Source organism: Acartia tonsa, chromosome 6 (genome assembly GCF_053477335.1).
Source record: "Acartia tonsa isolate MP-2025a chromosome 6, ASM5347733v1, whole genome shotgun sequence".
In the NCBI taxonomy this organism is placed as follows: Eukaryota; Metazoa; Arthropoda; class Copepoda; order Calanoida; family Acartiidae; genus Acartia; species Acartia tonsa.
In genome coordinates, this window is record NC_137265.1 from 14,527,972 (window position 1) to 14,816,329 (window position 288,358).

Consider the following 288,358-nt stretch of genomic DNA (forward strand, 5'->3'; position numbering starts at 1 on the left):
TAAAAACATTTAAAGTGCCACTAGAGGCGCCTAGAGGGCGTAGCCGCTAGAGAGTATTAATCAGATACAGTTATCTGTACTACAAATACATATTTGTATATCTTAAAATCTGTACTACCACACATTCATACTATTCAAGAATCGATATATTATTACTTGGATGTTGCACCAGTTTTTCATGTACCTTAATAAAGTGATGCTCGCAGCTTGCTAAAATAACCCACATCTACTCCTCTCCTTGCCCCATCCCCTCCCATTCTGCTGAATGAACGAACTGACCAATAAATAATAGTTTTATATGTTTTACATCTTGAGAGACTCGATATGTTATTACTTGGATGTTGCGCCAGATTTTCATGGACTCTAAAAAAGTGTTACTTACAGCTGGCTAAAATTCCGATACTCCCATGAACCCCTATCCCCTCCCCTTCTTCTGGAAAAAATGAATAGACGACAAATTATCCCCTGTCAATATATCCACTTTTTCTATATCCATTCTTGTTGATGTTTTTATATAATTTATTTCGAGTTAAACATGAAACAAACTATGAATTTATGTATTTTTAAATGTTTATAATAGATAAATTACGAATTACGGAATATAAATCATGTACATTTGAAGTATGAGATATTATTTTTTTGTTTTAATAGAAACTCAAGAAAGTCATTAAGAAAATCAGAATTTAGACCCATATTATTTAAAATTGATAAAGCAGATTTTACAACAAACAATGATTGAGAGAAACAGTTTAAAATGGTCCATCTTGATAAACATTCATCTTTACTAATTTTTAATGAGCGATCTTTGACAATTAGAATTAGCAATGATAGTTGAAAAAATATTTCATTTTTAGCAAATATAGGGTACCAAACATTAAAAAGATAAAAATTTTCTTTGAGATAAATGAATTCAGGGGTGTCATTATTAAAATAATAGTCTAAATATAAAGCAAGTGCACGTATAAAGAATTTTGGGTAAAGGCAAAAAAATAATGAATGTTCTATACTACTTTCTACATTACATAAATTACATTTGGTAGAGTCACTATGACCAAAAAGACCTAGTTTTCGTTTTGATACAAGAGTGCGGCATATTTGTTCAAAAAAGAAACTTTTAAAATATAGGGGTAGAGGAAGAGAGAATAATTTATTGAAACTCAATTCAAAAGACTCAGTGTCAGGGAAAAATAGACCATCTCTCAAACGAGTTTTTATTGCAGGATGTTGTTTTTTGAATTTATTTCTTAACATGATTTTGAAGTGTAGAGAAAATATTTGTGGATTAAAATTGTTTAGGTTAATGAGGGGTTTTCCTAAATTCATAAACTCTTTTTTGGTGACTACTGGAAAGTGGGATGCAATAGATTTCAAAACATTTAATTTATTAACTAGAGTAGTACATGCAGGGTTATTGGTTATTTTAGTATGTAGAGTAGGAAGTATGATAATTCTATCTCCAATTATTCTGTGGTCAAAAATATTTGCAACTGTAATGATATTATTCTGTTTAAGAAGGGAAATTTCATTTGATGATAATTTGTGTTTAAGCATAGAAGTAGAGGTTAATGAAATTTTTAAACAAGTGTTTTTATTAGTTTCCAAATCTTTTAAAAATGATATAATTTGATTAAAATATCTATCATTACAGTTAGGGTATATCGATTTAATGGAGTTCTTATTTTGAAGAAAAGTAGAGTAACCAAAGTTACTTAAAAGGTTATTTAAATCTACATGTTTGTGACGAAAAATAATTCCTAGAATTGAATTTGGATAAATAAAAGCATGATGTAGAGTGTTAAGTAAACTGGGAATAAAAATAGATAAACTTTGATTTTCTGGTTTTAAAAATTTTAATCCTCCATTGACAAAATCAAGTTCAATTCTTTTTTCTGAGACTTTGAAACGATGCGATATACCATCCATAGATTTATTAGACCACAAGAATTTAGAAATGATATTCCATAGTTTTTTTTATTTGTTCAATATTTGGGCAGTAAACACGAAAAATATGGAAACACATTGAATTAAGTAAAGACATGCAAAGATTACGTCGTTTGAAGATATTGTAACTATTTCTAAGGGGAAGAATCTTTGCTTTTTTGTTCAAATTATTCAATAATTCATCATAAGTGATTTGGGCAGCATTTTTCATATCAAATGATAAATGGATACCCAAATGTTTAAGGCTAGATTGAATAGTTCCTAGTTTGCTAAGATTTGGGGGGATTTTACCATGGACGAGAATTTTTGTTTTAGGGAAGTTTATTTTTAAACCAGTACTATTTTCTAATTCATTTAGCATGCAATACAGTTTTTCAATATCCCTCGAGAATCGAATACAATAAAACCTCCAAGTATCGTCAGCAAATGCTAAAGATTTTAAATTTTTTTTACTTATTTTCAAAGAGATATGATGAAAAACTATAGAATCAAGTACAGAAGGAAATATATGATGTAAAATATTAAATAGAGTAGCGGCGCTTGGGCCTCCTTGTGGTGTTCCAAGGATAATGTTAATAAATTCAGAATAGCAATTTTCTACTTTAGCTCTAAAACGGTCTTTAGAAGTAAGGTTTATCCATGTCTGAGCAAAATTTTCATTAGGAAATATATGTTTAATTATTTTATGTAACACTTCGGGTATAATACGATCAAATGCACGCTGAATGTCAAAGCTGATAAGTTGGCTGTCTAAATTATGGGATTGAATGTAATTCATTGTTGCAATAGTAGAAACACTTGCAGAGTGCATATGACGTTTAGGGGTAAAGCCAAATTGATCATTTGAAATTATTTTGCTCAAATATACTTTTAGTAGTCATTGTCGACGTAAATTTAATCAAAAACATTGCATAATGATTAATGACCAATTAAACAATGACCCCCAAGAAATAGCTAATCATTTGAGTAAATTGCATGCAAAAACAGTTTCACCCAATTCTATACTTAACTATGATTTAGAAAGTTTATTACAGAAATTTCATCTGTCAATTGATCAAATTTATCCCCAGATCTATAATCTAACTTCCCCTATTTGTACTGTCAATGAATATAGGGATGTTATCAAATCTATGAGTAATAATAGTTCTCCTGGGTTGTCCTCTGAACCAAAAATTCTATATCCATTCTTGAGTGTTAATTTTGGACATATTACTCTACACGGTGTTTTCTCGATGTACCTAATTTCAAAATGATAATTATTTTGTGTCTTTAATAGAAGAGCAAAAATATAATACATGTAGCTTAAAATAAATAGAAGATAAATTGTACAGGAGAACCAAATCGGTTCAGCTTACGGTTAGCGAGATTCTTCGTGACTGATAGACAGACATTCTGTTACTATCATATAAGGATTAAAATAGGCATGTGTTTACATTAAAATCACTTTTTTTCTAGGAGGCGATTTTTCTTCTAAGGGTGGTGGTACCCTCGCCCAAAAATGTTTTTAACCTTTCCAGGGCATATAAGAAGCTAAGTTGTAAAGGAGAACCATATCGGTTCAGTGGTTAGCGAGATCCTTTGTGACAAAAACACATAAACATAGATACATCCTGTTATCTTTTTTTTAAATCTTCCCTTTTTGTCCCACCTTTTTGCTAAATCTTGTGTTGTGTGTAAATGAATGAACACCGTGTGTGTTAATGTGTAACCAAATAGTAAAATGGGTGTTCAGTTGTCAATCAGATTTTCACGAGTTGCGACGTTTTTATTTGTCATATGTCAATTTATAGTGTGGACATTCATAGTATAGTACTAAATTATAGAGATATGTTTTGTTTGTCTGTTTGTAGTGAAGGATCTCGCTAACCGCTGAACCGATCGGGTTCTCCTTTACAGGGTAGCTTCTCATAGGTCCCGGGAAGGTTTATAACTATTTTCTTGTGGGGTGGGACACCCCCAACCCCCCCAAAAACAAAAAATCCCCCCCCATTTTTTTTATTGCAGAAGATTTCCTTGGTCCTTTTTTTTTGCAGGAGATTTCACCTTAATTTTATTTTGATCACCTCTTGGGGCAAAGCCCCTAGAGGCTAGGGGCGAAGCCGCTAGTATAATTATAAAGTAACAAGCTTTTTTGTCTGTAGCGAATGATCTTGCTAACAGTACTTGGATCTTACATGTTCTCTTATAAACTTAAACACGCAGCGGGCTAAAATAACGTTTCCCCTTCCACCCCCGTTACCCCATCCCTACCCCTTCTACTGGATGAAGGAACTGAACAATAAATGACAGGGGGAAATAGGAACCTATTTTTTATAATATCCAGGTATATTCTACATCCAATACTTTCACAGTGAAATTTCTGCTTTTTGTACATTTTGTTTATTTATTTGTATGAGTATCTACAGTTTGGACTTTAAAAGATAAGACAATGAACAATAAATTGAAATACGTCTCTATCAATATAATCCAAATTACCCCTTTTGTAGTTTAAAATATTCGTTCAAAAGTTTGGACACTTATGGTTTGGAACAAGCCAATAATTTTTTTGAAGTACTAAAATATTTTGAAGCCATCGAATAAGAAAACGTGATTATAAAACTTTGGGTACTAGTGTAATTTACAGTCTAATGTCCCCTCCCTCCCTGATCTAAATTGTACAGTTATCATACTACCTAACCCTAAATGTATAAAAATAACAATATATGTTATTTTAGCCATCGAGAATTTTGATGACAAGCAAATTTTTAGCTTAATATACGTAGAAAGTTTAGAAAGCTATTTTGGGGTAAATCCATTTTTTGATGCAATGTACCTATCCTCAAAAACACACTTTGGACACTTTTTTAACCCAAGTTGAGAAACTATTTCCAACATTGTACTATTCTTCCGATAATCTTTACTTAACCTAACCCTACCTACAATCAATAAGTATAAACAGTATTTGAAAGGTTTGTTTGTGGTCCAAATGCGATAGGAGGGAAACCCCCTTTTATGAAATTTCATATCCTTTTATAATATCACTGCATTATTTAAAATTATAGTGTAGCTTCCCTACTTAAGAATGGAATGAATTATTTCTTTGTTTTTGAAAATCCTTATAATAAAGTAACAGGATGTGTGTTTGTCTGTGTGTCTGTTTGTCTGTCTGTGTGTCTGTACCGAGGGATCTGGCTAACTGCTGAACCAAAGGGGTTCTCCTTAACAGGGTATCTTCCCATAGGTCCTGGGAAGGTTTATAACTATTTTGGGAGAGGGTACCATCACCCTCCCAAGAGAAATTTAAAAAAAAACGGAAATATTTTAAATATTTGAGAGACTTGAACGAAACATAAAGAGGTATCGTAGAATTAGAAAGCAATAAAGAAACAAAACAACATTTAAAGTGCCACTATAGGCCTCTAGGGGCATAGCCGCTAGTAGAAGATAGAGTGTAAATAAAACTCTGTGTGCCAGTGTAATTTACCAGAGAGAAAAGGGGACAATGGGCTTATTATGTCCCCAAATTTTTACAATAACGTCTTCTTATTTGTTGTCGAACAACCATAGGGGTTTCAATGAATTTTGATTGATTGGTTTATAAAGTGTCCAAACGTTCCAACCACTAATTGTAATCTATAGGAGGGGTAATTTTGTGTATTAACATTGGGGATGTACATCAATTTATCGGCCATTGCCTTATCCCTTTAGATCCCTGGTAATTTACAGTCTAATGTCCCCTCCCTCCCTCCCTGACTGAATCTAGTTGAATGAAGTGCATGAATAAAGTGTGCATTCACTTCCGCTTTATATTATTACACCAGCATAAATTTTCTCTTTTCCTTTGCTCATAAGTAAACTTTCCTAGGGATCGAAAGGATAAGAAAATTGCTGATGAATGCAAGAAATTACCCTTCTGTAAATAATAATTTGAGGTTAAAACGTTTGGACACTTAACTTAATGTACCAACCAATCAAAATTCAAAGTTAAGCCAGCTAATAAGACAATGTAATCAGAAAACTTTGGGGACCAGCATAATAAACAGCTCAATGTCCCCTCCCTCCTTGCATCGTATTTATATGCTAGTGTGTCTTTTTAGAAAGTATTGATAATATGCGTTAGTGAATGCACACCTATAAATGTGTGTGTGTGTGTGTGTGTAAGAGTGGTATCTTAAGTGAGTCGTAACTTTGAAGGATAAACATATCATTTATACACGGATAGGAATTATTAAACCTTGATATGGTGGGGGTTGCATCTGACCCCCCCCCCTGTTTTTTTTTGGGGGGGGGGGGTGGTTGTACCCTACCCAAAAGCAGGTATAAAACTTTCCAGGACCTATAAGAAGCTGAACTTTGAAGGAGAACCGTATCGGTTCAGCGGTTAATGAGATCCTTCGGTACAGACAGACAAACAGAGATTCTGTTACTTTTATTACTACTAGCGGCTACGCCCCTAGAGACCTCTAGGGGCACTTGAGGAGGGGGGAGTCGAATTTGATAACCCAATTTCTTATTTTAGATTTTAAAAGAAAAAGTAAAAAAAATATTTCGGGGGGTGTACATTTTTTGGGGTGGGGGGGGGGTATTTTTCATTTTTGGGGGGTTTGGGGTGTCCCACCCCCCAAGAAAATAGTTATAAACCTTCCCAGGACCTATGAGAAGCTGCCCTGTTAAGGATACACACAGATACACAAACAGACAAACATCTTGTTACTTTAGTATAAGGGTTAGAGGCACTTCTGGTGGAGTTTGGAAGTTTACTCCCCCCACCCCCCTACAATACATTTTTTATTTAGTTTAAATTTTTACCTTACCGGCCGTGCACCCAATTTAGCTGACCTAAGTGTGTCTTCTTTGGGGAAACCGTCCAAATTTTTTCTACACAAATAACAATAAAGGTACTATATAGTATGTCTATTCAAATAACATTCTACTATTTAGTTAAGAAAGTTAATATTTTTGTGATTTGTCATTTTGGAAGAAGATATTCTTGTTTAAGTTTGATATAAAAAACACCTTTAACCCCCCAAAAAGGATTTAATTATGGAAATAATATAAAATGGGTGTTTAAGTTAAAATGCAACACACCAAAAATGAAAATAATTCCTAAAATTATTAGAACGACTATAATGGATAAAGAATATATGTGGATACTATGACAGGGGAAAAATTGCCGTCAATTTAGGTTGCTAACATTGGTCAGTTCGTTCATCCAGCAGGAGAGGAGAGGAGGGGATGGGATAAAAGACTTGGATGGGGGGGAGAGATTATTTTAGCCAGCTAGCTACAAGTTTCACTTTATTAAAGGGCATGCTAATCTGGTGTAAGATCCAAGTACTTATAAATCCATTACAACTAAATACTAAGTAGAAAGATGTTTGTGTGTATGTTTTGAAGACATTAATATCTCAGAAGCGGCCAAATGTAAATGAATCTTGCTGGTTTTAGGCTATTTTTGCGTAAAGCGTATAATACACGAATAGATTTGAATTTTTAAAGTTTCATCAAAATATTTTCAGAAATATTAGTAAAATGATTAAAGATACAGGATTAATAACATTCTTAATTATTTGGTAAGTTCATTTTAAATAAGGATATCATGTCAACATCCATAAAAGCGAAGCTCAACAAATTGGAAGGTTAGCCAATCGAACAATGGATGTCCAAGCCTTTTTTTGCGGGGGGGGGGGGGGTTAAAATTGGTCCATGGATTTCAAACATGATATGATAATTCTTTTAAAAGTTAGTTACGATTTAGATTTAGCGTAGCAGCTCTATAATATATTATACATCTTTAAAGTCAGTTGGTTGGATTGATGATTACTAGGACAACAAGATGCACGGTTATAATCGAGGCATCTCTATGATCAGGTTCTAAAAATGTAAGTATGTCATTAAACAGTATTCTGTACTTAAGCAATTATGAACAAATATAATATACTTCTATAGTTTTTGTTCTGCTCATTAAGTTCTAACACTCTTCAATTGTTAATGTTCGTTTGACCTACCATCGGATTTTAAAGCTTCGCTTTTATGGATGTTTTCATCCTTATTTATTCGCATTGTTTTTGTTGCAATTCATTTCATTGCAGATTTTTGCAAGTGAATTCCAATCAAATATGTTCGTCTAAAACAATAAAGTTCGAAAATAGTTATTTATCGAATCATATTATAGACACTAGACAGCTTTCCGCGGATATTAAAATGAAAATTTACAAGATTAAAACAAGTTTTGTTAGCCCCGTGGGAAATAGTCTAGAAGGCTATACATGGTTTTTTAGTACGGCTGAGACAGGGGCGTCCAAGCTTTTTATTTTGGGGATGGTAAAATTTTTTTAAGGGGGGGGTAATTCGGTTTTGGGGGGGGTAAAATGGCGCGCGAAGCGCGCCGCAAATTTTTTTGGGGGGTAAATACCCCCTCCTAAATGGGGGGGGTAAAATGAAAAAAATTTTGGGGGGGGTAATCGCCCCATTACCCCCCCCCCCCCTTGGACGCCTATGGGCTGAGAACCGGTTCTAATCCAGCGGATATTAATCGGTATCGTTGAACCATTTTATTGCTCGACTTTTGTCTAATTATTTATGTTTATTTCCCGAGATAACAGATCTATAGTATAGATGTATATACAGACAACTACCTCCCATCCTTTTCAATGACCTTTTTCGTCTGCTTCTAAATTACTTTCTGCTTCTTGGCTGTGTTAATTTAAGCGACACCATTGGTTGATTTTCAATGACCCAATAGAATGGTTGCACAAGGTGGTTGCGATGGGAATATACAGTTATTTAACCCTTTTTCCCTCTAGTGTTTTACTCTAATCCCGAGATAATATCTTTGATTGTGTAGGAGTGGGGTGGGGGATTTTTTTCCCACCCGATAAACCACCTGCCCGGGACCAATACTAAGCTTTCCTGAATAAACGACCGACATTATGCTTTTTGATATCCTAATGTACAGATAAAAAAGCCCCCACTACTTAAGTTAATATGTTTTTTTGTGGGTTTTTAAAAATGTAAATGTACTTATAATCAGGGAGGGAAGGGACATTGGACTGTATATTATTATAATACACTAAATTATATAGTTACGCTCTATTATTCGCTTGGCTATAATTTTGGGTACTTTTATTAAAGCTTGATTTTAATTTTAAGGGGTAATTTGTTCATCATCATTAGGGATATATGTACATGGATTTATCGCCCATTGTCTTATCCCTGAAAATCCCTGAACTACAATAAAATTTTATCATTATTGTCTCACTTTAATTTAGATGGTAAATTGACAATTAAATGGTTTGATAGACATGTTTCAAGTTGCACAGCTTCTTTATCTCCTGCTACAGGCCTCTTGGGGCACTTGAGGAGGGGGGAGTTGAATTCGATAATTCTTATTTAAGATTCTAAAAAAATGTTGTAAAGCAGAATTATGATTTTAGATATGCCTTATTGATTTATAAACTTTGCTGACCATTCCACTGTCGCGGATACAATCGAATTAAAAGTTAGTTTAAACAATTTATGAAGGAGAACCGAAAGTTATAAACCTCTCCAGGCTTCAATGTAAATCACGCGGTTAGAAAGATCCTTTATAGTACAACCATTAAGAAAGACATCCTGTTACTCTTAGGATAAAAGCTTGAGATATCAAATGTTGAATTATATATCTTAATTTATAACTAGCGGCTATGCCCCTAGAGACCTCCAGGGGCACGTAAAATGTAATTTTTTCAATCTATACAGGATCAGCTGTTTACAAAAAAAATATATATTTTAGTTTAGGTTGTCATTTCCTCTGTCAATCATTGGTTTATCCAGTGAGGATTGAGAGGAGATGAAAAGATTGTTATTATAGTCCGCCACAAGGTACACTTTATTGGAAAACATGATAATCAATTGTTATATTGTGGTTAAGTGGGTGTAAAACAGAATAGCCAACTAAATAAAATTGGTTTATACAACAAATATTACCATCCAGGGAGTAAGGGAGGGGACAATGGGCAATTAATTCAATTTAAGAGGGTTCGCTGAAAAGCAATGAAAACCAGATTTATCAAGAAAATTTTACCAAAATTGTAAAGGGATCATGGTAACCTAATTTAGAACAAAATTAGTTCTAAGAAAAAAATCATTTACTTGAAAATTAAATTATCAACACATCACAAAGTAGCAAACATTCTGTAATTAATCACTAGAAAAATCTTGTTTAGAACTACCTCAACCCTTCTCATATATTTATAACGGACACATAAATTCAAGCGGTTCTTAGATTGTTTAATACATAAATATCACAGTAGAGTTATATACATGAAATGACATTTTCTTGGGAAAAAATATTTGTTAAAACCAGCCATTAATAACAAATTTTTCTGTCTGCATATTCAAAACTAGCTCAGCTAGTTAGCGGGGCATTGATGCGCAAGTACCCAAAGTCAGTCAGAATCTGCTGTATTCGTGCACATTCCCTTTAAGCCAGTACCCAAAGTCTGAGACTCCTAAAAATTGAATATTCGATCCATTGTCCCCTCCCTTACTCCCTGATTACCATCCCATCTAATATTCTGCTGGGTATCACCCGAAAGTACCGAAGAATCGAGCTAATCGCTGTACCAATTTGGTTCTTCTGTACAATGTATAGCTCTTCATAGATTCTGGGAAGGTTTATAACTATTTAGAGGAGGGTACCACCACCCTCCTAAAAGAAATCGCCACTAGAAAAAAAATTAGGGACTCGTCGGGACTAACAAAACTGGTTTTTATCTTATATATTTTTTTTAATTTAATACCCGCGGAAAGCTTTTTATAAAACGATGCCATAAATAACTATTAGAATGAATCTAACTAAATCTAATGGGGATTTTGTTGCAATAAACAGGAAATATTCAGAAACTGATCAGAATTGCCTTCTTGTTGTCCAACTATTATAAAACAAATGAATAACTATAATTTTGTTGTATTTTAGTGTTGTCAGCGCGCAGGGCTACGATGTGACAGATTTTGTTGACGTTCTGGCAACATTTCTCATAGACCTCACCACTCAATTCACAAATAAAAGGAATGTAAATTAAAAATCTTTACATGTTTACACAATTTGCTAACCAAGAAGTTTATCAAATAATCGGGAATAGCCATAAGTCAATAATGCACAAAAATCTCTGCCAATTCTCAATAATACACAACAGCAAACCTCACCCGTATGATATAATTAATATGTAACCTGCTAGAATAAAGCAGAAGGTTTTCTAGAAATTAGGGGTGATGTAAGTCGCCCAAACATTTTAGTAAAAAAATATTTTTGTGGGTGGGGTATTTTTTTTCGGGCCAGGGGTACCCTTCCCCAAAATAGCTTAAACCTTCCTCTAGAAGCTTTACTGTATATCGGAACCATATCGGATCAGCGGTTAGCGAGATCTAGGCTTCACACATAGACATCCTGTTACTTCCTATAAGGAATATTCCAACTTTCTATTTATTGTTGCATTTGAAAAGCAGAAGTCGAACCCTAACAGCCACTATAGACGCGGAGGCAAGCTGGCAGAGCTCTCTGGACAAGAATGTGGAACTACAGGGGCTCTATAACAATGTTGTTAAGGTGATAGGACATAGGATAGACACAGGGAGGGAGGGGACATTAGAATGTATATTACACTAGTCCCCCAAACTTGTTATTAACATTTTTTTATTTGTTGGCTTACAACTTTGGGGACTTTTATTGGATTAGATTGGTTCGTACAAGACATATAGTGTCCAAACGTGCCCGCCACTAATTGTAATACACATTTTACTAATGGATCATCATAATATCAATGTGTACAATGATCTCCTTTAACAATCATCATCATCATATTTGATGGGGCTCGGCCGCCGCGCGTCAGACACCTGAAAGCTTCAGTTTTGATATCAGCTGGAAATCTAAACCTGACCTAATTATGGCAATCCTTTTTTTCCAAAAAAAAATTACAAACCATCTAAACAGGTTTAAATTTGAGGCTTAGTCGCGGCTGATGCGCAGATGCCGAGCCCTTATATTTTTATATTAGATTTATTGTTTTTTAAAAGCGAAGCTTTTCTACAATTAGGGTCGGTCCGTCCGAACGTCCGTCCGTCCGTCCGTCCGTCACATAGAGTTAGCTCTTTTCGTTAATTTAAACAGGTTAGAATTGTCCTATCGATTCCAAACTTTGCATGATGATTCCTGTAGTAGTTAGGTACAACTTAGAAAGCGTAGCAAATCAATACCAGAACAACAAATTTTTGTATGTTAAAATTATCCGATTCTTCTGATTTTTTGAAAACTGATTCCTATTACAACAAGGTACAATGTTATAAGCAAAGCATCTCTATAAACAAGTTCAAAAAATGTAAGTATGTCCTTAAACAGTATCATCTATCTATGCAGTTTTGCAACAAATTTACTTACAATTTTGTTTGTACTGATGCATTAATATTCTGCTAATTTAGTTCTGACAATCTGCAAGTGTTAATGTTAGTTTGTCCTTCCATTTCAGAGCTTCGCTTTTATGGATGTTGCCATCCTTGTTTAAGTTAGAAGTGCAACTAACAAATATATAAATATTTTTTCGAAAATTTTTCATGTGCACAAGAACGTCTAAGCATTCAGAAACTTATTTTAAGGGGGGGGGGGGGTCGCGGGGGTTAATCTCTCTTGGGCATCCATTTATGCCAGAAATCAGAAACACTGATGAAAATGCCTTTTGACCTAAAATGAAAGAAAAATTTGCATTTAATTGCAGTGTTAATAGAACTTTTAGCATAGAAACAGATCCTGTAGCTAGCTGGCAAGCTTCTCTTCATAGAAATGTCGAGCTACAAAGATTATATGACAGTGTACTTAGAGTAAGTAATACATAAAAAAAGGGTCATAGTTTCTTTCGTGGCAACGCCTCTTAAGGGGCGTTTCGTCGTATTTTCACAGTAGCTTTTCAACTACTTCTAGCCCCTGGGAAGGGGGGGGGAGCTCAAACCCTGCCGGGCAAATTGCATAAAATAACCTACCAAAAGCTACATAATACGTTGGAAAATATCGACCAGAAAATTAATTTTGCCCTAGCTTTGCAGGACTCTCATAAACCCTTTTTATTTAAACCAACCTAAACTAAACAACAATAATACTTTTATAGTACATTTATTCAAAAACAAAGGATCTAGAAAAGGATGATGTTATTTCGTCTTTTTATAAAGATAACAATACTCATATTTCATAATCATCATAAAGGGATTAAAGAAAGAAAAAAACAATTTCTCACATTTTTTTAAAACCCTACAATTTTGTTTCAAATTTGGGTTTTGGTTAATCTAATTCATGCTCAAACAATGATATATTGAATACTCGCCCAGAATGTGAATGATTGTTTTTTTTTTGTTTACACCCTTTAACTGTTTAACTAAAATTGGCTAAAATTTAAACTTCAACTTTTTGATTTAAGGACATTATTCAAAACATGATTTTGAGACCTTTGGGGTGGTTTTTCTTTGGATTGGTAAGTTCTTTCATATTTTTAGATACATATGTATGTAAACCTAGTAAAAGTGCCTGACTCTGATTATGACGTAAAAAAATAGCCAATGAGAGGCCAGTATACACTGTAATTGACCAATGCAGTAATTTGGTTAATTTTTTTTTGACGTCATAATCTGAGTGAGACACTTCATTAGGTTCATGTTTTTTTACAACATAGGTTTAAAGAGTTTTAGATACTCCCCCCCTACCCCATCTAATATAGCCTGATACCTGTCCAGGACTAATATTATTTTCTTGCTAACTTGTTAAATAATCCTTTCAGCTGTTTATAACATCTTACTGGACATACATCCAACTAAATAGACGTACAGACAAAAGTTTATACACAGAAGCTTCTATAAAAAAGTACAATAATAAATTTTTAGTAGCGAAGCTACTCTATATTCGAAAAATCAGTCTGTTAATCTGAAAAGTTTTGTGGAAAGCATCAAACTCTCGGCTATTGTTTAAGATAGATGCCTTCATTTTTTCTATATGCATTGCATAATACTCTATGAGTCATTTCATTGTTACACGAAAAATTTATTTAATATTTGTGTGCTACGCTACTTACGGGTGTTGTCATCCTTGTTTTATTCTAGTTGATATATGCTGGAGACCTGGGCCTGTTTTTTCAACCATAAATTCATCAAAAATACAACGTTTTTTTTCATCACAAGAAATTGAAGGCAACTTTTTTTACTGCAGTGCAGTGAAGTTTTATAATATTAATAATTAATGTTTTAACAATTTTGTAATTCCATCAAATGCTCTTTAAATCTAGTCCGTATTTCCATCCATGCATGTATGCTTCGCTACTTATGGAAGTTATTATCCTTGTTTATATTTGTATAATTATTGAGGAATTTAATATCTAAAAAAACAATGTTGCCTGTAACTTTTTAACCAGTCAAACAATCATTATTAGGACTAAATAATTAATCTTTCTTTTGACATGGAGAAAAAATAGAAATTAATCAAAAAGTTTTTCTAATGATAAGAGCAAATTTAGCAATTTTAGCCATTAAAAAATTCTTGGAGAAGGGGGGGGAGGCACTTGATTGTAAATTTCCCTTCTGTCATTAGCTGGCGAAAAAAACATGAGTTTCTTTCATTATTATTAATTTGTTAGTTCAAATTTGCACTGTGGAAACTTTTCAACCAATAATTTTAATGAGGATGTCAGCAACTTATAGTTCATTGTCTTATCCCTAATTGACCCTGAAAAACTTAAACAACGCCCCGTTGTTCCTAAAAGTAAAATTGCAAATGTTTTGTAATATTTGCTTTCATGTGCAGAGAAAAAGGGACAGTTTATCTTAAAAAAGTATCAATATTAAAATAGTTATTTCTCGTATTCATTCGAATCCGGTGGATAAGATCCGGTTCTCATCCATACGAAAAAACTATGTCTAGCACCGTATTATATCCAGCTTTCTACGAATATAAAAATGTACAATCATAAGATTTAAACCAGTTTTTTTAGCCGGTGCCTCCGGCACCTCGGGGCTAAAAAAACTAGTTTTAATCTTATAATTGTACATTCTATATCCGCGGAAAGCCGTTTATAATACGATGCGAGAAATAACTATTCTTTCATTATTATTAATTTGTTAGTTCAAATATGCACTGTGGAAACTTTTCAACCAATAATTTTAATGAGGATGTCATCAACTTATAGTCCATTGTCTTATCCCTAACTTTCCCTGAAAAACTTAAACAACGCCCCGTTGTTCCTAAAAAGTAAAATTGCAAATGTTTTGTAATATTTGCATTCATGTGCAGAGAAAAAGGGACAGTTTATCATTAAAAAGTTTAAAAATTAAAATAGTTTTTTCTCGTATTCATTCGAATCCAGTGGATAAGAACCGGTTCTCATCCATACGAAAAAAGTATTATATCCAGCTTTCTACGAATATAAAAATGTGCAATCATAAGATTAAAACTAGTTTTTTTTTTATCCCGTGCCTTCGGCACCTCGGGGCTAAAAAACCTGTTTTAATCTTATAATCGTACATTCTGTATCCGCAAAAAGCTGTTTATAATACGATGCGAGAAATAACTATTATCGCATCGTATATATAGCTTTCCGGCGATATTAAAATGAAAATTGTAAGATTAAAACTAGTTCCGTTAGCCCCAAGGGGTTAAAAACCCGGTCTAACAAAACTGGTATTGATTTTATGATTGTTATTTTAGTATTCGTGGAAAATTGTCTGTTAGTCGATGCTATACAATAATGCATCATGGTCTTTTAGTATGGCTGAGATCAGGTTCGAATCCAGCGGATATTAATCAGTTTCGAAGCCATACTGGAAATTATATGCCTCCAGATTTTCGGTCAGTCTAACTAAACTTCTTGCTTTAAAGACTTCACAAATCTCTAATATATTTTGAACATAAGCAAGAGTATATATTTCAATCTCAATAATGATTGTTTTGACTTGTGGAAAAGCTGGAGGCATTTTCAAAGCTGCCAAGCAAGCAAAACTTGCAGCTTGATATCAGCTGCTATGTTAACTGCTTTTTATTAATTTTTTAACGATCCCTTTTTCTCTGTTTGTTAGCTTTGAATTTCTTAACTTTTATGATGTGTAAATGTTTAACTTCTAGTCATAACTACCAGTACTCGGCAGCCGCGCGTCAGCTGCCTGTAAGCCTCAGGGAAATTAACCTTTTACAATATGGCAACCCCTCTTTACTAAAGTTTCAAAGCATCGCAATCCATACAGGTTTAAATTTGAGCCTTAGTCTTGGCTGATGTGCTGCTGCCGAGCTCTGAAAACAACCATGTGTTTTTAATTCAGCATAACTCCTCAACTACAAAAAAAGTCTTTATTGACAAAAACTCTATTGGTTTAACAACCATCTGGATTAATTCCTGTGAACGCCACTGATGTAAGGGTCTTCACACTTTAACATAAATAATTTAGTATAGCTCTGAAACCGATTAATATCCGCAGGATTAGAACTGGTATCCAGACATACTGAAAAATCATGTATACCATCGTAATACAGACAATTTTTCACGAATGTAAAAATACCTAATATTGATACCAGTTTTGATCTTATATTTTTTATTACAATATCCACGGAAAGCTGTCTATAATACGATGTGATAAAAAACTATTGAATATCAATATTTTGTCAGCCTTAATATTGCTTAATTTTTTTTTATTGTTATGTTTATTTATTTATTTAATTTTTGTTATTATTTATTTATTATTCTATTCTATCCATTTCAGAAAATTATTGATGTAATCAGTGACTAAAAATCTACCAATTTTTATTATTATAAATCTGTAGATTTTTTTAGGACAAAAATGAAAATCATTTTAATCTCCACCTTAGTAATTGGAGTTGTTAGGTAATATTTTATTTTCTGTTAGCGGTTACGCCCGCACCATATAGGGGCTCTTTATTTAAAGGGGCAGAGAGGGGCTAGAAAAATAGCTTAAAACCAGACCAAGTCTTAAATTTGAAAACCAGAAAGCCTAAGTTTTAGGATATTTATTTTAATATTCGTAAAATTTATCTGTAATACGATGCTATAGATTATTTTTTCAGTATGGCTGAGAACCGGTTCTAATCCAGCGGATATCAATCGGTTTCGAAGCCATAATGTAAAATATTTTTTTTGTTTTGTGGAGGGAAGCAGCTCTGTATCTTATGCTCCATGGATTAGTTATATGATTTTTATTTTAATATTCGTGGAAAAATATCTGTAATACGATGGTTTTTCAGTATGGCTTAGAACCGGTTATCAATCGGTTAAGAAGCCATAATGTAAATTTTTTCAGTTGTTTGGTGTCGGGCAGCAGCTCTGTATCTTATGATCCATGGATTCCAATCATTCAAAAGGCTATTGGACACAGCTTCCATCATTATAATGAGGTACGTTTTTTTATAACAACAAGGATTACAACATTCATAAAAGCGAAGCTTTAAAATCAGAAGGATGGACAAAGTAACCATAACCCTTGTAGAGCGACAAAACTGAATATTAATCTATAATATTGTTTTATTTTTCTATGAATCAGTATTCCATAAATTAGACTAATCGGATAATCATATCGATCACATAAAAATTTGTTGTTAAAAAGGTTAAAAAATAAACATGTTTAAATGGACGTACAAAGATTCTAGTATTGTAGTATTGATTCTAGAGTTGCTACGCTTTCTAATTAGAACCTACTTACTACAGGAATTACCATGCAAAGTTTGAAATCGAATGGACAATTCTAACATGCCTAAATTAATGAAAAAGCAATACGTTCCAGACGTACGGACAGACCGACTATATAATTCTCTGGCAAAATTGTATATCAGCATTGCAAGTATGTAGTCATAATTTCATTATTTAAAAATACATAAACTAAAAAAATTAGATTGACTGTAAAATTGCTATGGAGACCTTTTATATATTCTTTCAAAAGCACAGCTACTTATCGGTTAGCTCTTTTCCTTGATTTAGGCATTTTAGACTTGTCCTATTGATTTCAAACTTTGCATGATTAATCCTGTAACAGCTATGTAGGATTTAGAAAGTGTAGCAACCCTAGAATCGTTACACAAAAATTCCGAACGTCCATTTTAAACAAGCTGATATTTTCCTTCTTTGAAAACAATAATTTGTATGATATAACTAACGTATTTATTTGATTTTTGGAACAATGCATCTAGTAAGTCCTAGAATTGTTAGTATGTCTTTTTAAGTAGAATCTGTCATTTACGCAATTTTGCAACAAGTTTATGCCTTCTAATTAACATTCTGCTTAAAAAGACTTGACACTCTACAAGTGTTCATGTTCTGTTGTTCTACCGTTTGATTTCAGAGCTTCGCTTTTATTGGTGTTGTCATCCTTGTTTTACTAAAAATTTTAGACATATTTTAAGAACAAAATGATGGTTTCCTAAAATAAGTATTATATTATCTTGGTTATAGATAAGGTGATACATAATTGTTTTCAGGTTATACATTAATATTCCATATTTACATGCAATTCTACAGGATTCCAATCAGGGCTACATGGAAAGGTCCAGGGGCGTGAAAAATTGGGGATGTAGGGGGGTTTATAACTATACGTATACACCCACCTGGAAAAATTAAGGGGGAAAGGAACTCTTGACCACTTTTGTACTACTTTTGATTCCTGTGACGTCATGAAAATGAGGTATTCTCCATCTCATTTTTTAGGGGTTTTCTTTCCCACTTCTCCCCTCATCTCCCTCATTTTTATGACGTCACAGGAATAAAAAGTGGTGCAGATTGGGCTTCGTCGGAACTCTTTATATTGCCTATAAAAAATGGGATGAATCTAAAAAACTTTTGCCCGAATGACGTCATATACTATTCTAATATGACGTCATTATGGGTATTTCGGCTTAAAGATTTTGGATCTACTGCAGTTCACGGTAAAATATTGCTGGTAACGAATATTGCCAAAATTTCAAGAATTTTAAAGGCTGCTAGCTGCCAAACAGCTGAACGTACAGATCATACCCGCAAACCATTTGAGGCGGTATAAGAAGGCCTACAAATAATCTGGAATAGCCAAGATCCAATGATGCACAGGGAAAGTTTCACTGAAGAAAAAACGCGTAAAATAGGACTTTTTCGCGCATTTCTCTGCACTGCGAGATAATTATTCATTATTGATTTATGGCTATTCCAGATTATTTGTAGGCCTTCTTATACCGCTTAAAACAGTGTGCGGGCATGATCTGTACGTTCAGCCGTTTGGCAGCTAGCAGCCTTTAAAATTCATAAATTTTTGGCAATATTCGTTACCAGCAATATTTTACCGTGAACTGCAGTAGATCCAAGATTTTAAATTTATAGCCACTATAAGGATCTTATTATTGTCCATATGGTCGAATTATACCAGTTTTTAACATAATAGAATAATAGGTATTTCTGTCATCGTATAATAAACGGCTTTCCGCGGATATAGAATGTACATTTATAAGATTAAAACCAGTTTTTTAGCCCCGAGGTTTTTTCGTATGGATGAGAACCGGTTCCTATCCACCGGATTCGAATGAATACGAGAAAAAAATTTATTTTATTTTTTATTTTATTTAAAAGTAACAATAAGATAAATCCTTTTTTAAGATAAGACAGAAATTTGTACTTTTTTTATTTATGAGATTTTTATCTTTTTCTATATCTTTTATACCCCCACACTCAACAAATACAGGTGTTCTTTCCCTTCCCCATGTAATGTCAAAAAATAAATGTTTCCTTTTCGCAAAAGGCACAATCTATATGTAAAAATAACAGGATGTCTATTTGTTTGTCTGTGTGTATTTGTGTACTGACAGATATTGCTAACCGCTGAACCATACTTTCTAATTACAGTGCAGCTTCTTATGTGTCATTGGAAGGTTTTTAGCTATTTTGGGACAAAGAACCTTTTCACACCAAACCCCCTACCTCCCACACTCCCTGAATTTTAAAACTCAAATCTAAAGTGGAGGTTCGACTCACTACCCTTCTTTTCCCACAGGTGCCCCTAGAGGCATGTAGGCTTAGCATTAGGGTTAGAGGGGCATATTTTGCTTTTCAAGTATGCAGTTGGATGATTTAATAATGTTATACATGTGCGGTAGTGAATGCACACCACACATAATATATTCTTTGGAAATACACAGGAAGGGAGGGGTAATTGGGCTTATTTCTTATTCGTTGGCTTAATAATTTTGGGGACTTTTATTGAATTTTATTGGTTGATTCATTAAGTTAAGTGTTAAAAGATTCTACCACTAGTTGTAATCTACAGAAGAGGTTACTTAAAGTCAAGTTTTACGTCAGTTGGGACATTTTAACACGTAGCTCCTAAACTATACGTAGCACAGGATTCTTTCTTATATTTCCAAAAAATAGAGTTCATAGCGGTTCTAACGATATGCATAACATTTTTCTACTATTAACACAAGCCGCGCAATATCAATTTTAAAAAAGTCCGCATTTTTTTGCACACCCTTTAATTATGATTGAGGAATGGGGATGTACATAAAGTTATCGGCCATTGTCTTATCCCTTTTCCCCATGATTTTCCCTTATCCCTGGAAAATATCAGTAATGATTAAGATAAAAGTTTGTCAAGGTTTATTAGTAGATATTATTATCAATTACATTCAACGACTAAAATCCTGTCAAGAAAATATGAATCCTGTATTATTCTGGGATCTTAAGATTCTAAATTGATGTATACACAGAATTATGATACACAAAATTAGTCCTTTTAAGGATTACAATTTTTTTTCTTGTCCCAGTAACAATTTGAAATCAGGGAGGGAGGGGCCACTGGATTGCAATTTATACATATACCCAAAACTTCAAAAGAGTGATCAAAAGAAGGAGTAAAATTAATATACATTCCCAATGATGATAAACAGGATTACCCTCTCTGTAGATTAAAATTATTGAATGAAACGTTCAAAAACTAATTGCTTTAAACTAACCAATTAAAATTCAGAGAAAGTACCCAAAGTTTTGAACTAGCGATTAAGATGATTTGATTATAAAAATATGGAATACTAGTGTAATTAACAGCCCAATTTCCCCTCCATCTCGAATGATATTAAAGTACACGTATTTAGGAAATTTAACAAATGTCCTACTTGACCCTAATAGAAATAGTATAATTTGTGTAGTATCTCAGAGAGAGAAGGGATAATGGACTGTTTATTACACTAGTCCCCAAAATTTTATAATTACGTTTTTTTAAGTGTTGGTTTAACAACTTTGGGGACTTAATGAATTTTGATTGTTTGGTTCATTAAGTTGAGTGCTCTAACGTTTGAACCACTAAATTTTAGGTGCAGAAGGTGTAATTTTGTTTATTAACATTGGGGATGTAAATCAATTTATCGGCCATTGTCTTATCCCTTTAGATCCCTGTATAATTTGTGTATTATCTGGTAAATAGTATTTTTCACTCAGAGCTGGAACTATTATCATAAATACAACATTTTACTATTTCTACGATAAAACATCAAGGTTGTCAGTACAGGTTTACTAATTTGGGATATTCAAATATTTTACTGGGAGGGAGAGAGCTGAAAAATAGACTAAAACCCTCTAAATTAAGAATATGATTTAAAGATAAATAGCCTAAAACCATCGAAAGCCTGTAATATAAAGTAGAATAGCCTAAAACCATCCCGGGACCTAAGTAAAGCTTCAATCGGTTAATTAGTTATCAATATCAATGTCTTTTGGAACTTGTCCTACAGACAAGCAGGCAAAACATTGTAAAGACTAGAAATGCATATGTCATAGAAACTATTTTCTGGTACCCTACCCTCCAAAAAGAAGTTGCCCCTTGAAAAAAAAACTCTTTCTAAGATTTTCTCCTTTTTAAAATCAGCATTAAAAGTGGAAAGTCCCCCGACCCCTTCTTTTAAGTGCCCCTAGTTGCCTCTAGGGGCGTTAAAAACACTTTTGCTGGTGTAAAAATTTGCGAAAGTTACTGCACGCTGGAGTACTGTAATGTGGATCAACTGAAAATTGATTGCCCATTTGTTCCCTAATTTCCGAAGTTGTACGACAGATAACCCAACTATTGCAAAAGCTATTTTTAGCTACATTACCATCAATTTAAAGATAAATAATAAGACGACTTATTATACATTATACATTCAAAATTTTAATTTTTTAAATTTTGATTTTTTTTAATTTTGAAGCTTTTTTAGCTAGTAGTAAATATATGAGATAGGATGTGGGTGATATGTACAAAATCGAAAACTAAGATTCAGCTGACCGTAATGTGTCATAAAAAGAAACAAGTATATACGTGTTAATGCTTCTACCCTTTTAGACAATTTCTTTCCATACAAACTATGAAGGAATTTCAATTATCCGAGGTCAGGGATATTAAGGGATAAGACAATGGTCGATAAATTTATATAAATCCCCAATGATTATAAACTAAGATATGAATATGAATTATTGGTTTAAAAGTTTAGACACTTCTAGTTTGAAACCAACCTGTCAAAATTCGATAAAAGTTCCCAAAGTTATAAGAAAAATTAGTTATTCAACTTTGGGTATAAGTATAATTTACAGTTTAATGTCCTCTCCCTGATTCAAAGTTGGACAATATCTCTTACTAGCGGATACGCCCTTAGAGGCCTCTAGTGGCACTTTAAATGTTTTTGTTTGTTAAAGTCTCTACGATAATTTTTTACGTACGATACCTCTTTATTTGACGTTGAAGTCTCCCATAAATTTTTTAAAATTTTGATTTTTTTGTCATTTCTCTTGGGAGGGTGGTGGTACCATCCCCCAAAATAGTTATAAACCTTCCCGGGACCTATGAGAAGCTACCCTGTTAAGGAGAACCCGATCGGTTCAGCGGTTAGCGAGATCCTTCGGTACAAACAAACACACAAACACACAGACACAGAGCCATCCTGTTACTTTAGTATAAGGATATTGGCATTCAGGAAGGGATGTGACATTGGAATGTAAATTATATTGATACAACCCAAAGTTTTGTAGACCCATTCTTTTCAAACTTTGGGGATTTTGATACTTGATTTGTTGGTTGAAATAAGTAGTGTATAAACTTTTCCATCTTTATTTATATCCTGCAGAAGGAAAAAAAATAAATAATAATGTACGTCAAATTATAATTCATTGTCTTATGCCTTATGATTCTTATGGTTGTATAAATTACAATTTTGTAAATTGAAGGGTTAAGTTTTTCTTTTGATAAAATATTCCAATGCCTTTATCCCTGAAAAATTTGTGGTAGATTATCTTTGACTAAAAGATAAGATTAAAGAAACATGTCTGATGTTAAATATAATATTACATGTAAAACAGTGATTAACTCTATCTTGTACTAGCGGAAACGCCCCTATACTAGAGGCCTCTAGTTGCATTCGAAGGAAGGGAGGGGGGGGTCAACACTTAAATTTTAATTTGAAAAGAAAAAGTAATAAAAAAGTTTTTGGGGTGAAAGATAATATTTTTTTCTATGCGTGATATATCCTTGGGGTTGGTAGTACCCTCCCCCAAATAGTTATAAACCTTCCTAGGGCCTATGAGAAGCGACATTGTAAAAAAAAACATATCAGTTCAGCAGTTAGTGAGATCCTTCGGTACACACATCCTGTTACTTTTATATAAGCTCAGCTACGTTTTAAGTATCCATATGCCCGTCCGTAAGTCACGATTTCAAATTAGGACAGGCAGAGAGAGAGGGGGCAATGGGCTGTTTATTACATTAGTCCCCAAAGTTTTATAAAATAAGGTTTTTTTATTCGTTTTTTGACGTTGGGGACTTAAGTGGATTTTAAATGGTAAATTTATGAAGTTGAGTGTTCAACCATTAATTATCATCTAGAAGGTGTATTTTTGTGTATTATCATTGGGGATGTACATTAATTTATCGGCCATTGTCTTATCCCTTTAGATCCTTGCCAATAATGGCTTTGGGAGGGGTCTGAGAAAAATGACCAATTTTGGCATCATTATTAGAGATAAAACATTTGACAATGAACTTTATGACCTAACACGGTGTGCATTAACTTCCACACATGTTTTAAATTATCAATAGACTAGCTACTACGCCCATAGAGGCCTCTAGTTGCACTTTAAATATTTTGAGAAAAAATTTCTATATTGTGTTCAAGTCTCTCCGTAATTTTTTTGTGATTTCTCTTGGGAGAGTGGTGGTACCCTCCCCCAAAATAGGTATAAACCTTCCCGGGACCTATGAGAAGCTACTCTGTTAAGGAGAACCCGATCGGTTCAGCGGTTAGCGAGATCCTTCGATACAAACATACAAGCACACAGACAAACAAACAGACTGACATTCTGTTACTTTATTATAAAGAAAGGATAAATAATCTAGATATATACTCTCTAAATCAGCCATTAGGAAAAAAAATAATCCTGATAATAAAGTAACAGGATTTCATTTTTTTGGTCTGTAATGAAGGATCTCGCTAACCACTGAACCATTGTAGTTCTCCTTTATAGGGTAGCTTCTCGGGATGGTTTATAACAATTTTGTGGAAGGGTACTGCCAACCTCCCAGAAGAATAAGATATCTAATTCAACTCCACCTTCCTAAACTTAACTTATCTTAATCAGCAGAAGGGTCTTTTGTATATCACCATTGGAAATGTACATTAATTTATCCGTCATTGTCTTATCCCTTTAGATCCCTGATATCCTTCACTTTAACTATGAAATACTTCCTCCTATTTATTTTTAATGGGTATTTTTTGCGATATGGAACAGTATATGGATGTGATAATAAGCGGAAGTGAATACACACCCATAGAGAGACACGAACACAGTAAAAGTGTCTGACTGATTATGACGTAACAAAAAAAATTAGCCAATGAGAGGCCACTATAAATTTTGCCATTGGTCAATAATGGCCTCTCATTGGCTAATTTTTTTTGTTACGTCATAATCAGTCAGACACTATTACTGTGTTCAGAGACACTCAACAACTATTGATAATTATATCATTAACCTAGTAAATATTAAAGTTACCATTTAAACAGGGATAAGGGGATAGGTCAATGGGCACTATTAAGAATCTTTAAATAGATTATTCATTATTTGATATACATCATCTTACACAAGCGGCTACGCACTTAAATGCCCCTATGGACACTTTAGGTTGACCGCCCGATTTTTTTAGTTGAAAAGAAAAAAATTTTTATTGTGTAAATGAAGGCCAAGCGGCTAGGGACAAAAACATCATACCTACTCTTTATAAATAATTATTTTTGTTTATTTATAGATTGAAAAACCAGAGAAGAAAATACTTGCTGAAAATAAGAATGATAAAATCTATAAAGGTATGTTTTAATATTCGACTAAAATTTTTAGAATATTTTTTTAAAATTTAAACAAAATAAAATTAACTGCTATTATTTTAAAACAGTAGCGAAGCTTATCAGTAAATCCATAAGTTCATCCGTCCGTAATCGGAATTTTATATTAGATCCCAAAGCACTTATGTCCCGACTATTGTAGACAACTAGGCCTTTGATTGCACGACCCTTCTCTGTAAGTCCTAAATGTGCATGGTAATGAGTATCGTCTTTTTATGGCCAAAGCATTCCCCTTTTCTCATGTATGAGACGGTTGTGGACCAGACTCGAACCCGACACCTCCCTGACAGCAAGGAGACACAATATAATTTACGAAAACTAAGCTGCTATCAAAGATAGTTATCTGAAATATCCTTGTAAATTTCAATTCAAATTTCAAATTAGAATCAACTACAGGGTGTCCCACGTAAACTGATTTTTTTGAAACACTTATTACTTCCTTAATATTTGAGCAATCTTAGTAAAATAAAAAGTATTTGGCAGCCTACTACTGACCATTTAATGATATAGTGATGAAAAATCCGCAAAGTTAACAGAAAAAAATCTACAAGGTAATACATAACAGGCTGATTTTAGTAAATATAAGACTAATCCACCAGAAAAATATGCCTTCGTTAACTTTAAAAGCAGCTGGTGGTCAAATGTTGGATCAAAAAGACTCTCTCCAGACATTATAAGAACTGGCATTGTAGTCTAATTTAAAAATCTGGTATATTTCAGGTTCTTGCGTGCATTTGAAGCGAGCTCACATAAAAAATTAACAAAGAAAACCAATATTATGCCTATTTTCACATATTGTTCACTTATATTACACTTCAGAATCTTGAATATTGAGAATTTCTGGTATGCCATGTCAAGCCTGTTCAATTTTTGTGCTTAGAAAGTCTAAGCGACCAGCCGTTTGGACCCTAACTAATCTTAAACTTCACAAAGCAAATATTTTCTTGTGGGTTAGTCTAAATTCAATAAAATGAACCTCTTATGTAATACCTCGTAGATTTTTTCCTGTTTATTTTGTGGATTTTTCATCATTGCCCCATAAAATGGTCAGTAGTAGACTGCCAAATACTTTTTATTTTACTAAGATTGCTCAAATATTAAGGGAGTAATAAGCGTTTCAAAAAAACCAGTTTACGAGGGACACCCTGTATATTTCTTACTTTGTCCATATGTCTATCCAATAAACTAAGACGGGGATAGAAATACAATTGGAGAAGCAGGGATCGACAGCCGCGCTTAAGCCTCAGCGTCATTTTATCACTATAAAATTCAGCTGGGTGTATAAAACTGATCTTTTGCAGATAATTCTTCTTTCTGAAATTTTTTTTTCTGCTCACAAGCAGGTTTAAAACTGAGGCTTATGCGCGGCTGAGGCGCGGCTGCGGAACCCTGTGGAGAAGTGCTGTGGCGTGCACAGGGGTTTGCCAGGGGGATGTGTGAAAAAGGGATTGATATGCCTTCACAATTACATTGTTTTGTTTTCTAAAATATTTTTAGATTATTACAAGACTAAGAAATCTACAACAATATCTAAAAGTGATAACAGAAAGACAGTTTCGGTAATAATTATTTATCGCATCGTATTATAGACAGGTTTCCGCGGATCTTAAAATGAAAAAATAATAAGACCAAAACTGGTATTAATTTTATGATTTGTATTATTAATATTGATGAAAAATTGTCTGTAATGCGATGCTAGACATGATTTTTCAGTATTGCTGAGAACCAGTTCTAATCCAGTGGATATTGATTGGTTTCGAAGCCATACTGAAAATTCTTTATTAGCACAGCTACTCTATAACTTTGTTATACGTCCGTTAGTCACTCAAGCTTAAAGAAAATGACTGCTATGCATCTTTTTTGTTTATTTACTGATTTTGTCAATTTAAAAATACAATCCTATTTTATAAAGTAGTTATTTTTTTTTTGTCTAAAGCTTAAAATTCTATAACTAGAGAACTGTTTTTGTTATCTCTTTTAGGAAAGCTTCATAAAGGTTTCAGGATGATTTTATTTTTATATTATGTAACTAAGCCATGAGATGGTTTAAAGCTTTTTCTATGCCAACATTTTACCCCTTTGAAGACAGAGTCCCTAGATTCTAGGGATACATCCGCTAGTTTAATTTAATGAGTCAATTAATAAAGGACTACGTAAGGCTTTGGAAACCTAAGGACTGCTATTCAGCCAATTAATTCCATATGAAATAGCCGAAAATTAAATATTTTGTTGGAGTGTGAAGTTGGAGTAAAACTTGCTTTTTGGTGTAAAAGAAAGGGAAGTGGGTTGAGGGAAAATTTTCACTTAGAATTGTTGTTCAGAATCACATTCCCTTTTCCCTGAGGAAATCATAAGGTTTGGAAATCAGATGAGAATTAAAGTTTTATACAAAGACATACCTAAACAAATAAAACTGCAAGTAGTCCGTTATTTTCACAAAAAAATACTCTTATAAAATAGCTTCGCTTACAGATATCCAAAAGTGGGAGTAAAGAGATTTTTACTTCCACTTAAACTTTGAAACTCTTAATTTTACGCCCATTAAAATTTTTAAAAATATATTAGATTATTCCACTCAAATTAAGCCTTTGAAAACCTTTATGATTACCCTCCTCAAAACAAAACGCTTGGGCGTCCTTGGCTTCGCTACTTAGCATATTAATGTTACAGTTGGCCCCCGAAGCAAGTTGGAGAGCGGCGTTGGAGCGGAATCTAACCCTCCAGTCTGTCTATAATAATATAGTCAGGGTATATTAAGTGTTTTTTTGTTAGTGGTTTCCCTTAAAGTGCCTCGTCGTGCATAGAAGAAGCCTTAACCCCCTAAATATGAAAAAAATGAAGGGGTGGAGTTTTTCATTTGTTTATTACGTTAGGTCAGGTTTGGTTAGGTTATAGTAAGTACAGGGAAGCCCTGCAGGGTTTTGCAACGGAAAAAATTTAATTTGTTTTAAAAATAATGAAGAAAGGGGAGGTTAAGTACTCGCTATGCACTTTAAGGGAAAACACCATTTTTCTAGAAGTAAATGGGAAAGGACAAAGATAGTTAAATTAATCTACCCACCTTTTCTTTTCCCAATAAGTGCACACATGAATATTGAGTGGAAAGTTAATTTGTCTTTTATTGTCCTTTCTCTGTCTAGAAGATAGAAGTGTGGAAGTTGAATTGATTCATAGTAAATTGAGACTCTTTTCTTTTCTGTACTTGTATTAATTTTGTTAAATTGATATGATAAGAATTTCGATCCAAACTAAGATCTATAAGAGAATTTAAGAATAGTCTCTTTACTATACATTAATCAACTCAATATCCTCATTAGCAAAGCTTTTCTACGTTCAAGGTCTGTCTGTCTGTCCGTACAACCTCAATTAAATTCTAGTTAGACCCCGAGGCCAGCTGGAGAAGTGCTCTTGAAAGAAATTTAACCCTACAATCAGTGTATAACAATATTGTTAAGGTGATATTTTTAAGCGCTGGAAAGTGTCATGTGTGTCATGTGAAACCCCTAGGAAAATGAGATGGATTTAGGCGCATTTTTATGACGTCACACATGACACTTTCCAGCGCTACAAGGTGTTGTAGCCTGCAGACAACCATCCCTTTAATTGCATACTTTATTTTCAGGGAGGGAGGGATTATTGAATTGTAAATTACACTGTTTTGTAATCTTATTCGTTGGCTTAAAATCTTTGGGTAGTTGTACATGATTGGTTGGTCTCAACCTAATGTAATGTCCAAACTTTTAAACCAATAATTCCAATCTATACAAGGGGTAATTTTTCTATGATTAGTGGGTTCCCACATCAATTTATTTTCCATTGTCTTATCCCTTAAGGAGGTCTTTTTGACTGTCTCTCCCAAAAAGAATTTTTGACTTTAAACAACAACCAATACTTAGTAGTGGGTTAACAATCTCCCCCTCCCTTTGAAGTGCCCCTAGAGTCGATATATTAATACTTTGTAGTTACACCGAATTTTCATGTACTCTAATAAAGCGGTACTTGCAGCGGGCTAAAATAACGATACCCCCCATCCACCTCCTTCTCTCCTAATAGATGAGCGACCTGGCTAATAAATAAAGTACCCTAAATTGGCCAATTTGTCGAGAATATCCATGTATATTTTATTTCCATTGGACCTAGGAATACTGAATTAAGAATAATTCTAAAATTTTAACACAATTAATTTTATTAAGGATTTTATAAATGGAACTTTGCGTGCCTTAGGATGGATATTTTTTGGAACGGTAAGTTTTTTTTTGTTTTGCTGGATATACGGCCATTTTCAATATCCGACCTGATACCGGATATTGAATCAATCCGGATACCAGATATCAAATCAATCCGGATACAAGATATCCGTCTATTTTCTAATGCCAGGCCAGATATCCGGCAGAATAACGGACATCCGGCATTAGAAATAAGCCGGATATCCGGCCCAACCTTAGTTTGGACACTTCTAAGTTTTGTAACAATGCGTGAATCAAGATTTAGTTAAACTTTTAACATCCTGCAGTTACTTTTTTATAAGGGTAAAGCTTCTCTAAAAAGAACAATTAAATCGGGTTTTTTACCTGGTGATATTTCTATTATATCTAGTACATATTTTTGCCGGTAGGTGACTCAAGAAATTTATTTACTTAATTTTAGTAATTATTACTAATATATTTTGAATTTTCCTTTTTTTATATTTTAAAATTCTTTTCATATAATTAGAGCACTAAAAATTATTCTACTTATTTCATAAAATTAAACTAACTAATCTGTATTTGTAAACTGTGCGAAATCGCGAATTAAATTGCGTATTTGGAAAATGTCTGCCTGCAAACAGTTACGATGTTACACCCAAATATGTGCTATTTTATGGATATCTGTTATGTATTACATACTTATTAATAAGCGTGTATTATACAAAGTTTTAACGCTAAACAACGAATGAGGAAACGAGCTCTTATTTCCGACAGTGTAACTCTCCTTTATAATTACTTACGAATATATTTTCTTCATTAATTTATCGATTTCATTTCAACAGCAACATTTCATTAATTTTAGGTTGTTTACGGAGATCCAGGAGTCTTCTTGAAACTTTAATTAATTTAAAGAGGAACTGTTTGTCTCACGTTAATTTTTTTACCTAAAACTTTTCCATCAGTTAAAAACAAACAAACTGCAAATTAAAAATATCTTTTATTGTCTTTGTTAACATATTTTCCAGTTTGGCTTCAAATCCGAGTACTTTCTGTTGGATCACAACCGATAGTATAATAGACCAATTTATATAAAAAATAAAATTATTTGTAGTATGGCTTTGAAACCAATTAATATCCCCTGTATAAGAACTGGTAATTTCTGTTCCGATTTGTTTTTTTTTTGTCCAAGCTTTTTATTTTGTGAGGTAAAAGTGAGGTTTCAAAGGTTTAGAACGATATTCTGATACATTTTTAAAATTTTAAAGGTGGGTATAATGAGGGGTTCTGAAGTAAACACCCCTCTACCCCCACCCTTGGGCGTTTATGGCCATAATTCATTGAATTAAAAAATTGATCGTAGAATAATTTTCCTTTCTGGACTAATCACAGATTTTGTATTCATGATAACAATTTTTTATTTTGAATTTCTAACAATTAAATGTTAAGTAACTTTTGGTGCTATGAATTCTTGTTTTTCACTTATTACACTAGTCAAATATATATATGTTTTAAATAATCTTTTTTAATTTAATAAAAAAATAAAATAATTTTTTATTGTATTTCATATTTTTGTATAATTATTGTAATAGTTTTGTCTTGTATTTCTCTAGTCATTGTCTTAAAAGTTCGGCGGTTTCCTTGAAGGTGCCTAGTCGAGAACAAAAACTCTTCTCCCCCTTTTTAAAAAAAAGAAGGGGGGAGGAGTTTAATTTTCAGATAGGTTAGATGGGTTCTGGGACTTTCTCTATGGTTAAACAATTACTTCATTTTTAAAATTGGTGGGGGGTTGTTCATAGCTCGCTAGACAATTGGAGGGAAAGCACTGATTAATCTTTGTATCATTCAAAGATGTATTAAACAGTAGGATATATAAGTTGGTAAGAGTTTTAATGTTAGAGGGAGATTTGAAATCTGCATCAAATTATAAGGATTTTTTATAAAATTTGTTTTTTGTATAATTCTTTATCTAAAAGCGGAAATACAATTTAAGTTAATTAATTTTGACCAATAGGATAGGTGGATTCAAAACTACCTAGGCTCTAATTGGTTGAATGATGTACGCCACTTAAGCTTCTCCAATCAGAGCGCAAATAGTTTTCAATCCACCAATCACAGATGTCAAAATTAATTAACTTATATCGTATTTCCGCTTTTAGATAAAGAATTATACCAAAAACGAATTTTATAAAATTTGATGCAGATTTCAAATCTCCCTGTAACATTAAAATTATTTCCAACTTATATATCCTAGGCTATTAAACAGTTGTTATAAATTTTGTTATATTTTAAACTACAAAATAATTTGAATGATTTTTTGAATTCCTTAACTAATGTAAATATTTTGTTGATTTTTGTAATGTACTATTGTTTATACCTGTAAAAAGAGCTTTTTTATTGTTTTCTTTTTGAATTTTAAAATATAGATTCTAACTGCATTTTTTCGTGTTTCAAGTATTAGACTCAATTAAATATTTTTCACATCACATCAATACCGGACTTAAGGGATATGTTACTTTTTCAGATTTTCAGGTTCTCTAATGAAGTGAATCACGCAGCGGGATAAAATAAAGATTATCCCCCTCAATCCTCTTTACCCATCCCCACCTATTAGATTAACTAACTGACCAATAAAGGAGCTCAATGTTAGCAAGCTAAATTGACAATTTTCCCTGTAATAATATACAATTATATGCTAAACCCGTTTCTGAATAAAACTTAACAATAGGGGGTTATGAAATCCGTAACCAAAGTGTGAACGCTATTTTTTACTTCCATTGAGGTTTCTAATAGGTTATCTTAAAGAACACCTCCCCTCCCCTCATTTGATACAAATATATGGACTTACGAACAAAGGTAAAGTTAAAGTAGCTAGAGTAGTTAGAATGCTAATTGCTAATAACATAAGAATATAGCTAAGCAACAATAATTTATTTTGTATAAAAAATAGCGACAAAACAAACGAAAAAAAATAATAAAATAAATATTATTATACAAATAATAACTTATTGCAGCCCTAAACTTAAATTTTTGATTTATTTTTCACTTTGAATAAAAATTTAAGTTTATAAGTTAAGCTAGTTAGTAGGTATCAAAATTATCTTTACACGTAAAAGAAAAAAAAACTTTTAATAAAAGAAATAATCAAAAACTGGAAGATCCCTTTAACTCTTTATTTGGTCGTGATGCTCTGAGTTGCAGCCAGGGAAAGTCCCCAAAGTTGTTAAGACAACGAATAAGAAAACATTTTAATAAAACTTTGGAGACTAGTGTAAAATGTCCCCTCCCTCCCTGATTGCAGCGCTACAAAAAAAATTACTTAATAAATACTAAATTAAATATATCACTGGGAATTTCTTTAAAGATATAAACGAAACTATGACTTTTCATACAAATATGATTAGAAAAAATATAACTATTCTTTACAGAAAAATATATTTAGGGGTATGTGAATGACAAAATTTTCTTGCTTAAGAAATTATGATTGATTATTTTGGGAAGCTTTGCACGAGTCCCTTTAAAATCAAAAACATTTTTGTTCAAATTACCCCTTATAAAAATATGGTTTAGAGTGTCTATTTTTCAATCTTCTCAATTTCATCGACATCTTCTGCATCTAGTTTGTGAATGTCTTTGCCAAAATGCTTCTCGATCTCCTTCATGACGGCCATGGACTTGGGACTGTCCACAAGGTTGATGGCCAGGCCGGTCTTGCCGAATCGTCCCGTCCGGCCAATCCTAAAAATAAAATTATGTTTTTTTTAACAACTATTGAAGAGAACAATAGTTGATAAAATGTTTAAAAGGTCAACTTTATTTAAGAAATCAACCAATATTGATTAAAAATTTTGATTTTCAAAAAAAAGAGAATGCTTTTGTTAATACATTTATAACTAGTTTCTTCAGAACCTCTTTGCGAGGGGAAGGGCGGAATAGGTGAAAAATAGCCTAAAACCACCAAAGGCATTGTTAAACCCTCTACGATAGTACAACGAACACTGAACAGAATTTTCAAAGATCTTTAGGCTTAGGACCCACTACAAGATTAAAAGACTTTCTTCGACATTTTATTCTAAGAAACCTGTTATTGCCTATTGATATTTTAAATATCCTAATAATGAAGTTATAGGATCTTTGTCTGTTTGCATGTCTGTCTGTACCGAAGAATCTCGCTAACCGCTGAACCGATATGGTTCACCTTCATAGGGGTTGCTTCTCATAGGTCCTATGTGGGAAGGTTTACTTTATAACTATTTTGGGGGAGGGTATCACAACCCTTTCAGGAGAAATCGCCCCTAGAAAAAATTAACCACACCATCCAAAAAAATTTCTTTACTTAAAAAAAAAATATAAAATAAAAAAATTAGGTTATCGAATTCAACTCCCCCATCAAGTGTCCCTAGAGGCCTCTAGGGGCGAATCCGCTAATATTTAATATTAGAAGCGACGCTACTCTCTTTATGTCTAACCTGTGTAGATATGTTTCACAGTCAGCTTTACCCTCCTGGTCTACTGGCAGATCAAAATTAACCACGATTGTCACCTAAAAAAAAAAAGAGGTTCGTTTGTTGGATCACAATTTAAGTAAAAGTTAAGCAAATCGATGTTGCACTAGATTTTCATGTACTCTTATGAAGTGATGCTCGCAGCTGGCTAAAATAACAATACCCCATCCCCTTCCTCCTACTGGATAAACGAACTGACCAATAAATTGAGTAAATTTTAGGAAGCTAAATTGTCGACAAATTTTCTCCCATTAATATATCCAAGTATTTCCTATATTCGTTGTTAAGCAGATTTCCTTAATGTATGGTTATTTGGTTGTAGTCATCCACTAGTTCAACAAAAGAGGAATATCCACGAACAAGAGCAAGTGATTCTATGCATCTTCCAGCATTGACCCATAGTATGCTTTTAGTAAATATACTAGGTTTATGTTTAATATTTGCTTTATCAACTAAAAAGTTAGGTTTCACCATGGTTTTATATGAAAAAAAAACTTTGAAATGTAAAGCAATTTTTAAAGCAATATCATCAAATGCTTTGTTGAGTTCAAAGGACAATATAAAATAACACTGCAGAAAAGCATCAAATGTTGTAAATTGCAAAAGTACATTAATTAAACTGTTTACAAGTTACCAACATTTTTTCTAAATATACATTTTTAATCACAATAATTTATTTTGTGTCAAAGCTTTTAAACAACAGGTTGAACTCATCAAAACATTCAATAATATTGCACCAAACAATGCTTAACATTTCAAAGTTTTTTTCATATAAAACCATGGTGAAACCTAACTTTTTAGTCGATAAAACAAATATTAAACATAAACCTAGTATATTTACCAAAAAAATACTATGGGTCAATTCTGGAAGATGCATAGAATCACTTGCTCTTGTTCGTGGATAGTCCTCTTTGCCTAACAGTCTGGTCCAATCTATTTCCTGTTTAGGATTATTCTTCCTTGATTTATATGACAATAAAGTGACATTTAGGACATAAATATTCCAAAAAATCAAGTAAACGGATCATTACATAAAATGAAATGTTAGGAAAAAGTAAAGATTACTTTGTTTAAAATGGACTTTCTTGTATAGATTTGCTACATTTTCTAAATTGTACCTAATCGCTACATGAATCATAATTTAAACTTTTAAATACCTGTTCTATATCAATTCCTCTACTGAGAACATTGGTTGTTATTAGAATCTTCTCTAGGCCTTGTCTATACCTAAAATGTTTTTTTTTAATTAGACCTCTAAAGTAGTTCTTATCTAGGAGGAAGGGGACAATGGGCTGTTTATTACACTAGTCCCCAAAGTTTTTTAATAAAGTTTTCTTATTCTTTGGCTCAACACCTTTGGGCAGTGTTGCGGAGCCGGAAGCCGCCATATTTTGTTGGAGCCGGAGGTGGAGCCGTAATTTTCCGTAAAACGGCTCCGACTCCGGACTAGATAAACAAAGAGATTTTTTATAAATTATAATTTGGTAACTCTGTTTTGTCATGTGCAAATGCCCCTTTTAAGTTTTTTCAAGTCCATTTTATCAAAAATTGAACTTTTAAAACCTTCAAAAGTCAAAAATAGACGTGGAAAAAAAATATGTCGAGTTTTTCTTGGTTTTAGGTCGGAGCTGGAGTTGCCATCATCACAGACGGCTCCGCGGAGCCGTAACCGGAGCCGCAACAAAATTAAACGGCTCCGCAACGCTGCCTTTGGGGACTTCTACTGAATTTGATTGGATGGATCTAATAGTTGAGTGTTCAAACGTTTCAACCTCTATTTGTAATCTACAGAGGAGGTAATTTTGTGTATCATCATTGAGGATGTACATCAATTTATCAGCCATTGTCTTATCCCTTTAGATCCATTTATGCAAAGACATATTTTAACCTACCTATCCAGAACAGTTATCCTCTCATCCGGGGTCTGGTCTCCTGTGAGGACAGACAGCGCGTGGCCGTCGCCTTTCAACTCGTTCGCCAACCAGTTGGCCGTCTTGCGGGTGTGGCAAAATATTATGGCCTGACCGATTGTGATTGTGCCGTAAATATTTCTGTCAACATATTTTAGTCACTTTTATATTGCATAACGTCCAGTGTCATGAGGGGGGAGGTGTAATCCTTAAAGAATAAAAAGGGCTTTGTTAACATCAATAAAAAGGGAAGGTGTTTACACCCCCATGGCAACATTAAGTTAATTGGATACACCCCCTTGAGTCCATCTAATTTCTCCTGTGAGGGTGAAGGAACAGACAGACATGCTGTTACTTTTAAATAAGGGAAATTTTATTCCGAAGATTTCTTTTTCAAGTGACTGAAGTATGTTCCTTATGCTGCGATATTTAGCTTCTATAGTCTCGCAATAGACGTAATACTGATAAATTATGTTCATTTTTAAAAGCTTGCTATAAAAAAAATAATTGCCAGTAAAATATGTTGAAATATTGTAAAACTACTTGTTTGAAGCCAACCAATCAAAATTTAATACAAGTATCCATTTTTTAGCCAACGAATAAGAGAACTTGGTTAAAACGTTGGGCACTAGTGTAATTTACAGTTCTAAGTATCCTATGTTATAGGAAACTTCATTTGATTTTAGTTTTCTTGAGACGTTTCTTAATATACTTAATGAACTTTGTTTTACGTCACCGTGTATTTATTTATGAAAATAAGGTTAACCAAAAGTGATCAAAATACAAGTGGGAGCAGCAAGTAATGCATAAAAATGAACATTCCTGTTTAATATTATCTAGAGACTCCTCCTCCCTCCTTAGTTTGATGAGTACAGGGTTGGTCACGATATTCTCCGCAAAATCCATAACGTCCTGATGTTGTTCGATACTTATTTTACGTTTACTAATAACTACGTCCCTAGAGGCCTCTTGGAGCTCCTAAATGGGAGGAGTTAATTTTAAAAAGAACTTTTGGGTACAGTCCCTTTCGTGCAATGTCTCTTAAGGGGCGTTTCATCGTATTTTCACAGTAGCTTTTCCCCTATTTCTAGCCTTTGCGGAGGCTCTAACCCTGCGGAGCAATCACCTAACCCAACTTAACCAAATCTAATCTAAAATAAACTATAAAAACTTATGTGAAAATACGACAAAATGCCCCTTAAAAGACGTTGCCACGAAAGGGACTATACCAACTTTTTTTGCTAGGGCTTTCTTTTAGGGCTAAGCGGTTAGCGAAACACACAAACAAACAGACACACATCCTATTTTATCCTTTCTTTGTTTTAACAACACAACATTTGCTCTATAATTTACTCTGTCCATTAATCCATTCCACGAATTTTTGTGCTTTCCTACTTATGGATGTTGTGATTTTTGCTATTAGTTTGTTTTAGTCATAGTTATTATAATGATTGGGTAAGTATTGATTTCCTGATCATATGTTGCACTGAACAGGAGCATCTGACAATCTAAAACATACAACAAAATATTATTATATATAAAAATAATATGTATAATATAAAAAGATATAAAAAACAAAGAATATAGATTTGACATCTAAATTCGATGCAATTTGTCAACAAAACAAACCTTAAGACATAAAATATTTCTATAACCTCTACCCTGGCAGTAATTTTACAAGCTATAAAAGATTGGCCCAATAGTCAATTTTTTTTATATCCACTCTATTAGAACCGGTTCTCAGCCATACTGTAAAATCATGTATCGTATTATATCGCGTTTTCTACGAATATAAAAATTAGGGATCCGAATCCGGAATCCGCCCAATTTTTGGTCAACTTTGGAATCCGAATCCGGAATCCGTTTTTTAATAGTGGATTCCGGATTCTTAATTGGTAGGCTAAAATTAGCATCTTGAGTTTTTTCTTTCAACTGCCTCTTTTTGAACGCAAAGATTATCATCATTACATATAAAATCTGGTTCGATTATCGAAAGTGAATTATAGAGAACAAGAACATTAATTTTTAGTACAAATGTAGCACTTAAATTTCTAAATTAAAAAAAATCCTTTTTAAATACTGCTAGAATCTGGAATCCGAATCCGCCAAAAATCAGAATCCGGAATCCGCCATTTTTTTGACGGATTCTTTTAAGAATCCGGAATCCGAATACGGCCCAAAAATTTGACGGATTGTCATCACTAATAAAAATGTACGTACAGTCATAATATAAAAACCAGTTTTGTTAGCCCTTGTCTTATACATTTTTATATCCGCGGAAAGCTGTTTTTAATACGATGCGATAAATAACTATTTAAGTTTATTGTCCTTTCCCTACTTCTAATTGAATGACCTGTGGGAAGATGTTGATGAATTCTAATGCTCTGGTCCTGATGTCCCTGGATGCCAATCATGACGTCAGCCTCGTCCAGCACAAACACGCGGATTTTCTTCAGGTCGAAAAATTTGAACTTCAAACTGGACCAATCCAGCACTTTGCCTAAATAAAAAAAAACGTAGTAAAGCTATTAACTATTATTGGAAATATATGATTTTCTTGGTCCGTCGATAATGCTACAAAGACATTTTTTATCATTCTTTTATTTTAATATCCTACTTTCTCTTTCTCTCTATCTTTTTTATAACCACTGAAAATCTGCTAAAACAAAATAATCCATGATTTGTTCGTGTGACGAGACTTCTGGATGTTTTCAACCCTGTTTTTTTAAAATAAATGGTAGCGTATCTACGGCTAACTTATAATTATGGTACTCTATTCGTCCGTCATTTTTTCTTACTAAAATCTGCTCTCTAACTTTTGCATTTATCTTTTGTCTGAAAGTTTTGCTACTAATGTATATGACTGTTCTTGTTTTAAATACAAATCATATATTTTCAAGGGTGTATATTGTTTCTTGTTTCTCCCCCCTAAGGAGGGAAAATAATGAAGAAAAAATTTTTTTAGGACTGTTTATTTCTTCATTCTCTTCCACAATCTACATATTTTTTATTTCCCCCCTCCTTCAGTAGGGGATTCCTTGCAGAATATGCACCCCTATATATTTTTATAAATAAATCTTTCTACTACACTTAATTTCTAGTATAAAATAAACTCACCAGGTGTGCCAATAATAATGTGTTCTAATAGTTTAGTATTTCTGTCCAACATCTCCCCTCTCACAGCATATCTATAATAATGTACACAGTTTTCAAACGCCAAACTTTTGAAAAGTATGTTATTGTTGTAGGTATGAATAGTTATAAATACTAATGTTTAAAAGTACTAGAGACGAAGGGGACATTATACTGGTAACCTAGGTTTTTTTTGCCTATAAAGTTTGTTTTTATTGGTTGGTTTAAACTAGCAGTGCCTAACTGTTTCAATAAATTTTAATCTACAGAAGTGATCATTTTATTTAATATGATTGAAAACCAATTTGAATACTCGAAAAGTACCAACATATAACTTTTTTTTACAGTCCAGGGATTTTAACATCCACTTTTATGTAGATACCTGATTTTAATATCTGGATAGAACTGTGCCATATTGTCCACGACCTCTCCAATCTGGATTGCTAATTCATATGTTGGGCAGAGACATAAAACCTAATTACAATTGTTAATTATGGTGAATGAAAAAGATAAGTTATTATGAGAATAAAATGATAAAATCTTCAATGTAAGAAACTCCCAGTAAAGTACTAAAGTTAGAAAAATTCAGGAATATCTATTTTTTTACAGGCAGGGATGGGACATAAGAATAAAATTTTACAGGTACACAAAGTTTTATAAACATTAAACAATCATTCGGTTGCTTAAAACTTCAACATAATGTTGATTGGTTGGTTCAAACAAGCAGTGTCCGGACTTTTAAACCATTATTTTCAATCTACAGAAAGGATTATTTTATTAGGTCTTATTGGAGATGTAAACTTATTTATCGACTATTGTCTTTTCGCATTTGATTCTTGCTTTTTTAGAACTTTCATACTAAGAACACTAATCTTAAATGGTTATATTATCCCTATTCAAATTATATCACCTGTGGATAATTTTGTTCAGGATTTACTCTGGAGAGCATAGCCAGGACAAAGGCCGCGGTCTTGCCTGTGCCGGACTGTGACTGAGCAATCATATTCTGCGGAGGGTCGGCTAGCAACATCGGTAGAGCGGTCTCTTGAATTTTGCTGGGACGGTTGAAACCCATGGCATACACGCCTTTTAACAGTTTGGGGTCTAGATTTAGCTCTTCGAAACTCTTTACACTGTTAAATGAATTGTGTTAAAAAATATATCACTATTGAAAAGATTAGTACGACTTAAATGTAGATTAAATAATGAATCTTTATTTTCTAAATGATTTAAATTTAAAGCATGTAAAAATTAACCATTTTCTACATATAGACAAACAAAACACTACCGCACCATTATTTTGATAACAACTGAAATTAAAGGAAAGGGGGGGGGGGTGTAAGTTTTCCATTTGTTTTGTTCGGGTTTAGTTAGGTTTTATTGGATGCTGAGTAGCGCCGTAGGGCTAGAGCTCTACAACAGACATTATGTGAAAGGAAAAAACAACAACCCTTATTTAATTTCAAAGTTGGAGAGTATAGTGCTCAATAGGTGCTTTAAGGGAAAACATCCAAAATAGCATTGAATAAACACAAAACATTCCTGTATAGAGGTGAAGTTGGATCTTTACGTTCAATTTCCACGGTATGTGTATTTTCAACCAAACCCTTGCTGATCACTTTTCTGAGGCGGGATATTTCAGCGGCTGATAAAGTTGTGTCCTCTTCATCTCCGCCGTCGTCTGGAAGGTCAGGTACGCCGCTGCCGTTTAAGCTCAAATTGCCAACTTTCTTCAGAGCCTTTTCCTGTTGTAAACGATTCAATGTTTACAGTAATTTATCAAATTAGATGTTTATTGATGAAATTAAGACTATTTAAATGAAATAGGTAATTAATATGATCGACCACAAACTAAGAAAGCGCATTATATTTTTTACGCTTAACACGAAGACTAATCCTCGACTAAGGCATTAATAGTTATTTCTCGCATCGTATTATAAACGGCTTTCCGCGGATATAGAGTGTACTATTATAAGATTAAAACTAGTTTTTTTAGCCCCGTGGTGCCGAAGGCACCGGCTAAAAAAACTGGTTTTAATCTTATGATTGTACATTTCTATATTCGTAGAAAACTGGACATAATACGATGCTAGACATAGTTTTTTCGTATTGATGAGAACCGGTTCCTATCCACCGGATTCGAATGAATACGAGAAAATTGTTTCCTACTGCTCCTATGTCAGGTATGCAAAAACAAAAGTTTCGTAATAAGGAATGCCATGGTCCCAAAACAGGCGCAACTGGTTACCATGCACAGTTAAAACTTCAAGACAAAGGCCAAACAGTCAAAGGGTTGGTTGTCAGAAATAATTTTTAACCGCATAATTAATCATGCACTTCACTATCTTTTAAGTTTTGATACAGAGATATTTAATTAATGGTTTATTCAATCTTCTCCAGGTAATCCAAGTTGAACCAAGGACTCTCGAGACAACCTACCTGAGCATCGGCAGCTCCGGCCCAGTCTTCATCATTACCAGACATTGTAATTGATGTTTCAAGCTGACACAATTAATTCAGCAAATCTACAAAAAACTATTGAGGAAAATTTCCTCTATCTGAAAAATTCATGAATACATGTTTATAAAATCTTAAATCCTTTCATGTTAATTAGTAAATACTTGTCCATATCTCCCAAATTAACTCCCAATTAGTTTAATTCAGAGGGACTCTTACTAAGTCCAGGATGCAGTCTGTACTAATGGATCAGGGCTATTTTACTGTTGTTATCCTCCATAATCGGATACAGAGTACTCAGAACTTTAGAGTCAACGAATAAGAAGAGATGATTAAAACTCTTTGAGTGTACCAATTTACTTATATTCCCATGTCAGGTCCACTTACACCCAGAAAAAAATAGAAACACAAAATTATCAAAAGATGGTGCAATATTACGCAATGATTTCTGAAATATAAACTGTTATCATTATAAACCAGATATTTTTATTAAAGTTTTACTTTCACTAAAATTAGACAGATGTCAATAAATCACTCAACATCATAATAACAATTAAATCTCCACTCCCTTTGAAAAAAAAGCATGAAATGAAAGACAATTAGCGCGGCAGTGGTACTTAAAAATACAGGTTGCCAAAACTGAAGTTGAAGCTGTATTTTTGGAGTGGATACAAAACCGCGACAAACAAAACCGCGACAGGGACAAAACCGCGACATAACAAAGCCGCAACAGTGACAAAACCGCGACAATAACAAAACCGCGACAATAACAGAAATATAACTATGTAGGATTTTTCTTTGTAGAAATACATGGCCGCAGCGCTCGGCCCCCTGGCCTGCCTAGCCGCGGGCGCTCGGCCCCCTTGCCCATAACCTAACCTAACTTAAATATTTTAAAAAAAAATATTAAAAATTTGAAAAAAATCTACCAACCACTTTTTGTAAAATCCACAAAATTCTAAATAAGTTAATGTACATTAAACATTTAAACATATAGGTTAGGTTAGGTTATAGGCAAGGGGGCCGAGCGCCCGCGGCTAGGCATGCCAGGGGGCCGAGCTCTGCGGCCATGACCTTCTAGCATTAAGATTTTTTATTATACATTTTTTTGTAATGTCGCGGTTTTGTTTTGTCCCTGTCGCGGTTTTGTATCCACTCCGTATTTTTTAAATTAAAAAGAAAATTTTTGATTTCTTTGAATCATTATTTTTTTATTTTTCTTCAATAATTTTTTTTGTAAAAATAGGTGCTTTTTCATACTGTGCCTAGCATACACACAAAACCCTTTTCTGAAAATGAATAAACGCGATGAAGAAGTGTTCCTTATTCTTATTCTCCTGGTGCCCTTACCTAAGGAGGGTGCCCACCATAACCTAACCTAAAGTGTTTGACTATGTACTTTTGAGGGAAACTCCTTAAAAACTATTTATAAAATTATGATTTTGACAATTAAATCTAAATTGGTTGGCAAACATGCTTCAGAATACCAAAAATTCTCTTTGAATTTTATCCTGACTTAAGGACATAAATAATTTGAATTAATATAAAAACTATAAAAATAATAATGGTATACTATTTTATTACATGTGTTTTTGTATCAAAAAGTTAACAAAATTAAATTTCAAAAAGGCATATTTCCTTTTTTTGGATGAAAGGGTTAAAGGGGAAAAATGTTTTAAAAGTATTTGGAATCGAAGTGGTCATAAACTGCTAAACTAAACTTTCCCTTTCTAAGTAATATAAAATTTTAGTCCAAAAAAACTATTATTTGGAGAAAAAACCAAATGGCTTATATGTTTTTTAAATTGATTATTTTTCTCTATTAATTTTTATCTGCATTATAAGTCTAACTTTTTTTAAAATCTTAAAAAATAAAGGGAAAATATATACAGAAAATATGTCCATTGATATAACCTAGATCAATAACAATCAGCTGATGATATTATTGTTATGTGTGTTTCTGTGTGTTATTGGTTCAACTGTCATGTGAGGCTGTGAACACAAATATTTTTATTTATAATATTACAAGTTGCTTCGCCCCCAGCCTCTATGGAAGGGCCGGGGAGGCAAGGAAAATAGCTTAAAACTACCCCGAGAAAACTATAAATCTTGTCTAAAGTATACAACTGTTTCGGACCAGCAATTTTTGAGATCTTTACCTTCAGGTTCAGACAATAACACCGTACTTTAATTGTATTATAGGTTTACCAATCTTATCTATTTTTACGTGTTATTTTGCATTATTTTGAATTGCAATCGTTTTTGAATTTTTTTCTATGCGATAAGATATGGATGATAAATTGTCATATAGGTGTATATTTATCTCCCAATGTTAATCAACAAAAATACCTCTCGTACGTCTGTAGATGATAATTAATATTTGGTTGAAAAGATTTAATCACTGATAGCTTGACATTAACCTATTTTAGTAGTACCCGAAGTTAATGCATTAACTTCTGAGTCGATGATCGAATAGATAACATGGTCATAAAACTTTTAGTGTACTATTGTAATTTACAGTTGATCCAATATCCACTCCCTCCCCTGTCCTTACTTCAGGCTATGTTTATTAAATCTGATAATGAAAGGCAATGGCTTTGAACCCAGAAGCTTTTGTTTTAACTCTACACAATTCACCAATTATTATTTTGTAATTGAGGTAAAAAAAATATCATTGCACTTAATTTAATATTCGTTAACATATCTAGAAACTTTGCAATGGCCAGTGAAAGAGAACAGAAGCAGTTGGAAGTTGGTGCTGATGCCTTAAGTCACAGGTACGTGATAGATAAATTATGCGTTTTTGTATGGATGTATTTTTTGTTTGTTTGATTGCCTAGTTCATTTATATTTACTACCTATCTACCTATAGCTAACTATAGCTAATTGACATAATATATCAATTTTCATAGTGGAAAAGTAAAAAGCTAATTTTTTTCCCTAAATACCTAGAAAATACTTATTATTAATAATATACTTCTGGTTAATATAAATCTAATTTATTAGGTTAACAGATGTTAGATCAGCACTTGGAAAATTAATCCTGAAAGTTGAAACAGATCCCACCATGAACTGGCACTCTTTTCTAGACAGCTACGCTCTTATTACAGGTATGAAGATATCTCCAGTTTATATATTTAATTTATTAATTAAGATTGCGTACGTATAGTTAAGATATTTTTTTTGGTTGCATAAATCACAAGAGTTTTAACTTCATTGATACCAATGACATGATATTTTCTAAGGTGAGCTGAACTCCTTGTTGCGTCAGATGCGTCACGAGAAAACTCCAGTGTTGAAGAAGTACATTACTCTGCCTCTGATACTCTCTCCGGACAGGGACGAGGAGCTGGTCAAGTTGACCGAGCACCGGGTGGCCACCTTCAGCCACGATCTCATTCCCAACTATTTGAGGACCCGACCAGAGCCAGAGATTGAGAACAAATATGCGGCTATTGAGAACAGGGCCAATGGTTGCAGCCAGGTATATTATTATGCACAGTTAGATTTCCAGGCAAAGGTCGAGCTATCAAGGGTTTGTTGTCTGCAATAATTGATTTCTTAGTGCCTTGTAACCTACTATAAAGGTTTAACTACGTAGTTATCAACTGTTATTACCAAGAATATGTCAGGTTATTGGTATATTTTAGGTTTTGTAAACTTGTAAACAAAAGTTAAATAAAACTTGATGGGCAACAATCTCTTTTTAACGATAATTTGTTTTTGCTTTTAAACATATAAAAATAATTTTCCTTTGTATATGATCAATCATACTTTACCCATTTTGTCCCTATTTAATGATTTTATAGTTATCACTTATCTATATGTTATACTTATATGTTATTTTTCAGGATCAACAACAAAAGCAAATTTCTGTGATAGATAAAGTAACCAGAGAAACACTGAAACTTATTCGGAGAGAAAGAGAGACCATGGAAACTAATTCAAATTCAAGGTATATTTCAAACTAAAAGTTATGCTTTTGAAATTTTACTTTTTGTTTTTTTATTTCTCCGAAACAGTAAAATAAATAGTAACAAATAAAGCAATTTAAATGAGAAGTATTGATTTTCTTGTAAGAATCAATTTCTGACTTAATCTTTCATTTGACGAGGGTTCACAATTTAAAAATATTTTTAATTTTTGCGTTAGAAGAACTACACAATTAAGTTTATTTTCGTTATCTTTATAAGTTGAATATAACTAACAAAGATTAAATCAGACCTAAAATTAAATATTAAAGTTTATAAACTCAAGGGATTTTAAGGGAAGTGGCAACAGACAGTAAACCTTCCCCGCAAAGTCAATGCGTAGAATTTTGTCAATTGACACTGGTTAAGCTTTTGGAAATCAAACGTACATAGTTTTCTCCCTGCCTACTAAACTTGTACAAAACCCTTTTACGATGCGATGCTTCTTTTAACATTCAATTTTGTTTCAGATCTGAAGTTGAGGTGACGTATAACAACGAGGACACTATGAACCTGCTGGCGGCCATCAATAATGGCAAGGGCCTGAAGACCATGGTACCTGTGGCTGCAGCCAGGCAGAGTCCAGTACCTGTCTCACAACAAATGCACAACATTAAGGTAATTTGATTAATAAACTAAATGAAAACATTTATATATATATATGTATGTCTGTCACCAATTCAAAAATGGGTTTAGAGGTTTCTCAAAAAATTTGTATGGCCCAAAAACAGTGTCTTTGTGTGTGTATTTATCAAAGGAAATTATAACCTTTTTTTCAAAAAGGCACCAGTTTTCATGAATAATAATCTTATTGAAGATGAAATTGACAAAACCACTTTCGTTTAGGCTCCATCAACAATTAAGACCAACATCAAGGCTGCTAATACTGCTCACCCTTATCAAAGATAAATCAGTTGTAGAGTAGCTGCGATTCTTCATATATCATTTTATATGTATATGATTTAAAACCAATTGTAATATCATAATATTATGATTCATTATCTTCTTACTCTAAAAAAAAGAAGATTAATAAGGATTATTATTTATACATACACCTTCTTATTTTTGTTACATATTTTCAGATAAATGAGTGGCTAAATTTGTGAAAAAACTAAATTAATAAAATGTCGGGCAGTAATCTTGTTGTCCCCGTTGGTAAGTGTACATTTTTTTGCAATTCTAATCATTTCAAAAACTAAATTTATCATAGTTTACCTAGTTATTCTAAGTCATCTATTTAATTCACAGAAAAATAATAGAAAAAGCAGTCTTAATTTCTGTCTTAAACAACGTTGCACAGTATGAAAATTTCATATATATTAACACAATTTGCTAAATAAGTTTTCTATAAACAGCTATGATTGTTGTAGAAGATTCCCTGTAGCAATAAGCATCCAGTATATGTTTAACTTGCATCTGTCACACCATATCTCTCTTTATTATGATAATTTAACATCTGTTATAAAAATTACTCTGCCCAATCAATACTTGTTGTTTGCTCCGCAACAATGGGATGTTGTAATCCTTGTTTTTTTTGCTAATATAAATTTATTTTAGTGATGTGGGGAAAGAGTTCTCCCTCGCACTGTATAACATGTTTGTATCTGATGAGAGATCAGAAAACTCTTGTGTCCGGATCACAGGTGATAATATATTGTGTAAAAAAATGGATGTATAAAACGTGGATATTGTGAGAGATTCTTGCTAGCCCTAATATAATGTTTCTTCTAGCTGGTTAATATAATAATCACTCCCCCCCCCCTCTCTCTCTTTTATTAATTCATCCCATCCTTTGACCACGGAGGAACGTATTGGCCAATATCTGAGGACTACTTATCGACCTAAATTGACGACAAAAATTCCTGTTATAATATCCACGTATTCTACATATATCCATTATACAAAATTGGTAACCTATTTATATTAATCATCAGCTTTAAAATGAAAACCGATTAAACTACTTTAGAAAATATCAATAAAACAAAGTTCATATTTAGAAGTATGTAGAATAATAAAGAATAATTTATCTATAGTAGTCCTTCTTATTATTTTCTTTTGATTATTTAAGCCCTAATCTACATTTTCTGGCGGTTTTCCATAAAGTTTACCTACACTTTTTTACTTTATTTTGAAATAAATGGGAGGGGAGTTTGATTATTACTTTAGGTCAGGTAAGGTTACATTGGGTTATGGCTAGACCTGCAGGGTTGGTGGAACGCAGATGTATATAATATAGGCCTCTCATGGATGGTTTTCATTGCTCGATAAGCACTTGGAGTAAAAGCACCAATCGTATAAATAATAAAATCGTATGTTGTAGTTTTTCCTACTTTCATCTATCTATCTCATTTGTTCTCTTAATTTACTCTGAAAAATTTGCAGGATGGACAAATAATAATCTGGTCTGTGGAGAATACTGATGGCTGGCAGATGAATCCGAGGCACATGCTAATAGGACACACAGCTCCTGTCAAGTAAGTCAATTGAGCATCTATTCTGTTCTTATATAAAAGTAACAGGATGTCTATATTTTTATACCCCAAGATCTTGCTAATTGCTGAACACTAAGCTATTTGGGGGAGGGCCAAAGAGAAATTTTATCAAATAGAAAATCAAAAGTGGAGGGTCGACTTACCAAGTGCCAGTTTTGTAACATCTAAAGGTGTAAGAATAATTTTCTCGTCTTTTTTATCCCCCCTAAAAATCAGCTTAAAAACCGGGGTGCCCAAAACTGCCCAAAAGGGGACCTATTTAGGGCGGCCCAAAACCGCCCGCCCAAAACCAGTTTTGGGCCGGACCATCACTAAGCCAAAGCCTCGACTTGTACAGATTATCACCACGTTGTTACCTTCTCAGTTACAAGTATGACAGGTGTCCCGTCTTATACTGTATTTATATTAAGGTGTATAGCCAAGGCCTCGCCAGGTACAGATTGTCACCACGTTGTAACCTCCTCAGATTCTGGAGAGATGTTCCTATGGGACACTGTAGATGGTCTTTGTCAGGAATCATTATCAACATTGTTGTTAGCAACTAAGCAACTTAAAGTTTTAAATGTCTGTTTGTCAGAAACGTTTTAGAAGTCACTCTCTCGGCTAGTGTTTAAATAGTAATTGATTCTTTTTTTTCCTACGTCGATATTTAAAAAGGTGGCATTGAATTTTGAAAGAGATTTTTTATAGCATTTTTGTAGTATTGAACATAGAGGAATTGGTTTCCAAATTATTCCATCAATATAGTGATCACATGGCTAAATTTGTAATACTACTTTTTTTTTTTGTCCACAATGCACTGGGGAGAGGAAACTTTCAAGTTTTGGTATGTGAATATTGCCAGATTATTAGGAATACACATTCCAGCATGATCCATCTAAAGTAGAGAATAATTCTCGGTTATGAATCCCAGTTTTTAGTTGCTATTGCATGAATAGCTTCAAATACAATGCCTGCGCCTCCCCCTGGAGTGGGGCGAGACAAGCTAACTATTATAGTTCCTGTTTGCTGGCTTATAATCCTTATTTTTAAGATGATTACTCACACATGCACATGCTGCCGTGAAAACTCTCCAGCAGTTGACCAGCGCACATGTGCATCAATAGCAGCACACGTGTGCTTAGTCTTAAACATGCTTAATGTTTAATATTTTTATACAGTATGCGTTCTATCTTTTTAAATGATTTTTTAGAATTCTAATCTTTTCGTCTAATTAAGTATTTGTTAAAATAACTCGTAACTTTCAATTCTATGTAATAATATAAACTGTTTTATGCCAAAACAAAATTTCTAAATTTTTGAATGTGACACATAGCGGTGAAATTTTGAACTACATATATAAAAAGATTTTTTTCGTTTATATATAATATGATAATGATTGAATTAGGAGACTAAAAAGCTAAATCTAGTTCATACAAATATGCAATCTTATAGGTAAGCTTTAAAAATAAAACTTCAATTTTTTAATTATCTTTTTTGGTGATAATTTTAGCCTCAAATTGTACACCAACACGAATAGATAGCATTGTGTTTAAGATTATATTTAAGATTTTATGATTTTCACTTTTTACGAAGTCTAAATAAACTCATTTTTATATTTTTATTTTTGCATGCTAAACCTATAGCATGCTAAAATTGTTATTAGCTTAGCACAATTTCAAAATTTGTTTGACTGTTATTTCGGTTAGGTAAGTAGCCACGTAGGGTTTGGGCCCCGCACAGTTATAGACCCCTCAGGAGTTAGGCATGGGGAAAAAAAACTCCTTCCTCACCTATCTTCAATTAATTTTTAAAATAAGAGGGGGGGGGGGGTATCAGTGATCAACAGGTATTTTGGATGAAAGCACCAAATCTTGTTCCAAACAAGCTTAACAACTTTGAGGACTAACATAAAATTGATTGGTTGTTTCTTTAAGTTGAGTGTTCAAACGTTTCAACCACTATTCGTAACCTACGGAAGGAGTAATTTTGTGTTTTATCATTAGGATGAACATAAATTTATCGGCCTTTGTCTTATCCCTTTAGATCCCTGATAAAGATTACTGATTTAATTTTAAAATCTTATTTTAGAATCCCCGAATCTAATCTTGTACGTTTGTTCTGTTGTGGTTTCTATGAAGAAGTTCATGTTATGGATCCATATTCTTTAACTGTTATTTTTGCACTTAGCTCAAGGTAACATCTATGTAAACAAGGATGACAACATCCGTAAAAGCGAAGCTCTACAAATAGGACTGACAAAAAAAGTAGCAAGGCATTCAACATTTAACAATATATCCTAATGTCTAAACTTATTTTTTTTATAAATCTATCCCAAAGTTACTTAAATATTGATAATACATACATACGTACATTATATATAAGATTTGATTAAATGAGATGATTCGCTTATAACTAGGGTTGGGCCGGATATCCGGTTTGGCCGGTTATCCGGCCGGATATCCGGCAATTTTCAATATCCGGCCGGATACCGGATATTAAAACTATCCGGTTACAGGATATCCGGCTGATTTTTGATGCCGGATATCCGGTTATCCGGCCGGATATCCGTTAAGTTGCCGGATATCGAACGTTGGCCAGATATCCGGCCGGAACCGGATATCCGGCATTATAAATCAGCCGGATATCCGGTATCCGGCCAAAAAAGTATCCGGCTTAACCCTACTTATAACATGGTGTCTAATATTACAGGAATCATCATACCAAAATTGAAATTGATAGGACAATAATGAAATAAATATGCCAAAATAACTTAAAAGAGCTATCTTTTAACTACGAAGCAACCCTAATAATAGAAAAGCTTCTTTAAAAAAAAACAGTTGATTTCAAGGATTATAACTTGCTTCGGTATTCTGGTAAAATCTGTTTGTAGTCAGTCTTCTAATTATTTCACCTATTTTCAGTGCCTCTAATAATTTATCTAATAATAACACGGAGGGAGTGGACAATGGACTGTAAAATACACTGGTGTCCAATATTTTCAACCAATTATTCAATCTGCAGCAGGTGTAATTTTGAGGATGTAGATTAATTTATCATTCATTGTCTTATCCCTCAAGATCCCTGCATATTAACCTATTTACATATTTGTTTTACCCATGGAAAAGAGAATGATATTCTGACAAACAATTCTAAAGGAAAATTTCCCCAAAACCCCCATCCTCTTTTCCTCCTGTTCTCATCCACCCCTCTTAAATTGCATGAAGAAAAAAAATATACTTCCACCTTACTTTAAAAGGTTTCGTGTCTGTGATTATTTGTAGAATCGATTGTTAGAATAGCTACTACTGGTTTTACCTGATGAATTATTTCTAGGATAAACCCAGATTGGATCTCCTCCTTCCATGTGCTGCGTCCAAGAAATAGACAGGATGACGTTGTCCTGGCCCTCACCACTTCTGGAACTGTAAAGGTAATAAACACAGAGGACTCGTTCTTAAGAACATAAACCTCTTTTAAGTAAAAATTGTTTTATTTAATGAAGCTTATTTCATCCCTGTTTTAAAAACTGACCCCTAACTAAAAAGCAAACTAAAACAGCAGTTGAATTGATTTTGATTGAATAAAATAGACTATATACATATAGTTTCTCATTTAATTATTTGAGAAAATGTAAAGGAAGTAGATAAAGTATTTTATACCCATAAATAATAAAAATCATCCAAAAATTATCCAAAAATCTGCATACATATTTATTTGCATTAAATTGTAGGTTTGGACTTTAAATGGATCTGAAGAAAAGGCAAATTCAGAAGTTTTGGAAAATGAGAGTAAACAAATAAGGTCAGTGTTTATTTTTCTTAAAGTATCGAGGCTACTCTACAGCTTGGGTATGTCTTTATGATTAACATATTATTACGTCAGATAAAAAAGACCACAGTGAGCCTAAACACACCTACATTTATATAATCCTAATATGTAAAGTAGTGATTTTTTTTTGTGAGAAGATTATGGTTTCGATATGAATTGAATAGGTAAGTTCTCCTTTTAGGGAAGCTTCACATAGGCTCTGGGATGCTTTTAGACTATTTTTTTGTCCACTTTCTTAGCCTTTTTGAATGCAGAGCCTTCAGATGCCAGGGGCTCTAGTGTTGAACGCCTTATTGTCTCTGCTGGACCATCTAGACATAATAAATAAATTAGGTAGAATATTTCATAAATGGATATTATGAAACGATGGGGTTATCGTTATTTTAGCCAGCGGCGAGTATAACTTTATTAGAGTACATTAAAATCTGGTGCAACATTCATAAAATAATATATATTAATTTCTTTTCAGATGTCTGAACGCGCTGTCGATGACATGTTGTGTGTACAATATGAGAACAGTGCTGATAGTGTGTCCAACCTATTGGAATATTTATGATGCTGGAGACTTTACCTGTCTACTCAGTGTTCCATGTTCCAGGGGAGAAAGGTAACCTTCATTGCACGTCCTTTAACTGGAAATCTTAACACTGCCAATTATTGCCTGTGTTGTTTCAAGGGATATAGAATACGTGTATATATTGACATATATATTTGTCGTTAATTTAGGTTGCTAATAATGTGAAGGAAAATCTATTAGGGGTATTATACAAGACCTATAACTAATATACCCTCAAAACATTACGACCCTGAAAGTTGAATTATTTAGATGGCTGGGTGGTGAATTTATCTCAGCAGACCGTATCTGTTGTTGGTCAGACGCAGGAACTGGTTACCTGTACAAACTACCAACAAACTGTATTGTAGAGTCAAAGGATTTCCATAACAAAAACGTTAATGGCATTGCGGGCAGGTAAAGTTTTGTTGATCTATAATTTCACCCAGGAAAAGAAATTAAATGTCACTCAAGAAATCTTTTTACTCTTCGTTTACCATTGGCATTTTATTTTTTATTTAATTGATACTAAAATTACAACATAAAATAAGATTAGTCTCTGATTAACAGGAAAACGGATGTAATTTTTATTTGGGTACTCTTATTGAAATTTGGTTGGTCCAAACTTTTCAAGAAATAATTCTAATCTACACAAAGAGTGGTAATTTGTTTATCTTCAGTAGGGGTGTAGTGTACGTAATTTTTTCTTTCATTGTCTTGTCCCTTCACATCCCTGGTTATAACTAAAATGAATGGTAAATAAACGATATAAAGACCAAAAAAATACGAAAAGATATGATAAAGTTTAACCCAAAAGTTAAAGATCCTAACTTACAGATGAACAGATAGATATTTTGTTACATATATCACATATTTCTTTGTTTGTAGGCCATTATTGTTTGCAAAATTGGTTGGATTGAATGAGAAGGAGAATCTACAGTGTCCACCTGCATTTAAGGTCTAGTGGAGAAACAATATAATAATTTTTTTTCTACATGAGCGATGTGATTTTCTCGGCTGCAAATGAAATTATACAGTTGAAATTACATATGTCTTAATATTTTTTGTCCGTCTTCTGTTGAATTTTAGGTCTTTCTTTTCTTTGTTATGACAACTGAACATCTACTCTATAACTCACTTTGTCCGTCGGTCCATTCCATGATTTTTTCTGTGCTTCGCTGCTGATGTATTTTGTTATCCTTGTTTCTCCACTAACTAAACTTGGTATTAGTATATGATGTTCAGTAAAGAAGGAAAATGGCACAAGTTTCTGCTACGTGGTGACTACTCAGCTTCCATTCTTGTCTGGAGGTAATAATCAAAATTTATATATACCATGTTCACAGATACGTAAATAAAGATCATAGGCGTAGTCATTTATTGTTGCCTGGGGGGTCAAAGGCGCGGGCCATTAGACCTAACCATTTTTTGTTGTGTAAAATGGGATAAGAATCAATATGAAATCGAAATGTCTTGAAAACAACACACCTATTAGTCCTTTAATCAGGTAAATTATAACTTAAGATTGAAAATATAATATTTTTTCTCGTATTCGTTCGAAAACGATTAATATCCGGTGGATAAAATCAATGATCTGGTGGTTCTCATCAATACGAAAAAAATATATCTAGCATCGTATAATACTTAGCCCGGTTTTAATCATATGTACATTTTATATCCGCGGAAAGCTGTTTATAATACGATGTGAAAAATTAACTATTATCATATTTCACGAATTTTGTCTATCTATTTATCTAGAATACCTGACACGCCCACATGTGCAGCTATTTAGCAAAGTGTAGAATAAACTATAATTATCTATCTATCTAGAATACCAGACACGCCTACATGCGCAGCTATCCAGCAGAGTGTAGAACAAAACGGTCCAATCCAGTTGATAACTCCTATCTCCTCCCCTAGTCTTAAGGTCAGTAGTTATGTGGTAAGCCGAACGTTTCAGCTCATAGGGTTGCGAGTTCGAGTCCAACGAGCCTTAGCCTTGAATTATTCTACCAAAAACAAACTAGCAGGATTTAGTCATACAGAAATTATATATTTAACTGAATAATATTTACAATGAATGTTTACTATTTATATACAACAGATTATAACAATGGTTAGGTTTGAAGGGGGTGTGGGGACACAAGGCTTAGCCCCACGGCGGTAGACAGGCTGCGGGGGCAGCCGTGGTAAAAGGGGAGGCAGCGCCTCCCGGTTATATAATTGCGTGAGGGGCGCGTGATAGCTGTGTGTTTGTGCCCCTCCCCATATTTAGGCAGGCCAGTTTGACCGCTGGATAGCGGGGTCACCGTCGGTCATGAGGTGAATGGTGATATAATGGGGATTAGTGCAGAGGGCTTGTTATGATAAGTCACTGCATAGCAATTCTGTAAACTGCCCGTCCGTCTGGTTGTCGTATTACCACAACCTCCCCTTCAAGGGTTGCGGGGCTCTCGAGCCACCAGGCCTTGAACCTGGGGATACGACAACCTATGTCTGCGCAGGACAGGCTCTTCCTGGGGCACAGCTCGGTGGAGGACAGCTCTGGCTACACAGGCTCCGCGGGACACTCGCTGCTCTGTCTGGCTGTGGTTGGATATCAGCATTGTCAACTCCTGGTTGGCTTCCAGCCGTGGGTTAGCGACGGCCAAGCCCCGTCGCTGGAAATTTTGCCTCGTCTGCAGAACTAACTCTGTCTCGGCGGGTAGCTGGACACGGAGGCCTAGGCTAACTCTGGTGGTTCCCAAGGGGGGAATGACGATGGAGGAAGGCGCATAAAATTCCATGGGGGCGCCTGCTTGGTCCAGGTTACTTGGCCTCCTAGCTCCTACCCGGATGGGGATGGCTGTCATCAACAGGGGGCACATTGCTTCAGCTTCGTCCTCTGGGGCTGCCTCTTCCATCGCAGTGGCCGCTTCTCCTCCTACAGGCTCGCTGCTGGCCGGCAGGTTCTCCATGTCAGTATCAGGGTTCCAGATGGCATCTCTGGGTGGCTCTGGAGCTGGCGGCGGCGGCGGTGGTTCGTTGGGTTGATCCTGCAGGTTCTCTTCCACTGGGTCACGATCCTGGCCGCTAGGCTGTGGGGCGGCTGCGGCTGGCTGGTACACTGGGAACTGCCCTGGGTCACTAGCTGGCGGTGCCGCAGCTCCGACAGGCAGCTCGGTGGCCTCCTCGTCGCCGTCCAGGTCGCCTTGAATGTCTGTTGGAATCTGATGGGCAGTTACATCTCCCGTGTATTTGCGCAGTCGGCCTAAATGCGCGGTGACTTCCGAGATCCTGGCTGTTGGAGAGGCAGGCTTGATGACGTAATGGACGTCTGTAGCTTGCCGCACTATCTTCCAGGGGCCAGTCCACCTCTTGGTAATCTTGGCTGCCTTCCCTGGCACCAGGCGGGGGGCCAGGTACCAGACCAAGTCTCCAACCTCGTACTTGGCCGTGCCTTCGTAGGCGGCCGCGCTCCTCCGGATGGTTCCCTCTTCTCGCTGCTGGATGGCGTCATACACGGCATGGTAGCGTTGCAGGAGAGCTTGGACGTTGGCTGGAACCGAGGCATACTCTGTGTCTGGTAGCCGGAGCACCATGTCCACCGGAAGTTTGGCCTCTCTCCCAAAGTAGGCCAGGAACGGGGTCACGCCCGTGGATCTGCAGGCCTTGGTGTTGTAGGCGAAGGCAATGGCAGGCAAGTGTGGCTCCCAGTTGTTGTCGTCTCTGTCTAGGAACAGACGCATGCCTGTGTTGAGCGTCCGATGGAACCTCTCCACTCGGTTGGACTGCGGGTTGTAGGGTGGTGGATGTGTCAGGCCAATCTCAAGCTTGGAGGCCAGTTCCTTGAATACCTGGCCGGTAAACTCCATCCCGTTGTCGGAGTGGATCTTCAGGGGGCATCCGAACGTGGCCAGGTGGCGGTGCAGCAGGGCCTCAGCCACCGTGAGGGTGCGCTTGTTGGGGATGGCGTAGAGGCTGACAAACCGGCTGAACCCATCCTGACAGGTGAGAATATAGCGGTTTCCAGCTGGGGTCTCTGGCAGCGGCCCCACCAGGTCAATAAACAGGACTTGCTGTGGATACCCCTGGCGGGAGGGCACATGTATTCCTAGCTTCAACCTCTCCTTGGTAACCTTCTGGACACACTCAGGGCAGGTTTGAACCATCAGGCGGACGTCACGGGATAGGTTGGGCCACCAGAAATGCATGGCAACGCGGGCAATAGTAGCGTCCATTCCAAAGTGCCCGGCCATGGGGGTCCCATGGGCTAAGAAGAACGCGTCCTGCTGGAGGGCCGAAGGCAGCAGGTATCTGGTCCTTTCTCCTGTCAGGGTCTGGTCAGTGGTGGTGAGGCAGCCATGCTCGTCAAGTCCCAGGGCTGCGAAGCGGCTGGCGTACTGCTGCTCGTCTCGTTCCTTGCCGCGCAGCTCAGCCTTAGTTGGGGCTCTGCCATCGGCCACCCACTGGCGGACACGGAGCAGGAGAGGGTCCTGTGTCTGGGCTTCTAACACTCTAGCCGGATTCAGTCGTGCGGCAGGGGGCCGGCTAGCTGCGGACTCCCCTAGCTGGCAAAGGTTGTGGATGTACTCAGCTTGCTCTGCTAATTCTTCAGCGGTAGCTGTCGGCATGTTGGCGTCCTCCCGGCGTCGGCGTTGGTGTTCTGGGTGCCAGGACGGTGGCAGACAGTGAAATCTAGGGCCGCTAGCTCCTCCTGCCAGCGGGCCACCATCCCTGTGGATGTGTTCAGCGACTTCATCTGTAGCAAGGCTGAGGAATCAGTGTTGATCTGGAAGCTGCGGTAGGACAAGATGCCGTGAAATTTCCGGATTCCATACATAATGGCGGCCATCTCTCCCTTCCAGGACGGGTAGCGAGTCTCGGGGTCGGTTGTCTTGCGCCCCACGGCGGCAATCAGCCTCTCCTTGCCGTCCTGGCATTGACTCAGGATGGCAGAGATGGCGCGGCTGCTGAAGTCTGTGGTGAGCTGGAATACCGCCGGCAAGTCAAACCTAGGCGGCGCTCGGATGGGGGCTTGGCGGAACTTGTCCTTGAGCTGTAGCAGCTGGGCTTCCATCTCAGGCGTCCAGGCTAGGGTCTTGGCCGTCTTCTGCCGATTCATCTCGTAGGTGAGGTCGGCATACTCTGGGATGAACAGGCGGTAGTATCCAAAGAACCCCAGGAGCGCCAGCAAATCCTTGGGGGTGCTGGGGGCCGGCCAGTCCAGGATACGGTCAATATAATCCTCTTGCATGGCTATCCCCTCACGGCTGAGAGTGTGGCCCAGGTAATCCACCTTGGCTCGAAACAGCTTGGTCTTAGCTGGCTTGAGGCGGATTCCTCCCCTGCGGTGGGCCTCCAAGACCTCCCGGAGCCTAGCCAGGTGGGCCCAGGTATCCTGGTGAAAGGTCAGGACGTCGTCAAGGTATGACTGGAGGTTGGCCGTACCTAGTGGATTTAGGACCCCTGCAATAAATCTGGAGTAGACAGACGGTGCCGTAGCAAGGCCAAAGGGCATCCTTTTCCATTGGTACAAGCCCCTGTGGGTGGTGAAGGCAGTGCAGGGCCGGCTGTCCTCAGACACACGGATGGTGTAGTACGCGGCCACCGCGTCTAAGGCACTGTAGACGCGGTGTCCTCCCGCTCGTTCTACCAACTGCTGGATCCTGGGCAAAGGGTAGCTATCCAGTTCCAGGCACTTGTTGAGGGCTCTGTAGTCGACGGCCCAGCGGGTGCTCCCGTCCTTCTTCTTGATGGGCACCAGGGGGCTGCTCCAGGCGGAGTCTGAAGGCTCTATGACTCCCTCTTGTAGCCAGGTGTCCAGTTGTTTCTCCAGCTCAGCCTCCTGCCGCGGGTTCAGATCCCTAAATCTCTGGCGGAGCGGCTGGGTCCCTGGTTTGAGGCGCAGCTGCAGCTCTACTACGTCAGTGCAGCCGGGGGTAGAGTTGGAGAAGACGTCCCTGTACTCTGATAACAGGGTCCAAACCTCCTTCTTGAGCAGGGGGTCCTTACGCAGGAACTCGTTGTCCTCCATCTCAAGGGCCTCCCACAGCTCCTGCATATCTGGGGGCTCAACAGGCTCTTGGAACGAGTGGAGACGAGGGGGAGGCTTATCAGAAACCTCTAAAATGTCAGGCTTGACCAGCTCCCCAGCCACGGGGAGGCCAGCGTCCAGCAGGAGGGGCGTCTCCCCTTCATTTACCACCAGCACTCGAAACACGCTGGCGGAGCCAGGCCTGTGGGCATACAGGCCTTCTGGGATGACAAGATCCTCCCCAAACCTCTGTTCTGGGGCAGCTAGTTGGATGGCATCCTTAGTACGGTGCCCTACTAATTCAACAGGGACAGCCATGACACCGCGGCCAGGCAAGACCACCCGCTTGGCCGTGCGGAGTTGGGGTGGCTGGCCGTCAGTTGGAGTGACAGCGCTTAGCCTATACGTGGCTGGCGCGGGGTCAGCTTCGGCTCCGGGACCCACCGGCCGCGACTTGACGGGCTCGGCCTCGGGAGGGGCTGGCGTGTCGGAGCCAGGTGTGGCTCCGAGGGCGTCCGGCCACGATTTGACGGGCTCGGTGCTGGGAGAGGCCGGGGCGCTGGGACCAGCCTGGGCTCCGTGGGCGTCCGGCCGCGACTTGACGGGCTTGGCGCTAGGAGAGGCTGAGGCAGCGGAGCCATGCGTGGCTCCGGAGGCGGCCGGCCACGACTTGACGGGCACGGCGCCGGGAGAGGCTGATTCCTGGGAGTTGAGTGTGGCTCCGGGTGCATCAGACCGCGACTTGACGGGTCTGGACTCGGACTTGGCTGGCTGAATGGCTGGGGGTCCCAGGTAGAGGGGGCCAGGTGGACACGGCTGGCCATTGATGAAGGTGTCGGCGGAGAAGATTGGTTCTGGAGGGCTGGCAATCTCAGGAAACGTTGTTGGCAGGTTCTCCCGCGGCACCTTGGGCACTGGGGGCAACCCCATGGCTAGCAGGTTGGTCCCCCTATGGGCGTTTAGCGCAGTATCCACCCAGTGCGTGCCTTTCTCGACTACACGCGGCTGCTCTGGCAGTGGGCCTGGCAGAGGCCCCTCATAACTCAACTCTCTCTCGGCGGTCTCCCGGTCGATGGGGACGCCATGGAGTGGGATGAACTCCCCACGCACCCACAAGCAGGGGGGTTGCATGTCGAAACAGAGCCTAGTTCCGAACTCCTTGAGAAAATACCCTCCTAGGTTCAGAGGGTGTGAGAGATTCCGTACCACAGTCACGTGGTACAGATGGAGTATAAGGGTGTGTGAGACTGCCATATATAATTCTTTTAATTTTCCTATTACCTGGAGGGGCTGGCCTTCCTCGTTAGCAGTCAGGATTTGGGTGTTGTCTGGAACCAACATGCGTTGCACGCCCATTGCGTGCATGAGATGTTCAGAAATTACAGCAGACCCTGGTACACGGTTGCCAGAATCGACCATGGCATCAACCTGTATGTGTTGGGCAGGGTCAGGAGTGGGGAACCTCACCCTGATATGGCAGGGGAAGTGGAGGTCCTGCCCTTGAGACAAGGGGGCCTCCCGTTCGGCTGGGGTTGGCAGAAACTTCGGTGGTGGCCGAACCGCAGCTATGGTAGTATCGCTTACCATGGTGGCTTAGGCTGTAGCTTTGAATCACTAGAGCTTATCAATTATCACTGGGTCAACAATTTTATATTTCTTTTTATCACTTGGTTGACATTTATACACACTTATGTGTTGTTATCACTAGGAGCTCTAGGTGTGATTCTAGAAGCACTGGCAGCAGGGAATGTCCGTCCTGCAAGGTTCAGAGGGGTGACGGCGGCAGGGAATGTCCCGTCCTGCAGCGCCGCTGGTTCGAATCCCGAAAAATGGCGGCAGGGAATGGCCCGTCCTACAGCGCCTCGGGTTCGAATCCTGGAAGGCAGCGGCAGGGAATGTCCCGTCCTGCCGTGCCTGTGGCTCAAATTCTGCTATCCGTCGCAGTGGTAGGCCTTACTTGTGTGCTGAAGCTTCGCAGCCACACATTGCCTTCTCAGGGAGACCAGCACCTAGCTGTCCGTCTCGTAGGTTTGGCCTGGGTGTCCTGGGGCTTGTCCCAGCTACACTTGCCAATTTAGACTCAGTTCTGTAGCCGTTTGAGCTAAATTATCCGATTACCGTGGCTGCGCACCTAGCGCTACTCCTACACGGTACGGAAAAAGCGTCGTAACTGGCGCTTTTAGCAGGCTAAATCTGCTTGCCGTAGGCCAAAGGCCCACATATTGCGTTCAAAATGATGGAAATTTGACCTAAAAAGGCCGTCTCACGGGTCAGTTGGCTTCTCAGTTGGCGGCTGATTGTCCCCTTACTTGCCAAAGGGTCCAATCAGAGGTAGAATAGGCTAATTTCTGTAAGGCTCGATTGAAACACGCTGACACCAAGATGTGGTAAGCCGAACGTTTCAGCTCACAGGGTTGCGAGTTCGAGTCCAATGAGCCTTAGCCTTGAATTATTCTACCAAAAACAAACTAGCAGGATTTAGTCATACAGAAATTATATATTTAACTGAATAATATTTACAATGAATGTTTACTATTTATATACAACAGATTATAACAATGGTTAGGTTTGAAGGGGGTGTGGGGACACAAGGCTTAGCCCCACGGCGGTAGACAGGCTGCGGGGGCAGCCGTGGTAAAAGGGGAGGCAGCGCCTCCCGGTTATATAATTGCGTGAGGGGCGCGTGATAGCTGTGTGTTTGTGCCCCTCCCCATATTTAGGCAGGCCAGTTTGACCGCTGGATAGCGGGGTCACCGTCGGTCATGAGGTGAATGGTGATATAATGGGGATTAGTGCAGAGGGCTTGTTATGATAAGTCACTGCATAGCAATTCTGTAAACTGCCCGTCCGTCTGGTTGTCGTATTACCACAGTTAAACTTTTTAGGTTTTAAAGATTTGGTTAAAACTATGTTTCTAGGAGTAGTATTTCATAAACCTATAAATAAAAGAAAAGTTTTTGGATAAATAATAAAAAATTTTAGTTTTCGCAAGAAAGAACGCTAAATCTGTAAGGCAATAGACTATGAATCTACACTCTGTGTTAATTTAGTATATGCTTTATAGTTTGTTTAGTTGTCTAGCTAGGTTTAGTCTTTACTTACATAATAGACTTTTTCAGTTGTCTATAAATCCAGGAAAATATATGTTTTCTAGAAATCTTGGGATCTGTTAGCACCTCCTCCTGTTGGTATTCTGGACCAGTTGGATCAGAACATGAATACTGCTATAATACCTGTAAGTATATATATTAGTATCTCTAGTTGGTATTCTAGACTATTTTGTGATATGTTTAGGAAGACCTTGAGATTGAGGGAGAATTTGAGACCCCGGCCCTTACCAGTCATATATTTCTTCCAGGACAATGCAGACTTGTATTAGGTTAGTACTCTAATAATATTATAATAGACACTCTAATATATTTCTTCCAGGACAATGCAGACTTGTACTAGGTTAGTACTCTAATAATCTTATAATAGACGCTATATTATATTTATTCCAGGACAATACAGACTTGTATTAGGTTAGTACTCTAATAATCTTATAATAAACACTCTATTATATTTATTCCAGGACAATGCAGACTTGTACTAGGTTAGTACTCTAATAATCTTATAATAGACGCTATAATATATTTATTCCAGGACAATGCAGACTTGTATTAGGTTAGTACTCTAATAATCTTATAATAAACACTCTATTATATTTCTTCCAGGACAATGCAGACTTGTATTAGGTTAGTACTCTAATAATATTATAATAGACACTCTATTATATTTCTTCCAGGACAATGCAGACTTGTATTAGGTTAGTACTCTAATAATCTTATAATAAACACTCTATTATATTTCTTCCAGGACAATGCAGACTTGTATTAGGTTAGTACTCTAATAATATTATAATAGACACTCTATTATATTTCTTCCAGGACAATGCAGACTTGTATTAGGTTAGTACTCTAATAATCTTATAATAAACACTCTATTATATTTCTTCCAGGACAATGCAGACTTGTATTAGGTTAGTACTCTAATAATATTATAATAGACACTCTATTATATTTCTTCCAGGACAATGCAGACTTGTATTAGGTTAGTACTCTAATAATCTTATAATAAACACTCTATTATATTTCTTCCAGGACAATGCAGACTTGTATTAGGTTAGTACTCTAATAATATTATAATAGACACTCTATTATATTTCTTCCAGGACAATGCAGACTTGTATTAGGTTAGTACTCTAATAATATTATAATAGACACTCTATTATATTTCTTCCAGGACAATGCAGACTTGTATTAGGTTAGTACTCTAATAATCTTATAATAAACACTCTATTATATTTCTTCCAGGACAATGCAGACTTGTATTAGGTTAGTACTCTAATAATATTATAATAGACACTCTATTATATTTCTTCCAGGACAATGCAGACTTGTATTAGGTTAGTACTCTAATAATATTATAATAGACACTCTATTATATTTCTTCCAGGACAATGCAGACTTGTATTAGGTTAGTACTCTAATAATCTTATAATAAACACTCTATTATATTTCTTCCAGGACAATGCAGACTTGTATTAGGTTAGTACTCTAATAATATTATAATAGACACTCTATTATATTTCTTCCAGGACAATGCAGACTTGTATTAGGTTAGTACTCTAATAATATTATAATAGACACTCTATTATATTTCTTCCAGGACAATGCAGACTTGTATTAGGTTAGTACTCTAATAATCTTATAATAAACACTCTATTATATTTCTTCCAGGACAATGCAGACTTGTATTAGGTTAGTACTCTAATAATCTTATAATAAACACTCTATTATATTTCTTCCAGGACAATGCAGACTTGTATTAGGTTAGTACTCTAATAATATTATAATAGACACTCTATTATATTTCTTCCAGGACAATGCAGACTTGTATTAGGTTAGTACTCTAATAATCTTATAATAAACACTCTATTATATTTCTTCCAGGACAATGCAGACTTGTATTAGGTTAGTACTCTAATAATCTTATAATAAACACTCTATTATATTTCTTCCAGGACAATGCAGACTTGTATTAGGTTAGTACCCTAATAATATCATTAAATTGACGACTATTGTTGGAAGTCTTTGTAGTTACTATTCACATTTTCTTTTTTTAATGTATTGGAGTTAACCATTGATCTTAAGGGATAAAACAATGGAGAATAAATGGATGCACATCCTCAATGTTGTTAAACAAAATAACCGCTTCAGTAAATTGGAATTATTGGGTGCAATGTTTGAACATTAATAGATTGGAATCAACCAAACAAAATTCAACAAAAGTACCCAAATTTTTGAGCCAATAAATAAGATAACGTGTTATAAAACTTTGGTACAAACGACCGTAATTGGTAGGCCAGTGTCCCCTTCCTCCCTGATTTAATTTTTAATTTCTACTTGTTATTACTATTTACATTGCCAACATATTTGAGAAGATTCTATAAAAAAAATAATTGACCAAATCATTATACATTTTCACATAAAATCTTTATTTTTCTGAGAAGCTTTCTGTTTTAACCTACGCTATGACGACTTATTTCTAAACACTAGTAGTCTAATCAATCAATCATTTTTTTATTGTCTAGGTCGAGAGGATGGAAGTATAGTCCTGTTGCCAGCAACACAAACTATTATGATGCATTTATTAACAGGTAATGTCTGGGAAGGATGCTGTATCCCCCGAGATGTATGAGACTTACAGACAGGATAGTTATAGAGCAGCTTTAGCAAAGATAATCTACCTGTGTCTGCAAAGCAGGGGTGATCAAAGTTACCCAAGAATCTCCAGAGGTTATCAAAAGGGTGCACTGCTGGCGGGACGGGAGTACGGTTAGGGTCTCCAGAGAGGCGGGCAGGGCATTAATGGTTTCTGGAAATATGTGGAATGTCTTGATGTTTATCCTAAATAAGATATGTTATAGAATTGGCCAGGTGGCTGAATCCTAAGCTTCACCCGGCCTATACTATGTCCTATTCTCCCCCCAGTTATTTTATATACAATATTTATTAGTGGGGAAAGGAGAAAGGGTTAATCTAAGTGTATTATATAGAGAATTAAGCTGTACCTGTATGTTAATTCTGGACAGCTTAGTTCTCTAAAGAGCCGGCAGACATTATAACTAAGCGGTCTGAAAAATGAAAATCTTTATTTGCTATTTGCAACCGCGAAATTAGAATGTCTGCCGCAGTGAGCCGCAGGCAACCCGTTGTTCTTCTCCAGTGATTTGGTGGCCTGAAAGTGTACATACATTAGTGTACATGACACTCCCGGCAAGAAAAAGAAGAACATAGGGCTGCGGGTTGATCACTGCAGTTTACAATATGAAGACAGATGGTAGGATACGATACGCCCAGAAGCATTTGCCCTAACGTGTCTTATCTGGATGCAACTTATAGAGTAGCCATGCGTCTCATTTTTGTTATATTGTCTCTGAAAGACATTTAGTTTTTAACAAAAAAATGGAAGAAAAAAGATTGTGAAAAAAATCGTGGAAAAAAAAGGTTTATAGCTTTAAGCTTTGGAATTGGAGGCAAAGGTCAAAAGTAATCTTCATGGCCTCCAACTCTTTCTTGTCGGCTGAGGCCTTTGCCTTGGCCTCACGGGCTTGCTTTCTGGATTTAAATTAAACTATTTAGTCAATTTAGGAATATAAGCTAAGTACCTATAGTTGTAATTTTGATTATAGTATATAATTATATATACCTGTTTGATATTGTGAGATTCCTTTATAGAAAATAGAAATACCCCTGGAGGCTTTTAGGGACACACGATACAAGAGTAGGTGAGGGCGTTAAGTCGATCCACCACTCTTATTTTAAGAAGCTCCTCTACAAAGCGAGTTAGCGAGATTTTAAGCTACATTTAATATTCTAGGTAAACACCACAAGTACACTACCTGGCCTAACCATCAGGTGTTGATGTACTACACTGTACTTTAGTGCAACTATATTAATATTCTAGGTAAACACCACAAGTACACTACCTGGCCTAACCATCAGGTGTTGATGTGCTACAATTTACTACAGTACAACTATATTATTATTCTATAGGTAAACACCACAAGTACACTACCAGGCCTAACCACCAGGTGTTGATGTGCTACACTGTACTAGAGTACAACTATATTATTATTAATTTAGGTAAACACCACAAGTACACTACCTGGCCTAATCATCAGGTGTTGATGGGCCACACTGGACGGGTCAACTGTCTGCTTTATCCAAACAACGAAAATCCCAGGAATGCATACTTAAATATTTTTTTGTTGTGAAAACTTCTAATAAAAAATCATGTTCTCAAATATAAGAATTTATTTTTTTGTTTAAGTGATCTTAGTGTTTCAAATTTGAATGTTTTTGTAATCAATTTTAAAACAAAAAAAAATGAATTTAAGTATGTGCTATACACAGATATGACGTGGCCCACTTAGTATCTGGAGGCGTGGATTTTTCAGTCTGTCTCTGGGATATTTATACGGGCTCTCTTATTCACAGATTTTCAAGTCATGGCGGTGAGGTAGGTTAAATTATGCTATTCATTAATAGGTTCAGACAACTTATTTGACCTATTTACCTATTTTACCTCGTTTTGGCATTTTCCTACGAATTCAAGAAGTCATCTTGAGAACCCAAGGGCATCATCCGATTGTTATAGAATTCAATACTCTAAAATCCACCGTAGGATATTAGGTTAAGGTAACATCCAACAGACAACCAAATCTTTAATTATACGAACTTTGTCAGAAAGTCATGACTGTATATTGGCAGTGGCATTCCTTCTACTCTCACTATTAGTTTAAATTATCAGTCATAGCAGCAGTAGGTACAATTTTAACGTCTCTAGTATGACGCGGTGTGGTCCAGCCTCGAAACTGACACCTTCTTAATAGAAAGCAGTAACGTTATCATTTACGCTTATGCCTCGAATTTTAAGCAGAAACGCTGTATTAAAGATTATTATTCTTTTTCATTGTAAAATATTTTAATCTTGTTAAAGCTATGCTATTTCATACTTATTATTCCTTGTTTAGGTTTTACGTCTGCATGTTCCACCCCCCGGGGTCTCCACAAGGATAGGATATTGTATCTGTGGCGTGGCCAGTGATCATTCTGTTACTCTTCTATCTCTCAAGGTAATACTATAGTTTCAACAAGGATGACATCATCCATAAGTAGCGAAGAACAAAAAAAATCTTAGACAATGTGAAATAAAGAGCATTCATTGAAGTCAAGATAAGAAATATATTGGAGAAGAAAATCACGAAACCTTTTTAATTTTTTATATTTTTGATATTTATTTTTTGCAGCATGACTGACAGACTTACGGACAAAGTGAATTACATACTCTATGCTCATTGGCATTGGGAATCTTCACAAAGGGAGAGGTCATTTTCTAGTAAATCCCGTAAAGGTGTGTGTTATAAGGCCTAAAAATAGTAGTAGAACGATGTGCTCTAGATATATGTATTACCTATTGAATAGAACAATAGGGAAATTTTTTTTTTTTTTTTGATAACCGTACCTGGATTATCTAAAAAAAAATACGAAATTTCTATCAAACGCTTTGTTTGGCTCAAACTGACAAAAATTAAAAAAAAATATAATTATAATAATAATGTTTTCTATAGGTACAAGGTAAAGGTTAAGAACAATCTATACCATTAAACAAAGGAAGAAGTCATTCTTTACAGGTTGATTTATTATAATTATATTTTTTTTTATTTGTGTCAGTTTGAGCCAAACAAAGCGTTTGATAGAAATTTCAGATATTCCAGGTACGGTTATCAAAAAAAAAAAAAAAAAATTTCTTCCCTATTGTTCTATTCAATAGGAAATACAAATATATAGAGCACCTTATCGTTCTACTACTATTTTTAGGCCTTATAACACACACCTTTACGGGATTTACTAGAAAATGACCTCTCCCTTAAATAGCGGTTACAGACTGACCGACGAACTGCTTTTTAGGCGACGGACAGATGAAGTAAATTATAGCGTAGCTTCACTACCAACAAGGATAGGATATTGTATTTGTAGCGTAGCGTAGCATCAAGACTATATTGCCCATAATAGCCATAAAATTAATATTATAGGAGAGAAGGTGTATTATGCTAGCATCAAGACATATATTCCCCATAATAGCCATCAAATGGAAACCTTTGGACGATTTTCTGTTGGTCAGCTGTTCAGATGGGTCAGTCTACATCTGGCAAATGGAGACAGGAACTAATACTTAAATTTTTCTATAGCAAAGCTACTTTAAAACATTTTTCTAAAGATCTTACGGTACACAATGACAGGCAAACATTCTGCTCTTAAGAATCGGGGCTAAAAAACTTGTTTTATTCTTATAATTGTTCATTTTTATATCCGCGGAAAGCTGTTTATAATACAATGCGATATATTACTATTCTAAAATTTTAATTTGAGTATTGGACCCAGGACACCTTGACCGCGTGGTGACAGGTATGGTGGCTCAGGAAATTCTGGAGGCCTGTGATGATATGGGTGGTTCAGCGGAAGGAGGTGGTGCTGGGGGTGGTGGAGGCGGTGGAGATGGCGCCTTGGCGAATCCTGCTTTAGGTAAATTTCCGAATTTTTCTGTTTTTGTAATTATTATCCTCAAATCACTTGATGTGAGGGGGGTTGATGTAGAACACCCCTAATTTTATAAATAAAAATTGTTTGGCGTAGGTAATTTTTTCTAGGGATAATCTCTCTTGGATGGTGGTGGCACCCTCTCCACAAATCATGGTTATAAACCTTCCAAGGACCAATGAGAAGCTACATTGTAAAGAAGAACCATATCGGTTCAGCAATTAGCGATATAATTTGACGCACATAGAGAGATTCCAAGACATCACATTATTTAACTTAAATATGTGAATATTGTTTCATTTTGTAGGATTGTTACGTGGCCTTAGACACAGAAATTTGGCGGCAATCAAGATGGCGACACAGCGCGGCATTCATCAGCTACAAGGTCCGGGCGATAAACAGTATCAATATCAAGAAAAGGTAGGTTGATTTCTAAGGGTCAATATTCAATATTTTGTTATGTATGATTTACAAGTAAAATAAAACAATTTTATTGTCAGGGATAATTGATAAATATTTTTTGATAATATTTCACCTCATTAAACAGAGAAATCATCTGACAGTCTTTAAGCTCATGTAAGGTAGCCTCACAACATACTACCATTTCATTTTGTTCTTTGAAATGTAATATACCTAAAATGAGCAGAAAGTAATGTAAAAAAAACTGTTCCAATCCTGAGCTTTAAGAATCGTTCATTTTAAAAAATTGAGAAAAATTTTAGAGGCGGTATTCTTAGGAAGTAAACTATTTATGTAAGCTTGCTTTGCCTCATGGGTGTACCTCTGGTCATATAAAATATAAAGATTTATAATGTACATATTTCTTTGCAATGAATTGTTTTTTAAGTGCAATTTTTTGTTAAACCTCTAGTTTTTTTTTGTTCATCAACACGGGTGTTTCTAAATTTATTATTTTTTTTAGGTACGAGCATTCCCGTTGGTGGTGGACGGATTCCGTACCAACCAGGCGGACCCTGAGGGCCATATCCTCTTCTTCGATGTCGAGGCCTTGATTGTCCAACTTCTTACAGAGGAATATACGGTCATGTCGCCAGGTACACACGAATTGATAATAATTATATATTGATTGATTAGCCATAGTCTCTTAGGGTTTGGACCTAAGTAGTCATGGAGTAGGCTGAGACACTTTTGTATAGCCACTAGGGCTATCAAGCTCCACGTTCAAGCACATTATGACTTGACCCGCTATCTCATGAGAGCTACTCATTATTACCTCACCCTCGCCGAGTATGGCAGGTGTCCCAAATGAAGTCACCGTAATAAATGACGCTCTCCGCAGAGGAGCTTGGGATAAGGGTAGTACTGATATTATGTGCTTGACTATTAAGTATCCAAACTTACTCAATAATCCCCTTCTTACACAATCAGGGGAAGTTGCGTGAATGTATTCAACTGAGAAATTCGAGTTTCCACATGGGGACTAGAACTCGAACTCTCATCACCGTAACTCAGTGCGTTACCACTTAGATACGACGCCCCTTTATATAAAAGAAAAGGGTGTTTGTGAGTCTGTCTCTCTGACTGTACCGAAGGATCTCACAAATAGGTTGACAGATATGTTTATTCTTTACAATGTAGCTTGCATAGGCCCTGGAAAGGTTTATATTTATTTTGGGATAGGTTTGGACGTTTGCTAAATCTCAATATCACATACTCGTATAAAGCATTCTCGAACATTTTATAAAGGTCTCCAAAAATCTACGTGATATTTTATGCTTCCCTTTTATGTGAAAATTATGATTCCAGGGACAATGGAGGTACAGGGACTAACTAACCAGGCAGAATATGAAAGAATCAGAGCTTTAACCAAGATAGCAAGTCCTGATGCTGCCAAAAAGATTGCTGGATTTCTTAATAAGGTAATTTTTATTATTGGTTTGAGACTTCGGCCCCACAGGGGAAACACAACTGGAATTAATCCAATATTGTTTAATTTTGCAATCCGCGAAAACTGTCATTAATATAATGCAATAAATAAGAATTCCAGTATGGCTCCGAATCCGATTATTTTCACTTGATTAAAACTAGTTCTGAGCCGTACTAAAAAAATCATGTATTGTACTGTAGGTTCCATTGGAATTCAGTCCACACGGGATTCAACCCACGGAATTCAGCCCAGCGGTATTCAACCCAACGGGATTCAGCCCACACGGAATTCAGTCCACACGGAACTCAACCCACGGAATTCAGTCCATACGGGACTCAACCCACGGAATTCAGTCCATACAGGACTCAACCCACGGAATTCAGTCCATACGGGAATCAACCCACGGAATTCAGTCCATACGGGACTCAACCCAATATATATATAAAATTACCAGTTCAAAATAGTTTAATTTAAGAAAAAAAATTTAAAAGATATGTTTTAAAAAAAATGTATGTATATTTTTTTTATTGTAGAAATTATCTTATAAAATATGATTTAAAAAAATTTGAGAAAAAAAATTATTTTCTAAAATTTTCTGAGAATTTTGTATATATATTGGGTTGAATCCCGTGTGGACTGAATTCCGTGGGTTGAGTCCCGTATGGACTGAATTCCATGGGTTGAGTCCCGTATGGACTGAATTTCGTGGGTTGAGTCCCATATAGACTGAATACCGTGGGTTGAATCCCGTGTGGGCTGAATACCGTGGGTTTAATCCCGTGTGGGCTGAATACCGTTGGGTTGAATCCCGGTGGGCTGAATTCCGTGGGTTGAATCCCGTGTGGGCTGAATTCCAATGGAACCTGTACTGTATTAAAGCTAGAATTTTTAACGAAAAGGAAAATAAATATCACAAAATAACTTCCCTTTTTTTGGCTCGGGCCTTCGGCCATACATGTAAAATTAATCCAATAATGTTTAATTTTACTATCCGCGGAAAATTCAATAATACGATGCGATAAATAACTGACTTTTCCAGTATGGCTCCGAATCCGCTTATTTTCACTTGATTAAAACTGGTTCTGAGCCATACTAAAAAATCATGTATTGTACTGTTTTAAAGCTCGAATTTTTAACGAAAAGTAAAATAAATAAATAAATATCATAAAAAAACTCAAGTTTTTTTTAGCTCGGGACTTCGACCCCATATGTAGAATTAATGCAATAATGTTTAATTTTACTAACCGCGGAAAATTTAATAATACGATGAGATAAATATTAAATAACGTATATAATTATTAGGTGAAGGACACCGCAGACTCCAAACTACATGCGGGTATAACAGCCAGCCCTGAAACACAGAAGAAACTAACTGGCATTATGAGTAAGGTAAAATAAATAATGAAATTAATATTTAAAACAAGGATGACAACATCAGGAAGTATAGCTGCGAAGCACAAAAATTTGGATGAACAAACAGGCAATGTAATGTTATTGTACAAATGTAACATGACTGAAAAATTAACCGACAAACTAAGTTGTATATTGGATGCTTTTTGTAAGGGCAGTTTTAAATAATCTGCAGTGTTTATTAAATAGTATGTAGACAGACAAAAAAAAATGTAGTTTTTTTTTTTATGGAAGATAAATTGTTATACAAACCCAATGACGATAAACAAAATAAATCCTTCTGTAACATAAAAGTTTTAGACAATACGTGTTTTAAACGAGCCAATAAAAATTCAAGATAATTTGGTTATAAAACTTTGGGCACTAGTTTAATTTACAGTCAAATGTCCCCTCCCTCCCTGTTATAATCCCTGATTTAATAGGACATTTGGCTAGTCCCCAAAGTTTCTAAAAACGTTTACAACTTTGGAGACTTTTTATTGAATTTTGATTGCTTGGTTAATTAAGTTTGGTGTCCAAAGTTTTAACCACTAATTAGATTCTATAGAGTGGTTAATTTTGTGAGTATCATTTGGGATGTACAGCAATATATCGATTATTGTCTTATCCCTTAAGATCCCTGTGTTAAACGCATTGTTGTATTAATTAATAAACAACATTAATAAAGGTGAAAGAAGGGGCGGAGAAAGCTAAAGGAGAGCTGGAAAAAGCCAAGAAAGAACTGGAGGAGAGAATGCAGGATGATTTCAGTGATAAAGGTTGGTCAGTTTCTAACTTGTGACGTGCACAGGGTTTTGCCAGGGGATTGGGAGGGGATTAGAGCGAAAATATTGACAACCCCCTAAATTATCAACAAATTCATAAGTCTCCTTTTATAAGTAAATGACGCATTTTTTTTACACAGCCTTCCTTGTTTAAAAGGGATTAACATTAAGGGGGTTTATCATTATCCACCCCCCTTAATTTTGCCTGGTGGATGGAGGCACTTCCTTTCTGTGCGCCTGTGACTACCTCAAAAGGCATTTTGTTTGAAAGTACTGATTGATTATTGATAAAGTCCATTTTCTACGAATTAAAATTTTTTGCAGGATCAATAGCGGAAGAGAATGGACTGCGCCCCAGCTCGCTGCAGCTGGAAATCAACCTGACCCTGGAGATTGGCCAGCTGTTGCTGTCATTGCTGCACGCCTGGGGGCTGGATAAAGATCTGGACAAGGTGGCCCTCAGTAAATTGGGACTTCTTAGACCGAGGTTACAATATTTTAGTGTTTTCCAGTTTATGCTTACATATTTGTAGTAGCGAAGCTTCTCTGTAATTTACTTGGTCTGTTAGTCAGTAAAGCTATGGGAAAATGCTTTCATGCCTTATTCTCTTCTTTTTTCACCCTGTCTTTTTAAAAACCACTTTATACTCTTTGTGCTTCACTACTTAAGGATGTAAATTTCATACCTAATTCCAATACCCAAAGTTTTATAACTACGTTGTCTTATTCGTTGACTCAAAAATTTTGATATCCTGATTCAAAACTAGTAGTGTCCAACCCTTTCAACAAATAGTTTTAATACCTATACAGAAATGGAATTGGTTTATAATTATTGGGGAGGTTTATGAATTTATTGTCCATTGTCTTACCCCTTAGAATCTCTGCATTTTTTAGGATTCCTGTGAGTTTTGGTCTGGTATCTGGACGTGGTGGGATGTCCCTTGTGCTGCCCACCTGGTCACCTAGACGGGACAATATTAACTTTCCTACATTAATAGAATATTTTACAGGTAACAATGTTCAATTCTTATGCTATTTTTGGGAATGGTACCACCACCTTCAAAGAGAAATCGTCTTTTCTAAAAGGATGCCCAAAAACTTATTCATTTATTTTTTTCTTCTAATAATAATATTCAAAGTGTGGGGGTGGAGTAGGGGCCTTTAGGGGCGTAGCTGCTATCTGGGAGGAAGGAGACATTGGACTGTAAATTATATTTGTACCCAAAGTTTTAGCTTCCTCGTTTGTTTTCGATATGACCACTGAAAAACTGCTCTTTCAATGACTTTCCATGATTTTATTGTGCTTTACTTTTATTAACCCTTAACGGTTTAACGCCCCCCCTCCGGTTTTTTCTATCTCATTTTCTGTGTGTGAAAGATAAAGAGCCAAAACTGCGTGACTTTTTAAGTATGGGTATGACACATAACTGAGAGTTGGAATTTTTTGAATATCTCCATCCTGGCGGGCACAGGATGCCAGCAAACCTAGCAGGATCATCAAGGTAAAGAGGAAAAATATTTTTTTTTGACTTAAACAAAGCATTTTATCTTACCAAAATACTAAAATATCCTCTAGTAGTACAACCTCATATGAAATAAAGGTGTTCAAGTCAATTTCAGGTTCCAGGTATGATCCTGCAGGTCCTGATCCTCCAGGTCTTCAGAAATCTTTAAAAGGCTCCTGTGGCCGCAATTTTTGACTTAGAGACGTCAAATTTTAAACTTAAGCTTTTATTACATGTCTACATGACGTATTAAAATTTCATAAAGATCCGACACCGTTTTCCTGCCGACCGCCGACTGCGGCGGCTGGCAGCTGCCAAGTACAGCTGCGGCCGCTAAAATTTGTATTTTGATATTTCTAATATAAAACTTACATAAAGATAAACATTTTCTGTAAAAAAATTGTTCTTCTAGCTTCAAAAATAAGAAAATTACAGCCGTTTGAAATTTTTAAGTAAAAAAGGACCTAAAAACAAAGGTTGTTAAATAAAAGGGTAAAGGAAGCGAAAATTGACTTTGACTTATAAAAGGTCGGAAATTCATTATCAAACAGGGGACTTGCACAAAAAATTTAGCCCTCTAGCTCTAATAGGAACTGAGATAATAAAGGGAGGGGCGTGAACGCCCCCCCCCCCCCCCCCCGACCGATTAAGGTGCGGCAAGGGCCCAACTGTTAAGGGTGTTGTCATCCTTGTTTATTTTTAGCAATTGTTCACTGGGAGTTGTCGCAAACCTTGACTACCCACCACCATTCACTCTATACTTCACCTCGTCTGTCCGTCAGTTCATAACGCGTTTCCCTTTCGATTTGTTTTCGATATGACCACTGAAAAGCTGCTCTTTAAAAGACAGGCCTTTATTCCATCCATGATTTTATCGTGCTTTGCTACTTGTCAAATGATCCTTGTTTTTTTTAGCAATTGGCCACTGGGAGTTGTCGCACACGCTAACAACACAATACCTTAATAAAAATATTAAAGCATAGAATAAATGAAAGGTTTCTTGAAATTTTTCTTCTATATATTTTTGTTAATTATGACAATTAAACGTTTGTTTTTAATATAACATTGTCTATATTTCAATTTATGTTTAAATCCTTGTTTTTTTAGCTATTGGCCACTGGGAGTTGTCGCACACCCTGACAACCCACCACCTACTCTCCCTCATCAGTATCACCAACACTCTCACTTCCGTGTCCAACGCCAGCTTTGTTCCTGAACAGGAAAATATGGCATTTAATCGTTGTTTATTAACGTGAAAATTATAAGATTAAAATTAGTTTTGATTAAAAAGTGCTATAAAAAGGGTTTTAAGTAAGCTTTATATAGATTTTGTGATGGTATTAGGCTATTCATTTAAGATTCAAGTTTTAATATGGTTTTAAGCTATTTTTCTCGCTCCTCTCTGTCCCTCTTGTACTTAGCTATTAGATGCGTAACCGCTATTATATATGTATTTAAGTTAATGGATATAAGAAATAGGTGGATATATTGATGACAGGGTAAATTTACTTTCTTATATATACCTCATTTATTGGTCAGTTCGTTCTTCCAGTAAAAGGAAAAGGAATGAAGTGGAGTGAAGGGGGTGGATGTGAGGTATCGTTATTTTAGCTAGCTTATAGTATTACTTTATAAGAGTACATGAAAATCTGGTGCAACATTCATATAAAAATATATTGATTTTTATGTTATAATGCCATATTAATTTATAAAAAAAACAGGAAAGAAAACGTAAATTAGTCCGCCAGGCTACGCACGGAACAATGGAGATTTCTAATACTACAGATGCTTCTTTTACAAAGTAAGTATTATATAGAAGATTTTTGTTTGAGGGAACATTTAACATTAAGTTATAATTTTTGCCCCCACCCCATATTTTGAAATAAATTTAAAATAAGGTGGTTTGTTTTTCATGTGTTAATGTTTTATCTAAGGTTAGGTTTAGTAGGGTACTGGTTAGCCCTGCTGAGTTAGTCCCCCCTCAAGGGTTTTAGGCATTTAGAACCCCCCCTCCCCATATTTTTAATTTATTCTAAAATCATGAGGGTTGAAGGGGTAGTTTCTGTGGACGCTGGGCACTTAGAAGAATAGCACTTAAAAGATTAATAAATAAATCAATTGACATTGTACATTTTTAGACAACAAGAACATATTAAGCAAGCCTGGAGTCTTTTGTCCACTCTTCACTGTGTTCTACTCCATGACAAGGTAAACTATTTCTACTCTTTAATATTTACTCTTTGGCAAGTAAACTTCATCTATGAGGAAGGGGAAGTTGTATTGTAAATTACACTGGTACCAAAAGTTTTAGAAAAATGATCTTTAAGACTCTAATTCGTTGGATCTAAAACTTAACTAAATTGAAAATAAAGGGGGAATATCTTTTTCCCCTATATCATCCAACCCATAAGTGTACACAATAAAACCTAACTTAATCATAAAGCACTAAAACACGAAAAATCACCACACACCCCTCATTATTTTAAAAAATGTATCTTATAACAAGTAGGTTGTACTATAGTCGATAGGCAATTTTATGGAAACCGCTTATGTTTGTTTAGGTGAAAGAAAGCGGTTCAACCAAGCACAAACGAATCCAGGTTGAAATTCTGGCAATCAAATGGCAGGACAGATGTTTGCAGGTAACCAGAACCTTTTTATTTTTGCATTACAACTGCTCACGAAATAGATTTATTACTCTAGAATTAGATGGCCAAACACACAATAAACCGTCAAACTGTAAAAGGAGTTTGTAGCAGACGAAGATTTTTGTTAATATCAAGTCGCATATGATTTATCCAATAATATGAGCAACAACGTTTTTGGATGTAATTTCCCAAAAGCTAGCTATATCTTTAGAAATTTAACTACTTACAACTGACTTATTTCTTTCCAAAATGCAAACACTTTTAACCAATAATATGGTCGGATTGTTTCCTCTCTTTTTCCTCTTAGCGCAATTTAAAGATTTATATTCATCTTTATTGCTTACAAAATGAAAATTTATTTTCACTGCCTAGTAAAATTCCAGTTTAGTAACTTTTTAAAGTGGCCTTTTCTTATTTCTTTTATCACATTTGATTGAAGGAAAGTATTGGTTAAAGCACGTCTTTTGTTTAGGTGAGGTTGGCAGCTCAAGAACTGTTGGTTGCTGAGTTGAAAAATATGGGACCTTCGGGAAGAAAACATTTAGTTGAGGTACAGCTTTATAATCCTTATAATAACGTAAAGGACGTTTGTCTATTTGTCTTTCTGTACCTCTCTAACCGCTAAACCGATATGGCCGTTGAGACTTTAATAGTTCCAATTGATGATATAACAATACAAAATAACATTGATTAAGATTTTCACTCAAAAATAATCAAAAGAATAAATAATGATTGTGCAAATAAAACTTAGTCTAATGCAAATATATTTATTCTTAGTATTATTGAAGCTATTCCATAGTTTACTTTATCTGTCCGTCAGTCAGTCCGTAACGTTATGGGGGAGTGTGATTCCCTCGGCTGCTATTGAAGATAAACAGCTAAAATATTTTTAGTGAAGATTTCTATGACTAATGCGCACATAGTCTACAATTTTGCATGTCTGTTTGTCGGTCAAACGGCTTTCTTTCCTTTTTTTTTGTATGATAACCGAACATCTGCTGTATACACTTTGGCCTTTTGTACATTCCTTAAGTTTTTGGTGCTTCGCTACTTATGGATGGTTTAATCATTTTTTTTATTTAAGATCTGGGGCCACTATGTACCAAAATACGGGGACCCGCCGTTCCAGCAAAACTCGCACCTCTCGTCCAACATGCCCTCCAGTCAGGCCGCCACGAACGGCGCGGCGGGTGCATCCGCCGGGGGCGCGGGAGCGGCCAATGGCAATGGAAATATGGTCCACCTCGATGAGGAAGAAGAAAGGTTGGTTTTATGATTTTTAGGGATGATTCTCCTAGTCCCCTTCAAAATCTGAATGAAAATCTAACTGAAATGAATAAACTAAAAAAAAAAATTCCCTTGAAAATTCACCCTACATAAAAAGATGTTAAAAATTATCTGCTCAGAGTTTATTAATGAACATATTAATTTATAAATTAATGTTTGAATGATATTTGTAAAGGTTTTTAAGGCGTTTTATTCGTATGATTTCTGTGAAGTAGTAAATGAAAAGTTAAGAGATCAAGCAAAATAATACTTATACAGCTAACATAATCTGATAACTATTATTTCCTTTAACATTTATTAACTATAGGTATTTTGCTAAATTTGCCTAAGAATTTCATCATATTTTATTGATTTTAGCAAAAAAATGGATCATGGAAAGAAAACGAAGTAGTATGTTTCATCGTATTTTCACAGAAGCTTTTGATAGGATATTTTAAGTTATGTAAGGTAAATGTTAATGATTGTCCGAAGGGTTATGAAATAGGCCCCGAAGTGGGAAATAGAAGAACTACCGTGAAAATTTGACGAAATCCACTACTTCGTTTTCTTTCCATGATCCTCCCCCCACCAAAAAAAACGCGTTTAATCATTATTATGCAGTTTTCTGTAGATTATTATAAATTGTAAAATTACCCCTAAATTATTTTTAAAAACATTTCCCTATTTAAAAACAATACTACTTCACAGAGGTCATAGGAAAAAAAATGTTGGAAAATAAAAATAATTTGTGTAAACTTTATTTTAGAAAGAATGATGGTCGCGGATATCGGTAAAAATTTCTATCTTTTCCTCCTTAGAATTCAAGTTATTTTATTATTTCTGTGTTTTTATCTATAATATTTACTAATTCATAATGGTATTTTGTAGGGTTGGGCCGGATATCCGGTTTGACCGGATACCGGATATTGAAACTATCCGGATACCGGATATCCGGCTGATTTCTATTGCCGGGTATCCGGTAATTTGCAGGATATCTGGCGTTGGCCAGATACCCGGTCGGATACCGGATATCCGATATCCGGCAAAAAAGTATCCGGCCCAACCCTAGTATTTTGGATCTTGTACAGTGCGTACACAGTAAAATGTTGGTGGGATCGCACCTTTCCTAGATTCTAGGAACATTGGAATGTTTTTTTAAAATAAGGAAATAATGGTGCCTTCACCTGAAGTGGTTGTTGAGCACTGAACTCTACCCCTTAATGTTTAAATAAAATTGTAAATGAGTAGGGTTAGTTTGTTTTCCTATGCCTAACACTGCTGGGCCACTCAGTACCCAACATAAACTAAACACTACCTCCATTCCTTATTTCAAAAATAAGGTTGGGGGGGGGGGGGGGGTGGGTGTTCAATTTTTAACAGGCAGTATAAGTGATACCGCCAAAATATTAAAATCCTCCATCAAATGAATAATCCAATATAATTCCAATGCTCCCAGATCTGAGGAAAGATTTGATTCCAGGAACATTTATTGTGAGCTGTACATGATCTGGTCTTTCTTTATTATTAATACTTTTTATTTAGTCATACTGTATTCTTTTTACTAATATTAGTATTGTATTTATATTTATATATTAATTCGTCCCACAAACTAACACAGGGAGTTCAATATTATGGTATAAATTAATCTATCTATACATTTACTAATATTTTATATTTTCTCTCGTTGTTTTCAGTGTTTTATTACATTATCTGATTAATATATCTTATAAGCTTGTACGGCTGGCTGTACATTTATTATCATTGTTTCATTTTTATCTATTTATGGTTATGAAAAAGTATTTGAAAATTAAAAGTGTAACAATGCCTAAAAATGGAGGGAGGAGACATTGGACTGTAAATTATACTGGCACCCAAAGTTTAATAAACTTACTATCTCATCTACTTGTTTTAAAACTTTGGGTACTTTTATAAAATCATAATTGGTTGGTTCAAAAACTTTTCATTAAAAACTTGATAAAAGTTTTTAGTATTGGATACAAATTAACGTCCATTGTCTTATCCTTTAAAATTCCTCCTTCTTAAATGATAAACTTTTAATCTTTTTCATTTTTTATATTGTTCTACTATTTAATTTCCTAATACTTCATATCTATAGCAAAAACTCTTAATCTCAATAATTGCTTTTTGATGGTTACTTTTCTAAATTTAGCTCAGGGAATGGGGATTTTTTGATTAAAATATTTAGCATCAAAACATGTCAATAAAAGTCGACCCTCCTTTTTCAGTTTAGTCTTTTAAAAAAGTAAAAAATGTATAAAAAAAAATGTTTTAGGGGGGAATGATTATATTCCTATGGCGATTTCTTTTTTTGAGGGTCGAGGTACCCTCCCACAAAATAGGCAGAAACCTATTAAAGGCCATTGTTAAGCTAATTACATTACACTTACCAGAGGGTTAATTTCTAACTCGATTTTAATTTCCTTTTTCTAATCACATGTACCTATATTTATTGCAATTTTTGTGTAAATTGGCTTCCACCCCTTCAATCTGTTCAGTGGACGTGATATCCTCTCAGTAATTCTCATAAAATCTCCTTTTCCTGTTATGAGCTAGGTTTTTTTCTAATTTCAGTTTTAAAAAGACAATTTTTAAAGAGGTTTCTATATCTAATTTATAATATCTTCTTTAAATAGGCAAAAAAGGGCAAGTTAAATGAAGCCTGCAGGAAATACACCGCTATCCAATACCCCGAATTTGAAGCCTTTTTAGCTTCAATAACAAAACAAGGTATAGGCAACTTAAAATGATGGTTATACTTATATGATATTAGGGCTGGAAAAATTTTGTAGATTTTCAACTCCCTAAAATGTTATTTTAAGATTTCTATAGTTTTTTTTTGTTAATAAAAATGAAGGCTTCACATTTGGGGTATTGGGTCTACTTTTGGCAGTCTATTAGCAGTTAGAGCGCTGTATTTCCTGCAGGCTTCCTTTAGGCTTAAGTTTTTTTTTCAAAAAATTTGTCTGATTAAAACTGTGACTCTTACTTTCTTGTTTTACTATTTTTTTTCTCTAAGGATGTTGGAATTAGCAAAGCTTAAAATATTTTTTTTTCATTATTTCTTTATGTTAATATAATACAGTTATATACGATATCATGTGAACGTAAATTTAGGCGAAGTCAAACTTAATTAGTACGGTGAAAGGGTAAAAAACAAGGATTACAACATCCATAAAAGAGAACATCTAAATCAGCAGTACAAACAAACACTTGTGTCAGAACTTAATAAGCAGCAAATAAATTTATTAGTCTTAAACTAGTCTGTAATCGTTAGGATATTTCTCCATGCCTAAATTAACAATAGAGCTAAACGTTAGAGACACAAAGACCCTAATTATAGAAAAGATTCTCTTTTCATAATGAATAAAAAATGTTAACATTTTTATTATTAAGTGAATATTATGTGGCTAGCTTTACAAATCATTAGCATTTATTATTTTTTTATATCTATTAATACCATTAGCAGGTAGGGTCATAATCAACAGTTTGGTCAAAGAATTTGCTTTCTTTATATGGTGGTTTTCCTCAAAGTGCCAAGTCAAGCAAAGAATTTCCCTCACCTTTATTTTGAAATGAATTGAAAATAAGGGGGCCGCGGGGTCAGTTTTTCATTTGTTTTTAGTTCAGGTTAGGTAAGGTTATGTTGGGTAATGGGAGGCTCGAATGAATAGGGCTTCCGGAGGGATTATAAGAGGCATAGGGTAAAACTACCCCTCCTCCCTTATTTTCAATCCATTTCACTTGGGTTTTATTGCTTGACAGACACATTAAGGGAAAGCACTTTTCATTTATCTTTATGTGGTAATGATATGTATGTACTTTCAATATTTTATATCATCTTTTCCATTTATTATAATTTTAAAGGGGGGGGGGGGAGGGTGAGGGTTGTTTTGGGGAAAAGGGATTTTTTAGTAGCGAAGCTACTCTATAATTCACAATGTCCGTCCGTCCGTCTGTCCGTCTGTCCGTCCGTCTGTCCGTCCATCCGTCCGTCCGTCCGTCCGTCCGTAATTAATGAATTGGGGGAAACGTGATTTTCTCGGCTCCTATAAAAGACAGAGAGCTGAAATTTTTTGACAACATTCCCATCATTGAGATGCACAATTAAGTAACAAACATCGATGGCGGTCGGACTGCTTTTTTAGCAGGTTTTAGGCTATTTTTTATATTTTCCAAATTTTCTCCATATCTTTGGTGTTCATGGTCCGATTTTCAAAATTTTTTGAGTTAAAGATATCAAAATTTAATTTCCCGTCATTTAAAGAAAACAATAATGACGGTCAGACTGCCTTTTTGCAGGTTTTTGGCTATTTTTATATTTTTCACATTTTTCCCCATATCTTTGGTGTTTATGGTCCGATTTTCGAAATTTTTTCAGTTAAAGATATCAAAATTAAATTTCCTGTCGTTTGAAGAAAACAACAATGACAGTCAGACTGCCTTTTTGCAGGTTTTAGGCTATTTTTATATTTTTCACATTTTTACCCATATTTTTGGTGTTTATGGTCCAATTTTCAAAAATTTTTCAATTAAAGATATTAAAATTAAATTTCTGGCGTTTTAAGAAAAGAAACGATGGCGGCCAAACTGCCTTTTAGCAGGTTTTTGGCTATTTTTATATGTTTGACATATTTCCCCAAATTTTTGGTATTTTTGGTCCAATTTATAAACTTTTTTGCATTAACAGTTTCAAATTTTTTTCCCCATTGTTATGTGCATCTAGTATGTAATTTACTTTAACAGTCTTCATCATACAAAATAAAACAAGGTTTCATTTTATTTTCTCCAATAAATCTATTCTTGATTTTAATAAATACACTTTAAATCTACTTCTACGTATTCCAATCCACAATTTTTTGTGCTTCGCTACTTATGGATGTTGTCATCCTTGTTGTATTTATTATTAGTTTTATAAACATAATAGGTACATTAGCGCTTCTTTTTAATACTTTCCATTAAAATCATATTATTATATTGTTCTTAATTCAGTTTTAATAGAAGAGTAATTTCTATTTTATACTTAAAATTATAATAGTTTCTTATATAAATTAGTGTAAATAGTTTTTTACATTTTATTTATAAACAATGATTATTAATCATGACAGAAAATCTACCAAGCCAAGTTTATGACTAAAGGTACAGAAAATGACAAATATTCCTCCTAGTTAAGTTAGATGTGTTCTAAATTATTAAGGTTTTCTTCATGGGAGCTATTCACGAATTTGATTTGAGGAGTTTTTCAATAAACTTTTGAAAAATTTTAGTAGTTATTTATTGCATTATCGTATTATAGACAGCTTTCCGCGGATATTAAATTGAAACATAAAATTAAAACTAGTTTCGAGGGGGCAAAGGCCCGGAATAACAATACTGGTATTAATTTTATGATTAAATTTATTTTGATATTTGTGGAAAATAGTCTGTATCATATGTTATACATAATTTTTCCATGTGGCTGCGAACTGGTTCTAATCCAGTGGATATTAATCGGTTTCGAAGTCATACGAAATATTTTCGTGTATGCTCAAACGCTTTGTTGATGTACATCAAAACGGCATTTTAAAAAATTCTTAAATTCTCAATTATCTTTCGTGTATAGTTCCCTCCCAATGTTAAATGCTTTTAATATAAAAGACGAAAATAAAACTCAACGGCAACAAGAAAAATAATGTTATACAAAAAGTGTTTATGACGAATTAAAATTAGAAATTTTACTTAGTTTAGATAACCCCTTTACATAAATACTAGACTTTTGAAAAGACAAAAGGGTTTAAAGCGGGTTAGACACGTTTTAAAACCATACTTAAAACTCTAATGAACTCAACTAAATAAAGAGTTCTACCATTAAAATTTAGCATGGCATTGAAAACAAAAATCAATTAAATTTGGCGGAAAACGGTGGTTTTTGGCGAGAGCGGCGGGTCAATCGCCGTTTCTTCATAGTTCTAAATTGCATCTCATTATAACATCTACCATGCCAAATTTCATTGCTGTTGCTTTTTTTTTGGTTGAGTTCCTTTGAGTTTTAGGAAGTGCCTCATACGTCTTACCCCTTTGAACCCTGATAGTTCTATTTCAGGTTTGTAAAAGTAAAAAAAAAGCAAAAAAGTGAATATTGACTAATTCTTGAACAGAGAGAGAATAAAAATTTCACTAAAATTAGATAATCTAATGAAAAATCATAATGTGAAATCTAATAGTAATATTTTGAATATATTTCTTGTTTATATGGGCTACTTTTCTCTATTCTTTACTAACATTTATATTTTTATATGTGCAAGTCTCTTCTAGTGCTTAAAAATTAAATCTAACTTATCTTCTTAACTACTTCAGGGGGAAGGATTTTCTCCTGTATGAAACATCAATTTCTAACAACGATACAAATATGGAACAATAGTTATTTTATAGACAGCTTTCCGCTGATATCATCGTTTTTTTCCCCAAGGGCTGATAAAACTTATATAAATAAATGATATTAATTTTAATATTGATGGAAAATTGTCTGTAATACTATCCTCTACATGATTTTACAGTATGGCTGAGGACCGGCCTTAATCTAGCGGATATTTTCGGTTTCGAAGCCATACTTGAAAAGATCTTCTGATTTTGAAAATTATGTGACCTTTTTTATATTTGTAGGCCAGACGAGGATGATTCAAGTGCAGCTGCGGCCAAAAGAAATCAAATAACAGCTGTTATCCTCTGTGGAGTCATTGGATCTTTGTTTGATTTGGAACTAGAAAAGGTGAGAAAATATGAAAATATAAATAAGATGCTTGTATTAATTCTAAGGTCTATTTTGCAGAGAAAAAATGGAACCTTGAAGAGCTTATATATTTATGTGTCTGTTTTAGAGATCTTAAATAGCGCACACATACCCAACCCTAACACTTTAGTATATGGCAAGAGGCTACTTTTTACGGTTATCCCGGTTACCCTGAAGCGATTTCTCTTGGAATGATGAAGGTACCCTCTCAAAAAATTGTTACGAAATTTCTATAAAAAGCTTTACTTCAAAGGAGATCTTAAGGCACACAAAGCCGGAGAGACATGCATACATCCTGTTACTTTTTATACAAGGAAAATATTCAGGAGGGTGCAGATACCAAGGGTGAGACTCCCGCCCTGGACACAACCATGACCAGACTGACCGCCAAGGCGCTCATGTTCCTGGTTCTATCTCCTGCCACAGACCAGCTGCCAAGCCACACACCGCTGCGCAGAGCTGCTATTGATCTTATTGGTAAGTGTAATCATTATATACTAGTGGCTTCGTCTCTAGATTCTAGGTGCACAGATTAAAACTAGTAATGATGTTTTAAAATAATTGGATGAAGGGGGGGAAAAAATATTGATTGAAAATTGCCTAGTCGAGCACAGAACCCTCCCCCCCCCCCCCGCCTTCCTTATTAAAGGAGGGGATGGGGGGCAAGCAGTGCTCGATAGCCACCTTGAAGGAAAGCGCTTGCGATTATGTTGCAAAATTTCAAAGTGTCATTGCAAAAATGCTTCACTATACCTTAGACTAAGCGGCTTATCTGGTTGCAGGTCGCGGATTTGTGTTGTGGGAGCCGCATCTGGAGGTGTCCAAGGTCCTGCTCGGCCTTCTGGATATGGCCAGTGAGGCTGATAAATGGGTTCCAAGTCAGGTCTATGGGTTGCCATTGACTCCAGGTAAATTAATACTAGTCAGTTACTATGGCATTACGGACATTAATTTTAGCCTGAATGCTCACTGTCTGTGTAAATAAATCTTCACTTAAAAAATGTTACTATCTTTAATACAAGCCGAGAAAAATAAGTTGACCCTTAGGCTAAATGTTTCAGACGTACATTTGAAAACAAATTCTTGTAATTTTAGATGGCAAACATTGAAATTTATTTGAGTTTCAAATTTTTTTTCTTAAGTTTGGTCCTGGAAAGTTTTAACTATCTTGTGTTTAGTTGCTGATTGTTGTCGGACAGCCAGATATGCTTTGAGCACCATTGCCAAGGCAAGACCAGGGGTTTTCATTACAAGTATTGCCAAGGAAATTGCCAGGTACTAGCAGTAGATTAATGGATATAAAATATACGACATACGTGGATTTATTGACAGGGGAAATTTAGCATGCTCATTTATGTAGACCTCATTTATTGATCCGTTTGTTTATCCATTAGGAGGGTAGGGGATGGGGTAAAGGGGGTAGGTGGGGGGTAACGTTATTTTAGACAGCTATGAGCATTACTTTTACAGAGTACATGAAATTCTGGTGCAACATCCAAGTAATATTGTATCGATTGGTATTGTCATGTCAAGTTTGATTTTCATTGATTTAAAAAGATATTTCTATTTTGAACAGCACACAGTATGACTGAATAATTTTTTCATAGTTATTCATCGCATCGTATTATAGACAGCTTTCAGCGGATATTAAAATTAAAAGATTAAATTAGTTTTGTTAGCCACAAGGGGCTAAAGGCTCGGGGTAAAGAAACTAGTATTAATACACCCCCCCCCCCCACACCCACACACACTTCAAGTTCCCCTGAAGACCTCTAGGGGCGTAGCCGCAAGTATATTTATATTTTATTTGTTCAGATACAACACCCTTGTGACAAATGCTCAGACCATCAATGTCAACTTAAACCATCATATTTTATCCAGGTACAAAATTTTTAAAAAAATTCTGTGTGTGTGTTTGTAATTTAAGATCTCGCTAACCGCTGCACAAACATGGTTTTCCTTAACAGAAAAGCTTCTTATAGGTCCACGGAAAGTTTATCACTATTTTGGGGAAGGGGCACTTTTACCCCCACAAGAAAATCACCCTGAACCCATTTTTCTTTTCCAAACTAAAATGGAAAGTAGAAGGTGACTGATCAAACACCATCCCAACCCCCACCCCCTCAACTGATTGATTGGTTTGTTCATTCAATTAAATATCCAATCGTATAAACCACTAAGAGGGGGGGGGGGGAAGTTTTGACATATTTGCGTAAACAGTGAGTATAGGCTTTATCTTTAGACTGAGAGGATAGGTTATTAGGGATAAAATCATTTTTAAATGATAAATTTTCCTAAGTTTTAAGATTTTTTGGATAGGCCTCCAGGTTCAGGAACTGCAGGTCTCCAGGTGGCCTATTGACAAGCAAAAACAAAAATCAAACTTTTTTTTGAAGAGTTAAAAGGTCATATTTTATAACAAAATATGCATATTTTTAAATGTTATTAACATATTTCAACAAAAAAGATATATATTTTGTTAATAGATTGACCTCATCTCTTCAAAAAATAATATTTCTTATTTTAACCTGTCCCGAGACCACCTGGAGGCCTACAGCTCTTGAAACTGGAGGCCTGTAGCTCCTGAACCTGGAGGCGTATCAAAAAAATCTTAAAACTTGGGAAAATTCATCATATAAGAATTATTTTTTCTTTTATAATCTATCCTCTCAGTCCAAAGATAAAGCCTATACTCAATGTTTACGCAAATGTGTCAAAACTTCCCCCCCTCTTGTATTCAATGTACATCAATTTATCAGCCATTGTCTTATCTCTTTAGATCACCTATTAATTGTGTCTCTCTAGAATATTAATACTAAGATCTAATTTGAAACCAATCTTATGATTATTTTTAACTTATTCAGGAGTAAAGCAGAAGTTCTTCATGTATTAGAGTCCCTTATAACATTGGAGAGTGCTCTGTCGGAAATTAAAGTAAGTACCTACTTATATCATCATAATTTCTATTAAGTACTTAGTCAATATTTTTTTCAATAGGGCTTCGAACGGATTAATATCCGCTGGATTAGAACCGGTTTTCAGCATTACTGAAAAATCTTGTATCGTAATACAGAAAATTTACTAAAAATAGTAAAGTAAAATGTAAATCTTAATATTAATACCAGTTTTATTACCCGGAATTTTAGGTTGTCCAAATAACCTTTCATTTCTTAATAGTGCAGTTGCTTGTTTTAGGATCAGTTAACTGATGTTAACGGCATAATCCGGCACTATAATGATTAATATCTACGCGTAATTGGTTGATTTAGATCCAGAATTAATCAGCTAATGCTTTAGGATCTGTTAACTGATGTATGTGACATAAACCTGCATTGTAATATTAGTATCTACGCGTAATTGCCAATTGGTTAATTTATATCCAGAATTAATCTGCTAATGTTTCTAGGATCTGTTAACTGATGTATGTATCATAATCCTGCATTGTAGGGATAAAAATCTACGCGTAATTGGTTAATTTAGATCTAGAATTAATCTGGTAATGTTTCAGGATCTGTTAACTGATGTATGTGACATAATTCTGCACTGTATTGATCAAAATCACCTGAAACAGAAGTCCCTACAAGAAGTTTTCCCCCCCGTGCAAACATTCCACCAGGTAAAGCTTTCCTTAAAACTCACACGTCTCTAATCACTAAATTGGACGGTTCTAGGACTAATGCAGGAGTCCCAAACGTCGGGGATTAGGTTAAGATATGAATGAACAAACAAGCCACCCGCAGGGTTTAGGCATTTGAAAACCTATAAGGTAGTTTAAAATAGGTTAGGTTAGGTTAAGTTTCCACTCCGACGTTTATTCACTCCGACGTGTGTTTATACTAGGACCAAAAGGACCTATAGTAACACAGTTTATGAACAATCCGATCATAGTATTGGTTAGGAAGTCTACATTTTTTGGTATGAAAGGACAGCTATCATTTTGTTTCATCCTTAAAATAAATCAGCTTTCATCAAACACAGATCATTTTGTCTGATTGGCCATATAGAAAAAATATTGAATCTTGAAATTTTTAGAAAAATAAACTTGTTTTAAGATTTAAACTATCCCTTCTCGAATTAAGGTTGGTTTAAACTCAGGGATTCTAAGGGATAAAACAATGGCAGATAAATTAATGTACATCCCCACCCCAATGATGATACACATTATTACCACTTCTATAGATTACAATTAGTGGTTGAAATATTTAGACAGGCTAAACAACTTCTTGAACCAAGCAATTGAAATTTTGTAAGAAAATTGTCAAAAGTTGTCAAGCCAACGAATAAGTAAACGTTCATATAAAACTTTAGGTGCTAGTGTAATAAACAGCCCAATGTCCTTTCCCTGCCTGGTTTAAATTAGTAATTCACTTTAGGTTTCTCATTGCCTGGCCACCCGGAGAATAGCAGTTGGTACAAAGTCTGGTCAGATGGTGATGTATGAGCTTAGAGCCAACAAGGTTCAGCATATTCAAGCACATCAGGTTAGGAATCGATATATCATTACTTGAATGTTGCACCAGATTTTCACGTACTTTGATGAATTGATACTCGCTGCTGGCTAATTTAATTTGACCTTCCATTCTTTCCCTTTCATCCTCTCACATCATACTGGATGAATTCAGTGACCAATAAATGAGGACCATATTCGCAAGCTTAATTGTCGACAAATTTTCCCCTGTGAGCAAGATTCTTCAGTACACACACACACACACATACATCCGATACTTTTTTTTACAAGGATGACAAGTAGTATACTTTAATTTATTGTTATTTATGTTTAGTCTGCCGTGACTGCATTAGCTTTCAATCCAGATGGAAAAAATTTAGCTACCTACTCAGCAGCCGAGAATAAACTCTCATTCTGGACTACTAGGTAATTATCTCAGGGAGGGAGGGGACATTGGACTGGTTAATAAACTAGTGCCCAAAGTTTTTTAGTCATATTTTCTTATTCGCTAGCTTGAAAACTTTGGGAACTTTTATTCAATTTTGATTTTTGGTGGGTTTTAACTTGCAAAGTCCGAACTTTTCAAACAATAATAACTTATTCAATCTAAAAGCATAGATTTTCATGAAATCTTGTATTATTTATATGGCCTGTATGAAAACAATGTGTGATGCATATTACTGAATACTTCATACCTCTTAGGAAATTGCCATTTGTAAGAAAATTTTCGGGTATAGTCCCTTTAGTGGCATTGCCTCTTTAGGGGCGTTTCGTCGTATTTTCAAGTAGCTTTTGATAGGTTATTTTAGGTGACTGCCCCGAAGGGTTAGGCAATTGGCCCCGAAAGGGCTAGAAATGGGAGAAAATCTAATGTGAAAATACGACGAAAGCCCCCATTCATTTATAACTGTTATTCTAATTTTGTATGCACTGCACACCCAAGAGTAATAAATCTATCTATCTAGTACTGGAATGTTTGGTCTGGGCCAGGCCGTGACTCGGTGTGTCAAGAGTTATAATACAGTTCCTGTGCCCCTTGTAGTCAAGTGGAATCCACTCAGAACCCCAAGGCTTACCTGGGTGGCAAATAGGTAATTTTATACTTATTATTCCTAGAACGATTAGGTATATTGTTATAAGCGAAGCAAGCGTCTCTATAATCTATTCTTAAAATGTAAGTATGTTTAAACTTTAACATTGGCTAAATTAGGGCTAAAAGAATTGTTCTTACAGATTTAGAATAGTCTTAATGAGCCTAATCATCAATCTAGGGACACTTAAGACGTCCGTCCGTCCAAGTAAGTTAACAAAATACCCTTACTTGACTTTAATAGGGTTATAATAATGGTTTTAACAATTTCATAATCATGTAACCAAGCCTAATCATTGATCAATCTAGGACACTACGTTTTCATGTTTTTACATGAAAGAACATTGGTCTTATTTCAGTTAGTTTGTTTGATTAGCCCTAGTTACTTAGAGTTTGGACCTAAGACTCCTGGAGTATAATAAGACACTTTTGTATAGCCACTAGATCAACACAGTTCCACGTTTGAGACCATCCTCGTTATTACCTCACCTTCGCCGATTTTGCGTATGGCAGGGGTTCCAGATTAAGTCACCGTAATGAATGACACTCTCCTCAGAGAAGCTAGGTCCTTGTTTTCAGTTTAACAAGGCATCAGTTTTCATTAAAACTAATCTTGTTCAAAAGAAAAGTTGCACGAAATGCATTTGAACTTGAATTTAGTGAACCACATATTTTTTTCCTTTAAGGCTATAGGGCATATTATATTTGAAAGAATTTTAATTTTCTATCATGTAGTTTTAAAAATATCAAGAATTGAAATCATTTTCTTGTGATATATACAACTATTTTAGGAATGTCTAAATGTCTATTACTTTTTGCAATCAAAAACTAAATATGTTAGACTTTATTCTTGTAATTTATGCTTGCAAGGTTTTTTTATATGAAAATATTACTTTTCTCATCACTTAATTTTGGACGATAAATAAAAACCACCTGGTAAAAGTTTTATTTTGATTTATATATTATTGAATGCTACAAAAGCATTTAAAGGTTCGCTGCTCCAAGTACCTAAACATATTATATACACTTGATGCAACTATCCATTTATTTTCAGAACTGTGACGCTGCTACTACCAGACGGAACTGAAACAAGATTTAATTGTTGAATAAAATCTACAACATCTAGTCAAAATATTACATCATTCATGAGTTTGGGTTAGTCCTCCTATAATATGCGTATATTTCAGGGATCTTAAGGGATAAGACAATGGACTATAAATTGAGAAATATCCCCTAATGATCAGAAACAAAATTATCCCTTCTGTAGATTAAAATTATTGGTTGACAAGTTTGTAACCAACCATTCAGATTCAATATAAGGACCCAAAGTTTTTCGGCCAATGAATAAGATACCGTGGTTATAAAACTTTAGGTACAATTTATTTACAGTCCAATGTCCCATCCCTCCCTGGTAAATTTGAAGCTTTTTAACATTTTTCTAAGCTTTCTAATTTAGGGAATATGTTTTTTTGAGTCTGTTAATTTTTTATGAAAAAAAGGTTACGAAATTATCATTAAACCCTAGTTATTATATTTTTATTTTAAAATTAAGTTATAAAAAACCGGTAGAACTTTTACATTCCTCATTTTAATAAAAAAAAATAGTAACATTTGATCTTTTCCAGTATGGCTCTGAATCCTTATAATTTTCGCTGGATTAAAACCGTACTGATTAATCCTGTTTCGTATTCTAGAGAATTTCCCACGAATGATAGAATTATAATGATTAACTTAAACCCTGTTTTGTTGGCCCGTGCCTTCACAGTTTTACAACTAATAATCAGCGGGAAGCTGTCTATAATACTATGCGCTAATAGTTATTTATCGCAACGTATTATGGTCCGCAGATGTTAAAGTGAAAAAAATAAGATTTAAACGTGTTTTGTTAGCCCCGAGGGGGCCGAAGGCCTGAGTTATCAAAACTGGAATTAAATTCATTATTTTTATTTTATTATTCGTGGAAAATTACCTTTAATATTATAAACCAGTTCTAATCCAGCGGATATTAATCGGTTTCTGGAAATAACTTTTTTTTTGTTTGCGACAACTAGGACAATTCAATTGAAAATGAAGGTATTTGAATTAATTGAAACTAAATTTATCTGCTAATTATTTAATTAATATAAATCATAATCTAAATTATTTGTTGTTCATATCAATTATTGTCAAACTTGATTATTAGTTCAACTTTTCGTAGGTACGATCTGAAATTTTAGATTTTTTATAACTTTGGCATTTTTAGTATAATTTTGTTTTATATAAAATAGTTTGAAAAGGAGTTTTATTTGAACCACCACGCTCTTCCTACCCTCCCCCCCCCCTTGATTGGACCAAAGATTAATTCAACGATCATACTATGCACTATGCAGTCCTTATTATATAAATTTAGCCAGCAAAATATAAATGTAAAGATTCTTCCTAAGAAACCAGATTTCCCTCTAACTTTTCTGCTTGTCTGGAATTATCATTATTGAGACAAAATAAGGCTTTTTTGGACAGACAGAAGAGTTAAAGGAAATTGTAGTAAAATATCCGGATCTATAATAACTTTAATAAAGGCTGCTTACGGCCAAACAGTGGTATGCTCGCTCAAAATTTAAACTGAAAAAGAAGGTCTTAGATATAATCTATAATTGCTGTTACTCCTCAATAATGAAGTTATATCGCAATGCACCTAAATGTGCAAAAAAAGACTAATTTTACACGTTTTTTTTTTCTTAAGGGAAGCTTTCCCTTTGCATAATTAGATCTTGGCTATTCCATATTGTTCATAGGCCTTCTCATGCCACCTAACACCGTGTACGTTCAGCCGTTTGGCAGCTAGCAGCCTTTAAAGTTCTTAGAATTTTAGAGATAATCGTTACCAGGAACATTTAACACTAGATATGAATATCCTTTGAATATTTGAAAAGTTTTTAATATCTAAGTTATTCTATTTTATTTGAAGGAATTCTTTTGTCAGGTAAATTTTGTACGAAACTTTGTTCACCTATTTGGCTGTTAGCAGCCTGTAAAGTTTTTGGAAAAATCGATACCAGGAACATTTATCTCATTTTAGGGTAGATTCTTAAACAATCTATAATACAAAGTAGCTTGATGTCTGTCCGTCTGTCTGTCTGTCTGTCCCTTAAGATCTCGGTAACCACTGAACCGATTGGATTCTACTCTTCAGGGAATATACCTACTGGTCCTGTGGTGGTTTTAGGCTATTTTCTTGGGGGGGGTGGGACACCCCCAACCCCCCAAAAAATAAAAAAACCCAACCCCCCCCAAATTTTTTTTTACATTTTTTGTAAAATCTCAGTAACTGTTGATCAAATTGGGCTCTACCCTTCTGGGAATATACCTACTGGTCCTTTGGTGGTTTTAAGCTATTTTCTTTGGGGGTGGGACACCCCAACCCCCCCAAAAATAAGAAAAATCCCCACTTCCAAAATTTTTAATTTTTTAAAATTTTTGTAAACAAAAACCAGTAATTGGGGTGGGGGAACCCCACTGCAACATGGGGCGAAGCCCCCATGAATCCCCCCCCCCCACAACAAAAAAAAAAAATATTTTTTTTTCAATTTTAATTTTTGTGTATGCGAACTTCACCTAGGTTTAATTTTTACGAATTGAAATTTTTGTGTATACGGCAAACAACCTGGGTTTAATTTGTACAAATTAAAATTTTTGTGCATAAAGCGCACAACCTGGGTTTAATTTTACCACAGAGTAATTAAACAAAGAATATTTTTTTTGAATATTTCTATTAAGGAGGGTTGACTTCCCATAATTATATAGGGCGAAGCCCCTAGAGGCTAGTTTAATATAAAGGAAAATTGATTCTTAAATGTCTTTTTGAAAGTTATGTTAGCACGTTTTTGCTGCGCTACATATGGTTATAATTCTTCTTGTTTTTGCAGAAATTCCACTTTTTTTTGTTGCTTGGTGTAATTTTAGCATTTTTATTGTGATTTTTTATTTTAAAATCTTAAGTTGATTTAATTTGTTCTTTTTTATCTGTGATATGATTTATAGTTTATGATAGTAGAATATGTAAAAAGTATTATTATTCGCAATAAAGATTCGTTTAATATTAAAATTGTTTTTTTTAGTACCTAGCAAAGTTTATAATTATGGTTGGTCCGTTAATTTTGACATGTTAAAGGGGGGAGGCGGATGTGCCACTTTTTGAAACCAAAACTAAAAGTCAACAAAGGAACTCAACTAAAAAAAGAGTTACAGGTCTGAGATTTTGCATGGCAGTTGCTTTATAGAGGTACAATATGGAACTGTGAAGAAACGGCGGCGCAACCACCGAAAACCGCCGTTTCCCGCCGAATTTTTTTTTGCAATTTCTCGGCGGTTTTCGGTGGATGCGCCGCCGTTTCTTCACTGTTCCATATTGTAACCCTATAAAGCAACTGCCATGCAAAATGTCAGACCTGTAACTCTTTTTTTAGTTGAGTTCCTTTGACTTTTAGTTTTGGTTTCAAAAAGTGGCACATCCGCCTCCCCCCTTTGTCCATTCGTTTTAAAACTTTGCATGATGATTCCTTCAAAAGCGCAGCAACTCTATAATCGTTAATTTAAAACTGGCTGACTTTAAAACTTTTTTCACAAATTTTAGATTTCACATTGGATTTTGGAAGGAGGGTGCGCGAAGCACACGCGAATCTTATAACACCCTCCCATCACAGGGCTTAATACGAAGGAATAATACGAGTAGCTTATGTTACTCCGTTACCAATCGATATTTGTACCATTTATATAACAATTCGTTCTAAACTTCGACGTTCTGCATTATTTTAATCTTTTTCTTTAAAACTTAAGTATTTTAAAGAAAAGAATAAATATATTGTTGAGTTTTTAATTCTTTTAGAAAATATTAAAATGTCTTTTTACAAAATAACAATTAATTTTGTTTTAAATTAGCGCACTCTATTGAGTAATAATTGAACTATTTATATATTTTATATTTAGATACGATGTGCTAAATTTAAAAGATATTATTAGGTGTTTTTTATTTGAAGGTAAAAATTTTGAATTAGCTTATTTAAATGATAAAAAAAATCATTATTTGTTCATTTAATAAAAAGGGAAAAATAGGCAATTTTGGTATGGGAAAAAATGTTTGTAAAGATTTTGTCCAGCTTTAATATCAGTTTGCTACGCGGCATTTTCTTACTCAATGCGCTTCGCCGTGTTTTTCTTGTTCATGTGGCCCTAATTATTTTGATTAAGAAGGTTTTGGCTGCTAAAGCCGCTTTTAGTGCACCGTTCCTCCCGTAATAAGCCGTTTTTAGGGTATGTATGAAATACTGAAAGCTTTTTATGGCCAAAAAAATTTAGTTTTGATGTATAATAAGAGTGAAATAATTTTCATTGCAAGTGGATCGATTATCTTATCATGTACCTGAGGATTCATACAAATATTTAGTAGATTCTTGTGGTCTGATCCACCCACCTCTTTCCTCGAGTGCCCCTTGAGGTCTATCTCAACCATTTGTTTTTATTTCAGAGAAGTGTAAATTATTTATTAAAAGGAGAGAAGAGAAAACATTCAAAATGTCGGAAAGGAACTCAAGACGTAACACGGAGACGAACAAGATCCAAACTGTCCAAATTGACGGACTTGTTCTGATGAAACTTATCAAGCACTGTCATGAGGTTTGTATGGATTTTTGGATGTAAGTCCGATTTATATACCTACTGAAAAAGCATGAATTCGTAGCGTATTAGGTATAAAAAACTTTCCACAAATAGTAAGATAACAAATTATTAAATTGACATCAATTTTTATGATAACTGTTTGCTTGGGTATGGAAGGGAGTTTTGTGGAAGGGGATGGGGGTTTCTTTCCGGCATTTGAACTTTGTATAAACAATAGATTAGGGAATTTTCGTCCATGGGGAGGGGTTGGTTAAGTATTCTACGACCTACCCAGAATTGATAATATCCAACCATCTCTAAACTTAAAAGTGATCATGCCAACCACTTATGTGATCTTAAAGAACGCACACAGTTAACTAATATACAATTTTAGGCTGAGAGGAGTGGATCCGTATTTGTGCAGGGTGCTCTTCTCGGACTTGTTTCAGAGTCAGATACAAAGTAAGTTGTACCCTGATAGGCAAATTCCATTCAAAGAAAAATATGTTTAGCAAAATATATTCGTATTTTTTCCTGCTTGTTAAATCACAATGTTTTATTTCATTTTCAAATATTGACTATGAAAATAAGATAAAGAACAAAGTTTCAGTAAAAATTAAATAGGGTGGATAGGGGGGGGGGGGGGAGTTGGTATGTCGAGTATACAGTTTTCCAGTCCCCGATGTAGATTTTATTCCTGCATTAAATATTTTTTTTGTTAATTTTAGGTTAGAGGTGACACACTGTTTCCCATTTATGAGTGTTACAGATGATTCCCAGGACGATGGAGAATTCCAGCTCACCATGATGAGAAGACTTAGACAGGTAAAGGAAAACAATTTCGCAGTTTCCCTTAAAGTGCATTGGTAGCAATGAAACTTTCTCCCCCCGTTATTTGAAATAGATTGAATGTAAGGTAGCTTTAGTTTTAGTTTCATATGATATATGGGTACATGGCGTTCCTGCAACTGGCAGAAATACAGTCATACTTACAGTAACCGCTATATATACATCTAACACAGGCATTTATACATCCAAAATTGTCAATTTTACATCTATTCTTGTAAATTTTACATCTAAACTTTTGTATATGCCAAAAATACATCCTATACATTTTAATTGATAATAAACAATAGTGAACTGTAAAGTAGGTGCAGTCAATATTTTTTATTATTATTATTTATTTTGGAATTATATTGCAGTAACTTTATTAAATATAGTTAAATAATAATTCATAATTTTAAAAATGTTGGATTATATTAAATTGATATTAATTGCACTTCTCTTTTTATCTGTTCTTCCCCAATCAAGAAAGTCTTATACCAGTTATAAAGAAAAACATTGCAGCTTTCGTCTGCTAGGTTTTAAAAACAATGAAATAAAATATAAATCACCAGAGATAAATGTATGAAGAAAAAAGGACTAAAATATATTTTTTCTGTAAAATTACAATCTTTGAGGAAAGCTAATTCATACTGCAAAATTATTATAGTAAAAAAGTTTAAAGATTTACCTTTGGCTTTATTCCTGGTTCATTTATAAACAATATAGTTATTTTGATGCAATATTATTTTTTGTATTTAGTATATTTTTTTGAAAGTTATTGAATATGAGACAAATTGTAGAACACGTTTTAACCTACATTATTTTTTTATTTAAATATGTCTGTTGAGACATTAACTTTATTGAAATACTTTTTCCTGTTTTATGTCTTTAAACGTTGATTGTTGCAGATTTTTGATATTTGAATTCTATTAAGACTAAAAGCTACTGTTTTAGTACAACTTATTACAAAAATTATTAGCTTTAAAAACACAATGTTTTTTTGAAGTTTCATATTGAGAAAATACACTTTTAAGATAAATGGGAATTAAAATCCTTATTTGTATTATAAAAGGTAACTACAACTATACAGTTTACTATTGTTTATTATTGATATACAGGATGTATTTATGACCTATAAAAAAGTTTAGATGTGAAATTGGCAAGAAATAGATGTATAATTGATAATTTTGGATGTTTAAATGCCTGTGTTAGATGGATATTTGTCAGCATACCTATAATATATAACAAATTACTGTCGAATTTACATCCAGACAAACAATTTTGACAAAAATACATCCATTGTATTTCTGCCAGTTGCAGCAACGGCAACGTTCCTTATATATGTATAGTTTTTGTTAGTTAATTAGGTATATAGTCACCAACAAGTATTTTTTCGAGACTTTTTTTAGAAATGCTTCCTTTGAATTATACTAGTTTTTTACAAATAAACCTGATTTCTAACAGACAAATATTTTTGTTTCTATTTTAATTTACTTTTAGCGTTAGCAAAGCTTTATCTTAATATTTCAAACTGTATTACTACTGTTCCCATTAAGGGTTTGTTCATGTAGCCTTTCTATATTTATTATATATCTTTCTTATATTCAGATGAATATTGACCATTAGCAAGTTGGTTGGTACCAGGCTAGAGCCAGTTCTATATTTATTATATTATCTTTCTTATATTCAGATGAATATTGACCATCAGCAAGTTGGTTGGTACCAGGCTAGAGCCAGTTCTATATTTATTATTTATAATATCTTTCTTATATTCAGATGAATATTGACCATCAGCAAGTTGGTTGGTACCAGGCAAGCCAGTTCGCCAACTTCCTGTCACCCACCCTGCTCGAGTCTCAGTTCAGCTATCAGACCTCTATCGACGAGTCTATCTGTCTGGTTTTTGGTAAGTTTTTTGTGGGTTGTATGTAATACTTATTTATTGCATCGCATTATAGGCAGCTTTTCGCGAATATTAGAACTGAAATTAAAACTAGGGTAGTAAATTTGGTACAAAAAAAACTGTAAAAAATATCAACATGTTTAAAGTAAATATACGTAAAACTATGGAGTTGTAGCACTTTCTAAATTGTACATAACTGTTACAGGAATTATCTTGCGTCTTTGAAATACGTATGGACCGTAAGGGGGGGGGGGGGGTTTAATGCAACCATCTCGTAATCAATGTATAAATGGCACTTAGAATTCGAATTTTGATCTAAAATTCTGCATGAGTAATCCTTGGTAGGTCTATTTTCCCTAAATCGAACAATAAAGTTGAAAAAGTAACGGCTAACGGCTCAGCCGTTTAGCCGTTTTTTTTGGCTATTTTTAGGGCAAATCTGTCATAAATTACGTAGGAATCAACTTTTTGAAACATATTTTTGCTTTAAATCATGTGAAATGATACAAAACAACATTTTCAGATTTCTAGTACCAGCAACTACCGGCTAGAACCGTTTGAAAACATTTTGGAGCAGAAAATAGTATTATGTGGAGATAGGTTTCGTGATGATTTGCATTGAAAATAGCCCAAAAAATGGCTAAACTGCTGAGCCGCCAACTGTTAGCCGTTATTTTTCCAACTTTTTGTTCGATTTAGGGAAAATAGACCTACCAAGGATTATTCATGCAAAATTTTAGATCGAATTCTAAGTGCCATTTATACATTGATTACGAGATGGTTACATTAACCCCCCCCCCCCCCCCCTTTAGAAAAGCTTTGCTTATATTAACATCCTACAGATATCTTTTTCCTTGACATTATATTGTTTTTATCATGTTTAATGAAATAGTTTTATTATTTTAGACACTGCAAAGACAGCCCAGGGCTTTGTGTCCATGAAGGCATTCCGCCTGACCAATGAGGCACTGAAGCTGGTCAAGGACGGAGATTACACCCCTGACACCGTCAAGGTAACAACTTTTTTCACTGGATCTAAACTGTTTTTTTGCCGCGATGAAGTATATATATCTTCTTGTATGGTAATACTATGAATAATTTTCTAAAAAAACACACACGATTTTCAATTTTATACCAAGACCAACAATATGGTCGGGTTGTTCTTACGCAGTGTTCCTACTGGTCCAATACAGGCACTGGGGATCTAGACTGTCTAAATATGTTACAAATGTAGATAAATCGCGGTATTTTAGTAAGATTTTAAGATTATTTTCTATTTGGCCATCTTATAACTGTTTAATAAAGAATGCGAAAGCTGGGTATGTTTTTTTTTCTTTGATGAGTGTGTGTTTTAAATACCTTGATTACGAGATCTGAATTATAATCATCCACATGCATATAGAATATACGTGGACTATGACGAGGGGTAAATTGTCAATATTATTTAGGATACTAACATGGACATCATTCATTGGTCAGTTCGTTCATCTAGCAGGAGGGGAGGGGATGTGGTAAGGGTGGTGGATGGGGAGGGGATGGGGTCATTATTTTAGCCAGCTATAAGTTTAACTTTATTAGAGTACATTATAATCTGTGTATGATCCAAGTAATAATAAATCCATTATCAGCCAGCTCTTTGTTTCAGGAGTTGAACATCAGCTATGAGAACCTGTTGACCGAGGTGCCCATAGTTATCAAAAATTCCCACCTTATGAATGCTTTACTACTTGAACTTCAGGCATGCAACTTTTACTTCAAGATCAATATGACTGTTAGTTGATTGGGGACATGTTAGGTTCATGTATTGCCCACTTTTGTGTCTTTTATTTCTTTCCCTGATTCGTAAAAATACTAGGAAATGTAAATTGGTCAACGAATAAACTTGAGTTTTATTCCGTTTTTTTTCTCTCTCATTTTAACCTGCCTACAAAGCTTAGAATATTTTAAAGATAAGCATTAGTATTGATTTGAATGGTATGCATATAAAATAGGAGCAGATACCTTTGGACATTGGAGGTACACAGTACATGGACTTAGGAACTTCAGGTATGATTAGAACAACTTATAGAGTTGTTATGCATCTATTCTATCCTTACATCAAAGTAATACGATGTGTTTCTGTCTTTTGTAGCTCTAGCTTACGCTAACCGCGGAATCATTATGGTTCTTCTTTATAGTGAAGCTTTACACCAATCATGGGGTAGGTTATCTATATCAATGTGTGTAATGATGTACTCATTGGAACTTTATTTTATTTATATTAGTAATTCTTGTTTCACAGCTGCTTTAAATGATGGACTATTTGGAACTTTATTTTATTTATATTAGTAATCCTTGAGCCCCAGCTGCGTGTAAAAATGGACTCTTATGAACTTCATTTTTTAGAAACCCTTGAGTCTCAGCTGCGTATAATGATGGACTCTTTGTAACTTTATTTTATTCTTTCTTAGAAACCCTTGAGTCACAGCTGCGTGTAATGATCGACTCCTTGGAACTTTATTTTAGAAACCCTTGAGTCTCAGCTGCATATAATGATGGACTCTTTGTAATTTTATTTTAGTTATTCTTAGAAACCCTTGAGTCTCAGCTGAATATAATGATGGACTCTTTGTAACTTTATTTTATTCATTCTTAGAAACCCTTGAGTCTCAGCTGCATATAATGATGGACTCTTTGTAACTTTATTTTATTCATTCTTAGAAACCCTTGAGTGAGTCACAGCTGCGTGTAATGATCGAATCTTTAGAACTTTATTTTAGAAACCCTTGAGTCTTAGCTGCGTATAATGATGGACTCTTTGTAACTTTATTTTATTCATTCTTAGAAACCCTTGAGTCACAGCTGCGTGTAATGATGGACTCTTTGGATGAGTTAAATTCTGAGTCTCTGAAGTTCAACAAGCACCAACAACTTGTATTGAAACAGATTCAGGGATTTAAACATAAAATTTCTCTATGGAACAGAGGGGGGGGGGGGGGGGGGGCTGAAAATTTAGAACTTTAAGGTCCCCAATCACATCGCTTACGGGATGTATGATATTAATAAAACAAACATCTTTAAAGCGGAGGCTGACCAATCAGAAAGTCAGACAAACGAACATTAACAAATATAGAGTAACAGCGCAATCAAAAATTCCGTTTGAATCTAACTTTTTCCCATTTACTTAATTACAGGATTCTTAATGTGGACGTACCTACATTTAAAGACTTGATTATAGAGATGCTTAACTAATGGTAGTAGAAATTCATTTTTAAAAAATCACGTGAATAGGATGATTTTAATGGTATCATATAAAATATTATGTTAAAGTAGACAAAAGACTTACTGGTAATGATTTTAGAGTTGCTACACTTTCTAAATTGGACCTAATTGTTACGGGATTCATCATGCAAATGTTAGAAAGTTACGAGACAATTCTAAAATGCCAAAATTAACGATAAAAGATATCTGTTACGGACGGACGAACTGACCGATCTTCATTATAGAAAATTTTTGCTTTTAATAGAAGCCATATTAAAATGAATAGGTGTTATATTATTTTTATGTTTTTACTGTAACAGGAGAAGAACAAATATATCCAACGCAGGGCACAAGAAAACAAGCAAAGGAATTAACAAATACTTCAGATTGAATAAATCTCTTAATGGCTTTTTAGTTAAATAACAAAAATCGATATATTTTAACTTGGATGTTTTACCAGATTTTCAAGTACTCTGATAAAGTGATGCTCGCAGCTAGCTAAAATAACGATACCATCCACTTTAACCCATCTTCCTCCTTCTACTGGATGAATGAACTGGCGAATAAATGAAGTTCATATTAGCAAGCTAATTTTTCCCTTGTCAATATATCCACATATAATATTAAATCCATTATAACAAAAGCACAAGCAGAAGTTGTTATGTTGAGTGGCTGCTCTTTTAATAATCAAACCCATTTTTTTGACCAAGGATACCCCCTCTCTCTGTTTAATTTTATTTGTGAACTTGTTTTAAAACTTAGTTCTAGTCTTTATTAGGGACATTATTCCAATGGCAATTTTTTTTCTTCGGAGTACTATCCTTGCTGGACACTTCTAATACATAACTTAACTAAAATAACAAAAGAAAATAGGCTTAATAAGTTGAATTGTGGTCCATATATGATCCAAGGGAAACCGCTGATCAAACTTGTGCAATTAAAAGTATTTGTTTGGTTCAGGATCGACAGAAACGAAGATCCTCTGCCTGCCGAGGATCTTAACAAGCTCTTCAAGGTAAAGCCAACTTAAAGATTTCAGGACTGACCGACAGACTTACATATTTTAGTAGCAGGGATCTTGATGTAAAGACAATGTACGATAAATTGATATATTCGTTGTAAAGTTTGGACGCTATTATTTTTGTACTAACCATTCTAATAAAATCATCCAAAGTTTTTGAACCCACAAAAAATAACGTGGTTTTAAAACTTTGGGTACCGGCATTATTCAAACACAAACTCTTTGATGGAACAATTTTTGTCTTAAAGTCTTAACTAAAACAAATTGCTTCTACTTAGGAGCCAACAAGTGGTTTAGCCCCTTGCCTCCCCTGACTTTAGAGGAACGTATTGACCAATAACTGAGGACTGTATTAGCAACCAAAATTGATCACAAAAACTCAGACGAAGCCAAATCTGTACAACTTTTGACGTCATATTCTCCATTTCTTTTTTAGGGGTTTTCTTTCCCACTTCTCCTCTCATCTCCCTCATTTTATGACGTCACAGGAATCAAAAGTGGTACAGATTTGGCTTCGTCAAAAACTCACCTTTCACAATATTCACATATTCTATATTCATTAGGTATCCGTTTGTGCAAAAATCTTTGTGTAACCCAAAGATAATGATATAATATTTAAATTTCAGCCCTTGCCTCCCCCATCCAGGATGAATCCACTGATCCTGTCTGGCACCATTCAGAATTCTTCAGAGGAGGTAAGTCATATTCCAGTATGGTTTCGAAACCGATTAATATCCACATGATTAGAACTGGTTCTCAGCCATACTTAAAAATCATGTATAATATCGCATTACAGACAATTTTCCACGAATTATTAATTAAAATCATAATATTAATACCAGTTTTGTTAGCCTGGAGCTTCGGTCCCTCGGGGCTAACAAAACTGATTTTATTCTTTCAATTTTTCATACCTATTAATATGCGCGGACTGTATAATTATATGTAATACGATGCGATAAATAACTATTACTTAAGGAATAAGACGATGGTCGAAAGGTTAATAAAAAATACCAATTTTGTAGATTAAAATCATTGGTTAAAATGTTATTTTTACACAACTTGTTAAATAACAGTTATTTCTCGCATCGTATTATTAACAGCTTTCTGCGGATATAGAATGTACAATTATAAGATTGAAACCAGTTTTTATATTCGTAGAAAGCTGGATATAATACGATGCTAGACATAGTTTTTTTCGTATGGATGAGAACCGGTTCCTATCCACCGGATTCGAATAAATACGAGAAATGTTTATACCAAGGTGTCGGAGCCGTTTAATTTTGATGCGGCTCCGGCTCCTACCTTAAAATTAATATATCAATTTTTGTTCATTATTGAATTTGATAAAATAAAATAAATAATATAAAATATTTTGCTTTTATTTGATTAAAGCTATATAAAAGTAGAAGGATGTGTGTCTATTTGTTAAGTAACAATAGTTTTTCAGTTTATTATATGGAAATAGACCGTTGCCAAATTATAATATTACTTTAAAAAATCATTTTTAGTTAATCTGGAGCCGGAGCCGTTTTTAACGAAAAATACGGCTCCGGATCCGGCTTCACCAAAAATGTTGCTGCTCCCGGCTCCGGCTCCGAAACACTGGTTTTTACGCAACTTGTTAAATAAAAAACATAATTTTAATTCAATTAAATGTACCTATAGAAATATTCTCAACATTTCTAATTCATTATTAAACTAATATTATTATTTATAACAAAAAATATTTCTACATTGTGTTTTAATTTCAGGTTTCCGAGTTCTGTTCACAATCCATGGCCAAGTTGTTTATCACCGAGCCTCTGCAGGCGGCTAAAACCAATTCTGCAGCTGCGGCTGCTGCTACAGCCCAATAGTAACTGAAACAAGTTGCAACAACATCTGAAAAGGAAATCATTCTTTACTTTATTGTTAACAAGCAGTTACGCCTCTAGAGGCACACAAGACAAGGAGGAGGGGGGATCCGACCCCACCCCCCACACATTAAATTTTTTTTGACTATTTCTCTTGAGATGGTGGTGGTACATTCCCCTAATATAATAATAAGCCTTCCCAGGACCTTTAAGAAGCTTCATTGTAAAGGGGAAACATATCTGTTCTGCGGTTAGCAAGATCCTTCGGTACACACAGACACACATAAAAAACGAACACAGAAATACATCTCATTAGATACTTCTTTAAAAGAAAAAGAATGATTTCAATAATCAGTGCATTACAAACAACTGTTTTGCCGCCCAACATTTTGAAGAAGACCATTCTCTCTGCTCCACAAAATTAGTTGATCCAAGTCTCTAGAGTCACGTGACTGTGCGCCAGCCAATCATTCCGGCCCTGGTTCAGTTCATGTCAGCTGTGCGCCCGCTTCTGCTTACAAAATTTCGCGCCTTATTTCAATGAAATTTTGCGGATTTGTTTTGTATGTGGAAGCGGGCGCATACTTTTTAGATCAATGACATTTCTTGTATGAGCTTTTTATTACAACATTTAAGAAATCCTTCTTTTTGTGATCTTAAGCTCTAACTTTGTTTTGTGAAATATTTTAATAATCTACTTGAAATAAATCTGGATCAATGATATCTTACAAGTTTCTTTAGGCGAAGCTTCTGTTTAGTTAGGGTTTGTCCGCAACTAGAACCGTTAAAAGTATATTATTTAATTTATGTTTTGTTATGCCTTTTTGAAAATCGGTCAACTGATTTTAATCAGTCTTGGAAATTACGGTGCGCGTCCTGTCATTCGTATGTCCACACATGCGTCCTAGTTGGCAAAAAAACTCTACTTTTGGCTGTAATAGGGATAGAAGAATGGTTATTTTTATTTATATTGAGATGATTTTAGAGGGCAATATAATTTTTAATGTTTATATGTTTTAATATCAAAGTATATATGTCGTAGCGGGACAGTGTCTCAAAAATTAGTTAAGTGGCGTCATAAAAATAAGGGAGATGAGAGGAGAGGTGGGAAAGAAAACCCCTAAAAAAAAGATGGATAATCACTCATTTTTATGACGTCACTTGTGTGTTATTGGAGACACTTTGTCCCGCTACATATATGTAATTTCACGAAATGACATGTAATCTTTTTATTTAGTTCAAAAAGGCATCAGTTTCATGAGAAAAAAACATTCTTGTTTAGTTGGGGTATGTCCGTCTTTATGACATTTTAATATTCATGTATTTTCTATATCCATTCCCGGCCCATTTAATTCAATTAGCTTCTTAATTATTTATTTTAAAAACAATAACAAATCCGTCTGCTTCCAAATGCAATTTTTATTATAAATGTCGTCGTTCTCAACTTATTTTTAGATTACATTTAAATTATGTTTTAGGGTATAATACTGTTTCTAATAGTATAAGTATTTAATTTTACATTGAAATAATATTTGATTAGGTATTTTGATTAATGGTGCCTTTTATTTTGAAAATTCAGGGTTATTATATAGTTGTAAAATGAGATAATTTTTAATCCAAATAGTCACAAAGAAATAGAATTAAATATAAAATTGTGACTTACTTTGGTTTTATCATCATAAGTGTTAGGAATTTTGGTCAAGTGAGTTAAGAAAGTTTGAATGAATTCCTAAAGAATTTCTAAGGAAAAGAATTTTTTCTTAATTAGAAATTTTTTGTTTGTATAGCAAAGTGAAGGCTAATGAAAATTATGTTGCCAACACAGGGAGGTCAATACCAAAATTTTCTGAAACTTATTAATTTCTCAATTTAATCCGCCCAGGGACAAGGGACCAAGTTTCTGACAATCCATTGTATGTGAAATTTTCTCTAAAACCAATTTCCTTCTACTTACCTACTTCCCCTGAGTTCCAGCACAATAAAAGTTTTATGCGAACATTACACACCACTAAATATTCAATTTGCAGCAATTTTAAAGGAAGCCTGCAAGAAATACCACGCTTTAACTGCTGAAAGACTGCCACAAGTAGACCAAATACCCCAAATTTGAAGCCTTCAGCTTCTATAACAAAAAAGTTCTAGGCATTTTAAAATGACATTTTATGTACAAAGAAAATTTTGAAAGAATTGCAATGCTCATGTTAAAAACTTTGAAATTAAACTACGTGGCCTAGAAATAAAATTATAGGCTTATTTTTGTCATAAATTTAGGTTTCCAGTAACTAATTATATTTTTACAATAAAAATACCCATTTTTATAGTCAAAATCATTAAAAAAAAAATTAAGTTTTACTTGCGTTGTACTGAATGTACTGTAGCCAATCAGAAGGCTGAATCAGCTTAACAACCAATCACAGCTAAGCTTGTATTAGTTTATCCCTTTGTTTCCGCTATGATTTTCGTTTAAAAATGCAATTTAAATCGAATTTTTTCATAGATTTTGACTATGAAATGTGGTGTTTTTATTGTAAAAATGTAATCAGTTACAGGCAATCTAAGTTTCTGACAAAGATAAGGTTATAATTTTGTGTCTAGTCGACGTAATTTAATATTGTTTTTTCTTTTATGAGCATTGGAAATCTTTCAAAAAATCCATTGTACATAAAATGCTATTTTGAAATGCCTAGATTTTTGTTGTTGTTGAAGCTGAAGGCTTTAAATTTGGGGTATTGGGTCTTCTTGTGGCAGTCTTTCAGCAGTTAACGCATGATATTTCTTGCAGGCGTCCTTTAAATGGAATAAATTTGCTGAATCACAGACCTGAAATGGGCAGTCTAACAAATATTTTCTAAAATTCTTTGAGTTTTTTTTGTTCCATTTAATTTGCATTTTGGCTTCTATTATGATTTTGATGTGAGCTGTTGCATAAGCAGCCACTATATTCTAGCAAGTATAGCCAGGCAAAGCAAGGAGGTAAGAACTTCTATTATATGAACAACTTTTAGTTCAGATATTGAATATATTTGCGAATAAGAATTTCATTGGACCCATTAATGGTAGGACTAGATTAATGAAACAACCAAGATTACTTCATACCTTATGGAATAAGCATGATGCTGTGATCAAGGATGAGTTGATGAGAACAAATTTTGCTGAAGGATTGGCATGAGCAATGTCTGTATAAATTCAGGAACATGGACTCTAATACCTCTTTTGCAATCAGAAGAAAAAACAGCAAATTTAAAGGTCAGGGACACACTATTAGGACCACAGAACAATGAGGCTTCTATGAACAACAAAAGGGACATCTTCACTGCCATGAGAAGAAAGGAATTGGCAAGCATAGTTCAGAAATATGACAAGGTTTCCAGAAGTTGGTTTTCATAAGTGAATGCCACATTAATGCAGAGATTGTAAGGAGAGGTGGGGGCAAGGGGAATGAATGGATAGAAGATCGTTTATTCTCTATTTTATGTCTCTAAAACGCGGCATTCACTTATAAGAACCCACCTCAGCCACAATGTCCTTATACAGACAACAAGAGGTTATTTCTCTTCATCAACCTATTGTAGGTGATATTTGAAATGGGATTGGTGGGTTATCTGTGAAGTCAACATTGGGTTTAAAGCTTCTCTTTTTGCCAAGCATGAAGATAATAAATAAAAGTATCTACCAATTCTGAATGAACTAAATGTATCAAGGCATTAGGTCATGTTGACATTAATAGTCAAGGATTTTCCAGGGATCGGAAGCCTCACGTAAGCCGCGCATAAGCCTCAGTTTTAAACCTGCTTGTGAGCAGAAAAAAAAAATTTAAGAAAGAAGGATTGTCTGCTAAAGAGCCGTTTTATACATCCAGCTGAATTTTTTAGTGATAAAATCACAATTTCACTGAGGCTTACACGCGGCTTACGTGAGGCTTCCGATCCCTGGGATTTTCCTTACAAAAAACATTGATTGAGACTAAAGATTTTTGGTGCTTATTTATACACTGCCCCTCTTCCAAAATGCAAAAATGTATTAAAATTCAGCATTTTTAAGTATATTTCATGGTCACAACCACTAGGAAAACATAAACATTATTACTTTAAAATTATAGATAGTCAATGACTATATAACTAATGTATAATAATTTATCCTTTAGAAAAAAAGTGAAGTACAAAATTTTTTTATTCGTCAAAAATCTAATAATTGATTCTAAACAAAATATGTATGGTTACTGGCAACCTAAAAATATGATAAAGATGGGATTTTAATTTTGCTTCTCGGCCATGTAGTTAATTTTTGAAAATTGTCATAGAAGCATTAAAATTCTTTCAAAATTTTCATGTAACACAAAATGCTGTTTTAGAAGGTCTATAACTTTTTTGTTATTGAAGCCTCAAAATTTGTGTATGGGGTCTACTTGAGGCAGTCTTTCAGCAATTTGAGCGCTGTATTTCTTGCAGGCTTCCTTTCAAGGATGCCTGCAAGAAATACCACGCTTTAACTACTTAAAGACTGCCACAAGTAGACCCAATACCCCAAATCTAAAGCCTTCAACTTCAATAACAAAAAAGTTCTAGGCATTTCAAAATAGCATTTCATGTACAATGAAAATTTTGAAAGATTTACAATGCTCATAAAAGAAAAAACAATATTAAATTACATTGCCTAGACATAAAATTATAACCTTATCTTTGTCAGAAATTTAGATTGCCGATAACTGATCACATATTTACAATAAAAACACCACATTTCATAGTCAAAATCTATGAAAAAAATTCGATTTAAATTGCATTTGTGAACGAAAATTATTGCAGAAACAAAGGGGAAAACTAAAACAAGCTCTGCTTTGATTTGTTGCTTAGCTGATTCAGCCTTCTGATTGGCTACAGTACACTCAGTTCAACGCAAGTTAAACTTGATTTTATAAAATGATTTTGACTTTAAAAATGGGTATTTTTATCGTAAAAATATAATTAGTTACTGGCAACCAAAATTTATGGCAAAGATAAGCTTATAAATTTGTTTCTAGGCCATGTAGTTTAATTTCAAAATTTCTAACATTAGCATTGAGATTCTTTCAAAATTTTCATTTTACATAAAATGTCATTTTAAAATGCCTATAACTTTTTTGTTACAGAAGCTGAAGGCTTCAAATATGGGGTATTGGGTCTACTTGTGGTAGTCTTTCAGCAGTTAAAGCAGGGTATTTCTTGCAGGCCTCCTTTAACATACTTTCCAGAAATTTTCTCTAGTTGCGCCATATTCATTCTCAAACGCAAAATGTGTACTAAAATTAAGGCCAGGCTTCCAGAAACAGCTGACTTTGGTGCTCACTGCCACACAATCTATGCATGTTTGCTGATCTTACTTCTGAATAGCGCATTATGCTGCTTACAATCTGCTCTGCCTCCATTCACATTCTGATCAAGGAGAAGGGGAGCATGTTTTGTTAAGTAATGTACAGCAGCAAGATTGGCTAAAATAAAAGCCAAAACTCCAAAACGTGGCGCATTTTTCAGTTTTATGTTGCAAAAGTGATCCAAAATGCATAGGATTTTTAGTATGAATAAAGTATTTTATTGATAACAGCAACTTTTATTGCAAGTGTGACCTCTATGAAAGTGTATTTTTTATGCAAAGATTATCTCTTATGACAAGTGTACTTTTTATGACTTCTATTTAGATTTTTATGTTTTCTAATAAAGTAAAACTTGCAGAAGGCTAAAATAATGGCATCCCCACCTACTGGATAAACAAACTTTCAAATAACCGAGTTCCATGTTAGCAACTTGAATTGACAACAATTTTTCCCCTGTCATAATATCCACATATTTCCAATATCCATTATTTTGAATAAAATTGGTAGCTAATTGTTGGCCAAGGTTGGCAACTAAAGGGATGGTGTATGCATCAACATGTGTTTACTACCTGATTCACAGGGTGGCCACAACTTTTTCATCATAATTTTATTTTAAAATTTTCAAAAAATCATAATATATCTTTTAATTTCAGATTGAATGCGAAAAGTAACGTACTAATTCATTTTTTATTCAAAAAAAAAATAAAAAGTTTAGAAATAAGTTGTTAACCCTGAACAATCTGTCAGTTGAATTAAAAGTGTCGCTAAAACCAACAAATACGAAAGTTACGACGACTGTGTAATAGTGAATATGTAAAAACAAGTGAAATATGCAGCATATCCTTATATTCTGTGATATTACATGAGATTAATCATAAATAATTATTACAAAGTAATGTGATGTTCAAGTGTCAGTGTAGGTGACCTTGTTATAAAAAAAAGGCGCTTCATGCTATTTGTTAAGTGTTTAAAATTATATGAGTAACGCCGCCGTTAACCTGAACCCGTTAACGGGATCAGGCTACCACGACGGGAGGTCTAAATCGGCGCCGCAGTCGTCCCACGATGTTGTCCTTAATAATCTAAAATCAAATCAAAAGGAAATAAGATATTTTTAAATTTTTACCTATGTAGTTAATGAAAAATGATAGGGACTTGAGGAGGGATAAGACAATTGACAATAAGTTGGTGCACATCCCAAATGATGATAAACTAAATCACCACTTCTGTAGTTTATAGTTTTTGTTTTTAATATTTAATGCTTTTGCGTACCAACTATTTTCAAGATTAATTGAAGTATCCGGATATCCATACTTAATTGCATTAAACCCCGTTGCTTGATTATATAATTTTGGGTACTTGTTTAAAATATGTCTAATGTTCCCTCCCTTCCCTGGTAAAAAGTTAATTTTTCTTTTTATTTATTTCGTTTTCTTAAAACTTGCGTTGAAATCCAATTTTTAATATCTTTAATTGTAAAGTCTGACGGTGACAATGTCAACTCGTCGTCGGGATCCACCGTTATAACGACGTCATCAACAAAGGCGACAAATTTGGCGGTGGCAGCTAACCTCAATGAACTGCTTAAAAACGATTTAAGGCATCGTAGTTACATAATCATTTTGAATCTTAACTTTCTAAAGACCCAACTAACAGAGGTTTCCTTTATATATGTTTTTTTTTTTCATGATGTAAGCTGATACGGGTTTCTAATCTAAGTATTTTTTTTGCTGAACATTACTATTAGTACGTAGTAATTTTTTTGAATTTTTTTATGTATTTGATAAAATATTTTTAAAATATCTAGTTAAATTGCTTTTATTTGGTTTTTATTCGGACTGTTTTAACAATATTTAAAAATATCAACCCAATTTCTTATTTTCCAGTTTTTTTTATGTCGTTTGTGAGATTAACCTCACCCCTCTTCCCTTTATTTTTGAAATAAATTTTAAATTAAGGAAGTTAGGTATTTCTATTGATATGTTTACTTGGGGTTTTATTGTCAAAAGAAAAGAGGTACTGTGCTCTGACTAGGCACTTTAAGGAAAACCGCTGTTACGTTATTAACAACGTTGAATATTTGCTAACTAATATATAACTACGTGGAAGGGCGACGTTAAACAATCAATCTGGCAAACATCATCAAAACGGCGGCGTGCAAATGGTTGTCACGCCGCTGCATCCCTACAATAACGGCAACAATGAAGTCAACGAATATCATGGGAAAGAAAATGGTAAGTTCAAATCTAAGCCCAGATTTTCTATACTTATGGTCTGTCTTTACGTCACTTACCTAGTCAGTTTGAAAGCTATTGATTAATCAAATCTACTTTAAACCTACATAATCGTTACAGAAATAGCGCCTACGTTCCTAGAGGCCTTTAGCCGCACTTAAACTGTTTTCTTTTAAAATATCTAAATTGAAAAATGATTTGTCTATAAAAGATCAACTTTTTTATTAATGTTTTTAGGCTACTGTCTCCGCCTAGCTACCCTTAAAATATTTTTTTTTGTATTTATTTCATAGGGACGATTTCTTTTAGGAGGTTGGTGGGTGCGACTATCCCTCAAAATTGTAATAAATCTTCCTAGGACCTATGGGGGGAGGGGATCGTTTACTTGGTTATTGAATTAGATCAGATTCGGTATATTGGGTACTGGGGCTCCCATCAGGGGGTTAGACATAGGACCCCCCCTTAATTTTTTTCAATTTATTTAAAAAGAATTAAATAGGTGGGTTTTAATGCTCGATAGATTCTTTGAGGGAAATTTTTGATAATGGTATAAGCTAATTTTGTACATCAAAAATTTAATAAATAACTTTTATTTCAGTTAAGAAGATGCAAAATCATTTGCGAATAAAAACCCCGCCCGTGCAACGAAAATCCCGCCTCCATTCGCTGGGCAGACTTTTCAAGCCTTGGAAATGGAAAAAGAAAAAGAAGTCAGAAAAATTTGAAGCCGTTTCCAAATGTAAGTTAATTTTCTATTGTTACTTTTTATTAATAGATATGCATTTATTATCAGGGATCAAAGAGATAAGGCATTTGGGGAAAAAATCGGCCATCGATAGGATAAATACATTGTTTTATGTATGTTTTGTATCACTATCGGCTAAGCCCCTAGAGTGCTTGTTTGCTTAATAAAGGAAAATTGGGGGTGGACTGGGGGGTGTTATTTTTTTTACAGAATTAAACAGGAGGGAGGAGGTACTCTTCCCTAAAATAGTTGTAACCCTCCTAGTACCTATGTGAAAATTCACTATAAAGTAGAATATCGGTCCAGCTTTTTGCGTAAACACACGAGATAGACATCCTGTTACTTTAGTTCAAGGATATTTGAATTAAAAACATTTTTGAAAATTAATCTGACACCTTTTAAGCTGATATTTATATTATTTTTCAGGCTTAGAAAGAAAGATCTCTGTTCGGACGAGCAAGGAGGAGCTAATCCAACGGGGGATACTTTTACCTGTGCTAGAGCCAGGCGGGGGGGAACCTCCTAGCCATCCCTCCCCGGCATGGCAGGCAAAGGACAAGGAGCATCATAACAAGGCTTCCAGCAATACCTGGTTGAAAGGAGGCAGTTTCACAAATTCAGGTAATTTTAACACTACGTTATCTTATTTGTTAGCCTAAAAACTTTAGAAACATTTATTGAAATTCGATTTGTTTGCTTCATGCTTTTGAACTACTACAGAAGGGATAATTTGTTTTATCATCATTGGGGATGTTTCACAAAATTCAAGTAAATGTAGAGATTTTAAGGGGGGTAAGGCCATGGAGAATAACAATAAATAGGTACTTAAATGGCAAAAATGAGGATTTTTTCACAACTTTGCTACTTTTGGATAATTTTCTTGATTATGTTTAATATTAACTAATGATTCATGTCCATAATATGTGGAATTACGTACCTATGTAATTTATTTATTTTTGTAACTAGAAACCTGTAAAATTCATTTATATAAACTTTTAAATAATTGCACATTCGCAATTTGTATTGTTTGAAATTATACAATTCTTATATAAAAGTTCGGTATAGAATGTGTGTCTGTTGATAAAGATTTTGCTAACTACTAAACCGATACGACTCTCCTTTGCAGTGAAGCTTCATTTAAGCACAAGAATAGTATTTTGGGGTAGTACCCCTAGAGGCCTGTAAGGGCGTAGCCGATGGTTGAATATAAAAGAAAGTTGATAATTTTATATATCTAGTTTTTACGAATTTCAGACTGTTTTAAAAAATCTTTGAATAAATAACCTAAAATCGACCTTAAACGAAGCTTTTCTGAAATTTTTATAACTATTGCAATAACTATTTTTTAATGTACATTTTTAGTACCTAATGCAAAAAAAATAATAAGTATAACAAAGTAAAGTATATTTATTAACACAATATTTTTTTCAGGTAAGGCTAATAGTGATCTTTTTATTGGTTAAACTTTTTCTTAGTAAATGTTTTTGATATAGTACGTATTTTTGTTACCTATTGTTTATTCAATGTTTGTTAAGTGTTAGATTGTTTTTATCCAATCTTATTAATTTCAAACGCTTTCGTTTTAATGTACCTTCTAAAAAAATGCCTGATAGATATATTTAGATATCCGTTAAAATATATAACGGTTATTTTTAATAAACGTACCTATTGATTTTAGAAATGACGAAAATTGTTAAAGATGATAATAAAAAATTAAAGATATTTTTTTTTTCCATGAGCTATTTATGTTAGGATGTAAAACACAAAAACATTTCGTTATCATAGAAAAATAACCCTTTAGGTCCAGCGGTTATCGAAATCTTTACAGACACACAGACATCTTATTTCTTTTATTTTTACCATATTATTGACAGACATGCTTATCTTGTAAAATATTTGACTGAGTAAGCGATTTACAATCGCACCTTCTCTTAATGCGCTATGTCCGTCTTTCTGTTTTTTCAATTTTTCTCGTAGGGTGTGTAATGGTTGCGCCCCTAACATCTTGTGGCTATATATCTAAAATCGGAGGGAAGGGACAGCCAAATAGCAAAAAAAAACATTTTAAGACCTAAAACTAAAAAAAATACTTAGATAGTTTCTTTGAAATGGAGAACTCAACCAGTTCAGTTGTTAGCGAGATCCTAGCAGACAAACAAACTAAGGCTTTACTACTTTATGGAACAGGATTGTTATTTTGTCGTTTTTTGGAACTTTTTCGTTCTTGTTGATTTTCTAAATCCTTTGAAAGACTAGATAAGAAAAGTGAGTATTTATATAAAATAACAAGGTCACTATGGATCAAAGCATCACCATAATGCAAGTTTTCCTGATAGGTGTCATTTAACAACCAAAATCTGTCAATAGTTATTACCGAATCGTACTATAGGCAGCTTTTCGTGGATAGAAAAATTAAATTAGAGTTACCTATTCTTAATGAATTTTATTTTATTATTTGTAAAAAGTTGTCTATAATACGATTTGACTGAAACTGTTCTAATTCAGCGGTTATTAATCGTGTTAGATGCCATACTGTAATATAAAATGTTGAAATTATTTTAATTTATTGCATTTGCAAGGAATCATTTTTTATATGCTTTTTTATATTTTTAAAAGATTTCTACAATAATATAAGCGTAGCTATTCTCTCGTTATCTCTTCATTTATTGACCATTAATCATGCTAAAGCTTCACATGAAAAATTAAGATAACAACGATTTTTAACGTTTTATTGCATGCTTTTGTTTTGAGATAAGAAAATGGATGATTTCATAATAAAGTCGTTAAAACTGCGTTTTATACCTAATGTTAAAGATTTAAATAGAATATTTACTCGATAATTAAGGTATGCACATCATTACAGGGATCTAAGGGATAAGACAACAATTTAAAATTCATAAAAAAGTCCCCAACGTTGTTGAGTCAACAAATAAGGAAACGTTATTATTAAACTTTGGGGACTAGTGTACTAAACAGCTTAATCTCCCCTCACCCTCTGCTATCATTATGTCTCAAAAGAACTAAATGTATATTGGTATGTTTAAAAATCCAAAAATCTAAATTTTATCTTATCATATTATGTGATTTATTTACAATACAAAATTGAGCATACATTGAATTGAAAATAAGTTGATTATTTTTGAGTCCAAACAATCATTCAAAACTTTCTAACAAGAATGGCTAGGTATGTTCTTGTCATCAAGGAAAAAAACATGTATAGTGTAAAATTGGATTTACCTGTAAACTAAAGTAACAGGATGTCTCTGTCTGTGCCGAAGGATCTTGCTAACCGCTGAACTGATATAGTTTCCTTTACAATATAGCTTATTCAAGGTCCAGGGAAGGTTTAAAACTATGTAATGGACGATACGACCACCCTTCCAAGATCGCCCCTCCCCCCCCTTATAAAAAAAATCTAAAAGGGACGGACGTTATATTCACAGATAACGCCTATATGTGAACGATTTGCTCCGCTATAAAAAATCTATCTAAATTATTTTATTGTTTTATGACTTTAATTTTAGAATCTGACCAGGGAATGAGGGAGGGAGGAGACATTGGTCTGTAAATTCAAACTTAAAGTATTATAACCTTCTCATTCCAAGGAGGAAGATAACATTGGACAGTAAATTAAACTAGTACCTAAAGAATAACACTCTTATTCGTTGTCTCAAAAACTTTGGGGATTCATAATAATTCTTGATTGAGTGTTTTCAAACCTATAGTGTCATCATACTTTTCTTTAATTATTTTTATCTATATAAGGGCTAATTTTGTTTATCGTTAATAGGGTTGTACTTCAATATATCGTCCAGTGTCTTATCCCTTAAGATCCCTGAAATGTCACTCAATATGTCTTATTGTATCTCTATAAATCAAGATGTGACTCCATTTGCGCAAATTATCACATCTGCAAATCGCAAAAAGATACAATAGCTAATAATTAATATGCGGACAGACAGACAGACATCGTACTACTTTGTATTGAAGATATTATTTGATTGTTACGTTGCTGTTTGTATCGGGTAGGGAAGGGATATTGGACTGTAAATTAAATTGGTACCCAATGTTGTATAAACATGTTTCCTCATTCGTTTTCTTCAGTCTTGATTGGTTTGTTCAAACTAACAGTGTCTAAAATTTTCAACTTAAAATTTTAAACTAAAATATGGAAATAGGGGTAATTTTGTAAATCATCAATGGGACTAGCTACAAACAATAGTCCATTGTCTTATCTCTGCCTTGTATGTACATTTTCTTACTTGTTTTGGATTGCGTCTGTGGGAATTTTTTATTCCTTTTAGGGGGTTTATCCCCTTATTTAAAAAAATTCACAAAGTCAAATTATAGACTAATTTTTTATTTATGAATTGAAGCTGATGTGTCATAAAAAAAAGATAAAAATAAGAATGTTTTTTAAAAAAATATCGGGATGTCTGAGTGCACCGTAGGTAACGCTAACCGTTGAACCAATATGAAGCTTCTCATAGATCCAGGGAAGGTTTTTAACTATTTTTGAGGAAGGGTACCAATTCCAAAAAATGTTGAGAAATTTAAAAGTATTGATAGTTTTACTAATAAGAAAATTGTAAGCAATTTAGAATAGATATTACTAAGAATATTTTTTCTTTCTTAGAATAATGTTTTATAGTTGATTTTTAATCTTAAATTGCCCCTCTTAATCTTTATAGATTATTTGTCCCTTTTCCAAAATCTTAAATTACACAACTAAAATTATTCAAATTATTATTAATATGACAAAATAAATATAGAAATAAGCATTCAATTTTTAGTTGAGAAATTGCCCTGCAGGCTTGAAAATAGAAATTATCGCAGAGAGGGATATAACATGATTATGATTTAAATATTATTAAGTAAATAAAAATATCATGTCTTAATTATTAGGTAATAAAAATAGATACCTAGTCTGAAACTGACCAGGGACCTCTATGAAGCTTCAATAAAAGGAAGAATTTAATCAGTTCGATATTTTAGAAATCTTTAGCTTCAGCCACAAAAAATTAAAAATTTTGTATATTATGATTAGGCCTAATGTATGATGACTAAAATAGTCACTCATGTTTTGTATATTTTGATTAGGTCTCATGTTAAATGACTTAAATTAAAATAGTCACTAATGTTTTGTATATTATGATTAGGCCTCATGTATAATGACTAAAATAGTCACTAATGTTTTGTATATTATGATTAGGCCTCATGTATGATGACTAAAATAGTCACTAATGTTTTGTATATTATGATTAGGCCTCATGTGTGATGACTAATATAGTTACTAATGTTTTGTATATTATGATTAGGCCTCAGTTATGATGACTATAATAGTCACCAATGTTTTGTATATTATGATTATGCCTTATGTGTAATGACTAGTCTAAAATAGTCACTATTGTTTTGTATATTATGATTAGGCCTCATGTATGATGACTAAAATAGTCTCTAATGTTTTGTATATTATGAATATGCCTCATGTATGATGACTAAAATAGTCGCTTATACTTCGTATATTTTGATTAGGCCTCATGTTAATGTATGAAGACTTAAATAGTCTGTCCTTAATGAATTGTATATTGTGTTTAGGCCTCTTTCATGATGACTATAATAGTCACTAATGTTTTGTATATTATGATCAGGCTTCATGAATTATGACTAGAACAGTCACTAATGTTTTGTATATTATGATCAGGCTTCATGAATGATGACTAGAATAGTCACTAATGTGTTGTATATTATTATTAGGCCTCATTTTTGATTACTAAAATAGTCAATAATGGTTAGTATGTTATGATAAGGCCTCATTTATGATGACTAAAATTGTCACTAATATTTTGTATATTATGATCAGGCTTCATGAATGATGATTAAAATAGTCACTAATGTTTTACACATGAAGTTTAAGTCTATGTATTCTAAACCTTATTGACAAAAAAATGTATAACTTTAAAGCTCATATTTGGTCACCTAATGTTTGTATGTTATGGTGTGTACATAAGTTATTGGGTGAAATTTGAATAGGCGTTTCTAAAATGCAGCCAATAATATATAATAGCGCACCTACATTACTTTGTTGTGTATTCTTATTTAATTGTGAATGCATTTGATTTTTATAGACACTGTTTCTAAAGAAACTTGGCGCTTTAATTGTTTGGCCGTTGTCTGCAAGTTCTAACGTTGCTGAAATTTTAACACTATGTATTTACACTTTTGTCTGTTTTTAAGTCTAACCACTTTCATATAGGAAAACATGAGGTGTGCTTTCACTTCCGTTCATGTATCACATCGTAAATCAACGAAGTTTTTCGTTTAACTCATCATATAACATCCTCTTTAATTTGCTGATTCTTTGTCTTATTTTTATACTTGAGTCCACTAGTGACAGTTAAGTCTTCTACTTAAGAGGGTTCGGAGGACTTTAAACTTTCAAAATAAATATAAAGAAATAGTTACACTTTTTTTTTTTGGGGGGGGGGGGGGTTGGGGGGGGGGGTAGAGGTACCCTCCTCGAAAACAGTTATAAACCTTTCCTGGACAAATGAAAAGCTTCAATTTAAGATAATCCATATCGGTTCAGTGGTTAGCGAGATCCTACGGTTCCCCCAAATAAACAAACTCACAGACATTCTGTTACTTTTGATGTAACTCTGTGCGGTAGTGAAAGTCCACCCAAACATAAAACCAAATTATTCATGGTTTTACAAATTCAGAGAAAAACATAATGGAAAAAAATGCATAGATTTTAGTAGAGTAATTGCCAGGTAGCTGCCTGCGTTTATAGTTTTCATTGACTGGGTTAGGACACCGGAAGAAAACTTTTTTTTGCCTCAAAATAAATTTGCATTATTTTACTTTAATTTATTATCTAAAAGTATTCTATAACCAATAAGAAATAAAGAATAAATTAAACTATGTACCTTTAGCTTTGAATTTGATTATTAAGATTCCTATCCTTTCTTATGGCTATAGGTGAAGTTATTCAAGAGTTTATTTTGTATATTCATGTAATAAAACAGAAAAATAGGACTAGAATTTTGATAACAACTTTCAAGGCTTAATGGTTAACTGTGTTGCAATGTTAGACGTGAATATATCGGAATTAATGTAGGGATTGTGTTGGCCTTTAAACAGGTGTAACTCATTTTGTCTATCCTAAGATTTCGATAACAAAGTTTTGATTGAGTTCTTCAATTTAGGGTAGCTTCACAGGTTTCGGGTTGGTTTTAAGCTATTTTCCTTACTTCCCTACACTTCAAATACCGAGCACCCAGATGCTAGGGGCGCAGCCGCTAGTTGTAATAAAATAAGTGTTATTTTTTTGAAGGAGTGTTCCACCCTTCAGAAAAATAGCTGAAAACCATCACATAAGACTAGTGGGTTTAACCTTGGGAAGCACAGCCAATTCGATTCAGTGGTTACAAAGATCTTAGTCTTTAAACGGACATATTTCTAGATATAAGCATAAATATTAATAAACTAAAATATATACATATTGATAAACTTTGTGTTTTCGTATGAACGTTTTGATACGCAATATTTGCGTAGGAGTTACATACGGGTTGGGGGGTGTTTTTGAATTTAAGCATATTCTAGATTTTTAGCCCACAGACAAGCTACATTTTTGTTTTGCTTTAAATTCTTCAATATAAGATGGGCCTGTTTTAAGGTCTAGGCATTCCCAATACTAACTATTTTAAAGGCTTTAATATGACGCAGTGTTTGATTTATGTTTCATTTTTTCTCTAACCTTTTTTTTTGTAGTATTGTGTGAAAAACGTTAACTAAGGTTATTTAGTTAATACCATACTATATATGTGAAGTTTGGGTTTCAATATAGGATAACAATTTTATTATGCTTTTAAGACTTTCATATAAAGATTTTGATAGTTTTTTACTGCATCGTATTTTTGATAGCTTTCCGCGGATTTTAAAATAAAAAATTATAAGATTAAACCCAGATTTGTAAGCCATGAGGGGCCAAAGGCGGGCTAACAAAATTGTCATTGATTTTATGATTCTTATTTTAATATCCGTGGAAAATTGTCTGTAATGCTATAAATGACTTTTTGGTATGGCTGAGAATCGGTTTAGAAGCCGTATATAAAATATTTATATGAATTTTAATACTTTACCTCCTATTGGTATATAAAGCTTATTATAAATAAATTAAAAATTTTTTAATAAGTATTTACACAATAATATAATAAACGAGGTTTTTTGTATATCTGTACAGTAACATCTCTTTAACAGTAGTTTTTGAGATAAAAGGTTTGTTTTATTTGCTATTTGAAATAAGCAGAAATCACAATAATGACTCAAAAATTTTCTTACCTATTTTGTTAATGATCAAATGGCGTGATGACCAAATATGTAACTTTTCATTGATAGTAAACAGTACTTTTTAACCTTCGCAAAAGAAAACTAAAATTATCCACTTTTCCATATTAACAAATGTAGGAAAATTGTATTTTTATATAAATCCTTCCCGTTTTAAAAATGAATTTTAACACTTTGATATCTTGTAAGAATCGCATTTCTGCTCTTTGCTTACTTTATTAAATAGCCTAAAACCAACAAAAGACCATAACTAGGCTACCCTTAACTTAGTCATTAATAGTCACTATAACAAGATCATGTCGATAACAAGTCAGCTATTGCCATTTTACAAACAATTTGAACTAATGTATCAGCGTAATACTTTTCAATCTAACAGTGCAAAAAAATTGTGAAACTCTTTGCTTAGAAGTTTTGGTGATCTTATGGTACACACAACCTATTACTTGAGTTTAAAGATTTGCAAAACTTAAGAAATTAAGTGCATAGACGTCCAAGGTTGGGGGTAAAGGGATGTTTACCCTTTAGACTTTGAAACCCTTGATTTTAGTTTTTACCCCTCCTACCTTTAAAAACCCCTCATTTTACCCTCTTCATTGGTAAGCTTGGACGTCCTTTAGTAAGTTTCTAATATAAATATATAGATAATAAAACTGTTTGGTTTCACACATACTAAAGGTGTGCCATCATTTACACATACTCTCTACTGAGATTTTAATATTTGGAACAAGGATGACAACATTCATAAGTAGCTAATCAGAAAAGAAAACATACATGACCTACACTCCAACGGACCAAGTAAGTTATGTTCTTAATCTTGATGCGCTCATTGGTGTAAGGAATCGTTACCCAAACATTCAGCTGGCTGTCTTAGATAGCAGCCAAGAAAATCACATTTTCTCCATACTATTACGGACGGAAGGACAAAGGTAACTACAGAATAGCTTCGCTATGAAAAGACTAGCAGCCATCAATTAAAAAGAGTGTTTAATGATAATAGTGAAGCAAAAAGAAAAGGGACAGTTTGTGCTGTTGTTATAATATGCTATTATAATGATTTGATAGTGATTCATGTGCGGATATGATTGCACACATAAAAATACAAAATTTTGTGGCTTTTCAAATTATCTTCTGTTTAATTTCTATTTTTCTAAAGCATATATTTTCTACAATGAAGTAATGTCAGAGGCATTCTGGAATTGTCTTATCAACCTGAAACTAGAATTGCCTGGTTCGCTTTTTGTTGTTGTATGTTTTGGTATTTACATATTTATGTGCTAAAATATTATTTTGTAATATGTTATGAAACGTATACAGTAATCAACTTTACAGTTATATAATCAAACTTGGGGATATGCCCATAGCATCAAGGGGCTTTATATTTAAAGGGACATAGAGGGTCCAAAAAATAGCTAAAACCATCAAAGGACCTATGTGAAGCTTATCTAAAAAAGAAAACAAATAGGTTCCACTGTTATTGAGATCATAAGCTACAGACAACCCTTATATAACAGGATATTATTTACTTTTTGACCCTTGGTTTATCTTATAGATGCTGTCATTCTTGTTTAATCAGCTTTATAGTTTGGTGTAATAAAATTAATTTTTATGTATGAAAAAAAAGTAAGGAATATTTAGATAAGGGGGGGGGGGGTTAATGCAATTATCTCGTAATCAGTGAGCAAATGGCACACAGCGGTCTAAGGCCGGACATTTCGCCAAAAATCAACTTTGGAGTTTCTCTAAATAAATAAATTATTTTGAAAATATATACCCTATCTCATATAAAACCGAAGAGTTTTTGTCTTTTTAACTATTGGTTGATGAATTATGAACTTTGAAACATGAAGGTTAAGGAATATTTTCACGTCATGAATTTTACCTTTTTAATTTTCACCATCTCTGGAAAAAATATGTTTTTTTTCAGTGTTACATTGATACAATGAAGTTTTTTCACCTATTTATATTTATAATACTACATGATCTATTAGGAAACTGGGGATAAAAAATTTTTTTTACTTTTTTCATCCATTTTTATGTTGTTTTTGAAAAATGTTCATGTTATTTCTTAAATATTTTTGCTAAAAATTTTGGCAATAATTTTCAGTTTTTAAGTTTTTCACCAAAAACCGGGCCCCGCAACATACCAAACCATATATTATTCTTAATATACAGGTATAATGCCATAGTTTGATGTTTAGTTTAGGTTGTTGCAGGGCCCGGTTTCTTGCAAATTTTAACTTTAATTTAAGGGGCCAAACTCTAAAATTACAATACAAGAAGAAAAAATTGTTGCAATTTTTTTTCTTTTCATTGTTAATTTTAATTTCTGATGCATTTAAACTGCCCATAAAGTGCCTACGATAAATTAAGATACTTTAAGAGATTTAAAATGAATGTTTTAATCTTTTTAAGGGGGGGGGGGGGTGTTTAATGCATCCTTTTCGTAATCTATGCGCAAATGGCACTTAGAATCCGAATTTTGTTATGAAACTTCGCATGAATATTCCTTGGTAGGTCTATTTTCCTTAAATCAAACAAAAAGTTGGAAAAGTAATGGCTAACGGCTGGCGGCTCAGCCGTTTAGCAGTTTTTTTGGCCATTTTCAGGGCAAATCCATCATTTATTACATAGGAAACAACTTCTTGAAACATAATTTTGCTATAATTGATGTTAAATTCTTAAAATGTTAAATAGCCATTTTAAGAATTTCTTGTACCAGCTGCTCAACGGCTAGAACTAGCGGAAACGGCTGGGAGTGGCCAAGAGTATGATGTGTAGATAGGGCTTGTGTCGTGTCTAGCTAGGGGTAAGTTTTTATGGGTGCTGAGCTCAAAAATACTTTTAAAAATAGTGGGGGCCCATCCATATGGCAGCTGGGAAACGGCTTCGCCTCAGCTGTTAGCCATTTTATAAGACTAATTAATGATATTTTTTAACAGTAAGAATTTCGGTAAATTTAACTTCTTTCATTTATACCCATTTCTAATTAATTTTACTGGATATATTAATAATTTTTTTAATTTCTAGATTTAGCTGTTAAACAGCTAAAAACATTACTATATAGATTAATTATTATTACTTATCTCAGAGAAAATAACTTCGTAAAAGAGGGTGAAGAAACTTGAATTAGTTGTATCAAATGTATGTTGCACAAGGTTGGTGATTGGGCATTTACCTTTATATAATCATTTCTACAGTAATATTTATTAATGCTTCAAGGTTTTTCAATGTTTTATTGCTATAAAACATCGAATTTAGGCTCTTTACCAATTAAGAAAATATTATGAAAATATGAAATTTTAGCTAAGTTTCAAAGTATTTTCTAGACCAGTTGGCTTTTGTTTTTCTTCTCTAGATGAATATACGAGTTGCATTGGGTAAGAATAAGGCGCAGGCTTTTTATTTTAAACGATTCTATCAACTACAAGCTGAGAAAATTGACTTTGAGTAGAGGTAGGTGAAATGTCCACCAAAAGGCCAAAATAGACCACTGTGTGGCACTTATCTGAAATTTTGCATGAGTAATCCTTGGTAGGTCTATTTTCCATAAATCGGACAAACAGTTGGAAAAGTAACGGCTAACGGCTGGCGGCTTAGCCGTTTTGCCATCTTCAGAGAAAATTAGTCACGAAACCAATCTCCACATAAAACTCTTTGCCACTCCAAAACGATATCAAACGGTTCTATCCGGTAGCTGTTGGTACTTGGTTGGGGGGGAGGCGGATGTGCCACTTTTTGAAACCAAAACTAAAAGTCAAAGGAACTCAACTAAAAAAAGTTACAGGTCTGAGATTTTGCATGGCAGTTGCTTTATAGGGTTACAATATTATATGGAACATTGAAGAAACGGCGGCGCATCCGCCGAAAACCGCCGAGAAATTTCAAAAAAAATTCGGCGGGAAACGGCGGTTTTCGGCGGTTGCGCCGCCGTTTCTTCACAGTTCCATATTGTACCTCTATAAAGCAACTGCCATGCAAAATCTCAGACCTGTAACTCTTTTTTTAGTTGAGTTCCTTTGTTGACTTTTAGTTTTGGTTTCAAAAAGTGGCACATCCGCCTCCCCCCTTTAAAAAATGGTCATTGCTATCATATAACATGAATTAAACCAAAAATATGTTTTAAAAAGTTGATTACTATGCAATTAATGATGAATTTGCCCTGAAAATAGGCAAAAAACGGCTAAACGGCTGAGCCGCCAGCCGTTACTTTTCCAACTTTTTGTTAGGGAAAATAGACCTACCAAGGATTACTCATGCAAAATTTCCAAGTGCCATTTGCTCACTGATTACGAGATGGTTGCATTACCCCCCCCCCCCTTTAATAACAAGGATACAGGGAGATATCAATTGCAACTAAATTAATCTTTTTAAAATCCGTAAAATTATTTTTCTTTTATTTAGTACTGAAAGTTAATTTCATATATACTTATTGATTTTTATTAGGGAATTCCATAATAACTCTCAATTGTAGTAAGTTACTTACTTAAAAAAAAGTGTCGTGCATAGTAATTCACCTGGGGGTGTTAAACCATTAGTGGGTGAAAAAGGGGAAGTTAAGTGGGTGGCGACAACCCCCTTACATACGTCATTGTCCTTTAACCTATTTAAAAGACCAGAAGTTACACAGATCTTTCTGAACACATAATAAACCACTTTTAGTGAATGTAAGTTTGAAATGTTTGTCTGTCCCATATGATCTTGATTACCATGCACTGGACTGAATTGGTTCTTCAAACTTTAATTAGTCTCTAGCTGAAGTTATTTTTTTTTACAAAAAATATATAACTTATAACCCTGTAAGCAAAGGGTTTAGCCTCTAGTTATTAATAAAAACAATAATCAATTAAATCCTCTTGATTAAAATACAAATATTTCCTCATTTTTTGGCCTTTGCAAGGATGACAACATCCATAAAGTAGAAGCTTAACAAATCTTACATTCATATAAAATTTCAATACTTTTATTATTGTAGAAACTGCTTAATATTTTTGTTTATAGTCGATGAAATGACCAAAGATTAGGATCCTAGATATGCTTTGCTTCCTAAATTGTGCTTAATCTTCTTACAATTCACCATTTAAACACTAATTGGATAGGATAATTCAATAATGTTTATTGTTGTTAAGTGCTTTATTTGGCAAGGTTTAAAATTGTTAGGAAGATTCTATAACCCATAAATTAAATCTGTTATTATGGACAGGCTGAAAACATTTGTAGAAAAGATATGCTTTTTAATAATGGGCATATTATTTGAGTTCAACGACCGTACGTAGGTATTCAAGTTGAAATTCATATTTAATAAGAAAAGAATGTATTAAAACAAAGTAATATGCCTAATTAACCCTCTACTGCCGAAACATATATAATATGAAATAAAAATCAGTAAAAATGTCTCTTCATTACAAACATGAGTTAACTGCCGTATTTTTGCTCTACACTCGGTAATAAACCAACCATTTAATTTGTAGACCTTTGTCTGCAAGTCTTAAAAACTATGCATGCTACTGTTTATAGGTCAAGGCATTGCACCTATTTCTGAAGTAGAAAAAAGTTGGAGCTTTTTATTTAATTAAATAATGGTTATAAAAAGTTGTTTCATTTTGTGTAATATAAAACGTATATTTCGTTTATGTGGGGTTGAAATGTCCGTCCGTCTGTTTGGAAGTAATGGTTATGAACAAACAGGTAGAAAAACCTCTCGGAGGTTCTAGAAAGGGAATGGGGGAGAGTAGTCGGAGTAGTTTTGGGGGATTGATTTCATGAGTCTCCGATAGAAGAGAAATAAGGGAAAGTGTTGAAAATATTTGGGGGAGATACTATGGAATTTTCGTGTAAATTGTAAAGTATTTTTTTCTCATAATATTGAAAATGTTATAAAAAAAGTGAAACTTTTTTTATGTATGTATAAAGCTAAAGTTTATTTGTCTGCTTACAAAGATCTCGAAAAATGCTGGTCTGAATTGGTTGTACTTTTTAGATGACGATTATAGATATTTTGATGGTGGTTTCAAGCTATTTTCCTCCCCTAGAAGTTAGTGGGGAGGCACCTAGTAGAAATTAACTGTATTAAAAATGTCAAATATAAACAATACTTAATTTTTGTTTTTTTTTAGGTAAGTCATTAATAAATGATAGCCATTGCTGTTATGTCAACTGCATGACAGAGAAGTAAAGTATAATGGTTCGTATTCATATGAAGAAAAAGTTATATGTTCTAACATTTTCCATTAATAATAACATATTAATTAAGACATTGGGCTGAATATTATACTAGTCCTCAAAGTTTTGTAAATTGTTTTTTATTTGATGGCTTAAAAACTTTGGGGACTTTAATTGAATTTTGTTTGGTTTGATCATAAAGATTAGTGTCCAATCGTTTCAACCGCTAATTTTAATCTACAGAAGGGGCAATTCTGTTTTTTATTTTTGGGAGTGTACAGTATTTTTGACTGGCGGAAAGGTTGTACGCACAATAACTTTTCTTTATGTGAAAAATCAACCTTTTGGTATGTTAAAAATGCATAAAAGTTTAACTGTGTGGTAGAAAGGTATTTTGATATCACTAAGGAACCATATTGGTTTACTTTACTTTGTACGGAGTATTCTTTAGTCATACCAAGGCTTTACCTTAGTTTATTATATATTCTACCTTTATATTATGTAATATTATACATGTATATATTCATATGTATATTAATGTTTTTATGAATCATAAAGTGTAAAAATGTGAATTTTTAATGACAAATACTTTATATGAAAATGTAACTTTTTTTTAGAATTTCTATTAGACTAAGAAAAATCACTAGGTACTTAAAAAAAACTAAAATAGTAGAAAAAATTTAAATGAATGCTAAAAATGTTATTTTTATTCAAATAATTATAAAGGAATTATTTATCAAAAAACTATAAAAAAATATTTTTGTCCCTTCAGATAAAGATACAGGGAAATAAAAACTGGGGACAAAATGTCCTTCTTCAACACAATGTTTCGAGAAATGATGATGGACACGATGTTGCAGCCCCCGATGCCGAGCCCCATGGCTAGGTTGGGTACACATATCGAGCACTGCAGGGTTTTGATTAGTTTTAAATTCGCAGGGGTCTTAAGGGATAAGACTGTAGACGATGAATTGATTTTCATATCTAAATATGATAAAAAAAAATTACCCCTACTGAAGATTGTTTTATTCGTTGTAAAGTTTTGGACACTTAATTTTTTTTAAAAATTTAAAAGTTCCCGAATATTTTAGCAAACTTTGGGTACTAGTGTACTTTTCAGTCAAATGTCCCCTATCATCCTAAAAATTAAGGTTTTGAAAAGTCTCTAAAACCAAGCTTAATATTAACCTTAAAAATGAGGTTGTGACTGATTTATTGACATGTGTACCTAACCTCTCTTTCCCCTGCCTGGTTAGAATGGTTCAAATGATGGATTCAGTGGTGATTGAGGAATCTATAACAGCTCTCAGGATGAAACCCTCAAGTACTCATGGGTAAGATAGAATTAGGAATTAATTTGGGCAATTTTATGAGTAAGAGGTTAAGCATTTGAGCACTTAAAAATAAAACAGTAGATATATTTTGTTATGTGGCTTTTCTAACGTTAATTTTTGTAACTTAATTACTGTTATAATCTTATAGGACCATAGGAATACAAAAATTAATTTTTTTAAAATATAGCTCTGATGTTGCATTAAGACTAATTGCATTAGTTTTTACTTGTTATTGCTGAGCTTTTCATGTGTATTAATGATTATTTCTTAAAAGGAAAGGCGCCTAGCTATTAAAATTTTTTCTCCTTATTTTACGAAAGTTATTAATATAGAAGTTATAAGTTTTGAAAATCATTAAGAAAAATGAGTTCCTTGATCCAAAAAACCCAATTTTGCTATATAGGCCTGTAAATAGTTTAACCCATTTTTTTATATGTTTGCCCCATAGTGCATAAGAATATCTTTTAAAAATCTTAATTAACAAGGATGAGACACACGACTAGCAGCCACTATCAAAATTCTGGCAGCCACAACCACAATCATCCTGTCCAGGTCATTTATTTGATGATGCAACAATATTTTACTAAAAGGATAGGTTAATGGCAAATATAATTCTCAATCTGAATAACTTGGAAAAAAATTAAACAAATTAAGAGAATATATTTTATCTGGCATTTTGTCGCCATCTTTTCAGCTAAAGGTTATGACGTAATTAACATAAAATTACAAAATAAACTTAACTTTTACTCTTATTATATTACCAAATGGTTTTTGGCATTTGTATGGCTATAAGGCACCCTAAAATAATGGCCTAAAAAAATAGACTGTCTATCATTTTCATATTCTAAAATTTGTCATATCTTAACTAATTTTAATAATGGTATACCTAAGTGTTATGAAACCAATCTTTTTTCTAATTCATTTTTTAATAACAGAAAAGAATTTTAAACTTTTTAAAATAAATTAACCATTACTGCTTTATGTATCCTATTCTTAAAGACGTAGCGTTTCATAACATATTAACAGGTTGTTAGCAAAGCCGCACACCATCCTATACGGACTGTCAGCAAACCTATTTCATGGACAGTTCCAAAAGGAAACAACAAAGAGGTATTCAAATTTCATAATCCTCCTGACAGAAATTTGTGAATTGACCACTTGACATCGCTTAAAACTTTTTTTATTGAAGGTAGGAAAGGAAACAAAATCTATACTTTCTCCCCAATAAATAATATTTAAAGCTGGAATAATGTTGTTCATAATTTGGAGACAATATATTTCTTCCCTTTGTCCTTTAACTGCAAAAAATAAAAAATAAATTTGATAAAAAATAGAGATTTCCTAGTTTTTATCAGGTGCAATTTCCCTGCCCAATATTTTATTTAATACGAGCATTAAACAAAGACATAAGTGTTTTTAATATTTAATATTCAATTATCAAAAACAAAGACTTTTTTCTTGCACATAATTATAAAGGAATTATAGAAAGGGGAAAAATATGTAATTAAAAGTAAAAATAAAAAAGTATTAGAGTATATTTTTATTTTATCCTAAACTATCTAAACAATTCTGCATTTTCATTATATACAATACTATGGCATAGTTTCTTTTACAAAATTTTGATAAGGTGTTATTTTAACTGTTGAAAAAGTTAGAGGCAAATAGCTCTTTATCATAACCCTGACATGAAAATAAAAAAAATATTCAAAATCAGGAGCCAAGTATAAAAGAATCTCGAAGTAAACAAGGAAGTGCATGCGAGGGGCGGTGGAAGAGCAGCCTACGGCAAAAAGAAAAGCTGTTCCCCGCTATACCCAACCCAGCCGCCAGGCGGTCAAGCTTGGCTACTAGAAAGAACAGCAAACGATACACTAGCTCCTCAAAATCTAGGTACAACTACAATTATGCCTTTCTTTAGTATTTTTTAGTAGTACAGCTACTCTATAACTAGAGTATGGACTTAATTGTCCTTGTTTTAATATAAATTCCATATAATTAAATCTATTGAAGGTTTGTGAAAGAAAAAAATATTTATATTTTTGCAGTTTTTGTGGTTTAAAGATAATTAATAATCCTCACTTATTGAATCTTTAATGATACTTGTAATTAGGGATAAATGGATATGTTGATAAGGGCTTAAAATATGCTTTCAAGGGAATTGGGAATATTTTTATAGGAAATATTTATACATATGTATAACTCTTTCTTTAAAAAAAGTATTAGGTATTAGTTGAATTTAAATTCAATTTGGCATCTTAATACTTATTAGGTTAATTTTGTCCCACTTGAAGGTTTTTAAGTGCCTTTAAAACCTAAGTTTACTAGATCCACCTGCTTTGAATAAAATTGGGATTGGTGTTAAAGGCCAAAAAAGTTCTTTTATTTCTGAAACATTAACTTTTCTTTTTTCCATAATGACCTACTCAAAATGTATTTTTGTCCTCAATTTTAACTATTTTTCATGCATTGTCTTGACATGACAAAATATTTTGTTATTTTAGAATTACCCTTTTCAAGGGTAAAGCAATTCTATCAGTAATCATGTCTTAATGATAAGCTATTTTTCCCCCTTTGTTGAAAAATATTTGTTCCTATGTATTGGTTAAAATCCCTAACTAAACTCTAATTGAACTTGAATTTTAAAGTTGTTTTCCTATTGGTCACTTACTTATTCTCTTTTCTTATTGGTTTAAATTCCAAACTTGATTTCTTATTGGTCATTTACACACTTCTCTTATTGGCTAATATTCTAAAAGTGATTTCTTATTGGTCATTCACACACTTCGCTTATTGGCTAATATTCTAAATGTGATTTCTTATTGGTCATTCACACACTTCTCTTATTAGCTAAATATTCTAAACTTGATTTCAGATTGGTCATAAACTCGAACACATTCTTCTCTTATTTGCCTTAAAGGGATACTCTTATTGGATTAAATTCTTAACATGCAATCTGATTGGTCATTAACACACACAAACTTTTTTCATATTGGCTTAAAAACTTGCTCGTCAATTGGTCATTTATACTTAGATTGTTTACTATTATTAATATCTTTTTTTAATTTTCTTTAAAAAAATTGGAAATCTTAAAGATTTAAATTATATTTAGGAGTGCAACTTCCTGTGATAATATGGAATCTTTTTGTAACACCCCCACCCCAATTAAAGATACGGGACTCAGGGATAGATCACGCAAAATTACAAAAGGTAAATATTATAGATAAAAGGATAAGTACATGGTATTATTCCAAATACTTTTATTCACTTAAATACCTATCCTATTATAAAAGGGGGGGGGCGAAAGTGACACTTTTTGAAACCAAAACTAAGAGTCAACAAAGGAACTCGACTAAAAAAAAGGGTTACAGGTCTGAGATTTTGCATGGCAGTTGCTTTTTAGGGGTACAATATGGAACTGTGAAGAAACGGCGGCGCAACCGCCGAAAACCGCCGTTTCCCGCCGTAATTTTTGTTGCCTTTTCTCGGCGGTTTTCGGCGGTTGCGCCGCCGTTTCTTCACAGTTCCATATTGTACCCCTATAAAGCAACTGCCATGCAAAATGTCAGACCTGTAACTCTTTTTTTAGTTGAGTTCCTTTGACTTTTAGTTTTGGTTTCAAAAAGTGTCACTTTCGCCCCCCCCCTTAGTAATGTTTTTTTGTTTGTAGCGAAAGATCTCGCTAACTTCTGAACCTATATGGTTCTCCTTAAATAGTAGTTATGCATAGGTCGATGCAAGCTTGAACTATTTTGAAATTATTCCCCGAAAATAATTAGTTTTTACTTTTTATTTTTAAAAATAGAATTGAAAGTTTGGTAGGGGTCGACTTCTCCCCACTCCACACTAAAGTGCCCCTAGAGGCATCCGCATAGCCGCTAGTAGAACTAAAAAAAGAAATATTTTTTTTAGAGGTTTAATTTCCTTCCATTGCAATATCCCATCCATCTTACAAACTTTTAATAAGAATTAATAATACATACTAATCTTTAACAACTTATATATAATATTGTAGGGTAAGGGGGGGGAAGTTTCGGTAAGGGGCTATTCTCGGTAATTTCGACCTACCTTCATTAAATGGCCTTTTTCTCCATGTTCCTTTCAAATGACAGAAAAAAACATAAAAGCAAATTTGTTCCTTATTAAATTGCCTACAAAAAAGTATAAAATGAATTTTTTGTGAGATGAATATTAAGGGTACTTATTGGGTCTCAAAGTCGGACGAAAAATTTTTTTTTTCCAAAAATTTTTTAGTAGGTGTGTAAAGATCGACCTACACAAAAATTGGTAAGACCTAGAGCTGATCTGAAAAACTTTTTGAACTAGAAATTGCCCGCTTTTTCCAAATCCGTTGAGAGCTTTAAAATCGGGTTAATATTTTTTTCAAAAATGACCAAAGTTGGCGCCGGGGGAAAAATCGGTAATTTCAAAAGAAATTAAAATTCAACTTTTAAGGTCATGTTTTCATGTTTTCTTTTGTCAAATCTATTATTCCATATGGACTTTTTAAGAATTAGGCCTAAAAATGAATAGAACAGATAAAAAACAAAAAAAAAATTAATTTTATTTTTTTACTCAAAATTTTGCGAGGAAAAAATCAAAATTTCTGGTCCTTTGAAAAAAAAATATTTTTGACATAGGAGGAATAGTCCGATCTTTATGAATTTTTTTGTGGTTAATCCCAATCACCTATACTAATTATGATTTATTACGCTTGTTTGGTCGTTTGGCCTTTTTTCATCGATTTTTTTAAGGTTAAAATGTAGTCAAGATTTTTTGCAAAGATGACACTTTTGCTTCAAATTCAATTTTTGAGGTCAATTTTTAATCAATTTTCATGTTTTTTGGGCTAAATCTATAGTTCAATGTGAGCTTTTTTAGGATCAGGCCTAAAAAGTAATAAAATACGTTTTTTTCTTATATTAATTTTAAGTTTTTTAAAAAAAAATTTTCGAAAAAAAAAATCGAAAATTCGCGTCTTTCAAAAAAATTCATTTTTAACATAGAAGGAATAGTCCGATCATTATGAAACTTTTTGTGGATAATCCCTATAACCTATACTAATTATGATTATTTATGTTCGACTGGCCGTTTGGCCGTTTTTCATCGATTTTTTTTAGGTTGAAAAAAATTACCGATATTTCCCCCGGTGGTGGGGAAATATCGGTAACTTTTTTGCGGTCAATTTCGGCCAACTTCTAAAAGTCCTAGGATAATGTCCCTTTAGGACCTGATAGTCCTTTCCGTAAGCTTTCTACTGGTCTTGGTTTCATTTGAAAATATTAATATTTACCCCATTTTTTTTCAAAAAAACCGAAAAAAAAACCGAAATTTCCCCCCCCTTACCCTATTGATTATGTAAATAGGTCAAGGATAAAAAATTCTGTCAAATTAAAAATTTACTTTCAGTATAATCAACATTGATAAGTTGTTTGTGAATTCATTTGATGAGTAATGCTATAAGATGGTTTAAACAAACCAACGAACTAGGTAATGAAATAAGACATAAGGGTTGTCAAGAATAAAATTGTATTTGACGTTGGAATAGCGTTGAAGTATTAGCGATAAGGAATCTAACAGTTTACTATATCTTAATGAACATAGGCCTCAAGGGGCAATTTAGGTTAAGGTTGTGGGGGGGGGGGGGATAAGTCAACCCTACACTTTCAAGTTTACTTTTGATAGAAAAAAGATTTTTAAGTGTGTGGATTTTTCTAGGGTAGATTACTCTTAGGAGGGAGGAGGTATAGTTACAAACCTTCTCTGAAAGATTTACTTTAAAGGAGAACCAAATCGGTCCAGACACAGACACACAGATAGATGTTACTTTTCTATAGGGATTTAGGCTTGAAAGAACTAAATGATAAAAAATGCACGAATTATAGGTTAAACAATTACGTTATCAATTATTAAAAATTCAATCTAAAATAGTTTCATGTGCAATTTAAGATTAAACAAGGATAACAACATCCATATAAGCGAATTGAAAATATCAGACAGTAGACATTAATAATTTTAGAGTGTCAGAACTTAATAAACAGAATATTAATTTATTGTATAAAGGGTCAGTTGCACGAAATGCATTTAGACTTGAATTTAGTGAACTGCATATTTTTTTCTGTTCAGTGGCTTAAACTACATTTATAGGTCCTATATTTGAAAGAATTATATTTTTCTACCATGTAGTTTTTAAAATATTAGACTTGAAAATCGTATTTTTGAAAATATTTTATTAAAATAGTTGGCTTATTTTCCCAAAAACAGCATGATGACTAATTTAGTGATGACTAATTTAGTGATGTCTAATTGTTTGTTATTAAGACTACGCATCATAACTTGCTAAGAAGCAGATTTAACGAAATGATTTAGGAACCAAAAACTTATTTTTAAATTGTTATTGCTGCGCTACTAACGTATATAGTATCCTTGTTAAAACTACATAAATGCACAGTGAAAGCAAAAGTTGATATATTATTTAAATAATCTAAAAAGTAGGTTAGATTATTTATTTATAATCTTTTTTTTTGTAAAGGGCAGCTAATGTATGATTTAATTCATCTTTTAATCTGAAACTTATTCCATGGCTTAACAACTTTGGAAACTTTTATTGAATTTTGATTTGATGGTTTATTAAGATGAGTGTCCAAACGTTTCAAAGACTTTCTGTGATCTACAGAAGGGGTAAATTTGTGCATCATTATTGGGGATGTATATTAGTTTATTGATCATTGTCTTATCCTTTTAGATCATTGGGTTACTAGTCTATCTATCGTTAGCTTTGATTGCTGTGCTTTTTATAATGAAATTGTACTTGTATAAAAAGTTCTATATTCATTGTTGGTGAATAAGACAAATTATGATAAGATTCTAGGGATAAGGGATAGGACAAGAGAAGTTGAAATAATCTCTTCCATGAATTTTTATGTAAGATTCATATTTGCGTGAGACACTAAAGTATGTTGATATAGGGATCTAGAGGTATAAGACAATGGCTGATAATTTGATGTACATCCTCTCTCCCTCCCTAATGTTGAAAGCTAAGCCAAGGAGAAGGGACAGTTTGTGCTGTTATAATAATATGGTTCTGATTTGATGTTTTTCATATTTAGAAATGCTCAGGAAGGGAGGGGTATTGGATTGTAATTTACACCGGTATTCAAAGTTTAATAAACATGCTTCCTCATTGGTTGACTCACTAATTGGTCTTTTTATTGAATCTTAATTAGTTGGTTCCAAACTTTGCAACCAATAGTTTTAATGTACAGAAGGATTCTTTTTGTTTTTCATTATTGGGAATTTACATCATTTTACCGCCCATTGCCATATTCCTTAAGATCCCTGTGAAAGTCTGCTTTTTGTAATAATAACTTTAGTGTTTGCAAATAGTTTTTTTTATATACTATTGTCCCATTCCTCCCTCTAGGATTCAAACTAGAATGATATTTCACATTTTATCACTCCTTCATTAACAGACAAACAGTCCATATTGGGAGGGATATATCATCTCAAGAAAAACTAGCTGAGAAGTAGGAGGCAAAATAGATCTTAAACAATTAAAGTGTTTACTATTTTTTTCTGTTGATATGATGTTTAAGATCTTTGGAACGGTCGGGAAATAGTGTTTAAAACCATGATATAACTACTATTATTTCAATTATAATCAATTGATTTTGGTCTTGGTCTTAGTACATATGTAATATTCATCAGGGGAGGAATTAAATTAATCTACAACCTTTTTATCCCCCCAATAACATCAAACCCTTGAATATTCTTACTCTTATGAATGAGGGTCGGGGGGGATTTTATTGTCATTGCCCCCTCCCTCCCTGACTATGTATATTAATATTTGACCGTGTGAATGGAGATAAAAGAAAAATAGAAAGTTAGTAAGTGTGCATTCACTTCCGCACACGTATCAAATCATAAAAACAAAATTTTATTTTAATAACATAGTTGTCCCTTCCTCTTCGCTATACTTCAGGGATTTTAAATGGTAAGACAATGGTGGATAGATTAAAGTACATCCCTAATGGTGATAAACAAAATTAGCTCTTATGCAGATTTAAATTGTTTTTTGAAAAGTTTAGACACTACTTACTAGTCTATTTGGGCACCAGCGTAATTTCCATTTTAATTGTCCCCTTCCTCACTGGCTTTACAGTTATTTTTAAAATCACCATCTTTTTCATAGGCTTTAGTGTCTTTAAAAAATAAACTACGCGGCAATGAGTGCACTCCACAAAACCACCCCTGTTCTAACCCATCCCCTTTTTCCCTTCATTTTTTTTCTTAATCTCTTTTTCAAACTGTTTTCCGTCTTGTGTTTAAAAAGCATAAGGTAACGTAGATTTTATTGTTGGTCAATTTTTTTTTTTTTTTTACAATACTAGAGGTTTGAATAATATTTATTGCATAAAAACAATAGATTTTGTCTTGGTAATAATGATTTCTAACTTGTGGAATGGGTTCAGGCTTTAAATTTTACCAAAGTGAGGAATTGAACTACTTCCTCGCTAATTTTCTTAAAACTTGCCGCTTTTACAAGCCCTAGTCAGCTTATTTCAATCTTTCTAGAACTTATCGAGATCATACTGTACAAACAATAAATAAGTTAATAATTCTCTACTAAAAAACTCCATAAAAGTTCCACTTTGTTCCTTTAAGTTCTCTCACAGTCTTTTATAATTGTGAGAGCGGAGGGTTGCCAAGTAATATACACTAACAGGTTGCAAAATAACAAGCTTCCCTGAAATGCAGATCTTAATCGATTCAGCCGAAATTTTTGTTGCCTTTTCTCGCCAAATTAGATTATTTTTTATCATTGGAGATAAACTTTTTAAAATTATTATTTAGACCTTTTTTCACTTGTCTCTTATAATAATTTAATCATTTAGAAATCAAAAGTCTTGAGTGCAAATATAAGGAAATTTTTGTTGTTGAAAAAAGATTCTTCTTCTTTAGAAGCATATTATTATGTCACCAACCAATAAAAAATTTAAGTACCCAAATTTTTTGAGTCAACGAATAAAGTTACCTGGCTTTAAAACTTTAGGTACCAGCGAAATTAACAGTCCGGTGTTCTTTAAATTTAAATGTCCAAATAAAAAAAAATAACTTAACTTTCCAACCTTGATTAAGCACTCCTTGAATAAAGGAAGATAAATGTACTAAAGAATTTTGCTTTTTCATAATTATCATTTCAATGAATTTGCATTTATTTGTGGTTTTATGCTTTAAAAAAACTTTTATAACCTTTTATTTACAAATATTTATTATCAACCATAAAACGGTTGATAAAACATTTTTTCTACAACTTTTCTGCCATTTAAAAATAAAATTAGATATTTTCCATTCCCATTTTTTTGATTTTTTTTTGTTGCAAAATTGCATAAATATAGGATACAGTAAAAGGACATACTTTCATTTTTGGGATTACTTATAGAGATGATTCACTGATAATATTGTACCTTGTCCCTATGCAGCATTCTTCCAAAAATCAGATAAATAGGATAATTATATCATACAAAATGGACGCACGTACGTGCCGACCCCTATCATAAAAAAGCTTCGCTTTTGAGCAATATTTTTCCCATGCCATTTCTGTATCCCTGACTGTAAATGGGACAGTAATGAACCCTATTCTAATTTATATTTATGTTAATTAAAGAAAATAAGCCTATCAACTACATACATACATACAAAGTTTATACACAGAAAAACAAAGGAATCATTTAAAAGACTGAATATGTTGTATAATGAAATACTTTTTCAATAAAATGGTACAAGATTTTCTGAAATCTTTTTGTATTAAGGACTAGTGGCTGCGTCCTTAGCAACTGGGGAAAACAAAGAGGGAAGGTAAGGGCATAAAATGAGCATAGAAAAAATTCTGGGGCCTAAGTAAAGCTTTACTAAAAAGTTTTACTTAATCGGTTCAGTACTGACAAACAAAAAAGTTTTTGCTAGGATGTCCTACAACTTGCTTATACCTTTTTCCTTGTCATATTTAAACCTCTTTAATTTCTGGGTTATTAGAACAATTTTCATACACACACACATACACACACACTTACAAATATAAAAGTAAACTAGCGGCTGCTCCCCTACCATCTAGGAAATATGTATTCGAAGAGGCAGGGAATTACAAACTTTTCCATGGATTTAGCCGACGAAATTTAGAAAAATAGCCTGAAAACCATCCCAAGACATTTATAATACTTCACTGAAAAGAATATCAAATTTCGGACCAGCATTTCCGAGATATTTGGCTTAAGACAAAAAAAACTTTCTGCTTCATAGTATTTCATTATAATTCCTACGAGTTTATTACTAACTTAGAAAAATATAATCAAAAGTATGTAACAAAAATTTTGCCATGTTTTGGAATTTGCACTAAAACATGCGTACATTCAGGTGTGTAAGTTTATGTGTGTGTGTGTGTGTGTGTGTAACTGTATGATTTTCAGTGTAGGTATTTAAAAGGTCTACAGAGAGTTTCATTCAAAGCTACCAATAAAGTTAAAACTTCAATAGCTATTTATTTTATAATAATAGTCAAATTTTGTAGTTAACAAATTTTCTAATACTAATAGATTGACAGATATTTGAACTCTTATGTAACTGGAAATATAAAAATGAACACTTGAAAACATTTTAGAACCAGTTTGAAACTACAAGTTTACCTTAATGATAATTGCTCACAAGAACTAAAACATCAAAAAATATTTTTTAATATTTTTTCTTTTGCATAAACTCTGTTTGAAACATGAGATATTTGATACTAAAGCTAAACAACGTAGGAAGTATTAATTTTTTAACACATCTACTCAATATTTAAATTTAATTTATGTTTTAAGCTTTGTTAGAGTACAAAAGTAAATTTTAAAGATGACTGGTCTGAAAGAAAATTATCAATTACTTATTATATCAATTCCTAAAATACAGTCGTGAAGACATACAGACATTCTGCAAGCAGAGAAAACTGTTGCTAAAAATGTCATGAAACTTTGTCTGAATATTGTGTTAATTGCAAGTTTACTTTTGCAAGGTTTCGTGTGAAATGATAAAATCTTTGCCTTACTTTTGCTGAATTCAATTAAAGAGCATTCAAGTATGTTTGTTTGTGTGTTTATGTATGTGTGTACTTGTGACCTATTTAAATATAGGGCAAATAAAAAGACTCTTGACATTTTAAACTAATTTATGAATTTTTCATGTTGCTTCAAATTTCAAGACATATAATAAATAATTGCACTGTTAGTGCAAAAGTTAGTTTTGCAATGTGTTAAAAACTCAGACGGTGGTGTAAAAATTTAGATTTAATTCAACATAGCAATTTTTACTACTAACTTAAAGCTAATATTATTTGATTATTTCCCATGGAGAAGTTATATAATTTCTGAAAAATAGAAATATCATGATTTTCATTATAATTGTAGCAGGGTTTCGGATCCGCATTGATTGTATCCGGATCCTTAAAATTTGGTCAGTGCGGATCCGGATCCTACCAGATCCGGTTCCGGATCCTTGACAATAAAAATAAAATCACCAAATTTTTCAAAAAATTTTATTCTTTAATTCGAAGTCAAAAATACTTTTAATTTTCAAGTCTGAACCTAAACCTTAAAGATTGGCTCTCATTAAGAGAATGTCTGAGATTTTATATAAATTTAGGTAGATTTTCCATTTTTTCCGCATTTTTTTGAGTCCAAGGATCCGGATCCGCATTTTTTTGCGGATCCGGATCCTTGGACTCAAAAATATGCGGATCCGGATACGAAACCCTGAATTGTAGTCGTAAATTGCCATTTTGATAATAATTTTCTATTATATCTGTTATTGCCTATATTTTTGCAACTTTTACCTATCCAATCCTTGAATATAAAAGTGCAACACCAAGGACTATGCTTTGATAAGTTGTAATTTTAAAAACAATATTTCATTTCCAATTATAGTTTTAATACTTTTTTTTTGACCGTACTGGTATTGAATATATAAAACTTATGAAATTAAAATTTTATTAGCTTTCAAATCAAAGGTGTTGACATATTAATTCTTTATCCTTGACCAATTTACAAATATTTATTTTTGAATTGCTGTATATGTTTAAACACATTAACATTAATTCCTGATTATTATCCCAGGAAGTCCAGAAGAAAGATCTTCTGAGGAAGATGAGCTTCAGGGGAGTAGTATAAGGTAAAACATAATATGTTTCTTATTTAAGATGACATTTAAGAAGTAAAATATTGTGAAACATGTTGTGTTCCCTATTAAAGACGACATTTAGGAAGAAGCATACTGTAAAACATGTTGAGCTTTGTACTAAACTAAGGAATCAAAATTTTTATTAAACATATTGTGCATTCTATAAAGATCTTCACATTTATCAATTATATTATTTTATTGCTAACAAAGATATATACTTTCAAATAAGAAACATTATTTAGGAAAAAGATTGAATATAAATTCAAAGATTCTGGTTATGAGAGGCATCTGATAGATATGCTTGAAAAAGAAATTCTCGTTCAAAATCCAAATATTAAATGGAGTGATATTGCAGGTCAATTTTAATTTATCCTGTTCAAAAGCCAATAGATTTTAAGTTTTGGAGGTGGTACAACAAAAATGCTCAGTGATTACTTAAAGACTGCAAACCTCTCCTCCAGAAGGATAAAAGCTACTTGATAAAAACCACAAAATTGTAAACAATGTTAATAAGGTTTAATCATTTTGCACACACTATCATGACTTACACAAATCTTGAGAAATTTTGACCAAAATTAAGGACAACAATTTTATCACATTTTTAAATCAAATAATGTTTTTTTATTTCATTTATCTTTTTAATATATAGCTTTCAAACTTCATGATCATTAAAATTGTATTACAATTGTCATTATTATATAAATAGGCATATCAGAAGCCAAGGAATTGCTGCAAGAGGCTGTTGTCCTTCCTCTAATTATGCCAGAATTCTTCCGAGGGATCAGACGTCCTTGGAAAGGTGTCCTCATGGTGGGACCTCCAGGTTCTAAATATTTTTTAATTTAAGATTTAGAAAAGTTCAGTTCATTTGGTTTAGTTATACTCAGGGTTTCGGATCCGCATTGATTTTATGCGGATCCGGATCCGGATCCGGATCCTCAAAATTTGGTCAGTGCGGATCCGGATCCGGATCCGGATCTTTGACAATAAAAATAAAATCACCAAATTTTTCAAAAAAATTAATTCTTCAATTCGAAGTCAAAAATACTTTTAATTTTCAAGTCTGAACCTAAACCTTAAAGATTGGCTCTCATCAAGAGAATGTCTGAGATTTTATATAAATTTAGGTAGATTTTTCCATTTTTTCCGCATTTTTTGGAGTCTAAGGATCCGGATCCGGATCCGCATTTTTTTTGCGGATCCGGATCCGGATCCTTGGACTCAAAATATGCGGATCCTTGCGGATCCGGATCCGGATCCGGATCCGGATCCGAAACCCTGGTTATACTTGATAAATTCTGAAAGGGGAGGTATAATTTCAAATCTTACCCATATGAATAAATGAAATTGGAATCAATTTGAACCTTACAAATTAAATTTTTTGGAATTTTGGTTAGTATTTATGGTTAGAAACTCCAAAAATAATAAATTCCAAAGAATTCAAATACCCCAACCCTTAACAAAAATAGATATAATTATTAATTATGATGTGAATTTTCTTGGAAAACACTTTCTATTTATTATGACAGGAACGGGTAAGACCATGTTAGCAAAGGCTGTGGCTTCAGAATGCAAAACTTCATTTTTCAACATTTCATCCTCAACTCTGACCTCTAAATATCGTGGAGAATCAGGAACATGAATTTAATTTTTTGCCATGGATTTTGTGATGTATAGTTCCTTTCTTCCTGACTTGAGAGCAATGTATGTATTTTGTATATTAGCTTTTAGTTCTTGTGTCAACCGTTTCGGAGCAAGACCTTTGCTCTGCAACTCGGCACGAACCCAAAAGTGAATACTTGCTATTATATTTAATATTATTATTGTATGTTTAACTTGTCTTGAATTAATACACTTATTTAGAATATTTAGCTGTTTGTTCTTGCTATTACTACACGTCATTTTGGCGCAGTAGTGTAGTACGAATCTATAGCTCAGATTTTCTTTTAATTGTATTATTTCTTTGCTTTTGGTTTTTGTTCAGGATGTTTGCAGTGACCAGGATGGACATTGCTGAGTGGAGGAAGATGTCTCAGGAGGAGAAGGATGTGTATATGGTTGTGTATAAGGATGTGTATATGGTTCATGCGATTAATGCTCTTAGGACTAAAATTGATAATGTGGCGGTGGAGTTGGGTGGGCGTATAGCGCCCCTGGAGACTAGCATTCAAGAGTTGACGGATAATGTTACTACTAGTGCTGCGGTTACTGGACTGGCTACTCGTATGGACGATTTAGAAGATCGCCTTAATAAGGTGGTGGTGCCTAGTGTTGATAATGATATCAAAACCGAGAATGTGACGGTTGTTGATGAGTTTATGACTGGCCAGCAGCGAATTTTGGATAGAATTGCCCAGCAGAATAGTTTGAATACCCAGCAGAATAGTTTGAATACCTCTATGCCTTGGCAGAGGACGGCTGGAGGATCTGTACCAGAGGAGAAGCCTAAATTGTTTGCTAGTGGTTCTCGAACTATTTTTGGTGGAATGCAAGATCATGAAGATAAGATCGAAGCTATAACTGCTAATGAAAAATTTTGTTTCCTTGAACAAGAAAGTTTGGTGGTGTTGCCAACACTTTCTATGGACAATTTCAAAGCTCCAATTGCTAATGAAAAATTTTGTTTCCTTGAACAAGAAAGTTTGGTGGTGTTGCCAAACAGGTTAGGGGGGGGAGAGTGTATAGGTGGAGAGGACCAGGTAACAGTCAAGGAGATGGTGAACCAGGTCGAACCTCTGGAGGAGGAGAGACATGTGATGCTGGACCAGGTCGAATTCCTGGACCAGTTATGCTTGAAGAATGGAGAGATGGTGAACCAGGTCGAACCCCTGGTGAAGGAGAGATATGTGATGGTTAAGAACACCATGTCACCATTCTGTCCATTGAAGGACACCACGACACCATCCTGTCTAGTGAAGGACAACATGTGGGTGGAGGACACCAACATAATGTCCAGGGAAAGATATGTGCCGCCCTGGACATGTACTATGTTGGTGGAGGACACCATGAAAGGGGAAAAGGTGCCGCCCTGGACATTGCAGGACAACATGTGGGTGGAGGACACCAACATAATGTCCAGGGAAAGATATGTGCCGCCCTGGACATGTACTATGTTGGTGGAGGACACCATGAAAGGGGAAAAGGTGCCGCCCTGGACATGTATCAGCAGGGAGAGAAGGATAGACATGTGTTGTTAAAAAATACATCCTTTTATAGTTTGTTTTTACAGGGAGACGAGGACAGTTGAGTATTGTTAAAAATTGTTAAAAATGTCTCTCTACAGTTTATTCCATGTCATCCTTTTATAGTTTGTTTTTACAGGGAGACGAGGACAGTTGAGTATTGTTAAAAATTGTTAAAAATGTCTCTCTACAGTTTATTCCTTTCTACAATTTGCAGGGAAGCAAGGATTACATGTATTGTAAACAAGGACAGACGTATATTGTTAGACATGTATTTCTTTCTATAGCTCATTCAGGACAGACGTGTATTGATTAAACGAGTATTTCTTTCTACAATTTGCAGGGAAGAAGGATTTTCTCTACAGTTTTGGATTGTATCAGCAGGATATACATGTACTACGGCGAGTTGACGGCGGTGTGGCGGCGATCGATTTTTGTAGTTTTGCAATTAAGATATCTATAATTGAATAAGTTTTGTATCTGATAGATTTGACGGCTTATAAAAATGTATAGAAGTTGTGCTTCTGGAAGTATTTTTATTGAGGAAATAAAACTCATTATTTGTGGAGCAACTTTTTCTATAATGAACGAAAATTTATCTGCTATTGTTATACCCATGTATATTACTGATCTAACTTGGAGATGTTATGTTACAAATCATATAGATTATTTGTGGAGCAACTTTTTCTAGAATGAACAAAAATTTATCTGCTATTGTTATATCCCTGTATATTACTGATCTTACTCGATTTTTTGGGAATAAACGTCAATTTATTTTCCATTGTTGTATCCATTGCTAATCAATGTAGATCTCTGATATTATTCGAATTAGTGGGATAAATGTTAATTTATCTGCCATTGTGGTGTCCATGCACAAGGTTAGAATTTATAACATATAATTTGGAAAGCGCTGACATTGTTTAAATAATAAGGAGAGAAACGAAGCAACTCTATAAAGTTTGTGATGGAAAATAATTTGATTTATGGTAATTATTTGAATTCTGGAAATATAACATTTTGTTAACTATTGAATACGAGTTTATGAGATTATGTTATTATGAAAATCAAAATATATGCATTTATTTTTTTTTTTGTTTTGTTACACTGGAATTGGATATTTGGATATATTTATTTTTGTTTCAGACTATTGTGGTGTCTAACAGAGATTAGAATAATAAAAAAAATTGAAGATGGATTAATTTCAACGAAAATAGGAATACAATTTTGTAAAATTGTTAATGGAAGAAAATTGATTTTATTAAATGTTAAAATCGTGATTTTATGAAAATTGGATAAAAATTTGAAATTAGATACTTTAAAAGGTATTAGAATTTTGATGAAAGGCTGTAAATTGTTTTAAAAGTTGAGTCAGTTATTATGGTTCTAAGTATTTAATTTTAAAACAATTATATTGCGGTTTATGTATAAATAAGAGTAAAGCTACTCTTAAGTTTATATGTATGGAAACAAAATATTTTGAATATGGTTAAAATGTGCTATGAATAATAACGATTGTACTTGCGTGAAGATAGATATGTGATCTTTGATCTGTGATATATTATTCATAGTACGAAATTTCTATTATAGATAGAACAGAAATTTTGTTTGTTTTGTTTTTGAATTTACGTTGATTTGGATTGATACATACTTGTCATCATGATCAGTAGAATGTGATATTTGATTGGTGGGCGGAATTTTTGTGGATTTAACTAGATTTATTTTAAACAATTAAATGGCGATTTAAGATTGGAATGCATAACTCAGCAAAAATTTTTAATGAAGCAAAAATTGTTATTCAGTATTTGATTATGATGTGAGAAAGAGAGAGAGAGAGAGAGTGAGTGAGAGATATGTGTGTAGAATTGGATTGTACAATGGACATATTATATGTGGATTAATTATGATATGTGTGCAGAATTGAAATGGACATATTATATATATATGAATAAATTATCGGAAATATTTGTATAGTAGGAAATGAATGTTATTGGAAATATTTGTATGGAGAGAAGAGAAAACTTGTTGATGTGTGTACAATGGATATATTATTTATGGATTTAGAGAAAACTTGTTGATGTGTGTACAATGGATATATTATTTATGGATGTTTGTTGAAAATAAAACTTTGTGCAAGTTTTGACAATAGATCTATTATATATAGGATTGTGTAGGGAAGAGATGTCTATTGTGTATATCTATATCCAATGATGGGTGATGCAATATAGATTAATACTAAATGTGTTGTTTAGACTTGGTGGTTAAATGTGCAAGTTTAGTTTGACTTATATATGACTTCTATTGTAATTGAAACGTTTTCGGATATGATGTATAAAAACAAAGATGACAGCATCCGTAAAAACGAAGCAATGGAATGGCAGGACAAATGGACATCAACACTTGTGTAGTGTCAAAATTAAATAATCAGAATATACGTGTATAAGATTCAATGCAAAATTGTAAGCAAATTTGTTTGTAATAAACAAGGAAGACAACATTAATAAAAGCGAAGTATTGAATGGTAGGACAAACGAACATCAACACTTGCATAGTGTCAGAACTGAATAATTTTTGTAAAAAACAAAGAAGACAACATTAACAAAAGCGAAGCATTGAATGGTAGGACAAACGAACATCAACACTTGTATAGTGTCAAAACTGAGAAAATAAGTGTATAAGAGTCGATGTAAAATTGTAAGTAAATTTGTTAAAAAAGAACTGATTGATACAGATTGATGTTTTACTTACATTTTATGAACTTGCTTATAGAGTGGCTTCGCTTGTAAACCGCTTAACACGTAGCACATCTACTTGTCGTTGGGTAGGTGATAGGTTTAAATCTCGGTCTGACACTGAGTCATAACTAACAAAGTTAAAAATGGTTCTCACTGCTACTATATCAGATACTTGGAGTAAATGAAGTAAATAGTTAGAAGTAAATAGTTAGAGTGAGGGAATGCCTTGGGCTAAAACAGGCGCAATTCAATACCATGTACAGTTAAAATTTCTCGAAAAAGGTTGTGCATCTCAGAGTGTTGGTTGTCTGAAGGGTGATTGGATGCTTGACACTGTAATCATAAAATATTGTACTTTGTTGTCCCAGAAATCAATATACATCAAAACAATCAGATAAATAGATCATATGAAATTATTGACACCGCAATCATAAAGTATTGTGCTTTGTTGTTCCCGGAATTAGTATACAATCGGATAATTAGATCATATAGAAATTTGTGGTCAAATCAACATGTTTACAAATGGAAGTACGGACGTCATAGAAATGATTATAGTGTTGCTACGTTTTCTAAATTGTACCTATCTGCTGCAGAAATCACCATGTAAAGTTCGAAATACAAAAAGTAGATAGATGTAAAGTATGGATGGGCGGACCGAATCTAATTATAGAAAAAAACAAATATATCAATAACACAGGGTGGTGAATCAAAATGGTCGTATGGATGGGCGGACCAAACCTAATTATAGGAGAAGCAATTATATAAATAACACAGGGTGGTGAATCAAATTGCACTCAAACTTGAAATTGAAACATTATGTGTTGCTCAATTTTGGATGAATCAAATTAAAGTGAATAGATGTGGGCGGATTTCAATCTATTTAAAAACTTGGAATATAATGAACGTATTGCGAAAGTTTTGGTGGATCAGAATAAAATGGAAGAATATTGAGGGGCGGATTGAAATCTACTAAAACTTGGAATTATAATGGATGTGTTAAGTTTTTGTTTAAGCTTAAATTTTATTAAGGACACTCGATATAGAATAGTATATATTGCGATTTAGTGATGTTGATTCAGCAAAATTATTTATGAAGCTTAGAATTTCATGAAGCAAAATTGTTATAATGCATTAGATATTTGAGTGGAGCTGTCTCTCTTCATGGAGAAGGGGGGTGGGCAATAATTTGGCAAGGAAAGTTTGCACTGTCTCTCGGAGTTGGTATGCGCAAGATGGGGTGGTGCAGAGAGGTAGCAGCAATGATGAGCAGGAGTTGGGCGTTGTATGCGCAAAAGTTGAGCTGCACAAGAAAGTGCTCTCAGGTATAGAGAAAAATAGTTAGTTGTGCTTCAACTTTCAAGATTCTAATACATAAAAATAGTTGTGGATGATATAAGTTATTATTCAGATATTTCATTGAATAATTAGGTAAATTTTTTACTGTATTAGACTAATATATTGTATTAAGAATTATTTTTATGTTGCTCGATTATTGACAAACATTTGATTAATATTATATTTCTTAATACATTTTTAAGAAGACATGTTGAAATTTTATTTGTTAAGTGATAACATTTAAGTATGGCATCTAAAATAATTGTATTATGTTTTAGATTGGTCGAAAAGAGGAGTAGTTGTGGTGGTTGAGATACAGTATTACCTGTTGGTGAGTTTTAGTTTGTTAAGATTTTAATGATGTTCAATATTGATATACATTTGATTAATGTTATATATACTAATACATGTTAAAGAAATTATTTTATTTTGTTGAGTGAAAATAAAATATGTATTAAATAAGTTTTGGCATCTAAAATGATTGTATTTTGTTTTAGATCGGCCGCAAGAGAAGTAGTTGGTGGTGACTGAAATATAGTTTTGAATTTGGCCATTGTTTTGTGTTGACATTGGTATTATTTGTAGGTGAGTGATTTGTTTTGTTTTATGATATAGTTAAAAGGTGTGAGAGAGTGGAGGCTGGTATATGATACACTTTGCTCTGACCGATTATATGTTGAATTGTTGGTGGAGAGAGAGTGGAGGCTGGTACAGGATACACTATGGTACATAACCGATTATATGTTGAATTTTATCGATATTAAAGGAGCATTATTTATGATTGTTTAGTAATTGGGTCAGTAATATTGTGAAACATGCTATTGCTGCTGTAGAATCTGTTTATAGATTAGATGTGAAGTCTGTTGAAGTTCAGGATGCTAAACAGGAAGCTAAACAATAATGCGGTCAAGAAGCTTGGAGTATCACCAGGAAGGTAGATATTAAGTTCAAGGTTCCTGTATTCTCTGGCAACTATAAGGAGATTTAGTGATCATGAAAAGTACCTGAAGCTAACAACTGAGTGCTTGCACAAAACTCCAAAGGAAGCCTGTGCTGGATTGACAACATATTTGGAATGTATGGAGCTGCTGGAGTTTATGGATTTACTAATATTCTGTCTATTGTGCAACAGAATATGTTTCCTCATGATGTACTAGAGCTGATGATGTTACAGATTAAATACTTGCAAACAATGATTGATGAAGCTATCTTTGAGCTTGAATATGATATCTTGCAAACAATGATTGATGAAGCTATCTTTGAGCTTGAATATGATATCTCTATATATGGGAAGACTATTACTGATCTTGGCAAGAAGAGTCTTAAATCAACCAGTAGTGGCAAATCATATGCAACTAATGATAGTACTGGTGATAGTGATGATCATAATCCTACTGAAGCAAGTCAATCTGTTGGTACTGGTGATAGTGATAATCATAATCCTACTGAAGCAAGTCAATCTGTTGATACTGTTGTTGCAACCCTTTCTCAACCTGTTATAAGTACTCCAATCAACAGTCCAACTGCTGCCAAGGAGAAGAAAAGTAATTTAGATTTATAGATTGCTAGATTTATAATAACTGTTGAAAAGTTTTGAAGACTTGGAGGTGTTAAATTTAAGCATTTAAGCAACAGCTGTGGATAATAAGACGTCGGAGAGTAGTTTTGAAGCTTAATTTGAAAATTGAGGATTCGTATGTCAAGGATAATGAAATAACATTGAGTTAAATGAAATATGTTGATATTGTAACATTTTGAACAGATGTGCACAGTGTGCCAGAATAACGTAAATAAATGCACAGTGAGTCAGGTAGATACAAAGAGCTAAACGAATTATGTTGATATTTATTTTGAACAGATGTGCACAGTGTGTCAGGATGATGCAAATAAATGCACAGTGAGTCAGGTAGCTACAAAGAGATGTATTTACAGTTGTCAAAATGAGAAGTATTTAGTTGATAGATAATAATAAACAGAGATATACACCATGGGCTAGAAGCTATTGTGAAGTTGTGCAGAATTTTAAAATAGCATGCATTGTATCTTAAATATATTTATGACTGATAAAACGGATATTTGTAAGTTGTTAATACAGTGGGCAGTCAAAGTATAATGCTGGTTAGTGAAATTTTAGCTGTTCTAAAGAAGGCGGGGCTTAAAGATGATGTGGCTGTTGTAGATTTGACTGCCAGGTTGGATATCTTACTTGTCAATAGCTGGTGTTTTTGTCGATAGTTAGTATTGAAAAACGAAATGGATCAGATTTCGAATCAATCTATGGCGAAGGTTTTGGTTGCTTTTGTTCGGCTGCAGTTTTCTCTGTGTTTGTTGTTTCTGTTCATTGTTTTCAACGTTATCATTGGTTGGAGTGTCGACAGTAGCATCATTGTTATAACGAAAATCATTGGCAGTTTCTGTATTTTGAATGACATGTCGATTTTTGGATTCTAACAGAGATGTTAATAGCAGTTATTGTGGTTGTCATTATTAGGCTTAAGTCATGCCTGACTATGCAATAGATATAATCTCCTGGATGATAAATGTGAACAGCAGTTCTGATTTTTGACCTGAGACCTCAAACATTTGGCAGGTTTGGCTACTAGAATGGTTGAGTTAGATGCTCGGTTGGCTAACCTGCAGGATCAGCAACGTATTTTGAATCAGGAAAGGGTGAATTTTGGGAAGTAGCTAGAGTCGATGCTAGAAAGGATTCGATTCCAATTTTTTGAAGAGATTGGAGGCTTCTTGTGGTGGAGGTGAATGGCTGTTGTGTTGTTTGAGAAAATCACAGTTGCTAAGTGGAAACCAGTTTATAACTAAGTTTATAACTAAGCTAAGGTCAACTGGTATGGTTATATCGTTTGTGGTGTTGTAGCATTGGTATGGTTATGTCATTGTGAGATGATTGATGGATTGATGGATAATGATGGATTGATGGATATGAATGATACTACTATTATCAAGAAAAATTTGGCAAAAGAAAATGAATATTATGATCAATGATTATGAATAATTATAGTTTTATGTGTGTTAATTCATATTTTATTTTATTTTATGTATTAAATATTTGTTGAGGCAGTAGTAGTCTCGAAAAGGTTCAAAATTAATGTTTTATATTAATGCTCTATAATGCCATGTTTTAAATCTGATGGTTATATGTTAATCAGTGTTTTTTTTATATCATGCATTTATAATAACTATGTTAATCAATGTTTTGTATGTTAATCAATGCATTATATGTTAATCAATGCATTTTCAGTGATTATATATTAATCAATGTTTTTTTAAAAAAAAAATATTAAAAAGAAACAAAAAAAAAACACAAAGAAAAAAGGAATATATAAAAAAAAAAAAACACAAAAGAGTTCTAAGGAACCAAAATAATAAAAAAAAAATGTATATGAAGTGTTTAAAGATCTGGAAATAAAATAAAAAAAAATAAAATAAAAATATGGCAGGTGTCATACCAGATCAATTATTATCTATTTAATAAGCATTCAATGCTACTTATAATATATATATGTCAATTAACATGTAATAAACATATTGTTATATTCAATCTGAAATATTACAGTTTTGAAATCCATGTTCATGTTAAAGCCAGGGAGAAATGTGATGTATAGTTCCTTTCTTCCTGACTTGAGAGCAATGTATGTATTTTGTATATTAGCTTTTAGTTCTTGTGTCAACCGTTTCGGAGCAAGACCTTTGCTCTGCAACTCGGCACGAACCCAAAAGTGAATACTTGCTATTATATTTAATATTATTATTGTATGTTTAACTTGTCTTGAATTAATACACTTTATTAGAATATTTAGCTGTTTGTTCTTGCTATTACTACACGTCATTAGTATCAGAAATGATGGTTTATTACGTTTTTTTTGCAAGTCAAAAATATTTCTTTCTTGAAAAATGTACAAGTCAGAAAAATATATTGTAATAGAAAAATAGGCATTCTAGAAATTGATTCTGTTGATTTTTCCTCTTTTTCATATGAACACATAATTTTGTCATAAAAAAAATATTTTAATTAAAAAATAAGATTATTTTAAATAAGGACTGACGGACGGACAGACAAATTGATTTATGTAATGTCTTCAAATCTGGCCTTTAAAGGCTGAAAAATAGCAAAAAAATCCATCAAACGTGACCTCCTAGAAAAACTTGTGAAACTGTTATTTGAGATGGCCCGGTTTTACGCGCCAAGCACCATTTTTATTGACGAGGTAGACGCCTTGTGTTCCAGCAGGACCTCGGATGGAGAGCATGAAGCCACCAGGCAGGATTAAGGATATGTTACGTGCCACGGGCGGTTTCCCTTATAGTGCCTAGTCGAGCACAGGACCCCTTACTTTGGGAGAGTAGATTTTTTTTTATGATATTTCTCACAGGAGCTTACTTTTTTATGATTAATCCTTGGCTTGAGTAAGGCAGCTGCCCAAATTTAATAAATCTTAATGAATAACAAGAATGGATTGAAGTGTTTCAGTCAATCTAATAGTTTAAAAACTAAAGAGATAGCACAATGGAAAGTAATTTTATTCTCCCCTAATATAAAATATGTACTAAATTCTGTCTTCTGTAGCTTGATAAACTTCGAGAGAAGACAAAAATACATATCTCTTATTTTTGTCATCAGGAGATTTAAGTCAGAACTTTTGATACAAATGGATGGATTAAATGAAACAGGAGGTATGAAAGATGATTAAATTATATGGGTACCCAAAGTTTTATAACCACGTTATATTATTCGTTGGCTCATAAATTTAGATTCTTAATTTAAATTTTGATTGGCTGTTTCCAAACTAGTAGTATCCAAACTTTTCAACCAATAACTTTGTACACTAATCTATAGTTTATCGTCTCATTCTTAACAATCCCTTAATTTTCACTAGTGGAAAAAAATCTACGTTTAATTATTGTGGTGTAGATCACTTTTTCTGTGAAAATGGTATAAAACCTGCTGATTATTATAGAAAACGGAACCGTGATGGTGCTAGCGGCCACTAACCATCCGTGGGACATAGACGACGCTTTCCGGCGGAGGTTTGAGAAGCGGCTGTACATCCCGCTGCCGGATATGGATTCCAGGAATGGATTTATTATTACCTGGATGTTGCACCAGATTTTTTTGTACTCTAATAAAGTGATAATCGCAGCTGGCTATAAACGATACCCCGTTTCCACCCCTTTTATCCCATCCCCTCCCTTTTGCTTGATAACCGAACTGATGAATAAATGAGGTCCGTATAAGCAACCTAAATTGACGACAAATTTTCCCATGTCAATTTATATATCCACGTATATTTTATATCCATTAATCCAGGCTGAGTCTGCTCGAGCACAATATGAAGGATATTGAATTGAGCCCAGAGGCAAGTAAATATGTTATAAAGCGCGAGGAAAATACATGTCTCGCACGGGCCAAACTCTAGGCTAGGATGATGTAATAATTGTAATCTCAGTGTGCATCTGAAATCTAACTTCAGAGAATCAAGGATACATTTCTCGCATGGGCTAAACAACCTAAAAAACCTTATATGCAAGCATTATACCTTTTAATTTTCGGCAGGGTGTCGGAGCCGTATAATTTTGATGCGGTTCCGGCTCCGGCTCCAGTTCCGGCTCCGACTCCTACCTTAAAATTAATATATCAATTTTTTTTCATTATTGAATTTGATAAAATAATATAAAATATTTTGCTTTTATTTGATTAAAGCTATATAAAAGTAGAAGGATGTGTGTCTATTTGTTAAGTAAAAATAGTTTTTCAGTTTATTATATGGAAATAGACCGTTGCCAAATTATGATATTACTTTAAAAAAATCATTTTTAGCTAGTCCGGAGCCGGAACCGTTTTTAACGAAAAATACGGCTCCGGATCCGTCTCCGGCCCCACCAAAAATGTTGCTGCTCCCGGCTCCGGCTCCAGAACACTGATTTTCGGCCTAATTTACCTAAATCTTTCAAGTGTGATATAGAATATATTTCTTAAGTGGGTCAAAACCTTGCGGGGCCATCAAAAGATTCTTATTGTTTGTAATTTTTAGGTTGATTTATCATTAATAGCAGAAAAACTGGAAGACTATTCAGGGGCTGATATTACCTCTTTATCGAGGTAAAAAAAGATTTGTTGCATTGTACTAAAAGTCAGCTAGTATAAGACCCGCACACCGTTTAAGCGTCATAAGATATTGAAAAAGTCAAGATCCAATAATGCATAAGGAAAGCTTCACAGAAGGAAAAAGTGTAAAATAAGTCTTATTGCACTGCGAGAAAACTTCATTTCTGAGCAATGGCTATTCCAGATTGTTTGTAGGTCTTCTTTTGTCGGTTAAAAGTTTGTGAGAGCATAGAATAGGTATCTATACGTTAAATCGTTTGGACGTTGGCAGCTTTTAAATTTCATAGATATTGGATAATAACCGTGAACTACACTAGATTCGACTTATTCTCCATTGATCTGTCCCTGTTAACTTTAGAGACGCAGCGATGATGTCAATGCGACGAATGATCAAGGGCAAGAACCCGGACGAGATTAAAGAGCTGCAGAAGAGTGACCTGGAACGGCCTGTGTCCAACCAGGACTTTGAGGCAGGGGGCGCAGCATTCATTTCATTTAAAACATCCCTGTTGTGACGGCCGTTTAATTGATCTTAAGTAACACACTAAAAGAATCCTTCAGATTTTTTACCAAATAAACACGCGACCTTAATTTTATGTTTTTCTAAATAATATTAAGTGTTGCAATATTCTATAGTACTTCAGGTTTTTGACAAGTTATAGAGAGAAAAAAATGAAAGTTGTTAATGAATCACTTAATATGACATATTTGCGGAATCGTCAGCTTTATCATTTCTAATGTTTTTATTCCATTAACAAGAAGGGGACCTATGACTGTAAATTACACTGGTACCCAAAGTTTTATAAGCACGTTATCTTATTCGTTGGTTAAATATTAATTGGTTGGTTCCCAACTAGTAGTGTCCAAACTTTTCAACCGATATTTAAATCTACAGCAGAAGTAACATTGGTTATCATCATTGGGAATGTATATCAATTTATCGTCCATTGGCTTATCCCTTAAGATCCCTTAATGAAGTCAGTCGGACGGACATGTGGACATTAGAGTAGCTGCGCTACCATGATATCAGTAGCATGCACAGGGTTTTGACAATGGCCGGATATCCGGCTTATTTATAATGCCCGATATCCTGTTATCCGGTAATTTGCCGGATATCCGGTACTCGGCCAAAAAAAGTATCCGGCCAAACCCTAGTATTATTTAGCTCACCTTCCCCAAGTTTATGTATGAAATGAATGTTACATAATTGTGACGTGTCTGTCTGTAGGAGGCTATGCTCCGTTGTCAGAGAAGTGTCGGAAACTTGGATATCAGCAAATATGAACATTGGATACAACAATTTGGATCTTATTAAATAATAAACTTTATTAGACTTTTTATATTAAAGTCAGATAATACCTATGATGATATTAAATAAAAATAACATTTTTAGCTTTTTTTATAGGAATATTTGATCTAAAAAGAAACTATTTTAATTTCAATCTTTATCTGAATTGAAAAAAGGATGTATAAGTAACTGGTTGTCTGTTTATGTTTATATCTGAAGCGAGGGAACTCGCTAACCACTGAACCGATATGGTTCTCTTTTACTATAAAGATTCTTATAGGTCCAGCGAAGTTTTTTGCATAGTAGGGGTCCAGGGGAAGCGTACATTCACCCTCAAGAATAACCTTCTTATAACATGATTTGATATTTTCTGGTGCTAGAAATAAAGTTTAATTTTGTTTGATTGGTGAAACACTTATCAAGTTTAGTGTCAGCATTCTAACAGTTCTTAACATTGAAATCTTACTAAATCAAAGGAAATCGATCTAGATTAAGAACATAAAATTATCTTTTTTACTCAAAAAACTTAATTTAAAATAATTTTGGATTTTGATATTTTAACTATATTCTTAATAGTTATTTTTTGCATCGTATTATAGGCAGCTTACCGCGGATATTCAGATAAAAAAAATTAAAATAAAAACCAGTTTTGTTATCCCCTACGGGCCGAAGGCTTGGGCTATCCAAACTGGTATGTTTTTTTATATTTATTTTAATATCGTGTAAATTGTCTGTAATACGATGATATGCAGTATGGCAGAGAACAGGTTTTAATCCAGCGGATATTAAACGGTTTCGAAGCAAAACTGAATATCATTTTTTTGTAAACTCTTAAAATGCCTTCAAAATTTATTAAATATTAAATACTTCTACTGCCTTTTTAAATATTTGTATTACCAACCTGTCTTAAAAGTAGTAAGGTTCTTTTTGTCCGTAGCTTAAGATTTCGATAACTACTGTAACATAGGCCCTGAGTTGGTTTTAGGCTGTTTTTAGAGTTAAGTCTTATATTGTTTGTTTTCCTCCTCCATCCCCTTCAATTTCAGAGCTCGGAAATACTAGGGGCGTTGCCGCTAGTTACTTAGGTATAAAGCTTAACTGATAGATTTTGGTAGATTTTCTAATATATTTTATTATAGAGTAGCTATGTTACTTGACATATTGTAATAGTTATTTATCGCATCGTATTAAAGACAGCTTTTCGTGGATAGTAAAACGATAAAATATAAGAATAATTTCGGTCATGTTAGTCCCGGGTTAACAAAACTGGTATTAATATTATGATTTTTCTATTTGTAGGAAATTATCTATAATACGTTACGATAAATGATTTTTCAGTATGGCTGAGAACCGGTTCTAATCCAGCGGATATTAATCGGTTGCGAAGTCATACTGGAAACACATTTATTCATACTGCTTTTATAGCTTTTAATAAGTAAATAAGATATTTCTATTATATTATATTTAGTAAAGATGTAGATTGTATATATTAATATATTATATTATTTAGATGCAATTTATTATATTGTTTTTAGCTATTATAGATAATAAATATTTCAAATATTTATATTGGTTATTGTATGTTTGGTTGTTTTATTATTATTCTGATTTTTAAACGAATTATGTTTTGCAAATCCTTACATATTAGTATTTATTTTAGTGTTCTTAGGTACCTTCATACTTTTATGACTTGTCGTCTTTGTAATTACAATTTCAAAAGTTTAAAATGGTCAAAAGAGAAATATGAAATTTCAGGTTAATAAAAGAGTTGATGGCGTTTGAAATTATTACTCATTGTTTTAGGAATCCATTGATAGTACGATTCTTACATGCCCCATTAACGTGAGACACTTTTAGATGTAGTAAAATCTTCTCATAAAGACTTGGGAAACTTGAATGACTTGTTGAATACAGACATATTGAAGGAGGGAAAGCTTTAAAGAACATGTTTTGCGTGTTAATATTAATGATATTCTTTTTGAACATATTTTATCCCAATTTTTTTGCTAAACTTATTTTTATTGATAAGAAAATGAAAATATTTAGCATGAAAGGATAAGAGGGATATATTTTTTGAAGAAAAACTAGATTTGCCAGCACTAATATACAGGGAGTGAGGGGACATTGGGTTGTTTTTACACTAGTCCCCTAAATTTTATAATAAAGTCTTCTTATTCGTTAACAACTTTGGGGACTTTAATTGAATTTTGATTAGTCTGTTCATAAGTTGAATGTTCAAAAATTTCAACCATTAGTTTAATTTAAAGAAGGGATGTACATCAATTCATTAAACATTGTCTTATCCCTATATATCCCTGCGATGAAAACTTTCCTATGTGTACACTGTACATTCCAAGATTTGCAGAATTACAGGGGTAGGTCAATTGATGATAATCCCCCATTAAAAAAAATAATGCCTTGCATAGCTGCTAAATACTTGAGGTTGGGGGGGGGGGGGGGAGAAGAGGGTGTAGATGTATTAAATCGCCATTGTCCTTTCCCTCCCTGAAAATTTGGGGCTCAGTCCTAAGGGAGGGAAAAACGAGAAATGGGAAAAATTTAAGGAAGTTTAGAGGTATGGTGGGGGGGGGGGGGGGGTGGTTATGGGAGGTAATATTGGATTGTCTTAAAATAAGAATAAGGGATATACAAGAGGAAGTGGGGGGGAGGGGAAGATACCGTTTTGGGGATTTTATTTGGGGATATTCTTGGGGGGGGGGGGGGAGTAAATAGGTACAGATGTAAGAAGAGATGAATATTTTTCCAATTTACCAAAAAAAAGTAAAAAAAAATTTGAATGTACTTTTCATTATGTTATGTTGTCATAAAAAATCCGTATTTTAATAAAATTGAAATATATTGGTTTTCTTTAAGTTATACTATATAAATATTTATTAAGAGAAAAATACTATCATTTTACACGAGTCGATAAATTGGTAATTGTCAAGAGTGTTGGAACACTTGAATTGCAGGGTGTGATGGGACATTGGAATGTACGTTATACTGGTACTAAAAGTTATTTAAACTAAACACTCAACAACTTTGGGTCCTAATATTAAATTTTGATTGGTTTGTTTATTTAAAAATTTAAGACTTTAATCTACAGAAGGGTTAATTTTGTTTTGCATCATTATAGATATTTACATCAATGTATCGTCCATTGTCTTATCCTTAAGATCCCTGCAAAATTGTGACTCTTTTCAGACAGGATCAAGTAATGAGGACGAGTATGGGGGAGGGGAGGGGGGGGGGAGTTGTTACATGGGGGAATATAGGTGGGGCTGGGCCCAAGGGAGGGAAAGAAGTCAAGGAGGCTGCATCAACGAGGCCGCCCGTGTGTGTGTGTGTGTTTGCAGCCAACTCCACACCATTCTGTGGTGTGTGTGTGTGTGTGTGTGTGTGTGTACAGCTAGAACCACCTCTCTCTCTCTCTCTTATATTCTTCTTCATGTGGAATTAGTTCTAGTGTATCTCAAGCTAAATTTTATCGATTCTACATACTTCTGCCAGAGGTAGATTTTACACAAGAAAAAAAGACTATTATTTTATATTAGTGATATTTTAAAGTATTAGTTTAATTGATGTGGTTAAAAAAGTATTATTTGTTGCAAATACCGTGGTGATTTCTTATTCATAAATCCCAAAATAATAATAGTACATATATGTATATGTATGTGTGTATGTTAATTAATTATATATAAAGATGGTGGAGTGAGATTGGTTCATATATATATTGAAAAAACCGGTTAGCTGATCAATTTCTATACATACATATATCAGTTGTTAATAGCCATACTATTTGTTGCAGGTATGTTCTTGTTGCGTTTGGTGAAAAAAAGTATTTTGCAGTTTTATCTTAAGAAAATTTCTTTCTCTCGTACTTTTCCTTCATTTTTTTCATTTTTCCGATACTTTTATAATTCGTTTATTAAGAATCATTTTATTCCCTATAAAGAATGGTTTTTATTAGTATAATGTACTTTTAAAACGATTTAGGGTCGTCTTTTCTGGTATGATTTTTAGGGGGGGGGGGTAATGTAAAGATTTAACAAATAGAAATTTTGACGGTTTCACTCACAGTGCATAGTCGAACCTTCCTCCCCCCTCTCTTTTTTATTGAAATTATTTTTTTTTACTTTAAATTAATTTAAAAATAGAGGGGGGTAGGGGGTTCATTGCTCGATATACACTTTTAGGGAAAGCAGCTGAATTTATAAGAATTTAGAGGTTGATATCGATTATTTAATCTACAGCCCTTTAATCACAATAAAATGAACTAGTTTTCAAAGCAATATTTTAAAGATTAGCTTAGGATTATAATTCTTTAATTGTCCTTTTGTCCGAAGACCTTTTTTAAAGATTTGTTTCTTTTTTTAGAGCCAAAGAAAGGGAAGACTGATATGAGCAACGGCCTAGGCGTTGTTGTAGAAGAAATGCTCGGAGGGCCACCTCCACCCCACAACCAACAAATTGTCAACCACTCCCCCAAATCTTGCACCCTCCTGTCCCCGGGCTCTGTTCCGCTGCCCGGTCTGGCCTCTGTGGCCGCGGCGGCTGCTGCTGCGGCCAACGCAGCCAACGGCGGATCGGCCGTGTCGAACGGCAACGGCTACAGCCGCAGCATATACTCGCCTGAATCAGAAAATAATTCTCCACCAGTAGTACCTCATTCCCATGTGCACCATGGCGGCGGAATGTCGTCGCACGGCGGCGGCCATCATCCGCCTCCCCCGCATCGGCCAAGCTCACTTTCAGCCAGCGGCGGCTCCTCCGGGACGGGCGGCAATTCTAGCAACAAATCTTCATCTTCGACCGGTAAGTCTGGCAAGCGGGCCAGATGGTTATTGTGTTATCATATGCGCGGCGGCGGACCCGGTGATTCGCCGTCCCCGCCGTCAGAAAACTGTGGTGAATCTCAATGCTCCACGCCGAGTCCGACGGACCACGGCTTCAGGCTTCCAAACTCGTTTTCCAACGAGCGCCCGACTAGTCTTCCAGTAGCACTTTTGACCGGTGGCGGTAGCGTGGTGGCGGGTAACAATGGGGTGGCCCTGGCGGCACCCCTACAGTATTCCATGGGTGAGTCCCCCATGCACGCCTTTTGTTTGGTGTTCTTTTTTGTTTTTATTCTAACAATTCTTTTTGTTTTGATTTGTTTGTTTGGTTTTTATGGCACGAATTTGTGTTTTTTTTTTAATTTTCTTGACACTTATAACTTAAAAAGAAATTAGGTAAATTGCAACTTTTAAGAGAAGAGATGGATGTATGTAAGAAAGCCTTTGCACAGCAAGGAATTTATTTACAATTCTGTTACAACTAGAATTGCATTTTATCTAATGTAAACTTCTTAAGCATCCTATTAAATATTTCAATTGAATTTAATTACATTTTTAAATGTTTGTATGATTATAAGGGATAAAGAGGCGACAAAGATAAATATCTCACGGACAAAAATAGAAACTACCTACTTGTTTTCTATTATCTAAATCTATGTTATAACTTTTACACGTTTTCTGTCTGTCTGTCTGTCCATCTGTCTAGCAGTGTTTAAGATGGTTATGCTCTAGGGATGATTAAAGTTGTCATATATGTTTTAAATTTCTTCCAATGATTTCCATGAACAATTGGAATTTGTTCTGTAACTAACTTTTCCTAATATCTACTTAACTGTTTTTGCTCTTATATCCAGGTGTGAGCTTTTCTAAATATGAAAATTGTCATCCTTGTTTATAAATCTTGTCAGTTAATACAATTTTAACAGCATATGAATTTAAAGTTTGCAATTTGAGTCTTCTTTGACTTTAACAAAACAATTGACCAACTTTTTAATGAACATATAATTAAAAATTCATTGATTTAATGCTTTAATTTTAGATAAAATAATGTTTACATATCCCTCTGTCTATAATTGTTATAAGTAGGTAATACAAGATTATTAGCCAAATATACTATATTATCATATTTTCTTTAAGAATATAGTGGCTCTTTAGTTGAACAAACATAAAGAAAAGTAATGCCTCTTCCTCAGAATATTTTCTTTTTTATCACAATTCCTTTTTTAAGGAAATATATGAAATAAATTGCAGAGATTCAGATCTGTTTTATTCATATAAATAGAATTGAATATAAGTTTCTGACATTTATGATTGTAATGCACTGGAGAGTTGTACATTGTTAATTTACAAATCTTAAAAATAAAAGAAAATATGTAAAGGTTTTGAAAGAAAGATCAAGGGGGGGGGGGAAGTTTTGACACATTTGCGTAAACAGGGAGCATAGGCTTTATCTTTGGACTGAGAGGATAGGTTATTAGGGATAAAATCATTCTTATATGATGAATTTTCCCAAGTTTTAAGATTTTTTGGATAGGCCTCCAGGTTCCGGAGCTCCAGGCCTCCAGGTCCTCTCTGTACAGGTAAAAATGAAAAAAAAAATTTTTTTTAAGAGTTAGAAGTCAACTTATGAAACAAAATTTGCATTTTTTTCTTTAAATATGTGAATAACATTCAAAAATATGCATATTTTGTTTCATAGGTTGACTTCTAACTCTTAAAAAAAAAATTAATTTTTTTAATTTTTACCTGTACAGAGAGGACCTGGAGGCCTGGAGCTCCGGAACCTGGAGGCCTATCCAAAAAATCTTAAAACTTGGGAAAATTCATCATATAAGAATGATTTTATCCCTAATAATCTATCCTCTCAGTCCAAAGATAAAGCCTATGCTCCCTGTTTACGCAAATGTGTCAAAACTTCCCCCCCCCCCCTTAAACTATTGTCCTATCACTTAATCCATGGAAAAGTACATAATATGAGAACAAAGTTGTACATCATATTTTACTTGGTAGAACTGCATCTCTAACGAGGGTTTTTCTGTCATAACATTATTTTACCTTTAATTAATCATGGCATATTCAGTTTTAAATTTATAAAATTGAACAACAAGTATATTAATAATCCCATCTGCTATAAACTCTGTTTTTTATGTGTGATAAATTTACACTTCTGTGTGTTTACTGCACTATGTTAAGACATAATTTTCCTTGTTTATTTATCCTTTGTGTTTTTTACTTGTATTGCTAGAAATATAACCAATAATGTTTATACATATTGGTTTGTTTACATATATTTTAGTTAACCTATACAGCATTATACATACACTTATTAACATATACATTACTAGCGGCTACGCCCCTAGAGGCCTCTAGTGGCACTTTAAATGTTTTTGTTTGTTAAAGTCTATGTTAATTATTTATGTTACGATACCTACCATATGTTACGTTGAAGTCTCCTTATATATGTTACGATACCTACCATATGTAACGTTTTTTTGTCATTTCTCTTGGGAGGGTGGTAGTACCCTCCCCCAAAATAGTTATAAACCTTCCCAGGACACATGAGAATCTACCCTGTTAAGGAGAACCCGATCGGTTCAGTGGTTAGCGAGATCCTTCGGTACAGACAGACACACAGACAGACAAACATCCTGTTACTTTAGTATACATTATATATTTACTTATTCATTATTGTGAATGAGTAAGGACATATCCTATGTATATGAATAATGGGATGTCTATCTCATTTGTAACAAAGAATCTTAATCTCTGAACCAATATGGTTCTCATTTACAGTGAAGCTTCTCATAGGTTTTAAGAAGATTTTTAACTAATTTGGGTACCACCATTCTTCCTGCAAATTAATATGATATTTTTCATATCTTAAATGAAAGTGAAAGAAAATGAATAATTATTAGGTGTGAAAATATGATGGTTTTTTCTAAATCAAAGTTTTCTTTTTCTCAGATTTCTTGATTGAGAATCATTAGGCCTAATGAACAGAAAATATTCCTGATCAACCTTCATATTCATTTTTCTGCTGTAGAAATGTAGTGCTTTTTTGAAAAGAGATGAAAGTTTGATAGAAATATTTATTTTACATTTAAATGTTTTGATACACCATTTATAGGACTTTTTCAGCATTCTAACCATTGTGAAAACCACTGTACTAAAAAAAAAATCTTGTTAAAAAGCAGTTACATAATATGGTTTGGGAAAAGTTTTAAGTATTTCTAAGGAACCATGTAATATTCAATATTAATGTACAGTTTTATGTAACAAGTTTGTAGAAACATGATAGATCCTCTGACTCTACCTATTTTAGTGTGTTGAACAATACCTTGTTGACCTTAATAAATACAAATGTGAAAAATCTATAAATGTATATTTACTCAATTGTTTTATTCCAATTGTTGAATAAGGATCAATATAGAATTGAAATATGTATTTACATTAAAACAGAAGCTTCTTGTGTGCTTTACTTTATTGGGGAAAGAGGGCTTATAAAAGAGCCTAATAATATCTAACGACAGGAATATAGATATCTCAAGTAACCAAGCTTACAAAACTCAATAATATTTAAAATCAATATTTAAAAGATAGATTAAATAAATTTGTTTTTTTTAACATTTTTTATAATACACAATTTTGTTTCTATATTTTGCTCTAAAATATGTCAAAAGAAATAAAGGAAGCTTCTCAAATTGTGAAGAAATGCAAAGACAAGTTTAGAAGTCTGCAAATAAGAGACTGTAAAAATCTTGACAAGGAAATTGAATTTGCATTAGTTTCTTTTGTGAAAATACATCACTAGATGGTTGGATAATAAGACATAAAATATTTATTTTGTAGCATTATTTTAACTGAAATCTAAAATATTACTGCTACAAATGTCTCTTATTTTATTTTAATTCTGCGTCAGGTATTTATTTTTTCTTGATATTGATTTCCCCCCTAGCATGGAGTTCAAAACAGTTACTTACCATTGTAAGGTAAGATAGGGAAAAATATGTCCCTGTGTTTTTACCCAAAGGGGTTTACACAAAACTCATCCTTACTTTCACTCATGTGTACTAAATTTCCTTATACATGCCAAAACTAGTTAGTTAAGTATAGTTAAGTGTAGAAATATTAGTGTTTATATGTCTATTTTTATATTTAATGTTTTAAGTAATAAATATATTGAATATATTTCTGTGAACATGAAGAGAACCTTTATCTTCAGCTCCACCACATAAATAATTAATCAGTTTACACTCCCCATGATACTTACTTAGTGAAGTTTTAAGCATCCTGATAATTATACTCTGGGTAAATGATATTTGTATCCATTATGTTAGGTTAAGGTAGATATTATAGCTTCTGAAATCAAACAACCCTTTCTGAATTCAAAATAACTAAGTGTTTTTCTATCTATCTTTCTGTCTGGAAAAAAAAGCTTAAGATCTTACTAACCGATTGGGATCTAGTATAAAGAGATTATCCCTCATGGTTTTAGGCTATTTTCCTGGGGTATGATCAGATCACGACACGAATAGGAATACCTCTAACAATTAGGGGCAAAGCTATTAGTTTTACTATAAAACACTATCTTAAATATTCCCCTATCTAAATGCTGTGGTTGAAGTTGATTTTTCCAGAATTGCATAACAGGTTTTCTTTCCTCTATTTTTCTTCTCTCAGATTATAGAAGAAATTTTAATTCAACTTCAAATCTTTCTTTGAAAAGAAAACACTTTCTTTTCAAAATAAGAGTGTTACAAATTTACACTCTTATTTTTCTGAATATTTATCTGTATATACAATATAAAGTTTTGAACCTTTTCAACTCTCACATAACTAAAGTTATCAATGGTTTTTAGCAATTTGTCCTTGCTCTATTTATATGGTAAATAAACCTAAGATTTGTAATTTAATTGATTAAAAAATCTAGTTTGCACCAGATAACTGTTGATACTGTATTTTTGTTAAAGAAGTCAAATGTACATTTATTTCCGATTCTTCTGTTTTATATCTGTTGATATATTATGTATATCAGTGTGACAGAGAAGAGACCATTCTAAAAATCAGAGTAAATTTTTAGAATTCTAACATTTGATATTTCAATTCCTGAAACTCATTTCTGATTCTATTTTCCATTCTAGATGTCAAATTGGAAATGCATATATTGTCATTTTCTCCAATAGTATTTGTGCTAGTGTTAGGAAATGTATGACCACATCATCTGCAGTTTAAATATGTGTTATCATCTTGGCTTGTTAACTTTTTTCATAAGTAAATAAATTAAATTACAACTGAAGAATTAATGGGTCATATAGGTCATGACTCATTTTTATGCTCAAAATTTTTTTAATCATGGAATAAATACCTTAGTACCTATTATATGGTAACTTTTAAATTCCAAGAAAGTTTTTTTTTCTGATGCCTAGGAACTATTCCTCTAAAATAGATGTTTTAAATATAATAGATTTGTTTTATGTATTTGCAATATCCTGCTGTGTTTGTGTTTCCATACACTGAAACATAGATTATTCTTTATCCACCAAACTTCATGATATGTTGGCTATATCCTAGATGAAAATTAATTTTAATCTCTGTCAGGGTGTCGGAGCCATATAATTTTGATGCGGCTCCGGCTCCTACCTTAAAATTAATATATAAATTTTTTTTCATTATTAAATTTGATAAAATAAAATAAATATTATAAAATATTTTGCTTTTATTTGATTAAAGCTATATAAAAGTAGAAGGATGTGTGTCTATTTTTTAAGTAACAATAGTTTTTCAGTTTATTATATGGAAATAGACCGTTGCCAAATTATAATATTACTTTAAAAAATCATTTTTAGCTAATCCGGAGCCGAAGCCGTCTTTAACGAAAAATACAGCTCTGGATCCGGCTCCACCAAAAATGTTTATGCTCCTGGCTCCGGCTCCGAAACACTGATCTCTGTCTTTCCACCAAACTATTTATTACCAGAAACTTTAGTTATCTGTAGATGTTTTTATACATAATATAAGCCTTATTATTACTGGTTTTAATAATTGCTTAGAAGCTGAATATTTTAATCTCTAATAATGAATGATCATAGTAGTAAAGTTTCTCTAAACTACAGTTCTTTTGTATGTACACAACTCTTTATCTTGTTTTAAAATATACATATGGTTATTATTGTCCTTGTTTAATTGCAAGTATGTCATTCCTACTTTTGCTTGGCTGAAATTTCTCACAGAGTAGAATATAATTCTTAATGTTTTGAAAGAGAGATATATTGCCCTAGATACAAGAATTGTTTGATCTGTTTTCTCAAAATCAAGTATACTCCAAAGTTTTTGATTTGGCAGATTTTTGCAATCGCAATCACATGAAAAATAACATATATTTGCATCACTTTCCACCATCATTTTTGGTGCATTTGCCAAGCAGCCTCTCACCCTGACTGTGTATCTTTAATGCTGTCTACATTTCATGTAATAGATATGTACTCAACACCTTTACATTCAACTATTTCTTTTAATTACCAACTGTTTAAAAGAGAAGCTTCTATAATAGTTGGGCCAGACTCTGTATCCACATTTCTTTGAATTATCAATCAAAAATTTTATCATGACTGTTTTTTTGTGTCAAATACACTTCTCTATGTGGACTGTATTCATTTTGTACTGTAAAGTACAAACATTTTTACACTTTACAGGCTAGTACACACAGTAAAATATGGAAAAAAACTGTAAAAATATATTTATTATAATTTATATTTATTAATTTGACTGTACCTTACATATTTTATTTTCAGTATAGAGTTGCTATGCTACTTATGATAGTAATTGTTCTTGATTTGTTGATTTACTTCCAAAACATTCCTTATGTTTTTGATGCGTCAATGCTTCTTTAATAGACTTTTTCCTGCCAATTAAATATATTATTACAACATCACAACTGATAAGTTCGGGGGGGGGGGGGATTTCTTACGATAAAATCTGGTAATGCAGAGCACTAAAAATTATATTAGCTTAGTATGTAAAAATTCTTTTTTCTTTTTTTTAATGAAAAAAATCTTGGTCAACAACATACACGCCTTTATTTTTGTATGGTTTATGTTGATTTTTTTTCAAGGTAGTTACTCATATAGGTATCTATCCTATGACAAATACTAAGCTTCTTTTCAAACTTCTGCTTTTATATTGCCTACAGTTTTATATATTTTAAGGTAAATTGTCCATAATATGCCTAAATCATTGGACAAAGTTTTTCCTGTTGGCTAGCTATGCAATATATGTACAATTATTTCAGGGAAAAAATGGAATTCATATATTTTTTATTACTTTGAGTTTTTTCTCCAAAACGATAATTATTTTGCTTTTACTTTATCAGAAAGATTGAAAAACTGCATTGTTTTTGTGTATGCTAATAAAAGTGTTTTATATCCATCCCTAAATTCCTGATGTGTATTATGCATTATGTATATTACATGTATGCAGTTATGTACATCATTTATAGATCAGTCAGTTTAGTATTATAGGAGAGAGATAGAGAGGGAGAGGTGACAAGAAATTAATCTTTCCCCCAAACTTTAGAAACTAAATTCCGTATTTTATAGCATATTTTTGTGGATAAGGTTTAACATGACTAATGTACCTTACCTCCATATATTTTAATCTATCAAAAATTTGTTTTCTTAAGTTTCTGGCATTCTCTGTGTAATAAACATTATAAAAGTGAAACTTTTCTACTAATGTAAAAGTAATATGTAAAGAGTCTGGGACTTATATAAATCTTCCCTGAGAAATACAGACCAGTGATCTCAAGTATTGTACTAAGAATCACTAAAGCATTCAACTACCTACTTATATTTTGAACTGTGATAATTTCCTATTTTAAATTCTATTCTCCTTCGTTTGAGAAAAATTCTAATTGTTATGTTTTGATGCTCTTATTGTTATGGAGTCTTTTTATGACTAAACATTTGCATATCCTATCTCTGCAAGAATAAAGGGATATCACAATGGAATAGACAAATTAATCATTCTCGGTAGATTCATGTTTTTGGTTTTTGTATTTAGAATTTTTGTGTTTTTTTTTAATATTTTGCATGTTTGAGTTTTTTTCCATTTTTTTGCTTTCGTTCTTTTCGCATGAGTTTTTAGGCGTTTTGATTCACCACGTTTTCTATTTGATTTTATTTTAATTTTTGTAAGTATTTTTTGCTTATTTTTAGTTTGTAGTAAAAAAATGATAGCATTTAAAAAAAAAGTAATACATTTGACTAAGACTAAGTATAAGTTTTTCTTCCTTTTAGTTTTTACCTGCAATATGTTCTATATTATATTTAAACCATCTAAAATATATGTTTCTTAGACCTAAAAAAGCATTTGATGGTATACCAATATGATTTTTTGCTCTGAAACATTGGTTACAAGTATATTTTATATCCCCGCCCCCCCCCCCCCCTCTATTGGATTTCTTTTAAAAAATTTACAAGAAATATATTTAATAGAAATTGGAAAAAAAGGTTTATTAATACAAACATTTCCTGATTTGATTTTTTTTTAAATACCTAACATTTTATCATAATACAAATATTTTTTTTGCAGGGAAAGAAACTGTGAACCCGCTGTCTATAGACCCCAACGAACGCGTGACCCCCTCGGGGCAGCAAGCCAACGAATCTATAGACTCCATCGGCGTCACTGACATTGGCGTCATCCCGCCCCCGCCTATGTTCTCCTCCCCCTCGCCACCGCCCCCGTTGCCGCCCGCCATATCTAGTCACGCGGCTGCAGCAGCTGCATTAGCCGCAAGGAAACAGCAGCAGCAGCAGCAAAGTGATGAACAGATGCATCAAAAAGGTAATTGGCTTCGCTGCTAAAAAATAAGTTGTTTAAAAATGAATCAAATTCGGTGGGTAGAAAAGTATACATTGAGATAAATATAAACTACCAACTTTTTTTCTCCCCATTTCTCTATTTTCTATTTTTTTTCCAGCTATCAATTTAACTTGGTCATAGCTTTACAAACTTTACTTTGCGGTGAGCAATCACTTTCGCACATTTATTGCTCAATTAATTCATAAATACTGAATATTATTACAACAGCACAAGCTGACTCTTTTCTGTTGTTTCACTTACATCATTTAACTATCACTCTTCTAATTTATTTGCTATTAAGATTTTTTGGGGAATATTTGGATGTTATATTATGCGGAAGTTAATGCACACCTCCTTACCTTAAACCTAGTAAGGGATATATTTCATCTTTCATATGAAGGAAAAACTCCTATAATGTTAAAGAATTAACAGTAACTTAAATAATTCATTATTTGTCTGTCAGATAATCTCGGCTGCTGTTGAAGTTACAATTATTAAATAATAAGATTACAAGTGGGCATTCAGTCTTTGCCTTATTTAGCAGAGATGGGAAAAAACCAGGTTTTTTTTAAAAAAAGATCAAACCAGTGTGGTTTATTTGGTTTAAACCGGTTTTTATTGGTTTTTATTAATAAAAACCAGGTTTTTTTGGTTTTTTTAAATAATTTTTTTGTTTTTTTTAATAATATCCAAATTACAGTATTCTAATTTAGTATAAAGATTTAAACTATTAAAAGAATTTTGAATTAGGTATTTATGTTTTTGACTGTATTTTTTACATTATAAAAAGACTAGCGACTAGGCCCCTAGAGGCCTCTAGGGGCACTTGAGGAGGAGAGAGTCGAATTTAATAATTGAATTTTTTATTTTATATTTTGTAAGAAAAAGTAAAAAAAAAATTTTTTTTTTGGGGGGGGGCGAACATTTTTTTTTTTGGGGGGGGGGTTGCCCCCCCCTCATTTTTAAATTTAGTTAAAAAGTTTAAGAAGAAAATAGTTATAAACCTTCCCGGGACCTATGAGAAGCTACCCTGTCAAGGAGAACCCAATCGGTTCAGCGGTTAGCGAGATCCTTTGGTACAAACATACAAACACACAAACATCCTGTTACTTTATTATAAGGATATAACTGGAAAGATAGGCCTTTGTATTAAAAAAACCATTTAAACCATCCCACCTTGTTTTTTTTTTTTTTTTTAGCTTTTTTTTTTGGTTTAAACCACTTGATTAAAACCACGTGGTTTTTATTTTGCTATCCCTGTTATTTAGTTATTCCAGAGGTTTTAATCAAAAACTTTTTTTATGAGCCTCAACACTGCTTTATATCTTACATGAAATTTCTTCTCAATGTTGAAGGGGGGGAGGGGTGCGAACGGAATTAGAGGACTTTTTTTATAAGGGTTTATTTTTCATTTTCCTTTGTAATATAATATTAGTGACATTAGTATCAGCATATCTTTTTCGGAGTTTGTATTTTAAAAAGACGGCTGTAAATTTTGTGGATATTCTTTTGAGCAACACGCATTTGTAAACAATAAACATGTATATTTGTAAACCGTCCAACTGCTTTTAAGGCGTTTTTAATGGTATAATTTAAGGAGAGTATGGAAAATCTTTTCTTAGTAAGTAAGTCAGATAGATGGCTGAATTTTTTGTGTGTCGATTCTTCATACAAAATGGCATATGTAGACCCTAATACATTTAAGCCGTCGGAATGCTTTTTAGCTGCTTTAATTGATAATTCAATTTTAGAAGTGTATGAGGAGGATGTAGGAGATAGTTCCTCTGAGTATGATGAGGATGAGGATCAGGTTGATGATCAACTAGAAGATCAAGATTCCAGGCATGCTGATCCTTTATATTTAAAGCCAATATTTCTTTAAGATAATTTTTACCCAAAAATTCTTAATTACTTCCTCCCAATTATGATTCAAGGAAAAGTTATGGACAAGACAATTGCGGATAAACTGATTAACACCCCCCAATTATGATAAATAAAATTACACCATCTGTTATTGGTTGAAAATTTGGACATCACCCAAAAATTTTAGAGACTAGGAATAAGAGAACCTGACTATAAATCTTTATATTTTAGTAAATACTAAACCGATTTAGCAATCCATATTAGGGAAGCTTTACTTAGGTCCCAGGATGGTTTCAGGCTATTATTTGATTTTTTTCTGTCATTTTCTACCCTGTCGAATATTACAGACCCCCTAAATATAAATTATAGAAAATATATTTTTGGACTAAAAAATGAAGGATCGGCTGATTCAGGGTTGAAGTGACTCGAATTGTGACAACTGTGCCGGCTAAGGAGCCGAAAATGGACGCGCAGCCGCTGAAACCGGCCCTGAAAAAGTCGAGGGACGCGAGAGAGGCGGGAAGCAGCAGAAATGCGGTAGAAAAATCTTCCAGTAGTAGGTAAATCATTCTTTTATTTTTTTGGGTTGTTTCCCTGAAAGGAACTAGTCGAGCTCAGAAACCCCTCTTCTCCTGCTTATTTTGAAATAAAGTGTTAATAAGGGGGGTAGTTTTTCGCTTGTTTTAGTTCGGTTATTCTGGCTAGGGTTAAACATAAAAAACTAACACGAATTCTCCCCCCCCCCCCCTTTATTCAATACATTTTAAAAGCAATGGGGAGGGGGCTTTTGAGCTCGGCTTAAAATATTTAGTTTTACTAATATTTAAAAGCATGTAAATAAGCCTTAAAAGCTAAATAATGAAGTTTAAATGTTTTATTAAGTCTCAACAAAGTAAGAAAATTAGGTCCTTAAGTCTTTTGAAAAGACGGATTTTTTAAATTAAAAATCGTTTGGATCATTTTTTAAAAGTTGATTTTTCCTCATACAGTAATATTTTTTACTACCATTCAAACCCCTTTTTATTTGTATTTTTCAACGAAGCATCCTTTGGGAACTTATTAACATGTTATTAAGATTTGTAAGGGAGAGGACAATGAAAGATAAAATAATTTTAACCCTTTTTTGATTTACCTCTCCTTGGACCTTTCTGTATTTGGATACATATTAAAAGTTAAACTCAACTAGAATGTATTATGTATCAGTTAGAAAGAGAACATTGGACGGTATCCAATTTTTTTTATCTTTTGGGTACTTTTACATATGACTATTTATCTACAGAAGGGTTTGTTTTGGTTATATCTTTGGGGATTTTTATCAATTTATCGTCCATTGTCTTATCCCTAAATATCCCTGATTATAAATATAATAAGTAACATAATTCTAACGGCTAAAGCAAAATTTATTAAAATCGTTTTTCGCCGTCTTAGAGATAAAAAGTCTGATTACTAATAGCCTTGTTTTCCATTAATGCTTCTCCAGAAGGCCTTTGATGCCTAGGATACGCTTTAGGTAAATATAATACAGTTTTTTCTTTCTTTTCATTCATGTTGCCTCAGGTTTTCTTTGTATATTCTGTAAAGGGTGACCCAGAAAAATCTATTATTCGAAAGAATTTTGATAAAGGGGTTAGGGTATTATGGGTTATTTTCGAAATGTATTTTTGAGAAAAATAATAGTTACTTATCGCATCGAATTACAAACAGCCTTCTGCGGATATTACAATGAAAAATTTAAGTTTATAACCACTTATGTTAGCAACGAGGGGCCGAACTGTAACAAAACTGGTAAATTATAATTTTATGTTTTATATATCAATATTCGCGGAAAATTATCTTAATACGATGCTTTACATATTTTTTTAGTATGGCTGAGAACTGGTTCTAATTCAGCGGATATTAATCGGTTTTGAAGCCATACTTTAAAAACCTTTTATTTCACAACGTTTCCTAAACTTCTATATGTTCAAGAAAATCCAGCTAAAATACTTAAAAATAAACTATTTTTCTGGGTCACCCTGTATATTTGAGTGTATGTTTGTTTGTTTTGGTTTAGAATTATTTGTCTCTTCCTATTATCTTCACTCATTTTTGATAGCGAAGCTACTCTATAACTAGGATTTAACAGTCTGTTCGTCATTGAAAGTTGACCTTTAGTAATTACCTTTCTTTATTGATGGATTTTAAAAATTAACAAGGATGACAACATCCATGAAAGTGAAGCTCTGAAACGGTAGGACAAACGAACATTAACACTTATAGAGTGTTCGAACTGAATAATCAGAATATAAATGTATAAAAGTTGAAAAACTGCTTAGATACAGGATAATGTTTAGGGACATACTTACATTTTTAGGACTAAATTATAGAGATGCTTCTTTAATAGCATTGTACTTGGTTGTCCTAGGAATCAGTATTCCAAAAATCAGATCAATCGGTAATAATAACACAAAAAAAATTTAATTTTTAAAAAGTTGAAAATCAACATGTTTAAAATGGACGTACGGACATTCTGGTAACAATTATAGAGTTGCTACGCTTTCTAAATCTTACCTAACTACTACAAAAACCACCTACTTAAATTAACGAAAAAAGCTTTCCATTTCGGACGGACCGGCCCTAATTATAGAAAAGCTTCGCTTTTAAAAAATGATTTATTAGAAATACTTGCCAAAATTTGACTTTGTTGTTCCTTGTCATCAAAATGGCTGGCATTGATAGTTAAACAAAAAAGAATTTAAGATAATGGATTTCCTGTGGTCAAGAGATAAAACCCCAAGGATCATGGAATGAAAATGAAGTTGCTGGTTTCGTCGTATTTTCACAGTAGGTTTTCTCCTATTTCTAGCCCCTACCCCCGCTCTAACCCTGCGGGGCCAACTTCCTAACCCTGCGGGGCCAACCTTTTAACCCTGCGGGGTTATCATTAACATTTACTTAACCTAACCTAAAATAACCCATCAAAATATTCTGTGAAAATACGACGAAACCCGCAATATCTTTTTCTTTCCATGATCCAGCCCCAAATGTTGTATTGTTATTGCTACGCTATCCACGAACAAAGTTATTTCTCTTTTCTTATTATTGTTTTCCACATAATTTTATTTACTTATATAAGATTACACATTTTATAAAGCTGCAAAACTTCTCTATAATTTCTCTGTTTTTTATTTTTATTTATTTAGTTTCTAGTTTTATTCTATAGCTAACTATAAGTCTTGGACTTGGTTAGGACAAAAAACAACAAATGAATCTCCTGCCGATTTATGGAAAAGGCCCACCCCATCAATTTTAAGCTTCCAAATGCATAAACTAGAGAACCTCTTTTTTTTCTCTTATTTTATTCCCCAGTTTTACTTCATTCAATGTACTGCTTTTTAGAATTTTAGAGGTTACGTCCCTAGTATCTATGAGATCTATATTCCAAGGAAGGGAAGCTAGAAAAAAAGCTTCTCAAGACTTAAGTATAAAACCAATTAGCCAAAAACCATCACAGGATTTATGTGAAGCTTACCTAAAATAAAGAACCTAATCTGGTCACAGTTTGTGAGATCCTAAGATTCAGACATAAAAACTTTGCTATTTTATATAACAGGATAGGATACAAATCCAAATTAAGCTATGCTACTGTTCACATTCTTGTATGAAGTTATGTTAAGTATTTATTCATGTAACAAAATTAAAATGAAAAAGTTTTTACTCAATGAAGTTTATTTCGTTTAGTAAGAGTTTAGAATTATTTTTAATAAACCAGTTTCAACTGTTTTTTGTTTGTTTGTTGGCTATTTATAAAGTATTTAATTTTGCATGCTTTATTTTTATTTTTCCCTTTGTTTTATATCAGTTTTAACAAGAGGTGTGACTTTTTTTTTGGTGGGGGGGAGGGGTTGTATCCATCCCTCTAAACCCCTGGATACACCCCTTAGAAGCAGTCAAATAGCCCCTACTGGTTTTAACTTCACCTGTATATTTACCTTTTTTTTTAGTTTTTTTTTAGTTGCTATCACTTGTGCGATTCTTTGTTATTGCTCACTGAATATACATTTAGTTTTTAGAATGGATAGGACATTGGCAGATACTAAAATTCCCCAGGCTAGTAAAATCTTACTGATGAATTTGAGGGAAGGTTTAAGCTTCCTAAAAAACAAAGGCCAATGCAATAAATGGAAAATTAAAGCTTCCGAAAAGAGCAATACCATAACATAGAGTGATCAACACGAAAAAAGCAATACATAAAGTTTAAGCTTTTCAAAATGTTTCTATTTACGGTACTTGAATTTTCAATAATTCTGTTCCCCTGCATCAGCCATTGTCCTATCCCTAATAATATTATTATGCTAATATTCTCGATAATTGTGCAGTCCCTCTTGTTTTAGCCTTGGTGGCAGAGAGAGGCGGGGAGTTCAATATCATTATACTGACAAGGAGAACTATCCGGTACAGGAGGAGGAGCTACCCATTCTTTATAGAGATGATGATCAAGGGGAGCAAGGTTAGTATCAGATAGATAGATAGACATTCAGATGGATAGATAGACAAGGAGAACTATTCTGTACAAGAGGAGGAGCTACCTATTCTTTATAGAGATGATGATCAAGGAGAGCAAGGTCAGTATCAGATAGATAGATAGACATTCAGATGGATAGATAGACAAGGAGAACTATTCTGTACAAGAGGAGGAGCTACCCATTCTTTATAGAGATGATGATCAAGGGGAGCAAGGTTAGTATCAGATAGATAGATAGACATTCAGATGGATAGATAGACAAGGAGAACTATTCTGTACAAGAGGAGGAGCTACCTATTCTTTATAGAGATGATGATCAAGGAGAGCAAGGTTAGTATCAGATAGATAGATAGATAGATAGATAGATAGATAGATAGATAGATAGATAGATAGATAGATAGATAGATAGATAGATAGATAGATAGATAGATAGATAGATAGATAGATAGATAGATAGATAGATAGATAGATAGATAGATAGATAGATAGATAGATAGATAGATAGATAGATAGATAGATAGATAGATAGATAGATAGATAGATAGATAGATAGATAGATAGATAGATAGATAGATAGATAGATAGATAGATAGATAGATAGATAGATAGATAGATAGATAGATAGATAGATAGATAGATAGATAGATAGATAGATAGATAGATAGATAGACAAGGAGAACTATCCTGTACAAGAGGAGGAGCTACCCATTCTTTATAGAGATGATGATCAAGGGGAGCAAGGTCAGTATCAGATAGATAGATAGACATACAGATGGATAGATATACATACAGATAGATAGATAGACAAGGAGAACTATCCTATACAGGAGGAGGAGTTACCCATTCTTTATAGAGATGATGATCAAGGGGAGCAAGGTCAGTATCAGATAGATAGATAGACATACAGATGGATAGATATACATACAGATAGATAGATAGACATACAGATAGATAGATAGACATACAGATGGATAGAAGAGACATACAGATGGATAGATAAGACATACAGATGGCTAGATAGACATGCTGATAGATAGATAGACAAGACATACAGATGGATAGATAGACATGCAGATGGATAGATAGACATACAGATAGAAAGATAGACATATAGATGGATAGTTAGATATGCAGATGGATAGACATCAAGAGAACTAGTAAGATAGACTTACAGATGGATAGATAAGACATACAGATTGATAGACATATAGATAGATATACAGATAGATAGATAGACCTACAGATAGATATAGTTAGAAAAGCATACATATGGATAGAAATCTAAAGATGGTTTGATAGTTATAAAGATAGATAGATAGACAAGAGCAGCTTCAAAATAAACAATGCCAGGTTAATAAACATCTATAATAAGCGAACTACAAAAATATGATGGACAGACAAACGGACCAAGTCAGTCATATGGCAGATGTTATATGGTCATCGAAAAAAGATTATTTAACAGTCGAGCCCATAGCAGAACGGACTGACGGGACATACAGACTTAATGAAATATAGTGTATCTTCGCTACTAAAAAACCTAATTGTATTTATGTTTATCTTCTGATAATACTATTATTCTGTTTATCCCTTTGTGGTGGGAGTGTGTGTGTGTGTGTGTGTGTGTGTGTGTACGCCTATTCAATCAGGCAAAGGATTACATTTGTATCCATTCTTATTGGTGTGCCATCACTTCAGCATATCACATGTACGTCAAGGATCTAAAGGGATAAGACAATGGCCGATAAATTAAGGTACATCCCCAATGATTACATACAAAATTACTACTTCTATAGATTTTGACACGTTTGAACACTCAACTTAATGAACCAACCAATCAAATTTCAAATCAAGTCCCCAAAGTTGTTGTTATGATAAGAAATTTAATTATAAAACTTTGGGGACCAGTGTCATAAATAGCCCATGTCCCCTCTCTCCCTAGTTTTCTATCCACAAGAAAACACAAATAAATAATGGTGTTAAATAATAAGAGGAAATTAAAGGGGGAGGTGTAGTTTGTGCTGTTGTAATAATATGCGGTTCTGGCAGGTAGGGAAGGGATATTGGACTGTAAATTATAGATTCTTGTAAACATGCTCTCTCATTCGTTGGCTCAAAAACTTGTTTTTTTTTTATTAAATCTTGATTGGTTGGTTTAAACTTGGGATGTCCAAACTTTTAGTTTTCAGTTTTCAACTTCAAACTATTAATAGATAATTTTGTTTGTTATTATTAGGAATGTACTTTGCCTTATCGTCCGGTTCATTGTCTTATCCCTTCAGATCCCTGGGTTCTGATAATATAATAGTGTGATACAATTTTTCGGAAGTGAGTGCACACCATTTTATCCATGATAGTATTTAGATAGGTGAATATCAGGGAGTAAGGGATTGGACAATTGGAGAGATTCTGCCATTTGTAAATTGAAATTATTATGGACAGAGGAATACTGCTTTATTTTAAGAAAAATAATTTTGTCTTTTAATTACCTGCCTGTAAAAATGATCATTGTTCTGACAAAATATATTTTGAATCAATTTTCTGTATGGCTTTAAAACCGATCAATATCCACTAGATTAGAACTTGTTCTCAGCCAGTATAGCATCGTATTACAGACAATTTTCCACGAATATGAAAATAAAAATCATAAAGTTAATTCCAGTATTATTAGCCCAACCTTGATAAAACTGATTTTAATCTTATAATTTTTTTATTTTAATATCCGTGGGAAGCTCTCTATAGAACGATATAATAAATAACTAAATCAGTATCTTTTATTTCTGTAAAAATGACTACCTAACCTTGTTTGTTGACAGATTTTAAATTTAAACTTGAGTGTCATCGTTTTAACAAAAGAAAGGTTTCGTGATTTTTTTTTATCAACTATTTATTTTTTATTTTCTAGGTACAAACATGAATTCCAAAGATACCCTGAGTATAAAGATTAATCAGAGGCCGACTAAACAAGAACTAATCGACAGAAGCGTCCTTTTTCAGGTAAATATCCCCACCATTTTTGTAGCGCAGCTACTCTATAGGTACGTTTAATGGGTTGAAATCGATTTATTATTACTTGGATTTTATACTAGAAGATTATAATGTACTCTAATGACGTGAAATTTGTAACTGGCTTAATTAAATAACTACCCCCCCCCCCCCCAATCCTACTGGATTAACGAAATGACCAATAAGTGATGTCCATGTTAGCAACCTAAATTGCCAATTCTGAATATTACAGCCTGATTATTTGAGCTGTTTTAGTTGATAATAATATGAAATGTTACTTAAGCAGACACTTAGTAAATGCACTAAAAACTCAACCAATTCATCCATCCAACTTTAAAGACAATCCTTCAAATCAGCAAAAAAAATTGATTTTGAATATTTAGGTAGGGATCTTGTAGCTTTAGGATTGAATAGCGGCTGTGCCCCGATTTAAACAATTAGAGGGGGGGATTGTAGATAATTACACTATAGACTAAGACCATCCTAAGACTAAATTACTGAATTTAAAAATTTAAATAGCTTAAACCCATACTGGGACGGACCTATAATGAAGAACTTAATAGGTTCACTGGTTAGCGAGATTTATTTGTTTTATTTTTAAAAAAAGATATAAAGAAAAGTATATGTATTTGAAAGGACCTTTTTTGTTATATTGTACGGACAACCCGCTATGTTATTCACTTTTGTTTGCTTTATTTAAGTCTATCTATAAGAACAAGTATATAGATGAGAGAAAAAGAATAATTAAAATAATTAGATATTTAGATAATTATTGAAATAGTGGATTTTTATTAATTTGCTGATTTAATTTTTAAAAAAATAGATATAAAACCCTAGATGGGCTGTCAGACACAGTCATTCGTTCAAGTTGAATTATCGAGCGCTGATATTTTTTCCCCGTAAGCTAGCTTTATTTTAAGAAATTCAACTATTTATAACTGACTTCTTATTTATGGCTGAAAGGAAAAATAGATGCCCTTTCCTACCAAAATGTGTACACCGTTTAACCATTAATATGGCTGGATTGTTATTTCACTGTGTTCTTATTGGTCTGGTGCCAAGAAATATTTTTGGCGAATTATAAACCTTTCCAGGCACATGAGAAGCCACATTGTAAAGGAGAACCATATCGGTTCAGAGGTTGACGAGATCCTTTGGTACACACACTCACTATCCTGTTACTTTATTATAAGGATTGAATATAATATTTTGTTCTCGAGAATATTTGTCTGAATTTCTAGTGTGAATGTGTGATGGGTTGTGGGCTACCCCCACGGGAATTGATGACCCAGTAAACTGCATTCCTATCTCCCCCCCCCCCCCCCCCACATCCCACCCATATTTACTCACACACACACAGACAAATCCGACACATGCACACATCCAGAAACCAATGCTTTTACTCAGAATAGATCATAAATCTATCTACTCTTTGTAGGGATATACATTTTCATAACATAACTACAAAGGTTTACCTACTCTAAACTATTATTAATTTCGCGCATCTGACATATCAGCAGTAGGAACCATTTTTAACGTTTTTAGTTATTATGCGGTGTTTAGCCGAGATTCGAACCCATCATACTTGCTTCTAAAAGGTGTTCTAGATTATCTCCTCAAAATAGTCGCACCTAATCACTGCTTGTTTCAAAATTATGTGTATATTAGAAGGGAAGGTGGGGGCATTGGACTAAAAATTACTGGTGCCCAAAGTAGTATAATCACTTTATCTTATTCGTTGGCTCTAAATCTTTGGCTGCATGTATTCGAATTTTAATGTTTAGTTCCAAACTACTAGAGTGATAATTTTCATCTAGAGAAGGAGTAATCTTCTACATCTTTATTGGGAATGTTAATCATTTTATCATTCATTGTCTTATCCCTACAGATCCCTGGTAGATTATCCAAACTAGTTAAGGTTAGTTTACTAGCCAAGAGTAAACCATTTTTCTTTTACCTAAACTTTAACAAACTTTAAAACTGAAACATAATACAGCCTGAAGGGATTGCAAAAAATGAAAAAAATATCAAGTTTTGCAAAAAAAAAAAAGGCTATGTTGTTTTTACCGTTTCCACCTACTAGGCAGAAGATATGTTTGTTTCTCATTATCATTTTTACGGTCTTTAAGACCCTTTACATTTTATTAGGGATCCTGAGGGATAAGATAATGGGCGATAAATCATGATAAACAAAATTACCCCTTCTGTATATTAAAATTATGATAACTAAATTACTTAAGTACTCGACGGTTTTGAGGCAACGAATAAGATAACGTTTTTAGAAAACTTTGGATTCCAGAATCATTTACAGTACGACCCCCCCCCCCCCCATATTTTTCTTTATATCTAACTCCTGTTAGTTTCTGAAAGAAATCGGCCAGTTTAACAAATTTTGATTAGTTGCCCTTTGATTATTTTCTTAAAACTTTACCACACGTCTAGTAAAGTAGTAAGGTTAGATTATGTAGTAAATGGGTAATTGACTAATATCCAGGGATCTTAAAGGATAAGACAAGACATATCCAATGATAATCAAAATTACCCCTATGTTAGAATAAAGTTATTTATTTGGAGTAAGATTATGTGGTTATAAACTTTGAGTACCGCTGCAGTGAAATTTATATTCAAATGTCCCCTTCCTCTATCATACCGACAAGTGCAGTAAAGAATATCCCAAAATAAGTAAAGAGGACTATCCACGAACAAGTGCAAGTGATTCTAAGCATCTTCCAGCATTGACCCATAGTATTTTTTTAGTGAATATACTAGGTTTATGTTTATTATTTGCTTTATCGACTAAAAAGTTAGGTTTCACCATGGTTTTATATAAAAAAAACTTTGAAATGTAAAGCAAATTTTAAAGCAATATCATCAAATGCTTTGTTGAGTTCAAAGGACAATATAAATCAACACTGCAGAAAAGCATCATATGTTCTAAATTGCTAAAGTACATTAATTAAACTGTTTACAAGTTACCAACCATTTTTCTAAATATACATTTTTAATCACAATAATATACTTTTGTGTCAAAGCTTTTAAACAACAGTTTGAACTCATAAAAAACATTTGATTATATTGCACCAAACAATGCTTAACATTTCAAAGTTTTTTTCATATAAAACCATGGTAAAACCTAACTTTTTTATCGATAAAGCAAATATTAAACATAAACCTAGTATATTCACTAAAAAAATACTATGGGCCAATGCTGGAAGATGCTTCGAATCACTTGCTCTTGTTCGTGGATAGTCCTCTTTTATCAAATTTACTATAATTTCAAGTAAGGTAGGTAGGTATTATTTTTCTGCAATTTGCAACCTATTTAACGCTTAAATCTTTAGATAGACCAAACACACGTAGGTAAACTAAAACGAAGAGGTGCAAAAAGAAACGCGCGATTTTTCTGTGATCATGACGCGCGTGCGTATAATCTTATCCTTTTCAGAGTTGACCCTTGCAGGAGCGGCGCTATTTATTTAATTCTATACTTTTAGTTGTCCAAAGAGCGAGAATTATCACGGAGTATGACGGGAGCCCAGCTATACAAATCAATATTTAAGGTGAGCGGACACGCTGATTAGAACACGGGTGCTTTCCTGGAGCTGCGCTAATCATTGTGTGCCTTTTAGGAGTGCGGCGGTGTGCGGCTGGTGCCTGGTGGAAGCGCGGCAACAAAATCATTTTTGTTTTAGATTGTTTGACTGAGAAGGAAAGGCGGGAAATTTCAATATTTAGATAACAAGAATGATTATTTTCAGATGAGCGAGGACGAGCGGAGATTAGACCGAAGTATAATTGGCGCCAAGCTTATCCGCCGGCTGAGTCTCAGACCAACAGCCGAGGAGTTGTTAGAACGAAATATTTTAAAAAGTAAGTTCACTTTTTGCATGGGAAATTAAACCTATTGATTTTTAAGTCTGAAATACAAATTACCTACACAGTGGTTGTTAGTTATTGTTTATTTTAACTGCCTTGAAAATTTCATTTGAATTGAATCATATTAATAAAATGCCTATTGCAATTGAGTCCGAAATGTTATTGGTTTTTCCATTTTTAACCACTCGCAATTGTCTGAAATGTCTATTTCTGTCGTTTTTAATCCCATCGCAATTGAGTTCGAAATGTGAGTGTTGCTTACACTTTTAATCCTATCGCATTTGAGTATGAAATATACATGGTCTTTCTTATTTAATTCCGTGTCTGTCATTTTGAATCCCATCACATTTGAGTCTGAAATGTGCGCTGAGCTTCTATTTTTGATCCCATCGCAATAGAGTCTGAACTGTGCATGGTCTTCAATGCTTCTTATTATTGCAGAGACCAGTGATCAACAAAGAGAGCAGGAGAAAGAGGAGAAGAAGAAATATCTTCTGAGAAAGCTCAGCTTTAGACCCAGTGTCGATGAGCTCAAAACAAGAAAGGTAGGGAAAATTGTTCATACATCCTCTTAGTTTCATAATTTTAGATTGGTTTCAGATATGGTCCTCGATGGGGTTAGGCTAAGGAAAAACTAACTTTTCTATTTTTTTATCTTTCAAAAATAATAGTGTGTTGTTGGTTATCAGTGCCCCAAAGGAACTTTTAGTTAAAGCATAGAATTTGGCAGCCAAGAATTTGAATTTTTTTTCCTTCAACTTTACATAAATGAACTGTTCCCTATTTCCATTTTATTCTTTTTATTTCAAATGCATAGGTAGGTTTTAATAAAAACGAATCTTATTCACTATGTAATATATTTCCATGAATGAGATATTCAGCTTAATATGTATGTCAGTTTTAACACTTGATTGTAGCCTTATATATTGCTCTATGGAGGATTCATATTTTATATATTAAAAAATAACAACGCATTTGGTATAATTCATTAATATATATTTTTATTTACGATTTAATTTTCAGATTATCAAATTCAACGACTACATCGAAGTGACGCCGTGTCACGAGTATGACCGCCGAGCGGACAAACCCTGGACCCGCCTGACGCCCAAGGACAAGGCCAACATTAGGAAAGAATTGAACGATTACAAGTCTTCCGAGATGGACGTGCATGACGAAAGTAGACATTTAACCAGGTATGGTGTTGTTTAGAGTAGCGGCGAAACTCTACGAGCTTGCCGGTCGGTCATTTATCCAGGGTGGAACTTTGGAGGCAGTAAAGTGTTTCTTCAGATTAAATATACATGCCCGATTTTTCCTAGGGATCTTAAGGGATAAGACAATGGACGATAAATAGATATACATCCCCAATGATGATGAACAAAATTACCCCATCTGTAGATTAAAATTATTGGTTGAAAAGTTTGGACATTGCTCGTTTGGAACCAACCAATCAAGATTTAAGAAAAGAATCCAAAGGGAACTATCCACGAACGAGAACAAGTGATTCTAAGCACCTTCCAGCATTGATCCATTGTATTTTTTTAGTGAATATACTGGTTTAATGTATAACATTTATTTTATCGACTAAAAAGTTAGGTTTTACCATTGTTTTATATGAAACTAGCGGCTTCGCCCCTAGCCTCTAGGGGCTTTGCCCCAAGAGGCGATCAAAAAAAGAAAAAAAAAAGAAAAAAAAAAAGAAAAAAAAAGGAAAAAAAAAAAAGAAAAAAAAAGGAAAAAAAAAAAAGAAGAAAAAAAAAAGGAAAAAAAAAAGGAAAAAAAAAAAAAAAAAAAAAAAAATTGGGGGGGATTTTTTCATTTTTGGGGGGGTTGGGGGTGTCCCAACCCCCAAGAAAATGGCTTAAAACCACCACAGGACCAATAGGTATATACCCTGAAGAGTAGAATCCAATCGGTTCAGTGGTTACCGAGATCTTAAGCTTCAGACGGACGGACGGACAGACGGACGGACGGACAGACGGACGGACGGACAGACATCAAGCTACTTTGTATTATCGACTAAAAAGTTAGGTTTTACCATTGTTTTATATGAAATAAACTTTGAAATAAAAAGCATTTTTTGATGCAATATCATCAAACGCTTTGTTAAGTTCAAAGGACAAAATAAAATAACAAGGCAGAAAAGCATCAAATGCTGTAAATTGCAAAAGTACATTAAATAAACTGTTAACAATATTAAATTTTTTTTCTTAATATACAATTTTAATCAAAATAATATGCTTTTGTGGTAAGCTTTTAAACAACAGTTTGAACTCATTAAAACATTTGATGATATTGCACCATAAAATGCTTAACATTTTAAAGTTTTTTCATATAAAACCATGGTGAAACCTAATTTTTTACTCGATAAAACAAATATTAAACATAAACCTAGTATATTCATTAAAAAAATACTAAGGATCAATGCTGGAAGGTGCTTAGAATCACTTGCTCTCGTTCGTGGATAGTCCCTTTTTGAAAGCCTTCAAATGAGAGAGCGTGTTATAAATATTTTGGGTACAAGTACAATTTAAAGTCCAATGTCCCCTCCCTCCCTGGATGGCAGTGTTGCGGATCCGCATTGATTGTATGCGGATCCGGATTCTCCAAATTTGGTCAGTGCGGATCCGGATCCACAACACTGCTGGATGGATTGTAGCGGAAAATTGTATTTGAAGTTAAGGTATTAAAGTTTGACAATATCAAGTTGTCTTAAATTGAAAACTTACTATGTGTATATACGCTGGTGTGCATTCACTTCCGCACCTCCTAGAGGCCTTTAGGGACACTTGAGTTTGGGGGGGGGGGGGGAGGAAGTTGACCCCTCAACTTTAATTAGCTTACAAATAGAAAATTATTAGAGGGGTGTTGTTTTTGGGCAGATTTCTATTGGGGTGGTGGTGGTACCCTTCCCAAGATAGTTATAAACCCTCCCAAGACCCAAGGGAAGTTATTCTGTAAAAGAGAACCATATCGGTTCCGCGGATAACTAAATCTTTTGCTACACACAGCCAGACACAGTTCCTCCTGTTACTTTTATACAAGGATGAAACACTATTCTGATATAATAATTAGGGTTGGCAATCCGAATCCGGAATCCGTTTTTTAATAGCGGATTCGTATTCTTAATTGGTAGGCTAAAATTAGCGTGTTCAGTTTTTTCTTTCAACTCCCTCTTTTTAAAGGCAAAGATTATCATTATCATATATAATATCTTTTAAAATCTGATTCAATTCTCGGAAGTGAATTATAGAGAACACCAAGAACATTAATTTTAAGGACATATGTAGCACTTAAATTTTTTGATTAAAAAAAGCCGTTTAAAATGTTGTTAGAATCCGGAATCCGAATCCGAAATCCGCCAAAAATAAGAATCCGGAATCCGCGGGAATCCGCCATTTTTTTGGACGGAAACTTGTAAGAATCCGAATCCGGTCCAAAAATTTGACGGATTGCCATCCATAATAAAAATGTTCATAAGTGATGTAACACCATTGGTACTGTGTACTATCATATCAGGGAGGGAGGGGACATTGGATCGTAAATTATGCTGGTATCTAAATTTTCATAACCTCGTTACTATATTTGTTGGCTTAAATACTTTTGGTACTTTTATTGAATTTTAATTGGTTGGTTCCGAAAATTTTAATTTGCAGATAAGGGATAACTTTTTTTTTATCATCAATGCAGGTGTTGCTTCAAAAGACACAAACCCTTATTTTTCAGATTTCTTGATTTTGTTTTGCATATTCTCTCTTTCTTTTCTTTGCCTTGACAACACTGAACATCTGCTACATTCCATGTTTTTTTTTTTGTGTTGGATTTTGTGCATTTCAGCCAACAAAATATTTAGATCATAGTACCTAATATATTAATACTTTATTTTTATTTTCAGATTTCACCGACCCTAGAGTGTTTTTAAAAGCCAAGACACGTGACAACCACCATATTGTTACCCAACATCATCTTACATTAAGATTCCTACAGTTTATAATAATCCCTTATACAGACTGAACAACCCAAAAACAACCAAAAAATTAATAAAAATAATTCATCATGTCACAAATATAAAAAAACTCTACAGAAAAATATCAAAGGATTAGTTGAAGAATTTTTACTATGGTGATTATTATTAAAATTATTATTATTATTATTTATATCAATATATTATGATATATTATATATTAAAGTATATATTATTCAATGTGTTGATTACGCACCCTGTGCTTATAGACGGCCAAAGTTGAAGGTGCGTGCTACAATAAGGAATCCATAGTACTATGGCACCTTAATGTTCTTATTTGCGTTCTTTTTAAGGTTGGCCTCTAATTGATTCTTCGTAAAATTGACAAATTGGTTTGTAATTCCTTTTAGAAGTAAAAAAACACATAAGTGAACCGTATTTAAAGGGGAATGGATGGGCATATAAATAGCCTAAAACCATACCAAGACTTTAATCTAAAAAATGGCTTGAAACCATCCAGGGACCATTGTAAGGCTTCCCTGAAATGGAGAACTCGATCGGTTCAGTAGTTATCGAAATCTTAAGCTACATTAAAAGGATTGATAGGGAACCCTAATTTTTTTAATTTATTAACAGTTCAGATGGAAGTTTAAATATCTTGCATAAAGAAGCTGATAGTATTGTTAACAGATGATTAATTAACTTATTCAAGTGCAATAGCACAGTGTGGTTTTCTTTTTTTGTAGCAACTACATTCAACTTTTTTCGTCTAGAAGCACAGAGTGCTAACAGTGACAGGAAGCAAAAGCGTTTAAAATTTTTGTGTTTTAGATATTTTTTGAAAAAATTGTGAGATTTTTGTAATTGAAAATATTGTTCAATTTGTATTATAAGTAGCGCAGCTACTCTACCATTTGGGATTTGTCTGTTCGTCGTATAGAAAATATTTCGCTTTTATCATTTGAATATTGATATCTACGTAATTTGCAGTGGAAGGAAAACAATATTACCACAAGTATTGGGATGAGTTTATGCAATTTTCAGATTCCCTAGATGCCAGGGGTGCATTTGCTAATTTTTCATATTTAAAGTAAACTCTTAATTTCAACGTAGTATAAATAAAAGTTGATTTGATGTTATTTTAAATCAAATTAAAAAAGTATTGCTCTGCTTTTGTGGATGCTGTCATCCTTGTTAATAAACCTAACCTAGTTAAACACTACATAATACACAATTGTCCCCTCCCTCCTCCTCTCATCTCATCTAGACCAGATTAGACGAAATTATGTAAACAATATTTTTATAAATTTTGTATGAAAAATTGTTTATTAGTAACACTTTTTGGCGAGACAACGAATTTTAAATTTTTCTATTTTTTGTTTGTTAATTGACCTATGTTTGTAATGGTTTTTTTTCTAGCAACTGATTTCTTTCTGTATAATACTCAAAATCAAAGAAAACTAGATTGCTCAAAATTTTAAGGTTTTCTCTCTTTTTTTTAAGTTTTTAATTTTTTCTGCATCGTATTTTAAGAATGTCTCTGGTTTTCTTGTGATATATGTGATAAGAATTTGGAAAATTGGAATCATTTTTTCAACCACATATTATATAAAAAAAAAAGATGTTTGTAAGTTTTTGTGACTATTATGCAATAGATTAATTTTAACGGGGGCTACCAAAAGCGCTATTTGGGGGTAATTTAACTTAGTGATACTTTTAAAATCATGTAAAATGTTGATCACTAAAGGGACTATGCACGAACGAGAGCAAATAATGTTAAGCATTAAGCATTAAGGTTTCAGTTTAACATACAAAAAAACGCTCTACTTTAATTTTAAAAAGGAAAATTTAAAATGACAATAGATTTTTTTTTAAATAGTAGGTATCAAATGTTTTGTTGAGTCATCTATCAAAATAAATCACAAGATTATCATCGAAATAAAGTTTTGACTCTGCTAGAAGATGCTGAAAATCACTTGCTCTCGTTTGCGCACAGTCCCTTTTAAGCCGAAAGGCGCTTTTGCATGCCCCGTTACAAATTCAATTGAAATTCTCTAAGTTAACTTAACATTATTGATTACCATTAAGATTTATTTAGTTTTAAATACTTTTGTTTCCTTTATTATGATGCTAACAAACTCTGTGTATAGTAAAATTTATGGAACAAGTTAAGCAGAGCATGCCATGTTTTGGAATACTTTGCTTTACTTCATCCAAATTGATTAAAATTATTAATAATACAAAATTGTGGACTATAGTTTAATAGTATGATAATTATTTTAGGTATCTTTACTGACTAACATGATTTGAAATAGAAACTGGGTTTAAGTTTTTTTTTGTGGATTTTTCATTAGTTTTATATTTTTTTTTTCAAAATTCTAGGGAGGTTTTTTAAAGAGATAATTAGTAACCCTAGGTTTTTCTTAACCACCTTGTTCTTTCTGTAACTTTAATTTTTGATTACGATATCGATAAAAGTCCCCCCCCCCCCCATCCAGTTTTGATTGAAAATAAGTTTGAATTTTGTTATTAATTTTGTAAGTCGTTTGTAAAGTTTTGATTTTAAATATTTTATAACCTTCTCCATTATTTACTAAACTTAAAAAACAACTTTTTTAATTAATGAAAGGAACATTGGGATTTTTAGAGGATTATTTGATAGGCTTTATGATTTTTATTTATTTTTTCCCCACACAGCTTTAATTACGCTTCTTATCTTGGGAGGGAGTTGGTATCTTTAGAAAAATAATTTTGCATCTTCTATATATTTTCGCAAGATAAAAAGGTCTATTGTAAAATGCGTTGTTGTATTGTATAGACGTCTAAGGGTGGGGGTAAAGGGATGTTTTTAACCCCCTCAATCTATGTAACCCCTTATTTTCCCCCATCAAAATGCTTTAAACATTAGATTACTCCCCTCAAACCTTTAAATCACCTCGTTTTAATTCCTCATAAAAAATCTTGGACGTCCCTGTTGTATTTACATCCTAGATACTTTTTTAAATCAACTTTTGTGCAAAATTTGAAGATATAAATAGTTTTTCTTCAGATGAAAATTCCCATTCCAAATTAAATTACGTACCAAATCTAGACCCAAAAAATCATCTTTTTTGAGTTTTTTTTTATAGGGAAAATAAGTTTTTTTAATCCCCATCTTGCCAACTGTTGACATTGTTTTCCTTGTTTTTTGTTGTTGTTTATTTAAATTTTCATTTTCATACAAAAGCTATGATTTAAAAAAAATTTAAATTAATTTTCATTAGGTATTATTAAAAACTTATTACCTAGTATTTTTACATACAAGTATTTAATAAAAATATTTCGGTATTACAGAACAATATTATAATAATTTTAAAACTGCCCTCTTTCTAAATAGATATATTAGTAGCATTTAATTTAATTTTTTTCACATAATAAAGTTACTATTTTTTTTATTTTGATGTAAGGACCTGGCACTTAAAGAAAATCTATTCTCCTTTCCGCTTAAAAAATATCGTTATATAGACAGAACATCTTGATTTCACTATTTTTAGACCATCAAAATCTTCCCCATTATTTTTAATAATTGAACAAAAAATACTTTTTTCTAGCCACTGCGGGGAACCCTATCCCTGCTGGGACTCTATTGTCCTTTACTTAACCTAACCTAAGATAAGCATTAAAACACGTTTAGCTAAAGAAATTTGTCTGTGGTTCAGATGCAATATGAGGGGAACCGCATTAAAAAGCATTATTTTATGAACAAGGAAGTTGGAGACCCAATAGTTTTTCTTCAGGTGACCTATTCTTATTTCTAATCAATATATACGGCAGCTGAAATTAACATAGTATAGTGTGTATTCACTTCCGCATGTAATTACATCCGCAATCCGCGTTGTGTTGCAGATTCGCAAAAAGACACAATAGCAAATAAATAAAAATATGTTTGTTTATTGATAAGAGCAAAGAAAATTGGAATGGAAGGTTTGTGCTGTTTTAATGATATGCCATTCTTGTGATTTTGCATTCCAATATATGTGCGGAAGTGAATACACACTAAATAGTATTTTTACAAAAGTATATTTATTTCTAACAATCCATAATTTATCACGCAACCTCCCAATCTAAAAGAAAGGTTTCGTGATTATTATCTTCATAATTTTGCCCAAAAAATCCACTAAAAAATTTTCGTACATAAAACCTGAGATTAATATATGTATTAAAAAATCTGTTGTATGAAAATGAAGTTAATATTTTTTTTAACGACTTTGACAACAAAATTATAGGTTATTATTGACATTTTTATTTATAATTTATATAGAAATTTGATGTAATTTTTGAAACCATTAACTAACTATTAAAAAGATTGTAATATTCATATAATATGTGATGATTTGAAAAGGTAAAAATTTCTAGCTTTTTAATGCAAATAATATGAATAAAGATATAAAAAGCTAACAAATCTTGAATATTACTTGAAACCGATCTTAAGGGATAAGACAAGAAGTTAAGTTGATGGACATCCCCAATAATGATAAACAAGATTTTATGGATTCAGGATTTTATGGCCGTTGCCCCCCCCCCCCCCCACACGATGACCTTAAATACACCCATCAGACAACGAATTCTTATTGTACGACCTTTTACGTCTTTTTTTTTATGTGGGTGTTGGTATTCCCCCTACCCTTACTTTTGATTTTAAACGTCTGAATTGATATTTTTAAGGTCTCTAATATGAGTCGGTGTAGTACAAATTGTATTTGTAGGATTCCAACTTATAATGCTACGTCCCTATAGTCCAGTAAAATAGCTAAAAACCATCTCAAAACTAAAATAGCCTAGATCCTGTATGAATCTTCTCTAAAATAGATAATTCAATTTGGTTCAGTGGTTAGTGAGATCTTAACCGATAAACAAAGAACCTTCTACGATGATTTATAGCTTACACTAACAACTACGCCCCTAGCATCTAGTTGCTCTGTATTCGAAGAGGCAAAGAAGGGATAGAAAAATAGTTTTGCCGTTTTAAAGTTGCCAGTTGCCGAATTTTAAAACAGCTCTAGACCAGACAATTTTTGTATGTAGTCTTTTATTGTGATCATAAGCAGATAAAAATATTATTTTTTTTGTTATGAAAAATAAAAGTTCGTCCTAAAATTTGGTTATCCTAGCTTGGCCGCTCTCCAGCTGCTTTAATATTTAGCGGATGACCGCTATGACTAGAAAAAGTAATTTAACAGAAGCCGAGATAGAGGGGGGGACTAAATTAGCCCCCCACCAATCTATTAAGATGAATGGGGGCCCGATCTGTAAGGGTTAAAGAAAAAAACCTTAATTACATGATATAAAAGGATTATATAAATTTTTGTTTTCGAAGTAAATTATAGTATATTATTATGAGTCATTAGACAAAGAAACAAGCTTTTAAACATTCAGAAAATCTTGTTTTTTATGTGTTAAAACATGACAAAAACAAGGATGACAACATCCATAAAAGCGAAGCACTGAAACGGTAGGACAAACGGACATTAACACTTGTATAGTGTCTAAACTGAATCATCAGAATATAAAAGTATAAGAGTCGAAGCAAAATTGTAAGTAAATTTGTTGAAAAACTGCTTGATACAGGATAATGTTTATGGACATACTTACGTTTTAAGGGCTTGATTATAGAGTTGCTTCGCTTATAATATTGATCTTTGTTGTCCCAGGAATCAATATACCAAAAATCAGATCAAACGGATAATTAGATCACATAAAAATTTGTTGTTAAAAAAGTAGAAAAATCAACATGTTTAAAATGGACATACGGACATTCTGGTTATGATTATAGAGTTGCTACGCTTTCTAAATCGTACCTAATTACAACAGGAATCATCATGCAAAGTTTGAAATCGATAGGACAATTCTAACATGCCTAAATTAACGAATAAAAGCTATCTATCTCGGACGGACGGACGGACGTACCGACCCTAATTATAGAAAAGCTTCGCTTTTAAAAATGTGCACTCCCCTTTTAGTGTCACAATATTTCTAACGATTTTTAAATTAATATTCAAATATTGGAGATTACTGAGATGTTTTTAGGGAAGCGTTATGTTGGCAAATATTAAGATTATAGTTCTTAAATATAAGACCATTGGTAGGGGGTGATGGGCTTTAAAGTCTTTTTAAGGAAGGGGTACTACCCCCCCCTCCCCTCTAAAATTTTTTTTTACCCTGTCCTTGGGGGTTACTATGAGTCAAAATTTTAGTTGAGTGTTTGGGGTAATCAATTATATTTTTGAACTTTTTTTTTTTTTTTTTTTTGGGGGGGGGGGGGTTATTACCCACCTTATAAATCTTCCCATGGACGTCCTTGTTAGGTAAGAACCCCTTTGTAAAGCGTCCTAGTGTGGTATTCGGCAACCGTGAGCCATGCCTATGGCACCCCTGACCGGGGTTCGGTGGAGGGTCAATGGCCCTCCCCCGAGTCCTGGGGAAGGGGTCTGTCGACCCCCTCCCTATGCCTAAAATTAATGATTGAATCTGCCAAGTTTTATTATGGTTAACTGTATTGTTAATTCCCCCCACCCTCTCCAGGGATGGGGGATCATTATTGCCCAAACTGACTATTGTATATGTATTATAATGCTTTTATGTTATGATTATTTATTCCTATCTGTGTAGTTATTGTTTGTTGTATATAGCTTTAGTACCCTTTAGACCTGCAATAAAGTGACAACTGAAATAGATGTTGATTATTATTTAGTGAATGCTAGAGAAGCGTAGCTTCTCTATAGTAAGGTGTCCACGTCTGTCACACTGCCGTAATCTAATTGAACTCCGGTATCTGCCATTTATCCTCGGCGGATACCACAACTTTTGGTGACAGCTGTGTGAGATTACGGCAAACCACAAGTGTAGAGCAGACGCGCAGCTGAGGCTAAGGTACTCCCAGCAGTGAAACTGGCAAAACTGACACAAGCAACCTGAATTACCCACCCTGGACAGCAAGGTCTAACTCTGCATCCGGCAGTTGTGGAAGTGAAACAGCGAAACTTGACGAAGAACCGCGAGAAGCGCCGACATCTAACGGAGAATCGAGTGCTCAAAGGGCTGAAACAGGCCTGCGGACCGGCTGAAACAAGCCAAATAAGTGTAAACGGCTGAAAATAGGCCAATTTTACTGCAAGAGATAGCAGGATCCGAACCAGTGGCGCTAGCAGGACGGGACATTCCCTGCCGCCATCAGCCGGATTTGGATCAGCGGCGCTAGCAGGACGGGACATTCCCTGCCGCCGATAGGCTGAAACACGCCACATAGCTGCGAGTTGCGAGCCAACATACGAGTGTAGTACACCAAAGCAGAGAAAACTACGTCAACTCCAAGTATCCTGAGAGGCTACAACGCAGCCACCCATCTAGAAAAACAGATATTATATCACATTGCAGGGATTACCACCCTGGTGTGATGGCTAAACAATAGATTTATGAGCAAAGATTGGCAAACAATTTGTTGTGTTGTGATAAAACTAAAAATAGAACAGGCTTGGATTTATTGTGTATTGTGATAACAACTAAAAATAGAACAGGGTTGGTAAACAAATCTGTTATGTAATTGTGATAAGGACAAAAATAGAAGCTAGATGTAATATAACAAATGCCCTGATACACAATCTAATCACCTCAAGCCTACAGCACAACAACAATACACCCCTTATCTCAGAGGAAAGGGAGGGGCCCACTCTCCACTGAAGGAAATACAATCAAGGTGACATAATAGATAAGCCTAGGATTAAGGAGAGAGGGCACCATTACTTCATCACACAGTTACCTCAAACCCACAGCACTCCCCCCTTCCTCACAGGGGGAACGGACGGACTTACCCCCGTCCCCTCACGCGCTTCCCCCCTCCTACCCACACTAGACTAAGTCCGCCCACGGTGTGGAGCTAGTGGCCGGGAACACAGAGCGCCATTTACGGGTAGCGCAACGGAGTGCGGAAATATCATAAAATTCAACGGACAAAGCGGACCAATGAGAGAGCGAGTTGAGGGATAAGTGCGCGTTTTACCTGTGTGCGCGGATTTGACGGTGCGTAAGCGCGTTGCAAGGACAGGAGATTTCACGCACACACACACACACCGGAGCGGAGCTACTCCATAACATCTAACAGAGGTATTTTTAGAAAATAAAGAATTACAAGCTTCCCCCTCCTATCTGTAGTGTGATAAAGGAAAACCAAATCAGTTCCTGACAGCAGTTCAGACCCTCAACACCTATCTATCCCTACCAGCCTACTCTACAACCTCAGAATCCAACTAGTGATAAGTACAGCTAAGTTATATCTTTGTAACTAAACTACCAACCTAGTGATAAAAACAGTGTTGGCTGTTAGGCTAGAAAGCCTCAAGTGACAAATCATTATCCTATTGCTTTATAACTTTGTGTCCCGCCGTTGAACCGTTGACCCGATGGAACAGCCGCAAGCGCCAGGAGGCGATCAAGCCCCAGGATGGCTCCAGGATGACCCTCAGCCGGCTCCAGCCGAGTACCGCAAGCTGATGCTGAGTAACCTGCCAGAGTATAGAGGACCGCCCAAGCAATCCTGGAGTTCACATATCCGCAGACTCGAGATGTCATGGGCGGCTTACCGCGTGCCACCCCATGACTCCCTCAACCGCCGCAATGCCCTCTTACTGTCACTAGTAGGGCAAGCGGCGGAAATGGCGTCCCATCTGTTTGGCGAGGCAGGCCAAGCCTTGACCTACGAACAGGTCAAGGCCGAGTGTGAAATGTTATTTCGTCCTGCTTTTGAATCCCAAACGCTTAAACAAGCGTTTAGGGATTACAAGCAACACTCGACAGAACCTATACAAGCGTACATATCAACCAAGTGTGCCTTGTATAGGGACGCCTACAGCCATGAGGATCTCGAGTTGTTAGTGGACGAATTAAATCGTGGCATTCGTAACGCTAATGTGAAATGCGTCATGATGGGACATGAGATCACGAGTGTACCTGAGTACACTCGTAGAGCCATGTTCACCGTCACCATGATTACCAAGCAGCTGAAGGAGGGTGTGTGCCTAGTGGACTCTACCGACGGGCTGACTGGATCTGCCAGCATCCAGTTGCCCCAATATGACGAGTCGGAGCCAATGGAGATTGGCGCCTTGGCTCCGGGTCTCCACCAGATGGGGAAGGTCGCTCCAGATGACAAGGTTCCAGGTCGCTGCTTCCGCTGCCAGGGGAGAGGCCACCGAGCTCGAGACTGCCCGACGCCTATGGAAGTTAGCCTAGAGGAGAGACGCACCCAGCCACGCCGTGACCGTTCTGCCAAGTGCGAGCGTTGCCACTATGACGGTCACACGGCGGCCGAGTGCAGAGCTGACTGGGCCCAGGTAGCCAGCCGCAGGCGCACCGCCGATAAGGGTGCCCCTCCAGGGAAGCCCAGCAGAGTGGCCCACATGGAAGGGAGCGCGCCCCCAGCACCACCGCAGCAAGCAGCCGCCCCCAAAGCCGCGGACCGAGCCGACGGGATGCCGCAGTTTGGGACCGTTCCAGCTAGGATCAACGTACTGGGCGGCGCGGCTGAACCCAACCGGGTTGGCCTGGGCTTCAGTCTCAACCACCTGGGACCGGAGTTGGTGCAACCCTACAACATCGCCGAGCCAGAAGTTCTGAGGCCCCAGCCGTTTAGCCTCAACATGATGGAGCCTGCTCGACCGAGCCTACCCAGCAAGAGTGGAGGGGCGCTACCCAGCGTCACTGAGACGGTGTACGGGGAGGCCCTGGCGGCCGCTGAACGAGAGAGGCAGGAGGCGCTAGCCAGCGCATCAACATCGATGTATGGGGCGCCACCCGGCGCCGCCACCTGTGATGACTGGGGGGTGCTATCCAGCGCCTCCCATCTGGAGCCTGGGGCGACAACCGTCGCCGCCACCGAGATACCTGGATCCTGGAACGAGCCAGCCTCCAACCTGGTGCCTGGGGCGACAACCGTCGCCGCCACCGAGAGACCTGGATCCTGGAACGAGCCAGCAGTCCCAGAGGAAGGGGTGACACCCGTCACCCCCAGCCAGCCAGCGCCACCAGCCTGCAGGGAGAGCCCAACTACATGCCATCCAGCGCCCCCTGCCATCCGAAGGAACCCAGCTGCCCAGCACTCCCAGTCGAGCCAGGATAAGTTAAATTTGACAAATGTATTGTACCCAGACCATTGTAAGACCCCAGCCTTGCCTGTGCCCCCTGCACCAGAGGCTGGGGAGATTGAAATTTGGGGATATAAGGACTTGCCTGTGCCACATGCACCTGAGTTCCTAGGGCAGGGGAGGGACGTGAGTCAGGGCGAGCCTGTGCCACACGCACTTCAGCCCCATGCCACTGGGCATGCTATGGACAAGGGAAGGGACCACTTGGGGCTAGGGGAGCCGACACCCAGGCAAGCGCCAGTCGCCTGCCAGTCTGTCATTGGGGAGGGTATCGGGGTGCCCCGGCCACACAAAGATAACGCTCAATGGAAACTTGTATCTAGCCAGGAGCAGCCCAGCCGTGTCCAGCCCAGAGAAGCAGCCGTGACCCGAGCCGAAGATCCCCAGCCGCGTGTGCGAGGTAGATGGCTGCCTGGAAGCTTCTCACACTGGTGGATGGTCCTGTGGGGACTACTGCTGGCAGCCGTGTGGCCTACAACCAGCTACGTCCTGGTGGGATGGGACTGTGCAAACCCCACCCACGTCACAGCCTACAATAAAGAAAAGATGTGCAACACGGAACCTCTACACCAGGAGGTGCCCCTGGGCCATGAAGTACACGTCCTGCAGCAAGTCAAGGTGAGGGAAACAACAGGATACAGTTGTCAGCTCACTGTGTCCCAGTGGACATTCAGGTGTGGGGTATGGGGTCACCTCAAGGTGACCTCGGTCCCCACCCTCATGAGGCCAACCAAGATAGATCCAGAAACGTGCCGAGACCTGGCCAGGAACCGAGTCTACACACTGCCAGGCAAGACCCAGCCACTGACGTTCCAGCTGAACCATCCCCTGTTCTTCACCCTCGATATGGTGGGCGCCCTCGTCAACAGCCCCGAGGGGGTGGGTTGTGAAGGGGAGGACGTCCACTTCGAGGGCCAGCTGTACCGCAATGAATTAGTGCTCCAGGAGCGACGGCTACTGGTCAAGGAAGAGACCTACGTAGTAGAGGATGGACGGGTGGAGTCCCAATCTGACCACCTGACCTTGGAATGTCCCCATTCAGAGCTGTCTTGCATCACTGGGGAAGCAACCTACGTGTGGGACCACCTGGGGAGAGATTGCCCCTTGAGGCTGATCCGCAGCCTCCAGCCTAGCCTGGTGATGGATGCGTTCCTGGTTGACCATCAAGCCCAGTTTTTCATCAACATGACCAACCCCACCTCAATAGTGAACTGCGACTTTGAGGCCCATGCCACCAACCACCCAGCATTGTTCGTGGCAGCTGATCCAGCCGCGGCAGCGCTACCCAGAGTATCGGCCAGGGATGTTGATGTCCCCCTGCAGGCCCAGATACATGCAGGTTATATTGGATTTACTCTGGAGACACGCATGAAAAGCACAGCAGCAGAAGAAGTAGCGGCCAACTGCTGGAAGCTCCAGCAACTAGACCCGGCCCACCCGGTGCGTGTCCAGGGGAGCACGTTCTCGGTGCTGAGGGGAGATGTCCTGCTCCAGCTTACCTGCCAACGCAACAAATATGTTGTCCGCGAACACAAGGAGTGTTGGGACAAAGTGCCAGTAGAGCCCACAGGGTTTGTAGACGCCGTGACACGAGTGTATAGCGGCCACGCCACCAAGATTCCCTGCTCCTCCACATACCCCCTGACTGTGCACGCGGAGGAAGGCTGGATAGAGTTAACCCCCGCTCCTAAGAAGAGGCCACCCCCGCTGGATACGCCTAAGCAGCTGCTGACAGAACCCTTGGATGACTTCAGTTCAGGGGGCATGTATTCGCAGGCTGAGTTGAACGACTGGCAGCAACTGCTGGCGTTCCCAGCATATAAGAGCGCCATGCTGACCGGCCTGTCCTATGGCTCATGCATTCAGCAAGGTAGCTGTTCGGCCACAGGTGACCATGGGATAGTGTCCTACAACATCGACCGACTGGCGGAGGAAGGAGAGGCCGCCCTGGATGTCTGGGCTGGGTTCAGACAAGCTATTCATGAGTGGGGAGATGGTGCAGCCATACTGTGCTTGCTGTTGCTAATCCTCAAACTGCTGGGGGACCTGACCATCATTTCTCTGGCAGCAGCACAAGGAGGTGTACGGGCAGCCATGAATGCGATGTCACAAGTGTTCCTGTACCATCCAACTTTGTACAGGAAGGCCTTGGCCAGAGCCCGGCTCACCCATGCCAAGTCCCGGGACTTTTCAGTAGACTGGGATGCCATTCCCATCGGCCGGGAAGCAGCCGAGGAAATGGTGTCCATGCAATCAGCCGATAGCGGGCATGACCGCCCAGGCAGACCAGGACCGCCCTCTGGAAGACCCAGCGGCCCCTCGGGAGGTCAGGCTGCCGCCCAGACGGTCAACTTGGCAGCCAGTGCCCCAGCCGCTGCCAACAACAACCAGCATGCCCCACTGCTGACTGTCCCAGCAACAACTGTGCCACCCGCCAACCTGACACCTGCCGGCGCTGAACTACTTGTCCAACCAAAGCCAGCCTCTGCCTTCTATCCCACGTTGGGACCCCATCAACCCTGAGAAACACTCACCACTAGGATTCCATTGAATCATTATCGGTTGTATATATCTTAGCCCTAAGGAGCGGACCGAAGGCCTCAACCACTGTCGGAAGTCTGGTAGGGAAACCCTCTCCCAGCCTTCCGAGGGGAGAGTTGTGGTATTCGGCAACCGTGAGCCATGCCTATGGCACCCCTGACCGGGGTTCGGTGGAGGGTCAATGGCCCTCCCCCGAGTCCTGGGGAAGGGGTCTGTCGACCCCCTCCCTATGCCTAAAATTAATGATTGAATCTGCCAAGTTTTATTATGGTTAACTGTATTGTTAATTCCCCCCACCCTCTCCAGGGATGGGGGATCATTATTGCCCAAACTGACTATTGTATATGTATTATAATGCTTTTATGTTATGATTATTTATTCCTATCTGTGTAGTTATTGTTTGTTGTATATAGCTTTAGTACCCTTTAGACCTGCAATAAAGTGACAACTGAAATAGATGTTGATTATTATTTAGTGAATGCTAGAGAAGCGTAGCTTCTCTATAGTAAGGTGTCCACGTCTGTCACACTGCCGTAATCTAATTGAACTCCGGTGTCTGCCATTTATCCTCGGCGGATACCACACTAGTACCTAAGTTAGTAGTACTGGGACAACTTGTAGCATAACTTTTGTCTGGAGGTCCTAACCTATGCATAGTTATGAGTTACGCCTTTCCAGACATAGTGCAGAAAAAAATTATTTTCAAAGTATCTTGTGGTATAAACTCGAACTCGTCACCCCCCCCCCCCCTTCTCTAAGCAACGTATCGGATGAGTCTATTGCAGTCATACTCTCTTATATCAGGGAGGGAGGGGGCATTGTACTGTAAACTATATTGATATCCAAAGTTTTATGGACATGTTTTTTTTATGGTTGGCTCAAAAACTTTGGGTACCTTTATTAAATCTTCAATGGCCGGGTGGCTCGAATTCTCAACCAATAATATTTTTACAGAAGGGGTAATTTTGTTTATCATAATTAGGAATTTACATATTGTCTTATCCCTTAATATCCCTGGTTATGTTAGGGATTATTACTGGAACAACTTGTAACATAACTTTTGTCTGGAGGTCCTAACCTATGAGTAACGCCTTTTGTGGTACTCGAACTCGTCACCTCTCCTACATCAAACGCTTTAAGCAAAGTAGTGGATGAGTCTATTGCAGCAATACTCTCTTATATCCAGGGAGGGAGGGGGCATTGTACTTTAAACTATATTGATATCCAAAGTTTTATAAGCATGCTCTCTCATGGTACTTTTTATTAAATCTTTAATGCGTGGTTCGAACTAACAGTTTTTAAATTATCAGCCTACAATAAATCTACAGAAGGGGTAATTTTGTTTATCTTTATTAGGGATTTAGATATTGTCTTATCCCTTAATATCCCTGGTTATGTCTGATAGTCTGGTGATGCATGCGGGATTCTTTTTGACAACTTACGACTTTAATAGACAGAGATATGTATTGGAAAACATTTTTAAAAGCGAAGCTTTTCTATAATTAGGGTCGGTCCGTACGTCCGTCCGTCCGAGATAGATAGCTTTTATTCGTTAATTTAGGCATGTTAGAATTGTCCTATCGATTTCAAACTTTGCATGATGATTCCTGTAGTAGTTGGGTACGATTTAGAAGGCTCTATAATCATTACCAGAATGTCCGTACGTCCATTTTAAACATGTTGATTTTTCTACTTTTTTAACAACAAATTTTCAAGTGTTTTAATTATCCGTTTGATCTGATTTTTGGTATATTGATTCCTGAGACAACAAAGAACAATATTATAAGCGAAGCAACTCTATAATCAAGTCCAAAAATGTAAGTATGTCCATAAACATTATTCTGTTTTTAAGCATTTTTTCAACAAATTTACCTACAATTTTGATTAGACATTTATATATTTATGTTCCGATTTTTCAGTTCAGATACTATACAAGTGTTAATATCCGTTTGTCCTACCGTTTCAGTGCTTCGCTTTTATGGATGTTGTCATCCTTGTTTTTTATAAAACCCTCTGGAAAATTCTCGAACCCCTCTTATTGGCATTTAAAGTGAAAAAAAGGTGAAATATAGCATTAAACCATCCCAAGAGATAAATCTATAACCATCACAGAAACTATGTTTGTCTAAAATAGAGAATATTTGCTGCGCCCCTATATCCTTTAGTAGAGAGCTGAACGCTCCCAAGACATTTATAAAGCTCCGCTTAAAAAAACAATTCAGACTAACCATTCTTGAGATCTTGATCTTCAGACAAATACCCAACTACTTTAGAATATAGAATACAATCAGTGTTCAAACGGACAAAATTCTAAGTCAAAAATAGACTCTGCTTTTTTAAAATTATTATTTTTATAGTCCATCTCTTTTTTAGTGGTATTCTTTTCCACTTTTCCTCTCATCCTTCCCTTTAGACGTATTTTTATGACCTCACACATGACACTTAGATGAACGATCTGACCAATAAATAAAATCCATTTTAGTAAGCTGAATTGACGAATACTTTCCCCATTTCATAATATCCACGTATATTCTACATCTTTTTTCCTAACTATTTTTCAAAAGATGGAAAAAACAAAAATAGAATAAAGAGTCTACCATCAATTTTGGTTTAATCAAAGATTTAAGATTTGCGATAATTAAATCATTTTTGATACCACCCAAAAAACGTTTCAAATGTTATTTTAAAATTAGAAATTAAATAGTTGAATAAATAATATGGTTGGTTAGATGTTTGTCCCCAAAGATCTCACAAATGTACAAACATACAGGGCGACCACTGCATACTATATATACTATTTATACTATATAGGATGAATTTGGATACTATATCATACTATATAACAAAAAATTACTATATATACTACATAATATTACCTTTATTTGACCAATATTTACTATATATACTATATAATTTTACATTTATATAACCAAAAACGAATATTGTCAGTTTTGTGACAACGCCTCTTAAAGAACGTTTTGTCTTATTTTCATATTAGGTTTTCTCCTATTTCTAGCCCCTGCGGGGGGCTCTAGCCCTGCGGGGCAATCATTAACCTTTATCTTACTTAACCTATCAAAAGATACTGTGATACGACTAAAATAAATAAAGCTCTACAGTAAGAAAGAGATGAAGAAAATCCCTTAAAATACATTATTGTTTGTGATTATGATTTAAATATCAGTTATTTTTCATAGAATTAACTTAAGGGGGATGGGGAAGTTTTGCCACTTTCGCTTACTCCGTGATTATTAGGCTAGGTGTTAATGTGAGACTATAGGTTATTTGGGTAGTAGTTCACTTATATTTAATCATTTTTGGGAAAGGTCTCCAGGTTCAGGTGCTGCAGGCTTGATAGGTAAAAAAAAATTTTACATTTTTTTTTTTAATGACTTAGAGATCAACTTATTAAACAAAATATGCATCATTTAGGATGTTATTAACATGTCCAGGGTTTCGGATCCGGATCGGCAAGGATCCGCATATTTTTGAGTCCGGAAAAAATGGAAAAATCTACCTAAATTTATATAAAATCTCAGACATTCTCTTGATGAGAGCCAATCTTTAAGGTTTAGGTTCAGACTTGAAAATTAAAAGTATTTTTGACTTCGAATTAAAGAATAAAAATTTTTTGAAAAATTTGGCGATTTTATTTTTATTGTCAAGGATCCGGATCCAGTAGGATCCGGATCCGGATCCGGATCCGCACTGATCAAATTTTGAGGATCCGGATCCGCATACAATCAATGCAGATCCGAAACCCTGAACATGTCTGAATAAAAAAAATTAAATTGGTCCTGCAGGCCTCCAGGTCCACCCTGGACAGGTAAAAAATCAAATATTGTATCTTATTTTAGGAGTTAGATGTCAACTTATAAAACAGAATATGTATCTTTTTGGATCTTATTAACATACTTATCTAAAGAAAATATATAAATCGGCCACCAAGTTCAGGTCCTGCAGACCTCCAGTTCCACTCTGGACAGGTAAACAATCAAATTTCTTATATGAAGAGTTAGAGATCAATTTATATAACAGAACATGCATTTATTTGGATAATATTAATATATCGGGCCAAGGACGTCCAGGAGGGGGGTAAAGTGGTGATTACCTCCCCCCCCCCCAAATAAAAAAGCTTGGACGCCCCTGTATCGGGCTCCAAGTTTAGGTTCACTTAGGACAGATAAAAGATTCAAATTTCTTATTTGAAGAGTTAGAGGTCAACTTTTAAAACAGAATATGCATCTATTTGGATGTTATTAACATATTTGAAGAAAAAATTTAAATCGGCCATCAAGTTTAGGTCCTGTAGCTCTTTAGGTCTTCTCTGGACAGAGTTTACATGGAAGCCTGCAGCACCTGAACCTGGAGGGCAATTGTATTTTTCTTCAGATATGCAAATAATGTCTAAAAAGATGCTTATGATGTTTTATAAACTAACCTCTAACTCTATAATGAGAAATTTTGATTTTTACCTGTCCAAGTTCCACCTGGAGGACTGCAGCACCTTAATCGGGCAGTCGATTGTCATTTTTTCTTAAAACACATAAATATAATCTACAAAGATGTTTATGTTGTTTAATAAACTAACCTCTAACTCCTTAAATTTAAAATTTTGATTTTATACCTGTCCAGAGACCACCTGGAGGCCTGCAGCACCTAAACTTGGAATCCAATTTTATTTTTTCTTTCAAATATATAAATAATATCCAAATATAAGATCATTTTGTTTAACAAATATACCATTAACTGTTCAAATAAGAAGTTTGATTTTTACCTGTTCAGAGTCCACCTGAGGGTCTGCAGCACCTGAACTTGGAGGCTAAATGTCATTTTTTCTTCAAATATGTAAAAAATATCCAAAAAGATGCATACTTTGCTTTATAAGTTGACCTCTAACTCTTCAAACAAGAAATTTGAATTTTACCTGTCCAGAATGGACCTGGAGGCCTGCAGGACCAGAACTTGGAGTTCGATTTTGATTTTATCTTCAGTGATGCTAATAACATCCTAAAAGATGCATATTCTGTTTTATAAGTTGACCTCTAACTCTTCAAACAAGAAATTTAATTTTTTTCCTGTCCAGAGTGGACCTGGTGGCCTGCAGGACCAGAACTTAGAGGCCGATTTTAATTTTTCTTCAGCTATGATAATAGCATCCAAAAAGATGCATATTCTGTTTAATAGGCTTACCTCTAACTCTTAACACAAAAAAAATTATTTATAACCTGTCCAGGGTGGACCTGGAGGCCTGCAAGACCAGAACTTGGAGGCCTATTTTAATTTTTTCTTCAGATATGTTATTAACATCCGAAAAGATGCATATTTTGTTTAATAAGTTGATCTCTAACACTTCAAACAGAAATTTAAACTTTTTTTACTTGTCCAGAAACCACCTTCCAGCTGGCCTGCAGCACTTGGACCTGGAGACCTGTCCAAAAATGATTAAATATACGTGAAGTACTACCCAAAAGTAACCTTTTATCCAATATAACCTATAGTCTCACATTAATACCTAGCCTAATAATCACAGAGTAAGCAAGTGTCAAAACTCACCACCACCCCCCCCCCTTCCCTCGTTATATGTGCAAAATTGCTTTGATAACAGCTTTGTTTTGAGTTTTTATTGATGATGTATATACTATGTATTACTAAATAATTCAAAGTCCGATACTATATCATACTATATGAGTAAAAAAAAATATACTATATATACTATATGGATAAGAAAAATATACTATAAAAATACTATATTTTTTTTGTTTTTGAGTGGTCGCCCTGAACATATGAAGATCGGATTACTTTCTTTATCTTATATTTTCTTTTTAAAAATATTTATGTTAACCCTCAAAGGTCATAGCGAGCACTGGAATCCATTTTCCTATTTTTTAGATAAGCTACTAATATTGGGGAGGGTTGTATTTATGTTATACCTGGACAAACCCCTGCGAGGCCTAACACAGTTGCGCTGTAACCCTTCGGGGCATCGCTGTACTCAATATGACCTAACCGAACCTAATGTAAAAAACTAACATACGAACATATTTTTAATTTATTAGTGGGGGTCTGTTCTCGACTAAGAGCTTTAAGGAAAACCGTCAAATCATAATTATGGAACAGCTTTGCTGTTAAAAAGCCCCGTAGGTAAAGTAAAAGTTCAAATTGGACAATTTTTAAACTTATCAACAAGGATGAAATATTACAATAGAAATAACTCGAAGCTACATGTACAAGTAGAATTTTTTAGGGAGTAGAAGCAAAGTTTGTCTCCTTAGTATCTCGCTAACCACTGAACCGCTATGGATTTCCTTTACAATGTAGCTTCTCATATGTCCTAGGAAAGTTTATAACTATGTTAGTGTAGGGTATAAACCACCCTCCAAAGAGAAAACACCCTAGTAAAATGACCCTCCCCCACTTGAAAAAAAAACTTAAAAAAAACATTTAAATGGGGAGGGGATTAATTCCACCCCCTCACCTCAAGTGCCCCTATAGATTTTTATAAATATTAAGCAAAAATATTCGCGAAACCTTAGCTAAAAAACTATATTCAAAATTTATAAAATTTGATAGGATTTGAGCCTTGTTTCTTATAAGGATTACATATAGATAACTATAAATAGAACAGAAAGGAAGACTTTTAGAGATGTTACGCTTTTAAAAACTAATCTATAAATAATGTGCATCTTACTAATATACTCCTATTACAAATTATAGAAAAGCCTGACTTAAAGAGAAATGGGAAGGGATATTTATTCTAAAGAAAAAAAGCTTTGCCTCCAATTATTTAGTTGTATGAGTAATATGTCAGCCATTACTACTTTTAACTATGGCCATTTGGTCGACACCCTGCCAAAAAATTGTGTTATGTCAGGTTTCCGTGGATTTTAAAATGAAAAATATTAAATTAAACACAGTTAGGTTAGCCCTGATGGCCGAAGGCCCGGGCTGAAACTATTCGATGCTATACAAGATTTTTTAGTATGGCTGAGAACTGGTTCTAATCCAGCGGATATTAATAGGAGTTGAAGCCATACTGGAAGAGTAATTGTTTAGATAAAAAATGTATGCCTGGTAAAACTGGCCACCCAACTGGAAAGGTGATAATAGGCTGTCTAGTTTCAACGACATGTGTGTAACTTTCAGGGAGTTTAAGGGATAAGACAATTTTATCGATATACCTCCCCAATAATGATAAACAAAACTACCCCATCTGCAGATAAAATTACCAGTAGATAATTAGAATTTTATATCAACTAAGTAAAAATTAAGTACCAAAACTTTAAAGGCAATTAATAAGAGAATCTGTTGGGTACAAGTATAATTTACAGCCCAATTACCCCTCCCTCCCTGATAGTTATAAACTTTTAGTTTTCCTATAAAACAAGAATGAAAACATCCACAAAATCGAAGCTCCACAAATGAGACAATCTAACAAACGAACATTAACAATTAAAGAGTGAAAGCATCTTTTATATTGATGAAACTTAAAATGATTTTGATGTCAAAACAAATATAACATTAAAATTAAATTACAAAATTTCCTAAACACATTACTTTAATACGGACATACTTACATATTAACAATTGATTTTAGAGATGCTTCACGTAAAAGATTTGGCTAGTCGTCCTAGGAGTCAATATTTCAAAATACCTAAAAAAAAATTTTACGTTGACAAACAGGCTTCCTATTGATGATTATAGAGTTACAAAGCTTTTTAAATTGATCTAATTGTAATAGAAACCAGGGGCGTCCATGCTTTTTTTATTTGGGGAGGGGGTTAAAATTTGCTCGGGGGGGGGGGGGTAAATACCCCTCCTGAAATCTGTTGGCAGGGGTTAAATTTTTTACCCCTAAGGTAGGGATAAATTTTTCATGGGGGGGGGGGGCTTAAAATGAAAAATATTTTTTTTTTTTTGGGGGGGGGGGGTAATCACCCCTTTACCCCCCCTTGCTAAGTTTGAAAATCCTTGCTAAGTTTGAAATCAGAGCAAACCGTTACGGACATACGGACGACCCGACCATGAATGTGGAAGAAAAGCTTCGGTTCTAACAAGAATGAAAATAAAAAAGGTTTGATTTTACAGTCATGATATGCACATCTAATAAAAAATGTTTCAAATCAAAAACCTTGTTATAAAACTTTTCTCTACCATTGCATTGAATTGTTGAAAATAAGATACTTGATTTAAAGAAGTAATGGAGCAATGAAATACCCTTATTTAGAAATAATTGAAAATAAAGGGGATAGGTTTTTTTATTACTTTAGAAAAGGTTAGGTTTCGAAGCACCGCAGGGTTAAAGCCCTCTGAGTCTGCGGTGGCTAGGCTTATATATATTTATAAATTAAGGAAGGGAGGGAGGTGGCCAGTTCTAGATAGGGATAGTGAAAGAACCAAATATTTATCGTGAAATCTGAAAACTAGCAATTGTAAATTCTCTTTATACTAAGTTAAGTTTAAATTCCAGAAAATATGATAGAACTGTCCATATTCAATTCATATTTATTTACACTTACACTGAAATTAAATCTTAGAACCCCATAACGGCAGCTTTAAAATTATGGAGTGAATCTTTTTCATCCCCCCCAACCTCATCTTTGTGTGTGGTAGAGTATGTGTGTGTGTGTGTGTGTGCGTGCGTGTGTGTGTCTGTGTGTGTGTGTGTATGAGTATTGAGTACGTCCAAGAAATGCGCCTGTGAGCGAAGAAAAGTTGTTCATACAAAAAAAGTAATTTTAATAAAAATAGCCACAGATTTTAAATTAACCTATTAGATGAAAGAGTAGGATTTTTTGTCTCAAGCTTAAAATATCAATAACCACTGAACCGATTGGGTTCACTATTTTAGGTAAGTCTCAGAAAAGTCTTGTGATGGTTAAAGGTTATTTTGTTTTCAGATTTAAGTCTTGGGATGGTTTTAAGCTATTTTTCTAGGCCCTCTATGCCCCTTTAAATATAGAGCCCATATATGATAGAAGCGTAGCCAAGAGTTTAATTTAATTATTTAATATTATTTAATTTTCCATATGTTCACCCCATAGCATCTAAGGGATTTGAATTCGCAGATAATAGCCTAAAACAATCTAGGGACCTATGTGAAGCTTCCCTAAAATTGAGAACTAAACCTCTCATTGGCTAGTGAGATATAAACCGACAAACATGAAAAAAGCTTGATAAAATAGGTATGTTAGGTAAACAGTCTGGCTATTTCAAGAACTTTTGTTTTTATTGTTTTGTATAGACTCTCAAACCAGATAGGTGTTCACTTCATTTAGCACATTTTTATTGAGTTGCATTAAGCTTCCCGAAAAAGTACAACCCATTAGGATCAGCAATTTTCAAACTCTTAAGCCTCAGACATTGAAACCTTACTTCTTTATAATTTAGGATGTCTGCCCTTTAAGATCTCGTATACGACTGGAAAATTAATTTCAAAATTTCTAGAAAAGTTTTGCATTGAACACGAAAAAATAATGGGTGGGTGGTGCGACATTTTCCGTAGGGAAGCCCCTGAGGGTTATATCCACCCCCCTAGATAATATGGTAATCTTATAAATGTCATTTAATCGATAAAAAAAACATTGCAATTTCATGTACATTTTACACGGTAAAATCCAAGCTTTTTATGTTAAGAGAGGTAAAATGAGGGGTTTCAAAGGTTTAAGAAAGATAATATAATGGATTTTTAAAAATTTTGACGGGGGTAAAACTAGGGTTTCAAAGATTGAGGACGTAAGCACCCCTTTATCCCATCCTTGGACGTCTACGCTTTTATATACTGCATTTTTACATAGCATTTTTCTGCTGCAATGTGGGAGCACCGCGAATGATTCTCTGCCTATATACTTTTATCATCCTAAAGGCTCTCGCGCAAATTTTCAGTCTATCTTTGAAGCTCTCAAAGACTACAAGCGCGCAAACCCACGCGCGCGCGGTTAGTGAATAAATATAACGTGCATAAAATTAAAATTTGTGAAAAACAGAAAATTATAATAAATTGTGATAATATTGTGAAAAAAAATAATAAATCAAAGTGACTTATAAAAGTAAATTACAAAAAAATAATATGATTTTGTGAAAAAAATGGTTGTTCTTACGTCATTATAAGGTACATTACTCATTTTTATTAAAATTTACTTAGAAAATATTTTAGAAATTTTGAACAAGTATTTCACCTATTATGTAATGCATTAATATAATACGGGTCGTAACAAATTAACAAGGATTAGAACCTCCATAAAAGCATAGGTTAATAAATCAAAAAGAAAGACATACGAACATCAACAAATATAGATTAAAAGCGCATGGACATACTTACATTTTCAAACTTGATAATAGAGAAACATCGCTTATTTTTACATTACATAAAAGTTACGTTTAAAGTCAAAAGTAATCATAATTAAAATGAACATTCAGATTTTCTACAATGATTATCGAGTAGCTACGTTTTCTGAATTGTACCTAACTATAACAGGAATCATTATGCCTAGTATAAATAAACAGAACTATTCTATCATGCCTTAATCAACGATTTGAGTTATTCGTACGGACGGACAGACTGTCCCTATACGTAGGAAATTAATATTTTAAAACATAAGATATTTTAAAATTACCGGTTTATTATGAATCAAGCCAATTGATTTTTTCTTCAACTTATGAATTTTAAATTATTTTTTTAATATTTTATATTTAAAATAAGCTTAAATCGCAAAAAGTTTCTTTTTATGCTAGGGACGTAGCTGCTAATCTGAAAGATAAAGTAGTGAGAGTTTTGTGTACATGAAGCTAAAGATACTCAAAATTACTTCTGTTTTGATTCAGCTTTTCAGCGAAGTTTTATTTATGTAATTGGCTGGATTTAGGTTATTTTTTGTCCAACCTTTTAAAAGAAGGAGCCCCAACAGGCTATGGGAGAAGCAAGCCTTTATAGGATTAATTATAATAATATCGTTTTCTTATTCGTTGGCTTAACAACTTTGGGGACTTTAATGCAATTTTATTGGTTGGTCCATTAAGTCAAGTGTCTAAACAGTTCAACCACTAATAATAATCTACAAAAGGGTTAATTTTGTGTATCATCATTAGGGACATATGTACAATTTATCAGCCATTGTCTTGTCCCTTTAGATCCCTGAGTTAAAATGGACTAAATCTTTAAATTTTTTCTTGAACAAAAAGTAATTTTAAATTAGCGACTTGTTCAGACGTACAGACAGTGCAGACTGACCATAGTTTTGTATTGACTACACAACAAAAAAAATAGTTTTTGTCGACTGTTTATCATTATATCAAAGTGTCCATTGCTGACATAGCTTTTACATGCTTTATGAAGACTAAATAGTTACTAAAACCTATAAATAAATGACATATTGTAGATATAACGCTATTCTAATGACTTTCTAACGACTAAATGCTAATGTCGAAACAATGACAATATCAATGTTTAACAGGGTAATATCATGCTGATCTATTTATTTGATTACAGGGAGGCATTGGACTGTAAATTACACTGGTACCCAAAGTTTTATAATCAAGTTATATCTTTCGTTGGATTATAACTTGTATTAAAGCTTGATTGGTTGGTTCAAACTATCAATGTCCATCACTATTTTTAATCTACAAAGGTGTGCATCAATTTATCGTCCATTGTCTTATCCCTTAAGATTCCTGATTAGAATATTAGGCAGTTGTTCAGTTGTTTTATAGTTTGGTTTGCCATTGCAAATAAAATTTAATAGGCAATTTCCCCTTACTTTTTCAGTGGATCATCCGTAACACCCCACCTATTAACATGCATCATATTGGAATAAATTGGAATTATTGAATGTGTATTTGTCTGTCTTTACAATAAGATCTCATAAATCGCTGATATATTATTCTTCCAATTTTTTTTAGTATCAAAGCTACTATATATACTTTGTCTGTCTGTTCGTCACTCTGTAAATGCGATTTTCTCATCTGCCACTAAAGATAGACGGCTGAATTTTTTTGAAGATCCACTATACCGATGAGCATCTAGTATATGATTTACTTGGTCCGTCGGTCTGTCATTCGTGTATTTAATTTAGTTATCTAGCTTTTCTCTAGATTCTTCTTTGGGGTTGGGGGTTTTGGGGGGAGAGGGTCTACTTGACCAATTTCCAATGTTGAGAGAATATGACTTCAAATCAAAACCTGTTGCTTTAAATTATTTTGATAGGAGTCACCGCAATACCGTTAAAAACATGGAATAGATAGACACATCCCCTTTGTTTTGTTTTTGTCTTAAAATGACCTACTATCCTCGCTTAAAATTGTTGAAAACCTGCTAGCTGAGAAATTATAGAGTAATCGGTCCAGCTATTTAGAAAGAATTATACAAAGGTTCGTCGTGTGTTCTCCTTTTAAGGAAAGCTTCAAATAAGTCCTTGGATGGTTTATTTTTGAGATTCAATTCATAGAATGGTTTGGGGCTATTTTTCTTACCTTCCCTACCCTAAGAACCTAGACATAAAGGGCGCAGACGCTAGTTCCATAAAATACACTAAATTTTTACAATGCAATGGCAGTTGCTTAAATGTAAGAATACCTAAATGTTTATTTATTGTCCTTTTATATGAGTACATTTAGGGATATAGGGATATTACAATGGTAGATAAATCAATTTATAGCTATCAGGTGTTTTTAGTAGATTTCATGAAGCGTTAAAATATACCTATAACCTCTTTCCAGAGAGGGTAGTGACATTGGACTGTAAATTATACTGGTACCCAATGACTTTTAACAAGCCAAAGTTTTAAAACCATATCTCATTCGTAGGCTCAAAATTTTGTGTACTGACATTAAATTTTTTGTTGGTGTAAACCAAAAGGTGTCAAAACTTTTCAACCAATATTTTTGTCTTTTGGATAAGTACATCTATTTATCTTCCATTGTCTTATCCCTTAAGATCCCGTGACCTCTTTCTATTCATTTAGTCAAAATAGTCATTGCTAAGACAATTTTTTTTCTTATTGCATAGTTCAGCTCTAATATCTGTCAACTAATAAATATGAGTCATTCATATTGAAAAAAAAAGGTTTCTCCTGATTCATTTATTTCACATTGACTTATCCCTGCTTCCCTGACTAGAACAAAGATTGATAAAAAACAGTAATCAAAATTAAGCATCTTCTATATAGGAGATAAACATTGGCAAATTGAATTCAAAATATTTTACTTGAATGTCAGTTTATCCGCTAGTAAACTAAATGGTATAATTATATTATAAAAAATCTTCATGTTTTAAATGGACCTACGGACTTTCGGGTAACGCTAAAAGCGTTGTTATACTTTCTGTATTGTACTTAATCGTTACAGGAATCATCATGCCAAGTTTGAAAACAATAGTACAATTTTGACATGCATGAATTAAAGAGCTATCCGTTACGGACAGACGTATGTACGAACCGAACCTAATTATAGAAAAGCTCGGTTTTAAAAAAGAGAAAGAAAGGCCTTGATTTAAATCTTTAATCAATAAAAGATCCAATTAATTGATTCACATATATGTGTAGAAAAAAATATAGAGGGGGTGTGCATTGATTTCCGAAAATGTATCACATTTTCAAATTATTCATTGCTTCGCCCCTATCCTTTAGGATATTACAGAAAATAGCCTGAAACCACACCAAGACGCTTATAAAGCTTCCCTAATATGAAATTTCCTGGATCTCCAGCTTAAGATAAAAAACCTTACTACTTTATATAATTGCACAAACTCTGCTTTACTCTCATTATCAAACAAACCCTGTTATTTATTCACTATTTTATCTTTTTGCGATTATGAAACATTATGCTGATATACTAATATGTGGAAGTGAATTCACACCACTCAAAGATATATATGTATGTAAATATGTTTTTCTGGATGTTGCACCAGATTTTCATGTACTCTGAAAAAGTTATGCTCGTAGCTGGCTAAAATAATTATACCATCTGTCCACCCACTTTACCCCCTCCCCTCCTACTGGGTGAATTTCTCCTGTCAATATATCCACGTATACTATATCCATTGATATATGAAATATATGGAGAAAAATTAGATTAAAAGTTTTTTGGAGAAAGGAATTTAAGAATTAAACCAAAAATAATCATTAAGGAGGCAAAATTAATTGTTTTTTTTAGATATAGAGGTAATTATTTCTCACTGGCAGAAAAATTTTAGGCAAACTAGTTTTTCTTTTAATAAGAAATTGGCATTTAAGGGTCATATAGTATATGTTTTGAATAAGTAGAAAAAAGAACAACGGGGCTCGACACTTTAGCCTAAGTGAAATCGTCATATTTTAACTTTAAAATTTAGTTGGATGTATAAACCTGTTCCTAAACAGACAATCCATCTTTTTGGAATTTTTGTTTTGCACACAAGCGGATTTAAATTTGAGGCTTATGCGTGGTTGAAGCGTGGCTGCCGAGCCCTAAAGAAAACCATAGCTTATTGAATAAAAGATTGTTGGTTTTAGATCATTTTGATATTTTATTTAACAAGGACTAGTCTATAAGAAGTTCAACAAAAACAAGAAGTTATATATATATTTAAAAAAACAGTATATATATCATTCTTTTACAAAGTTTGTATGTATTTGCTAACTGCTAAATTGATTAGGTTCTCCTTTACAGTGGAGGTTTTTAAAAAGGATTGAAAGAAAATTTTGGAGGAGGATATCGCCACCCTCCCAAAAGAAATCGCCCCTAAAATTTTTTCCATAGCTCTTTTGATTTACAACAATTTATAAAGTTTTAAAAATCTGCTGAATAAAAATAAAAGTTAAAAATAAGATTATGGTCATACGAACATATTGACTTAATAATAGAGATTCTTCACTACTAAAAAGAATTATTTTATTGTATTATTCAAGAAATCATTTACTAAAATATATGGAATCTTTAATGATTATTTAATTGATTATTTCTTTACGATTATAACAGAGATTGATAAAGGAAATATAAAATAAATTTTCTTGCTGGTGTATGTATGACTTTAAAACCGATTAATATCCGCTGGATTATTACCGGTTCTCAGCCAAACTAAAAATCATGTAAAGCCACGTATTACAGACAATTTTTAATATATTAAAATAAAAATCATAGAATTGATACCAGTTTTGTTACCCCTTAGAGCTAACAAAACTGGTTTTAATTTAAAAAATTTTCATTTTAATATCTGCGGAAAGCTGTCTAAAATGTGATAAATAACTATTCTCCAATCTACTCTTAACATTACAGACTTAATTAAGAACATGCTCTTCTTTTTCCTTTTATTTACTTCGACACAGTGTCCAACTAGGAGAAAACTTTAGCTTTACAATTCTAGTATTTTTTTTCGCTGATAATAAACAGTTTAAAAGTTTATTTCAGGATATGAAGATTATTTAATTTTATATGTATATAATTTTATTTTTCGACCTATTTATAAGTTCATTTATCCTATACATTTTATTAAAGAAAGATAGATATAAATAGTTTTAAAAATTGATGGATTTTTATTTTTATCTTCATTTCTATTTAGGGCAAATCGGAAGAATGTTTTTTTCATCATTAAAATTTTTTTTTGTAGCGAATTTACTATTAAATTTAAATTTATTTACTCGAAAACTCACTTTGTCCATCCGTCCGTCAATAATGTTTGATTTTTTTTCAGGGGGGGGGGGATTTAAATGGGGTATTCATTCAAAAACTGGACAGGAATATCATTCTCATTTAAACTAAAACTCATTTTTATGCTAAAAAAAATGCTAAAAATATTATAAATATGAAAAAAGGAGATTATTTTCTTTCTTTTAGTAATTAATAAAAATTCTAAAATCTTTCAAAAAAATCCACTATTTAAGGGGTCGTTTATATGGGAATGCATTTTTCTCAGGTCCTTTAAGTATTGTCTAATAATTTAAAATTTCAACACGTTCTCTTATTTCTCGGCCCTAAAAACCACGGGTACTTTTATTGAATTTTAATTCGCCGGTTCCCTAATTAGGATGTTCAAACTTTTCAACCAATAATTCTAGTTTATGATGGAATAATTTTGTTTATCATGATTGGGGAGTTACATCAATTTATCATCCATTGTCTTATCCCTTTAGATCCCTATATAGTATATTGTACTTTCCGTTTTTTGTAACCGTTCATCATGAAGTGCAAGTTAGATTTGTTTATTTCTGTGCTTCGCTACATCAAATATTTGTTATCCTTGTTAATTTCTTTGAAAGTATTCTCTCTCTCAATCGATGTATTATTACTTGGATGTTGCACCAGATTTTCATGTACTCTGGTACAAAGTAACACTCATACCTGGGTAAAATAACGATATATTCCATCAACCCCCTTAACCCCATCAAATCCCCTCCCTTCATACTTAATGAAAGAACTGACCAATAAATGCGGTCCATATTAGCAATTACGTATATCCTATATCCATTCCGCTCTTTTAAACTAGTCTAGTCAGCACAGCAAAATCAAATTTAGGTATGTATGATGTGTGTAATAAAAGATATAACCATGCGATAAGAGATGAGCAAATCAAATGTATTTACCATTGATAGCCACACAAAAATATTCATATCAGCCTTTCCGTATCATCTAGGACAAAATCCACCAAAAAAATATTCCCCAACTTTTTTGTCAATACCAAAAAATATCTTTATCAGACTTTCCATATCAACTAGGACAAAGTTCCGCTGAAAAATGTTCTATATATTTACCAATGATAGCCACAAAAATATGCATATCAGCCTTTCTGTGTCTTGTAGGACAAACCCCCTAAAAATGTTCCGTAATTTTTTTGTCAAATAATATCTTGATCAAACTTTCTGCATCATGTAGGACAAAGCGCCATTGAAAAATGTTTTAAATATTTTTTGTCAATAACACAAAATATTCATATCAGTCTTTTCAGTATCTTGTAGGACAATTTCCCCTAAAAAATATTCCCCAAGAAAAAATATCCTTATCATACTATCTGCATCATGTAGGACAAAATTCCACTGAAAAATGTACTATATATTTACCAATGATAGCCACAAAAAAATATTCTTATCAGCTTTCCCATGTCATATAGGAAAAATCCCCCTAAAAAATAATCCTTAATATCAGTGTTCCATATCTTGTAGGATAAAATCCTAATAAAAAGTATTCCTCTATTTTTTCTCAATATTAAAAATATCCTTATTAAACTTTTTGTATCTTCTAGGGCAAAGCGCTACTGAAAAATGCTTTAAATATTTACCATTGGTAATCACACAAAAATATTTATATCATCTATCCTACATTTATATTCCAGAAAAAAATTCCCCTAAGTCAACGCAAAGCAAATTTACTTGATTCTAAAGTAAAACAAAGTGTGTTAAAACCTAGAAAGAAGGATTTTTACCCAGCGGGTTACATTTCATGAAGACATTTTATTAATTTAAAGGAATTTCAGGATGTGACTATATCCAAGAATAAAGGCCTTTGCCCAGCAGGCTATCATCCATGAAGACCTTTTATTGTATGGTGTTGATTTTAAAGCAAATTAGGAAAATTTACTTAGTGGGCTAAATCCAAGATTGAAGGGCTTTACTAAGCAGGCTATTATCCATGAAGACCTTTTATTGTATGGTGTTGATTGTAGGGCAAATTTAAAGTAATTTTACTTAGTGGGGTATATCCAAGAATTTAGCGCTTTATTGAGTGGGCCATTAACCATAAAGACCTTTTATTGTATGGTGTTGATTTTAAAGCAATTTAGGAAATTTACTTAGTGGGCTTAATCCAAGAATGGAGGGCTTTACCCAACGGGCAATCATCCATGAAGACCTTTTATTGTATGCTGTTGATTGTAGGGCAAATTTGAAGGAATTAACTTAGTGGGCTAAATCCAAGAATGAAGGGCTTTTCCCTGCTGGGAATTATCCATGAAGACCTTTTATTGTATGGTGTTGATTGTAGGGCAAATTTGAAGGTCGTGTCCTAAACATCATTTTATACACAGTCTCATCCACATCTGGTGTTCAAACAATTACGCTAAATTTATTATATTAACAAAAGAAGAAATAGCTATTATAATAACAAATATATTCAAAAGGGTTCTAAAGACAGTGGTGTTCACATGTTTTTGGCAGGCGGGTGTGCACCTTTAGGGGTTGAAAAATGTTTGACCAGGTCTTCCTCATTTCAATTTTAAGGGGGGCGGGGGTGTGTTGACTCTTCTTTAATTCAGTGAAGTAAATTTTGCTATTGTGATTTTTGCGTAGACGCAACAGCTAAGATTCTAATGCTTTTCAACATGTTATACGAATCAAATGCTTATATACGGAGTGCTACAAAAATATAAACAACGTTTTATTTATTAAATCAGTAATAAATTTTTCTAAATTGGTATTTCTATTGTTAATGGTTATGTATGATCTCCGCAGGGCACATTTTGAGTTTATGTCGGCATTTCCCTCAATTCGTATAAAGGCCGAAATCAAATTCTTTGTGCTTATTTCGGTTAGATAAATAAAAGGTTAAAAGATACCCGCTGGGCTAGTAGTTTGTAAGAATAGGGTTAGAGCCCCTTGTAGGGTGGGGATTTTTTTTGGTTATTACAGGTTTTAATAAAAACACCTTTGTAGAATAGGAATAAATAGAAATTTTTAAATTTTGTAATGCACCCATGCTTAATGTTTGAGTGTTAAAAACAGGGGAAAAGAGATAGGCCAATATCATATATATAAGGTCTAACAGAGTAGCAACAACTAGTTAGCTTTAAATACTTTGATTCATAAATTATTTTACAAGTAATGGCAATTTAAATATGGCTTTCACTAATACCTACATCTTGACTACCTAATGATAGATACATATTTCTAGCCCCTTGCGGGGGGGGGGGGGGGGCTCTAACTCTACTTTGTACTATCCCTGTAATTTATACCTTTAATAAACCTAATATAGCTTACAATATGCTAAATTTCCTTTACCTTTGTTTTGATTAGTGTTTTTGAAAAAGTTCTTGCAGAGACACTGTAGACTGCGTAAAATCTAGTGAGGGATGGGACAATAAAATGTTTTTGCACGAGTACCCAAAGTTTTATGTTCACCATTTCTTAGTAGTTAGATTAAAAACTTGGGGTACTGTCATCAAATTTTGATTGGTTTAATAACAAGCAGTGTCCACACGCCTCGACAAATCATTTTATTCTTCAAAAAGGTTAATTTTATTTATCATTAATGGGGATGTTTAAAAATTTATCGTCCATTGTCTTATCCCTTTAAATCCATTGTAAAATGTTAAATATTTGTTTACTAACCTATTTCTTTACTCCATGATGTATAAGTGTGTTTCTATTGAGCGAATCAAACCAGTAAATAGCTTTACTATTGGTGTACACATGGGGCGTCCTAAATCCCCCCCCCCCCTGAAATACTAAGGAATTAAATTTTTTAATTCAGGGCTTTGGGGATAGGAAATTGGACGCTTATCATCTCTAGAACTAGATAGGATAATGGCAGATAAAATAAATCCACTTCGCAATCCCCCCCAACCTTTTGCCCAAGATTTAGGGTGAAGATTAATGTAACCTTTATTGCCTCATCCCTAGAGTAATTAAAGCCTTGTTGAATAAGGGATAAGACAATGGACAATAAATTGGTAAAATTCTTCAAATGATGATAAACAAAATTGCACCTTCTGTAAATTGAAAAATCTTAACACTACAATTTTTGAACCAACATAATTGCAAAACTTTGGGTACCAGAGAAATTGCCTCTTCCTACCTGAGTTACTGTTTTAATTTGTTTAAAAGCTATGCAACCTTGGGGCGTACTAATATCCTTGTTAAATCAACATTTCGTTGGTAAATTTTTAGATAAAAATCAGCAAAAGCAAAATATACAAGGTCGAGAAAATTCAAAACATTTATAATCGGGAAAAATCATTAAAATATTTGATTTTAAAACTCACAATTTTGTAAAGCTTTTTAATTTTGATATCTATGTTAAGTTTAAACAAAATTAAACATGAAAAAAAATGCTATGAATTTGTATGTTTTTAGACTTTTTTTTGTAATAAGGGCTTGGCATCACAAAAACAAGTTCTTAAAGTGCTCTGTGAGAAAATGATTTTATCGCAGGGAGGGAGGGTACATTGGAGTTTAGTTGTGCAGGTCCCCAAAGTTTTAAATTACGTTCTCTCATTCGTTGGCTTTGAAACTTTGGAGACTTTTACGAAATCCTGATTGTATGGTACAAATTGGAAATATCAAAAATTTTCCGCTAATAATCTAAATCTGCCAAAGGGGTAAATTTGTTCATCAACATTGGGGGTGTCCTGTCCATTGTCTTGTCCCTTAAGATCCCTGTATAAAACTGCAGATAATCATCAAAATTAGGACAATTTAAGTCTTTTAAACCTTTTTTTTAAATATAGCGTAGCCTTTCTATGATTTGTCATTTTTAATTTGGTTAGATTATTCTTTAATGTCCTAAGTATACTATTATGCTGTTATATTAGCAACATAATTAAACTATAGTCATAATGTCATTATTAGAAGTGCGTTAACTAGAAAGTTCATAATGCATATGCTAAAAGTTTTGCATAAAATGGATACGATAATATATGGCTGACGGAAGGATATTGTTTAAGTAACATCCAACAGAAAACCAATACTTTAATTGTTCGATCTTTTCTGGAAGTCCTAAATGTGCATGGTATTAAGCTCTTCCTATTTGCGGGCCAAGGCATTCTCCCTATCTTAACTATTTGTGTCACGAGTTAGACATAGCAGCAGTATTAACCATTTTTAACGTCTCTAGTATGAAGACTAGAAGAACCCAAAAGGTATGTTTGCTATCATATACGCAAAAGGCACTTGAAATGGCCAATACAAAACTGCCGTATAAAATGTAGACTACTTAGTCCAGGTGGATATAAAACTATTCTAAGGCTTTGTAAAAATGTAGGTTTTACACTACCAGAGAAAAAGTGGTAATAAAACTGTTTTTGATAAAATTGGATTATTATTTACATTGGTACTCAAATATTTTTAACCACACTATTTTATTTGTTGGCTCAAAAAACCTTGGGTACTTTTTATTAAATCTTTATGGGTTGGTTTCAAACTAGCAATGACCAAACATTTTTACCAATAATTCATATCTACAGAAGGGGTAATAAGTTTATCCTCATTGGGGATGTTCAACTATTTATAGTCCATTGTCTTATCCCTTAAGATTCCTGGCCTCAAAAATTATATCATCATGTATAGCATCGTATTATAGGCAACTTTCCACGAATATTAAGATAAAAATCATCAAATTAATATCAGTTTTAACAGTGGAAAGCTGTCTATAATACGATGCGATAAATAACTATTCTATAGACAAAAAAACTATTTTACTTAATCTTTTTTCTCTATGTTTTAAAACTATGCAAAAAAGTTGCTCCATTTGCTTCTAAAAGGTTTTAGAGCGTTTTTTTTTCTCTTAAAATAAAAAAGGTTTGTTTTAAATGTTAAAATGTACTTTAATAAAGAAGTAAAAGTAAAATTGGACATAGTCCCTTTCATGACATCGCCTCTTAAGGGGCGTTTATTCGTCTTTTTACAGTAGCTTTTCATAAGTTATTTTAGGATAGGTTAGGTGATTGCGCCGCATGGTTAGAGCCTCCCGCAGGTTCTAGAAATAGGAGAAAAGCTTCTGTTAAAATACTACGAAACGCCCCTTAAGGGGAAATGTCATGAAAGAAACTATATCCATTAAATTTTGCTATCATTAAATTTGCTAAATAGGTCACTAAATTTTATATTTTAAAATACAACAATAAACAAAGAAGGCTTACTTTCTCAGTCGGACAGACTGACGGACATACATAAGTAAAAGAAATAAAAACGTTAACTAGTTCATTAAATATATACTTTAGATGATAAATTCACTAAGTGAAAAAGTCTTGATACTTCCCAGCTATTTATTGAAATATATTTCGGTGGACATTGCACCCTCATCAGTCTAAATGACATAAATCATATTAATTTAATTTACATATTAAAAGATAGGTAAAAATAAAGAAATTTGTAGATCTATAAAGGCAGAAAATGTTGCTAAAAAAAGAAGAAAATAATATGATCAACCTTGAGTTTAGTTGGATGTTAAAAGTAAACTGGATGGGATTTTTTTAGCAAGAGACAATATCAGCAGGGGGGGGGGTGTTTAAAATACATTGATATACATAAATTTTAATATTTGCCATTTTTATATGAAAAAAACTATTTTCTTTTTTTTATTAAATTATCATTCAAAATTAAAGCTTACTTTTATAGATGAAGTATTTAGAATTAGGTTATGCTGCATAGATACTGTAGAATAAAATTAGTATTTAGAAGTCAAGCTTTTATACATTTTAGGTTATTTTGAAAAAACTTTTTTATATGTGGGAGTAAGCTATCATTTACTATATCTATTATAGTACTCCAAAGATTTTTAAAGAAGTAAATGTTAATACATAATTATGATAATAAAAATTTTTCTTATAAGTTTAGGTCTTGTAAAATAAAAAAATTTTTAATTGCTATTAGCTATCATTTACTATATCCATTATATTGACAAAAGATTTGTATTTAAGAGTTAAACTGTTTATATATTAATATTGATAATCAAAAAAAACATTTAAAAAAAGTTATTGTGGAAAAGGTTCTTTTATATTGGAGTTATTTATCATTTACTATATCTATTATATTTCCAAAAATATTTTTTTTAAAAAGAGATAACTAGGTTTATACATAAATATGATAATAAAATTTAAGTAAAATTTTTTAGGTCTTGAAAAATAAAAAGATTTATTTTGCCATTAGCTATTATTTACTATATCCGTTAATATACTTTAGACATCACATTAAAACTCTAAAAATAAATTTTCAGGGATAAAAACATAAAAAGTTCTTATAGTATATTTACATATACAAGTGCATTATTTGCCAAGTGTACCACTTTTCTGCACTACCTCTCCGATTTTGTTTATACTCTATATTTTGGTCCGTTGGGTGATTCAAGGATGCTGGATGGCCAAAATAAAGTTTCAGAGTCCCTGGATGTCTAGATATCTAGCTATCTATGAAGGTAGGTAACAAAAATTTAAAAAACAACCATTTTTTCACAATTTTAAAAATTAATTTTTTCATCAATCTTACATCCAACCTAAACATTATATACACTAAAATGATTGTTTATTCATGTAAAAAGCGCACCGACCCTAATTATAGAAAAGCTTCGCTTTTAAAAACCCAATCCGTCGCTTTTCTAGTAGTATATAATCGCACTATTCTTTTTGTTTAAAAACATCAAGATATAGTCATGCTAAGAAAATCTCAGACAATTTTTCACGACTATAAAAATAAAAATTATAAAATTGATACCAGTTTTGATAGCCTAGGACTTCGGAGCTAACAAAACTGTATTTTTCTTCTTAATGAAAGCTGCCTATAATACTATACTATAAGTAACTATTTAATTGACTTAAAAAATACTTTTTTACCTAACCTTTTTTCTCTATGTTTTAAAACTATGCAAAAAAGTTGCTCCATTTGCTTCTAAAAGGTTTTATAGCGTTTTTTTTCTCTTTAAAAAAGGTTTGTTTAAAAAGTTAAAATGTACTTTAATAAAGAAGTAAAAAGTAAAATTTGCTTTAAAACATTTTAACCCAATAAAGAAGTCTTTAAATTTGCTAAATAGGTCACTAAATTTTATATTTTAAAAGTTTTAGAATTCAACAATAAGAGATATAAGTTTTCCGGAATTTTAATGTAGGGAGTAGATTTGAAATCTGCATCAAATTTTAAGGATTTTTTATAAAATTCGTTTTTTGGAAAATTCTTTATCTAAAAGCGAAAATACATTTTAAGTTAATTAATTTTGACCAATAGGATAGGTGGATTTTAAAACTACCTGCGCTCTAATTGGTTGAATGATGTACGACACTTAAGCTTCTCCAATCAGAGCGCAGATTTTTTAAATCCACCAATCACAGATGCCAAAATTAATTAACTTAATTTGTATTTCCGCTTTTAGATAAAGAATTATACAAAAAACGAATTTTATAAAAAATCCTTAAAATTTGATGCAGATTTCAAATCTACTCCCTACGGAAAACTTATATCTCTTATTCAACAATGAAAAAATAAATGTTTGCTAACATTCTCATCCGGACGGACGGACGGACAAACACAAGTAAAAGAAATAAGAATTTTAATTAGTTCTTTAAATATGTACGTTTTAACTTCAAAATTAAAATTTCAGGAAGAATAAAAGAAATATTGTTTTTGTCGTTAGTTATGTTTATTGAATATTCGATTATTCGATAATAATAATTATGTGATTACTGTACTACAGTTAACACTTCTTTCTTAGTTTGAACTGTATTATAGTATACTAATACATTCTGATAAATGTTTTTATTGCTGCGCTACTTATGGGTATAAATCATATTTGTCCATGTTTTTTTATATGTTTTGTCCAGGGATCTTAAGGAATAAGACATTGGAAGATAAATTTATGTTGATATCAAAATAATCTCTTTTAGATATAAGTTATTGGTTGAAAAGATCGAACGCAACCAATCCAACCAATCAAAATTCAATACAAGTATCAAAGTGTTTGACTTTTGACTATAAGACTTTGGGTACCAGTGTAATTTACAGTAAAATGTCCCCTCCCTCCCTGGTGTTTTATCATTATTAAATCTAAATTAAACTCTATCAAATAGTAAGGATTTAACAGTACAAAGGCCATGAAGAACAAAGATGATAGAAACCATTAAAAATCAGGAGGAAGGACCAATAATAATTCTTGTAGAGTGTCAGAACTTTTTGCATTTGTTGCAAAAGGACAAACTTTTATTTTTAGGATTTGATTGTATTTAGAGATGCCTCGCTTATGATATTGTATTTTGTTGCCCTAGGAATCATTATTCCAAATTCATATGAATAGGATAATTATATCATACAAAAAAAAGAAAAAAAATCAGCATGGACAAACGTACTTTCTGGTAACTATTATGATAGAGTTGCTACGCTTCTGAAATCTTGCCTAACTAATATAGGAGCATCATGCAAAGTTTGAAATATATAAGACATTCTAATATGTCAAAGAAAAGAGCTAGCCGTTACTGACGGACTTCCGGACGGATGGACCAACCCTAATTATAAAAAACTTTCGCTTTTTAAAATGGCTTGAATTAATCCACACTCTTTCTTCCCCCATTCTAAATAAAAGACATATTTTCCATGGATCTAAAGGGATAAGACAATAGTCTATAACTTGATGTACAATTACATCCCCAATGTTGATACACAAAATTACCCCTCTATAGATACAATTAGAAGTTGAAAAACGTATGGACAATCAACTTACTGAACCAACAATCAAAATTTTAGAAAAGTCCCCAATGTTGTTTAGGCAAGGAATTAGGAAACATAATTATAAAACTTTGAGGACTAGTGTAATAACGAGCCAAATTTCCCCTCCCTCCCTTTTGTTTAACATATCAAAACAACAATGTCGTATTAAATCTCCTATCAATTTGTAAGCTTCTGCCTTTAATAAGTTGTAAATATCAAATGGAAGAAAAAAAGTTGAATAAACTACAGTTGTCCTCTCCCTTCCTGTTTCTATCAGGCTTTCTTGGGTTAAAGCGCCAAGGTCAAAAATTAAATTTATTCAAATATTTTTCATGTATCAGGAATTTTGGGGCATTTTCCTATTCAAGCGGTTGTATATACCACCCCCCCCCCCCCTTTGTCCTCACCTATTTATATTATTTTTTCTTTATTCTTCGTGTGTCCAAAATAGTCTCATAAATATGCAATCCAGAGAAAAACTCAATCAGAAAAAAACATCTATGAAAAAATCATTTATAACATGCAATTGTTTAAAAAAAATGTTTTTTTTTTATGTTAGGAGTCGGGAAGGTGTAAATAGGGCCAAGAAAAATAATGTGGGAAATTGTAAAAATTTCTTAATCTCCCCCAACCCCCATGCAACCGCGCGAGGGACCCTGATTTTCCACCCCCTGATTATGACGGGTGCTTTACCCCTCCCCCCCCCCTCTCCCATCCCTAATTATGTCGGGTGGTGGGTTATGGATGAGACTCGCGACCCCTTAGGGCGAAAGAAATTAGATGTTTTTGTAAAATTACAAATAAATAAAAAGATAGCAGCAAATACACTTAATAATTTACCCAATCCTCTAGTCTGTATGTTCAAAGTAATGTACATATTATTAGAATGGCGATATATATTGTTTATGTAATATTTAAAAATTAAGAGACAAAATAGCTTTTCAAATAGCATTAAGATAAAATGTCAAAGATGTAGTTTAGCTTTCAAGTGTAGTTGATTTTTGGCTAGCAGAAAAGTTAAATGCAAATTAGTTTGTCACTTGAGAAAATATCCTTCCAATGGTGGGGGTAAAGAGGTAAAACCCCCTATTTAATATCGTTCAAAATTAAAAAAAAATACATTATATTAACCCTTCAAACCTTTGCAATCCATCATTTTACCCCCTTTAAAATAAAAAGCTTGGACGTCCCCTGCTTCCATGGTTTCATTTTTAGAACATATATAAGAAATAAAGTTGATGATTGTAAGGCCTGAGGGATAAAACGACTTATAAAATATCTACTCTGCTACCCATAAACCACATATAAAGGACATAGCAGATCTAGATATTTTACAAAATATGATTTACACAAAAAAATCTTTAAATTAAGTAATGCGACAATTTATAGCTAACTCATTAAGCTAATGAAATGAAAAAAAAACTGTCCTTCAAATCAAAATCTGAGCTGAATCTTTAAATGTTTAGCCGTTGCTGTTGCCGCTGCCAGAGACAGCCACTAATCTAATAGCGATCTTTATATCAAATTGGCTACGCGTGGCCACGGCTTTAAATCTTTAAATCACAACCACTTTTTGAATTTTCAGTAAAATTATGAAGAAAAAAATATTAATAATACGTAAAAACTTCAAATATTTAAAAATCCATGTTTTATTGGCAGCACTGGCAGTGGCGACGGCTACGGCAACGGCTACACATTTAAGGATCCAGCTCTGTGCACTTTCTAACCAATAATTTGGCTGGATTGTTTCCACTGAGGAGATTATGTATCTAGAATATATCTATTCTGTATTAAATAAATGTATTATAGCTCTCTAAATCCTATACCTCTATTATGAACAATAATTTCTTGATTTTGTCTATAATAAATCAATTAAATACAGTTCACGGTCATAAATGCATACTCTTATAACACCTTAGACTTTAGGCGTAACGTGTACCGCGTCCGCTAGATGTATAGTAAGGTAAAGGGTTCGAATTAGGCCCTTATAATATAAAGTAGTAAGCGTTTTTTGTTTGTCCCGAAGGATCTTGCTAACCGCTGAACTGATATTGTTCTCCTTTACAGTAAAGCTTCTTATAGGTCCTGGGACAGTTTTAAACTATTTTGGGGAGGGTGTCTTCACCCCCCCCCCAAAAAAAAGATATTTCTTACTCTTTTGAAACTCAAATTTAAAATGAGATGAGGTCGACTTTTCCCCTCCTAGAGGCTTCTAGGGGCGTAGCCGCTAGTATAACATAAAGTAGAAAGTTTTTTTTTTGTCAGTAGTCAAATTTTTCAAACTACTGAAGCGATTGAGTTCTCTACTTTATGGAAGATGGTTTTAGGCTGTCTTATATAAGTCTAAATAGGGTTTTGGGAATTTTTTCTATCCATCCAATCCCCTTCAAATACCCCCTAGATGCTAGGGGTGCAGCAACTAGTAATTCTAAAAGATTATGATTTAATTGACTGAATTAAGACTTTATGGAACAAATCTTTGTAAAAGAAAGAAGTGAATTGTTTTTATAGCAAAAATTTTACTTTTTTCAGGATCTAAAGAAAAAAACAAGGATTAAATCATCCATAGCTAGTGAATCTTATATATATACAAAACAATAATGACGAAATAACAGAAAAGGGACAATATGAGTTATTATTGAGTTTATATTCATGCTCAGCAGAATATTCACGATAAACTATCTAAATTTAATATCAACCGAGAAAATTAACTTTCAAGTAAAGAAATTTGATGTCATCTTGAGCCTTGCAGATATACTAAGGGATACCAAGTAAATTATAGAAACTTTCATTTCTTTGTAGAATTTTAATGTCTTCCTAGGAATGACCGATAGACAGGCAGATCTAGTAATTATATACTGGATTTGCTAATTGGAGAAAAAAATAAAACTGTCTATATTCAATAATATCAAAGTAAAAAGCATTACGGACGGACAGACAAAGTGAATTGTAGAGAATCTTCGTTTAAACAGGATAAAAAGATAAGAATTTTTTTTGGCAATAATTGAAATTAAATACATATCACACTAAGTCACCAAATAATAGACCATCCAACCGTCGAATTATAGAGTAGGTTTGCTTGAGAAAAGAAAGCTAATTGTTTAGAAATTAGGTTGCTAGTTAGGATTTTTTAGTATCATTGTTTTCTCTAGAAATATCAGGGATTTAGGGGATAGGATAATAGTTGCTAGTTAGGATTTTTAGTATCATTGTTTTCTCTAGAAATATCAGGGATTTAGGGGATAGGATAATAGTTGCTAGTTAGGATTTCTAGTAGGGTTGGGCCGGATACTTTTTTGGCCGGATACCGGATATCCGGCTGATTTCAAATGCCGGATATCCGGTAACCGGCCGGATATCCGGCCAACGCCGGATATCCGGCAAATATCCGGTCATCCGGCCAAATTACCGGATAACCGGCCAAATTACCAGATATTAAAGTAGTAAAAAAAAAATTTCTTCAGAAATCTTATATAAATTTACATAAAGTTAAACTTATTTAGAAAAAATGTTCTTCTAGCTTCAATAATAAGAAAATTATAGCCATTTAAGATTTTAAAAAGCAGAGATTTTTGGTGTAAAGTATAAAAAATTATAGAGCCGGATATCCGGCCATATAGTTTCAATATCCGGTATCCGGCCGGATATTGAAAATGGCCGGATATCCGGCCACACCGGATATCCGGCCCAACCCTAATTTCTAGTATCATTGTTTTCTCTAGAAATATCAGGGATTTAGGGGATAGGATAATAGTTGCTAGTTAGGATTTCTAGTAGGGTTGGGCCGGATACTTTTTTGGCCGGATACCGGATACCGGATATCCGGCTGATTTCAAATGCCGGATATCCGGTAACCGGCCGGATATCCGGCCAACGCCGGATATCCGGCAAATATCCGGTCATCCGGCCAAATTACCGGATATCCGGCCAAATTACCGGATAACCGGCCAAATTACCAGATATTAAAGTAGTAAAAAAAAAATTTCTTCAGAAATCTTATATAAATTTACATAAAGTTAAACTTATTTAGAAAAAATGTTCTTCTAGCTTCAATAATAAGAAAATTATAGCCATTTAAGATTTTAAAAAGCAGAGATTTTTGGTGTAAAGTATAAAAAATTATAGAGCCGGATATCCGGCCGGATAGTTTCAATATCCGGTATCCGGCCGGATATTGAAAATGGCCGGATATCCGGCCACACCGGATATCCGGCCCAACCCTAATTTCTAGTATCATTGTTTTCTCTAGAAATATCAGGGATTTAGGGGATAGGATAATAGTTGCTAGTTAGGATTTTCAGTATCATTGTTTTGAACACAGTAAAAGTGTCTGACTATGACGTCAGAAAAAATTAACAATTAACCAATGAGAAGCCAGTATTCACAATGGGTAAAATATATAGCGGCCTCTCATTGGTTAATTGTTAATTTTTTCTGACGTCATATTCAGACACTTTTACTGTGTTCCATTGTTTTCTCTAGAAATATCAGGGATTTAGGGGATAGGATAATAATTGCTGGTGAAGATTTAAAATAAAAGGATCTAATTAAACTGATAGGTGGAAATCAAAGTAAAAAATCTTAAAATCAAATATGATATCCTAGCCTTTTTTGAAAATATTTGTCGTTTTTATTGTTTGCTCATACCTTTATCCATGAAGCGTAAGACATTTTTTTAGAATCCAGACTGGGAAAATTCAGAGATATAGTTAAACGTTTGTGCTGTGTGCTGTTATTATATTAACATAGGACCTAAGTCATGATGTTCATTAATAGCTGCATGTTCGTCCATCCTTACATAAAAGTAACAGGATGTCTCTTAGTTTGTCTGTGTGTACCGAAGAGCCATATTACTAACCGCTGTACTGATATGGTTCTTCTTTACAATAAAGCTTCTCACAGGTCCTGAGAAGTTTTATGGCTATTTTGGGAGATCTATTAAAATATAAAGCAACAGAACAGAACATATGCACTTGTTCGTTTGTCCATCGATTATATTATTGTGCTTTGCTACTTTTGGATGTTTTCATGCTTGTTAATCAACAAAGTATAGAATCTTATATCACTGTTGTCCTACTTACTCAGGGATCTTAAGGGATTAGACAATGGACGATAAATTAATGTACACACCCATGATAACAAACAAAACTACCCCTTCTTTAGTTTAATAGTATGGGTTGAAAAGTTTAGAGGTTAAAAAAGCTTCGAACAACTATTCAAGATAATATAAAATTACCCAAACGAATAAGAGTTGTTTTAATAAAACTTTGGGTACCAGTATAATTTACAGTCCAATGTCTTCTTCCTGCCTGAAAATACTTGATATTCTGATTAAAGGTTAAAAAGAAAGTGTTTGAATTTCACTCTCATTAACATTTTCAACGGCGTGTCCCCCCCCCCCCCAGCAAATAGATGTAGAATATACGTGTACATTATGATAGGGGAAAAATTGTTGTCAGTTTAGGTTGCTATTTTCCCTGTCTTATATTGGTCAGTTCGGTCATCCAGTAGGAGGGAAGGGGATGTGTGGGTGAATGGGGGGTCGTTATTTTAGCCAGCTAAAAGTTTCACTTTATTAGAATACATGATAATCTGGTGTAAGAGCAAAGTAATAATAAAACAATTATACTCGGCCGTTTTTGAGATCCTATATGACAGAAAAACAGTCAAACTTCTTTCTGATTATCATGTTTTAGGTTGTCATTTCGTTTAAAATATTGCTTAAATGTGCTTAAAATTGCAATATTAAATTATTAAATTAACTGAAAAAAAGCTTCCTTGATATTTAGTAGCAGAGCTACTTTATAACCCAAAATGTATGTTTAGCCCCTCTGAAGACATGAAAATTATTCCACTAAAGGTAAAAATGAATTGTCTCGCAGTTTCTGAGATATTTTACTATAGAATGATAATGGACGGAAGAACGTTGGATTTTGATTAATATTTTGTATCTCTACTAATGTAATATTGAATTTGATAAATATTTATTTCAGGTAATTATAAAAGCTAAAGGCCGGTTGTAATCCTGACTGAAAAATGATGTTTTGCTTCATATTATAGACAATTTTCCTCGAAAATTAAAGTAAAAAGCATAGAATGAATCCCTGTTTTGTTGGCCCGGGCCTTCGACCCCTTGAGGCTTACAAACCTGGAACCATTCCTATATTTATTCATTTTACTATCCGCTGAAAATTGTCTGTAACACCAAGCATCTAATGATGTGTGACATACCTTCACATGAAGTCTTAAATCAATACTGAAATGTTTGTCAATCCGAATACAGGAAAGGAAATTCAAGGAGAATATACCTAAGGTTCAATTCTAAAATTTGAGCTACAGCAACCAACTAAATAAAGTTTATAACCCCCCAAAAATTGTAATATTTGGGGCAATGTTCTTAAAATTAAAAATTACCTCGTACCCTATATTTTATAACCACGCTAACTTATTCATTGGCTCAAAAGCTTTGGATACTTTTTTAGAATTTTTATTGGTTTGCAAATCTTTCAGCTAATAATTTTGATCTATAGAAAGGGTGATTTTGTTTATCATCATTGGGGATGTAAATTAATCCACTCTTTAAAGTACTCCTCGAGGCTTCTAGTAACAAGATTGCGTTTATCAACAAAATTTTTATTTATAAACTTTTTAGTATGAGAACATTAGTGTTAAGAATTATTCGCCTTGAACTTGCTAAGATTTTTTTGCAAATGCTCCTTTTTTAGCATCTACAGTGTTCTATTAAACTTAGAAAAAAATATGAACAGCTAATAATTTTATATCTATTAATTGTAAGTCCTGTAGTTGATAGCAATCCCTGGCCTCAAGGGAAGGGTGGGGGAAGGCAGTAATGTAGCCTAAAACCTTCGCAAAATATTTATAATGCTTCCGTGATAATCAATTCGAATCAGTAATTTCCCAGATCTTAGGCTTCAGACAAGAAAGGGCGGGAATAGGCAAAGAAATAGCATGAAAGCGGTCTTTAAAATTACAACCTATTCCGATGGAGAAATTCCAAAGTATTTAGTATAGAAAAAACCTTACTACTTCAAATTGTAGAATAGAATCTACAATCTACACAGATACATTGATAATTTGATATTTGTCGTCAGAAATAAGTTTGACTGTTGATCATTAAATTTCAATAATATTTTTTTTTCTGGCGTGTTTAGACAAACACCTTTTTTTTGCAGAGGGACATTTCATGAGCCTAACATTAGGGCCGCGTGATCATTTCTGATAAATAGATACACAATTATATATATTCAGAGAGAAAGGGTTCCACGAATATTAAAATAAAAATCATAAAATTAATACCAATTTTGTAAACCAGGCCTTTGATTTTGATATTAGAGTAAAACACTAGAGGGAGGAGGGGTTAAATAACTGTATCTCCCCATCACGTTTTCCTTGTTTCGTCTCTCAATTGGGTCATTGAAAATCAACCAATCGTGTCGGGGATATTAACACAGCAAAATAGCAAAAAATATTTTTATAGCAGAGGAATAGGTCATTGAAAAAGGGAGGGAGGTAGTTATCTGTATATACATCTATGCTATAGATCTGTTATTCTAATATCTGCTGATAGCTGTCTTAAATACGATGCGATAAATAACAATTTTACCATGTCAATATATCCTTGTGTATGATATTTTTGTGTGGGTGTTAACCATCAATCTACTACAGTCGAGTTCCTTAGTCCTACAGTCGAGTTTCTTAGTCCTTCAGTAGAGTTCCTTAGTCCTACAGTCGAGTTCCTTAGTCCTACAGTCGAGTTTCTTAGTCCTTCAGTAGTGTTCCTTTGTCCTACAGTCTAGTTCCTTAGTCCTACAGTCGAGTTTCTTAGTCCTACAGTCGAGTTTCTTAGTCCTTCAGTCGAGTTTCTTAGTCCTACAGTCGAGTTCCTTAGTCCTACAGTCAAGTTTCTTAGTCCTACGGTCGAGTTTCTTAGTCCTTCAGTAGAGTTTCTTAGTCCTACAGTCGAGTTTCTTAGTCCTACAGTCGAGTTTCTTAGTCCTACAGTCGAGTTCCTTAGTACTTTTCCACACTTCAATAGCAAGAGTTATGTGACTGAGGAGGGGGGGGAGGGGGGTTGGACATTGGACAGTAAATTACACTGCACTGGTACCAAAAGTTTTAAAACTCATGTATACGTTGAATACAAACTTTTTAACCAATAATTTTAATCTACAGAAGTGGTAATTTTATTTATTATCATTGTTAATTAATATTTTTTAATGTTCGTTTGTCAGCCTTATCTGTTTTGCTAAGCTATGGATGTTGTAATACTTATTTATTTTATGGCCTATAAGAGTAGACCTTTTCAAACTATTTTTATTTTTAATACTTAATGAGCGTCGCTATTAATAAATTTTATCATCCTTGTTTATTCATTAAAGTAAAATAATAGAGGGGGCAGGGTTTAAAAACTGTACGTTCACGGGGTGGGGATCCTGTGTCTACTTTCAATTGGGTCAATAGCGTCGGGAATAATATTAACACAGAAAAGTTGCTACAAAAGAGCAGAAAGCAATTTGATAGAGAATGGTCCCGATGAATGGAACCAGGCAGTTTTCAGGGTTATACATCTATACTTATACATTTATTGTTTATTCTATGACCTATAGGTGTAGACCTTTTCAAACTAATTTTTTCTATGTCAAGATGAAATGTTACAATGAATTTGAATTCTAATAGTGCAGCTACTCTACAAATAAAGTCTTTTTGTTCGTCCGTAGTAAAGCTTTGAAAGAGTAAAGATTAGTTCAAAAAGTAATAAATAAATACAAGATATTAGAAAATAGGTAAAAACTAAAGGCAAGTGCAATTTAATTTGTCGTTTGTATTTTTATTCGTTTTCTTCCGTCTTCTCTATTAGACTATAAAAGTTGGAAAGATTTTTAATCAATATAATAGATTTGAAATCTGCATAAAATTTTAAGGATTTTTTTTATAAAATTAGTTTTTTATTAAATTCTTTATTTAAAGGCGCAAATACAAATTAAGTTAAATAATTTTGAGATCTGTGATTGGTGGATTGAAAACTATCTGCGCTCTGATTGGAGAAGCTTAAGTGACGTACATCATTCAACCAATTAGAGCGTAGGTAGTTTCCAATCCAGCTATCCTATTGGTCAAAATTTATTAACTTAAATCGTATTTGCGCCTTTAAATAAAGAATTATATAAAACGAATTTTATAAAAAATCCTTAAAATTTTATGCAGATTTCAAATCTATTATATTGATTAAAAATCTTTCCAACTTTTATAGTCTATTCTCTATCTCACCCTCTCTCTCTCTCTCTCTCTCTCTCTCTCTCTCTCTCTCTCTCTCTCTCTCTTTCTCTATCCCTTCTCCCCCCCCCTCTCTCTCTCTATCTGTCTCTCTCTTTTTGTAAATACAAAACATCCAACTTTATACTGAAAAGTATTAACTTTATATTTTAGCCGTCTATTATAGCCGTCACATACATTTAGAAATAATATTGAATTTATCGGGCTTTACCATAGGTCATGTTATGGAAGCCCTACGCTGTGTTACCCCTGCAGGGCTTGGGTATAAAGCAAAAAAATTTACCTAACCTCAAAATTTCAATTTATTTAAGGGGTCGCAAGGTTCTTTAAGGGAAAGTATCAATTTTCCTGAAATTAAAATTTGGAGGAGTGTTTTTTTTACAAACACGGATTGATTTTTATTTAGTTTTCACTTTTATAAACTTTGCACTAGAAAATCTAATTTTAACAAGGATGACAACATCCATAAAAGCGAAGCACTGAAACAGTAGGACAAACGGACATTAAAACTTGTATAGTGTCAGAACTGAATATTATATATACATATAAGAGTCGAAGCATAACTGTAAGTAAAATTGTTGAAAAACTGATTGATACAGAATAATGTTTATGGACATACTTACATTTTTAGGACTTTATTATAGCGTTGCTTCGCTTATAATATTTTACTTTGTTGTCCCAGAAATCAGTATACCAAAAATCAGATCAATCGGATTTTTAGATCATATAAAAATTTGTAGTTAAAAAAGTAAAAAAAATCAAAATGTTTAAAATAGACGTACGGACATTGCTACGCTTTCTAAATCTTACCTAACTACTACAGGAATCACCATGCAAAGTTTGAAATCAATACGACAATTCTAACATGCCTAAATTAACGAAAAAAGCTATCTGTTACGGACGGACGGACCGACCCTAATTTTAGAAAAGCTTCGCTTTTAAAAATACGCATTTATTGCTAGTTGCCTGGAAGGTGGTAGGTGTCAGTACGTTCCACACCACTTCATTTTTTTCCTCTTTACGTTGAAACTTAGTCAGGGAAGTGATTTTAAAGCAACAAAATATTCTAACTTTTAGGGGAATTAAATATTCAAGATAAATTTAATCATCATTGTTCTCTTCTTTCCCTGAAATGGTTAACCAAAAATAACAGGGACTTTAAGGGATAAGACAATGAATAATAAATTGTTCTACAACTCCAATGATAATAAACAAAGTCACCCTTCCTGAAGTTTTAATTTCTAATTGAACATTTTGGACACTGCTAGTTTAAACCAACCAACCAAATGTACCCAAAGTTTTTTGAGCTTATGAATAAGAGGGCATAATTATAAAACTTTGGGTACCGTTGTCATTTGCAGTCCAAAATCCCCTCCCTCCCTAAAAAAATAAGGAAGTTATTCTTACAATTTGGTGTTCTTTTTGTTGTCCATTGTTTTTATGTCATTCTTATTTTTTTATGCGCGGACGCCTAGATTTATTGAAGATGTTTCTACGGTAAAATGTACGTTTGGATTTTTATTAGCCTTGTCAAATTGTTGGTATTACGTTAAGTCTTTTGGTTTTAATAAAAAATGTTTCTTACTGACATAAGATCAAAACATTGACAATATATTGACACTATAACAACATACGCCATTTTTTTTGGGTAGGGTAGCGCAGTTTCTCTATAATGTATGTATGTCCTTGCGTTCTCTGTTAACCACATCCAATTGAGATGTCTCTAACTTACTTATTAATATGTCAATATAATAAAGGTAGTAAGACAAGAGAGGTAATGTATGATTGAGCCAATAGGAGAATCGCATCGGAACCTACATTAAATCTCATTGGTTGAAATTGTGTACACAATTTTTTATGAACGCATGTTTTTTTTCATTGCATACATAGATAAAAGTTAGCTGTAAACAATATCATTTCCTAGTACAAAGCTTTACTGAATCAAACTTACTTGCTCAAAAATTTCATCATAAATGAGAAAGCTTCAAACAGAGGTGGATTCTTTAAAAAAATTAGGCTCGCTACTCTGTGGTGAGGCAAAATTATTTTTTGTGAAAAATCCTCAAAAATTGCATAAAAAATCTACAAAAATTAAATAAATTCATAAAATGGTTATTAACATATGATTTTATTTAATTTTTGTAGATTTTTAATAAGCTTTTGGATGATTTTTCACAAAAATAATTTTGCCTTACCATTGAGTAGCAAGTCTATTTTTAAAAAATAGAATCCACCTCAGCTTGAGTCAAAAGTAAACAGTACTATCGTCTGCTAATAATGTTCCTTTAAGGATTTGACGAAAAATCGGGTCAGAAGCGTAATCTAGATATAGTATGTCTATTGTCAATATTATGTCAGCCATGACCACTTGTACAAGGCAAAATAGTCGACATAAATTTAAGGGAGGAAGGGGACATTGAACAGTAAATTACACTAGTACCCAAAGTTTTATAACCACATTAACGTATTCATATACCCGAAAACTTCGGTACATTTATATATATTTACTTTATTTCTTTGTTATATACTTATAGTTTCAAAAATTTTAACCATGGAAAGAGTAATTTTGTTTATCATCATTGGGGATGTATATAATTCATTGTCTCAATCCTTTAAGATCACTGGTAACTTTTAAAATAAAGTTCAAATCTTCAATCTTTAGGTTTTGTAGATTTCTCGAAAATTAATCTTGGCGATTTTTTGTCAGTGTTTATTTATTCAATAAAAGGTACGTTACCTTATTTTAAAAATAAGCCCTTTTACTTTTTATCAATTTTATAATATTTTAGCTCAACTTAGCTTCACTTAAAGGATAAGACAATGGACTATAAATTGATTTAAATCCCCATTCATGATGAGCTAAATTATCCCTTTTGTAGATTAGATTAATTGTTAAAAAATTTGGAACCAACCAATCAAAATTAAGTAAATGTACACAAAGTTTTTAAGCCAGCCAATAAGATTACGTCGTTATAAACTTTGGGTACCAGTGTAATTTACAGTTCAATGTCTCCTCCCTCCCTGATAAATGGCAAATATTTCAAATTAAGTCGACATAAACCATTAATATAGTTCTAGTTGTTGAGCCTCTAGCATCTATATGCTCTGTATTCGAAGAGTGAAGGGCCGGGACGTAGAAAATTAGCCTAAAACCGTCCCAGGAACTATGTTAAGCAGCCCTAGAAACAAGAAATCAATCGGTTTAAAAGCTAGGGAGACCTTAACGCAAAAATGAACAAAAATCGTATTACTTTAGAATTTTCGATTTCCAAAACATGTCTACCCTCCTTTTTTGATTGATTACACAGAATTTAGGGAATATTGGGCTTTTTGTTTTGGGGATAATGGCAATACAAGCTTCAAAGATTCGTACACATTGTGCTTTTATTTAAATTATATAGGTACCCAAAGTTTTAAAAATGCATATCTCTATCATATCTTAAGAAGAGGTGATTTTGTTTATCATAATTGGGGATGTATGTATGTTTATTGTCTATTTCTTGTAAAGCATTTATATTACCATTTTTGTGACAATCGAACTTGCAATTGTCAGGGAGGGAGGGAGGGGACATTGGACTGCAAATTTTACTGTTACCCAAAGTTTTATAATAAAGTTTATTTCATTCGGTGACTTAAAACTTTGGATTCTTTATTAAATTTTAATTGGTTGGTTCATTAAAATATGTGTCCAATATTTTTTTTACCAATAGTTGTAAACTATTTAGGGGTTAATTTTGTTTATCATCAATAAGGTATTACATTAATTATCATTCATTGGCTAATCCCTTAAGATAACTGACAATTGTCGATATAAAGAATTAAAATTTCATTTTTATAAAATACTTCAAACTTAGTATGGTTGTTTTTAATAAAAATAAGCTAGAAAAAAATGTTTTTAACAAGGATGACAACATCCATAAAAGCAAAGCACTGAAACGGTAGGACAAACAGACATTAACACTATAGTGTCAGAACTGAATAATCATAATATAAATGTATTAGAGTCAAAGCAAAATTGTAAGTAAATTTGTTGAAAAACTGCTTGATTCAGGCTAATTTTTATGGCCATACTTACATTTTTATGACTTGATTATAGAGTTGCTTCGCTTATTACATTATACTTTGTTTCCCCAAAAATCAATATACCAAAATTTTGATCAATCGGATGATTAGATCACATAAAAATTTGTTGATAAAAAAGTAAAAAAATTAACATGTTTAAAATGGACGTACGGACATTTTAATGATGATTATAGAGTTGCTACGCTTTCTAAATCGTACCTAACTATTAAAGGAATCACCATACATAATTTGAAATCGATAGGACAATTCTAACATGCCTAAATTAACGAAAAAAGCTATCCGTTACGGACGGACGTACGGACGGACCGACCCTATTAATAGAAAAGCTTCGCTTTTAAAAAGCTCTAATTAAGATATATATACAATCAAAAATTGATACATCATTCAAACTCAAAAACATATTTTAATTTATATGGTAAACAATATAATTATAACATAAAAGATAGACATAATCACGTTTTGCCATTCGTAAGCTTAAAAAACATAAGGGTCTAGGTTGATTTATGATTGTACCAAGTAACAGTTTCTAAACTTTTCAACCAATAATTTTAATCTATATAAGTTGGATTTTTAAAATCATAAATGGAAGTAAATTAACTTTTACCTCAATTATAAAAGATTAAGCTAATTTGAAATAGATAGATAGATGATTTTTTAATTATATTACAAAAGTGTAACATTTGAAACATACTAATTTACCATGTTTATATTGTTGGTACGCTTCCTTGATTAAAACTAATTTAGTTATAGTTTTAAATAGACATTCTAACATAGTCTCACCCCTCCGTGTTGACTTACTTACAAACCAACACCTAGTATAGAAAAGCTTCAAAAATATCTTTAACCAAATTAGTGACAACAATTTTCGGGAATAGTCCCTTTCGTGGCAACGCCTCTTCAGGGGCGATTTGTCGTATTTTGAAAATAGCTTTTGCTAGGTTATTTTAGGTTAGGTCATATTGGATTAAGTGATTGCCCCGCAGGGTTAGAGCCCCCCACAGGGGCTAGAAATAGGAAAAAAGCTACTGTGAAAATACGAAGAAACGCCCCTTAAGGGGCGTTGCCACGAAAGGGACTATACCCTAATTTTCGGTTAGTCTCTACATTTTTATCCTCGTTTTCTCAAATCTATGGCAAAAATTAAACTAATTAAATTATGTTAATTATAAATGATTAATTATTGGAAGATAATTTAAGGACAAATGTATACAAAACATGAATAGAACAGAATTGCCATAACATAATTTTTTTGTTTAGGTTAGGATGGCTTGGTATTACTCCACTGTTTATTTAACCACAAAGTTGCTAACATGGAACTCATTCATTGGTCTGTTCGTTCATCCTGTATGAGGGGAGGGAATGGGGTAAAGGGGTAGATAAGGGGCAATATAATTTGAACCCACTGCGATAATTTGAACCCACTTTATTATAGAACATGAAAATCTGGTGTAACATTTAAGTAATGATAATAAATCCATTTTTAAAGGAAAGGTGATATTGAAATTTTAAACATTGTGCCTAATTTTTACTTTACTATTTAAGGACAGAAAATTCATCTTTTAGGCGTTTTTTTCGTTCACCAAAATTTCTTCCCTTTGTTAACTAGACAAAAAACAGTAGGTGGAGAGAGATAAATATTATGAGAAAAAGTTGATAATAGTTTTTTATTGCATCGTATTATAGACAGCTTTCAGATAATATTAAAATAAAATTATTAGATTAAAACCAGTTATATTAGCCCTAAGGGGGCGAAGGGTAGCGCCAATAATAATATTAATAATATTATGATTTTTCATTTTCCTATTCTTAAAAAATTGTCTATAGTACGATAGGAAACATGATTTTTCAGTTAAAAATCGGTATTGAAGCCATAATGAAAAGTTTTAGAATCAGTTAATAAAAAATTAATAAATGTACCCAAAGTTTTTATGACATTGAATAAGATAACGTGATTATAAAACTTTGGGTACCAGTGCAATTTATAGTCCAATATCCCCTCACTGACTTAAGTCCAGGAGGCTTTTGTAAATCAGTCGTATTTTTATAGAGGTATAGAAACTAGTAGTGTTTAAACCTTACAATAAATATAGTTTTAAACTACAGAATTGATAATTTTGTTTATCCTTATTAGGGATGTATGTCAGTTAATACTATCAATCACTTTGGGGATATAGCGTCGTCAAAAATAAAAATATACCCCCCTTAACATTTTCTTGTTAAAAAATTTTGAATTCTTGTCGTTATCTCTTTTGGTGTGGTGTTTAAAATGTTTTCACCTTGGCTTGTCTAAATAAGTGACAAAGCTTCCCCCCATAAATGGGCACATTTAAATATATTCACAGGGGTGCGGAGCTGTTTTTCGTGGGTCATCATTTTTTATTATTACTGGCAACTACGCCCCTAAAGCCTCTAGAAAGAAAAAGTGAAAAAAATTGGTTGGTTATTTTTTTGTATTGGCGATTTTGATAGGGAGGGTGGATATCCTATACCCCAAAATAGTTCCCTGGAAATATGAGAAGCTACAGAGAGACAGACATTCTATTACTTTTTTGTAAGGGGTACAATAACGGTCAAACGTCATGCAAACAACCATATAGCATCTGTCAAATATAGTAGCAGTAGGAACCACTTTTAACGTTTTTAGTTATGGCGCGATGTTACCAGTTATACCAAACATAATTCAGTTGACAAGAAGATTAAAATTTTACATCAGACCAGTTGATTGTTCGCGCTGGCTCCACATCACTGCATGTTAATGTTGCATTATAGTATTAGAAAAAGAAGAATATACAAACAAGGATAGTTACGTATTACAAATAGTTTTCCACGGATAGTAAAATAAGATTTAAGAATAATTCCAGTTTTGCTAGTCCCAAGGGATTGATAGATATAAAAATAGACGTTTAACCAAAGTCATTAACAAAATCACCAATATTTATTAATATAACCCTATTCTAATAATGACATAATACTACCAATGATTTAAAAACAAAATTAACCCTAGTGTAGATTGAATTTTTTGATAAAAAGTTAGGAAACTAATAGTTAAACAAACCAATCAAATAAAAAAATGTACCAAAAGTTTTAAGCAAAACAATTTGAGGATGTGTTTATAAAACTTTGGGTACCAGTATAATTTACAGTCCAATGTCCCCTCCCTCCCTGAGTAAATGTTTATTATTATGGTAACGCCCTATGTCCAAACTTTATAAATAGATAAGTGATTTACAAAGGCTTTTGATTGATAGAAGCACTGATACTCTTCAGCTTATACCAATAACGAAATAAATTCGAAAAAAATCACAAAACCTATACGTGGGTTTCAGCTGTCGTTGGGGGGCAACACATCGTAAAATTAACGACCTCTCTATTTGCCCCCCAAATATTATTTTTGATTTATTTCCCTTGTTGGTTATACCTTATACCTGGATACTCTTTAAGTAAATGTATGTTTGTCTGTCTATCATTTTGCATATATTATTAATGGATATATTAATACTTGGATCTTACACCAGATTTTCAGGTTCTCTAATAATGGGAAACTTGTATCTGGCTAAAAAACGATTCCCCTCTCCACCCCATTTAACCTCTCCCCTCGAACTGGATTAGCAAACTGACCAATAAACGAGTTACATTTTAGCAAGTTAAATGGACGTCATAAAATCCACGTATGTTCTACAACCATTTGTAAACTTTATGATTATTATTTTTAAAAGAATATTTGTAGAAATGCAGCTATAAAAGTAACAGGATGTGTGTCTGCACATTTAGGGAGCGGACATTGGATTGTATTGATATCTAGAGTTTTTACAAACAAGTTTTCTTATTCGCTAGCTTAAAAACTTTGGGTACTTTTATTAGATTTTGATTTATTGGTTCATTTACCATAAGTATCCAAACGTTTTAACCAATGATCTTCGGAAGGGATAACTAGATTATCAACATTTGGTATGTACATCAATTGATCGTCCATTGTCTTATCCATTAAGATCCCTAAACTTGAAGAGTTTATTAGCTTCTGCAAAGATCTAAGTAAAGGGTAGGGAACATTGGATTATAAATCAAACTGGTACCCAAAGTTTTACGAACACATTTTCTTATTCATTGGCTTAAAAACTTTGGGTACTTTTACTAGATTTGATTTATTGATTCAATAACTATAAGTATTTTGATCTACAGAAGGGATAATTTAATTAAAATTGGGTATGGACATATATTTATCGTCCATTGTTTTATCCCCTGAACCCTGTTAATGGGCTGTTAATTACACTTGTATCCAAACACATTTTCGTATCCGCTGGCTTAAAAACTTTTGGTACTTTTATTAGATTTGATGTATTGATTCAATAACTATAAGTATCCAATGATTTTAATCTACAACAGGGGTAATTTAATCAAAATTGGATATGGACATCAATTAATCGTCCATAGTCTTATCCCTTAAGATCCCTGATTTATTGGCTTCTGCAAAGATCTATAAGTAAAGGTTAACTTCATGTGTGGGAACAGCAGGGATACAGGGATTGGGAAATTGAAGTGATTTATTTTGCTTTCCCAAATATTTCTCCTAATTCTATTAAATAAAGGTTTGTTCATCGTTATCTTAATATTAGGTAAGTTTCACATAGTTCTTGGAATAGTTTTATTTTTATATTTATGTTTTTTTGGAAAGGTTTTAGACTATTTTACTGCCCTCTCTTCTCTCCTAGCGGCTCCATCCCTTTCATCGTCATGGGACAATTAAGATAATTGAAACTTCCCTATAAATTATATTTATAATCTAACTTTAGGAGAAAATTCTAGCGCCTTTTTCCCCTCCCTTCTGTAAAGACAGAATACTTAATTTTAAATTGGAGGGAAATTTATTGTCTTACATTGATCTTCCCTTTATCCTTGAAAAGCATTTTATTATGAAATACTATATAATCACCAGGAATAAAGGCATATTTTATTTCATAGATTCTTTGGCAAATAGACCACCCAAATTATTGTACTTAATATCTAGCCATGTGAGATATTGATTTGTTCGATCGACACCTTATAAAATAGCTAAAACCCTGACCAAGACAATAAATAAAACTTTTTTATTTTAGGTAAGTTCATTCAACTACAAATCAAAGATACAAGATTTGCGTCTTTACGGCCAAGGCATTCTCCTGGCTCTTCTAAAAGCAGCAGTAGGTTCTATGTTAATCTCTTTATTATAAAACGGTGTAAGACAGATTTATATCTGACAGTAGAAATTCGACGTAAGGTATTTTTCCAGCAATTTTAAGGCCTACTTTTGGTCTTTAGACATCATTAGAACAAAAATCCAAGTATTTGAAAAATGGCCCAATTATGCAATAAAATTGTGTGTCACAAGAAAACGTGCGAAGTCTGATTTTTACTCATCAACACGCGAAGAACTAATCCCCTAACCTTATTTTAAACTTTTAAAAAAATAAGCGGGGGTCTATACTCACTTATCTATGCACTTTGAGTAAAAGCACAGAAGTTTCTAAATCCCAGAACAAATCCCAATTCCGTTGATCCCTGACAAAATAAAGAGATAGAGATCTTAGCCATAAAAATGTCATCTTAAATTCTGAGCTACTGCGTGAAAAATAACCAACAGACAACCGGACGGAGATATGCCTTCGAAAGATAAATATCTTCCTTAAATAAAAGTAACAAGATGTCTGTCTGTAGCTTAAAATCTCGCTATTCGCTTGAACGATATAGGTCTCCTTTATTGTTAAGCTTCTTATAGGTCCAGAGAAGATAAATAACCATTTACAGGAGGAGAACTTCACCCTTCAAAGAAAATACTCTCCTGGGATAAAATTTTGTTTGTCTTCCCCTCCCCACCTCCTCTTAAATGCCCCCAGAGGCCTCTGAGAGCGAAGCTGCTAGTAATAAATATTCTAGTAGCGCAGCTACTCCATAACGTCCAACCATTAGACACACTTTTTAAATTACTTCAACATTTATTAACAGATTTTAAATTAATAGTTTTTTTTTTATAAATATCATATTTTGTGATTATTGGCCAATGAAAAATGAAAATATAATTGTTCAAATCGAATAAAAAATTTCTCATATATTTTTCACTGTATTTGTTTGTCAACCCTTGGATTCTAATTGTCTGCACTACTAATGGATGCTGTCATCCTTGTTATCTTTTTCTTTTCAGAATACTTTACTAGCATCTGTGATTATAACGAAAAGGTTCATAAATTTATAATTTACTGTTCAAACAGATTTGTTGCTTTTCAGGCCCAAATACTAACATGAACTTAAATCTTTTGTGACAGCTTTTTCAAACTTAGTTTTTTTTTAAAAATTAAAGTGTGTTCTATATTAAATGTTTTCCATCACTATATAATATACAGGAACGTCAAAATATTTACCCCAGAAGTATTTTGTATTTTAGAGTGAACTTTTTTTTTTTTTTTTTGGGGGGGGGGTAAGTAAAATCTATTATTTCTAAAACTTACAGTGCGACTTTAATTTAAAGTCCCTAGATGCCAAAAGCTTAGCAACACATATTATGATATGAAAGTAGCTGTAAGTGTTCCTCCATTAAGTTTTCGTAAACGGCTGGACCAATACGTTCAAAATCTTCAGAAATTATTTTTACTGGTCCAATTCAAGTGTTTATTTTCTGATGGTGGAAGAAGGGCACTCTCCTCAGAGATATGACCCCGCATCTAAGAGGCGATCTCCTAGATGCTAGGGGTGAAGTCACATTAGTATATCTCTAAATTGCATCAAGCTATTAAAATCTATTAAATAGACCTTCCTTTACCATTAGACAAAATGTAATAGACTTCTATTATGAAATGTTAATTTAATTTAATATTTACTTTTTTTCCAGTGAGGCTTCGAAAAAGCTTAACATCCGCTGGATTAAAACTGATTCTAAGATATACTGCAAAATCATGTATAGCATCGTATTAAAAACAATTTCCCACGAATATTAAAATATAAAGATAAAATTAATACCAGTTTTGTTAGATAGGGCCTTCGGCCCCCGAATTTTATAATAATAGTAATAAAATTAATACCAGTTTTGTTGGCTAGGGCCTTCGGCCCCTGAATATTAGAATAAAAATGATAAAATTAATACCAGTTTTGCTAGACAGGGACTTCGGCCCCTCGGGTATAACAAAATACTAATTTTTTTTATATATTCTCGGTAAGCTGTCTATAAAACAATGCGATAAATAACTATTCTAATAATACAAAAATTAGATTAAAGGTTAATCAACGAATCAATTAAGTGTATTTCACTTGTCATATTAACCCAAACTTCTAATGTTTTACCACCACCTTTGGTTCCTTATATAGGCAGTACCTAGGGGGTGTGTAGAGGTGTCAACAACCCCCTTAAACTTATGATTGGGATGGCTTGCCTTACCCTTTTTTTATCCCCTAATGATTTCCCACCCCCCTGCTGAATTGTTGTGTACGCCACTGTACTGTCAGTACTGTACTGTGTTATCTAAGTAAAGTTTAGATGAACTGAAATTAGTTTCCGAATGTGAACACATTTTCCTAGGTGTTTCCCAATCCTATCTCAATATTTGCTACTAGCTAAAAAACCTTCAAACTTCAAAAAAAAATCAAAATTTGAATGTATTAACGATTTATACATTATACATTCAAAGTTTTAATTTTTCAAATTTTGATTTTTTTTTTGGAAGTTTGAAGGTTTTTTAGCTAGTAGCAAATATTGAGATAGGATTGGGAAACACCTAGGAAAATGTGTTCACATTCGGAAACTAATTTCAGTTCACCAAAGTTTAATATCTTAGTATGAGGTATTAGGATTTTTGTCAAGTAAATATTAGACTGTACTGTGTTATCTAAGTTAAGTTTAATATCTTAGTGTGAGGTATTAGGATTTTTGTCAAGTAGATATTAGACTGTACTGTGTTATCTAAGTTAAGTTTAATATCTTAGTGTGAGGTATTAGGATTTTTGTCAAGTAGATATTAGACTGTACTGTGTTATCTAAGTTAAGTTTAATATCTTAGTGTGAGGTATTAGGATTTTTGTCAAGTAGATATTAGACTGTACTGTGTTATCTAAGTTAAGTTTAATATCTTAGTGTGAGGTATTAGGATTTTGTCAAGTAAATATTAGACTGTACTGTGTTATCTAAGTTAAGTTTATTATCGTAGTGTGAGGTATTAGGATTTTTGTCAAGTAGATATTAGACTGTACTGTGCTATTTAAGTTAAGTTTAATATCTTAGTGTGAGGTATTAGGATTTTTGTCAAGTAAACATTACACTTTAAAAATAATTACAAAATCTTATTATATTTATCATACTATAGACAACTTTTCGCGGATAATAAGATAAAAAATTACTAAATCAAAACCAGGCCCTCAGTGCTAACAAAATTTATGATTTTTTGTTGGTGGTCTATAAAATTGTCTATAATGCGAGGCAATACATGATTTTTCAGTATGGCTGAGAACCGGTTCTTAACTAGTACTAACTACTCTGAAAAGCTTAGATTAATTAAAGAATAGGATTTATTACAGGGAGGGATGAAACATTGGATTGTCAACTTTTTAATCAATAATTTCAATCTACATAGGGTTAATTTTGCTCATCATAATTGGGGATGTATTTAATTTTATCATCCATTGTCTTGTCCTTTAAGATCCCTGATTTATTGCCAGGTCTTAGGCTATTTTATTGACAAAGACTATTGATACTATGGGCGCAGCCACTAGTTTATTACAGAAACATGCAATTTAACTTGTAAATTTGTTTAATTGAAATTACTTTCGTGAGGTTGAGTAACAAATTTTAAATTAATTTTTTACAGTGTCCGTAGGCCTATTTCTGTTCTGGTCGACCAAATTTATTTTCATAGTTTGTACAGTCTTTACTCTGTAATTTTAAGGAATCACTAAGGAACTTTAAGAATGGATATAGAAAACACGGATATTGTGTCAGGGGAATTTTTATCGTCAAATTAGGTTGCTGATATAGTTCTAGATATTGGTCAATACAGTTTTTCATGGTCAGGGGAGGGGAGGGGTAAAGATATAAGAGGGGGATTTGGGGTATCGTAATATTAGCCAGCTGGGAAGAACATTTTATCAGGGTTTGCGAGAATCTCTCACAATATCCACGTATTTTATATCCATTCCTATAGGTATATCACAATTTTGTTTTGACTATTGAGTTTTTAAAATGATGAAAAACAAAAAATGTAGATAACAAAAATAAAAATGAAAAATTTGTAGGTATGAATTATTGGTTGAAATATTTGAACAGTTTAACCAACCAATCCCAATTTGATAAAAAGTACCAAACATTTTTAATCAACTAATTAAAGAGCATGTTTATAGAATTTTGGGTTCCGTAAAATTTCGAGTTCAATATCCCCTACCTCCCAGGATATTTAGCTAACCCACTCTTAATTCAAAGTACTTAACATTAGGCTATATTGAAAGTACATATATATAGTACAATGTACTTTATGTACAAAACTGAAAATTATTGTTGGCGGCCCGTAGCTCTATTGAAAATACGGGTCTGGGTCAATTTAAGAATCTAGCACGGATAATTGTTGCCAATTTTATGCCCTATCCCCAAGATATATCAATAGATTACAGCAGGCAGGGTGGGGGCAATGGAGATTAAATCATTCTTTAATATAAGAATCTAGCACGGATAATTGTTGCCAATTTTATGTCCTGTCCCCAAGATATGTCAATAGATTACAGCGGGCAGGGTGGAGGCAATGGAGCTGAAATCATTCTTTATTTATGAATCTAGCAAGGATAATTGTTGCCAATTTTATGCACTGTCCCCAAGATATGTCAATAGATTACAGCAGGCAGGATGGGGGCAATGGAGCTGAAATAAATCAACAATCATTTTTTCTCCTTAATTACTATTAAATTAAAGATATGAGATTTTTAATGGTTAAAGGGGGGGGGGGGGGGGTTATTCAATGTCTACTTACAAACTTACAATATATTCTGATATGATTTTGATTATATTATCATCTTAATTTAATGAATGGTGATTCCTAATGTGATTAGGCACAATGTTATAAGCAAAGCATCCTTACATTGAGATTTCATCATAGTTCTAAATAAAAGTGTTGCGTTTTCCCTCAAAGTGCCTTCTTAATCTACGAGAACCCCACATTAGCCTTCTTATTTTGAAACAATAAAAAACAAGGATGACAACATCCATAAAAGTGAAGCACTGAAACGATAGGACAAACGGACATTAACACTTGTATAGTGTCAGAACTTAATAATCAGAATATAAATGTATAAGATTTGAAGCAAAATTGTAATTAAATTTGTTGAAAAACTGCTTGATACAGGATAATGTTTATGGACATACTTACATTTTTAGGACTTGATTATAGAGTTGCTTCGCTTATAATAGTATACTTTGTTGTTCCAGGAGTCAATATGCAAAAAATCAGATAAATCGGATAATTAGATCCCATTAAAATTTGTTAAAAAATTTTAAAAATCGACATGTTTAAAATGGACGTACGGACATTCTGGTATTGATTATAGAGTTGCTACGCTTTCTAAATCATACCAAACTACTAAAGGAATCATCACGCAAAGTTTAAAATTGATAGGACAATTCTAACATGCCAAAATTAACGAAAAAAGCTATCCGTTACGAACGTACGGACGGACGGACGTACGGACGGACCGACCCTAATTATAGAAAAGCTTCGCTTTTAAAAATTAAAATAGCGATTGGGGAAGTTTTTCGTTTCTTACTTTAGATCAGGTTAGGAGGTTAAGAACCTCTCCCCCTTTTTGAAACTTAATAATATTCTATAATATAGTGGTGGGGGGTTTGGTGATCGACTAGGCACTTTGATGGTAACCACAGAAATTTAAATAAAAGTGTGGATACTCTACAAGTGTTTGTCTGACTGTTTGTGCTTTAAGTATGGGGAGAAGGGATTCCTCCGTTTATTGTTTTGTATTTTTTCTTGTGGGAATAGACACGTTAATTGATAAATTGAATTAAATCTAGTTATTGGTTTAATTTTAATGATAGTAAAAAGTTCAGCTCTCACTGCTAGAGGGGTTATTTAGAACACTTTATTTTATTGATACACGGGTAAAGGGAATGTTTTGTAGCTTTAGAAAACTAGCAGAAAATAGCCTAAACCATGCGAAGAATTAGATAAAAAAGCCCAAATGATCCCAAGACCTCTTTAAAGCTTTCCCAAGAAATATATGGAGTTAAATCGGTACTGTGGTTAGCGAGATCCTTCGCTACAGACGAAAAAGCTTACTACTTTCTATAATAGGATACAAATTATTGGTTGAAAAATTTAAACCAACCAATCATGATATAATAAAAGTAACCAAAGTTTTTGCGATGATGAACAAGATATAAAACTTTGGGTACCAGTGTAATTTACATACTAATGTCCCCTCCCCTCCTGGCAATTGTGCAACAAAATTCAAAGCAGCCATCACAATTTGCCTGGCGGAAATCTTACAGGCAAAACAGTTTTTTTTCATATGTTGACACATCCCTCTATCCCTGAATATAAAAATGATTATAGTTAATCATTTGTTCGTGACTATTTGTTATTAATTTAAGCATTGTACAACATAAAGTAAAGCGATATATTATTACTTGGATGTTGCACCAGGTTTTTATGTACTCTGATAAAGTGATACTCGCAGCTGGCTAAAATAACGATACCCCCTATCCACCCCCGTTTACCATAATCCCATCACTTCTACTGGATGAACGATCTGACCAATAAATGATGGACATTTTAGTATCTTATAGATTGACGAAAAATTTTCCCCTGTCAATATATCCACGTACATATCATATCCTTATACTAAAGTAACAGGATGTCTGTGTGTCTGTCTGTGTGTCTGTACCGAAGGATCTCGCTAACCGCTGAACCGATCGGGTTCTTCTTAACAGGGTAGCTTCTTATAAGTCCCGGGAAGGTTTATAACTATTTTGGGGGAGGGTACCACCACCCTCCCAAGAGAAATGACAAAAAAATAAAAAAAATTTCAAATTTAGAGGAGACTTCAACGTCAAATAAGATGGTATCGTACATAAAAAAATTAACTTTAACAAACAACAACATTTAAAGTGCCACTTGAGGCCTCTAGGGGCGTAGCCGCTAGTCCTTATAATAAAGTATTATGCGCAGGGTTCTTAGGGGATAAGCCAATGGACGATAATTTGATGAACATCCCACAATGATCATAAACAAAATTACCCTTCTGTAAATTAGAATTATTGGTAGAAAAGTCTCCAAAGCCAACTAATGATAGAGCTTAGTTTCAAAAAAAATTTTATATCATATAATTATCTTATTCATCTGATTTTGGATTACTGATTTCTAGGACAACATAGTACAATGTTAAAAGGAAAGTTTCTCTATTAATAAAGACTTCTATAACAATATAAAATCCTTCTGTACTTTTGCAGTTTGCAACAAATTCACTTACAATTTTGTCTAGACTTACTACATTATATTCTAACTAGCGGCTTCGCCCCTAGCCTCTAGCACTGGTCGCCGGAAGGGAAAAGCAGTTTTTTGAAACAGGCTCTCTGAGATTATTACAGATTCTGATTTATACATATATAGACTAATGAAAAATGCAAAAAACGAAATCAAAAGCGTTCCTTCTTGGGAGAAAATGCGGGAAAAAGATTTTAGCTGTTTTTAACCTAAAATTCACATTGGCAAGCCTGTAAAAAAATATACACACATTTTAAACATGTCATTGCTCAGCACCTAGAAGTGGTAGAAAAATGCTACACATACCATTGGAAAGCTCATAACCTCTAGTTTTCATATTGGTATATAACGTTTTTGTACTATTATTAGTTTTTGAGCTATCCTCTGAAGTATACACAAGTTTTTAAAATGCAGTTTTTTCTTGAATTTTAAGTTTGATACTTGTTACACAAACCTTTTTCAAATTATATTACTTAGCACCTAGGAGTTATAATTATTATTAGCTATATAATTATTTTACATAGGTAAAATTGTATAATTTTGTTACTTTCAATGTTAGCTTAATTAAAAATTTTCTTTAATATGTGTATAGTTTGTAGTAAGAACCAAGGAGGGAGGGGGGGAGTGTAAACACTAGGAAATGAAATTCAGTGTAAAATTTTTGCCCTGGATGTTTTTGGGCTTGTTGTTATTGTTATTAACCTGATTCTTTTTGTAAAATCTCTTATATGATTAAATCTACTAGTAAAACCTTAAAAATTTAATTTTGTGCACTTTTCTTCTAGGGGATAGTAAGTTAAAACAGCCCCCAAAACACTAAAATCTAAGGGCCGAGCTTATTTTTAGAGATAACAAGCCAATTCTTTTAAAGTAAACTTTTTTTGCATAACTGAGCTAAGTAGCTAATAAAGATTTCATTTTGGCACTTTCCTTCTTTGGGTAAGTGGGGTAAAACACCCCCCCTATTGTAAACTTATAAGATCCAAGAAGAGAAGGAGAGTTTTTACACTTATAGGTAATGAAATTCAGTAAAAAATTTTGCTCTTGATGTTTGTTCTGTTAGTTATAAACCTGATCATTGTAATAGTTATTTCTCACATCGTATTATAAACAGCTTTCCGCAGATATAGAATGTACAATTATAAGATTAAAACCAGTTTTTTAGCCAATGCCTTCGGCACCTTGGGGCTAAAAAAACTTGTTTTAATCTTATGATTGTATATTTTTATATTTGTAGAAAGCTGGATATGATACGATGCTAGACATAGTTTTTTCGTATGGATGAGAACTGGTGCCTATCCACAAGATTTGAATGAATATGAGAAAATCTCTTATATGATTAAATCTACCAGTAAAACTTAAGTTTGGCACTTTCCTTCTATGGGCTAGTGGGGTAAAACTGCCCCCAATACTACTAAAACTTTAAGTTCAGAGCTTTAAAGGTAGATCCAATCATATAAGAAAATATTAAAAAAGAATCATTTGATAACTATAACAACAAGTCCAAACAGCCAGGGCAAAATATAATACTTAGATATAATTTTAATGTTTAAGGGGTTGTTTTACCCCACTAGCCCAAGAAGGAAAGTGTCAAAATGAAATCTTTAGTGGCTATTTACCTCAATTATGAGAATAAATTTAAAATTTAAAAAATCATCTTGATATCTCTAAAAATAAGCTCAAGCCTTAAATTTTAGTGTTTTGGGGGTGTTATATCCCGCTAACCCCAAAAAAGAAAGTGACAAAATAAAATATTTAGTGACTACTTGGCTTAATTATGTAAAAAAAGGTTTATATTAAAAAAATTGGCTTGATATCTAAAAAAATATGCTCAGACCGTAGATTTTAGTGTTTTGGGGGCTGTTTTAACCCACTAGCCCCAAGAAGAAAATTGCCAAATAAATTTTTAAAGTTTTACTGGTAGATTTAATCATATAAGAGATTTTACAAAAAGGTTGATAACTATAACAACAAGTCCAAAAACCTACAGGGCAAAAATTTATACTAAATTTCATTTCCTGTAAGTGTATAAACTCCCCCCCCCCCCGTCCCTCCTTGGTTCTTACTACAAACTATACACATTTCAAAGACAATTTTTAATTAAGCTAAAATTGAAAGTACCCAAAATATACAATTTTACCTATATAAAATAACCATATAACTAATAATAATTTTAACTCTAATAATAATTATAACTCCTAGGTGCTAAGTAATATAATTTGAAAAAGGTTTGTGTAACAAGTATCAAACAAAAATTCAATAAAAAACTGCATTTTTAAAACTTGTGTATATTTCAGAGGATAGCTCAAAAACTAATAATAGTACAAAAACGTTATATACCAATATGAAAACTAGAGGTTATGAGCTTTCCAATGGTATGTGTAGCATTTTTTCTACCACTTCTAGGTGCTGAGCAATGACATGTTTAAAATGTGTGTATATTTTTTTACAGGCTTGCCAATGTGAATTTTAGGTTAAAAATAGCTAAAATCTTTTTCCCGCATTTTCTCCCAAGAAGGAACGCTTTTGATTTCGTTTTTTGCATTTTTCATTAGTCTATATATGTATACTAGCGGCTTCGCCCCTAGCCTCTAGGGGCTTTGCCACAAGAGATGACAACAACAAAAAATTCAAAAAAAAAATAAGAAGAATTAAAGAAATCTTCTACAAAAGAAATTTTCTACAAAAGAAATCTTCTACAAAAGAATTCTTCTTCAAAAGAATATTTCTACAAAAGAATTCTTCACCAAAAAAAAAAAAAAAAAAAAAAAAAAAAAAAAAAATGGGGGGGATTTTTTTGTTTTTGGGGGGGTTGGGGGTGTCCCACCCCCCAAGAAAATAGCTTAAAACCACCGCAGGACCAATAGGTATATACCCTGAAGAGTAGAATCCATTCGGTTCAGTGGTTACCGAGATCTTAAGCTTCAGACGGACAGACGGACAGACGGACAGACAGACGGACAGACATCGTTCTACTTTGTATTATAGATATCAGAATCTGTAATAATCTCAGAGAGCCTGTTTCAAAAAACTGCTTTTCCCTTCCGGCGACCAGTGTAGGGGCTTTGCCTCAAGAGATGATAAAGAAAAAGTTAAGGTGAAATTCGTAAAAATAAAAATGTAAGAAGGACCAAGAAAATCTTCTACAAAAAAAAGGACCAAGGATATCTCCTACAAAAAAAAGGACCAAGGATATCTCCTACAAAAAAAGGACCAAGGATATCTCCTACAAAAAAAGGACCAAGGATATCTCCTACAAAAAAAGGACCAAGGATATCTCCTACAAAAAAAAAGGACCAAGGATATCTCCTACAAAAAAAGGACCAAGGATATCTCCTACAAAATAAAATGGAGGGAATTTTTTTTTTTTTTTTTGGGGGGGGGTTGGATGCTGTCATACTTGTTTTTTTTCATACAGACGTCATGTAAAATAAGAAGCTCTTCGATTTCATAATTTTGAATAATTTCATGCTATATACATATATAGTTTTTATTTGAACGATGCATATAACGACATCGTAAAATAAAATATTGATTAATAAAGATAATAAAATCAAATTGAGATTAGACTAAAAATAAAAATGGCCATATGACTGTAATATCCGCTGGATTAAAGCTGGTTCTCAGCTATACTGAAAAATCATGTATTGCATCGTATTACAGACAATCTTCCACTAAAAAAAATCATAAAATAATGCCAGTTTTGTTATCCCCAGCTTACGACCACTCGTGGGTTTTAATTTTTCATTTCAATATTTACGGAAAGATGTCTGTCTATAATACGATGCTATAAATAACTATTTTAGGATTTGGCACAATACGACATTTTTTGACTATTTGAATATTTTCGTTTGCATTTTGAAAAAAAAAATCAGGGTAAAATCAGAGTAGGTTTCTATGATTTTTTTACCAATCGAATGACAGTTTGAAACAAGATATATTTAACTGAAAATGTACTGTGATTTTAAAGTTTTATATATCCTTAGAGAAATATTAACTGCAGGGATCTTAAGAGAAAGAGCAATGGCCGATAAATTGATAAACATCCCTAATGATGTTACACATGATTACCCCTTAATTAGATTACAATTAATAGTTGAAACGTTTGGACACTCAACTGAGCCAACCAATTAATTTTCAATAAAAGTTCCCAAAAGTTGATGAGCCAAAGAATAAGAAAATGTTATAACAAGACTTTGGGGACTAGAGTGATAAATAGCCCAATGTCGCCTTCCTCCCTGTGTAAACTGTCCCACGCATGCCCTTGACACAGAGTTTACAAAAACAACAAGGATAAAAACGTTCAAAAAAGCTTTGAAAAACATGTTAATTAATCACAACATGAAACTGGCTTTAAGCATGTTTGAAATCTTACAAAAATTCGGATTAAAGAAAAGAAAACTAAGTAGCGGGATTCGTCGTATTTTGTAGTAGCTTTTGATTTGTTATTTTAGGCTAGGTTATTAGTTATCAACTGATTATTGGTTGGTTTTAGTGATCTAAACTTTCCAAACAATAAACAGAATAGGTAATTTTGTTTATCATCATAGGTGATGTAGAATTGTATATCGATTAATCGTTCATTGTCTTATCCCGTAAAGATCTCTTAATGTCTAAAAAATTATCTAATATTATTTATCGAATCGTATTATAGACAGCTTTCCGTGGATATCAAAATGAAAATTGTAATTAATACCAGTTTTGTTTGCACCAAGGAGCTGAAGGCCCGGGCTAACACAACTGGTATTACTTTTATAATTATAATTTTAGTATTCGTGGAAATTTGTCTGTAATTGTATCGCTGAGAACCGGTTCTAATCCTGCGGATGTTAATCGGTTTCAAAGCCATACTGGAAAAACATTTATTATTTTAGAGTAGCTTTACTACAGAAAAAGAAAACTTAAAAACTAATCAATAATTTATTCAAATCATTCAAATCCATGACAAATGAAAACTAGAATAATCATAAAAGAAGTCATTTTCTCGTTTTATATTAATTTAGCATCTTCAGGGATCTTTAGGAATAAGACAATGGACGATAAATTGATGTACATTCCCAATTGTGTTAAACAAAATAACATCTTCAGTAGTAAATTAAATTTATTTTTTGAAAAGTATTTACTATCCAATCAAGGTTTAGTAAAAGATCCCAAAGTTTTAAAAAACAGCGAATGAGAGAAACTTTGGGGACCAGTTTTATTTTCAGTTCAATTTTCACTTCTCACAATTGTGATGAACAAAATTACCCCGTTGATAGATTATAATTACCTCTTACAAGTTTAAAGAATATTACATTGTACAATAAGATATATAAGTTTTCCGGAATTTTAATGTTAGGGGGAGATTTGAAATCTGCATCGAATTTTAAGGATTTTTTATAAAATTCGTTTTTTATATAATTCTTTATCTAAAAGCGGAAATGCATTTTAAGTTAATTAATTTTGACCAATAGGATAGGTGGATTTTAAACTACCTGCGCTCTAATTGGTTGAATGATGTACGCCATCCAATCAGAGTGCAGATTTTTTAAATCCACCAATCATAGATGCCAAAATTAATTAACTTAAATTGCATTTCCGCTTTTAGATAAAGAATTATAGAAAAAACGAATTTTATAAAAAATCCTCAAAATTTGACGCAGATTTCAAATCTCCCCCTAACTTTAAAATTCCGGAAAACTTATATATCTTATTGTACAATTCAATCTAGTTTTTTTTTCAAAAAATTTCTATGCTAACAGAATGAGTTTATAAGGTTTTAGGGGTAAGAATCATTTAAAGTCCAATGTTCTTTCTCTCTCTCTTTTTCCAACAAACATTCCCAAATAGGCTGATTCAAAGAACGATTAATATTAGTATTGTTACATAACGATATAGTTCACTTATTTTATGTAATTCAATTGTGACTCTTTAATATTTCTTGACTATGAAAATGTCAACTAACCAAAACCAAACACGGGACTTAAGCATATAAAGATACTCTATTTCTTATACGTGTCATGCTAAAGACGTTAAATGTGACTCACTGCTGCTTTTTCAGGTACGTGATATTAACAGAGAGAGTTGGTACGATCGGCCCAGCCGTTTACAAGATCTTAGCTAGCATGCATAACTACATAGAGACATCCTGTATATAAAAAAAAATCGATATATAATTACTTGGATGTTGCACCAGATTTTCATGTACTCCAATAAAGAGATACTTTCAGCTGGCTAAAATAACGATACTTCCCATTACCCCATATTCTCCTCTTCTATTGTATGAACGAACTGACCAATAAATGAGGTCTATATTAGCAACCTAAATTTACGACAAATTTCCCTTGTCAATATATCCACGTATTCTATATCTATTATATAGTATTAGTTAAGGTGTCATGACTGTCCTTTGAAATGACATAACATCTATGTTGAAATTATTCAAATTCTAGCTCCAAAATTTTCTTCTAAATCTGGGCTATACCATTAGGATACTACATAGAAAAATATAGAACGTAAACAATGCATTTAGAAAAAAGAAAAAGATATTTGGGTTCAAACTAAAGTTATAACGTACACAAATAGCCACATATTCTAAAATTTATTTTTAAATGGTCAAAATATAATACACCAACTATTATTCTATTGTGTAGTAATCTATGGATGGAATTTATTAAAGAACATGCTATATATTCTATAGTCTACTATTCTCTGGCTTGAATCCTCTTACTTGAAACATGCTATTTGACCTATATTTTCTTGTTTAGTGGGTTAAACTTTTCAAGGAACATGTTAAATATTCTATGACTAAGTATTCAATGATTATAATACACCAACATAAATTTATTGATGAACCATGTAGATATTCTATAGTCTACAGTTCTCTGGATTGAAACATGCTATTTGTTCTTAATTTTAATGTTCGATGGGTTGAATTTATTAAGGTACATGTTAGAAATTCTATGGCTAAGTATTCAATGATTTGAATACTCTAACATGAATTTATTAACTCACATGCCAATTTCAACCCAAGTCTTACAGTTTTAGAATAAATATAGGCTTTTCATATTTTCTTAAACAGTACAAATCTTATGAATTCTATTATATAAAGTAGTAAGGTTTATTTTATCTGTAGCTCAAGATATAACGACCGAACTGATTGAGTTCTCGATTTTAGAGATCATGTAGGCAGATAGCCACCAATAATTTTAATCTACAAAAAGGGTAATTTTGTTTATAATCATTGAAAACGTATATCATTTTAGCGTATATTGTCTTATCCCACAAGATAACTGGGGTATAGTCCTTTCCACGACATCCCTCCATAAGGGGCGATTAGTCGTATTTTTAAATTGGCTTTTTATAGGTTAGGTTAGGTTATATTGTGTTAGGTGATTGCCCCACAGGGTTAGGTAATTGGCCCCGCAGGGTTAGAGCCCCCCGCAGGGGCTAGAAATAGGAGAAAAGCTACTGTGAAAAATACGAAGAATCGCCCCTTATAGAGGGATGTCGTGGAAAGAACTATACCCGATAACTGTTTATCCCTTTATCTTTATGCAGGTATCTTCAGGGATAAGACAATTGGAAGTAAATTATTATACCCACAACTGTAAATTGAAATAGTCCAGTAAAAATTGTGGACTCTACTAGTTTGGAACCAACAAATTAAAGTAATTAAGTGGAATAAATAAAAGTACCCAAAGTTTTTGAGCCGAGAAAAAAAAAGGTGGTTACAAATCTTTGGGTACCGTTGTAATTTTCAGTCCAATGTCCCCTCCCTTCCTCCCTGTATATTCATGTGTTCTAGTATGATTTATTGATACATTTGTTAAAATTTGCTGATACAGAGAATAAAATATAGGGATATGCAAATGAAACGTATTATTTACAATTTTCCGCAGATATTAAAATGATAGCTCCGGTTTTGTTAGCTCCGAAGAACCCGAGGGTTAGGTTGGGGGGTAAGCCTATAGGTTGTAAAATTAAGGGAAAGGAAGTTTTCCAAAAAAATTCCCAGGGGTTTATGTTCTTTTTGGAAGAAAAAGTTTGGCTTTTGACTTGATTTTTCTCCACCAAAACTTAAAAAATATCACTAAATGGACCTAAGCGTCGTTGTGATTATTTGGTTATCGGTTCCTTTATCCTGGGTACTTTGCATAATTATATATTTGAATATGAATCATGAAATTATACCGTACAGTAGCCATGAGGGCGTATTATAGAGAGGGTTACCTCAAGTTTTTTTTGCGTTTGCTCCCAAAGAGCCTCATCTTCATCCCCCCTTAAAAAATAGGGGGGGGGGAGGTAGTTTTTGCATAATAGTGTTTTACCTTAGGTTAGGTTGAAATGGTTACAAAACTAATTTCTTGTGAAAAGACCTAACCCTTTCCCCTCAAATCTATTTCAATTTTAAAAAAAAATCTTTTTGAGGCTACTTTACCTTTACTTAACCTAATCCTAATTTAACATACAAAAAATATTTTGGTTTGTAGTCCAGATACAATATTATAGAAACTTATAGAGTAGCTGTTTTAATTATTTTACACCCACCCCCGAAATAAAATATCTAGGTACGCCTAATAAAACACATGGCTGTGCATTTTGGGTGTTGATTTGTAATATACATATACTGACATTAGATTTACATATTAGATCAATAATTTTGGGTGTTGATTTGTAATATACACATACATACAATAGATTTTCATATTAGATCACTAATTTTGGGTGTTGATTTGTAATATACAAATACAGATAATAGAGTTACTTATTAGATCACTAATTTTGGTGTTGATTTGTAATAGACATATGCATACATACAATAGATTTACATATTAGATCACTAATTTTGGGTGTTGATTTGTAATATACACATACTGACAATAGATTTATATATTAGATCACTTATTTTGGTGTTGATTTGTAATATACACATACTGACAATAGATTTATATATTAGATGACTAATTTTGGGTGTTGATTTGTAATATACACATATAGATAATAGATTTACATATTAGATCACTAATTTTGGATATTGATTTGCAATATACACATACAGACAATATATTTACATATTAGATCACTAATTTTGGGTGTTGATTTGTAATATACACATACAGATAATAGAGTTACATATTAGATCACTAATTTTGGTGTTGATTTGTAATATACATATACAGATAATAGATTTACATATTAGATCAATAATTTTGGATGTTAATTTGTAATATACACATACACACACACAATAGATTTTCATATTAGATGACTAATTTTGGGTGTTGATTTGTAATATACACATACATACAATAGATTTACATATTAGATCACTAATTTTGGGTGTTGATTTGTAATATACACATACATACAATAGATTTACATATTAGATAACTAATTTTGGGTGTTGATTTATAATATACACATATAGACAATAGATTTATATTTTAGATCACTAATTGTAATTTGGGATCATAAGAGATAAGACAATGGATGAAAAATTCTTGAAACACTCCAATTACGACAAACAAAATTAAACTTTTGTATATTAAATTATTGGTGAAAAAGTTTGGACACTGCTGGTTTCTAAAACCCAATCAATAATCAATAGATGTCCCCAAAGTTTTTAAGCCAACAAATAAGAGAACATCTTTTAGGACCAGTATAATTTACAGTCCAATGTCCTCTTCTTCCCTAAGCAATTGGTTATCTTTTTTTAATGCCTCTATTGTAAAACTCTTTTTGTATGTATGAATTTTTTTGATACATATGTTTGATAATTAGAACTGTTCATGTTACATTAACAACACCAACGGAATGAAATTAAATAGACCAAATTTATAGCAGTGTAATTCACTTTGTCCGCCAGTCCGTAATGCTGTGAAAGAAATATTATTTTTACGGTTGCTATTGAAGGTTACATGCTGATTTTTTTGTGAAGATATCCTTTCTAATAAGCATCCAGTATTCAACTCTCTTGGTCTGTCGGTCATACTACAAAATATTTCCCTTTCTTTTCTACCTCTCCTTTTTTATAAACACCGAACATCTGTTCTATAACTCACTTTGGCCGTTTGTAATTCGCTCCTTATGTATGTTGTCATCCTTGTTTTAAAAAATTATTACTTATTATTATAATTATTGGTGGTACAAAGATTCTGGCTTTATAAATTATATCGGCTACATAGCATTAAATAATAGTGACCATGACTAACATATCATCGACATGATAGTATTTGAATGGCACCATTTAATGTCATTAATGTCGCCTAATTGACATTAGATGAAAGAGGTAACTGCTGTTATAATATCCAAATATCGACGTTCTAATGAAATTTTTACTACCTATTTAAGACTTCTATGAAATGGTCAAAATGAACAAGTTACAAATATTACTTTTAGAAACCTATAATTGTAACTTTGTAACTCTATTCTAATAACAATTTCACATATAACAATAGTATTATATTGCAACAAATGCATCTATACTGCTATTAATTTAATCGCTCTTGTTTTAAAAAAATATTTGCTTGTTTAAATTAACCAGGGGTTAAGGGAATAGTAAAACACGACGTTTTTTATTTAAAGAAAAACTTATTTACCTCTACTATTTCGAATTATAAATATTCATTATTTTCTTATAATATTAAAGAGAAACAATAAACTTTGTTTCAATAAGGACTTTTAAAAGGTTATTTGAACTTCAACTATAAGTAAACCATAAATAAGTGTTTTGATTCTTTCTTTAGGCCATGCAAGAGTACTGCAGGGCTCTAGCCTGAAACGAAAAGAGTACTGCAGGGTTGAGATACCAACAGCAGTTAAAAGTACATTGCCTATGCCTTAACCCCTGAGGTTTAAATGCATAAAAAAGAGAAAACTGCAAAGTGATACCGTTCAAACTCAAATACTGTAAGTAACACCAGACAAATCATTAACATAAACGGACTACATTAGTTTAAAGGTTTAGAAGTGTCTAGGTCCTCTTAAAGTGATACTGCTCAAACTCAAATACTGTAAGTAACACCAGATAAATCATATACATAGACTGCCTACATAAGTTTAAAAGTTTAGAAGTGTCTAGGTCCTCTTAAAATGATACTGTCTAAACTCAAATATTTTAAGTAACACCATATAAATCGTATACATAGACTGCCTATATTAGTTTAGAAGTATACAAGTATCTATTACAATTGTAACTTAAATAGTGTAAGTAACACCAGATAAATCTTATACATAGACTGTCTATTTTATGGAATTACAATAACAATAGGGATGTTAGGGAACTATTATATAGTAGCTTTGCTAAAGAAAGAAGTAGGACTATAGTTCCAGGGTTTCTAGTTTTCTAATTATTTATTATAGTTACATCTTTAAGTGCAGTGTTCATATAAAATGACAGATTGTTTTTTTTTGTCAAAAGTATCTGCTTTATGTTGGAGAGGTGTCGTGTTCGAGCTACAACGTGTCACACTAGAAAATAGTATCTACTGTTACATTATCAGACGCATGTTATTGATATTCCATTGTACGGCTGAATTATTGTTGATATTTTTTTTTGTTGGAATACGAGAACGTTGTTAATGTAAATTTGCATAGCTCCAAAATGCAAACACAAATTCGTAGGGGATTTGTAAATGTATCATAAATTTACTAACCCTTATTGTGGGATAAGAGGGGTTAGGGGGGGGGGGTTAATAGCACCAACTTGTTAACCATGGAAAAAATACAAAATTATATTATCCCTATAAAAAAGTAATATGATCGGTACCTGTCTGTAGCAAATGTTATAAATCTCTACCCTTCAAAAGAAATCGCCTATGCATAGTTTTACTACTTTTTTATCTTAACTCGATGATAAAATAAATTGTTTAATTGGTTATCTGAAAATTTTGTTTAATTTTTTCTTAATTTTAGGTAAGTGAATTTAAGGGGAAAAAAAGAAATTAAGTCTCCTAATTTCTAATGATATCCCTAGAATTATGGTTTCTTAAAAATGTTATCGGATCTGTCTAACCAGAATTATAATTAAGTGGCATTGGACCGTAAATTACATATTCAATATTTTTATAACAATGTTCCTTTTTCGCTGGTTCCAAACTTTTAATAAATTATGATTGGTTGGTTCCAAACTATTCCAAACATAAATAGTGTCCAAACCAATACACAAGCAATGGTTATAAACTTATCGTCCATTGCCTTACTTCTTAAAATACCTTGTTAACCTTCAAGTTTAAAGGCCTTTAGACAAAGCTAAGAAGCTAAGTTATAAAGAAGCTGCGCTACTAAAAATCTGTATAATTACTTCCGTTGCTAGGTGTGTCTTCACTTCTGCATATTTCCAAATTTACAGTGTCGCAGATTTGCAAATAGTTGTAACATCAAATAAATAAAGAGAGAAAATAAATCAAAAAGAAGACAGTTTGTACTGATCTGTAATATTATTTACTTATGATGATTAACAATGTGATAAAAGTGCGGAAATGAATGCACAACCTGCTGAGGAACATGTTTTAATAAGAAAATACACCAAAGTAATCATTCAGAGATATGCTAATGGAGAAATATCAATATTTCCTCTCATCTAGTCATGTATATCATTATTTGGAGACACTACCTTATCTATAGTAATATAGAATATATAGTGTAGAGGGTTGATAATAAAACAGTGTCTACTCTAGTCATGTATATTTTATAACCATGACTATAGAGACACTACCTTATCTATAATTATATAGAATATATAGTGTAGATGGTTGATAATAAAGCAGTGTCTACTCTAGTCATGTATATTACATATAACCATGACTATAGAGAAACTACCTTATCTTTATAAAGAACGGCCCGAAATGAATTTCAGGATTCATGCTATAGTTTGGTGTATGTTTTGATAATTTTCGCCATTTATAAAGAACATTAACCAGTGATTTAAAATAAAACAACCACTAATTTATGTCCTTCGACAAAGACAAAACAAGTTATTTCGAAACAAGAAGAACAAGAACCAAAAGTATTAAGTTATCCATAAGGGTCATTCGACTGTGATATAAAATGTTTAACATATATCACTTTCAAATAACCTTAATGGAATTTCATCCAACAAAAATGCTATCCTCAAACACAGATGAGAAAAAATTACAACTGATAATGTAATAAATATTTCTGCCTTATATACCCAGATGGTTTACAATAGGTTCGCTGTAGGGTGGTCATATACAGGGTTAATGTGCCTGCTGTGGCGGTCAACTAGTGCTCAGCGCGCTTCCTCGGCCGGTCAACAGTGTTCAGCGTGCTAGCTACGGTGCGTGATGGATGTGCAAGAGCATAGGCGATCAAAACATTGGGATGGTGAGTGAAGAATTTTAGTGAGCTTGGGCGGGTAAAGTACACATAGAAATAACGCTATCAAGAAGTAACGCAAAAAATAATGAAAAAATAAAATGTATTTTTACAAATAAGAATTTCAAGACAATGGCCGTTAAATTAATGCACATCCCTAATAATGATGCACAAAATTACCCCTTCTTTGAATTACAATTATTGATTAAAACGTTTGGACACTTTATGAACCAACCAATCAAATTTCAATCAATCAAGTCCCTAAAGCTGTTAATCCAACGATAAAGAAAACGTTATTATAGTGTAATGAACAGCCCAATGTCCCCTCCATCCCTGTTAAATTTTGTTTTTTTGAAGAAAAGATTAGGTTATACCTTTAAGATTCTCTAAAGGTTTTGCCCCCCTAGCCTCTAGGGTCTGGGAAGGGGCAAAAAGCCTAAAAATGTTGAGATATATTTTTAAAAATTTTGAGGGGGGTATAATGAGGGTTTCAAATTTTAAGAGGGTGGGGGGGGGGGGGTTGTCTTTTCTGTTAAGATCTTGCAAACCACTAAACCGATTGAGTTCTCTGCAATTTTTAGTGTATCTTGAGAAATGGAAGACGCAGGGATCTAAGAGGATAAGAACGATAAATTGATGAAGAATCCCAATGATAACACACAAAATTATTATTCTCTAGATCACTATTAGTGGTTGTAACATTTGGACACTCAACTTAATGAACGAACAATTCAAAAATTCAATTAAAGTCCTCAAAGTTGTTAATCCAACGAATAAGAAACGTTATTATAAAACTTTGGGGACTAGTGTAATAAACTGTCCAAAATCTCCTCCATCCCTAGATAGAAGGAAGTATTTTGCATGGGATATTGTCTTTCCGTGAATTCCCTGTTGACCTTATAGACAATATGTTGGCATAATGTATTATAATTTTGTCGACAATATATGACATTTTTTAATTTAGGCTGTTAGTAGTTTACCTTAGGGCAGTTTAGGTTAGGTTTTATTGTGTACAGGGTAGCCCTGCATGGTTGTGGCATCGCAGGTATAGACTCCCCCGCAAGGATAGGGCACAAAGAAAGAACCCCCCTTACTTTTAATTTATTTTAAAAATACATTAAGCTCGTTTGCCACTAGGCATTACTGTTAACTCCACCATACAAATTTTCCTATTGATTTCAAACTTTAAATGATACCTTCATTTAATAATAAGTACGATTAAGAAAGTGTAGTTACTCTTTAATCCTACCCAGAAAGTATCACGTCCATTAAAACATGCTGCTTTTTTACTTTTATATTTTTGTATGATATAAAAATCCTATTCATCTGCTTTTTGGAACGATGCAATTGTTCTTTAGACGACAAGATACAATATATCGAGCGTAGCATCTTTACAATCAAGTCATAAAAATGTAAGTATGTCCTGATACATTATCCCGCATTCACAAAATTAGACAACAAGTTTAAATTACTTTTCTTTTCCTTAATTTCTGACACTCAACAAGTGTTTGTGTTCGTTTATACTACAGTAAAATATAAAGCTTTTACATAAGTTGTTATCCTTGTTAATTTGCACATCGCAACAGAAAATTTCCTGTGTTGACTAACTACAAATTTTCAACAACTCTGTTGTTTTAAAAATGGTGGTCATACTAAACTACAACAAAAAATGTCTGGCGGTTTCCCTCACAGTGCATAGTCGAGCATAGAATTTCACCCCCCTGTTTATTTGAAAATAAGGAGTTGGGGTTACCATGTTAGGTTAGGGTTAGGTATCAAGTAAAAAACTATCCCCTTATGACTTATTTTAAACTTTTTTAGTTCTAAAACATATAAATTAAAGCCTTAAATTAAATTTACAAATTAATATTTCTTCTCTAGCATAATTTCCAGCCCAATGTCCCCTCCCTTTCTGTCAAATGATATATACTGATGCCTGCTGTATTATTGGCTCTATTTTTTAACTAGCGGTTGTAACCCTGGCATCTAGGAGCTCTTAATTTAAAATAATAAGAAAGGGACAGAGAAATGGCCTAAAACTATCTAAAAACTTGTATCTAAAAATAAACTTCCCGTGACCTATGTGAAGTTGCCTTATAGTGGAGAACTCAATTAATTCAGCAGTTGTTGAAATCTTGAGCTTCAGACAAAGAAAACCTTACTACTTTGTATAATAGGATGACACTATAGTATTTGTAGTATTTTTGTGTCACCAGTCCAATTTTTCCACTAAATAGGCGGAAAAAGAAGAAAGTTCCCCTTCCTGTTGGTTGAAACACAATGGGAAAAATATTTGATATGGAGTTTTGAAATATTTGTATGTCTATAAAACTGAAGGGTCTTAAGGGATAAGACAATGGACGATAAATTAATGTACTACCCAATTGCCCCTTCTGTAAATTATAATAATTGGATGAAACTTTTGGACACTCAACTAAATGAACCAACCTATCAAAATTTAATAAAAGTACCCAAAGTTTTGAGCCATTGAATAAGATTGTGGCAGTCTGTTAGTAAAACATATGGTACCAGTGTAATTAACAGTCCCATTGTACCCTCCCTACCTGTTAAATCGTCCATTTTTATTTCTCAGTGCCCTGAGGTGGGGGTTAAAAGGTGGCAATGATGAAAAAATTGTTTGAGTAGTAAATCCAATTGGGTGTGAATTCACTTTCGCGCACAATCTGAACTGCGATTATTACAACAGCACAAACTACTCTTTGTTTTTTACTTCATTGACATAATTTAAAATCCCCTCGTTGATTTTCTATTGTGTCTTTCTACTAATTTAAAACACTATTATTCGAATAGTAAATTTGTAAGTATTGGACCAAACAGCTTCCTTCATTTTTCTTCAAGGACCCAAAAAGTTGCAGAGAGTTTTGTCTTAAGATATGTTTGCTTTCTAGCTCACACTTTAAAAATAAAGAAACCAAAGCTGAAGAATGTTATTTAATTAATTTTGAACCATATGTATTGAAAATGAAGAGAAAAAGCGCAACCTGTATCAATTTTTTTATGACATTGTTTTCAAAACGTGTAATAACTGGGTTTTTAAAAAGTTTAAGTTGACAAAACTTAGAATCAACGAGGTTGCATTATAGTGTCTCGCCCCAATGGATTAATTAGTACTTGGATCTTACCAGATTATCATGTACTCTAATAAAGTGAAACATGTAGCGGGCTAAAGTAACAATCTCCCCCATTCCCCTTTAACACATCCCCACCTCCTACTGGATGAACGAACTGACCACTAAAAGTGTTTCATTTTAGCAACCTAAATTGACGAAAATTATTCCCCTGTCATAATGTTGACGTATGTTCATCATCCATTGTTGCATTGTTATGGATCTTTGATCCGTCTCGTGGCCTCTCAATGCTTTAACTTTATTATTCTGATGTGATAATATGTGGAAGTGAATGGACACCCAGGAGTAAATGAAATTGATTGTTTATTGTTGTTGCTGATTAAATTTTAATTCCCGGGGTAATAGGCGTAGAAAAAGGTCAAGAACACGTTGAGGGATAAGACAACGGACGATTAATTATTGAATGTACCCATTGGTGATAAATAAAATTATCCCTTTTGTAGATGAAAATTATTTTTTAGAATTTTTTGATAATATTGATAGATATTAGAATTCAATAAAAATACCCAAAGTTTTGAGCTACTGATTAAGAAAACGTGGTGCCAGTGTAAGTCCAACGTACCCTCCCTCCCTGAGAACACGTAGCCTGAGATGGGATAATGGCAGATAAATAATTTTCCCCCAAGTTTTCATCCCAATATTTTCAATCTTTCAATCTTCCTTTGTCCAATCCTTATGTACACTAAAAATGGATATATTATTACTTGGATCTTCTTGAAAGTGACACACGCAGCTGGCTAAAATAACGTACCCCCTTCTACTGAATGAACAAACTGACCAATAATTGAGTTCTATGGTAGCAAGCTAAATTGACGACAATTTGCCCCTGTCATAATGACCACGCATATTCTACATTCATTACATTAATATAAACTAACTAAATGAGGCATTTGAAAAGAGATATTTTAAAAAATACATTATTTTAAGAATCACAATTTATAGTTTTATTTATAGACTACAATTATTTCACTAATTATATAGATCATTAGTTCCAGTTGAGATGTTAAATATAAGAATGTAAAAGAAGTTATATCTTTATGCATTTTAATGAATAGGAGTTTGGACACATTTAAACTCGTTTTTTTTCTCAAAAAGTAAAAAATATTTGAATTGAAAAATATCCTTTATAAGCTGAGGAAATTTTTATGCCCTCTGTTGTACTGAGTAAACTGATCTTTCAGAATATTTCCCCGTATCTTATTATAATCAAAGAAACCACTCCTTAAAGTTTTCATATAACTTTCAGGGAAAAAGTACAATATATAATACATCTCTAATGATGATAAACAAAATTACCCTATTCTGTAGATAAAAATTATTAGTTCAAAAGTTAAGACAAAATTGAGAGAGCATAAAACTTTGGGTACCAGTGTAATTTACATTCATGTATCCCCTCCCCCCTTTGGTTTTATAAAGCCTAGCAGGATATAATTAGAGATTGACAACCTATCCCCTGCATCCCTGCGGGGCTACCTAACCACCAGCAAAATATTATTAAAAGATTTGCTTTTCAGTTTTGCGCCTAGGGGCAACAAATTCCTAAGTCTTGATTAAAGATGACGGTTTACATTTTGGGTAGGGGCAAAATAGGCCCCGATTTTAAATTCTTTATTTCATATCATTACTAGTGGCAGAACCTCCAGCTTTTAGAGTAGGAATGGCAGTAAAATAGCACAAAACCATCCAAAGATTGAGAATTAAAAATAAATAACAGAAACTATCCTTGGATAAAATGGAGATTTCAATCGGTTCAGTGGTTAGTGAGATCACAAAGGACAAACGAAAAATATTATTAATTTTTATTATAGGATGTAAGATGTCGATAAATCTTATTTTTTTTTAACAAAATGTCATTTTTTATCACTTTTATGTATGATCATATGTTCGACAAAATTAATGCTATTCGAAAACTTTGAAGTCTTCAATAAGAAGGTTTTATTTACTTTTTTGGATGCATTAATGACAAATAATATGTCAAATGCCAAATACCAATGTCATTACAGACTATGGTCATGTTATTAAAATAGTTTTTTGTTTAATTTCTTATTTTATTTAACCTTTTATTTATTTGGGGGGTTAGAGAAATTTGAAATTTTAATATTTCATTTTAATTAGATGTTATGAGGCACGTTCTTTACAGATCCTTTACAATGAAGTCAGAGAGGGAGGGGACATTGGACTGTAAATTACACTGATACACAAAGTTTTATAACCACGTTTTCTTATTTGTTGACTCTTAAGCTCTGGATACTTTTATTCAAAATTGATAAGTTTGTAAAAAATTTATAGTGTTTAAACTTATAAACCAATTAACTTAGTCTAAATAAGGTGTATATTGCTTATCCTCAATGAGTAGGTACATCAATTTATTGTTGATTGGTCGTATCTCCTAAGATCCCTGGTTAAACCCGGTTGAACTTCTATTCAGTTCGTTGACATACAATTCAAATATTTATGTTCTTGGATTTAGGGGCTTAGAAAAATAACCTCAGACCATCCCGAGGCCTAAATCTAATAAAAGATAGGCTAAAACCATCCTTGGAACTTTATCAATCTGCCTTTAATTAGATAAATCAATCGAATATGTGGGTAACGAGATCTTAACGAAAAAACAAACAGCCCTACCACTTTACATATTAAGATGGCTGACATATTATCGAATTCCTGTATAGTTGTTAGGCATAAAATACGTGTTGACATTGCGTTCAATATTTAGCGTTATATACTAATACTGTACATGGACAAATAGAAAGCGGTTTTCTCAATAAAGAGAGGGGTAGGTTTCTGGTAAAATCCGTAAAGGTTATGTGTTATATGTAAAAAAGTAGTAGAACGATAAAAATTTATGTTGTTAACTTAAAAAAAAAAGTTTTTGTCTATAGTCCTTTTCAATAAGAAATAAACATATTTAGTGAATATTATCGTTCTACTACTTTTTTTAAGCCTTAAAACTCACACCTTTACGGATTTTACCAGAAACCTACCCCTCTCTTTATGATTGATTGTATTGTTCTATACAATTAAAACTTTAGATCACGATTTCCTCCACATGTAAACTTTCTAGCCATCAATTAATTAAAAAATAGCATGTCCCAAAGATTTTTAGCCAACGAATGGAATATATGCTTATAAAAATGAAGATAATTATGTACATTCCCAATGATAATAAACAAAATTTACTCTTCTGTTGATTAAAGTTATTTATTGAAAAGTTTATACACTACAAGCTTGAAACCAACAAGTCAGAATTTTATAAAAGTACCCAAAGTTTAAAGTCAACTTATGCACTACGTGTTCATTAGGTACCAGTGTAATTTACATCCCAATGACCCCTCCATCCCACTAATAACTACATTTATAAATTCCGATAACTAATTAACAGAAAGCAAAAAATGCTAATGAAAAAAAATTTTAATTATGCGTGGTTGCTTATGTAGAAAATTAAACTTGTAAATAAAAATAAATTTTTCGGAAACACTTCCTAATTGCAAATAACTTGTTTTCATGTATTTTTTAAATTAGACAAAACGCCATAGTCTCTATTTTATAAACTATTTAATCTTTTTTGTCTATTCCCCTTTCCATAAATGATTTTTTTCTTCAAGTATTTTTTTCTGGCTGCTTTCCAGAAAGTGCCTGTAATGCTTGATCCTCATTCCACTCTCCCCCACTATTTTTAAAAATAAGTTGAAAACTAGGGAGGTTCAAATTATAATTTTATAAAAGTATATTAATTCATCGCCCATTGTCTTATCCCTGTAGATTTCTGATTAATATCATTGTTGTTCTTACTTGAACAATATGATTATTGGCCTAAATACGATTAATTTTGACCATATATGTATGTATATAAGTTCAAATTGTAAGACAATTTAAACGAAATCTCTTAATTTGGATACGCCCCCCCCCCCTAGTTTATTTATAAAGACAGTAAGAATAAAGATATCTATAATACAAAGTAGCTTTATGTCTGTCCGTTTCGTATTGCAGACGAATGTTAAAATACAAACAAAAAAGTATATCACCCGTCGGGGCTAACAAAACTGGTATTAAAGTTTCTTTTAATATCTGCAGAAAATTGTCCTTAATATGATAAATAACTATTATTGTTATTATTAGGTAAGTTGTGTTACAGGCAATAGCGTGCACAGGAATTTGCTAGGGGGCGTAAACTTTGATGAGATGAAAAAGGTGAAGCCGGGCATAACAAATTTTAAGTTTAAGGGTGGTGTTAACACTCCCCTTCCGCACGTTAACGTAACCCGGCAAAAAGAATTGACTTTCCAGTATGGCTATCTTTTATGGATGTTGTTATTCTTGTTAAAACTGTGTTTTGATGCTATAGATAATGCCTAATAAATAGCATATAGATGTATACAGATATACAATATATTTACAAATAAAGAAAGAGATAATTATTAATGAAAATAATCAATGTATAATTTTGAAATTTTAAATTGGCCATTGAACAAGAAATATACGCAACTTTTGAAAAATGTAGCTGCTTAAGTTGTTTAGGTAATTTTTGTTGTTGTAATTTTATGAACAAAATTAATGTAGGCATTTTAACTAATTGTTTTATATAAAAGTTGTCACAAATGACAAATGATATTTTATCGAAATTTTATTGGGATGTTTTACCATGCATTAACATTACCATATTATTACTACTAGAAACTTATATCTAGCTCTTTATAACGCTATTCTAATAATAATACAAATTCCTGTCCTGCAAATATATCCTATGTTTGTAAGGGCAAGGGAGGGAGGGAACATTGGACTGTAAATTACACTGGTTCCAAAAGTTTTAAAACTACATTATCTTATTTGTTGGCTCAAAAATTGTGGGTACTTTCATGGAATTATAAATAGTTGTTCAAAATGTCTCAACCAAAAATTTTAATCTACAGTAGAGATTATTTTGTTTATCATTATATTAGAGACTAGCGGCTACGCCCCTAGAGGCCTCTAGGGGTACTTCAGGATAGGAGAGTGGAATTTAATAACTCAATTTCTTATTTTAGATTTTTTTTAAGGGGGGGGGGGGGGTGCCCCTCCCCTAATTTTTAATTTTAGTTAAAAATTTTTTTTGTGAAGGGGATTTTTAATTTTTTTTGGGGGGGTGGGGGTGTCCCACCCCCCCCAAAAATAGTTATAAACCTTCCCGGGACCTATGAGAAGCTACCCTGTTAAGGAGACCCCGATCGGTTCAGTGGTTAGCGAGATCATTCGGTACAAACAAACACACAAACAAACAGACACACAAACATCCTGTTACTTTAGTATAAGGATGTATATTAATTTAACATCCATTGTCTTATCCCTTAAGATCCCTAGTGAGGGCTAATGACAGATATAAATGCTTCAATCCAAATCATTAGATCGATTTTATGGCCCGCCAGCAATAGTAAACAAAAAAGGATAAATAAATTAGCCAAAAATTTGAAGAAAACTGAGGTGGATTCTTAAAAAAAATTTAGGGTCACTTAGTGAGTCAAAATATTCGTGAGGCTAGAATATTTTTGTGAAAAATCCTCCAAAATCACATAAAAATCTACAAAAATTAAACAAAATCTTATGTTAATAACCCTTTTATGATTTTATTTTATTTTTGTTGATAAACACATGAACACATCTAGTTCAAACCGAAATTTAGTAATGGTACCCATAATTCATAGCATCCGTCGGGAATCTCAATCCGACACCGCGTCATAACTACAGACGTTAAAAATGGTTCCTACTGCTGCTATGTCAGGTGCGCGACATAAATAGTAAGAGTAGGGGGAATGTCTTGGCCCAAAACAGGCGCAACTCACTACCATGCACAGTTAGGACTTCTCAGACAAAGGTCGTGCAATCAAAGGGTTTGTTGTCTGATGGGCATATGAACGCTTTACACCGCAATCATAGGGCTTAGGGCTGACAACCCTATCCCATATCCATAAAAAGCCACATTGTTACAGAAACACTGACAAATTGTCAGCGGCCTGTACTCCCCCTGTGGAGTGAAAAGGGCTTGTTACTTACTGTTACCTATAATTCATTAGCCAACGAATGAGAGAATGTGATTGTAAAACTTTGGGTACTAGTAACCTTTACAGCCCATCTAAGGTAAATCTATTATAATTTATTACTTTATTATTTGTTCCATTTATCCCCGAAACTGCGTATAGATATAAGAACCTATAAAATGATTATTTTGAATGGGTATACTATAGGTGTGATATCAATTACGCATATTTTTCAGATCATTAAATAGCTAATACAAATATTATATAGGCAAGGATCTTAAGGGACAAGCAATGAACGATATACAGGGTGGGGCAAATAAGACCGGACAAATTCTAACTTCTAAACAAATAAACATAAAATCGTCAATTTTAAAGATTTTATTGAATTTTAAAAACTGGCAAGCAAAATAGGTATATGACTAGTAGATAATTCAACAAAATCGCCGCCAGCCTCAATCACCGCCTCTACCGGCCTCCTCAACCGCCGGCAGGTCCATTTCAAAATGTACCTGTCCAAGCTGGCGTAGTTCTCCTTGATAGTGGCAATGAGGGAGGTCTTTGTGGTATGGGCCCGTCTATTGGTGCATGCTTCAAAGTAGCCCTAGGCCCAAAAGTCCATTGAATTAAGATCGGGCTGCTTGGAGGCCACATTTCCTTAGGAACATGAGTAACCGCCAAATTGACAAAATCCATGTTTTTGCTCTCATTTGGGCTAGGATTTAGCTACAATGGACTTTAAGTACTCAAAATGCGTGTCTCGATGAGTTTAAGACACCCACAAAATTTTTGGGTCAAATTGTCAACTCCTTCCCTGTCGGGCCCTACTGTTTGTGATTTTTTGAGGCTCAAAATCTTGAAAAATCGATCTCATTTCGGCTATGATTGAGCTAAAATAGATTTAAACACGGCAAAATGTGTGACTTAATGAGCCTAAGACACCCACAAAATTTGGGGTCAAGATTCCAACTCCTTTCCTATCGGACCCTACGTTATGTGATTTTGCGCATTAACCACCGGCGCGTTTGGAATCTGCCTTGTTGAACATATGCGCAGCCAGCTCGGTGTACACGTCTATCTTCGTCCAAATTTTTTTTTTGTGCTGAAAGGTCATTACCTAAGCTTTTTATAGTGTGGTCAAACGTCCTGATTGGTCAAGTAGTTTTGGCGCTATGGCCGTTTAAAGTTTGTCCGGTCTTATTTGCCCCACCCTGTATATCCCTAATGATTATAAACAAAATTATCCATTATGTAGATTAAAAATATTGGTTGAAAATGTTTGACTAATAGTTTGGGACCAACCAATTTTTATTTTGATAAAAAGTACCCAAAGTTTTTTAAAACTTGAATACTTTTGGGTACTATTAAATTTTTTTTGTGGAAGTGATTGTACACTAATATAAAATACACATAGCCAATATGCTGATATTTAGTAGCTATTATTTTACCGGGAGGGAAAGAACCTTGGGTTGTTTTTTTACACTAGTCCCCAATGTTTTGTTACTCATTGGCTAAACAACTTTTAAAACTTTTATTTATGTTTTTTGGTTGGTGCATAAAAAGTGTCCAAACGTTTCAACCACTAATTGTAATCTACAGAAGGGGTAATTTTGTGTATCATAATTTGGAGATGAACATAAATTTATCATCCATTGTCTTATCCCTCTAGATTCCTGAATATTATTTTAATATCAAACATAAAAGATTTTAGGGGTTTTTAAAAGCGAAGCTTTTTTACAGTTAGGGTAAATCCGTCCGTGCGTCCTTAACGGGTAGCCCTGTTTGTTAATTTAGGAATGTTGGATCCATCAATTTGAAACCTAGCATAAGGATTACTTTAGCAATTAGGTATAATCTAAAATGCATAGGATCGAACTCATAAAAGTTACTAGAAAGACTGTGTGTCCATTTTTAAACATATTGACTTTTAGAGCTACGCTTAAATTAATGTTATCATCCTTGTTAAATTTATAAACACATAACTGAGATACCAAAGGTTTTAGATTTGTGTGTTTGTGTGCCACTTAAGATCTATAAAACGGCTTTATAGATTTGTCTACAATTTAATGTATTCGTCAGATTCTTAATGGATTTTAAGACTTTAGAAAAAACGATATTTTCTTATTTTTCGTTTAAATTTATAACATATAAGGACTTTTTTTTGTAAAAAAGAAAAAAAATGTTGGTAAAAGTGCGCAAATTCCGTTTGTGTTAGAGGCCTTAAATCCAATCTTTTATAAATATTTTATATGGTTATCTTTATATAGTAGATAATTCAGTTCTATATATGTAAAGTATATTAGCCATAGCTACAACAACAAATTATATTTAACCTAAGCAGGAGGGATGGGACATTGGACTGTAAATTATACTGATACCCAAAGTTTTATAAACACGCTCTTTCATATTAAATCTTGATTAGTAGGTTCAAACTAGCAGCATCCAAATGATTTCAATCTACAAGAGGGGTAATTTGGATTATTATAATTGGGAATGCTCATTAATTTTTATCAACGTTATGGTAATAGTTAGCATTATAAAATTATACACATATAACATTACGCCATTCTAATGATTAAAAATTCAAATGTAATAATGTCATTAGATCATAACCTTTAAAACCTAAGACATTTGACTTGTGAATTGACTATTTTGAATGCGTCTTCCAATCGATATATTATTACTTGGATGTTGTACCAGATTTTCATGTACTCCGATATAGTGATGCTCGCATTTAGCTAAAGTAACGACAACCCCCCCCCCCCCCGTTACCCCATCCATGATCTCCTACTACTGGATGAACGAGTTGACCAATAAATGAGGCCCAGATTAGCAATCTTAATTGACGACCCATTTTATTTGTCAATATATCCACTTATATCCTATATCCATTTATTTTGAATGCGTCTTCCATATTTAGACATAATATTAAACATCGCGCACAGTGGGTTTTTATAGGTTAATGTGGAATTTAAAAAAATTGTAAAAATTTTATCGTTTTCTTTTAAATAAATAAGAGTTTTATCAGTTAAGATTTTTAGCCGATTGAGTTCTCCATTTTAATCACACAGGTCATACGCCCCCAATTGGTTTAAGGCTGTTTAATTAGTATTAAGTAATTTGTCCAGGGTCAGTTTTTTTTTCTGTCCCTTTCCTCTCTGTTTCGATTCAAGGTTCTATTATGTCCTTTATTAGCATACTAGTGGCTTTGCCCCTAGCCTCTAGGGGCTTTGCCCCAGGAGGTTTGATCAAACCATTTTTTCGTATTTTAGATTTAAAAGAAAAATTTAAAAAAAAATTTCTTTGGTGGGGGATTTTTTTTTTTTGAGGGGGGGGGTTAGTCGACCTCACTATTTTAATTTCAGTTTTATAAACAAAATTTTTTTTTGAGGGGTATTTTCATTTTTTTGGGGGGTTGGGGGTGTCCCTCCCACCCCCCAAGAAAATAGTTATAAACCTTCCTGGGACCTATGAGAAGCTACCCTGTAAAGGAGAACCCGAGATCCTTCGCTACAAACAAACAAACAGACAAACAGACAAATAAACAGACAAACAAACAGACAGATATCGTTCTACTTTGTATTATAGATAATAAAATTGGTAAATTCAGTTTAAGTTACAATGCAAATAAGCACCGGAAGAATGCCTTGGCATATAAAAAGGTGAAGTTTATGACCTTCTAACAAGGCATAAGCAATCAAAGAGGTTGTTACTTGAATCATTTTGTCCATTTAAGATTAATTCAAATATAAAACAAGGATGACACAGACAACATCCATAAAAGCAAAGCGCTGAAACGGTAGGACAAACGGACATTAACACTTGTATAGTGTCGGAACTGAATAATCAGAATATAAATGTATGAGAGTCGATGCAAAAGTAAATTTGTTGAAAAACTGCTTGAATAGAATAATGTTTATGGACATACTTACATTTTTAGGACTTAAATATAGAGTTGCTTCGCTTATAATATTGTACTTTGTTCTCCCAGGAATCAGTATACAAAAAATCAGATCAATCAGATAATTAGGTAGATCATAAAAATATGTTGTTAAAAATGTAAAAAAATAAACATGTTTAAAATAGACGTACGGACATTTTGGTAATGATTATAGAGTTGCTACGCTTTCTAAATCGTACCTAACTACTGCAGGAATCACCATACAAAGTTTGAAATCGATAGGACAATTCTAATATGCCTAAATTAACGAAAAAAGCTATCCGTTACGGACGGACCGACCCTAATTATAGAAAAGCTTCGCTTTTAAAAATTGTGTCGTTATTATGTGAATATAAGTATGTAGTTATAATATCATTAGACTGTCTATATGTTGATATTACGCAGTCAAGACATGTAGCCATAAGACAACGTAAATATTGTTTTATTTGTTTTTTTTAAGAGTATAAAATAGCATATCCATAGAATGCTAACAGTTTTGAAATTCCACTGTGCCCCTCTTCCCAATTTACTCATATGCTTAAACGGTGACCAAAATTTTTTCTAATATTCTTTGTACATTTTGTTTTTATCGTATAGTTAATTATTTTCTTTGAAAAAGTTTGGACACTGAAAGTTTTAGAACAAAAATTAAATTTAATAAAAGTATCCAAAGTATTTGAGCCAATGAATTAGATAGCCTTGAAGTATTTTATCTAGAAACCTTTATCTACCATGTATAAACTACTAGGCCTACTATTGATCATCCCCTAAATAGCCTAAATAGAGTTTATCTTTACTATCTATGAATTCTTCCTTTTCAAAATTGGTGTTTCAACATTCAAGTAAAAAGTAAAATCAATTATAGCAAAACAGGTTTTTGAGAAGAAAAAAATATATTTAGATTTGTGCTATATTAAATTATAAAAAAATATAGTTAAATTGATTAAGATATGTTATGTTTTTTCTTATTCATCTATTATTTTTGTTTAATAATTTACTGTTTTTTGTCATTAAAATTTTACAGCCATCTTTGCAATTAAATGCACTATTCATTAAGATATCCTTCACCTGTTCCCCCTATGGAAACGACTATACTTGTTTACATGATGATGATGATAAACAAAATTACCCCATCCGTAGATTAAAACTATTATCTTAAACGTTTGGACACTGATCTTAATAAACTAACCAATAAAATTTATAAATATGAAACATTATTACAAAGCTTTGGGTACTAGTGTAATTACTAGTCCAATGTCCCCTCCCTCCCTCCTTGGCTAAAACTGATTATTCCGCCTACGAAACAAATATGCCAAATAGTGTTCCCACGTTACCGTTGATTAAAATTTCCCATTTGACTAGCGAATATTCGACTTGGGCATTTCAGTTCGTTTGACTCTCCATTTGCACGTTACAATTCTATTTTACAAAGCCATAAGGCGTGTGTGTGTATGCTTAGAACTTGAAAATGACTGCACCTATTTTTAGAGAAGTTTGATAATAGTCCAGGAATGGTTGTAGGTTTAGAGAATTAATTGGGGGAAGGGTGAATTCACCCCCGAAAAATTATTTCCTATTTAAGAAAACAATGAATTTATGGGAGACATAACACCACCATTGGAAAAATTGGAAAAAAACTGAATTTTTTATTTATTTTTAGGTAAGGTTATTATTGAGAATTATTCAAGAAAGTCTCACAGGGCAGGTATGTTTAAATGTTCAAAATTTTTTTTTTATAAATAAAAATGTTTTTTTTGGAATAAATTTATAGTATAGATGTAGACAAACTACCTGGTTCCCAATTTTTGTGACCTTTTTCGTCTGCTAGCAAATTGCTTTCTGCTATTTTGTATCGACTTGCTGTGTTAATATTTCCGACGCTATTCGTTGATTTTCAAAGATCCAATTGAATGACGGCACAAGGTCCTCGGAAAGAAGACATACAGTTATTTAACCCCTTCCCCCTCTAGTGTTTTGGTCACTTGTTTTTTTTGTTTATTTTACCGTGTAAAAATATAAATTCTCTGAAATAAAGAGACACTGATGAGCACTCATATGGATCTATAGAGCGGGAAATATTTCTTGAAAATATTGGACAGGAAGGAGTATATGAAAGATAATATAAATTCTCTAAAATAAAGAAACACTGATGAGCACTCATATGGATCTATAGAGAGGGAAATATTTCATCAAAATATTGGACAGAGAGGAGTATATGGAAGATAATATAAATTATCTGGAATAAAGAAACACTGATGAGCACTCATATGGATCTATAGAGAGGGAAATATTTCATCAAAATATAGGACAGGAAGGAGTATATGAAATATAATATAAATTCTCTGAAATAAAGAAACACTGATGAGCACTCATATGGATCTATAGAGAGGGAAATATTTCATCAAAATATTGGACAGGGAGGAGTATATGAAAGATTAAATTCTCTAAAATAAAGAAACACTGATGAGCACTCATATGGATCTATAGAGAGGGAAATATTTCATCAAAATATTGGACAGGAAGGAATATATGAAAGATATTATAAATTCTCTGGAATAAAGAAACACTGATGAGCACTCATATGGATCTATAGAGAGGGAAATATTTCATCAAAATATTGGACATGGAGGAGTATATGAAAGATAATATAAATTCTCTGGAATAAAGAAACACTGATGAGCACTCATATGAATCTATAGAGAGGGAAATATTTCATCAAAATATTGGACAGAGAGGAGTATATGAAAGATAATATAAAATATTCTCTGGAATAAAGAAACAATGATGAGCACTCATATGGATCTATAGAGAGGGAAATATTTCATCAAAATATTGAACAGGGAAGAATATATGAAAGATAATATAAATTCTCTGGAATAAAGAAACACTGATGAGCACTCATATGAATCTATAGATAGGGAAATATTTCATCAAAATATTGGACAGAGAGGAATATATGAAAGATATTATAAATTCTCTGGAATAAAGAAACACTGATGAGCTCTCATATGGATCTATAGAGAGAGGAAATATTTCATCAAAATATTGGACAGGGAGGGATATGTGGAAGATAATTTTATCCCTCACTCATAATTTTTTTTTCATAACCTAACAATTTTTGACATTTGCGAGATCTTAATGATCGGAAACAGACAAGTTTGTTAGTAATTTTGTGTATGGTTTGTGTGAACTATATAGTATGAGACAAAAGTGGCACTGACTGACCTATTATAAGCATGCTTTTATCAAAGCTTAATTAATAATATCTAATACGGGGAAGACAACATCCATAAGTAGCCACCCAGCAAAAAAATTATATTATGGACAAACGGACAAAGTGAGTTATATAGCAGATATTCAGAATATGCAAAGAAAATTACAAAACATTTTAGAAATATCTTTAGAAGCATGACCGACAGACTGACCGACAAAACAGTGTAGAGACTAGTTGAGCATATCTCATAGGAATCTCCACTAAAAATTTCAGCTATGTATCTTTAATAGCAGCAGAGAAAATCACATTTTCCTCATAGCGTTACGGACTGACAGACGGTCGGATAAATTACTACAATTACAAAAAAGTTTATTAGATTATCTATCGCTGTCCCTGAGATCTTAGTGTGGAAATTAACCTTATCATCCCTTACGTTGAAAAGTAAGATTGATTAGATACTAGAGATTCATAGAGTGCTGAAAGGGTAGAAATATCCATGTGATAGTTTCATAGAGTGTCGATAGTTGGTTAAAGGGGTGAAAATGTCCATTACCTCTTATTTGAAAAATAAGATTTATTAGATACTAGAGATGTATAGAATTTTTACTGGAGTTTAAAAGGGGTTAAAAATATCCATGTCCAAGATTCATAGAGTACTAACAGTAGGGTAGCAATATCTATGTACAAGGTTCATAGAGAGATGGAAGCTTATAAAAAGGATGAAAATATCCATGAGAAGAGAAGCGTATATACTAGATTTATAGAATGCGTCAATCAGGGTAAAAAACGGAAATATCCATGTGCTGCAAGATTCAAAGAGTGCATATAGAAGGATTTAAAATATTAATATCCAATAATTATACATGACTCTTTGACATCAATTTCTCTATGATTCCTATAATTATTGGGCAAGATTTTATGAGCAAAGAATTCTTCTCAAACCTCCATTAGAACGTTCTGTGCGTTACAATTAACGCCATTTCAGCCATCTAAGAAACTCTAGTTTTAGCCCCATTACTCACTATAAATTATTTACGGGATGTGCAATTACTTCCGCATATTAAAGTCGCAAAAAAGACACAATATCAAAAGTTTTTAGTGTTGCTTTAATAAGTTACTGAAAGAAGGAGGTAGTGTTATGTAATAATATGATTTGATAATATGATACATGTGTGTAAGTGAATGCACACCAATATACGGATATAATACTAATATAAACAGGGCTGTAAAATTAAGCCATTTAAGGGCAATACCCTCAAATTTATATAAACTTAAATAGTTGATTTGTTATGCTTAATATAGATAATACTCATTGCCTCTCCAATTAGCCTAAAAACATATAAGGGACTAATACTAAGCTTCCCAGATATTTGTAGAGTGATAGATCTAACGTTTATGAGATATTATTGACCATATATGTTTTATCTATAATCCTAATATACAAAGTATTAAGATTTTCATGTTTGTCTTTTAAGATCTCGCTAACCACTGCACTGAAATAATTTAGTTTTCGATTTTATGGAAACTTTACATATTTTAGTGGATGGCTTTAGGATATTTTAATTTAAAATCTAAGTCTTGGAATGGTTTAAGGCTTTAGAATCCATCCTCCTTCGAATATAGAGCCTCAATATGTCAGAGGCGCAGCCACTAGGAACCTAGTAAAAGTGGCTGACTCTGATTATGACGTAAAAAAAATTAGCCAATGAGAGGCCACTATAAATTTTACCATTGGTCAATTACAGTGTATACTGGCCTCTCATTGGCTATTTTTACGTCATAATCAGAGTCAGACACTTTTACTAGGTTCAGCCGCAAGCCTAAAATATAAGATAGTCTAATGCATCTGAAGGCTTTCAGAAAAGCTTTACAATTTACAATGTACTTCTGATTCTAAAACTATGACTTTCAAAGAAAAAAGAAATTAAAATTCATACAGCACTTGCATAGATTTTGATAATTATTACAAAAATGATTTTTATAAAGTTAGAATATTTTCAATCTATTTTTAATACAAATAACTATTCTTAGGCATATTACTATTTTAGAAAACATTTCAATTAATTTTGTCTCTTGTAGAATTAAATCAAGCAATATTAGCTTTGTCGTTATTTGAGATAACTTCGATTATTAAGGCAGTTAACCATTAAAGTACGAAAGTGGGATGTAGTAGGGGGGTGTCAACACTCAACACCCCCTTAAAATACAAAATTTTTAAGGACCAGCTTACAGACGTCTAAAGAGGTAAACTTTCAAACTTTAAAAAGTCTCATTTTACCCCAGTCAAAGTTTTTAAAACTTCATTAGATTACCCCCCTCAAATCTTTGAAACCCTTTTACCCCTTGGACGTCCCTGGACCTTCTTTCCCCCTCACCTTATAGCTTACATCCCCCTGGAAAATGACTCTGCACACACCACTGTTTTGAACTAAGTCCTGTAATATTTTTGTTTTTTTTTTATTAGTAGATATTACTTACATGACATTATATTGAGGTTGGAACAAGTCGAAAATTTGTCAGAAATTATCATTTTGTTAAACAATGAAAAATGCCTATTCATTGGTATATCAACATAATATTTGATCCTAACTATGAAATATCTAACTTTTGGACATAATCGTTCCTTTGTGCATAACAATAATTCGTGTCCTACCAAGGATCTTAAAGAGTAAGACAATAAATGATCATTTTAAATACATCCCAAATGATGATAAACAAGATTACCCCTTCAGTAGATTAAAATTATTTGTTTAAATACTTGGACAATACTATGTTAAAACTTACTAACAATCATATTTCATTAAAAGTATCAAATGGTTTTGTGAGCCAACGAATAAGCTAATGTGATTATATTAACTTTGGGTACCAGTGTAATTTACAGTCCAATGTCCTCTCCCTCCCTCCCTCCCTGTTTGCCCAAGGATTTCCCTAACCGAATTAACGTGCGTGATATTGAAATGTTGAACAATTTATGTTCACGCGCGGATGCAAGCAGGGCTCGGCAGCTGCGCGCCAGCCGCATGTGAGCCTCAGGGTAATTATCCTCATACAATTACGAAAAGTCTAAACCTAACCCAATTCCTCTTTACAACAAAAAATTGTTAAAAAATCCAAAGAGGTTTTAATTTTCTGTTTCTTCGCGGATGACGCGTGGCTGCCGAGCCCTGGCTGCAAAAGTCTCTGTTTACATGGATGATATGAGCTAACTTGCATTCTCAATAGGTTTTATCGACTAAAATGTAAGATTTGGGATGCGTCCCTAGCATCTAGGGGTAGGAAGGGTAGTAAAATAGCCTAAAACGATCTCAATATTTCGATCTCAAATAAAACTATTTTGGGACCTCTGTGAAGCTTTCTTCAAATGGAGAACTCAATCGGCCTTTACAGACAAACAAAAAACCTTACTACTTAAATAATAAGATATGACGTGAGTGAATAAATTGCAGCCTGTTAAAAGTGCATTCTTAATGGTTTTTGTTAAATAAATGAGTTGTACTGAAGAAATTATGACTTACATACTTTTAGCATGTTGCATTCTGTAGCATCTATAGGGAATGGATGCTGTAAAATAGCATAAAACAAGACTTAAACCTTTAAAAAGTAGCCAAGAACCCTCACATTAACACCTATGTAAAGTTTCCCTAAAATGGAAAACTCAATTGATTCAGTGGTTAGTGAAATCTTAACCTATAAACAAAAAATCTTACTACTTAAATTGTAAGATAATATTAGAATAAATGTCAGCTTGTTAAAAATGTATTATTTTAGGACTTGAGAAGTTTTTATATATTTTTTTGTATGAATATTTTAGGCCCATATATATGCTCACTGAACAAGATCAATCATGTTCAAATTTGCGTAATTTTTAAAATCTATTAGTAAAGTTAAAAGTTAGATAAAAACCTAACTTTTTAAAGAAAGGGGGATGGGGGGGGGGAGGGTTCTCAAGTGATAAGACAATGGATGATAGATTTATGTACATTTACATCTAAAATGATGATAAACAAAATAATCACTTATGTAGATTCAAATTAATTATTGGATGAATAGTGTGGACCAGAGAGAGAGGAGACAATGGGCTGTTTTTTACACTAGTCCCCAAAGTTTTACAGTTATATTTTATTATTCGTTGGCTGAACAACTTTGGGGACTTTTACTGAATTTTATTTGGTTGGTTTATTAAGTTGAGTGTTTGTTTAAACCTTTAAAAAACTCCATATTGACGTAAAGCAATAACTTATAGTAAAATTAGTAGGTCCAGACAGACATAGTGTAGAGTAGAGTATCTTCGCTCTTCACTAAAAATTCTCCATCTTGACGTAAAGCTATAAAATGTAGTAAAGGAAGTACGTCCAGACAGAAATACTGAAGAGTAGAGCAGGTTCGTTCCTTACTAAAAAACCCTCCATCTTGACGTAAAGCTATAAATTGTAGTAAAGATAAACAAGTATCTCTAAGTAACTGGAGATTTTTAGAAGCAAAGCTACTTTGTAGTTTATTTTGTATGTACGTCTGAAAAACGCCCCAACCCATATCAGTAATTTATCCACGCTTTTTTTTGGGGGGGGGGGGGATAAGATGGATTAATTCCACTTTGGGATATATACCCTTTTACCTCAACACCTTTGAAGGTATTGTAAATTGAGTTAGATAAAAGTAGTCATGGCTGATATATTATCGACTTTTTTATGACATTATTCATGTCGACTATATGGCATAAAATTAAAGTAGTCATGGCTGACCTTAAAACAGATATTATTTTTGTTGTTGATAACTATTACAACACATTATTGTCTATTAAACGCAGAAAATAGATAAGAATTAACAAAAAATTCTTGCGCTACGCGATTTCGATGTTTTAAATCCTTGTTTTTACATATGGGCTTTAAATTTAAAGTGTTGTTTTAAAACTTTTTTGTGAAGTTTTTAAATTCATATTACGTATAAAAAACTACGTATGAAATGTCATTGTAAATCTTAAAAAAAGATATATAATTGTAAAATTACTTCCTATTTTGTAGCCATTTTTGAGATATTTTGCTTCATATAGTGTTTAGATACACATCAATGTATTGCGATTAAAATAAATATTTACGATACCTCTTTTTGTTAAGTTTAAATCTTTTAAAAATTTAATAAATTAATGTACATCCCCAATGATGTTAAACTAAATTACCCCTGAATTACTAAGATTATTGTTGAAAAAGTTTGGACATTGCTATGTAGTTTGTGTCCAAGCAATCACATTTCAATAAAAGTTTTTGAGCTAACGAATAAGATAACGTGGTTATAAAACTTTGGATACAATTTAATTTACAGTACAATGTCTCCTCCCTCCCTTTAGAGCACCGAGGTACCTATCCCTTATTTTATTTGGAAGAAGATTAATATATTGGCCATTATCACGTCCCTGCATCGCTGGTGGTAGCAAGTACACCGAATCAAATCTAATCTAGGCATCATATTATTCTTAATTCATAAAATAACACAAAGCAACGTTTAGACAATAATACCAACAAAATATTAATTTTCAAAACAAAAGTTTATTGGTTTTGATCAAAGAATTTTTGCATGTCAATAAACCCTTAAAAATCACAAAATGATTAATGAATTTTTTTGTGTGTGAAATTAACAATGACATTTATTTACAAACCTATATTGATTTGATGGACGTATAGACATAGCCTATGTATATATAGTAGCTTCGCAACTAAAATATGATTTGTAAAACATTTAAATTTTTTTGTTGTTTTAAATGAAACATTTTTGGATGTTTTGTAGTTGTGTTTATATTAAAGCACTGAGGATAAGTATATTAAACTATATGAGGCCTTAGATTCTGATTCTTGCCTTAAAGAGTTTTTATAGCATTTTTTTAAACAATCCTTTTATAAAAGTAACAGGATGTATGTCTGTTTGTATTAAGTTTGAGATCTTCTTGCCTGCTAGATAGATTTGGTTCTTCTTTAGATTTCAGCTATAACATTTCAGAGAAGGTTTATAACTATTTTGGGAGAGGGTACTACTTATAGTAATGCTACCTCCCCAAAAAATAATGAAAGGGGAGAATTAATCCCCCTTAAGTAAATTTTATCTCTCAGGCACAAATTACTAGGGAAAAAACTAAAAAAAAACTTGGACGACTATTGCATATCCCTGTACCCCTGTTGATTATGAAATTATGAATCAACTTAATTTTGATTACCCAAGTTCACCACCGCTACTTTTGCAGGTGTCTTCACAAACCTGCTCTGAATAGCCAGTGCAGAGCCAAATCCCCCCCCCCCCCCCCCCTCAAAAGAAAAAATATTTTGCGACTTACATACATTACGGACATAAAGGTTACCATTTAAACATTTTGTAATAATTTTCTTTAAAATTAAAATTTATTATATTATTAGACGCAGAAAAGGGTAAGAAGGGGGCAGAAAAATAGCCTAAACCCATACTAGGCACCAATGTTGGGCTTTCTTAAATGTGAGAACTCAATTAGTTCTGTAGTTATTGAAATCTTAAACTTTAGACAAAGAAAAACTTTATTTAGTTAAATAGGCAGATTTGCTTTATTGAGATTTTTCCTGATATATTTTTATCTTAATATTTGTCTGTCTTTTTCAGGTAAGCAAACTATCAATTTGTCCATTTTAGAGCTTATTCTAAAATTTGTTTTGTGGTTGTGTATGGACGTTTATTGCTTTTAAAAGGCAACAGCAGCTTAATTTTACTTTGTTGGGCTTCAAAGTGAATACAATTAAGTTAAAATTAACCATCACAATACTAAAATCTTCCTTTGAACCAAAAGATATCGGTAATGGATTATAATATGAAATATTTAATTTAATTTATGACACATATTAAAAAAGGCATACAAGCAATAAAATCTGTCATGATTAGGTATTTATTTACAGAATGATAACAAGGTTAATAATTATTTATAAGTGTCAAAGGAGTAAATAATATTTTACAAGGTGTTTTTTTTTGCAAAATTCAACCCCCCCCCCCCCCTCTTAAATTAGCGAATATTTGACCATTATCAAAATATCTAACATCAGAGGTTTTTCCCCTAGCTTCAAGGGGCCTCGTATTTTTTAAGTTTAAGAACAAATGTGGGAGTAGGGTTTAGATTTATTTCTTGGTGCAAAATCACCTAATAGATTAATACCTTGTATATAGAATTTTATCAGAATATCTTATGTGAAATAAATGTCCTTTCTTATTAAAATCTTTAAAGTATTAATCTACTTTTATATGGATAAAATTGAACTTTGGTAAATTTTAAGTAAATTTTTATAATCTTTAGCCGATTATGCGTAATTTGTTGGCAATTTTCAGAGATACAGGGATAAGAAAATGGAGGTTAAATTTTTCATCCCTTAATTTGTTGAAGATAACTAAGAGAGGGATGTTTCATTAGAAAAATATTTATGTGCAATTCTGAAAATTCTTATCGATATTAAAAAACAATGGCCCACCCTCCTTCTTTATATTCCAATTAGTGGTAGAAAAGTCTGGACGTTCATTTTAATGAACCAACTAATCAAAATGCAAAAAAGTCCAGTTGTTATGCCAACGAATAAGAAAATCTTATTATATATGTATATACAGTAGAACTAGCGTAATAAACAGCCCAATGTCCCCGGGCCCACCCTCCCTAATTTTACTCCAGGGAGTAGAGTGAGAGGAGGGAGAGGGCTGGAGGACAATGGAAGAAAAATAAATTAGTTTACTGTAAGATTCTGCTTTTGATAGCTGGTAAATATTAAAAGAGTTGAAGATTAACAAAAAACGGCTTTTTCTTCCCAACAATTTGAAATTGATTTAAAAGAGGCGCTCGGCAGCCACGCTTCACCTGATTATAAGCCAAGGTAATCAACCTTTTACAATTTTGAAACTCAGCTAAAGTTCTCAATCTGACCCAATTTTGGCAATTCCTCATTTTAAAAAAATTTTAAAGCACCCAATCGGGATTAAATTTAAAGAGTAGTTACGGCTGATGCGCGGCTGCCGAGCCCTGGTTAATACGCTGAAAGTCATGGTTTAAGCTGTCGAAGCAACCCTTTGTAAAATATAAATCAGATAAGGAAACATCAACTAAAAAGAGAGGATGGTTTCCGAGAATAAATTACCATCTAATATAACAGTACACTAGATTTTTATCTTTGGTAACTATTGTTTAAGGAGTTGAATCTTTGGTTAGATAAGATAGGGATGAGACCTTGGACGATGAATTGATATACATTCCCTATGCACGGGTAGGCTAAAAAAATTCCAGGTTTTTGAAAATACCCATTTAAGCGGATTGCACAGCCTTAAAGTCACATGTCTTGGTATACTAGAAAAGGTAAAAATCAAATTTTCTATTGGGGGCTTTTTGAGAAAATCCGCAAAATATTTTTTTTTCATTTTCACCTAAAATCCTCTAAAAATAAGGTAAAAAATGTTAGGGTAGGCTTTTTAAAACTGTTATTGCTCAGCCCATAATTATCCAAAAAAAATGTTAGACATACCAATGGAAAGCTTATTTCCTCTAGTTTTCAAAATGACAAACATTTTTAACGTGCATTGTATA

At 33.5% G+C, this 288,358-nt stretch overlaps 9 protein-coding genes across 29 annotated transcripts; 8 read left to right on the forward strand and 1 right to left on the reverse strand.

Moving 5' to 3' along the window:
* The first annotated feature begins 7,443 nt into the window (after nt 1-7,443).
* LOC145323281 (uncharacterized) lies at nt 7,444-14,175 on the forward strand. Its single transcript, XM_080165710.1, has 5 exons — nt 7,444-7,493; nt 10,880-10,970; nt 11,408-11,509; nt 13,365-13,418; nt 14,041-14,175. Exons 1-5 carry the CDS (start codon nt 7,453-7,455, stop codon nt 14,080-14,082), a joined length of 330 nt encoding a protein of 109 aa, XP_080021836.1. The 5' UTR covers nt 7,444-7,452; the 3' UTR covers nt 14,083-14,175.
* Nucleotides 14,176-16,681: 2,506 nt separating this feature from the next.
* Nucleotides 16,682-31,928, forward strand: LOC145321938 (uncharacterized). Of its 2 annotated transcripts, none has more exons than XM_080163602.1 (7): nt 16,682-16,805; nt 17,239-17,332; nt 25,213-25,270; nt 26,804-26,865; nt 27,977-28,054; nt 29,500-29,550; nt 30,356-31,928. In XM_080163602.1, the coding sequence occupies exons 1-7, from the start codon at nt 16,762-16,764 to the stop codon at nt 30,392-30,394; spliced, it is 426 nt and encodes a 141-aa protein (XP_080019728.1). In that variant the 5' UTR covers nt 16,682-16,761; the 3' UTR covers nt 30,395-31,928. The 2 variants fall into 2 exon arrangements, with proteins under 2 accessions (XP_080019728.1, XP_080019727.1); XM_080163601.1 differs by lacking the exon at nt 27,977-28,054 and adding an exon at nt 28,684-28,761.
* Nucleotides 31,929-32,406: 478 nt separating this feature from the next.
* On the reverse strand, nt 32,407-42,083 carry Dbp80 (putative ATP-dependent RNA helicase Dbp80). Its single transcript, XM_080163600.1, has 13 exons — nt 41,477-42,083; nt 40,580-40,782; nt 39,948-40,170; nt 39,420-39,511; nt 39,023-39,093; nt 38,259-38,405; nt 37,374-37,413; nt 36,728-36,815; nt 36,320-36,366; nt 35,888-36,046; nt 35,153-35,222; nt 33,960-34,033; nt 32,407-33,228 (listed from the first exon to the last, which is right to left on the reverse strand). Exons 1-13 carry the CDS (start codon nt 41,519-41,521, stop codon nt 33,066-33,068), a joined length of 1,422 nt encoding a protein of 473 aa, XP_080019726.1. The 5' UTR covers nt 41,522-42,083; the 3' UTR covers nt 32,407-33,065.
* Nucleotides 42,084-43,444: 1,361 nt separating this feature from the next.
* MED8 (mediator complex subunit 8) lies at nt 43,445-46,552 on the forward strand. The gene is made up of 6 exons (XM_080163621.1): nt 43,445-44,271; nt 44,501-44,604; nt 44,740-44,978; nt 45,346-45,449; nt 45,936-46,083; nt 46,312-46,552. Exons 1-6 carry the CDS (start codon nt 44,213-44,215, stop codon nt 46,372-46,374), a joined length of 717 nt encoding a protein of 238 aa, XP_080019747.1. The 5' UTR covers nt 43,445-44,212; the 3' UTR covers nt 46,375-46,552.
* Rbcn-3B (WD repeat-containing protein Rbcn-3B) lies at nt 46,540-91,371 on the forward strand. Its single transcript, XM_080163622.1, has 46 exons — nt 46,540-46,620; nt 47,023-47,108; nt 47,848-47,939; nt 48,368-48,468; nt 49,343-49,391; nt 50,028-50,132; nt 51,273-51,369; nt 51,670-51,740; nt 52,237-52,374; nt 52,594-52,737; nt 53,209-53,278; nt 53,552-53,631; nt 54,151-54,247; nt 61,491-61,571; nt 61,631-61,715; nt 63,969-64,034; nt 65,524-65,620; nt 65,791-65,899; nt 66,414-66,515; nt 67,476-67,602; nt 67,822-67,965; nt 68,288-68,400; nt 68,903-69,035; nt 69,748-69,860; nt 71,171-71,257; nt 71,946-72,036; nt 72,367-72,529; nt 72,937-73,052; nt 74,655-74,762; nt 75,264-75,348; nt 75,686-75,755; nt 76,109-76,189; nt 76,668-76,745; nt 77,280-77,458; nt 78,228-78,251; nt 84,122-84,227; nt 84,575-84,725; nt 85,031-85,156; nt 85,427-85,523; nt 86,064-86,129; nt 87,113-87,182; nt 87,757-87,864; nt 88,622-88,729; nt 89,030-89,121; nt 89,661-89,786; nt 90,840-91,371. The coding sequence occupies exons 1-46, from the start codon at nt 46,590-46,592 to the stop codon at nt 90,889-90,891; spliced, it is 4,515 nt and encodes a 1,504-aa protein (XP_080019748.1). The 5' UTR covers nt 46,540-46,589; the 3' UTR covers nt 90,892-91,371.
* Nucleotides 91,372-95,277: 3,906 nt separating this feature from the next.
* On the forward strand, nt 95,278-104,982 carry eIF3h (eukaryotic translation initiation factor 3 subunit h). The gene is made up of 13 exons (XM_080163623.1): nt 95,278-95,437; nt 95,814-95,881; nt 96,148-96,244; nt 98,021-98,150; nt 99,054-99,160; nt 99,793-99,885; nt 100,139-100,193; nt 100,972-101,075; nt 101,705-101,752; nt 102,346-102,402; nt 103,035-103,103; nt 104,160-104,295; nt 104,615-104,982. Exons 1-12 carry the CDS (start codon nt 95,336-95,338, stop codon nt 104,262-104,264), a joined length of 1,035 nt encoding a protein of 344 aa, XP_080019749.1. The 5' UTR covers nt 95,278-95,335; the 3' UTR covers nt 104,265-104,295; nt 104,615-104,982.
* Nucleotides 104,983-110,346: 5,364 nt separating this feature from the next.
* Nucleotides 110,347-190,645, forward strand: LOC145321947 (uncharacterized). Of its 20 annotated transcripts, none has more exons than XM_080163626.1 (18): nt 110,347-110,704; nt 111,086-111,207; nt 111,714-111,842; nt 112,441-112,581; nt 113,014-113,208; nt 159,672-160,373; nt 168,719-168,973; nt 170,743-170,833; nt 171,268-171,414; nt 175,228-175,343; nt 178,261-178,352; nt 181,856-181,921; nt 182,120-182,231; nt 182,679-182,782; nt 183,261-183,433; nt 186,136-186,489; nt 186,978-187,088; nt 187,365-190,645. In XM_080163626.1, exons 1-16 carry the CDS (start codon nt 110,586-110,588, stop codon nt 186,149-186,151), a joined length of 2,580 nt encoding a protein of 859 aa, XP_080019752.1. In that variant the 5' UTR covers nt 110,347-110,585; the 3' UTR covers nt 186,152-186,489; nt 186,978-187,088; nt 187,365-190,645. The 20 variants fall into 20 exon arrangements, with proteins under 20 accessions (XP_080019752.1, XP_080019758.1, XP_080019756.1 ...); XM_080163632.1 differs by having other exon boundaries at nt 187,417-190,645; XM_080163630.1 differs by having other exon boundaries at nt 186,978-187,079.
* Nucleotides 127,872-155,396, forward strand: LOC145321950 (katanin p60 ATPase-containing subunit A1-like). Its single transcript, XM_080163647.1, has 16 exons — nt 127,872-127,981; nt 128,352-128,429; nt 128,915-128,981; nt 129,456-129,539; nt 130,144-130,319; nt 131,539-131,636; nt 140,570-140,624; nt 140,876-140,988; nt 141,340-141,456; nt 142,163-142,265; nt 152,039-152,161; nt 152,522-152,574; nt 152,859-153,028; nt 153,933-154,000; nt 154,365-154,476; nt 155,235-155,396. The coding sequence occupies exons 1-16, from the start codon at nt 127,902-127,904 to the stop codon at nt 155,319-155,321; spliced, it is 1,584 nt and encodes a 527-aa protein (XP_080019773.1). The 5' UTR covers nt 127,872-127,901; the 3' UTR covers nt 155,322-155,396.
* Nucleotides 147,862-151,026, forward strand: LOC145321949 (uncharacterized). The gene is made up of 2 exons (XM_080163646.1): nt 147,862-148,213; nt 148,380-151,026. The coding sequence occupies exon 2, from the start codon at nt 148,958-148,960 to the stop codon at nt 149,441-149,443; it is 486 nt and encodes a 161-aa protein (XP_080019772.1). The 5' UTR covers nt 147,862-148,213; nt 148,380-148,957; the 3' UTR covers nt 149,444-151,026.
* Nucleotides 190,646-288,358: the final 97,713 nt, after the last annotated feature.

Excerpts from the sequence above, each read along its gene's own strand:
- Dbp80 (XM_080163600.1), bottom strand. The coding sequence starts at position 41,521 with ATGTCTGGTAATGATGAAGACTGGGCCGGAGCTGCCGATGCTCAG. Across the intron at positions 36,816-37,373 it reads AGTGCAACATATGATCAGGA|CGTTATGGATTTTGCGGAGA; the intron begins AATCAATACTTA and ends ACAACATCAGGA. Across the intron at positions 33,229-33,959 it reads TGTGAAACATATCTACACAG|GATTGGCCGGACGGGACGAT; the intron begins GTTAGACATAAA and ends TTTTATTTTTAG.
- MED8 (XM_080163621.1), top strand. The coding sequence starts at position 44,213 with ATGGCCAGTGAAAGAGAACAGAAGCAGTTGGAAGTTGGTGCTGATGCC. Across the intron at positions 44,605-44,739 it reads CAGCTACGCTCTTATTACAG|GTGAGCTGAACTCCTTGTTG; the intron begins GTATGAAGATAT and ends ATATTTTCTAAG. Across the intron at positions 44,979-45,345 it reads GGGCCAATGGTTGCAGCCAG|GATCAACAACAAAAGCAAAT; the intron begins GTATATTATTAT and ends GTTATTTTTCAG.
- eIF3h (XM_080163623.1), top strand. The coding sequence starts at position 95,336 with ATGTCGGAAAGGAACTCAAGACGTAACACGGAGACGAACAAGATCCAA. Across the intron at positions 99,161-99,792 it reads ACACCCCTGACACCGTCAAG|GAGTTGAACATCAGCTATGA; the intron begins GTAACAACTTTT and ends TCTTTGTTTCAG. Across the intron at positions 102,403-103,034 it reads ATCTTAACAAGCTCTTCAAG|CCCTTGCCTCCCCCATCCAG; the intron begins GTAAAGCCAACT and ends TTTAAATTTCAG.
- LOC145321949 (XM_080163646.1), top strand. The coding sequence starts at position 148,958 with ATGTATGGAGCTGCTGGAGTTTATGGATTTACTAATATTCTGTCTATT.
- LOC145321938 (XM_080163602.1), top strand. The coding sequence starts at position 16,762 with ATGAAAATCATTTTAATCTCCACCTTAGTAATTGGAGTTGTTAG. Across the intron at positions 17,333-25,212 it reads GCTTCCATCATTATAATGAG|ATTGAAAAACCAGAGAAGAA; the intron begins GTACGTTTTTTT and ends GTTTATTTATAG. Across the intron at positions 29,551-30,355 it reads GATGGATATTTTTTGGAACG|GTTGTTTACGGAGATCCAGG; the intron begins GTAAGTTTTTTT and ends CATTAATTTTAG.
- LOC145323281 (XM_080165710.1), top strand. The coding sequence starts at position 7,453 with ATGATTAAAGATACAGGATTAATAACATTCTTAATTATTTG. Across the intron at positions 7,494-10,879 it reads ATAACATTCTTAATTATTTG|TGTTGTCAGCGCGCAGGGCT; the intron begins GTAAGTTCATTT and ends GTTGTATTTTAG. Across the intron at positions 10,971-11,407 it reads CCACTCAATTCACAAATAAA|AGAAGTCGAACCCTAACAGC; the intron begins AGGAATGTAAAT and ends CATTTGAAAAGC.
- LOC145321950 (XM_080163647.1), top strand. The coding sequence starts at position 127,902 with ATGTCCTTCTTCAACACAATGTTTCGAGAAATGATGATGGACACGATG. Across the intron at positions 152,162-152,521 it reads GGAGAGCATGAAGCCACCAG|GAGATTTAAGTCAGAACTTT; the intron begins GCAGGATTAAGG and ends TTTTGTCATCAG. Across the intron at positions 153,029-153,932 it reads TTTTTTTGTACTCTAATAAA|GTTGATTTATCATTAATAGC; the intron begins GTGATAATCGCA and ends TGTAATTTTTAG.
- Rbcn-3B (XM_080163622.1), top strand. The coding sequence starts at position 46,590 with ATGTCGGGCAGTAATCTTGTTGTCCCCGTTG. Across the intron at positions 72,037-72,366 it reads GGATGATTTCAGTGATAAAG|GATCAATAGCGGAAGAGAAT; the intron begins GTTGGTCAGTTT and ends AATTTTTTGCAG. Across the intron at positions 75,349-75,685 it reads ACAGATGCTTCTTTTACAAA|ACAACAAGAACATATTAAGC; the intron begins GTAAGTATTATA and ends GTACATTTTTAG.
- LOC145321947 (XM_080163624.1), top strand. The coding sequence starts at position 110,586 with ATGAGTAACGCCGCCGTTAACCTGAACCCGTTAACGGGATCAGGCTAC. Across the intron at positions 112,582-113,013 it reads ATTTGAAGCCGTTTCCAAAT|GCTTAGAAAGAAAGATCTCT; the intron begins GTAAGTTAATTT and ends ATTATTTTTCAG. Across the intron at positions 113,209-159,671 it reads AGGCAGTTTCACAAATTCAG|AGCCAAAGAAAGGGAAGACT; the intron begins GTAATTTTAACA and ends TTCTTTTTTTAG.